General features: G+C 41.1%; 1 protein-coding gene and 1 long non-coding RNA gene across 2 annotated transcripts; one reads left to right on the top strand and one right to left on the bottom strand.

The window, feature by feature from the left end:
* Nucleotides 1-76,566: 76,566 nt before the first annotated feature.
* Nucleotides 76,567-242,461, top strand: KCNJ6 (potassium inwardly rectifying channel subfamily J member 6). Its single transcript, XM_052794864.1, has 4 exons — nucleotides 76,567-76,669; nucleotides 125,404-125,452; nucleotides 199,237-200,157; nucleotides 239,059-242,461. Exons 2-4 carry the CDS (start codon nucleotides 125,428-125,430, stop codon nucleotides 239,382-239,384), a joined length of 1,272 nt encoding a protein of 423 aa, XP_052650824.1. The 5' UTR covers nucleotides 76,567-76,669; nucleotides 125,404-125,427; the 3' UTR covers nucleotides 239,385-242,461.
* On the bottom strand, nucleotides 198,277-230,650 carry LOC128145151 (uncharacterized). The gene is made up of 3 exons (XR_008236356.1): nucleotides 230,257-230,650; nucleotides 228,310-228,491; nucleotides 198,277-198,395 (listed from the first exon to the last, which is right to left on the bottom strand). It is a non-coding gene; the product is annotated as an uncharacterized LOC128145151 (long non-coding RNA).
* Nucleotides 242,462-265,252: the final 22,791 nt, after the last annotated feature.

Genomic DNA, 265,252 nt, shown 5'->3' on the forward strand with positions numbered 1-265,252 from the left:
TACCAGGGATAAAATGTCATTACCACATCAATATTAGAGTGTTACAGTAACAGACCAGAAATTACACTGGCAGTGGAGGCTGTAGCTGTAGCTAGGTATTCACATCAAACAGATACTAGATGTGCACGCTGAAACTGAGCTCTCCCCAGCCCAAAGGAGGGCACAGGTCCAAGGCATGCTTTCCCAACTCAGTAAGTTGGTCGTTCTCCTTTGCCAAGTGGAATAGCTTCAAACAAAGGAAGAACTCCTTTCTTCTTACCCTGCCTTGTGGCCTGGGACGGCTCCAAAGGGGAGCTGGAAGTCTGAATCCCTGAGGGTAGGGAAAGCACATAAGGCTCCTGTTTCGTGGCTGCGTTCCCTATCCATGAGCAGTGGCATCACACCCATCAGTTCCAAGGATGGTCATGGCTCTGCTTTGTTCTCAAGACAAAAAGCGTTTGGACTTACCTTTCAGAGCCAGGAGAGAAGCATCTCTTAGTAATGTTGGTTGAGACATCTATGTCCCAGGTTTGAGACCTACCTTTCTACTAAGCCTTTGTTATTGACAGCTTTGGGTTGTCAGTGGTCTGTGTTATGATAGCCACAAATGTCGTCCTGCCCAGCTCTCTGTGTTTGCAGTGCAAGGAGCCATGGTGCCTCTCCCAGGGATTCTGCAGGAGTGGCCAGAAGGATGGGGCTTTGATGTTTACCGGCACCACTCTACCCCTTTTTTAGGGGTAGTGGCTGGCTGCCAGTGCCTTTTCTCAGTAAGCATGGCAGTTTCCTGATTTCACTGCACTCTTGCTAGTATAGAACCAACCTGCAACAGGGACAGGGAGGGTCACACATGCCGTTGATGAAGAGTAATAGCTACAGCATGATATTTAATAGTGTAGAGATGGGCATTCTTCTTCTTACTGCTCCTTGTAAATGCCTCCAGGTCCATTTCCTTGGTCCATAAACTGTTGTTTTTTACAGTTCCTGTACAGCTGGATCTGACTTCAGGGCCTGGATACAACCAGCACAGTTGGCATTTCCTCTGCTATACAGTGTGCTCTCATAGAGGAAATGTTTCTACTGTGCATGGATTTTTACAGAAGCCACCTTCCATGGTGTATGTTGTAAGTACTGTTTTACTTCATCCCTGGTAGAAATACAATGTTTTTGATATGTGCTTAGTAGCTTCATTACACAAATAATATTTCTTGTATACACAAAAGATAAAACTTTGACAGCTGAGTCACAGAGACTGCGCGTGCCATCTTATTCTTCTTTTTGTGACAGCCAGCCCTTTGAGAAAACAATGCCTTTTGTGGCAGGTTCTTGCAAACACTGGGCCAAAGCAATCCTAACACATGCTTTATTCAGACTAGCCATTAACTTTGGTAGTAAATAATTGGCCATTTCTTCTCGTCTGGTGGAGCTGCCATCAGCACACACTCAGCATGGGAGAGGGGAGGGAAAGTGCTACGTGCTGTGAATTCATCTGAATCTGGTGCAACATAGAACTGTGTCAGGGCTATGCAAAATGGCACTTCATTCCCCTAAAATGGACTTTCTAGCACTGATGGTCACCCTTACCAGAATGTCTATCCCTTGGAGCTGCTGAAGTTATACAAGGAAGCAGAGGACAGAGTCAAGCCGAGCAATTCTTCTCAGTAAGTTATTTTAGAACAAATGAACTTTGGAGAATAATGTACTTCCATACTCCCACCTCCCAGCAAGCACTCATGAATCACGGGTAGAAATAAAAACACAAAGAATCAAACATAGGTTGGAAGGTTACTAAAGCAATTTCTATCATTTATAAGGTACATAAGATAATATAGATTTATGAAATATTTTATTCTCAACGGGTGAAGGCTTACCAAAGCACAAACTAGGAGTCCCTTCCATCATGTACACTTAAACACAACTTAAGAATCTATGAGGACATGAGAAAGGTAGCCTAATTGCAAGAAGTGTTGAGGTTGTTTGGCATGGGGTTGGTTCAAAAGGTTTGCTACAAAAATCACCATAAGGCTATTTTTAACCCTTGTTTCAATGGCTACTCACACCTCCATTTAAAACTACAATTACAGATGGCATTAAACCACTGTGCATTTCATCCAGCTTTCTAGACATGTCACAGAACAAATATTAGCACCAAAATTGCAATGTGACTACAATTTCTTTCACCAAATCTATTAAAACACCTCATGAAAATTACAGTCAGTCTTTACAGTTTGGTTTTCACTAGCACTACTTTAACTTCAATGACTGATTAACCTTTCTGGAGAAAAACAGCCCTCTTTAAAGATGTAACACTCTCCCCATAAAGTGAGATCAAATCCGTTCAACACTCCCACTTACGCTGCTCTTGAGAAGAACCAGGGAAGAGAGGAGAAAATATATTTTAAAAACATGCCCAGACATTTCTTAAACAAGGTAAGGTGACATAAAAAGCCAAATCTTTCAAAAATACCTTGCATATCACTTTTAATAACAGCTTTCTCCTTGTGTGTGTTCTCCATTCAGATCTATTCTTTCCAAAGCAGGAGAGGAAACATTGGTCTTCTGTCCTGCTGGATGCCCACTCGGAGGTGCTAAGGTTCACATGGGGTGGATATTAGGATCACTGTGACTAAATCCCCCCAAAACAGGCATCCAGAGTAAAACAGAGAGACGGAGAGGGGAGGTTGAAACAGAAACCAGGGCAGGAGCCCTGAGGCCCGGGTGGAGAAGGGAATTGGAGCAGGAGTCTCACCATGGGGGAATGCCCCATCGTCCAGGAGACCTCCGGGAGGAAGACCTGGGGAGCACTTCTCCTCATAGGGCACCAATGCTGCACTGTGAGCAGTTAGGCAAGATGACAACACTAGTTACACTAGCTCTGGAGTCAGGGCACCAGCCATATGGGTTATAAAGCAGTATCTTCTGTATTTCTGATTGGTAACTGGGAAGCTGGGTACTGTCTCTGGGTTTCTTGCTGCTTCTCAGACCGAAGTCCCACACAAGGAGATGGATGCAGTGCATAGCATGATTTCTTGCTGATATCGGCATATCAAAACTGCAGTGCAATATTACAAAGCTGGTGGTCACGGACTGCAGATACTGAGCAAAGTAGGTCAACAGGTAATACCACCTGGAATGGGATGTCAACCTTTAATACAAGTTCACCTTCAAAAGCACAGCATCCCCATTACCATCCACATTACTGTACAACAGCCAAAGCCCACTTCATGTTTCCAGCCCTAGCATAAATGTCATTTCAGTTGTAAGCATTCATTTAAGCCACTTCTAGTCACGATGAGGCAAATTTCCTGGTCAGCCAGTGGTACTGCACTGCTCTGACATGCACAACACCTTATGATGCTGAAGGTGACTTAAGCTCCCCACATGCAGATCAGGCTCTCCAGGGCTGCATGGAGCACGGTGCTGAGAAGGGGGGAACCACTGCCCTCTCTTTGCTGCCTGCAGCCATCGTTCCTCTGCCCTGGAGATCTTCCTCCTCCTCCCCCTCATGCTCCTTCCCCTCTGTTCACAACAGGCAGGACCAAAAGCTCTGGCTTTCCCCTCTAGCTTCCACACAGCAGCACTGCAATGCCATGGTGCCTGATGCCAGGGACTAACAGCTTGGCAGGGATGGCACTCAGTTTACCCAGCTGTGTCTGAAAGAAATGATCTCCAGAGGAAGACTTGCAAAAAGCCTTTTTGATGTTTAGAATGAGATACAGAGTGAGAACAATAAATAATGCAATTTCATATTCATACAGTGGAGGGAAGTAATATACAAAAAAAATGTAATTTTAATGTCTCTTTCTAGATTTTTAGACAATTAGATTGGCAAGATATTTTAAATAGCCCCTGAAAATTAACTTGAGCATCAGTTACCCATTAAAAAGAAGCAAAGCAAAAGTCAGCAGAAGCCTTTCTTCGGGTATCGCTCTGCGTGCTCTCTCTGTTGCCCTGACAACCAGCCAGCTCTTGGCTCCTTGGCAATTGCTGCGGATGCAACAACTTTTAGATTTCTCATTATAATGTTATTATTGTTACAAGACACACAAAAAAAAGCTGAAGGAACAGCCGTGTCAAATTTAGCCTATGCACCCAGGTAAGGAACACTTAGAGAGTCTGACATTTAAATAGCTCCTAATGACTGGGGCACAGCCTAATTTTAGGGCACTGTCAATCAGCAAAAATGCCTGTAGGTGCTTTGATTCCTCGATGGCAAAAACCCTGTAACTACCTAGACAGTCAGATGTTGAAATGTGAACTCCCCATCTGGATTTCTGAATTTCTGAGCCTGGGACATATTCTTCTCTTTTTAGGCTAATCCCCTTTATTTTCTGAGGAGGTAGGCTAATATTCATGCTAGTGATCCCAGTGGCTACAGTTACTTGTTTTGCAGAGCGCAAAAAATCTTTCTGACCTAATGTCTTGACCATAACAATCCTGCCCCAAGAATCCAGAAGAGGAGATTTTTAAAACTTGAAATTTGACACTTGAACCAAAATGAAAGCCTAGATTTTTCCAAGCAACTAGTAGTCTTAAATTCAGTCTTCACCCTTTCCTTTCCCCATCAACAAGCTTTTCCATTAAATTAGAAGTCTGGCTATCGTCATCTTCTCACCATCTAGGAAAACACAGTTATTTTAACGGTTTATCCCAGGTGGAAATGTTTCCAGCAATACCCATAATAATCTAAGTATAGTCTGAAAGCAGCCCAAAGCAATGCTGCTTGTGTTTCTTTGACTGTCACCCAGCCGCCACTACTGTCTCCCCCCCCATCCATGAGAAAGGGTGAGCCAGTAAATCGAAACACTTCTGGGTCATGTTATGCTCCCAACTGCTCTTGTGTAAACCTGGAGCCATTCCATCAATTTCCCATTTTAGATAATTCCACATTTATATCTCTGCACAAGAACAGTTTTTGGCTTTCTGTGTGCTTCTATCCAGCTCTGTCCAAATATACTCGAAAGCACAGTCCCTTCAGCAGTCTAACACATTACCAGATACTGATTTATAATGTGCATTTTATAGTCTTGCCAGAAAAAGCAGACATGAATCAGCTGTGACAGCATGTCTTCTGCTAGCACGTGATCATACACAGACCATTGGCATAGCCAGTGAGTGGCCGCCGTTTACATCTTTGCAGGTTTTAAAGTTTAGATGTCATGTATGGAGAAGGTTTTATTTCACTCTCATCCTCTCCTAAGTAACCCAGTTACCCACACAGTCTGTGTTCATTAGCATGCAAGCAAACTTACTGTCCTGTCATTATTCTTGCTCCTATTTATATTCATTACATTATTAACAGCAGTACTATTTATCAGATAGAAGCTTTCATGGATCATGCAACAGAAAAGACAGATAAAGTGATCATTTAATTGTAACTTTTAAGCTCGACTGTTACACACTTGATTTAGAATCTAATGGGTTTATTAATACAGCAGAACAAACAAGACCAAAAATACACAGTCTTTTCAATTCAAAGTAAACCTCACAAAAACTGTCCTTTGTAACATGCTTATCCAAACATATTATCCATCAAAACATCATGCTATTGAAAGGCTCTTGGCCAAGAAACACAGAGGGTGAAATATAATCCTCTGGAAAGTTTTAGTTAGGCAGACATTGCAATGAGAGTACACTTCAGAGTTCAGTCTGCAATCTGTCCCTCATATGAAGTCTCTTATTTTGTAGGAACCTAGGAAGAGTTTCAGAGGGAAGAAATGTACTCAATAGCTATCCAAGTTGTTATGTAGCCTCTGTAGTATCACCACTGCACTCTGAAGACTGACAGACTGATTACAGTCTCTTTGCACCTTGTGTGCAAACCAGGTTTGGGGCCACAGGATCCACACACTCATGGTTCTAAGGGATGCACCCCTGACTCTCTGGGGCATGGGATCCCATCATAAAGCTGAACAAGGAAACCAGTCTCAAGGCAGCAATTGCAAGGACCATCAGAACAATATTAGGCTGAAGAAGAAATAATCACATCTCTGGTAACATGTTAATGAAACAAATACATGGTGCTGCAAATTCTCATGCCTCTGTCTAAACTGATCATGGCCAAGAAGGCATGAGGCATCCAGATACCCAGACAGAACTGCCTCCTCACTGGCTTCCTGGTTCTAGGCAAGAAAAACCTGAGAATGAAATACTGGACAACCATTGTGTTACATATATTTTTAAATTAAGTGCTACAAAAATGCTGCCCTGATTGTAAAACGAAGTGATAGAATTACTCCTGTTGGCAGTCTATTTTTGGACTTAGTACAATACGCTAAGAATGAACACATTAAACTTCCCTCTGAAGCTTAATTTCCCAGTGCATTATAAAATGATAGAAGATAGTATTGCCTGGTGATATGCATGTTCGCTACCACAATGAAGTACTAGTGAGAGGTACTTTGCTACTCAAAGACAAAAACACTGTATGGGTTCCATGAGGAACTATTTCCAGGCTCCTCACTGAGCAGAGCCCACTGGTGAACAGACCTTGCCTCACCTGTCTAGACGATGGTGTAACCTGGGGACAGATACTTTGTGTCTGTCCATTTGTACCACTGCCCCAGCACCTGGGCAGGAGGCTGGCTGCTTTTGTGCATCCCCAGCTAGCACAGCATGCTGCAGATCTTCTCCTGACAGGCTACGATGGGCACATCCTACCTGCCTTAGGCTTTCTCCACTGGCATCCCACTGAAGTGTTGGTCAAATTAAAAATCTCAGTCCCCTCTGTAAAGATGATCAGTCATCTGCATTCAGCATCCCCAAGTTAGCTTGTAACGTGCAGCTGAAGCTTTCTATAAGCAATTCTGCTCCCCCAACTCAATGGCATTTCCTTCATAAGGATGAAGATGTGGCACATTTCTTCTACCTTTCATTCACGACCATGTACAGACAGCAACACAGAATTAAAAAACTGTTTGTTTAACAATTTGCTACCAAAGTACTATACAGAGCAGTCAAAATGAACCAAGGAAAGCATCTGAACACCGTGGTAGTAACGGATGGTGTAAGGACTTTGACAGACTAGGCTAATAAAAAGAAACAGCTATACTAAGAAAAAGGAAGGGATGAAATTTCAGGTTCAAATAGTTCAAATAAAGCTTCTTCTGAAGTGCAACCAACCACATCTGTTGAGCACATACTTCTTTTTAAGTTTATAACTTTAAGCATAACCTTAAAGTTAGACACAAATGTAATTACATTGCTCAGACAGAACCCTTGAGAGCTGTTCACCCAAATGTGAAGTGTAAAACAGAGTTTAATAGACACATTTTCAGGCTTTCTTAATTGTCACTGCCATAATTCAGTTTTCCCTTAATAACATACAATGACATTTTCACATCAACACTGCATCCTACAGCTTTCAAGAAAAGCAGAGACTAGCAACAAAATACCTTAAAAATCACTGTCCTGTTCAAGGCAAGGTGTAGTTTGCAGGGAGAGTTATTATTGTTATCATTACCACCGTCATCACTATTGTTATTTTTATTAACTAGATATCAGATATAATCAGAAAAAAAAACTTTCAAGCATAAATTCTCCTTCCCTCAAACTATCATTTCCAATACAAGGACAGAGACATTGCAATTCATTACAAAAGAAACATTAGACAGTGACAAGACTGTCTTGGAGAAACCAAGGGCACCTGCAAAGACAGCACAAAGTAAAATGCCAGGAGAGACAGAGGAGCCGGGCAGCACGCTACCCCTGTCTCTAGCTGTTGAAGAAGCTGCATCTTGCAGCTAACACATATGCAGCAGGTGGGGTGTTCATCAGCTTTGCTCAGTGTTTGGGGGCAGAGGGTGTAAAAGCAAAGTCCTCCCTTGCAGTACTTGGGCAGATGACCGAATCACGGTTATTTGTAAGCAGGTCTTGCCCTCCACCTCCCTGCGCCCTCTTCCTCACAGCCAGCACCAAGCCCAGGGGAGACCGGAGGCCACCCTGAGCACAGGGTGAGTGAGCAGGAGGTGTTACAGTGGGCATCCAGAGGCAACGTGCATGGAGCCGGGAGCTGCAGACCCCCAGCATGTGACGGAATGCAGTGTGCCGGGGCACCAACCACTCCATCCCTGGCAGGCACATCTCCCCAGTGCAGCATAGCCTCCCCACAGCCACGCCAAAGAAGTCAGCACCAGGGCAGTCCCTCACTGGCCTGATCCTGCCCCCCCTCACCAGCTAGTCCTACACACATAGGATTTTGCAGCTGCAGCTTTTAAGGCCAGGGCAGACTGTGGCATGCATATTGGTTGTTATATTCAAAACCTTGCTAAGCTCAGTTATCACAGATTATTGAATATTAGCCTTGTTCTCTATCACCTTCTCCACTTTAGTCCCCAGAGGCAGAATATAAGGAGGAATAGTAAGAATATGTAATAGAGACAAAAACGTGCAAAGAAATGTCCCTCACACAAATTGACGGCCCTCTGTGTAGTCTCCCTCATTTATCCTTGTGCATTTGTGTGCTAGTAATAGTTAATACGCAGCCCAGATTTCCCTTGTGTCCTAAATTTTTCTGTTCTTTTTCAGTTAGAGATGCCAAGGTTTGTAAAATCAGCGCTCTCTACAATTAACTACTGTATGAGCAGAAACCTCTGTACTGCTTTGCTCACTGCCCAATTCTCCCCATCAAAGCAATGACCACTAAGGTAAAGCAAAAAAGAGACTATAAATACTGCACATGTGTGCGTGTACATCTATGTGCACACAAGGTGATAGGAACTGTGCTCAGCTTATTCTGTGGAGACAGACAAAAAGAGAAGTTCAGAACAGGACCTCAACGAAGTCATGCTCAGTGGTGGGTTCCTAACAGAACCCTAAGACCATCCGCTGTGTGGCACATCTATCATTAGCGCAGCCTTGTATCCAGCACACTTCTTTGCTGTCTCTGAATACGACTCCTGCTCTGCTTGGCATAACTTCTGTGAGATGGTCTCAGTCAGTCCAGCTGATACAGCTGAGCCCTTCTTGGACCACTTCTGCCTGAGGACGCTAAGTGCATACATGGTTTCTGAGGTTTGAACAAAATGTCTCAGTGACTTTCTGGTACTCTGTCTCACTGATGTTATGAACACCAGTGTGGTCTCTTCATTCATCCGAGGAAATAGCTGCCTGCAAAAAAAAAATCCTCTTGCACACAAAAGAGCTGTAACCTCCAAGCTTAGAGACCGTTTCCTGCTTCTTTGGTGCATACTTTTCTTTTGCATAGCATATTTGTCACAACCAGCTCTAGTGTTCCCTAGGCAAGGATAAAATAACCTACTTCTATTTCAGAGTTTGCAGTACTCTAGCTGCTTGAAGGGATAGGGACATGCACTGGGTAACTACGGTCTTTATATATATGCACGGGAGTACAGTTAAACTGAATGATTAAAACATGTGCTGGTGACTCAATCAGATGAAAAAAACCTCCAGCTCCACTGAAATCAAGGGAGACAGCAACTCATCATTTCTCATGGACATCCTAGGACAGATGACGTTATACATTTGCAAGTTTCCACTGTTGTGAAATGACACTGAACACCAGTTGAAAATCTCTCCCTGGCTGCCCCAGTCCTGCACAGAATAAGATGTAAATGATTGTCATTCAAATCAAGGGGCCACAGAGGGTATTTAGACATCAGGAAGTTCAAGTTAAGCCAAGACCGTATTCCTCTCCTCGTACACTTGCTGTAGCATTTAGAAAGATTCTGGACAGTCTCTACAGTCAAGTCTTGTGTAAACACATGTGCTTTGTGTGATCTTTTGCAGAAAAGGTATTCAAACAATCCCAAACTGGCATATTTTGCACTACTCTCCCCAGTTGACAAGGATGAAATTTAATTTGCACTAATTAGTCTGAAGTGATGGGAGCCTGAAATTAACTTCACGCTGTAATTTAGAACCTGATAGTATTTTGTGTTTGACCCACACATTAGATACTGAGAGTTATATTCAGACTTCTCCTTTTAGACACCTAAGTGTAGCATTGCAGCACCTAAAAATTAGGCTTCTCACCCCACCAGGGTGATTCAGACTATCTAAATTATATGCTTATGTGATCTTGGAAAAACAGAGAGTCAGGTGCTTCTAAAAACCTTCAGAGGGCGGTTCAGTAAACCTAGATTGATAGTGCAGAGTCTGCACTTTCTTGTAAGATGATTCAGTGGCCCCACAGGGTAAGCCTTGCAATCCAAAATGCTGAGTTCTCTTTTGGCCTGTTGCATGGAGGAAGCAGATGCCCTTTATGTGTTAGATTATTAGGCAGTTTAATTGCCAGAAGAGGACACTGGGTCTGCCGGCCCCCCTCAGCCAGAGTCCAGGACTTCCACTGACATATGGGTGCTTTTTCTCCAAGCAGGACATAGGCTGCTTATTCTTTTGTTGCTAGTGGCAGGGGCTTCAGTCCTATGTCAGCAATCTGTCAGCCAGGGCATTCAGTGAACATTGATCTTGGCTATACTACATATTTGGGGTTGGGTGACCAGGTCATTGCATCTGCAAGAGGCATTTCACCTGCTTTTTGCACTTTCTGATTGAGGGCCAAGTTTGTGCTCGCCAGCCACCCTGGATTCACTTCCACTGACTTCATGGAGCACACTCCAGGAGTCTGCCAACACTGCTGAATCCTGGTGGATACACACCCTTTCCTTTCTGTCTTCAGCTTCAATCAGTGTGCCTATTTTTTACACCAGTTTGAGGAAAACACAATTATTAGGCTGTTATACTCAAAGCATAACATTTTGACCCAGCTTTGATTATCACCAGGCCCTGTCTGCTGCACAGATCCTCAGCTCTGGATTGCCCAGGGCCTCAGTAAGGCTATCCAACTCTTTTTATCAAGATGCATGCTTAGCTTTATAAGTGAAGTTAAGTCCCATCATCTCCAGTGCTGCAAGTGCTTAACTAACAGGAATGGAGATAAACACATGCTTAAATCCTTTGCTAAATTAGTGTCCCAGAGAGGAAGAGGATTAAGACTCGTGTTCATTGATTGCATGTGATTTTAAACTATTGTAGGTTCTACTGAACTTTCTCATTAGAAAGCACAGCAGGCCATTCACTTTGAAGAGCACAGTTTATTTTATTTCATTATATCAGAATGCAGTTTTATTTTTTCAGTTAGTCCATGAAATTGAGCCTGAGCCTTTATACGGACTCTACTCAGCTTTCTCCATCTATGAAATCAGCAGCTTCCCATTTGCTTCAGGGGTAAATAAACCACTAAACTCCAACCTGGAGTGAAATTTTGGAAATTAGAAACCTTCCTAGGCCTCAGCTGAGCCAGTTCATCTTCACGCTCCTCGCCGTTCGGTGGGAAGCGGTGTGCAATATCCTGAGCTGTCCAAGGTATTTCAGGATTACAGCACTGAGCGTAATTGCAATGGTTAAAATGCCTACTTAGCCATTCCTAATTGAATATGCAAATTGAAAAACCTACATTAACATCTCAGAAATGTGTGATTCTGTACCCACTGGTGTTTATTTGCAGTTTGAACAGTTTGTTTCTGGAAGAAGAAGAAGAAGAAAAAAAGCTTTCAAGCTTGTCCATTAAATTATTCTACCAGCTGTCACCTTATTAAAAAGTCTGCAGTTATTAATAAAACTACTTTAAACCGCTCACCAGAAATTGCAAATTTAAGAACAAGCTCCCTTCCCCCAAGGCTTCCTTGGAAAGGTTCTCAGATTCACTGACAACCTCAAATACATATCTCTCATCCTGCCAATATTCCTGCATGCAGTACAGCAGAACCTCACAAGAATATGAATGCAGATTTTCAGATCCGAAGGTGAGGGAGAACAGGATGGATTTGTTCTGTTACACAAACTGCCAAAACACAGTACAGAAATTCTGACAACTTAAATTCTAAGTAAACGTTTGTCTTTTTGAGTATTTATAAACAAATGGTGTAATTAAGACATAAACCAGGAAGAAATAGAGCACATGATTTATAGGAGATGGGGGAAAAATGAAAGACAATTGTAAAGCAGAAGATATAACCCTCTCTTGTGCACCATACAGCAAAATATCAGGATTTATCTGAAAATGTAATTTTAGGTCAACAGGACTGAGGAAAGCAAAAATTTATTACCAGCCTCTATCATCACAGTTCCTCAGCTGAAGAAAAAGACTTCTAATGGAAAAAACAAATGACAGTAGAAATCCCCTCTCACACATAGGCAAACAAAAATAAACTCAGAAATAAATTATGATGTTAAACTCATCAATTCTACATCACGCAAATAAAGATGAATTGTGACATCAGGTTAGTAAGCTGATACAATTTAAGGTATTGGGCTGCTGTCAAAGCCCTACTTGTGTGGATTTTGCTAACTCTGCACCTCTAGCTTATTGGGTTGCTAACTACAGCTCATCCAACTGGAATTGGCACAGTTTATGTCCATTTGTTCTGACCAGGAAACAAAAAAGAAACTGCTGCTGGATTTGAGCCATGACTATCTCAAGTGTGGGGCAAATGAGGTAAACAGCAAACTAAGACCCAGAACATAAGTGCTAGTGAAAGCCTGGAAATGGGATAAGGAGACAAACTTTCACTTCGTAGCACTGCTATTGGCAAGAAGGAGGGGGAAAAGCTGCTACGCTTCTCCTATTTCTGAACTGGGAAAGCAGAGCACTGTGATCACAGTCACTGTGATTATCTCCAGTTTAAAAAAAAAATGAAAACAACCCAACATTTCCTTGCAGGGAGAAAGACAGAAAGAAGGAAGGAGAGGAAACAGAGGGAGCTAGCACAGATAAGGTTTTTTGAGATGCTGAATGAAGAGAAAAATTACTTACCTCATCCAAAATGAGCAGTTTGATCCTGTCTATGTGGAAATACAAGCAGTTAGTTCAATCACGAGCATGCAGGCTAGTCAGACTTCCTGCTCATATATGTTTTCCACTAGACAGTGACAAGTTTTTATTTGGGGTTTTTTTCAGCATTTTGGTCATTCTTTTCTTACTAAACTCATCAGAAAGTTCAAATTGTATTCAGCTGGCACTGAACAGGGTAAACAGTACTTCCAATCTTGTAAGTTGACAGTATTCTTGTTCCAGCTGATCATCCCTCTGTGATGGTGCTTCCATCATGTTCCATAAAGAAAAGTAACACCACCAGACTGGCATCAAAAAGGGGTCTTCCATGTGAATAACCAAAACCGAACAGAGACATTACATCCCACAAGGCATGTCTCTGTCTTTCCATTTTGGAACCACCCCCAGACTTGTCATCCATCTATGTGGATGCCCAAGAGAACCATCCCACCATCCTTCTTCCAGCCTTATGTAAGTTCAACTTCTTTGCTCTCTATTAAGTCAAACCAATTCCCATCAAAACTCAGTGTAGTGCTCTCACATTCTAGCCCATCTCATCACTCTAATTTCAGTGCTTTTAGAAACCATGAGTGTTCTGCAGTATCCTAATTTCAGTATACTTACAAAAAGCCAAGTCTGGCCTTTTCTGAGATTCCTACTGACCGTCACTGGACCGTGGACAGGCAGATGGAATAACACTCCATTTCCTTACACTCAATCCTGAGAATGATAACATTTGCAAGAAGTGTTTAAGAATAACCACAAGGCTTGGAACAGAATGAAAATTAATACAAAACTATATTTTTATAGTAATGATGTTATTAAAAGTATCTTATTTGTAGGGTCACCAGCATCTTCAGACTCTACCTCAACGAACAAGGCTTCATTCAGTGGCATGTTCAGTCCTGAGGAATTTGAAAAATCCTCATTGTTTACATCTTTGCATGTTGCAAATTCTTATCTTGATATACTGGAAAAGTTTGAGATTAATTAACTCTACTTTCTTTACATGGTGATTCTGCTTGTTTGTCTCCAACTGCTTCCTTCGATTTTAAATAGATTTTCTGATAAATGCACAGAGTGATGTCTGACAAGCATTAAGCACTAATTGTTCATTTGCAGCATAGATCAACAACATTCAAATTTAGTCAAATCAGAAGGTGAAAGAGCTGCCAAGAAAATGCAACAATAAAAGAACAAAGAGCAAAAAAAATAAAGTTAGCTCACCAGTTATGCAGAGAACCACACTGTGAGATGCCTTCTCCACGTGACATTGTCATGGACCTGAGTACCCCAGCAGGCCTGACTGCCAAGCTCAGCCAGGACCCCCACTCACAGGCCCAGGAGCCCCATTTCATCTCAGACTGGAGAAGTCAGCATCTGCCCCAGCTACGCCACAGTGGGTCCCCCAGGCCCTGCCTCCTGGGTGGACCTCAGCCCTGTGCTGCGGTAGTTCATCTCCTGGATAGATCCTTAGGATGGACGTTGTAGCTTGTCCCCCAGTCCATCTCTGGCCCTGGATGAACTTTGGCCTCATATCACCACCTTGTCTCCAGCCTTGGCCCCGGCCCCATTTCCTTACTGGACCCCCAGGATGGACCCTGGCCCTGGTTCATCCCCTCACTGCATTAGGAGCGGTCAATGGACCCCGTTGCCCCTCGGCTCTGCCCGCTGAGCTCAGACACTGCGGGACAGTGCCCGTTGGTGAGGGCATGGCTGGCACGGGGGTCACTTTGGCCCTTCAGGAGCAGCCAGCCCTTGCTGTGCCCTGACAGACTTTTCTAGACTTGAATGTACTAACTCTGAGCTGCACACCTTCCTTGAACAGTTGAGATGATGGTCAATTTAGAAACCATGACAAATTACCCTTTTGTTTCTTTTTCCCAGTCAGGCTTTTATAACCTTTTGAAACACAGTAGCACCAGGATGTCTTCCTCACTTCCTCTTATGTAGTTCAGCATCTTGTTTGTAGCAATGGGCTGAAGTTTGGGTACAATGTCTGTAGTAACTAATTCTTCCAAGTGTGCAATATATGGGCTTGAGGCTCACACAAAAGCTGCAACAATAACAACAAAACCTAAACTGGAAAGAGGAGAAAGATCCTCTAAAAACTCTTTACAAAATAAGGCATTTGGGGAGTTCCTTCCAAAATCACCTACACCAAAAGCTTCTGTGTCTCCAGAACTTCCCAGAATAAATTTACCAGTTACATCTCCTTGTTCTCCAGCCCGCTTGCTTTTTCAACCTCCCTCATTGTCTCCAGCACATTCGCGTGCCCCTCTCCAGAACAGGCAGCTTGTAGGTCTCTATGGTCCACAGCCTGGAGTGAGGAGGTGTTGCTCACACTCACGGTGAGTTCCAAAGCAGCATGTGTTGCCACAAAGCACTAGAAGATGCAGAAAGGAGAGTGTTATGCCTTGCTTGCTGCCCTGTAGTGCTTCCTTGTAGTCCCTGCTAAGAGCAGCATCTTGAAATGTGAAACAACTGAGGAATTTTACTGTTCTGTTTTCATCGCTCACCTAGGTTGCATAGAGCCTGTAGAGGTAAATGGAATATTTGGGCTGTTGTGACTTTAGACTAAAATGTTTATGTAACAACAAACCTATGTTTGTATTTAAAGCCACTACCAGCAAGGTCTTGCATGGCAATGTCACAGTACTATTACAGGCAAAACCCAGAATATTACAACTAAGGCTGTTGGCCTAGAAACCCTTAACAGAACATATGGCTTTACTCATGTGCACTACTACTTTATTAGAAGTTAAGATTATAAAGAAATATGTGAACCAAAGAAAAGTATCTATTTTCCTACTAAACATTTTTAGTGGCACAGAATCTGTCACTGTGAAAAAAACTGAAATGATTAGGCTTTCAATAGAGTAATAGAGTGACTAGACTTTTTAATACACACAGACTATCATTTTCAAAATGACAAATCTAAAATTAGGCTTTTAAGCTTGTATACATGGGATTTTCAAAAATACTGGTGTGATTTAAGAATCTCACTAAATTCAAAATACACATCCTAATTAAGAAGTGTAGTTTGCTTAGCTCTTATGACTGGCCAAAGTTATTAGAAGATGTTACCAAACAGATATGACATGAACAATGTTTATCAATTTCCTTTTTTTAAGGATGTTTTATTCTTCACTGTCTTTTCATTGCAAGAATGAAACTAAGCAGTAAAACAATTTATATCAAAGCTGAAATTCTACTAGTTATTACAAATCTAATAGAACAGGTACAAGACAAAGAACATTCAAAACTTACAATTTTAAAGTATGATTAAAAAACTAGCTGTATATATTAAAAGCGATTTTTCAAAAGCATACGTACAGGCATGGAGGTTCTACCAAATGACATGAGGCAGTGGAAGAACAGTTTGTTAACATGTTTTCCATTGTTCTAGGTACATTTCCTCTGTACTGACCCAAGACTAAGTCAGCCTAAATAAAAATATATCCATTATCAAAGGAAGCTCCAACATGATACATTTTTGTGCATGTGGGTTGTCATAAAAACTATTTCCATTAATTGAAAAAGTGGATATGCAGTGTAACCAGATATCTTCAACGGATGAACGAGATTCAGTGCTAATCACGTCACTCTCATTAGTTGTTGTGAAGCAGCAATGCACTCCCGGTGATCCAGGAAATCTTGTTCTCAAAAAATGCATGCTGACATGGCAGGTATCGCATCCGTGCAGATCCAAATCTCACCTGCTTCTGAAGAACTGCGTAAACGTTCCATGCTGGGACCACCCAGCTGTGATTCAGCTATTTCATGACACATCCAATCTGTGCTGATAAAAGAAACAGTTCTAATTTAAGATGCTTACACAACAAGGGTGGATAGAAAATAGGCTGTAGAGAAGATAGAACATATCTGATAGCCTTTAGGTGGTTTCTTCATGAGGAAACTGTCCCTTTATGAAAACAGTAAAGAAAGTATGCAGCTTTTGCAATCACAAAGACCTTATCAGAACAGAAATATTAGCATTCTCGTAGAAAACATAAACAGTGAGTAATTTCTGGGACTGGTGGGCTCAGTTCTTCATTGTTGTCAACTTGAATTAGCCTCAAAGGATCTACCTGAATAAATATACCTCAAAGGTAACCACAAGCTTCTCAGTGTATTTGCACAGGGGATAAAGACCCTATTTTTTGTTTATTTTCTCATTCATGTCATCCTATTTCTTTAGTCTACACAGATAACATTTTCCTGCTTCCCAGTGGAATGTACTGCAAAATTTTTTTTCTAAGCCCACTTTACTGGTTTTAAAGACTGACCTTAGCTGTGGAAGTCCTCAAGTATATTCCTGTTTGAAAATTGCATATTAAAAACAAAGAGTCTTACTATAGAACAGCTTCTCACTGTTTTCTCCTTGATATGACTTTTCACAGGGGAAATTCTCAAATGTTTCCTTGACAGTCTCAAACAAGAGTGCCCTGCCTTGTTCTGTGGCTAAGCTATAGCTTCTATGAGAGGGTATCATCTAATTCATCTAATGTCCAGATCTTAGGCTACTTGTTCACATTCTCTCCATAGTCAAGAGAAAGCTAGGCACTGCCAGAAGGCAACTCATCTCAGCCTCAAACAAGTGTATTAGACAGCTTGTTTGAATCCCCACCTGCTGCTGTCTCCATGGATAGCCTAGACAGTGGGACTCCACCAGGCATCTGCAGTGTGAAACACTTGCCTAACCTAGGTCTCCAGTACCAGCTGAGATTGCCTGTCACATACTGCCTGAATGCCACTCCAGAAGGTCCCTGCCTCTCCTACAGCTCCTGTGTCTTTACTGCCAGCCTCATGTAGATGCCTCAGATATCCTACAGTGTCTCAAACTGCATTACATACCAATACTTTGGCAACTGAATGATCCTTCGCTTAGCTATCACATGTTTAATGTTTGGCATAATCTATTACATGCGGATACATGAAAATTATATCCACTCTGCATCATTTCCATTGACAGAACTGCCAGGACACATTTTGTTTTAAATAGGGGTTGTCATAATATTCTGGCCAGCAATACAACTGAGCATGCACAAATACACTTTGCAATCAGATCTTGGGGTTTCTGTCCCCTAGCCTCTCCTCATTCTCAGTCTTTAGGCAATCTCGTAAGCAAACTCTCAGCCAGGCTGTCTCCTCCTTAATTTCTTCCAGCAACTCTTCACTTCTCTTAAATTTCTTGCCATTAGAAGCAGTGGTAGTGGTACTGTCATGGTCACCACTGACATCATCACTGCTTTTGTTGCTATGGTAATGAAGTTGTCATTGTTGTCACCGCTTATTTGTACTAATGCCCAGAAACTGCGGTTTAAAACAATAACCTTGTTCCACTAGTTTCAAGAAACGATACCTGTCCTGGAGAGCTCAAAATCTTAACAGATAAGGAGACAGAAAGTAGGTGAAAAAAGTAATTTGAATGCAGATGTGCATCTTCATAAGTATTGTCTTCATCATAATTGTCATTGACATAATTTCTCTTGAAAAATTAGCAAAGCTGTAAATGGCATTAACTGTCCTAAGACATGTCCTCCAGCATACACCCTTACCGTCAGAGCCCCTGCATGAGATCTCTAGCAGCAGCGGGGACTATATTGTAAGACCTGGCAGCCAGCTCTGGATCGACCTACACCTAGTGCCTCCCAGTTTAAGGTCAAGCTGTGACAGATTCTTTAAAGAATGAACCAACAAACAAAACTCTACATGTATCCTGAGAAATTCTTTACCCATGGCAGGATTTAATAGAGTTGACAAGATAAAATAATTGATCAACATTAAAAGATGGTAATAATGTAATACAGAGATAAGAATATCCTTCACCTGAGTATTTTTAATATAGTGGCTTAATTTAATATTTTAGGAAACTAATTTAATATTCTTTGCTTCTGTTCTGTGGATCCATCAGTGTGTTTTAATCATTCTGTTTGATTTTCCATTTTCCATTAATTTCTGTCAGAGTAGTACTGCTCTAAGATTTCAATAATCTAACCTGCTTTTTTTTTCTTGTTGATTTATAATTTAAATTTAAAATTTGGTTTGGCCTTTGATAATTTAATCTGGTTCTTAAACAAATAATACATGATACTTGAGTCAGATCTCTGTAACAGGAGACAATAATCTTCCTCTCTTTTCAGAGATCATCTTTCAACCCTCTCAAAAACATTACGAAAATGAATAGGCTGAGGCTAACTTGTTTATTCTGAAATGAGTTCTCTGAACATCCACGTAGGGAAGGAGAGTTCCACCTGACACATTGCTGACTCCTGCAAGGATTACAGAAGTACTTCACAGTGGATCTCAGAGTCACAAGTCTTCAGCATCCTCATATACAATTGTTATCTATCTTCCTCCATGTTTTACCTGACCTAAGTGAACACACTCGCAAAAACTTCACTTACAAGCATAACAGAACTCCTATGTCAGCTGATGTCAACTAAATAGAATGGAGACAAATACATTAACTATCTAAAAATGTAGTTTCATAGGTGAAGATGTTGTTACAAAGCATGAAGCAAATGGTGAACAGGAAACTTTTGATTTGCTACAATTAAAATTGACTAGATCATTGTAAGAAGACCTAATTTACTAAGTTTGTTTGTATTTACATCCATGGGATTCTGCGGCAAGATATAAATTGTTATAATGACTGAATATATGAATTGAATATATTGCTGAGGCTCAGTATTCAGTGAATGTAAAATCTGAAGAGAGCAGGAAAAGGAGTTTGGTGGGGGCAGGGAGTTAAAGTGTAAAAGCCTTATTGTAATTTTCATTTCACCTATTTGCAGACAACTGAGTGGACCTGTATTTTCAAGTCACGGCAAAATCATTGAGTTAAAAAGAAAGTTAGTCTCTTGGAAAGGCTGTGCAGGACATTTTGGCATGTGCCATTGCAGTATAGGAAGACTGAATAACAACACAGAGTCATCTAGTAACCAAGAAACAACAATTTCAGAGCAGTGTGAGATGATTTAGACAGGCAGTGAACTTCGGTGGTAGCTAAGATAATTTAGCCTGCATACAAAGCTTCAGATAGTTCAATGTTCTACATCACAACAGTACAGTTTGCAGTGTTTTCATTTCTTTTATGTCATAAGAAACTCTATGTCTGGAAAATTTCAGTATTTTTACTATACTGCTAATGGTTTGCATTGCAATCCCATGACTTGTCACATCAAGGATCCCTAGTCATCTCCCCTCACTCATTTCTCATGCCTGCTTCCAGTCCAAGTACGTTTGCCTAGGTAACATCTGTGGTTGCTGAGTGCTGGTATCATCCAGCAGGTTCCTTTCACAGGCTCTTCCTCCAATTTCTATTTTTCTTCCCACTGTATTTTAATCTGTTTTCAACAGTGGAAAATAGGTTCTAAGTTCTAGATTCAGTAGCAGAGCCACTGAGAGCATCTCCCTTCTCTCCCAAAAGAAGCATGGACCCCAAGTAGCCTGCAGGTGTCTGAAGTTGTAGTTACAGGAAAGATCCTGCTCAGCTTAGCTCTCACCTGGAACATGCTCATGGACATGAAACTGCAAAAAGGATACTCTTGCTAAAATCCATGCTTAAGTTCCAAGCACATGGGGTGAAGATTTACTTCAAGGAAAGATTACTGAAAGTTTTACTGGAGAGAAAATCACGTGGTTTTTTTCCTTGAGCCTCTTATCGAAGACAAATGAATTATTTGATTTAAGGTCTCCTCCTTCCTTCAAAAATATCCACCTAAGCTGTATCGCTTGCCTGGAAAAGTTTAATCCAAGTGAAATTCAAATTCAGTACGCAGATAAGAATTAAATACATGCTTTTATGTGGGAAGTATTAAACAACCTGAATAACATTGAATGGTTCCTCCTCCACTAATACCACCAATTTATTTTCTTTCAGTTGCATGAGGAACTATACTATACCCAGCAGTTTGCCAGAGATATCAGGCTTTTATCAATACCATATTCTTTTTTTTTTTTCCAAACAAAGAAATAGCTGAGAAACAACTGTGAATGTTTCATTTGCTTACGGAAAAGAAAGAGGGTCTGTCTCCATAAATCGCCTGGCCATGTTACCATTGTGAACCAACATTGTTCTGCATACTTGGATCCAAAAATGAAGCATAGTGCCACACTTCTTACTGCATCTGCATAGAACAGTCATTATGTGCTACTTCATAAGCATTTAAAGGAGAAGAGAAATGTGAATTAATACTCCATGTGTGTTAAGATTAACAGTTTGTTAACTCCTATACTTAAGGTACTTTCTGTTGAAGTGCTGAAAAATGCATATGTAACAAAAATGGTCTCAGAAATAACAGCACCTTTTACAAACTCAGTGAGATTAAATTACAAGACAACTTAGCTAATAAAGAGCTTAATTAGTAATTCTTTAAACTCAAACACTTAATAGAAAAACAAAAAAAGAAAGAACAAAAGTGACTGCTACCTAGCCCTTCTGTGAAAAAAAATCAACGCTATATAAATACAAAACCAAATCACTGTAAAAGGGAAGAGATGTTGTTCCTTAAAATGCAGAGTACATCCACTGCAAATTCACAGATACCTATGCAGTTTAGTCAAAGGTAAAAACACCAATGCCATAAACTGCAAGCAAAACATAATTCTGAAGAATATATAATATTCACAGCCCAAGAGATGTATTAGTATAGTTTCTCAATACTTTGCAGTCAACCTGACCTCAGTAGCTCCACGTGGCATATTTTTCTAAGGCATCATTAGATAGATAAATACCTTTCAAGAATCCTGGCCCTTCTCTCTGGGAGTATAATTTACAAGGCTAAATGAAAAACAGTACCCAACAAGTACTTAAATTCAGTATTTGGATCCTTTTGGAAATACCTTTGTGGACCGAAGTAAATCACCCAGCACATAAAGAAATGTATTTACATTTCAGAGGAATGAAGGAAAGTACAAAATAAGTGCTCTGACCCTAGTCTCAACCAATGCAAACATATGCAGTGTTTAAACAGCCACTCAATTCTAAGGAACTATAAACAAATCTTTTTATGATTGGTTTGGCTACTGTCCTTCAAGGGGAACTCAAGACAGCTGTGGAGATACTTGCCCTCTTTCACCTCTCCATCACAACGATACCCATTCAGCCTCTTTTGGCTCCCCAAGCAGAACATAATGATTTTGGAGACTGCATCCCTGCTCTCCCTGCAGTGAAAGTCAAGGGCAGGGGGATCTCTCCAGCCATGAACAGTGGTCTCAGCCCACCAGCAGCTCATTCCCCATCCCAGTCTCCCATGATGTCACTCCTCAGTTTTCAACTTGCTGGTGTACATAAATCCCTGCTATTGAAAAAAATACTTCATTCTTCAGTTCCCTCTTCAACCACAGAAGTTAAATAGAGGAAGGAAAGGCAGGTTGCTTCTTTGCTCCTCAAGATATATACAAAACCAAACAACTAACAGGGGATGTTACCATACTTAAATACTGTGTGAAAAACAGTCTGAATGAGGCTGGAGAGTATAAACACTTTTTGTTTGCATTCTCAGATGTCCTCTCCTGAAGGCTTTTCAGGTTTAGATGCTACAAATGCCATCTAATGCCACTATTCCCACAGGCATGCTTGTTCCTTCTAGAGACCCCTCAGGCCAGTCTGATCCCAAAATGTGAGATTCATACATGGGGCCACAGGCTGGGAGACGTTGTCATATAACAGGAGAGCATATCTGCCACATGAGCAAGGAAGGTGTCATGGTTTCATCTGGGATAGAGTTAATTTTCTTCCTAGTAGCTGGTATAGTGTTGTGGTTTAGATTTAGTATGAGAATAATGTTGATAACACACTGATGTTTTAGTTGTTGCTAAGTAGTGTTTATACTAAATCAAGGATTTTTCAGCTTCTCATGCCCAGCCAGCAAGAAGGCTGGAGGGGCACAAGAAGTTGGGAGGGGACACAGCCAGGACAGCTGACCCAAACTGGCCAACAGCGTATTCCATACCATGTGATGTCATGCCCATTATATAAACTGGGGGGAGCTGGCCTGGGGGGATCACTGCTTGGGAACTGGCTGGGCATCGGTCGGCAAGTGGTGAGCAATTGCATTGTGCATCACTTGTTTCGCATATTCTAATTCTATTATTATTATTATTGTCAGTTGTGGGGTTATTATTATCATCATCATCATTACCATTATCATTCTTTTCTTCCTTTTCTGTCCTATTAAAAGGTCTTTATCTCAACTTACAAGTTGGGTTTTTTTTCAATTCTCTTCCCCCATCCCACTGGGTGGGGGGAGTGAGCAAGTGGCTGTGTGGTGCTTAACTGCCAGTTGGGGTTAAACCAGGACAGAAGGCCACAGGGTTTGGCTGCCGGAGGGGAGCGTAGGGATGTATGGAGCACAGTGCCACAACTGCTCCTGCCCTTGTGCACCAGGCATAGCTGGGGAACAGACTGCAGAGCTGTCGGTCAAGAGTGTGTGGAGGCGAGCCTTGAGGGAAGGAAAGGTAGCAGCAGCAGCCCTAAAGTGTGAGACATGGCATGGCAGTAGGCAAGTGTGAGGATACAGGTGCTGAAGGATCTTGCACTCACCACAGGAGACTTAACAGGCCTGTTTGACATCTGCACAGTACAGAGGAATAGCAGAAGGTGCACCAAATCCATCTGGGAGCCTTAGTGCAGTAGGGTGTTACAGATCAGACAAGAAGTGCCACAGAAAGGTCTAATTCCTTGAATTCCAACAGACTGAGAATCTACAACTTTCACCGTATCAACAGGACAAAACAGGAGTGGGGCGAGAGCCATGCCCAGCTGTCTGTTCCATACACCTCCCACCACCAGACACCACACGCAGCTGTTGGCAGGTACAGAAGACTACTGCTACGATGAGTGGCAGTAACTGCCGCTAATCTACAGTGCACTACAGTTTCGGCACAGCTTTTTTTCTGGCTGGCTCAAGGAGGTAAAGAAAAGTTCTGCTTTCTTCTGTCTTAAAGGGACCTGCAAAGAAATTATAAACTGATTCCAAAAACAATTCTAGGATGTCTCCATTCATCCTGTGTGTCCCTTCAGAGCTTCCCGCAAATCTACGCACTTTCTGGTGGCTTCTAACCATTGCTAATTATCCCATAAGCATTTAATAGTCTCCCCCAAAACTGTTCAGCAAGAGGTTGAGTTGTGACAGAGATCCACATCCCTTTGCTTTGTCTGCCTATTTGACACAATCTGAAAAGTATTGGATTAAGGATATAGCTTCTATTTACACATAGCAATGCTGCCTCTGTTCTGGAATCATCATATTTGCTTCCAAAACAGAGAGTTCATTACAGGTATTTCTACAGACGATGCCTGTTGTTTTTGCATGTGATTGATACACAAGAACCCTCACAAGGACCCCTATGGAATTGTGTACATCCATAGGTGGGTGTTGCTTGCAAGAGCATTTTAATGAAGTTGTTCACAAGCTTGATGGAAAAATGCCAAGGGCATCTTACATTTAGAGGAAGGCACCTCTGGATTGCCCATTTATGGAAAGGTCAGTCTTCTTGTTGTAGAGATACTGAAGTTCAATTACTTCTAAAATGTGGAATAATTATTTTTCTACAAATGCCCACTATCATGTACCTGGGGACTATCTGGGCCAATTAAAATAAAATTAAGCTCTACAGGCTCGAGCCATCACTCACTATTAAGTGGCTGTGAAAGGCAGAACATTTTTAGCATATTAAGAATTCCTAAAGCTCTAGCATATCTTATAGCTGACAGAAAAAGCAAGTCATAGAAAAAGATAACATATCCTCCTAAGTGAGTATGTGGAGTTTCTTTAAAAGACTATGTTCCTTTACACTTGAGAGGAGATTTTTTTGATTACAAAACTATGAAGTAGCAAGGATCAGTAAGAATTGAGAAACCATTTAAAGACTCATTTACTTTCAGCTGAGCACAGGAAAGGAAAAATCATTTTGGCTTGGAGGGGAAAAGAAAACTTGAGGAAGGAAATAAAAGTATAAAACAGAAAAACATCATGTCACTGAAGATAAAAGTTTAGTTTCTGGCATCTCATTTATCTTGATAACTCGATAAAGGAATATAACGGATATTTATTTCCAAATTTAATTCATACATATTTGTTGATAGGGATGTGTTCTTTTGACTTTTTCATAACCTACTGGAGATAAACATCCTTAAAACAGACCCTCCAGCACTTTCAGAAGCCAGCCTTCCATCTATAATTAACAGTGTTTTCTTCTTCTCAGAGTTTTGACCTATCTTCTATATGGATTTCAATAATACTGTTTATTAGCCTCTTTATTATGTCTAATATGTCAGACAGTCTGTCATAAACACAGCTTAAAATGCAATAATCAGGAAAAGAAAGTCACACGCTTTATCAAGAAATAACTCCCCAGTCACAGCCTGATCTGAGCATACATTATTTCATCATGCAATCCAAGGTGACAAGATTGGCAAGGAGAAACATAAGAACTTGTCAAATATTGCCAGAAACAACTTAACAGATATCATAATACAGTACATTAATTAGTGTTTAAAGCTTGCTAAAGACTTAAATGAGTGAGAACTGGTGAGGTTGCCAAATAAAGGTAAGATGGATATGAGAATGACACACCTGAATGCTATTTTTTTCCCTGGTGGAGCAGAAGATAAGGGCAGATGGCTCATTAAGACAATCTGCAGTTGGGAACAAACTAGGTTTCATAAGAGTGGACTGAAAGACCATTTTTGGAGCTTATGGTGAATCCCACCTTCTAAATTTTTCCATGTGAAGCAGAACTAATCAGCTCATTTCTTAGAGACATGTGTCCTTCTGGTCACTGCCATATTCCCTCATTCTGGTACTCCCTGGCGCTTGTACGATGCCTCTCTAACATGGGGATGCAAGAAGAAGTGTGGATGGTACAAGTACAAGCCACAGTTCAAGACGTGGTCAGTTACAAATATTTATTGTAAACATCTGTTAGCAGATAATAGATTAACAGTGCAGAAATGCTGGGTCATGCCACACTGGGGCAATAGTTTGGGTCTCACACACACTGAAACTGATTTTCACCGAAGTTACAAAATTTTAGTTATCTTAATGACTTGCAGGTCAATTTGCCCAACAGATTTAAAGGATATGAGAGAGAACATTTGACTGACAGATGGGTAATACCAGACTCATTTATTTTGGAAACCAGGCTAAGAAAATTAAATGCAACTTGCTTCTGATGGAATATATTACTGGGATTCTGATACCTGATTCGTATATTTGACAGAAGTTCCAGGGAAAGCAGGGGGAAGAAGGAGGATGCGTAAAAGATGATTGGTGATCTTTAATACCCTGGCCCAGCAGGTGCTCTCTTCAGCTAGCAATGCTCTAATGCATAAATTTAGGTATGATCTATTGAGTTCATACTGGCTGCTGAATTTTGTCTACTTAGACATTTGTTGTACAAAGGATGTTGAGACAGGCTTATACTCCAAAGCTTTACTAGCCAAGCCCATAGTTGATGGCATATATCGCTTCCCATGGAGGCCCACCATAACAACAGTATCTGATCTTGCAGGACGCTTGAGGCTCACACCATGAGGGCAACAGCATGAGACCCAGAAGGGAAAGGTTACTGTCACCAAGGCTCTGGAAAAAACTGCCAGAGAAGCTTAGCTGAAAGGGTATAGAGCTGCAAGCAGAGGGCAGGCTGCAAGATTGCAAGTGGAAAGCCTGCAGTACTACAGAGGTTAATTCACCCAAGGAACCGTGCAACACATTGAACTGTTAACATTTAACTTGCCATTTGTGGAGGTTGCTTGGAGCACTTCAGAGTATGAAAGTCAGTAAATAAAACCAAACTCTAGTATTGCATTCTGTGGCATTGTCTGCTCCCCAACAGCATAAATCAGTATCAGGAAACTGGCAGTGCACATGCAGCTATAAGATTTTAAAAGCACAGAACTTTCTCCTTCCTTGAGCACTGATTTCAAGGCACCAATCTCACCATTCAAGCATCTTAGAGAGTACGAGTGCCCTGATAGCAGTATAGCTATGGTAAGCTCTACACAATGCTTCCACAGGCTCACATCCTCTCTCAGCCCCTTCAGTTTTAGCTGTATCCCTGTGATGTGGTCACAGCTGTGGGGCAGCATCTAACTCAGTGTCTGATTGCCAGGTGGCAACAAAGCCCTTTATACATGAAGAAACATATAGAGTAACTCAAAAGAGGCACAGACTCAGGGAAAAAATTGTTGCCTTTTCTCACAGGTGAACCATCCCACCGTTTCACTGTCCATGAATGCGAACATGAGATGTGGACTGCTGAAGGCACTCCTTGACTGGAGATATAAGGGCGTATAATACCAGCCATGTATATGATGAACACGTGACAAATGAGCAACTCTGGTTTCAAAGGTCTACATTTCTCATGTCCCTTCTCAGATGTATAGGACTTGGTGGGTTTAAGCCTAAGACATGCTGTGGCAAAGTCATTAAAATGCACGTAATGTGAAACCATGTCCCCAGCTCATTTACCACAGATGGAATTATTCTGTTTCAGTTGAGGACCTGGTCACATTGCAGAATAAATGAGAGCAGATAACTTTCAGTTGTCAGTCAAAGGGACTCTTCAGCTCAGTTTGGTCACCTGCTAAGGATATAGGCTGTTTGGTCCTGGCTATAGGAGGGCAGGCAGTCCTCTAGTGCAAACATCTCCTTTATCTATGTGGGTTACTTCCATGCACAGAACGTGCCCCCAGAGCCTCTGCACCTGATATCTGGGTAGTTGCAGGGCAGGGCACAGCCACAGTCTCTACCCAGACTAGAAAAATCAGATGGTCCCAGTGAAGGACTAGACTACTAATGTGCCTCCTTATTAAATCCACCTGCATTTATGTCCCAATTAGGGAGTACTTTCCTCTGCCAGGTCAATAGGACACCTGCAATATTTCACTTATGACAAGAAAAATATCTGGAAATGCTAACAGCCTTGGATGATAACTTTTAATGAGAAAATATCCTTATGCAGTGTAAGGGAGTCATTTTAGATGAACAGGAATATGAAATTCCTGACAGATCGGTTAATCTGAGGGAAAGCTAAAGAAAAAAAAAAGGAAAAGCAGAAATCTTTAGCAATTTGACAAGCAGAAAATGTTAAGAGGAGTGCATTTTTTATATTTGAAGCAGAAGGAAAAACAGACAAATTCTGCATACCTTTTCCACCAGCTAACCTTTCTGTCTCTATTACCCACAGTTTCTACCGTGCAAGAGGCATCTGGCAGAGGCCACATGCTTCTGTGCTGTGCCACCTGGATCTACAAGCCATGCAGTTCCCTGATCCCTCTCCCACTCAGGCTCCATATATCTTGTGCACATGTTCTGTGACCTGCAAGCAATCTCTTGTCATGAAACAAGAGAAAGGCTAGAGGACTGCGCACAGCTGTGGTGGTTGTGCCTCTGACAGTGCCCCTTGCCCAAGGCACCCTTGCTACAATATAACTTCTTGCTGCGGCATGGTGCAGCACTTTCTTGCCCACGGTGTGATACTGCAAGCATGCACGCATCAGTGCATGCGTTTCCCTCCCAAGCATCGGGGGAGCAGGAGGCTGTGAGTCTGGCTCAAGCTCTTTAGATCACTGGCTCAAGGTAACAGTTCTTATTGAAACAAAATCCTATGAAGGAAGGCAAAGCAAATTCTCCTAGCCTATGAACCCTGCAATCCTCCATAGACCTCCACGTAACCCCCAAAAGGGACCCAGTTCAGACATCCATCTTGAATCAGGTGTTGGGCAAGACTTACTTCTAACAGAAAATAGTTGGTGGTGTGCCAGTGGGACCAGACAAAAAGATTGCTGTCAGTCCTGCCCCTTGAAACGCAGACTGACCTTACCTCAGTCCTGATTCCTACACACACCAGCAATATGATGTGCTATCCTGGAACACAGTCAGTTTGGAAGAAAAAATGCTATAAAACATGAATTTCAGCAAAAATTCTTAAAGGGCAGGGCAGGGTGTGGGGGGGAAGCAGCTCCACGGCCATGTAGGAAAATAGTGGCAAATGCTGGAAACAACTGTTGTGGTCCTTTTGGAAGTGGCTTGGTCTGATTCTGTAGAAACCAGAGCTGGTTCCCAAGCTATCTACCAAGAAGTGGCTTGTACCAGCTTCATTCCTCTCACTATTGTTTCCTCCCACAGCAACAGAGCTGCCTGTGTTTGGTTCGAAGGGCAACTCCTTCTCCACCTCTTGCTGCCCCTGCGTGGGTACAGACCCCAGGTCCTCATGCGATCTGCAGCAGGCAGTCCTTGCTGGGTTCCTGGCCTCGCACCTCCAGCCGGCAGTCATGATCTCTTTTTTCACCTCTCCACTCGGGTGAGAGCGATTTGGCAGGAGGATACTCTGAGACACTGCAGAATCTCAGGTCCAGCTGTGTCATGGAGGGGAGCAAGCACACTGTTCCACCCAACAGAATTGGGCTGGGGGCTACGGCTCTCTCAGTCCTTCATCTCTTTTGGTTTTTTTGTGCTTGAGAAGATAGACTGTCCTATTTCCTATGGCTGGCATCCCTTACACACCACACTGATGAAGTACCACTGTAGCTAGGAGTGCCATGCTGGACAGATATCTAACTCTGCAGTGTATAATGGAAGAAATGGTTACAGAGTGCAGAAGGTAAAAACTGTGTCCATGCTGTGTAGAGTGGTGTTGTGAAGAGGCACCTAAATTACTGGTGTCATTTATCCCATTAAGCTGCCCCCACATGGAGCTCAGCACAGACCAAATCAGCCTGTTTCTCCTTCTTCAGTTTCGTATCTCTGTATTTCTCTCTGGCACCATCTCCTGGATGTGTCAACAACACAAGAGGGGCAAAACCAAACTTCTTCCCCCCTTCAAACATCTCCATGTCCTAGCTCACCTGGATAGGTGCTGAGGCAATATGATAATGATGTCCTCCGTACTGGCTTGTGCTATGGGCTGTGGCCACTTGTAGTGAACTCTGCGGCCATGGAGAGACCGCCGTCACTCCACAGCACATTGCAATTTGCAGAGTCTTTCAAGAGAAGCCCCTCCAGTCGCCTGTCGAGTTACAGGGATAATCAGCAATTCATCACTCTCAACAGTCCACTGTATCTATAACCCATCTAATAGTTTCCCATTCTGCTGTTTTATTAATCCCTAAGAGTGCATCAAGAATTTTTCTTGGATCCCTTCCCAAAGAACGATGCTGGCTGCCAAGAGGATCTCCTCACATATGGGCCGCCAGTCCCCTTACACTCACACATGCATGTTCCCACATGTCCAATGAATCAAAAAGCCTAGAAAAGAGTGGGCAGATTCTGTTGAGGTTACTGTACTCAGCTGCACTTGTTGAAGTTAGAATTACAGATTTATTTAAAAAGCACCTACAGTTGAATTTAAATTTGATTTCCTCTGTCAGCAAAGTCAACGGGGTATTTTTTTTCCTTACAGAGCCATGGGTTTCTTACCCTTAATACTTAGCAAACATGAGATTCGTTGCCAGGTAAATTGCTTCTTCACTTATCCAGCTCTCCCTCTGCATCACATTCCCGCAGACCTCAGGCACTGGGACGGGAGAGGGTAGAATTCATCAGTGGGTCCCTTTTGGGGCACTTTGAACCTCTCAGAAACAGTAATCCCATGTTAGTGCCCCCAAATCTACTGCACAGATTATTTAACGGCATTATCTAAGCTCCTCCTACATTCCTGCAGGTAAATATATAACCAGCCACAGGCAGTACCCCTGCTGTCAAGGCGAGAAGCAACATGCAGAAGAGGACTGCACGGTGCAGGGGGAGGACACGTGTGGTGTGCTATGGGATGCCCACAACGCTTATGGGATTCTGCCTACGAGGCTGGTTCTGATGCCTGAGCAAGCCTGGGCTTTGTATCACAGGGTGGGCTTTTAAAGAACTATTTGCTAATTTCCATTTTGTTTTCATAACAAAACCAGCTCCACATCCAGCCTTGGTTAGTCTTAATTCCTAGTATTGCTTTTATTGTGCAAGGAGATTTTGTGATTATACTTCCACTGTTTTAGTCCAGGACTAATGTTGAATTATTCTACAGTTACTCAAAGACACAAGGCTCATAATTAATTCCATTTGCTCTTGGCAATCAAAAATTCTGAAGGAGGCAACTGAGGAGCTAAATAGGTTTGAGTGATTTCTTAGGGACATTTTAGTACAAAATATCTTCTGATGAAATCTATTATATTCAAGCTTGGGACCAGCCAAAAGTGTTTTCCCTGCACCACAAGAATTTTTGAGATTTCAAAAATTCTGTCTGTCCTCTGTCAAGATACGGGGTAGAAATATAAAAATCAACTCCAAAAATGAAAAAAGTCACCTTGAGTCACACTGTGTAGTTTCTGAGTTATTAGAATAGTTTTTTGTACTTAATCTTATTGTCTTTTTTTTTTTTTACTTAGTGTGTGAAACTTTTGGGGGAAAAAAATCAGAATAGTCACTTTGATCCCAAAAATGAAGTTTTCTGGATCAAAATAGTCAAATACAGCGCTGGCATTTTGAAAGCTTTTTCCAAAACATTTATAGCTACTCATTACCACCATATCTGCTTTCAAATGAGTTTGGAGTTTTTGGAAAAAAGGCAAAAAAACCAAAATAAACAAAAATGAAAACAGAAATGAGTTGTTCAATGAATGGCTGACAAGCTTTATTCAAGATATCCAAAGCACAACATCTGATTCCTTTCTGCATCACATCACATCAATATTCTGCAGCCAGACCTGCCTATTTCTACAGTGCTACAAAGACCGTATTTCTGTGAGAGTCGGTTGAACTGTGGGGCATATAGGAACCAAACCAAAAATGCAAAAAATATGGGATACAAACAGCCAAGCCAGTAGAAGATAACTCTGCGAGTTGAAACTTTTTCAAAAACATGTCAGGAAAGTATGTTTGCCTCAGCAGTCTTTATACTAGGCCAGAAATAACCTGTGCCCCAGACCCAGGCTGAATCTAGCACAAATCCATATCACATGCTCAGTCTAATTTGAGGAAATACACTTTGTTGCTCATACCTGATCCAGCTGAAATTGAGACTGCCAAGTTAGTGCGCTGTCTGGAATAAAGAGCTTCAATGGCTATTTCAGGCTGAAACAGCTGTCCTGGTTTCAGCTGGGATAGAGTTAACTGTCTTCCTAGTAGCTGGTACAGTGCTATGTTTTGAGTTCAGAGCGAAGAATGTTGATAACACTGATGTTTTCAGTTGTTGCTCAGTAGTGTTTAGACTAAAGTCAAGGATTTTTCAGCTTCTTATGCCCAGCCAGCGAGAAAGCTGGAGGGGCACAAGATGTTGGCACAGGACACAGCCAGGGCACCTGACCCAAACTGGCCAACGGTGTATTCCATACCATGGGACGTCCCATCCAGTATAGGAACTGGGAAGTGGGGGCGGGGATTCGCCACTCAGGGACTGGCTGGGTGTCGGTCGGCGGGTGGTGAGCAATTGCACTGCGCATCATTTGTACATTCTAATCCTTTCATTATTGCTGTTGTCATTTTATTAGTGTTATCATTATCATTATTAGTTTCTTCTTTTCTGTTCTATTAAATCGTTCTTATCTCAACCCACGGGTTTTGCTTCTTTTCCCGATTTTCTCCCCCATCCCACTGGGTGGGGAGGGAGTGAGTGAGCGGCTGCGTGGTGTTTAGTTGCTGGCTGGGGTTAAACCACGACAACAGCCAAAATGCGAGGCAATATCACACGTATACTGCCTCATTGCAAAGCATATGTTTTTAATAAAATGCATCTAGTGTTCCAGCACACTGTCAAATCCCAAGCTGAAAATTTGGAAGTACCTGTCTAAGGACTGAACACAGAAATGAATTCACAAGTTCTGTGCCTAGCTTTGCAGCAAAAAAATACCACCTAGTGTGTATGGCTGACAAAAATATTCCCTTAGCCCCTTCGCAACGAATGGGGAGCGAAGGCTGCAAAAACCTTCCTTCCTCTGTTCATTCCTAGAATGTGAAATGACAGTGGAAGATTTTTGCAGCCATGCACCAGGCAGATTCAAAAAAGAAAGTCTGGATGTTTCCCCTGGGAAAGAATACACAATTTCCAGTCAGATTGCATTCGCACAGGCCAGGAGACTCTGGGAGCGGGGCACAGAAGCACAAGGTTAGAAAACAAAATTCAAGTAAAATGCAAAGTGTGAAAAAGACAGAGGAGTCAGTTAGAAGGAAAGCCTGTATAAGTAGGGAATGTACTTTCAAAAACAAGCTGTGCTTTCTGCTTTATGGCTGTGTGGCAGAATGACAGCTGCTTTCCTTCCCCTCTTGACTCAGCAGACTGCAGGTGGTGCAGGAGGAATTCTGAACCCCAAGAGCTGGAAAGGGTCCTCAGGACTTTGCAATACAAAACAAAAGGAGAAGGTCATTGAACATCATTCAAAATTGCCACTGATGAAAAAGAAAGCATTTTGGTGTTTGGTTGTTGCAGGGGTGTAACTCCAGATCAGAGATAGGGTGCAGGAGGTTAACAAAATCCTGTGGCCCTGACACTGGTGTCTGATATGAGAAAATACATGACACCATGACAACGGGAATAGGGGATAGAGTCAAAGCCATTTAAGCATCTCCTGGTAAATCAGTGTCTAGCTAACATATATCTTTTGGTGTATCCCATGTCTGTAGTACAGCTAAATGTCATCATTTCTTTGCAGTGAATGGATACAGTTTTGATAGGATCCTATGGATATTTTGCGTGTAAAGTCAGTAAATAAATAAATAAATAGATTGATGGGAGGAAAAAGGTTTTGCTAACAACTGCTAGGGTTTTCCCATAGTTTCCTAGGAAAACAAGGTTTATGCAATTGTGCAGTCTGTCTGCCCGTCTCTTTCCTCCCTCCAATTGCTTTTGAAACTTTCATATGTGGCCATCCATGTTTGGTAGCACTGGGCAGCCAAAGAGTGCAGCTGTGCTGGTAGGACAACCACCGCATCCCAAGCTGCCGGAGAAGGGAATTAGAGGCATCTGTAACATGTACCCATTGGGAAGTGGATTTCATCAGGTTAGACTTGACTACAGTTTTGCTACCATCAAAACTCTGAACACCTTCACATCAAGTGTGCAGAGAGTCTCTTGTCAGCTTTCAACTCATCTATACCTGCACAATACTCTACCAGTTCGTTGCCAGCACATAACCAGCATAGCATCCTATAACCAGCAACACTATTCTGGAAGGCTAGAAAAAACCCTGACATTACTTCTGGCACTTTGAGCTGAAAAATGACAAGAAATTTAAAATTTGCTTCTTATATCTCTGTATGGGTCCCAGAGGAGATGCAGGCTGAGAGGTACACAGTGGCCAATCCACTCCAGAAAGGTCAGAAGCTGTTCTGCAGCATTTGGCCTCTGCATCAGGGATTGCTCCCTGGAGCAGTGAAGCAGAGCTGATTTCAGGAGTGAGGAACTGAATGGACATATTTGAAACCTGTGTTTACAATACAAGAAAAAATGTCAATGAACGTATTAACCACAGAGTTGCAACAATCAAATGGTGCAAATGATAATGATGTCCATAAGAGAGGAAAAGGTGACTGGCAGGTCATTTTCAGGTGCTCTGATGTGACTGAATAGCTGCTGAAGACTTCATTGCAGGCATTTTGTGGTTAGGGTTTAGCCTTAAGTTTTGCCATTCTCATACTTTTTACAGACCACATTCACAAACAGAACAAACCATGTCAATCAGCTTTTGCAAGAAAAGATGATGTGTGCAAGAACTTAATGGGACTGTCATAAGGTCCCAAAATAAACTATTACACATTTTGTCAGCAAATAATTAGCTCAATGGCTACTGAAACAAAGTAACTGGTGGTCTCTTGTCTTAGCGAAATGAGTTATTATTTCCTATTTGCATCTCCTTTTTAATTTCTTGAAAAAAGTTTCCAGAAGAGATGTCCTGTTGAGCAGGTGTGAGCTAAAGCTTTTCTTCTAAGAGCCTATGTCAGAGGGCAGAGGTGGTGCGATTTGACTCATCTGCCCAAGAGAGGGTACAAACTTGCAGCTCCCCAGGGGTTTTTTTTACTGCCAGCCTGCAATCTGTGTTAATTTCTTTAAGTGTGAAATACAAAATACAGCAAATATGTAGTATCTGCTGGAGCGATGGTAGGACTAAGCAGGACGCCTGCTGGAATTTACAAATTGTCTGTGACAAGTGAACACAGCACCATGTTTCACGGAAACAGTGAATTGGACACTTGCCTGATTCAGCAAAGAAGCTGTCTTTATAATTTGCATTTCACCTAGATTTTATCTGTCCCTAGTTCTATTTCCAAGAAGTTGGCTTTCAATAGACTGTTTTTTTCACTCTCTCCAAAATTCATTTCCCTGGAAATAATTTTTTAAATTAGAATTTTTATTTATCAGTTGTCAAGTATAAAAACTAATTTGATTCAGCTTGAAACATAGTTGTTATACAGAACAAAGCTGAAGGATTGAATCAATAGCGAAAGCTGAACAGCTAGTCCTCAATTCACATTAAAAAAAAATGAAACTTTCCAATCTATTGAAAGTAGAGCTGGCATTTGGGCAATGAAAGGCACGCAAGTAAGGTCCTATTTTTAAAAGAAATTATCAGGAGTCCAAATCTTCAAAAAAATAAAATAGAATATTTCTTGTGAAAGTCAAATCCATGGAAAAAAAATCCAAGCCCAAGAAGTACTCCATCTGGGGAGACTGAAAAGGAAGAGGGGTTGGTGAGCAGGGGCAAATGTTTTGAACATGATTCCAACTATTGGCCAAACTGTCTTTGTACAGCTGGCCTCTGTCTCGATGTTTATCCATGATTAGGGCCAAATGCGATTGTATGCAATCACTGGGTTGCATATTCCAGAGGTATTAATCTAATGTAAATGTCTGGTAAAGTTTTGCGGCTGGTTTTCATTGCTGGAATGTTGGCAAAGCTGATTTGGAGGACTGATAGACAGATGTTCTATTTGCTCCCAGATTTCTCTGGCTCTTTCGCTTAGCAATGCAAAGATGCATTGTTTATAATGCACAGACACGTGCAGAGCCCTAATGTGTTCTCGTTCAATAAAACTGCTTAGAGGAAGGGATGAGCCATTGCACCTTAACCTTGTGTAGTACCACTTCTCCTGAAGGAAATAGAGCAGCTCTAGTAAAAGTTGTTTGGGAGAGAACAGAACCAGCTATGTGATATCACTTCATAATGTTTAAAAAGTGGTTGTTATAAAAATTTGAGTGCATGCTTCTTATTCTTCACTGTACAGCAGGGAATACAGTAATTGGCAACGCAGATGAGAGATACAGTTGGGACTGATTAGAAGTGGTTGAGAGGTTTCCTATTTGTTCCTAGAAAATCACTGTGGATTAGACCAGCAAAGGAGAAAAAAAAAACCTAACCCAAACCCCTCAAAAACCCAAACCAGCCTCCAGAAAAGTATTAAAATGGCTGTGTTTGGTATGAAGACAGGCTTTATTTAAATAAAAATGAAAAGTCTTGGTGGTTGGACTAATCTTTTGAAATTATATTTTGGGCTTCACGAAATTGTAACTAAATAAAAATGACAGCAAGTATTTTCATTGCAGTAAGGGGAAAATGTATAAAGAGTTGACAGACTCAAAAAGCATTGCATTAGTGCAATTTCTGGAATTCACTGACTCTTAAGGAGAAAACAGGAAAAAACACTGAAAAAGAAGAAATTCTAAAACTAGGTGGTGGACAAGGATATTACACCATGTCTAGATGAATCACTGCATGAAAAATGCATCTATGATGGATGTAGCTGAAACTACAAGACTGCATGGTACAAATTACAAGCACAGAAGAATTAAGAGTAACATGGGCCAAGTGTTTTAATCAAATAAATTAAGTGTGCCACAGCCCGCAAAATCCATTCAACATAAGCCTGATTTAAACCCAGTTTTGATCACTGGAAAGACAACAGTGGACTTTGTGTCAGGGCCCAGGATGCCAGCATAGTAATTTGAAATATAGGCTGAGGCAGTATTTGGAATGTATGTTGTGTAAAACCAAGAATGACTGATACCACCTCAGTACAGCACAGTCTAGGCTACATTTTCAGAGTAGTGAAGAGGGAGTGCCTGTTCAGCCGTACCACATCGTCAGCATGCCTGCCTGCAATGATCAGTGGGGACCCAGGGACAACCAATGATGTCCCTGTAAAAGCGAAGTATTCAGCAATGACATCACCACCTGCTGGGCATGGATGATTTTCACTGTTATGCACAAAATAGAAACACTGTATATATTTTAAATTAAAAATGATGGCAGGGTTACCTTCTACCTGACACCAAAGACCTTCAGTGGAAGAAGCTTTACACAAGATCCCTCCATGGGCAAGAAGTTAAGACCTCCAGCAGACATGAATTCAGGGGGTGATAATACACTGTGAGAGCTACTGAAATCAAGGAAGGAAAAGATAAGTAAGCTTAGCAGCAATAGTATTAATCCTAGCTTTGGATTACATTCACTTTTCAGATCATTTGCTCAGACTATAACCCAGATGTCCCCTCTTAAAAATACACATTGTGGTACTTGTTATTGTTGAAATCCATTTTTCTCTTTTAAGTGGGGAACCTTGTGGAGCAATGGTGGAACTGAGGTTAAAAAACATCCTAGTGAATAATATTCGCTGGGAAACAAACATCACAGGGCTGTAACTAGATAAAATGGTTATGCTACAACAAAAGAGAAGCTGATTGTCCTGTACACTGGTCCAGTATGTGTGTGCAGTATGTACAGCGCATGTGCTTACTCTGTTGTCACTGACCCTACCAGTTTGACAGAAGAGGCTCAAACTAGGCTGTACGCACATCCAGTGTAGTAAACTGTAAAGACAAAGAAGTTCCTTTCTATCATCACCGAAGGCTCCCGAGGAAAGCCCTAGGAATCATTTTCAAAGCAAGCTGTCCCATTCTATTTGTAAACACTGAAATAGCCAGCATGCACTGAGAGGACTTCTGTTAGAAATGCCCTTCATCAAGACCAGATGAATACCTGCACATGAGCCAATAACAGACTGAAAACTTCTTCATATAAAAAACAAATCACAGGTTAATTTGAGTTCTATAGCAGGTAGCAGACTTGTGCAGAAGCCTACAGACCATGCACAGCTCCACTGATGGCCACCAGTATCATTTATCCCACAAGCTCACCAATTGCCCTGCAAAGATCCAGCAGTAGAATTAGATACTCCAGACACTTCAAACCAATGCACAAGAGGGACACAACAAAAGGCTTATAAATACATGCCCCTCTTTTGCCACAGGCCTTTCCTAGATGGGAGAAGGTGAATTTCCAAGGTTTGTCCAAGTGCCAAGTGTCTTGTTCATGGTCACACTTAGGATCTGAAGGGCAGAGTTCATTCAGAAACACAGTTGCTACACTCTCACTGTATCAGGTAGTTTTAAAAAATATAATTTCCTTCTTCTACAATTTGCAGAAACAATTGGTGACAAGTATTGAAAATAAATTGGGCCAACATTCATTCATTTTGTTAAAATGATGTAACAGCATTTTATACCACTTTAACAGAAAAATCCTAAAGCAGCAGCAAGCTTCATAGAACATTAATTTTTCTAGGGTATGAATTAACTCTGGCTTTGTTGCATAAAGCTTAAATTGCTAGCATGGGAAAAACTTCATCAGTACTAGGCTTAATGAGAGAGCTGATGCTTTCCTAATGCCTCTCATATTTTCCAAGTTTGTTGTCTGTCAGCCTTCCAGGTTCATATATCTACCAGCAATTTTTGTCTCTTTCTGGTAGAACACTTTATTCCAGGTATTTATGGCTGTTTCTCGATCACTCTTTTCTTTCTCTGTACTTACTTCCACACTCAGAGTATGACATCAGTTTCAACCTTTGACATGGTTAAATCAGCCACTAAATCAGCTGTTACAACTCACATGCTGCTGCCTGTAGCCCTTGATATTAAAGCCTTCCTAGACACCTGGGCAGTGAAAAAATAATATATTCACATTAAAAGGGGGGTGAGGGAAATAGTGAGGTTCCAAAATTAGTCCTTATGCGCAAGGAAAAAGCAGAACTGTTGTTTTCTGTGTAATTCCAATTAAGATTTTCTGTGCGTGTGCATGATGATAAGTACCTGGTCACATGCTCCTTTCTTCCCCATGGGAGCCCTATCTCATTTCATGTACAAAAAGAATGGCAATTACCCAAAGGATTGCTCTATGATTTCTTTTTACTGCTGTAATTCAGCCTGTGGCCCAGCCCACCTTGCAAAATCAGGGCTGAAGACTAAATTGTTATCTTTTTATTGGTTTATGTATGGAGCTCATGACAGGGGTATAGGAGCCTCTTTCCAGCATGAAGAAAATAGCCTTCAGAGCGCTCCAGTAAGATTAGGTGAGTATTATTCTTGCTTTACACCTGGCCATCTGGAACAAATAATTATGTGGAGGCTTTCTCTCTCCACTGCTAGAGAAGGAGCCTACATGACAAGTATAACTTTTAATAGCTTAACGTTAGATAAGATTTATTGTTCTGACCAGCATCATTGTGTTAATGCTGTGATAGAGAGAAGCAGCAGCTCTCCTGGACAGCATGCAACCCTTAACAGAAGAGACAAATTTCTCCCTTCAAACTCTCCATTCTCATTCAACATGCAGCTCCCAACTTCAGCAGCGAGACAAGTGTCTCCGTTACAAAGCTCTTCTCTGCCCTTTACAACCCACCAGCATCAACAATCAGGATCACTGGTGGATTAGGAGCTGATTCTCCCACTGTCTCTGCTCCTAGTATTCACTGCCAAACGCTCAGAACTCTAGAATTAGTCAAATATGTATTAAGATGTGAAATTTCAGGTCCTAGCAAGCTGCAAAACCAGTAATACCTCAGGATGCCAATCACCAGGACGGCTCTACAGATCTGCCAAGGCATTTCCTTTCATCATGGTCCCCAGTAAAGTGTTTAAGCCACCTGCTTTAAATCCACTTACTTAATTTTGTAGTTTAGAGGACCATGACACTTAGCTGCTGTCACAAGTTCATTTCAAACTCTTGCCAAGGTGGCCCTGGAACAACTGCATGGGGAGGATTAATGGCAGCATTGCCACTAGCAAGAGCTGCGGTGGTGCCGACGCACTGACTGTGCCCACGCACTGTCTGTGCCCCCACACAACCAAAGGGCAGGGGAGGGACAGAGAGGGAGAGCAGCTAAACTGGCATCCTGGATCACATATACAATAGCTGTCTCTAAGACAAGGATGACAGATTTCTACCTTTATGTACTTCTCTATAACAAATGATAAGGTTATGCCTTTTTGTCAGAGGGCATGGCTTTGCAAGAGTGCAGATTCTTTCAAATCCTGTGGCAGCTTTTGCAATATTTTGTTGATCAACAAGTCTGGCATTTGCATTTGTGCAGAAAAAAAATCATTATCAATACTTACTTGCTCAGGTAGAGCTTTACAGATGCTGTCTTCCGTTAGTATAATTTACTTATTGGCTGAAATACACTATTGTGCAACTCTGTAAAAATCATAGGTACCTCTTAGAGCATGTAAGCCTGGAGGGTAACTGGTGAGCAGACATTGTACTTGTACTTTACACAAGAGCAAATGTCATCCCATAGGCATTAGCTGATGTGCCTTGAATGCTCAAAGCAGATGTTAACAGAGCTCTTTTTTTCTAACAATCTTCTCTGTATCTCTGTGAAGGAACGCAAATATTATATCCCTTTGGCTCAAAACACTAATGAACTAACAGCAGGAATATTCCTTATAATAATTCAGCACTCTTCTCCTTGCTAACATAATCCTGATTTTAAATGAGGACCATAGTCAGGTGATGCAGTCCTTTGACATTACTCTTTTCAAGCAAAAATGAGTCATTTTTTCCTGTTGCCACTCTTATAGCCAGCACTTTCTGGAGCAGACCCACTGCAAAAGGTTGGAAAACACATGAAATGTTAACCTTCATATTTGAATGAAAGTGCTATGCTAATAATAAGTGGTGGATAGGCTGTATTTATTTTGTCTGTTTTAGAATCAAGATAGTCATATAGGCCATGTGTTTATAAATGTTTATAGATGTGTTTACAGTGCAGGAAAGGCCTCAGCAACAAAGGAAGCAAAATATAACAACTCAGGCTGTAGCTGAGGCCTCATTCAATAACCCACTCAACATCAGAAAAACAATGACTTGGTTGATTTCAATGGGAAGAGGGTAGGATATAGCAGACAAAGGTCCATCACACAGCAATGAACAAAGAGCCTAAGCTGAATGGAAAATCTGACCAAGCCTTGCTGATCTACATGTGCTTTCCATTGTAATTAGATGCCTGCATGTTGGAGAGCTGATTGATCACAAGTACTTGTAGGAGTTGCTTGACTGCAGCATCTGTCTTGTTGATCACTTAAAATATATCACATAACAGCTCGATATTTTTCTATGCTTGGCATAGATACATAGATAGATATGGCAATCCCTGGCCCAACATCTCTGCCTTGTGGAGCCATTGTTTTGCTCATTTTCAGCCACTACAGACTGCAGCCTGTTGAACTCAGAACAAGAAAACAGAGAAATATATGTATGGGAAATGCTGTTCCCCCTCTCTGACCTTTATGTAATTCAGCCATTGCACTGTGACCATCAGAGCACACTTATCTTTAAGCACATGAGGAATCATACTCATGTCAATGCATCTGTTCGTGTCCTACCTTCCCTGCGTTTATATTGCATTGGCCAGTAGGAGCAACTTTAAGCTGCAGAGAGAGAGAAGGGCTTGAAACCTTCCCCGTATTCCCACATCCACCCAGGATACGAGGAACGTAAATGCCTCTCAAGTCCTGCCATGAAAACGTAAAATGTATCCTCCTGTTGTGTTGGGCCAGAGGTTACCCACTGAGCCCTGCAGCAGGACACCTTTACTGCAGACAAGCTGTATGTACAGAACAGAGGAGCTCACCTTTGAAAATCAGAAGACTACACTGTGTATTCAAAGTGCTTCTTGTACCTGAAGGGGACATGATACAGTTTTACATACAACTTCTGAGATTCTCTTTCAAGTAATCATGGACATGTTTCAGCAGCCAAATGTGAATTCATTCTTTTTCCTTCTGATATTTGGATCTATGAGAGTTTACTTAACAGGGATTGCTTATAAAATGGTGCAAAACCCCAAGGAAACACGTTAAACCCATGTAACATGGAGCAAAAGCATTTTGGCAGGAACAGAGCTACATACATAGGTGTGGACAGATGCAGTGCAATGGACACAGAGGTGAGTGCCCCTTGTGCGAACGCAGCCATGCCAGAGAGTTGTTGCAGTGACTATGCAATTCCCTTCTTCCCTCACTTGTTTTCCCTGTAAAACAAGGACAAGACAAGGTCCAAGTCAATGGAAACAGAAAAAGCGATCTTTGTTGCGCAGTCCAAGAAACAAGGGAAGCATCTCACGTAAATCTGAAAGAGGAGGGAAAACTTTTCTTGCTCTTTGGAGAGGAAGGGAGGAGAGCAGTTCTTTTCCTCCCATTCTCTCCTACCTTCACCTTGGAGGATTATAAGATATTTACTCAGAGTACATAGGTCCTGCAAGGGTTAGTTAGCTAATATTTGTAAAATATTTTGCTCATGGAGAACACTATGCAACTATTATCATTATATGGAAAAGCTTACTGCAAATACTACCCACAGCAAGTGGAATAAACCAAAAACTTCAGGATGGGATGTGACTCATGCCTATAATGATAGCTCTGGAGATTCTGCTGCTTTCGAATACAAGCATCGGATAACAGACCAAGATTAATAATTGTAGCCCTGTTCTAAGGAAGACAGAAATGCAGAGTGACTTGTGTGTGCAAGTACAGAGGAATCAAGAGTCAGCACTGTTATAGATGTCCCCAAAATAATCCAAAATCATTAAGACTTTGCAATCACTTTACACCAAGCATAAACAATTCACAGAGTTAAAACAAATGTTACATAAACAAACAAATGTTGAGATTTTTTTTTTAAGATATAATGATGGGTTGTTCACAAACATATTCAGACTTTGCTAGAGGATATTGGCTGAGAATATAAAATATGTTGCTTATTTACATAAAGAGACATTTTTAGCTTGAATTTTAAACCCATTCAAGTCAATGACAGCTGCCAATTTTAGAAACAGTCCAGTCAGGCCTACCAGAGAAGCAAACATTGGCTTGCCTGGGATATCAAGTAACAATCAAGAGCTCAAATACACAAGCATTACCATAGGATAAGAATTTAATATGCTTCTGCTGATCTCCTGTAACTCTCCACTAACATGTACATTGCAGACAGAAAAGGAAAGGTAATTTGAGTTAACTCAACCAGCTTTCACTGAAGAAGCTACACTTGCATAAATCACATCCTGTTTTGCAGGGGAAATTCAAAGCACGCATGAATTGCCATCATGTATCTGCTGTTGTATGAAGATGTGTTACCCTGTGATAACCTGTTTTGCTATGCCCTCTGTGAATATAGCACATCTGAGTTTAATTTGGTGTAAAATCTCTCTTCAGTTCCTTCACCTCTGCTCAAATACACTTATTTTTTATAAACATAAAATGTATTCCTATATAAAATATAAAGGTAAGTTTGGAGGAGTTGTGATTAGGTCTGTAAGCAGTAATCACAACCTACCAGCTGTACAGTATATTGTAGCGAGTGCATCTTTATAGTTCACAACAATGAAAGAAAGATGACCTTTGTGGTCCCTTATGGAAAACCTGTACCTGTTGTTCAGTGTCCCCACAACCCCACTAGGAAGTAAAACATTGAAAATAAGGAACAAATTTGTTTATTTTGATCACTGCCGTTGTCTAATCCTGCTTCAGGATAAATGGAGAATTGCAAGGAACCCTATAAATTTTCCAGCATGGAGCAATTTGAGTGACTTGTTACACTTCAACAATACCAATATAATTTTTTTTAGTTTGTGAGTCTGTCTCACAGCATCTAGCCACTCTCTTGAAAAGTATGCAACAAGAAATCTTGTTTACTGCAGCTATTCAGGCTGTCCATCAATGCTCTCAGGTCTACTAGGATCACTTCAGATGCCACAACCAGTTGGCAAGATAGCATATACTAAAATCTGCTTTCTTTGTGGTATCCTCTGTGAATGAGACTCATCTCACATACTTTAGGGACCTCTTCAGTGTCAGGCAATTGTCTGGGCTCCATTTCCAGACAGAAGATAAAGACAAAAGTCTCCAAAATGTAATTTGGATCTCTTCAGTGATGATAGACAGGGCCGGGAAACCAGCATAGACTAAACATGAACATGAACAGAACACAAATAGGCAAGCCAGCTGACAGTAGTGTAATTAAAACTTTCCTGACAAAATATTATCCAAACAGTTGTCTCTGCATAGAAGTGTGAGTTAATATATTGAGATTATTGTCTTATCCAATCAGGTTAATTTGCTGTAAAGCAACACCCACCCCCCAAAAAAATCCTGAAGGCAACATATACATTCAGCAAAGATGCAGACAGTTCTTCCAATAACCAAGAAATCCAGTACAGCATTTTCTAGAAATGTGTAGAGAAGCTGACCCAGCTTTATATCACCAGGCAGCAATATGTGGCAGCTTTAAGGTTCTGTTGTACTGGCAGTGACCATGTCATAATTTACCAGTTACTGTGTAGGACTAGGAGAAGGAAGGATAAACATATATGTATATGCACGCATGCATAACAGACACATTTGCCCTCTCCTGTTATCCTGTCCTCATTTTAACTGCTCTGAGAATCCCAGAACAGGTCGGGTTTCTTTCCTTTGTGGCATGGGGTGTGGGAAAGTAAATTCAACTCTTTCCAGTCATCTCACAAACACAGGTGGTGCATGGCATTTTTTTTTAATCCCTAAATTGCTTCTAGAAAAGAATACTTTCAAAGTGCAGTTCCATAGTATTTCTGGATGCATGTCTAATATGAATGGTGAGGGTAAAGACCACTTTGTTTGCTACTGGACAAAACATCAGTTGATTGGACATCTCAGTGCTGAGCTAAGCCCCAGATTTAGGATTTAACCTGTATTTCAAAACAAACTTGCAAAATGTAGTCCTTTTATAGCTTTATTTTCATAAGGCTTCGTTCTCCTAATCAGTGACATTGTTACTTAAAAGAAACTGGAGCTAGCAATCTAACAATAGCAAGATCCATATAGGTCATTGAATTACCAACTTTATATGAGTCACCAACAGTACAGCACACATTATCAAAAGGTAATGTTTGGTGAATGATTTTATTTTGACAGAGAGACATATGCTTTATTGTTGATTCACTAGGTGGTGTTTTAATTGTGAGACATTAGTCTAGTGTTTGCACATTGCCTTCTTCCAGCTCAGGCTCTGTTGAACGAGCTAAACAAAGTAAGCAGGATTTTCAGTGATCAGCTCTCAGTCCATGCGCTGGTTATTTTTGAAAGACATCCCATCTCCGGTGTTCTAATCCTATCCACCAACATAGGTCTCCTTGTTTTCCTGTGTACACCCAAAGCTGGGGAATAAAAACTGCTAAATTTAGTTTGAACAATGGTTTGGGACAAAACCTGGACAAAAGGTGCCACGGTTTTCAAACTAAGTTTTTTTAATAGGTTGGATAAAAACCTACCTTGAATTTGAGCTATTTTAACTGTAAACTGGATTTTAAATTAAAATGTTAAGGCTGGACTCTGGAGGCACAGATGACAACTAAGTGACCAAGTCTCACAGAAAATGGGCAGGAGTTGGGTGCCTCATTCCCCTATATGGCATTAAATGTCTCCCACTAAGCCTTTCCATTAAGCACCCAATAAAATCTTGGGTTTTCTGAACTTCATTTTTCTATCTGAGTCTTCTCTTACAAAATTAGTTGAAAACATTGCTCCAACATTGGAGATTTTCCTCTGTTTCTTCTTGGAAATGGTGAAAGGGAAAAAAACGCACAAGAGCTTAATACAAAGCTGGTGGTTATCAGCCTGAGGTAAAACTTTTGGAGGAATGTATACCATCCAGATAGAAGTCAGCCCTGGTTATTTTAGTTTGTCTTCAGGTCAGTTACCTGGTACACAGCCTGCAAGGCAGCTGATTCCCTGTCTCTGCCTTTTCATGAATAAGCCACACTGGGACCTCCCTGTGAGTGGGAGGTCACCCTCCCTCAAATGGTGCTGAGTGTCCAAGCTACCTTCAAAGGCAAGGGCATTCAAAGCACTTTGTATTTTACACACTGAGCCCCGCGAGTGTCAGAAAACACACTTTAACCTGTAGCCATCCATACCTTTCTTGCCATATGTGTTAGCTCACCAAGTTAGGCTTATGTCCTCAAGCACATTGTAAAGGAGATGATTGTTTATCTTCCTACATATGGGATACTGACAACACCCTTGGTAATATTGCAATGAGACTTTCTGCTACAGTTGAATTGTCCAGGAACAAAAATAGCCTTCTGCTCTGCTTTACAGGTACACTGTGCATTTGTTCCAAATGCACTTTTTACCCCTTGGAAATCACTCTTTTCCTCAATAAATCAGTGCAGTTCTGGCTTACTTATTCGTGGGGGGAGAGAGAGGGGAGGGAAATTGGCCACCTTGATTTAATTTCCTCTCTGAAGTGGAGCATATTTTGATTAAGGGAGCCACAAGGAGACATTTCCTATAGGGACTCACTATTTGAAATTTAATTTCCTTCTTACCTAGCTGTATGTTGTTGTTGTTGTTGGAATCAACAGACAGAACAGCTGACCAAGTGATGAAAAGACCTACCTGAAGGTGCTGTGACTGCAATTTTCATTTGAAAATTCCTGCTAATGTTTCATGGATTTTGTGACAAAGAGTTGCAGAATTTATTATGCAGTAATTTTTAAATAAAATACATGAAGCCAATTTTGAAATGCATAAGATCAGCTACCTGTGCAGAGTAAATTGTACAGCAGTGTAGGAATAGGAAAATTCCACATCTGGGTGGTTAACTCTCAATTACTGTTACTAAGTAGAGTTTTGGAGCCACAGTTCTTACTAACTGTAAATAGTGAAGTATTTTGGCTGGTCAGTCTGCAATGGATACCTACAACCCCCTTTCCTTTTGATCTAGCTTGCAAGGCTACATTTTTCTTCTCTCTCTTCCTCTACACTCCCTGGGTGTTCAGCCGGTGTTACGTAGTGAAGTTATTTAAAAGAAAAAAGAAAAAGAAGAAGAAGAAAAAGAGAAAGACGAAGAAGAAAAAGAAAAAGAAAGAGAAAAAGAAAAAGAAAAGGAAAAAGAAAGAGAAAAAGAAAGAAAGAGAAAGAGAAAGAGAAAGAGAAAAAGAAAAAGAAAAAGAAAAAGAAAAAGAAAAAGAAAAAGAAAAAGAAAAAGAAAAAGAAAAAGAAAAAGAAAAAAGAAAAAGAAAAAGAAAAACAAAGAGAAAGAGAAAGAGAAAAAGAAAAAGAAAAAGAAAAAAGAGAAAGAGAAAGATAAAGAGAAAAGGAAAAGAAAGAGAAAGAGAAAGAGAAAAGGAAAAGAAAGAGAAAGAGAAAGAGAAAGAGAAAAAGAAAGAGAAAGAGAAAGAGAAAGAGAAAGAGAAAAAGAAAAGGACAAAAAGAAAAAATGTATCCTAAGTCCACAAGAGCTCCCTCCCACAGGGGGAGGCAGGCCTATTCCCATCCAGATAATTTTGTACTCAGAGTACCATGAGACTTCTTCACAGCAAGAAGGACTCCATCGTGTGCACCACTGTAGGGGACCAGGCTATACTCCAGAATACAGCGGCTCTCCCTCCGCTGTGAGGCTCTGTGAGGTTATGCTTGAAAATGACATGTATTAGGAGCTTTCATGGAAGCTTGAATTAGCTAGGAGCAACCATTTGCTATTTTATACACACACATGCACACAGGATTATTTATAATCAAGACGATTACTGACAATCATCTGAGACCTTCTTGCTGTACAACATGATGCCATAAAATGTATATGATGCCCAGGCTCTAGAACTAAGTCACACAGTTAGTGGAATAGAATTTTATTCTTCTAAGCCTTAATCAAATAAAGCACATCATAAGATGTGCAAAATTTTTAATTCAATGTCATTACTCTTACACTTCAGCATAAGCGCTAATTTCAGTGCCGTGACAGATTGGAGTCATAACATTTATTATTACATCCCATTAGTCCCAATGGGGTCTAAGGGAAACATGGAAAATACCTTTCAGTAACTTAACAGGAAGTTTGATATCTGCGCTGTAATAAAGATTCCTGAACTTTGCCCGAATTTACAAGACTATTGATAAAGCAGATGAAAAAACAATACAGACTATAAAATATGCAACTACAAAAGGAAGTATGTTAAATCAAGTAATGAATACAAAACTTAGTTATTTAAACACGAGTGACTAGTTAGAGACAGGGGCTTATGTGGATAACCATTTTTTCAACACCTATAAAGATTAGTTAATTGGTGTAAAAAAGGGATAACACAGCTTTACCAAGTTTTTCCCTTTGACAGCTGGATGGTACAATAAGAAATTCATTACTTGCTCCATATCTCCTTTCTTCTAGCAGCGAAAGTAAATGTAAAGGCAACTCTTGAACAGATTTTCCCTTAAGCTCATAAAATAAAAACAATACTCAGGACAGACGCTAAAGTACATCCACAACTTTTATGCTTATCCTTTTTTCTAGTGATGTGCATAGTAGAGGCACATATCAGTCAATTGACTGTACAATATTCTCTTTCATATTGCAAGCAAGTGCAGTAAACAGGTATAACATGTGCAGCAGAATACCACTAATTCACGCTAATGGCTGGCAGATGAATTGTGAATTACCACAGATTGCAAACTGATGAATAATCAAACAAAGACAAGCAATAAGCAAGCATAAAACTTCACATAATATACTTTGTTCATTAATGCTGATAGCCATCCTTAAGTTCTCTTAGTTATGTTAATAATTCAGAGGATTGTCCTGGTAAATTAAGTGTAGTAAATTTTGTACCAAAACCCACAGTCCAAATAATAAGACTTCACTACAACATCTCGCTCATATATTTTACCAAGACATAACAGACTGCCAGATTCTTGCTGAGTATCATAAAATGAGAAGATAATGTCGTGGTTTAACCCCAGCCAGCAACTAAACACCACGCAGCCGCTCACTCACTCCCTCCCCACCCAGTGGGATGGGGGAGAAAATCAGGAAAAGAAGCAAAACCCGTGGGTTGAGATAAGAACGGTTTAATAGAACAGAAAAGAAGAAACTAATAATGATAATGATAACACTAATAAAATGACAACAGCAATAATGAAAGGATTGGAGTGTACAAATGATGCGCAGTGCAATTGCTCACCACCCGCCGACCGACACCCAGCCAGTCCCCGAGCGGCGAATCCCCGCCCCCACTTCCCAGTTCCTATACTAGATGGGACGTCCCATGGTATGGAATACACCGTTGGCCAGTTTGGGTCAGGTGCCCTGGCTGTGTCCTGTGCCAACATCTTGTGCCCCTCCAGCTTTCTCGCTGGCTGGGCATGAGAAGCTGAAAAATCCTTGACTTTAGTCTAAACACTACTGAGCAACAACTGAAGACATCAGTGTTATCAACATTCTTTGCATACTGAACTCAAACATAGCACTGTATCAGCTACTAGGAAGACAGTTAACTCTATCCCAACTGAAACCAGGACAGATAACAAGGCAGTGTTTCACTTGCATTTTAAAAACTTTTCTCCTTTTTTTCCCTACCAGAGTTATGGGAAAACCAATTGCTCCAAGTCATCTCCTGAATAACATTGTCCTCTCAAACCTTAATAGATGAGCTCAGAGGGTAAACCTGGTAGGAACCTTTGCAATTTATAAAAAAAACCAAAAACAACAGCCAAAAAAGGTTGAGCAGGTCTATCATACATATATTTGCAGCAACGTGTTTTGGAAATGTACTGTGCTACTGATACTTGAAGAGTTTGAGTTTGGTTTTTTTTAATCACACACTGAAAAATCATTTGGTTTCTCTCTGTGGTTTTTACATTGCCCCACTGCACACAAACTAGAGGTCTTTCTCTTACTTTCTTAAGTATTCATTTTTTAATCTTTCCACCTATCATCTCATAAACTGCATGCGCTCCCTCTTGCTAGTCTGACCTGCCTTTCAGCATTATTAAAAACAGTGAAGATTTAAATTGGTTCTTTGGAAGATACTAGGTTTGAGTTCACATTCATAAAATAGGCTTCCACCTTTGATCACTAAGATTAAAGAGAAAAAAGTTGTTCTAGGCTTTGCAATCTTACTCTTAAGGATAAAACAATGCCGGTTGCATCTCAGCACTTTCCACAGTGACCAGATGTTGAAAATGCCTGTGTGCAAACATTCATATAGTTATTTCGAGAATGATACAATATAAATGGAAAACTCTCTTATGGGTCTAAATTCTTATCTTGCTAAGCAAATATTTTATTAAGAGAGTTTTCTAAGTAGTTCTATAGGACCAGAGATTCACACAGCTTGATTAGGTTATTTAACTTGCAGTCCTTTTTGTTGCTATATTATTCCTTCTCCTTAACTGCTAAAAGAGGATATAACAAATGTCATGTTTTAATGTTTATGAGGCTTGAGGTCTTTGAAGGCCCTTCTCGGGTTTGGGGTTTTTTTTGCTTTTTATGGAATCTTAGAACACTCAAGTTGCCTTTTTTCATTCAGAGCCTGTCTTGCCATTTGTTGAGCCACAGCTAGATCCATAGTTTATCCAGAAGTCCATCATTAAAACTGAAACCAGGTGAGAAACAACTAGCCTAGACCAAGTGTCCACTGTTTAAAAAGGCTGTTTTCTGGCGACTGCTTTCCAGTCTGTTTCCTGGTGCATCCCATCCCCAGGTATTTTGTAGAAGGATGGGACATCCAGAGCACATTTCTCCTCCTGCTGTTTCATATCAACTCCTCTACCAGCACCCTGATACCTTGATACTTACAGCATCTATGGTGGCAGAGGAATTAACATATGGGTGTGATGTGAATACAGATTATGTAGAAAGGGGTCATCTGTTATCTGTATGTCTGTCCTCAAAAGCCAAAAGAAGCTGCAGAGGGTATCCTGGGCTTCCAATTTGCTTAAATATTGGATTAAGAGACACAGCAGCTGCCATAATACCTAAACCTGCAGCACACACTGTGGGCCCATTGGTTCTGGTTGACAAACCAAGGAGACCTTGGTTTGAGTGGAAGTTCTTTGGTAGAAGAACTTGTCTACTGACAGCACATCTTGTCTTTGCCAGTCTTTCTGTGTCAGCAAAAGATCCCATGTAATTACAAGTTCAAGCAATTTCTTCCCTGCCTGGAAATAATCTGATATTCCTACCTTCTGGGAAAAAATAGTTCTGCTGGAAGCTTGCGCTGTAAAACGATTCTTTGAATTAGCTCTCCAAAGTTTTGAACTGAATAAATTATTGTTATCCACAGTAAACATTTAACATATATTTCTGTTTGTTAGCCTAATTAATTTAATCCCCTTCACTCATGCTCTTCTCTCTTAGCCTTCCGCAAACTTGAAGACAGTACAAACTGCTGTGAGAATACTTCTTCCTGAGAGAATAGCCAAGAAATTCTCAAGAGCAATCCCTGTGTCTGAGACTACTAATTTAATGCTTTCACTAAACCAGGAGAAATTACAAACAACTATCAATATGCATGAGGTACTTAACAGCATGCAGTGAACAGTGTAGGTGGGGCTTAGACAGAAAAGGTCTAGGGCATCATTCATCTCATCCTAAGGTAGACATTTCAAATAGATTTAAAACAGCAGAATCCCTTCCAGGAAATATGCAGCTGTCTTCACTGACTACAAAAAGTCCCAGGTGAATAGTGCAGATGCAGATGTCTATACTGGATTTGTCTGAAGTTAGGTAAGCGAAATCCCACCTTGAGGGCTTACATGACTTTTAGATAAAATAATTGCATGAACTGTCTAAGAAGAAATTACAAAACCAAAGAGATGATTTTTCACTCAGAGCTCTAAGGGACACAATTCTTTGGAAAAGTTCCAGGATTCATTTAAATTATCATGATCTAAACCATGCTATAAAATTGCAGTTCCTCTGACCCTTACCTGCTGCTCAGGGACTGCAGGTTTCCTGTTCCCACACCCTTCCTTCTCTGCTTACGTTTCCAGGAGGAGCAAAATCCTTTCAGATATCTCTCTGCAACAAGCATTTGCTTCCACAACAGTGCTCACTGTCCTCTTTCCCTTCTGCCAAGGTGCTCCCTTCCTCTCCAACATGATCCCTTTTCCACTCTCCAACCTCACTGAGCTGCTGCTTAACAAATTTTCTGTCCTGTATCAGTCTCTGCTTGCTCTCCCGCTTTTTCTTTCGTATTTCCATAATCATTTGGAGCTATTTGGATGTTACAAGAAAGCCTTTGAGTGCTCTGGAGTTTTCTAGATTTCAAACTTCTCTAGCACTATACTGCACCTTACAGCTTTTAAAAACCAAGCAAACTTATGTGCCTGGTTAGCTGGTCTCTGCACCCTCCAATAGAGTCCATGTTGAGCAACTGTTGTCTAAATACAACAGGACTGCAAACTTATAAAATGCCAGCCTCTGACCACAGACTTGAGAAATCTGAGGCTCAAGATACTTGGTACCCAACATTTTCTTCTAGTTGGTCACAGTTTGGAGAGGAGACCCACCTTAAAAAAAAGTGCCTTTTTTTCTCCATTCTTTCACATGCCATAGGTCATACTGCAGTTATTTTTAACAGCTTCCCCTAGCAAACCCCAAAATATATCTTTCAAAATCTCTTGATTTTTCCATGAATGACAATGTACACTGTGATTGTATATGAAATGGGTTCTAAAACTGATGCTGTAATGAGTTATTTTTCTTGCCTTAGGCCTTGGTACCTGTGGGTACCAAACATTTAAATACCAAGCTGATGAAAACCGTGGTTGGAGTCTTCTCGTGTCAGCTCCGCTGTAAATATTAGGCTTTCGCTGATGCTAAATAGTCTAAACCCTGAGTCAGCTATCAAAACTCTGCAGCTCATAAGGGATCAGGCTGAGCTTAGTATCTCAACATTCATATCTGAATTGACTTACAGCTCACTTTAAGTAAATATATTCTAAGCTCTGCCCATCAAACTCTGTTAAGAGGCATGGAAGCAATGATGAAACCTGTGCAGTAACTTTAGCTTTGTTCATCATCTGACTTATTTACTGTTGCTAGGTAAAGTAATTTTCTGAAAGACTCAGTGAAAAATCACCCCTCAAAAACTGAAGGCAAAATACATGCATGAAAATGCAAAGGGACAGGATGAGTCAGGGTACCAGTGTGAAAATCTTTTGCAGCTGTGCCAGCAGCATATAACATTGTTCCAAGACCAACAGAGACTTTAAGTTAATGCTGGTTCTTCAAATGACGCTATAAAGGAAGTTGACAGTTTTGGTTCAACCATCATAGAAAAAGGCCTCCACATCACTGAGGTCACCACTCGGTCTAAGATTAACAGCCAGGTTACCTGCAGTTAGCAAGAGGGAAAAAGGTTGAAACTAAGGTAGTGAACAACTTACCCCTGCAAACACAAATGGTCCCTCCAAGTAACAATGGCCAGGGAAGCACGGGAAGGCTGGATTTTTGCTCTTAATGCTTTATGTGTCCTGAAGACCAAAAAAAAAAAAAGAAAAAAGGGGGTGTGTGGGTGGGTCCAGGACTTATGCACCCAAACAGGCTCACAATTATGACATTCCCAGCTGAAGCTGAAAAACAGACAAGAATTTCCATACCAACCTTCATTTACACATTTGCATCAAGCTTGAGCAAAAACACTAAGAAGAAAAAAAGTCTTGTCTGTAGCCAAGATAATGAATTCGATCATTTATCTTTCATTTACATTTGGTGATATGAAGTTTAAAAAATATATCATCTTCAATTATTCTGCAGGCAATATGGACACATAGAAATCCTACTCCCACACAACTCATTTGCAAGGCCAGCAATATTTATGACTAAAAAACCTTAGCAGAATTTAAACAAACATACATTTTTCTGGGTGAAACTTTACATCTATTTCTATTTTCTGGTAATTTAACCTCAAGAGTAACAAGAACAGATTCGGTTAGCTGAGTCCTCAGCTGTTGAAAATGAAGTCCAGGGACATAAGGCAATTTGAATGACCTAAGCATGTGGCTCAGAGAGGTAATCCCTTCAAATCAAGAGCCACTTTATACTTGTGAGATATAGCCAGGTAAAATCTACTCAAAGAAGACATCTGTATTTTGAGAAAATCAAACTTCTTCTTACTAAAGAGAGCATTGCCCTTTCCATGTCAAGAATTTTATAGCATTAAGTCCAAGTGCTTTTTCTTTTGCAACCTTAGTATCTTCTGTGAATCCCTTAAAGCAGGAAAAAACTACCACTGCAGTATGCAAAGACCCTGCTTAGGCTTTCACCCTTCTTAGGGAAGAAAAAAATTGGTCACGGATCCAAAGACTTTCTTTACTAGTAGAAACATTCTATTTTTATTTCTAAGAAACCTTTCTATATTGTCCATATACCCTCCCACATGAAGAAAAATCACCACACATTCTTGTTTTTCTCGGCATATCCAATGACATATTGAGGTTTTCTTAACAAGGGCAATTATAACTCTCAGCATATATTCAGGTCCACTCTTCCCTGCTTGTTGCTCTCTGTCCTCTAAAAGAATTGCAGAGGTCTGGCATTTGCAGGCTTTACTACAGAAGGGCCAAAATCAACAGCCACTTCTTCCACTCTTGAATTCAGAGTGCAGTTGTCATTTACTCTGCTTCAAAGCAGATGTCCCCCATTTGAGGATATGAATTGAATCTGTCAGAAAAGGGCTAACTATGGAAGCAAAAGACGACCTGCTCAACTCCAAATAAGCAACTTCAGAAAGGTTGCCAGCAATTATAACTGACCATCATTTTAGTAAACTCTTATGCCAGACATTGGCTGTCTATCTAATCTAAAAGGACCTTGTACACAAAATCAGAGAAAGCAAGTCACCTCTCAACAACTTGCAAAATATCATTAAAATCAAAACAGGTGGTCAGCCTACTATCCAGACTCACAGTGCTCAGCAGACCCAAGGCAGGTACCTCTTCTTTCCCTTCCTCCCCACCACTCCACTAATTCCCTTTACACACAGGCATCTACAAGTGAACTTTAGTTTGATTAAAAATAATTAATTAATTAATAAACCACCAAAAATCCCACCCCAATATGCTTTCCCATTATCTATTTTTTAGTTACATCTAATATTTTTGTTCTCTGTAGCAGGCAGGAGCAAGGAAAACAAACCAGATTCTTTGTCAGAATCTCACTCATAACCCTCATACATGAAAGTGTAAACTGATGTGCACTGTTCCAGTCTCTTTTAGTGAGGAAGTGTGTTCCCTTGCAAATGAAAATACTGAAATGGATATTAACCGTGATTACACAATCTTCATGTGTTTACCCCATACACAGCTCTACTCAAATTAAATAAATATGTGGAAATACATAGATGTTACATATTTTGGTCACTTTGGTGACCCAGTCAGTCACTTTTGCTCTGTTACTAGTAGATATCTGCACACTGTCAGCATGACAGGCAAAATGCTTAGAACGGTTTGCATAATGACTCTGTTGAAGATGTTACTGAGCAATAAGCACTGTGCTTTGGTTGACTTGCAGCCAGTATTTGCTGATAATAAACACAGGATGTATATGACAAAAACTGATATATATGGTTTTTAAGAATAACAGCAGTTGCACATCAGAACTGTGTGTCTGATCAGAATATAGACAAATATGTAAGTGAAAATTAGGCATACAGCTATTCATAACTGCTCAATACCCTTCTGTCCAAAATTCTGAATATTTAAAGAAAATCCTTTGAAAATACAGGTTTCCAGATTCCAGTCTGATATACCATGGGAAAATTCTGTTTAGACTCACAACAGAAAAATGTCACAAGGCATGTTTTAAAGTGTAAAGAGCAAGATAACAAGCATACCCACCAAAAACTGTATGAGTATCTGTGTACATTAATTATTTGATTACTGAAGGACATGAAGTAGAATACAATGCTGCAAATTACAGCACCTAGCGTAAGCACCATGAAGTCCAAGGTGTTTTGATCAACACCTTCAAACAGCTTCTTTCCAATTATGAACTCCAAACTTTGTCACTTCGGTATAAAATAATGCCATCTATGTTTTACGTAGTGTCATGCGTCAGCGATGATACTCAGTAGATACATCGTTAAAATGAATGGATTAAAATTAAAACCACAAAGAGCACAGGAGAAAGGGAGGGAAGCAAGGAAGAAGGTTAGGAAGCTATGTTTCAAGAATGACGCTCAAAAGACTTTCTGTTTTGGTCAATCTTTTATGGTTTCAGTGAATACTGCATCACATTCCTAAGAGATGTATATACTGTAAAATCTGTAGAGATATTTTTATAGGCATACTGAAAAGTATTATTAGTTTACATTCTAATCTTTACTAAGTATTTTAGTAATACAATCTAATGAATAACAGAAACGGCTGTGTTTTCACACCATAATTGCATTACGTGTAATTCACCCCTGTTGTCTCCTTACCAGATGGTGTACTGGTAGAATTTAGTGGATATAGAAATGATGGATTTGGACTGAAATAAAATCAACCTTCACTTGTGAAATGCATTTTACATTCCATTACTGATTTTAGGACAAAACGCTGAAATGTAAAAGCTGGAAAATCAGGAGAGGGAAATAACAAAGGAGTGTAATAGGGCCATAGAAATGAATCATTGCAATTCATGCTCTTCATAGACTATACTTTTCTGCATGCTCAGCTCTCACTGAGGTAGTGAGAGTGGGAGACATAAAATTACTATTTATGAAATTTGTGGAGGACACAACAAATGGTAAATAATATTGAGGACTGATCAGTTATACAAAGCAATCTGAATTGCTTGTTAAGCTGAACATATTGAAGTATTATGCAGGTAAATTTGGGAAAAAGCAAAGTTGTAGGAGCAAAACTTGTAATGTTCCGCTAGTAAAACTTGTAAGATCTCGTGAACAGACACTGGAGTCTTGACTGGTGTGGTTTGCACAATGGTCTCGGAGTCACATTGCTCAACAAAAAAATATGTTAACATGATGTTTGTGTTTCCACAGGGAGAAGTAGCAAGAAGAAGATTTTACAATGGCAGTGGTAAGAGTAAAATGGGGTTGTTATGATCAGCTCTACAGTCCACATTCCAGAAAAATAAATGAAAAATGGGAAAGAGCTGCAGGAAAAATAAATATACCTAATGACTGGAGAAGACACTGTACCCTTTGAGAGATAGGGATTTGACCAAATGAGACAGTTATTGAGGAGAATAGAATGGAATAGACTGTTTCAGTTGAAAGGGACCTACAACAATCATCTATTCTAACTGCCTGACCAATTCAGGGCTGACCAAAGGTTAAAGCATGTTATTAAGGGCATTATCCAAATGCCTTTTAAACACTGACAGGCTTGGGGCATCAACCACCACTCTAGCAAGCCTGTTCCAGTGTTTGACCACCCTCTTGGTAAAGAAATGCTTCCTAATGTCCAGTCTAGACCTCCCCTGGTTTGAACCATTCCCATGCATCCTATCCCTGGATACCAGGGAGAAGAGATCAGGACATCCCTCTACTTCCCCTCCTCATGAAGCTGTAGAGAGCAACCTGGTTGCCCCTCAGACTCCTTTCCTCTAAAACTAGACAAACCCAGGTTCCTCAGCCGCTCCTCACAGGACATGCCTTCCAGCCCTTTCACCAGCTTTGTTGCCCTCCTCTGGATGCATTCAAGGACCTTCACATCCTTCTGAAACTGTGGGGCCCAGAACTGCACACAGTACTCAAGGTGAGGCTGCACCAACACTGAATACAGCGGTATAATCACCTCTTTTGACCAGCTGGTTATGTTGTGTTTGATGCATCAAGATCACATGGTGACCCAACTACTGTTTCTAAATATCTGGAAGATGAGAAAATAATTGATAATGAAGGAAACTTCAGTCTAGTGCAAATGGGTCTTATCAATGGTGGATAAGTAAATTCACACCAGATTTAAGACACTTATTTTTAATAGAAGTGTGGTTAATCATGTGTGAAAAATACCATGATGCCTTCCATTCACAAGAAGATGAGGGGGGTTATTTGGAATATATGCTTTCATCAAAAATTCAAAACCTGGGCAAAATTCTTTGATAAAAGTTTTGAAGGATGCAATATTCAATTTTTGGGTGATCTTTCTAAACCTTAAAATCTCAACATGGTATTCATGAACCAAAGGTAGCTGACATAATGCTCTTACAGAGACAGAAATCAAGGCAGAGATGCTACTTTTTAAGTAAATGAACTATGTCAAATTTTGCCCCCCTATAACAGCACAGATAGCAAATGTATGGGTTCTTCCTATTTTATTTTCTAATCTTTAAGATCCATTTTTTCAGTAAAAGAAAATATTAGGACAATGTGTATGGCTTTTTCTCCCTCAGCTGTTATTCATACAATCACCTCCAGTGAGATCAATTTAATCTTAACTACAGATGGTATTCACCACTGAAGCTGGGGTGTTCATGGGAATTAGGATTTTCAGTAGGATGCAGACCCATATTTCCCTTAACTCCTTAAGTGCAACAAAGGACTGGAGGATTTGGCTGTTAATCCTGGAAAAATGACAGCCATAAAAAATGTTGACTCATCTCACCAATAGATCTATAAAACCACCATTAGGCTGTTATCACTAGGAACAACACTGTGTGGGTTGTGCATGTGCAAATGAGCACAAAATCACAGCTGGTATTTCTAATTCTGTCCGACCCAAGAGATATATGCTCTCAGAAGTATCTGAGATAATTACACAAACTAAATCAAACCCAAATACTGAATTCCCAAGTGAAAAAATTATTAATGTGTCATATATAACTATTGAACCATTTACATTCCATCTGTGTACTCTCTAATTTTTCTTGTCACATATTCTAATTATGAATAATGCTCATAACTAAACACGTGTTTACACCTCTTCCATCCACTGCTCCAAACCCTGCTGAGAGAGTACACAAACTTGTTACTCGCATCCAGTCCAGAGCGATCACATAATAGCTCAACTTGCAACTTCAGCAGGCATTAAAACAGAAAATGATTCTGTATTACAAAGAACATTGCCAAAAAGTATTTTCTATGAGCAGAGTGGATACTACACAAGAAATTGCTTTTTGAATAAATGGTCTTTCTTTCACTGCTTTGCCAACATATGAGGAAAAGCATCGCTTTTCTCACATATTGCATTTCAAGACAGACTCTATTCAGATAGCATGTAATGGTTATAATTACAGCTTTAAATCCAAACTGGAGCTAGTCTTGTTACAGTGAATGTAATTCACAAGAATTTTGACAATAGTGACAGTGAGAAAACCTTTTTTCTAATGTAACAACTCCTATTGCAGCATTTCATCTTTCCACAATGCAGAACGCAGAGGCTTTTCAGCACAAGAGGAGCTTGAAGATTTCTATAAAGCCTTATACATGTGAGAAGAGGAATTCAAGGCTGGGGAGATGGAAGGAAAGGGTAAAAACTTGTGGCAGTGTGTACCAATTCAATTGCTAGAGCTCTGTTTATATTAAATGCAACCCTGCGAGCAATTGACTCATGAGTAGCTCTCATGTTATATGCAAAAAGTAATTAACAGAAAAAACAGGCTGTGCATAAATTCTTCATAATTCAAGTTGTGAAAATATCAAGCTCAGTGCTGAGTAGAATTAATACAGTTTATTTTGCTTACAATCATAATTCTGTTTATTTCTTTAAAACTATTTTTTGAAATACTTTAAAATCATGTATCAAGCAGCCTGTTCTGTGAAGTTATATATAATAGTATGGGGCATAGATTCTGCAAATACCTTTGAAATACTCATATCAGCTGTGATATCCGTGATACACACATACTCTACAAATACCACTGCATATTATACACTTATATTTACATATAGGTTTGTAAAAACAAATGCATCATTTTGTCTTGCTTTCTCCAAGTCATAGTCAAAAGATGTACTATCACAGAGCGAACTAAAGCCCGACCTCCAATGACTCACTCCAGCTGCTGCTGCTTAATCAGTATTAGCCATAGTCAGGGCACAGTTCTGCCCTGAGATATTAATGCAGGTCTTCTTCCAAAGGCATTAAGAGTCACTAAGAATGGGTGACTTTATTTGTAACTAAACCTGAGAACTGACATTATTCCATGGCTTAGACTGCTTACATTTTTGTCTCCATGTGTGTTCCACTAGGCAGAGAGAAGTCTCTTGTTTAGCACCTCTAAATAAAGATGCTGAATAAGTGACAGTTTATTTATGAAATATTGTATCATTTGGTATAACTACAGCTGGCACAAAAATCCCTTAAACATATGTGATTGTTTGCAAACCTGTCCAGTGAAGGTGAAAACAATAATATGTTTTCTCTTTAACCTTTTGCACCTGAAAATGTTGGATGTAAATCACAAAGTTTTACAAGTTACATTTTTTCAAATACTCTGCTTAAAATATGCATAGAAAATATACATTATATTATAAGCACACACATAAGCAGTTTTCATTGTACTGCCTGTTTTGTAAATGGGAGCTGTTAGTACAAGTGCTTAAGATGCATTTCCATACAGCAGTAGGGCTCCATCTCTCTGGTTACTTGTAAGTGGCTTTAGGACTAAGCTGAAAGGCAAATTGGTAAACCACAAATAAGCCATTTGCCCTTAGAAATGTGTTCAGGGACAAGGTAAGTGCAAACCAGTTAGGAAGGCTGAAAGGCAGACTCCAACTCTGCCCAGCACTGGGGCAGGGCACCCAAACATGCTCTTGCCTGCAGAGCGGATGAGCTCCGCTGTGCTTTGCTTAACCCAGCTATCTGCAGTATATCCCATCTGCTATCCCGACTTTGCCACATACAAGCCTGACACCGGGCAAATAAGAAGGTTGGTGTCCCTCCTGCATGGCTGCTAGAATCACCTGCTGGCAGAGCAGATGGGATTTGTTGACAGCTTGAACCTGCGTAGACTACCTGCCTGACAAAGCTCGGTCTGAGGGGGTTCATTGGCCATCTGAGCATAAAGCCGCACTTTAGCCTGCAGCACTGTGTACAAAGACTTTCTTCTGACTGAGCGATTCCTTTGCAAAAGATATGATTTTCCCATGGTCACGTATCAAATGAGTGGCAGAGCTGGAAACAGAATCCAGGAGTCCCAGATCAAAGTATTCTAATTTATAACTAATAGAGACAGAAAGTCACAATGGGAGGATGAGGCTGTCTCTGTCAGCTTTCAGGGAAAGAGTCTTGCTGACAAGGAGTAGTATTTCAGTATTCAGTGTAAGGGTTTGATTCCTAAATGAACAGAGAGTCTGCGAAATTATTACTTAAGAGCCTCTCAATATTTGCGTGTCTCCTGTTTCCACGTCCCCAGCAGTTCAAGACATCATTCGAGCACTGCTGATTTTAATGACTGGTTGCCAGAAAATGGTACAACTAGGAGAAAATGGGGAGCTGGTTGCGCTGAGTAAGCTACTGTCATTTACTCACAGGATGGACATGAAGTCGCAAGCACAGAAGGTGCACAAGTTCAGGCTGTCTTCCTCCCTTCATCTTCCAAGTCAGTGCTTCATTTTTAACATTATTTGGAGACCTCAAGTCTCAGCAGTAAATTTGAAAGGGAAAACAGTCAGCATTTCCAGGGTGGAAAAGCCAAAATCCATGTAGGAAACAAATTGTCTTCCACTGAAATAAAAATGATGCTGCAAACAACAGCAGCAGTAAATCAGACTTGGGAGAACTTAAAGCTGGTTTTGAACCTATGAAGTTTCATAGAGAATCAAAGATTAACTACTCATATAAATGGTAGGTGTGGATTTTATGTATCTATACATCAGTATGCAAGTGCATGCTGCAATTATAATTTTATGCATATTAACATTTAATAAATTGTTAATAATTATTTAGTTTAAGTACGTAAACCATATTGCACTATAGTACCGTATTGTCACGACATCCCTATATTAAGCGGCTCCTCCTTTCTTTACTGTGAATGGAGACATAAAGTACAGATGAACTTCTGAACTCATTTTACTGCAGAGTGCATCACAACTATTAGGTTAGAGGGAAAAAAACCCTTATGGACAGTCAAGATACAGTGGCCTAAGCAGCTTCCCCCATCAACAAGCAAGAGCGCACTTCAGAGATGATAAAATACTGCATAAATCTTCCAAGAAACAGACAAGAAAATGAGCAAGGTCATAAATCCTTAATATTTAACTAATCTCAACCCCACTGAAGAAATACTTTTTCGAAGAGAGTTAAATATAGCCAACGAGTAAAATGAATCAAAATAAGCCATAAAAGAGATGACCATGTAGGGGGTGAGGGGAAATTCTGACAGTTCATGAAAAAGAACCAGAGAAAAGCGAGAACTGCAAAGTTCTCCTGGTCTCCCCAGGCAGGTGAGATGGTGTCTTGTAACAGATGACACAGTTTTTTATCCCCAGATAATTAGGACAGGTAATATGTTTCTGTCAATAAATGTGGATTGAAAAATAAACTTCATAAATTGACAATCAGTATTTTTTTCCTACTGAGTGCAAACAAACTTGTCTTGTGTGATACAAATGACACCACAGAGCATGTCATGCGATTGTATCCAAACATTCCCTAATTCGTATCAGCCGTTAGCCTTCAGTCAGTGGATTAGTGAGGTCACTGGGGATTTATAATCTAGCCAGTTTACACCTATCTCCCTGCAGAGTCGGGACTGCAGAGGGGCCTCTAATCAGAAGTGTTTCCTACGCAACCACAGAACCTTTTACAAAGTCATTAGGCCCAATTAAAATTCAACTCAAACCGCACAGTTGACCTGTCCACAGACCACTCTAAGTTTCCTAGTCAGCTGGACGTAAACTAAGGCTACCTGAACATGTTTCAATCAATACTGGTTTTCAGCAGGAAGTTGGGGTTTGGCTGAGCAAAATTTCATTTAAATTATCTGCTGCAAACAGGAAAGAATCTGCTTTTGTCAAAAGCTGACTACCACAGAAGTTTTCATTTTTCCAGTAAAGGAAAGCCACTTGAAAATTTTGTCATGAAAATCCAGTCATTCCAATATTCCTGTGTCCCTGTTCTGGACTGTAAGCTGGGCCACGGAAATCTCCCAAGCCATGCCACAGACCCAGAATGCACAACAGGGGCTCAGTGAAAAACTGTGGTGCACCAGAGAATGAGTGTTGCAGGCTATTAGCCCACCCACGGAACAGTGATGACAAGAGACATCTAAACTGTAACATCTACTATGTACAAATACGTCTCTTTTCAGCCAAAGCTTTTACACAGAACAAATACCACCTCCTCAAAAATCTTGTGAATGGGTAAAGCAAGATGGTCAAAGACACAAGGCATGCTGTTGATGCAGAAGAGTGCAAAATTTCCTCTCAAAAACATCAGTATTCTCAAAGGACCTGATCCAAACCTTTAAGTCAATGAAACTCTTTCTGTTAGCACCAACTGGCTTTCTATTTGATCCCGCACAGCAAGATGGAAGTTGAATTCCTTTAAAAAAGCCTGTGTATTAAAGAGCATTTCCAGTGAAAGGGCCTTCATGTTCTCGTATCACAGAAGTACTTCTGCTATTCAACCAGAAATCCTGATAGTTTAGCTCAATGTAGTGTATTTCACTCCATGCTAAATTCTTAAAACGTTTTGATGGACAGAGGGGAGTGCAGAAGCCGCACAAGTGGTAGTTCCTTCTTTGCCTGAAAATGAACTATTTGCTTTTCAGTGCTTGAGTTGCAGTAGACGGAAAGTGATTTAGACCCTGGCAAATCAGGAAGAATCCACCAAATTACTGGCAGCTTAAACGGCAGAACACTAAAGAAGCCCTGACTGCTTCAGGCCACTGCCCACCATTTGGCAGGGCTACCAAAGGATTGCTAACATATAGCTATCCTATTTTTTTTTTATAAGACCTTCTTATAGATTTCCCACTGAAGAGTAAGGATGCCAGGAAGCAGAACAAAGCCAGGAAGACACACGGCTCAGCGTCAGAGAGAGAGTGCAGCCAACAGAGGCAGGGGCAGGAGCGAAGTTAGGGAGCAAAAGCAGTAAGGAGAGGATACCAAAGCAAAAACAACCAGCTACCCTGGCAGCCTCTGGATGCTACTGAAGAAGCCCTCCCAGAGTTTTACATGAATGAGTGCCCAAGGAACAGGCCCGTGGATACCCAGAGGCAAAGTCCTTTCTGCTGTGCTCCTTCCTGGGCAGGAGAACAGAAGTCTGCACCAGAGACAGACCGACCAACCTACCTACAACAGGAGGTTCCCCGCACGGGTCGTAGAACTGAAAACAGCCCACATGTGGCTTTGTGAATCTAATTAGGCACGGCACGGGGGAACGAGAAGATATTCCTGTGTTTAAGTTCATTGCAGTCTTTGGCTTCTCTCCGGAGGCTACCAGCAAGGTTAGCAGCGACTGCCAAGCGTAGCGATGGTGTCATTATGGAAACACCTGTCCACGGGACCACAGTGATACAGCTCACCCACAAAGGCCGCCAAACAACAGATGGTAGCAACTTTTGATCGCTACCAACATGGACTGGATTTGAACCAGCGAGTTAGAAGTAAAAATATTTCCAGCTCATTTCTTATTCCCTTCAGCTATTTTTTTCCCCTGCTAACATTATATATAATGTATTACCTTACATTAAGTCCTGGGGAAGGACTTGATTAAAAAAACAACAACCTTCTCCTTGCTGTGTAATACAAAATAGAACTGGTAAACTTGGATGCCTACTGTTTACATTTTACAGTACGAGGGCAATTTCACACTGCCTACTACTGATGCTGCAATATTTCCATACCCACTTTTTTTTTGTTTGTTTGTTTTAACTCAGTTCATGCCAGAATTAAAATGAGAAGACTCATCAAAAATGTCGTCTTCTCCATTATAAGGAGTTTGTGCCAGCCCTCTGCCTGCATTTTTGTTTTGTTGTAACAACAATCCGTTTACAAAACCAGGTCAGCTCTGTGGCTGGCCTAGATAAAGCAGCAGGGATCCATCCCTTACCTGGTCCCTGCTGCCCATCAGCCAACCTGCAACTGTGCCCCTGCCCAGGTGACTACTTACTCCACATGCAGTTGTAGGTCTGGCCCTACTAACCCAATCGTTTCCACCAGAGCCACTCAAGGCCCGGGATTTCTTTGTACCTAAAATCATCCAGCCGCCTCTCGTCCAGACATTTTTGCTGTCCACAGAAAGTCAATGAACCAAAGGCGAAACAGAAAGCTAAAAGTTAAAAGCGTCCAAGCAGATTGCTGAAAGCATACGTCGTACGGCAGGCATGCTGCAGCAATGTGTGGGTGGCCGGCTGCTTGTCTGGCTGCCTGCCCGCCGCTCTTCGCACGCCGGCGGTACACCTCCAGGATGCTGCCGTACCATAATCAGCCTCGATGGCACAGGCTGCACACGCTTCAGGAGACGTGCACAGACCTCTTGGGTTTGGAGAGCTTTTGGATCTGCGGTTATTTAGGTTTCTATTTATGAGCCTGTTGTGTAATAAAAAAGTGTGTTAGGGGAAAGAGAGTGGCTTTTCCGTATCTCAGACGTTATTACTTTGACAGAAATTAAATTATAAGCCCTTACCACCACTTAAGAGTGGAAAGCGCTGGAGGCTATAAACCTCCTGGGTGAAATCTTAACCCTGTGGAAAGCAAGGGCAAAATTACTATTGACATAAATAAAGCCAGGATCTCACTCTATATATTTGTGCGTGTGCGTGTGTGTGGTTTGTGTTTTCACAGAGAATCAGGATTACTTATTAACTGACATACAGAGACTGCGGCAAAGACTGCCCACAGTATCATCAAAGCTTATGGAAATGTTCCTAAGATTCTCGCTTCCTTTGAAACTGCCTGTACAAGCCGAATCTCCTAAACCCAGTATGCGTTTTGGTTTAGCTATAATTTATTTGTAAAATAGCACGCTTGAATGATTACATGCTGCTTTGTTGTTTTCTGAGATTAATATTCTTTTGGAAAAATGAAAGTAGGAGTGCATTATTCTGTGTTTTATTAAATCACATTGAGCTTTAAGTGGCCTTCTCAGTTGGAAATAAATCTCACAACATTGGCTAGTAAGTTTCAACTGTAGATACCGTACAAAAGCAAACTGGCTGTGAATGCATTGTTTCTAATGTAGCATTTATTATTTTGTATCTGTAATTTCTGAGTTTCCCAGAAGCAAGATGTACGTTGGGTTTTGTTGTTTTTCAAGCAAAAAAAAAAAGAATGTAAATTTTGTGCTATAATCATTCCTAACTAACTCATGCGTTTGCTTATTCTGACATCTCCATGGAACTAGATCTATGAATTTTATGAAATTCAGCTGTCTGGGTTTTTTCGCCTAAGCACTTTCTCGCAAAGGCAGATCCTCCAGTGATGCTAATGACTACAGATCCTTTGGCATACATGGAAATATAACAAGTAACTCCACTGCAAATCTGCTCCAAGTAACCAAAACTCTATTTTTCTTAACATCTGCTAAGTTTCACATTAAGTTGTATCTGGGTATGAAACAATTAAAGAGAACTCATAGCTTTTTGTTAATACAAGCTCTGAATTTAGACCTTTGCATTTCTCTTTGTCATTTATGTCTGAATAGACACAATACTGCTTTAGAACAGACAACCCCTGTAACAACTTTTTCTTGTCCTGACCAGAAGCCTCTTCCACTTTGCCTTAAGACTTCTCCTAGCTGAGTGCCACCCCTGCAATGACTTTTCCAAGTTTTTCTCACATAGCCACACTTCTGCTCCCACACAACTCCCTGGCGACCTCCTTCTGACCAAATGGAAATGGATCGCTTTTTCCAGGTTTGCCCCTTCAGCTCTTCTCCTGCTTCTCAAGAAGCCATGCCACTCAGTCATCTTTCAGTCTTCGCAGTTCACTGTATCCCTAGACAGGATTCATTTTAGCTAATTCCAGCTGTTCTGGTGCAGGTATCTAATCTACACTGGTTGTAAAAGCCCCCAGAGAGCCCCCAGAGGGGGAAGTATCAGCAGGGGATAACTCATCTCATTGTTACTGCAACCAGATCCTGAGCTGCCCAGGTTGCTGAGGTTTATGTGCCTGTACCTTTTCCTCATGGCAAACTCCACAAAAAGGCTGAGACACTTTAAACTTCAAAAGGAAAGGATGTAGTTGAATACAAACTAGGGTGATGGACTTTTAGATGGCAAAAGCTGTAACGTGACAAGAAAAGACAGAACAGAAATAGAAGGGATTTAGTCACGGCTTTTACCCCCTGCTCCTCTCCTTGTTTCCATGGAAGGCCTCAACCAACCCAGGGAATGGTGGCAAACACCGGCTTATCCTGCTGCTCCTGCACTGCTCTTCCTGCTGTCTCTCATCCCCATGGCATGTGTCCTTCCTGGTCCTCCCAGCAGTTTCTCAAGCTCTCCTGGAACAGCAATCCCTGGGCACCATGATGGGAATTTCTCCCTGCTTTTTCTGCTTCCCCTACTGAGTGGTTTCTGGAACCTGCTCCCCTAAGAAGGCTCTGCAGCTTCCCTTGAGAAGGGGCAATCTCCCCTCCCTTAAAGGGTTCCTCCTCACCCACTCTACTTAGAGGAACATCACACTGCTGGGAAAAATTTTTTTTAAAAAGCCCAAGTATCTTCCATCACAGTAGGACATTTCTAACACATGAAGAACAGAACGGCTCTCCTTCTCTGCTGTTCACAGAGAAAGCCTATTTCATTGTGCACCTAAATTTTAGATGAACATTAACCCAAATAACCAAAGATACCAGTGCAAAGGAAGTATATAAAATATCTTACTCATAAGATGACAGGAGGTATAACAGCTTTAGCTGTATCTAATTTTCGTAGATACAAGTGCTGGTACAATGCACAGAGCACTGGGAAAAACAAGGTTTCTGGTTTGTAGGAGAGTTTAGAACATAAACTATTCTATAATATCTGGGCCTGGGTTCTTTAAATACTATTTGAAAGCACAGATTATTTAGGAACACCTTTAATTTATCAACACTACGGTCACCTTCCATTCATTGACCATGAAAACTATCGACCATGCAATAGAAATACTAGATAAGCAACAGAAAAACTGGATATTGTACTCTGTCCTTGGTTTATAACATGGCCTGCCACTGTGTGTTTTTTTGAAGTCTTTGACCCTCTAGATCTCACTGTTGGATACTGGAAGTCCAACAAGCCAGAGAGCAAATATCTAACGCCTTTGCACTGACCCAATCCTGTGCTGTCTCAGAGGTTCTAAAGGCCTCTTCAGCATAGATATTGTTTTGTGGATTAGTCAGATTATGACAGTCACAGCACTGAACTTGATAAGCTTCAGCACTAATTCAAATCTTGCCTAGAAATGACATCAAGCCTGCTCCTACATGGCCACCCTATCCCAGACCATGAGGGGATGGGCACAGGAGTGTGTGTCCTTGTGGGACAGATTTAGGGCAAACCCCTCAGGAGATGTGCCAGGCAAGAAATCCCAGGAGCTCATCCAAAACTTTCAATACCACTTTGCACCATATGAAGGAGCTGGAAGAGGGAAGGATCTCACAATCTGGACTGTTACTATGAGTAACCAGTTCACCGCCAGTTTTTCAGCAGCGTATGATTGTGACCAGTTCTTTTAGCTGGACTTCAGGAGGGACAATCACGCAATTGCCTGTTCCTGTTTTAATGCATTATCCATGAAATGTGAACTGCCTTGTGAAACAAGCAGTGGTAGTGCTATATGTATTTCCATTACATTTAATTTCTCATGAGGCAAGAGACGAGAGACACCAACACCACTGCTGGTCTGTGAACTCATAGACTTGGACAAAAAGAAATTGAGATATTAATCCAATTCCTTTCTGTGCAAAGTCCTTTTCACTTAGTTCAGAATTTACAAATCAAAAATCAAAATGTAGTTATAATTATAGGAAGAATGATACCAGCTTGTAATTAAACTGTCAGGGTTTAAAATTGCTAACACTGAGCTATGCAGCAATGGTTTACAACTGGCATGAAAAAATAAGCTCCTTTTACATTAGCCCAACTTGCCCAATTTTTTAAATTAAACAGAAATCCATCATTGCTTTAAGGAGACCATATATTTTAAATAAAACTCCTTTTAGAACCAGTAGTTTTCTGTAGCCAGGCATAGGACTTCTGCCCATTTCACCAGGCTCAGTGCCTATGCTTATATAAGTACACCCTCTAAAGGGAGATGTGCACACTTTGGCTACAGAGTTTAGCCTCCTTGGGAATCGTCTGTAAATGATGGGTGGATGGAATCCATCTTCCTTAAAAGCCCCTCAGCAGAATTGTCCTCTGTGGATGTCGTTCAATATCAGGGTATCTATTTGTGATTGATATGATCAGTCTGTAGTAGTTTAACTCACCACCATGTTCTACCCTGAAGCTAGGGCAGGAGCCAAAGAAATTAGGGTAGCTGTTTCTTACATGCCTAAATCCAAAGAAATAAGATTTGCTTTCTTTTTTTTCCCTTTTTTTTCTTTTTTTTTTTTTTCTTTTCACCTCAAATGACAACAATGTATCCATTACAATTTATGGGGCCTTTTTTCTAAATCGCCACTAGCTTCTTTAGTTTGTTTCCTATACACAGATTTGCTTTTATTGATACAGATCTTTTACATCCTTAAATTCAGTATCAGTTTACCTGTCTTTGGAGAAGATACCTGCAGTGACACAAATGGCAGCTGCCTGGCCAAGAATTAACATATTGGTAAGTACCTCAAGCCCCTTTAACGCTACAAGAGATACAGAACAGATAAAGGCAGTATCAGCTTTCACATCTCTCCATTTAGGGCAAGGGGCTCCTTGCTTACCGTGCTGAGTCAGCCTGAGATGTACCGTGTTTCAAAATATTATTATTTTGTAGGAGCATAAGGCTTTTAAACTAGTTATTATACACTTTGGAGCCTTACCAAAGACACCAACCCCCAGATAAAATTGTAATAAATAGAGGTAGGGAGAAAAGTAGCTACTGCAAAGCCTAATTAAGTATTTTGATTAGTTTGTACTTGCTGCATTTTGGCTGCTGTTTATAATTAATTTTATTATCTGATTTCTGTCAGTGCTGGTTTTTCAACTACTTCTTTGTTTACTTAATTGGGCAGTTTATAATCATCACTTTGGAAAAAATAGTTTTCCTCTTTGCTTTTATAGCTGATCATATTCACTAAGCCTTTTTGCCCTTTCAGTTTCAATACCCTTCATTACGCTGGCAGGATTAACCCCAAGCAACAAACCAGCTTTCCAGCCACAATGGCAGGGTGCTGAGCATCGTTTCTTACCCACAGTCAAACACAGACCTTCCTTTACCTTCAGCCACCTTTTCCTGCAATATGTAAACTATTCCTCTCTAACACCAATTTGCTATTTGATTCTGTAGTAGTGAATTCTTGCACCTGTGAAGAAGCCAGTGGCAGAGAAGTGTCTTGTGGACACAACCAGTCAGCCCTGCCATGAAATGACTGCAGAATCGGAGCCAGTACCACAAAAATCACACTGATTTTGCAGCAGGAAGGAGCCACCATCATTTTCAACGCCTTCCTTTAGACTTTGAGCAACAAGACTCACATTTTTAGCTTTTGGCTTTCAAAGTCAGTTATTTCCTTTCTCTTATTTGGGCAACGCAGTAATTCAGTAAGAAGAGGAGGGGGCACATAGCAAAAACTATTTTATATTGCAAGGTAGGAAAGTACCAGTGAAATGTGAAACTGAGGCACTACTGTCTGTAAAACAGGAAGACTAGGAATATCACAGTGGCTTGCATGACCTTGAAAACTAGAGTAAAGTAATAGGTATGGGATGACATGTAATAGTACAAAGTGCAAATTCATGAAGTAAACAGAAATTCCTGCCCTCAGTTACGAACATGATTGGACTGACACAGAAAGAGAAGGAATTGACTGTATCCTCCTCAGTCAGAGCATAACAGAGCCATGAGTGCAATATAACCATAAAGAAGTAATGTGATCCTACATCCCATCAGCTAGGATGTTTCCTGTAAGGAGAGTGGGATATTGTTTCTGTTGTACATGACACTGATGAGCCCTTTGCAGCAATACTGTCATAATTCTGGTTCCTCCTGCACCAGTAAGATGAATTTAAACTGATATCGTACAGAGGAGGACCAGCAGGCTGATAAGGAGATTGGAGAGCTCATGCTACAAGGGAAAAATAGCAAGAATGGGTCTAGTTCAACCTAGGAAAATAAAGACTAAGAGGGGATTAAGTTATTCGCTGTAAATATATTAGATCAGATGAAGGGAAGGGAGGAAAGGAAGTAAGCATGGTTTTAAATTAGTGGAAAATTCACTACCTGAACAAAAACATTTCAACTAGATAAGCAAAATTTTAAAGTACAATGACAAAGTGAATTTCTAACCATCAGAGGAGTAAGTAATGCTTCAGGAGTTGTAGCAAGAATAAAAAAAATAAAAACAACAGATTGGTTTTACAGTAAACAGCAATCACTGGAAGGAAGGAACTGTACGGCACAGTGCAGACAGGATCCAATGACCCTGCACGTCGTTTCTAGACCTCTGGTCCTAAACCAGAACAGCATAACAGCACTGAGAAGTTTTTATGAACCAAATTTCAGGAAATGGGAGGCTGAAGTAGAAATGGGAGGCAGAGGAAACAGAGAGGAAAGACTAGATGCAGCGGCAGAGAAGCAGTGATGGACTGCTCTAAAATACATGTAAGGAAGACCACAAATGCAGTATTTATCCTGCCCCCCATAACAAAAATTTACCTGTTGAAAATTAAAATTCATAATTTACTAAGAAAACCCACCCAAACAGGAGAGTTGAAGGAAGTCACTTGAGATTTAAAGAGTCGAAATAATTACTCATAAAAGGAGCAGAAGGGGATTAAAATTAAACAAGCCTTGATTAATTAAATTTGCCTGGGGGGGGGGGAGGTTCATGTGATTGGTATGTGTCCTGCAATTTACAAAGAAAGAAAAAAAAAGATACTGAGAAAGATAACTGTTGTCCAGCATGAAGCTACATATCAGGGAAGACAGTTTGCACATCAGATGGGATACTGGGAGAAAGATGGGGAGATTTTGCTTCTGCATGCAGCAAAATTCCAAGCTTACCATTGCGTCTCTGCAATGGTTGCAAAACAGCTTTACATAAGCAGCTTTTATAATGCTCCATGAAGATCAATAGCTTTAGGTTGGCTTATTTGTTTTGTTTTGTTCCTCTGTTACAAAAGTACTTGATCACAGACAGGGAAGTTGCTTTGTTGTGTCAGGTACTATCCAAAAATGTCAGGAAAGATAGACTTTACCCTGCAGAATACAGAAGATAGATAAAGGGCAAAGGGGAGAGGGTTATTGCAAACCTCTCCATAATAAATCTTGGCAACTGTGACACCTAACTCCATATTTATAGCCATTCCCTATCTTGACATCCAGAAATGGGAAGGCTAGCAAGTGAAATAGGAGCTTTTGCACAGTAAAGCAATCTTAAATATCAGGCAGGTTTTCAAAACAGCTGTGCTAGGTTTACCAGATTGCATTATGGAAATGTTAGACACCAAAAAATCATGCATTGATGTGTAAATAAGGAAAAAATGGGGGTGGTAGGCTGGGAAAGAGAATTCCCTCTGGTATTCTTCCTGCCAGAAAACAAAATCAGACAGCTTCCACCCACTAGTCTCTCCTTATCTCCCCTTCAGTTTCCAATGGCTTGCTCTGCAAAATTTCCCCAACTCCAACAAGCCATAAACCTACTAAGGATTCTAAATCACTGTTAGATTAGTGAATTTGGACCCTTTGTCAATATTATCAGGTTGTGTGAACCAAAACTGTTTTAGCTGATCTTTAAGCAGACATTTCTAACCATAGCATTTCTTACTGTTGTGCAAAAAAGCTCTCAGTGTCGCCATATGGTCTGAAGCAATATCTAGACTTACACTTTCTAGGCCAGTGAGAAAAAGTGTAATAAAGAAAGGAGGAGCAAAGAAGGCTCTAGGCAAGGCGGCTTCTCCAAAGCTGCCAGATGATTTGTTCCCTTTGTACATCAAAACGGTCCCAGGTCTGATCTTCATGTGCATTTGGTTTGTGATGGTGTCTAGGAGCCGTGGGTCAGGATCAGCTAGCCATATGACTGTCAAAGAGTACATCTTAGTCGTAAAAACAGATGCTTTTGGATGCGTTCAGGAGTGATTTTGATATCTCCAGGTAAGTGCTGTAATTTTGAGAAGAACATTGGACGAACTTTGTCTTACAGCTAAACAGCAATCCTTTAATGAGACAGATTAAAAATCACCGACTCTTTAAAATAGTTAAAACTCGGAGTTTATGTATGAAACGCTATTCTGTGGCCAAAATTCTTCTGCAGACACATTTTTGATTCATCTACTCATCCCTTCCAGAGGAAAGGAGGGATGTATACCAAGAAAAGTAAACATTTCAGAACTTGAAGGGAAGAACTGATAGCTCTGGCTCAATTTCATCAGACTTTAAACATGCAATGCTGTTTGTCGTGCATGGGATTGCATTTGCAGAACGCACACGGCAAGCAAAACCCGTACGTATAGGATTGGCATAGGTGATTCAGCATATCGGAAACTACAGTGTAGGTAGCAAGCTTACATACACTTACAGATGCGAATTAAATAATGCTAATGTGAAGCTATTGTCATGAGTTCACAGGATAAGGTCATGGGAATAACGTGCATTCACATTTTGTACTGGGAGCTGTAGCTTCACTGAAATACAAGTATCTCCAGTTGGCAAGCATACATCAAAATCACTCATAGAGAGGTGCTGGCAAGTGATTTCTCCATGTGTAAATGCCGTGTTACATTGGCAAAATGAAAACTGGAGGGGATATCATGCGTCAGATCCCAGATTAGGCAGTTAGTCTCCATATAATCTCCCCACAACCTCTACACGATCCCTATACAATTAACAAAAGGTGAGGGAGGAAAAAACCTCCAGAGGGCAGTTCAGAACTGATGTTTATTTTGGGTGCACTGAGTAGCCCTCTGCAGGCTCCTGTCTCTCTTCAATAGCCTAAGTAGAGCAGACTCCTAATGTAAATCCTTAAGGTTAGGCTTCTAAGTAGGATGTCTCTTCTACCTCTTAACCTTATCAACCCATGCCTCTACTTTTCCTGTTGTTTAAAAAATGTACGTTCCAAAACGGATTCCAAAAACCTCAAGCTGATATAAACTTCAGTTCCTGACATAAACTGTTCTCTCAGGCAAAGTACAAGTCTGGTGAAGTCAAGTTGTTTCTGGGACTATCCGTCCAAAGGGAGGTGGGAGGGATCTCTGAGTCAAAGCCCATTAACTGAAATCACCCTGAACAAGCAATACGGATTTAGAGACTGCCAGTTCAAGTACTGCTTTGGCCTTCAACTGAAATACGAAGAGAAAAGAAATCTCAGCAACATACTAGTCAGGCATTTGCCTGGGACCTTAAAAAAGTAGCAGGCATCTTTTCTGTGTGTGATAGCATAAGTATTAATAGACTCTGAGAGGTTCTGCAGTGAGATTCATGGAGCTGGCTTAGAGAAAACTGCAACTGAGACAAATAGATTGAAGGGGGACAGCAGGCTAAGTATAAAATAATTATTTGTGCACCTGTTCAAGAGCCATTTTAGTTTGTGTGCCCCAAGAGAAAAAGTGCCATTTGGAAAGCACAAGGGTTTGTGCAATTTAATGATGCTGCTATGATTCCAAGCTCAATGTAACCATCCATATGCTGCTCCTCCTGAAATATTTAACAATTAATAGAGATAAAAGGCCCTATCACACATCACGTTGTGTCAGGATCGTGAAGTCAGGAAGGATAAACTCATACATATCCTTGTTCCACCGAAACTCTTTCTCCATTTTGAATATGCCCACTTTTCCTGCTGTGTTGGCAAATGAAAGCATGAAAAACGAGTAACAAGTGGAGCAGGGTCTAGAAAAGGAACTTCAGCTTGGAGGACAGATAGTGTTCCAGTAGATATTTGCCTAGCACAAGGGAAGAGATTTAAAGAGCAGTAGTTTACAAGAAGAAATGAATAGTCGTGCAAATCTACAAGGAAGGAGAGGCCTCATATTGCTCTTTTCAGTGAAGTTCCCTTTTATGGAGAAAGCTTAAGAAACTAGAACACAGCCATTTTTTAGACTAGCATGATATAATGCATCCACAACACAAACGCATGGACTCAGATGAGATTAGACAGAGAAAAAAAAGATTCCCAGAAAGTACATTAGGAAATGTAGGAAGGTGTGAAGAGGAAGGGTGAGGTGAGAAAGGAAATGCAAATAAGGAGATTTTACAAGCTACAGTGGTGCTGGTTTAAAATACTACTTTTGTCTCAAAAGAAGGAGAAAAAAATAAGATCATTGGTGAAACATGGTCACAGAGTACAGATGAGCTGTGGACCTCGGCTTGCAACTAATCTCAGGGAAAAAAAGAAATACAGAGAAACTGAAATGAGTTGTGAAAGTGCAGATTGCTATTATTTATGTTACCCGAAAAGCTGCGACCCCATTCTGGTTCCCACTGAATAGGTGCATTAGTTTGGAATATGGATAATTTAACACAATGTAGACACAAAAGGTGAAGTGTAAGGTGGAGTAGTCTGGAAAGGATGCATCCTGCAAGAAAAAAATGGTCAGGATGATGTCTGGCAAATGCCGCCTTGGTTTACTTTTCAGCTAGGTTTTCTAAGAAAAGGATGCCTAAGTAAAGTGTCTGTTAGTGTCTGAACATGTGTACCTGCCCTTCCTTCCCAGGAATGTGGTATCTGGTGGCCGATTTCAACCAAACCCGAGAGTGGGAAAGTAGTATCAAAGATACTACCTTCCCACTGACTGAACCGGCGAGGAGGGTGGGTAAAGATGCTGTTAAGTGCCCCAGAGGAGGTGGAGGCTCGTTTGCAGAGCGAGACCAGCCCTTATTACGCGCCAGAGAAGTCCTGCGGGGCACAAACCCAGGCCTCCGCCGGTCACCTGGATACACCTGTGGTTCCTTCCCCCGCCCTGCCGGGGAGGACGCTCCTGGGGAAGGCGGGACGGTCCCCAGGCACACGGTGGGGCGAGAGGCTGCCGGAGCTGGTACCCGCGCTCCCGGGAGGAGAGAGCCGGGGCCTCGCCCCCTCCCACGCCCGCCGTGTCACCCACCCCCACGGGAGGCGACGGCGCTCTGCGGCGGGGACGGCTCCCCGCCGTCACACCTCCGCTACGCGCCGCTCCCCGCCGGCCTCCCCTGCGGCTGGGCCCGGGGGAGGGGGAGGGCCGGGGGGCAGCGGAGGCAGCGGGCAGGGCCGCCCCCGCGGAAGGAGCGCACCGCCCCCGCCGCCCCGCGCTGCCCGCAGGTGGCGCTGCCGGCAGCCGCGCTCCCACCCGCCGCCGCCGCCGCCGCCGCCGCCGCCGCCGCCGCGCCGGCCGGGCTAGCGCAGCCCCCCGGCGCCGGCCGCAGCCCCTGGGCCCGCCCGCGGCTGCCTCCGCGGGGCCGCGCCTCCCCCGCCCGCCCGCCCTCCCGCCGCGCTCCGCGCCGCCTCCCTCGTAACCACACAGGGGCAGACACGCGCGGCGCCGCCGCGGCCGTCCGGTGGCTGCCCCGCTCTCGCTGCGAGCGGCGCGAAGCGGCCCGGAGCGGAGCCCCGCAGCCGGCGCCGGGGTGCCGCTGCCCCGGCGTGCCAGTCTGCGCGGCGGCGGAGCGGCGCGGGAAGTGGGCGAGCGGCGCAGGGAATGGAGACGCCCGACAGCATCCTCGGGGCCGTGTGACAGCCAGCGGCGCTCACACACGCGCACGCACCCACCGGCTCGGAGCCGGAGCCGGAGCCGGAGCCGGTGCAGAGCCGGGCAGCGCCGCCCTGCCCCGTCCCGCGGGGAGCCGGCATGGAGTGAGAGCAGCGTGCCGCCGCCAGGTAAGGTGGGGAGGGCTACCGAAGGGAGGCGGAGGAGCTGCGGGCGCGGGGCTTGCGGTTCGGTGCCTGTGCCCTCACGGCTCGTTGCCGCCGCCGTTCTCCAGACCGCACCCCCCCCAGAAACGCCCTTCCTCGAGCCCCCCGATACCGGGGGTGCTTTACTTATGTAACCGGGGGGCGAGCAGCCTCGGCCGCTTTCCGCTGGGCAAGCGGCGAGGCGGCGGCGGGGGAGCCGCGGCCGAGGGGGACACGGCGGGGGGCCGGGCCGGCCCCCCGCGGGGGGCCCCGCTTCCAGCTGCCGTCGCGGAAGCCTGCCGCCTGGGAGCTCCGGCCCCCACTCCCTCGGGCAGAGCGCTGCCGCCGTGACGGGCCTGGGGCTTGCGCCGGCATCCCCTCGCCTCGGGGCTCGACAGCGGGCACCCGCGGGCGGGGGCCAGCAGGGCCGACGTCCCGCCCGGCCGCCCCCTCCCCAGCGGCGCTCCAGCGGCGGTGCCGAAGCCGGGAAGAACTTCAAAGCGGGGGTCGGGGGGGGAGCTGTTTTGGCTGCTCCCGTCTCACTGCTCCTGCGGGAGGGCAGCGCGGGGCGGCTGCGTTGAGGGGAGCTGGGGTCGCGCTGGGCTGAGGCGGGCAGCGCTGAGGGCAGCCGGGGCGAGGCTGAGGGGAGCCGGACCCAGGTGGAGGGGGCGGTGCGGCCCCGGCCCCGCTGGGCGGGCGGGGAGGGGAGAGCCTCCGCCGGGGGAGAGGGGCAGCGGGAGCGGAGGGGAGGGGAGGGGGGTGCTCACGAAGGGGTGCCCGTCTCCGCTTGATCAGAGGGAGAGCGAGCTCGGTATCACCATGGCGACCTGAGGGAGGAAAGAGCTAAATAAATAAATAAGTAGGAGATAACTCCCCCCCCCTTCCCCTCCCCCGGTCCCCGCCGCCGCCCCTTCCCGGCCGGGTCCGGTCCCAAAGGTGGGGGAAAGATACCACTGACAAAACTTTCCTCTCGTGGTAAAAGGGGGCGGCGAAGGGCCGGAGGACCGTGGTGGGGAAGGGGCCGCCCCACGCGGCTCAGCGAGCCGCCGTTGCGGGGAGCCAGATGCCCCCGAGTCGCCCTGCCCGGAGCCTCTTCTCCGGCCGCAGCGGGACGGGGAAGCTGCTTCGGGGCGAGCTCCTCACGGCTGCTCATCTCTGCGCCAGCCATGCCCCCCAGCCGCCCTCTCCCCCGCTCCCCGGCCCCTCCGCGCCCCGCCAGCCCCCGGGCGCTTTGCCGCCGGCTGCGGGCCCGGCCCGGCCCCGCTTCCAGCACCGCGGACAGCGGCGGGAGCGGCGGCGGCGGCGGCACCCGGGGCAGCGCGGCTGGCGGCGGCGGGCAGGCAGCCGGCCGGGGGCTTTGGACCGGGGGAACCCCGCGCCGGTGTCCCCGCACCAGAAACGGCTGCCTGTCTCTGCGAGAGTCAGCCCCGAGCACAGTGCTGCTCCCCGGCGGGCGCCGGGAGCCGGCGGAAGGCTCACCTGGGGCCACTAAACTTTCCTGAGGCAAATGCATGCAGGAGCTGAGAGCAAAGACGTTAACAAACGGCATCTTTCACACCAACTTGCTCGAGGTTGTTTCTTACGACTCTTTTGCAGTGGTTCTCTGTAACTTGCTAGGGCTAACTGGTTCCCCAGCAGGACCCTTCACACGCATGACGTCCATAAAATGAGTCCTGCAGAAATTGTGAAAAATATGTGTTCTCAACTTGTTTTCCTTAAGCAAACTTGCTGAGAAATTGCACATGAAGAAATTGCACTCTGCGCTTAGGGAGCTATCCCACTGCTGAGGTGCACAATTACACAGGTGGAGCTTATGCTGGTCAGATCATGATCGCGACCAACTAATCCGAAAAATACCTCCTGATCAAGAACCGTTCTCCTCAGACATTCGGTGACCAGTTTAAAGAAATACACAAAATGGGGTAAAAAAGTATGCAGGTTAGTGATAATTCACCAAAAGCCAAGATATATTTATTGCCCTGACAGGTTGTAAATTATTGGCTCAGCTTTCCCATACATATCTCATGCTAGTAGTTACATATGCAATTATTGCTTCAGACTATAAAAAAAAAATTCTAGAAAAGCAAACAGCATAATGAATAATATTCACTGGGGAAGATAGAGATGGATTAGTCACTTTTGTGCTGTTCACTGTGTCAGGATGTTCTTTTTTCATTAAGCAAACAAGATATATTTTATCTTGCCTCAGTCCTGATGGGCAGTAAACTATAGATACATGTAGAATTATTGGTTTTGAATGCAAATCCCCAGCCTCTTGAGGTCATGCTTTAACTATAAGCAGGCTGTCAAATCACACCAGCTACTGGGTTCCTTCTTTGCCCGGGTTCCTTCTTTGTTATAAATTGCCTGTTTCAAATAAGTCCTAGCCTAGTAGAGACAACCACATAGGTGAGCCCTATTCAAGCATGGGAGTTAGTCAGGCTTTGTACTTTTGCAGGGACTCCAAGCAAATTTCTCTCTAAGCATAACAAGTTGAAGTCTTTTTAACTGTAGGTCCACATTTTGCCCTATCTACACTTCTTGACAAGCCAATTGAACTAATGGGTTAAGCCTTTATGGAAATGGAGACCTGAATTTGTTAATGATGGGCCTCACATTTTCAGACCTATCTTGTAGGGAGTATGGAAATAAAGGACTAAACAGTAAGTATGGGCTTGGGAACTCATTACTTTCCTGTGGGAAAATGAGGAGAAGTAATAGAATACAACTCTTCAGGGCAGTTACCAGATCATTTATAATACTTGAAGCTATTGATTTTGTTATGTAAGGCAATACTCCTGCAGTGTCAGAATAATTTTATCACATAATTACAAAATGATTTTGCTTTATAAGCAACATAAGAAAAAAATTAATTATAGCAACATCAACAGAAAATCCCACAACCACAACCTTAATCAGTTTAGTAAAAGACAGAATTCTTTGTGGAATTTCTGCCAGTGCATTTACACCACACTCAATATGAGCTTCCCAAGATACATAATTTCACTGCAGAAAATACTTACTTGTTTTTCATAAGCATGTATTTGTAGCCTTGTTTTATATTCACTTTATTGAAACATGGTATTTTGGAAGGAAGACAAGATCTCTCCTTCAAACTATGCAAGGGAAATAGAATTTCATTTATATTTTCATAAAATATCAATCACAAGGGGTATATTCAAATAGGTATAAGCGCGATGTTGTTCTCTCTTTCACCTATAAAGTATCAGGAACTCTGGACACTGTTGGTGTAAGGTTACTGGGTTTGTCATGATCTTCTCATGGTATTTGCACATATACAAACAGATTTTTATTCAGGAGCTGTTTATATGCTTCTATAAAAGTAAGAAGTAAAAGAATTCATATTAGCATTCTCCCAAATAAATTAAACTGTGTCTTAAGTAATAGTGGTTGAAGCATTTTAGAGAACACATTTCTATTTTATTATTTCTTTTATTTTCATTGTTGTCAAAAGCTTGGGAGCTCTGTTCAGTGTTTTCATCATCTGCTTGCTACAGAATGTTGCTTTTTAATTGGGACAATTAAACACTGGCAGTTTTTAAAAAGATCTATGGTTTAGGTTAATGTGTTTGTTACATTTATGTGGATGTACAATTTTTACTGGTGGAGGCACTTTGATACTAGAAAACAGTATTCCCAGTATATTAAGTCTCAATATTTAAATATTGATCATGCAGAAAGAGACTGATGCTTCTTAAAGAATGAATGCTAAATTTACCAAACAGTAAGGCCAAGAAAAGGATTTTAATCTCATTCCCACTTAATAGTGACTTCCTGGAAGATTTTTTGGTTTTTCCCCCAAAACTGTGCATTGGATGCTTTACTAGAATGCTATTGATATTGGAAATACAATTTTATTATATGTGTGTTATGAATAGCTGGTATAAAAGCATTGAACAATTGGAGGTTACTAACTCCACTTTTTCACACATCACTGCAGTTTTTAATTATGCCCTAGGAAGGTGGCTGTCATGGAAGCTTGAAGCTTTCTGACAGAGCCTCATGACAGTGTTGGGGAGTCTCTGGCAAAAGGACAGCCCACACCAGGCCACTCCAACCCAGCATACTGCAGGAGGTGAATGGGAGTAGTCCTGTCCATGCAGGGGCTGCGGGAGGAAAACCTCTGTGGTCAAAAGTCACGTGCAGAGACTGGAATTTTTTGGTCATATACATTAGTATGGCAGCTGCAAAGGTGCTGTGCTGTAGGTATGAATCATGGCCATAAGGAGGCTCAGAGCACCATCCTCATTTACCTCATCACCTATGGTCTGCCTGGTAGAATATCATACAGGGCCAAGGGAATTTGACAAGTAAGGAAACACATCTTGTTTATATTTTAAAGTCTCATTAAAATGGATTTTTGCTAGCTAGTAACATGTAGTCTAATCATGAGCTTTTACATATGGCCAGCAGAACATCCTGTCTTCAGATACAGGACAAAAAAAAGTACGTTTTAAAGTTCTTAAAAGGCAATTTCTACCAGAAGTTCATGCGAATGGGCCCTCAGAATCACACAATGCCCAGTAAAATCAGTGAAAATCTGCATGAGTGCAAGGACTGTGCAGAGTCCTGACTGCAAAAGCCCCAGTTCATGCCAGAGGTTACAGAGGAAGCTCTAACATAAATGAGAAGAGCCGCTAACAGAAGTTTGCTCTGGAGTATTAGTTAATAGAGATTTGAATTAAAAAATAGCTAAAAGGTGAAAGCCCATTGATTCCCTGCTTCTATTTGCCAGTTACAACTTCAGGTCAGACATTAACGGTATTTGGGTTTGAGGTACAGCATGACATTCCTGGTATAAGCATCCACAAGAATAGGAGTCATACTATTACTGTAGGTCTAACAGACAATAAGATCAGAAATGCCCTCAGAAGACACATGGCTCTATTATGATAGCAAATATCACTTTAGTATTAGAAAATAAAAGACTCATTCTATCAGGCTTCCCTTACCTCAAAATGAATGCAAATATATGGCTGGAAGTGTATATTCACAATATACACCATTCTTCACTTTGATATTATTTACTTCCAGGAAGCATTTACTTTCTTGTCTCACTTCAGTAGGAAAATAATGTAGTATATCCAAGAGCAGAACTAGCCTTGCAGTCAGAAAACTCTAACATTTTCACGCATAGCTTGCAATTCATGGGAGTAAATTATGATTCCACAGAGATTTACGTTTTTTAAAGCATTTGCCTTAATAGCACTGTATGCGTTAGTGCAGACAGTGAAGGCTCATTCAGATGTTTAAGCCAGAGAGCCTGCTATTAATTCTTACTGCCAATGACCTACCTACCCTTTCGGTCATGTGCATAGTGAGCGGTTCATACTGAGAGAGCTCAGCTTCAGACTTTGACATATATGTGGATATCTGAGCCTTCAGAAAAGACTCCCAACCAGAGGAAGTATCATCTGGCTCATTCTAAAGCAGAGACTTCAGGATGGTGGCACAAATGCAAACGTGATCTTTGCTGTTTGGCCTTGAGGTAGTGCCACCTGATTCTCATGTGCCCCATGGCTAAAGGCAGTGGCTGGAGACAGTATGGGTGGGGAGAGGTGCTTTAGCACAAGCTTGGGTATGGTTCTATATCTCATCACAGGCCTGCAGAAACAGCCTTAATCGTGACTTTAATTTCGCTTCATACCCTTTGACCTGACTGTCTTGTGTCTTTAAGTTCAACCATGCCTTTAGAAAGAGAAGTCCTAGGTCTGATATTGCTACTGTCAGAGCAGTGACGGTATTTCATAGGCAAATAAACACTAAAGATCATAGGTTTATACAGCTGTTCTGTATTATTCCACATTCCTGTAATCTACATAGACTGTTGGAGCCTGACCTGAAGAAGCCACCATGAGCACGATTTGTTGGGAGTCACTGGAGCAGAATGCTGGGGCTTGTTTTCTGATGAAAGCCAAGTGCTGGCATTTGTGCTGAATTCTCAGAAAAACTTCTGGACAAGAAAACAATAATGTGCAGATTGAAAGGGTGAAATAGGAGGCTGAAAGAATGAACAAGATGATGAGAGAGAGAGCACACAAGAGCATAGTTAATTCAATGCTCTAATCAACTGTGTTCTGCAGTGCTTTATCATAAGCATCCCTGCATTAGGCGCACCAGCTCAGAGTGCTTTGCAGCATTGCAGGAAATCCTCTGCTTTTTGCTTCCCATTTAAAAAAAAGAAAAATCTCATTGTGTCTTGTCAATACAGACAACTTTTTCAGTGAAAGCAAAGGAGAAATTATCATATAATTTAGTATTTATCATAATCAAGAGCAGGGGTTCATTAGAACAATAAGCAATTGCCAAATTATTCCTCAAAGTATTAATTTGAAGAATGAGAAAATAATATTTCCTACCTTCCTGCTTTTTCTCCCCCCGTCTCCTGTTGGCACACACAGTTTGCAGTTTCTATCAGCTTGTCAGATCAATTTCCCATTCCTGAAAAGAAGCATTTATGCTAAATGATTGTAATTAAGAACCTCCTTCTTCCAGCTCAATAGCTGTCTGGACATGGAGAGGTAATTCCCCATTGATTTCCATGGGTCCAGATTTTCACAGAAAAAGCTTCAACAGGCAATGCCTGCTTTGGAAGTATAGCCTCCTCGCACCTCTAGAGATGTCATATTTTGGTGCCTCATGTTTCATGGGATGCACCTCAAGTAACTAAATCGATGTGGCAATCTACAGATGCAGAAGGTGTGGGAGATGAATCCCTGTCTTCAGAGCTCCCATACAGAACTGTACCCACTAAACTTCTGCATTTGCATGGTCCTACATCACTGTCTTCCTGGCTGGCTTCTAAAAATATCAAGACTATGTAGAAGTCAGGCTTATTTTTTTTCTCCCATTGTTTCTGACACTCTCTAGCTGCAGCATGAAGTAGCTCAGTGCTTCCTGGTCTCAGAGGTGGCCTTAGACTATCAGAGCTGGAATCAACAGCAGGAGCAGGGAGAACACAGTTACGCAAGGAAACGGAAGGAAACCTTTTTTAGTAATTACCAGCAGTGGCTGTTTAAGGATATCAAGATTGCCATCCATTGCAATGGGCTCTGAATCATGGCCTCTGTGTCAGTGCAGAGAGGAAAGGAGGTTGGGCTGGAAGGGAAGTAAACTGTGCCAGCCTTGGTACAGCCCTAGTGCTGTATTCTCCTTGGTATGCTGCTGGCTTTCTCTGGTACAAATACAGGAAAGCATATCAGCTAGATGGGAAATAAATAAAATGCCTAATTTAATTCTTTACTGAATGGGAACTAGGGATTATCAAATCTTCACCCGCCATCATTTTTACAGGGGAGGAGGAGAAAGGAGTCTATTGGATCACAGCCTATTAGCACTACCCAGTGTGGTGCGTACATCAAACTGGGGCTGTCTCATAAAATGCAGTGTCTCTCCAGTAATCTTTCAGTCTATGGCTCTTGTGAATTACTGTGTAAGAATTCTAATACTTCAGGTAGTTAATTATGTTAAATAAACTAGATACATGTTTATCTCAGCCAAGTATCCGGCAGAGATATGAACAATCTTTATAAAGCTGCTGTATTCCATCTATTAGCCATAATTACATTAAAGCATAAAGTGCATCAGAAGTCTTTCAGGATTACATAGAAAGCAATGTTAATCTACTTTCCAGAAATATACCAAAGTTACCATTAAAATCAGGAAGAGAAACAAGCAAACAGAAGATCATAGTTACTAAGAAAATATTCCAACAATATCTGCAGTATTCTAGTGCTAGTGACTGTGATTGTATGTAAGATATTTACAATAGGATTTTGTGGTAGTTGTTGGTAAGTGTTGACTTTGCATTTGTGAGTGCTATGCAGTATGTGAGAACACAGCTTTCATGTAACTGTTCTCCAGACATTCATTACCATTACTTTTTTCTCTACAACTGGACTTAAAATTTTAAGAGGTAACCACAAATTTCTGCTGCATCCCAGTGCCAAGTTCTGGGTCTGAGTTCTTCATTGTTAGTCAGAGATTGCAAAGATATGTAAAAATTTAAGAAGGTCAAAATTTGGAAGAGGTGGGAAGGAGAAGGGCTCGAGAAAAGGAAAAAAGACAAACAAAAAAGGGAATGGAAAGAAGCCTTAGAACTGGATCATAATCACTCCCATATTCGGAACAGTCTGTTCCACAGTTCTGGGATGGCTCACTGAAATGTGGGACGATTTGCAACATCTGGATGTTGCTGATCACTATTTCTCTTCTCTCTACCCCTTGCAACTAGCAAATTTATAGTTTTAATTCGAATCCATCTCTTACCACATCACAGGGCTTGGAAATGCATTTCACAAGAAGCTACAGCAGTTAATACACTAACTTCATAGAATCATAGAATTGTTTAAGTTGGAAAAGACCTTTAAGATCCTCAAGTCCAACCATTATCCTAGCACTGCCAAGTCCACCACTAAACGATGTCCCTAAGCACCACATCTACGTGTCTTTTAAATACCTCCAGGGATGGTGACTCAACCACTTCCCTGGGCAGCCCGTTCCAGTGCTTGACAACCCTTTCAGTGAAGAAATTTTTCCTAATATCCAGTCTAAACCTCCCCTGGCGCAACTTGTGTCCATTTCCTCTCATCTTATTGCTTGTTAACTTAACACTACCAAAGCCTTTGCCTTCAGGATATATAAAAAATAATTACAAAGGTATTCTAAACTGCTATCCGGAAAAGAAATAGTACCCACTGTGTATAAACAGCAAATGTCTATTATTGTCACACTGCATTCCAGCAGTGTTTGCTGCAGTAAATAGCTTTGCTCTTCCATGAAGAGGTAACAACAGCAGATATGAAGCCAATATATCTCCAACCAGAATTTAAACTGAAATACTGTATAAAGTCAAAGAATTAAAAAAAAAAAATAACAGACAGACAGACAGAATTAGGAAGAAGTTCTGGCTTGGACTGTTTGCAAAGAGCAGAACTCATGGTTTATTTGTTGGGTTTTTTTTAATTACAGCTGCATTCAGAAGCCAGACTGGTGGGTTTGGGGAGTCACACACAACTCACATCTTAGAAGAGAATTAAGCTGCTGGCTGGTAGGAAAATCAGGTAGGCCCTTAGAGATGCTGAAGAGAAAAGGTGTATGATATTATCATGAGGGGAAATAATAATAACAAAAGGAACTGGAGGAAGCCTTGCTGGGAATGTATAGGAATAGTAAATCCTACCAAGCTGTTACAGAAATAGAATCACAGAAAATACGTGATCTTGTACATGCATTTTAGTTGAAGAGCATTAAAGTCTTTCCATTAACTTTAATGGGTTTCATATCAGACTTTAAATGTAAATTTATCTTTAATAGGCTACTATATAGGAGAGAGAGGTCTGACATACGGCTTCCTTAGTACATCTCAGGATGACTTCATTACTTAAAACTGTCATCAGAAATCTTTGCATAATCCAGCCTAAACTTTGTTCCTATTTGTGCTACGTAATTGTAAGTGCAGCCAGCAGATAGAGGGAAAGTGATGAACTAACATATTCTAGAAACATCTACAAATATTCCAAATCCTTTTCCTTTATGATGATTTTAAGACACAGTTTCTCACATTCTACCATAGTGCAAGTACATGGTACCGCTATGGGAGTTTTGCAGCTCCCCAGGAGTAAACATAGCACATTTTCAACAGAGGTGGCTGTGTATCAACCCAAACATTTACCAGGAGTTGGAGCCCGAGTATTTCTGTCTGACCTTTAATAAAGATCAGCCTGCTTTAGGTCCAAAGCATGGATTTTGGAGTAAATAGGAAAATATATTTCAAAGCCGTTTATTTTAAAATTAATGGCTGTTGCAACCTGCATGGAATGTCAATCAACAGCGGTTGAGGTGAGCACAGCTGAAATAGTCAAACCGAACGCATAAAAAATGTCATCTGTTTTATTTCCTCACACCAACCAATGAAATATCATAATTCTTTTTAAAAATTCAGAATAAAGTCAGATTTATGCAATTGCTACTTTCCCTTAATTAAGTTTTCCATAAACAAGTAGTGCAGGATCAGAGCCATATCAATTTACAGCAATAAGTCTAACTATTCCATCAGTTTAAAAGCAAAGCAAAAAATGTTTAGATCAGCTGTTTATACAGATCATTATGATGAAGGAGAAACTGAGAGAGGGGAAACTATATTATGCCTGAAAGAGATATCATGGCTCGTAATCATGCTGGCCTAGATCCTGTGTAAAGAGGACCTTTTCAGTAGTAAGCAAACATTAGATCAAGCCTAATGAAAAATTCTTTTCTTGGACAGTAGGCCCATTAAAATGCCAAGTGACATAGCTATCAAGTGTGTAGGCAGGGCTACCCCATATGGTTCAAGACAAAGACAAGCTAAGGAGCTGGGCTGTGCAATTGGGAAAGGTGAGAGCAAACACTGGCAACTGAAATGACAAGACATCTTAATTTTGTGCTTGAAAACAAAGCCTCAGGCACCCCCTTGACGAGCAGAAGAGGGAGAAAAATCAGGCTTCACTTTTTGCAAATTACACAGAGGAAGAACTTTAACTTTCTACAACAATTAGATTGCTGGCTTCAGGCTAGCTTTTCATTTTTAAAGTTGAGTGAGGCTGGACCCAAAGCATGTATTCCACAGTTCAGCATAGTTGCAGTCTGAAGTATGGGTTTTGTGGGTTGGCTTCCTAGTCAGTTGAGCATCATTGGTAAAGGTGCGCCATCAGAAAAAGAAAAACAAAACACAAACCACAAACAAAACAAAACAAAAAACCACACCTAAACAAACAAAAAAAAGCACCCCAAAATGCAAAGCTAAACTTCAAACCTTACTCTCCAGTTATAACTGTAATTATCAAAGCCATACTCAATAACCTAGAATTAGTACTTCTACTTAATCCTACACACCAACGTGGGAGGCAAAGAGGAGGAGAACAGTGTAGTTCTGATGCAGCTAGATAAACATGTATTAACGATTAGTAGAGAGGTCAAAATTAGAACTATTAGAACTACAAGTTAAAAGAAATTTTTAAAAAGCTTTTCTCCCTAAATAAAAATGTTTATACATGTAACTGGAAAATAAAATGCTTTACCTTTACATTGCCTGTGAATATTTCCTCTGTGTCAATAATCAAGGACCTAATCTTGTATGTCCTACCAACTTCCAGAATTTTGGTCCATGTGAAAAGACTCTTGTTCAGTGTATGTATAGTTATTACTCTAACTTAACCCCTACCATAGACCTCTAATGAACTCAGGACAAAACCTAATGAACAGTACTGAATATAAGAATTATGAAATCATTCCACAGAATTATAGGAAAAATAGATTATAAGGGACCTCTGGAGGTCTCTAGTCAAACCTCACCAGTGCCAAGCAGAAGGGAATAATCCATTCCCTCAACCTGCTTGCTAATTTGTTACTAATGCATTCCAGCATACGTTCAGCCTTCATTGCTGTAAGGGTACAGAGCTGATCCATGTGCAACTTACTGTCTGTAGAACCCACAGGTCCTATCCTGCAGTGTCGCTACCTAGCGAGTTAGTTCCCAGCCTGTATTGATGCATGGCTTGCTTTTCCCCAGGTGCAGGACTTTGCATTTGTCCTTGTTCAACTTCATGAAATTCTTAATAGCCCATTCCTCTTGCTTGTCTAGATGCCTCTGAGTAGCATCCCTACCCTCCCTTGCATCAACTGCTCCTTCTGGTTTGGTGTCATCTGGAGGCTGGCTGAGATGCCTTCAGTCCTGTTGTCTAGGTCACTGATGAAGGCATTAGAGCTGGCCCCAACAGGTATCAACCCCCAAGCAACACCACGAACTCTTAGACTTGGAACTGTAGACCCTTCAAGTTCAAAGGTCTAGCCCATTTTCCACCCCTCCTTACAGTCTACCCATCCAGTCCATTTGGCCTTGTTTGGCTAGCAGGAGCTATGGAATAGTGTCGAAAGTCTTGCTAAAGACTTGCTACTCTCCCCTCATCCACAGATGCAGCCATTTCACCATAGAAGGCTGTCAGATTGGCCAAGCATGATTTGCCGAAGGATAAATACAAGCTGACTGTTCCTGATCATGTTCTTGTCTTTGATGTGTCTGGAAACAGCTTTTTTGAGAATATCCTCCATAGTTTTCCCCAGGACTGAAGAAAGGCTAATCAGCCTGTAGTTCCCTAAATCTACCTTCTTATCTTTCTTAAAAGGAAGGTATATCATTTTTCTGTTTACAGTCATAGGGGAACTCCTTATGTATTTTGATTTTTAATATTCTCATGTTCATTATTCTCATTTTTAAATTTCATAATTCCTTCCACTTTGAGTATCCTTGTCTCTTGCTGCTAACTTGGCTGATTCTCAGGGTATAACTTGATTTTCTGTGTGAATAGTCTATCATCGGATGATTACTTGGCAATCTTTTCCAAATCTGTGTCATATTTCTAGAAGGTTTATATTTCATTTGTAAAGCTTCCTCCTGCAGAAAGTAGGTGTACAGCATCCCAGCCCAGAAACTGATTTGGAGTTTTCCTTTATAAAGTGTTACCTTTATAAAATTCCTACCCTCACTAAATACTTTAGCTATATTCTTTCTGTGTGCATGTGTACTGGAATAGGAAGCTACATAATTTGGAGAAACTTTTAACTCATTTGCAGCAAAACAAAGGTAAATGTTAAAAATGCTCAATCATTCACTTGGACAATGTTGTGTGAGTAGCTCCGCGCTACTGAAGTCCGTAGAGCTATCTGGGCATACACAGTTATACGTAAGTGTATAGGAGTTTTGGTTCGGTTACTTCTGAGTCCTTACCATGAGCTTGTTTTCTTTTGATATTTTCAACTGTATATTTTTGATACTAGTCATATATAAAAAGTAGCTGCTGCTTTTGACGTGAATGAGAGTTTTCCTACTCATTTCAGTGGGAATAAATCAAAACCCTTAATTAAATTTTGTCACTTATATCAATCTTCATGGAAGAACTTTAGCATAGTGATGTTTTCCTCATAGACATGTCTTTGTGGGATAATAATTGAAAACATGAATTAACTGCATTAACTATCACATAATCAGGCTTTTTTTCTAAGACAGTCAAATTTCTGATTGACTTACACTGCTACAGTAGTAACTTGAACTAAACTACTGCCATTTCAGTCCACTAATAAAAGCACAGCAAAAGCATTACAAGGAATTCTGAAACAAATATACACCCGCTCTGCTCTGCTTTTGATCAGACTGTTTTCTCCAGCTTCTTTCTTAGCTCTATGAATACAAGTGTCTCTAGACTATACCCTAGGCCACCAGAGCTGTTTCAGATACTGAAATGAAATAAGTACTCATTATTTACTCCCCCTCAAGTGGCTGATCTTTCCCTCTCCTTCTTTTTCCCTTGCTCCTTCTCCTGCTCCTTGTATCTGTAGTGAAAAGCTTTTTTTTCTTCATTCAGTTTGTCAAGGCTGCTGAACAAAGCTTTTTATCCCCACTGGGCCTCTGAAAATGTGCCATGGTTACCCTCCACACTGGGAGGGACTTCCCACATCCCTCCTGAAGGTGTTCTCTGCTTTTCCTCAATGTATATTAATGAGAAAGTTCAGGGGTATAAAGGTATATTGAAAAGTGGATCAATTAGCCTGTCGTGGGGAATAGGCAAATTCTAATTTGCCCAGATTAGAAGGGAGTAAACCCCATCTTCTAGTACATACCCTCGCCTATACTGAAATGTTTTTCATTTCCCCACTGGAATGATATATTCTGTCTCCTACTGGAATGACATATTTTGTCCCCAAGAGCATGCAGGGATGAAGTGCTAAGAAGTGCTAAGAAACACTTCAGAGCACTAACCACAGGCAGAGTACTCAATTTTCTAAACAAAAAGCAATTATAGACCTTATTAACCTGTATCCCTTCTACAGGCAATGGGACAAGATCAAAGAACGCCATACTTACTAAAAAAACACAAAGCAGAGTTTCAGTTTAGGAAACAAAGCAGTGGCATCAGGAAAATGACTGGGAGAGCAATGTTGCAGGGCTCTGTTTATTCTCTCAAACACTCTGTGTTCAGAAGAGACATATTCAGTTTAAGGTCAGATAATGGCTTCTCCTAATTACTAGCACTTTGAACTTAGTAGTATCTCAAAGTGAAGCTCTCCTGCCTCTAGCAATTCCCACAGAAAAAAGAACATTTCAAGCTCAGCATCGCTACAGTAGATGCAGCATGCAGCATCTTACAGCTCTACATTATTGACAGTGCCATAAAAAGAAGATATGATGAAAAGAGATGCAGGCCAAAGTAACTGCTGATTTGCATGCCATGCATTCTCACTGGTGTTGTATGGAATGGATCATATACCAGAGGACAGAAACTCAGAGGCTTGCTGAATAGAGCAATCATATACCAGGCAGAAATTGTATTCCTACAGAGCTAGTTCCTCAGCATGGGTGGGCACAGGTATGGGAAGCTGACCCACAGATGAAATAGAGCTTTTTCCCAGTCTCGGTCAGGTTCTTTGCTGACATAGATGATATAGTTGCTCTGTACTATACTGGCTGGCTCTTAGTGCCTTCAGTGTAGTGCCATGAATGGAGAACATCAGATTCCAAAAGCTTCCAGCATGATCTCCACATGCTAGTGATGGTCATACAGCTACGCCCACTTGGGGATTTCCAAATGTCAGAAGAATGCCATGGTCAACTATTGCAAATGGTCGACTATTTGCACCAAACCAGCGCCACAGGCATGTAGTAATAAGTATGCAATTATGCATGCTTTTTATCAGATCACTGAATTAAATCCATGGGCTACAGCAGTTTATTACGTGCACAGAGAGATGGACATTTTGCCTGGTACAATTATCTTCTAATCCAAATAATCCCTGTTAAAGAACTTCATTCTCTTAGCTGTCACAAACTGAAGTTGTTCACCTTTATAATGAAATTCAGTGCTCTGTTCCACTGTCATTTTCCTCATCAAGTAATTCTTGCCTTTCCATGCTGCTGCAGTATTATATAACCAGCCATGTGCAAAAGCTGGATGCAAACCCAGTTTAAGAGCCAAGCTCAACACAGCACAGCCACATTCACTTATCTATTTGGAGAAAGGTATAAACTCTTGGTTGACCAGTTCCCATTACAAAGTAAGTGTTCAACTATCATAAGTGCAATTCTCCCCTGCCTTGAACTCTGGAGAGTCACATATACACCTGTGAAAATCAAGATGGGAAAATTTGACAACTACTTTGCAAGAGTGTGAAAAGCATGTAGAAACACTAAAGCGGGTCTCCAAAACAGCATGTTGGCATTAGCATGAGGTAAAGTAAATCCTCCACCTCAATCAGACTAATTCCCCAAGGTGCAACGTTTGTATGTGCAACATTTGCACATACAGGGCATGATGCACTGGAGAATCAGGTCTGCTGTTGATAAAAGATAATAAAATTACAATGAAAAAGCGAGGAGTGGTGGGATGGAGAGAGCAGAGAATGATGTTTTAACAGGAAAGTCCAAGAAAACACATTACTTTTGTAAACTTGCTAACATTTCAGTGAAAGACTTTTAGTCTTTCCTTCAGCAAGGGTGTGAATTTCTCCCAGTGTGCCTGAACAGAGATTAAAAGAAAACATAAAGGTCAAATATCATGAGTAGCAATACTGATTACTTGTTAAAATCACACTATTCAAGATGCACATAAGGCCTTAAGCTCCTTTCTGGGCATATAAATCATGCCACAAAATGAAGTGCAGAAACTGCAGTTAGTCAGGCTTACCTGTACCACTAACCACACTTCTTACTCAAGACACTGATAAACTGCCTTGAATGAACAAATCAAAATTAATTAGGAAGCTCAGAGAGCTGGAGCAAAGGACTTAGGGAAACACAGGGAACATAAGCATCAGGAACATGGTCTTGGCCAGTTCTTTTAGTGAAGGGCCAAGCTCATGAAGGGATAAGAACTAGGGTTCAGGCCCCCCTGCTCACACGGTATAAATGGGATGGAGTGTGGCTTCTTTGACCGCAGAATGGTGTTCCATGAGCTAGTGGTAAGAGGAGTGCCACCTCTTGACAAAGAGAAAGGAAGACCACCTTTGCTTATAAACTTCTTCCTGGAGGGGGATTTTAACTGCCCTTGAAGGGAAGGATGACAGAAACTTTCAGGAAAAATTTCTTCACCAAAAGGGTTGTCAAGCATTGGAACAGGCTGCCCAGGGAAGTGGTTGAGTCACCATCCCTGGAGGTATTTAAAAAATGTGTAGATGTGGCACTTAGGGGCATGGTTCAGTGGTGGACTTGGTAGTGTTAGGTTAATGGTTGGACTGGATGATCTTAAGGGTCTTTTCAAACCTAAATCATTCTATGATTCTAGATATATGTAAACACCAGTGACTTCGACGGGGACCTAAAATCAAAGGCATGCATAGGGACATTCATGAAAAGGTCATAAAAGGGATGAAGTGAATGAGTGAGTCAATCCACTGAACAAGTCTGATTATTTCCCTTTTATTTCCTGTATTTCTTGCATTAGCGCAGACATCTTACTAGATGATCAAGATAACGAGTTAACTGGTACAACAGAGGCTTGAAGAGGTGGCTGACACAGTAGGTTTATTCAGTGCTTATCCAGCCATATTATGTATGGGGAGGGACTAGATGCAAGTGTCCAGGTAATGACAGAAGAGGAAAGGAACAAGGTGCTAATACATTGGGATTTAAAATAGGTCACTGAACTAGAAGGATCAGTAGATTAATTCTTTTATGGTAATTAGAAGAATCACTCAGATTGCAGGAGCTGTTGATCATAGGGATTTGGGGGATTTTTGTAGAAAACTACGGCAGTTAAGGAAAGCTGTCCTTCAGAGAAAGGGCACACACCCACACAGACGCGCGCACATACACACACAGAGGAATCCAGATGAAGTACAAGAAATGTAGTAAGGGATCAGCTGAGCTAACTTGTGAATTTCACAAGAATTTCCTTACAAGAAGGAAGCATCCACAAACTGTATGTCATAGCATGGGAGATAATTGCCGAAGGAAATAGAGGCTAACTCTGGAAGCCAAGAAACAAATAGAAATTCAACTTGCAAGAGGTATCAGTGATAGCAAGAAATGAATATGTAAGTAAATTAGTAGTAAGAGGAAGCACTGGGAGAGTCTTGGCCTGCTTCTCAACACGAAGGAAAGCTACAGATGATACTCAGTAGGATGAAGAGTATTTTATGCATTTTTTGCATCAGCTTTCGCTGGAAAGGCCTGTGGTGAGCAAGGGACTAGTACTGTTCAAACCAAGAAAGAAGATCTTACCCTATAACTGGGAAGGTACAGGCTACAGTGTACATAAACCTAGATGTTTTCAAATCAATTAAACCTGAAGAATACATTAAAGGACTGTCTGAGACAACATCAAAGCTACCTGAGAATTAATCAAAAATGAGGGAAATTCTAGCAGATTGGAAAAAGCAAGTGTGGTGCCCATCTTTAACAAGAAGGAGGTTTGGCAGAAAAAGGAAGAGAAACTGGTGAATTATGGAGACCACTCACCTTAACTTAAGCTCTTTAAAAAATAAAAACTGCTTTAGGCACCAGCAAATATAAGCTGAGAGCTGCCAAAATGGTCTTATCAACAGCACATTGCATCAAGCCAGTCTAGTTTCATTCCACAGTAGAACAACACAGGCTAAGAAAGAAGCTGAGAAGGTCGTATACTTTGATTTTATTAAGACATTACACCATCTGCCACAGTATTCTAATAAGGAAGCAGTGAAACTTGGTCTAGAAGAAATTACCTAGTCATGGTTACAAAACTAGTTGTAAAAGTGTGCCAGGAAAGAGTTGCCAGTGGTTCATTGACAGTAAGGAAGGATGTGTCAAGTTGGGACTGTCCAATTCTCTCTCAGATGCATTGATGCTCTGAATGATGGAATTAACTGCGCTTGTAAAGTATGCAAGTATTTTAGAGGATAAGATTAGCATTCAAAATGATCTTGACAAAGTGAAGAAAAGGTCTGAAAGACCAGATTCAAATTCAATAGCAACACAGGCTATTCCCCTAAAACAAGAATAATTGGCTACAAAAACAAAGGACTGGAAACAACCAGAGAACAATGCACCTTTCCCAGACATGCTAGATCTTGCATATTCCATCCTGAAACATCTGATTCTCTCTTACTCTAGGGAGTTAGGCACAAGAGAAGCAGTGCATCCTGCTCCTGAGAGCAAGGATCTAACAGCTAGGTTTGATCATACCTGATGACTTTTTACATTCTTTCTTATGCTTTGTTACCACAGAGGCTCTGCTTTAAATGCCTTCAAAGTTGTTTTACATTGCTTTTAGCCAAATGTTTCTTCAAGGTGTTCAGCACTTCAGAAATGTAGGACAGCTATTTTATCAAGTTGTCTGTAAATTACAACAGACTGGTTGTGTCTGCCAGAAGCATCCTGCCCTGTGAGCGGATGTTGCGAAAGAATTAAGCGTGCTTGGCTGTCTCGCTGAGACATTTGGCAGAGAAGGAGGTGAGAGGAGGCCTTTACCAAGAAAGGCTCCAGAACACCGAGTCACCCTGGACTTGGAACCCCATGAACAGCTATAACTGGGGAGGAGCCCTGATGCCAGTCCTAAAATGTCATTGTCTTGAAGTCCATAAAACATGGGCTGCATAGAACAGGCTGGGAAAAGCATCAGTGCACAAAAGCATCAGTGCACAAAAGCTAAAAAATCTATGTCCTTTTCAGTCATGCGTATTGAAGCAACTGAATGTTTCTTTCTCATATTTGGGCGGCAATCACAAAAAACAGATGTTACACTGTTAATTTTTGTCACTGGCATCTAGCCCCCTGGCAAGATTAAAACAACTGTTGGCATCTTTGGAGCAGCTGGGCAGCAGAGCTGCTTCCTTTACTTACACAATACCATTCTGAATAACCTTTGAGCCTAAGATTTTGTTGCTTTGTTATCCATGTTTTGGCAATCTTCTTCCACTCTCCCTGTTCAAACATGGTATTCCCCAATCCTTATGGAGTCTAGCATGTATCTTTATTACACCATAAACTTTGATGAAAAATAGATGTAAAATCCATGACATCTATGACACCCATTTAACTGCCACTGCAGAAGGAAGGACATTTTCAGGGTTATCTTTGCAGTTTAGCTTCTTAGTGTCTTTTTGAATTCAAGCTTCATCAGTAAAGCAGGATAAACAGACTTCGGCACTGTGTCATATGTTTCACCTGGATGTCTAACATAAGTACATAATTTTACATAAAACATTGAATACTTCTGACATTAGACATATGATTTAAAAGTGAAAATGGCAGTCATTGGCAAAAAATCATTTGAAGAATGAGCACTATTAATTCCAGCATCGATAGGTGGAATAAGAAAAATGATTTCATATAGATTGCAGTTCTTTTGCTAGGAGCTATATGTGATGTCTTCTGGGGAAAAAAATGTAAAAAAAAATCAAACATAAAAATGATCTAGTGTACAACATTAGGAACGTGTCACTGATACAATATAAAGAAGTAGAAATACTATACACCTGGTTAGACATCAGACATAACTTTTCCTCCATTTTAGTTAATTGACATTAGGAATGAAAAAATGAGTCCAAAAGTAAACAATCTGCAGCTTACCACTTCTGCAGTCTACACTTTAAGTTGTAAGATCACACAATAAAATACGAGACAGTGCTATATAATGTTAATCCTATGGGTGGGTGTTCCAGCAGTAAAATGGGAGATATACTTAGTAACTAGAAAAGAGAGTCATGATTCCAGGGAGAAGGGGAAAAGCTAAGTGGAACAGTGTTTCAACACTCTTTGAGCATTTTAATGGTTTTTACCATAATGTTTGTAGAAAGACCATGGTTTTTTCAAATGTTACCTCTTAAAAGTGTTTTCTGTGAAGTTCAGAAATAAATTGATACCTTTCAACTAAATGACCCCTTATGTAGCCAGCACTGTAGGCATTCTATTTTCCCCCATCAAATAAAAAGCTGAGTGAAATAACAAGTTTAAAAGAATCTTAAATGAACTCAGTTTCCAGTTACAGAAATGTAATAGTGCTAGTTTGCCAGAACCAACAGGATACCTGTAATATATTAAAAGCAATTTTATATGACTTGGAATCCAAACACCACCCAACGCCCTAGTGCCTATAGGATATGTAGAGTTGCTGTGACAACGCCCAACCAAAACGCTTTACTAATGTTAAAAGTCTCATAAAGGTAAGAAGGGAAGCACAGCCAAGGAAGCCACTGTGATCATAAACTAATGCCTGGGACTGTCCTCTGACATGGAGGCAGTAGTACCAAACCCTTCCAGTCTCCAAAACACACAGTTACGTCCAAATTGCTTGTCAGGAATGGGCTTTGGCCCATACGAACTCCCAAACAATACTTGAGAGTGGGAGACTGCCAGTTGGCCTAGGGCAAAACTATACTCATGGGCACTCTAACAGTTCAGAATTACAGACAACTGAGTTCCAGTGGCCACAACATTCATGCACATTTTTCTACTTACTTGGGTAGACAGAGCCTTGGAGGACAGAGTAGATCTAAGCAGCTTCTTGATCTGTATTATGCCAACTATTCCTCTTTGACTCTGGAAAGGAGAACACAACTGCTCTGTGCTACTATTTCATCAAGAATGCATAATGCAATGGTCAAAAATCGTCATAATTTCCAGTATATCTTAATAACAATCAGCCGTTTCAGTCATGCTAGCTGTCAAAAACTTAAGCATTTAGAGTAAGTTGGACTGCTCTCTCTGCAGTTGGTCAATGAAGAGAAAATAACTATTTCCTATCTCAAATCCTGTTTTCAGTGGGATAAAATGATCTCTGGAAGTGCCTGCTTTTTGCCTGCTTGTTGCCTCCTTGTCTTTGCCTCCATATACTACAGAAGGAGCAGAAACAACATCATCATTTAGGAAGGAAAAAGTATGTAAAAAAGAATTCCACAACTGCCACCTAAGATTTCTTTAGCTTCTGCAGGCTTGGTGAATATATTATCTATGGGAAAAGTGGTTGCACGGAAAATTCCACTGAAAATTTAATTTGGTGCATCCTCTTGAAAAGAGAGACCTGTTCCTAAAGGGACAGAGCAAGTTGGTGCTAGAATTAAGGAGCTCCTGGCTTTTAGCCTTTGTTCAGTACCCTGGATCTTGCCAGCAGAGACAACCTTCTATGTTTGGAAAGAGTAGATATTTTTAAAGGGAAATGGTGTGGTAAAACAGTTCTTAAAAAACAGTTTGGGGGAATACATTCAGTGTAGCCTCATGAATCATTTGTGAAATATCTGCCTATACTACTCCTAAGGTTTTCAGGCAACATTGTGCTTCATGGAATGAACTTGAAGTGAAATGGTCCTGATAGGAGGATATGCTACAACTAACTCTTTTTCAGGTTTCACTGGACATGTGTAGGATGGAGAATAACTACTGAGCATAGATACCAAAACTGAATATTCTTTTAATAAATATAGAAAAACTGTACTAGATTTATCATATATCTGTATAAGCTGGTTATATCTTTTTGGGAATCATAGACAAAACTCTGCAGGATATATTTTTAGATTACTGCATGATTGCACGTGACTTGAATCCAAATTTAATCCAAAATTAAAATGAGTAACTACATTATTTCAAGCCCCCGGAAGCTGGAGACCATTCCAATAGATAATTCAATACCAAACCAAAGAATTTGACTTTCAATGGGTAGAAATGTAAAAATATAACTTTACTTAACAAAAGAGGTGGTTAACTAGTTGAAAAAACAACAGTGTGTCACCCAGGGACACAGAAGGGACTGCTGTCTAATGAAGAGAGAGCTGTCATTGCGTTAAGCATTCCTACAGTTGTACATTTTAGAACACTCTCATTAAAATTGGGTGATTCAAAGGCAACTTAAGTAATTTATTTGGACTCTCTCCCCCTTCTGGTTGAATGTGGATCTATAGAAAGATGCTTAACTGTTGGCAGAGGGGACCGAAGTCCCTAGGATGTCTGATGACACAAGTCCCATGTTTCCCATGAATCCGTGCAGTCAAACCTCATGCATTAATAGCAGCCAGTGCTTTATTCCCATGTCTGTTAAGTCTTTAGCTAAAATTCTACTTTTTGGGGGGCAGAGCCTGTACACCAAGGGAAGAACATGACTCATAGATATGTTCTTCTGTTGTTTTTAAGAGTAGGGGTCAGCATTAGTTCTTTTGCTCTTACTCCTGTAAAAAGCAGACCATATCACATAACCCTAGACTAGCAGCTTGTCTTTCACAAAAGCATATCTTTCCAGGCTATGTCCAGATCTGGTCATGAAAGCTCAAGAAGCAGTGAATCCATGTCATAACTGACACCCAGACCCACAGGTTATTATGCAACGATTACTAAACATTTGTGCTTGTGTTTGTCTGGCTTTAACTTCCCTTTGTTGTTTATCATTACACACACCTTCCTCCACTGCATCAGAGATATCTATGGTACTAACTGAACTCTCATTAATTACAGAACTGGAATTAAATTGTCGAATAATTCCATGTAGACAACATATGGCAGAGACTTCCAGGACACACTGGCTTAATCTCGGTATAAACCACAGGCTTAAAAGGAAAACATGTTATCACTTCTAACCTATACGACCTATTAGTCCATATCCAGGCATGTGTCCTTTGTAACAATCTCCCTTCCCCTCCAGTGTTCCCTAGCTAGCTGTATCCACCTTCAGGTAGGCTGCATTGAAGTTTTTTTAAGCCACAATATATTCAGTTATTAGTAAGTACAGAGGAATGCAAGCTCATAATAAGCCAAGATGAAATATTTAAACATCCACTATTTTTGTCAGTTCTGAAAATGACGAAAGCTTCCCAATTCCATTATATATGCAGTTCCATGCCTCTGCTTCAACACTGCAAATCTACGAGCAACTGTTATTAACTGTTTTTCTATATTAAAGGTTATGTAGTCAGAAGACTGTGGAGGACTTTGTTTGACTGTAAATAGCAACTTTTCCTCACCAATTTTCACTGTGAATCACTCATATTCTCCACTGGTTCTGTCAGCATAACATCCCTTGCAAGCACACTGGAGGTACCCCACTCGAGTAAAATACACAACATGCTTCAGAAATGTACATTGTTGTCTGGAGAGAAGGATTTTCCTCAAATTTGTTCTCCATATATTGTCTTTTCTATTCATCTGCCATGAAGGGTATTCAGGAATCAGTAAGGAGAGAAGAAAGGAGTCCATTAAAATCACTGGCAGGAATAACAAGGAAAATAAGTGTAGTAAAACTAAAATGTAAATTAAACGATGTGAAGACTGTGTGTGTGTTTGTGCCCACATGCTTGCGTACGTGAGGACACGCAGAGTTGCGTACATTTGTGGACTAGGGTGTATAAATTCAAAGGCACAGCTAATTTAATAGCTTGACAATTCACCTTTCTTGTGACAGTCAATTGCTAGGTATGTGTATGATCTGCCTATGTGAAGAGGTGATAGCACAGCACAGCACAGAGGTATGCAAAGATGTTCAAGCAGGTCGTGGAAATAGCAGTTCAGATACTGGCAGCAGAACAGGTCATCCACCTAGCATTCCTCAAAAGGAAATTAGCCCATGTGTGTCTGGTCATGACAGCAGTCATTCTAACATGCATGCTTCATAAAGACAAATGAGTCCATCACCAGTGTGCATCTAGAAGACAGGGCAATAACATGAGATACAGAGCTAAAACAGAGCAAAAATAACCTTAGTGACTCAAAGTCTCACAGGATTCCTCCAGCACAGCAGACTGCAAGATTCAGAATTTCACTGCCCTGATTGATTTCTCACTCCTTGGAGCAATTACAGTAAATTTGAGGGAAGGGAATGCTGCCACCATGTTCTCCTAAACAGATCATCCTCCTACCTCCTCAATTAAAAAGCAAGCAATGCACTTCTGAGGCACAAATAGTGAAAAATCTTTGAATTTTCAGAAATCTAACTGAGTTAAAGCAAATTTAATAAGTCCAGTTGATGACTAAGATTTTTTTCTGCTTTTAAAAAGGTAGTGTGTTTTTTTCTTGTAGGATGTTGAACCCTTGTTGTGCACTGCTGCCATTGAATGTGCATTATAATGGAAATGTAGAAGATGCCAAGCCCCAGCATGTGTTTCCAATTAAGATTCTTCATTTTCTGCTCAGATGTTAGGGTATGACCTGATTAGCTCTGCCAGTTATCAGAGCTCAGCTTCTGTGACTTCTTATCTTATTCAACAACTACTGTCTGACTTTGTATATTTGGAGAGGAAAGAACCATATGCCTCAAAGATCAGGGAAATTTTTTGAAGTCCATTGACAACATGGAAAATTTAGTGTGGGACAGGGGAAACATGTCCAACCTGTTTTCTGTCCTTGAGTCTCCCATGGTTGCTCATACATTGTAATAAGACACAACTGACACAGCTCAAACTGCAACTTACAACCTAACAGTGCAGGTAGCTGTCTATTTTTCAGGTACAACAATTTTACATAGTAGAATTTACTGCAGTAGAATTACCTGCAAATTGTTAAGGCTTAACACAATAGGAAATTATTTCTTTCCATCTAGGATTCCTCAGTGATGTTATCAAATAAGGAGAAGCAAGAAAGTCCTTTCTTAAGAACTACTGTTCTTTGTCAGCTAGAAAAGAGCAGTGTATTATTTATGGAAAGCAAACAATATGGAATCAGAGTGAAAGCAACTGACAGGAAGGGTGGTAGATGAAGTGCCAGATTAAGTCTGAGCTTTGAAAATGTATTATATGTCACACAAAAAACAATTCAGCATGTCTGTTAGGTAAATTGTATACAACTACCAGAAGATACCTTTCTATGTAACTTTTACTTTAGGTTTTAATTTCAAGTAGTGGTCACTCATATTCAGACAGAGTCATAAAAATTCTTTTTAAAGTACTTCTACATCCTACAAAGGCAACAGTTGCCTCTCCTCACCTTCCCCAAAGACTTACACATAGATATTATGCAGCCATTTTCGGTGTCTTGTTCTGCACCAACAGCATGAAAGAATAGCTAGAGAGATGGGGAAAAGAGGAGCAGGTTCTCCAGCTGAGAAAGGGAATGTTTTTAGAACAGAGCTGCATACGCAAAGACTTAGCCTGGAGGTGGGTGTTAACGTAACTTTTTTAAAAGTGACAGTAAAAATGCAGTGCCCATAAATGGCGGGCCAGATGGATTTTTCTCTGCTTTCACGGGTTATGCCTCAAATACCGTGATGCATATGTATTTGGTGTGTGAGGTGATTTTCCTTCTGGGTGAAATATACTCCTAGTCATTGCACCCAAACCTATTGGTATTGATAACGCCATAGATAGACTGGAAGTTTTCCAGGCATTAAGATGACAAGTTTACACTTTATTGACAAAGGTGTCTGTTATCTCTAGTTTTGTCCTTATGTTTACCCCAGACTGCCTGCAATACACTTGCCCATACTGAACCGTACCTTCAGGGTGAACAAGCCCATGTCAAACAGAACTGAGAAGACTATGTGCTTTGGGCTCGTGGAGAATACTTACTGCACCCAATGAAAGGGAGGAGGACTTGTCTTACCAAGAAGTTAAACCTCTAGGTTCAGCCCCTTGCCTGGGTATCCCTTCTAACCAATTGAAGGAGACAGATACCTCCAGACAATGATTCCCCATGCCATCTTTAGGAGGGAGCAAAGCAGTGCCTTTTCTCCCCGATCGCCTGTAGTGACAGACAGGATGACCCATGGAAGTAGATGCTTAACTTGCGGGTGGCTGGAGCAAGGCGAGGTGAATGCTGTCCTGGGCATGGTCACACAGTGCATTAGTGCAGGATAGCAAGCCTCCTATAAATGCTCGCCCCAGCATACCACACAGTAAATTCCACATAGAGACCAGTCTAGTCTAAGCAAACACAATCTCACCCTTTGGGAGTCCAACAGATGAGAAGGGAAAAAAAAAAGAAAAATGCCCATCAGCCCATATATTATGATGTGTATATCTGGAATTATTCATGTTTATTTGTTGCAGTACAGTTTAGGATGTCTTCACCTCTGCCTTTCCAAATCTTTTTCAAAAATAATCCTTACTCCTGGAGCTAGCTTTGCAGAGTTGTGTGGGATTGCAGTGATGCAGATTGTACTCTGCTAGAACTTTCTAGCCTGAGTTGCACTCCAAACACCCACGGACTTGCACTAGAAATTTTAGGCTCGTAAGTCTCAATGTAACTTTTCGAAGTGGGATAACAGAACCTATATCACTCACATGCTTTTATATATTAAACTGCTTTTAGCTTAAGTCTGGATATCCTGAAGTCTCTCTCATTACCAGTCCCTTCTAGTAATCTTACTGTAACTTAAAGTAGAACGGCTGAAGGAGCAGGTAATTAGTGTGCTTACTGTGGGAGGGAACAAACAAAAGAAAAACAAAAGGAGCTATAGATTTCTGTGTAACCATGAAGGAGGAAAAAAAAACCCGAAGCCCTTTTTACTGTACCTTAGGGAGGTTTGTCACATTGTGTTTCAATAACAGGAGCGTTCTCAGGAGAAAAAGAGACAGGAATGTACAAGGTTCTGCCTTCAGACTCCTGCTGAGCAATAATGGAAGTATAACTAATTAAGGGCCTGATCAAGGGCCCATTGAAGCCAAGTGAAAGCCTCCAACTGATTTCAGTGGGCCTTGGATCAGCTCTAAGTGCATGGAGTGTAAATATGACTGCATTAAAAACATGATGAGCCGATGTCTGCTTTCAGTTGGGGCTGGCTGCATTATGCTGTGCTGCACCAGAGCTGGCTCAAAGCTGCTCAGGAGCATCGCAGGGTCAAAGGTTACTCTCCAAAATGGAGAGCTCGAGCAAAGCTACTCTTGGTCTGAGAATGGTAAATGGGCAAAGCTGGTAGAGGGAGGCCTTGCAGAAAGCTGTGGTGAGCCAAGCTTGCTGCTGCTTCTGCCACTGGCTGGATGAAAGAGAAGAAATTAGTACCTCTGCAAGAATTCCCCTCTACTCAGCAGTGGTGAGGCCACACCTGGAGTGCTGTGTCCAGTTCTGGGCTCCTCAGTACAAGAGAGACATGGACACACTGCAGAGAGCCCAGTGAAGGGCCACGAAGATGGTGAAGGGACTGGAGCACCTCTCCTATGAGGAAAATCTGGGAGAGCTGGGTCTGTTTAGCCTAAAGAAAAGAAGGCTCAGGGGCCATCTTATCCATGTATATAAATACCTGAAGAGAGGCTTCAAAGAGGATGGAGCTAGGCTCTTTTCAGTGGTGCCCAGTGACAGGGCACAACCTGAAACACTGGACACTTTGTCTGAGTATCAGGAAACAATTTCTTACTGTGAGGGTGACTGAGAACTGGCACAGGTTGCCCATGGAGGTTGTGGAGTCTTCCATCCTTGGAGGTATTCAAAAGCCACCTGGACACAGTCCTGGGCAACCAGCTCTAGGTGGCCCTGTTTGAGCAGGGGATTGGACCAGATGGCCTCCAGAGATGCTTTCCAGCCTTAACCATTCTGTGATTCTGTGAATTTGCCCCCATCTCCTCAGGCATACCCATCTCAACTCAGCAGCCTGAATTCCCAGAGCTCTGGCTAGACTGAGCTGCAAGACAATCATGATTTTGAAATTCCCAGTAGTCTATTTTCTACTTTTCCTGTGCACAAAGCCAATCCTGCACTCACTGATGACAGTGATCTTTCTATCACACTGTTCAGGTAGCCCTTACTTGTTGTTTTGTAAGAACTGAAAACTAATGACTCTATAAGGGAATGGTGCTTACTTTACAATTTCTTTTAACTCAGAGTCCTGACTGGTTTGGTGCTAAACTGTTTGTAGAGAACGGAAAATCTGTAATTGCATTATATATTAGTTCTCAGATTCCACAAATGCTTCTTTTCAGTTCTTTGGCCATTTATAGTACATTAGCTTAGTTTTTAGTGAACAAATATTCTCCCCAGTTTCTTAGTGTGAACTGACCTACAGCACAGTCTTCATATGCCTGTTCCTGAGGTCACACTCTAGAGGCTATGACACAGCTGACTACAAATGTTGACACATCAATATCATAGGGAAAAAAAAAAACTAGTTTGAAAGGCTGTTTGCAGTCCATATAGGAGTGTGGAGAACCAAACCTTTGATTTCCAGTGCTTTATGGTGTGTTATTCCTCTTTTTTTACATCTTGTTAAAAGTGTAAACTCAAACTGTCTGGGGGCCTTCCTGCATGCACTGCTTCAGAGCAGCCACACCTTTTCCCTAGCCCAAAACATAAATAAATGAAAGCCTACCCATGCAACATCTGTTTACTCCCTTGTATTCTGAGTCAGTAGATTAGGAAAAAAAAAGACTCGCTCATCCATAAGGAAAAAACACAGAATACAGTTAATTCTGGTCTTAATTCTGCAATCAGCAAGAAAACTGCCACATGAGAAACTGTCCAGGCTGAAAAAAATGTATATTCTTTCCTTTACTATAGTAATTCTAAGCTGTAAAATGCATGTTCTTTTCCCACAAAAAGGGGATTAGTAGGCAGAGAACAAGAATTTGTCAAAATTATTTATCAAGTCAGGCCTGTTATTACACAAGTTAGTTTAAAGTCACGGATTCTGCTGACTTTTAACACCCTCTTCAGCCTACTAGAAGTAGGAAGTTAAATTAGTAGACTCTGGTGCAATGGCAGATATTTTAAACAACTGAAATGCTGGAACTCCACATGCCAGGCAAGTCAGATGTGATCCTCTGTTCTCTAATTCTAATCAAAATAAAAGCATATCCTCAGTTCCAGCCAGAAGACAAACACACAGGCAAACACACAAGAGCACACATTATGCAAGATGGGAGAAAAAAATCAGCCTTCCCAATGACCAATAAAAAAGGAAAAACAGAACCAGGAATCAATCTGTATCCTTTTTTTCCTATTCTTTAATCTACCAATTGGTTAATGAATGGTATGGTTGAATCCAAAACCTGCCTTATAAACATGCAGTATGTGCAGAAGACTAAACTGACCCTGACAGGAAAGTAGATATGACCAGTACAGCTGATCTTTACAGGATGGGTTCTAGGTGGAGGAAATAACAGATTTCAGATTGCCATTGATTTTGTGGGTGTCTCCTTCAGGTTGACTTGTAGCATTGCCTTAAATTTATTCAGATTAACCCTTAGGTACTATTTTACATGTATTTTCTTTTTAATCAATATTCTAGTGATAACTAATTCTGATAATCAATCCTTTTTTCTTGGAAAAGAAAGAAGTAAACATGGGGGAAAAATATGCAAAATCAAGAAAAGTCAGAGAGAGTAAAATATCTTTAAAAAGAAAAAGCAGAAAAAGTATCTAGAACACAAAGGAAGAGATTTTCTCCTTTGCAGACAAGAAGCAATTTGTGTTCCGAGGTCATGCATCATAGTGTTGACCAAAGAAAAATATGTATCATCTCACTTGGCAAAGTGATTTACCCTCATAGGCTTAAAAAAATCTGCACATAAAGCCCTCTTAAACATGATGTCACCATTGCCATTACCTTGCTATCACCAATGGAAATCCAACCTTGTCTAGTAATGAATGAATCAATCACACCATTGCTCTGCATGGGGTGACAATGATGAAGTTTGGGTCTTGATATTAAGTAGGCATTCATATGACACAAATGATGGATAGACCAACAGACAGACAGACACATTCATATATATACACATATATATATATCTTTCATTGTGAAGAAGCATGTGACAAGAATCCTTATGTTAGACCTGTGCTGCAGATGGTGGGTTTACATACCACGAGCAAATCCCTGCTCTGTGTTTAGGTAGATCCATTCAAGCTCAACGTGGTCAATGCAAACCTCTCTCCTGAGCTTAGCTTCCATGGGAAAGTAAGAAGAGAACCATAGCAACAAAGGAAGAGAAGAGATGCTAGCAAGAAAAGATTCAGAGAGCTGCATTTTTAAAGTGTTGGTTCCACAGAAAGACACAGAGCAATTCTTCACAGTGACATGAAAACTCCTCCCTTCAAATCACATGAGAACTTTTCAAAAAATGTTCTTAAATCACTGGGAGTTCTTAAAAAACAGGTTCATTTACAAAAGAGGTCTTTCCAATTCAAAGACAGGAAAACTGCAAATAGGTAGTTTTTCAGACTCTCTTCCAATGCTTATGCAATCTATTTGTTTAAAACAAAATCAAATATACAAACTTCTTTAGATGAGTTCCAGCACTATGCTTCTGACTGCATCCAAAAAGATAAAGGAAAGAGTATCTTTCATACCATTGTTTTCCTTTTTTCTGATTAGAAGACTGATACAATTTTTTTGGAATAGAAGACAGGTCTTAGTGCAATTGTCTTTGGACTAGGGTTCATAAAAAGCCAAAGATTTAGAAAAGGGAAGGTCCCTATTTTATCCAAATTGAATGATTTGTCCATAATTCAGATCATCTATTTATTTGTAGACAAAGTTGAACACCTTAGGGCACTCACAGAAAAGTTGTATAGATTGGTTTCTATTCTAGCTGGTTCAGATGTTTGGCTCAGATCCTAAAGAGATTACTTCTGTGCAAAAATAAAATGGGTATTTTAAATGTCCATTTTACTTCTGAAATCTTTGCTTAGTAGGAGGTATTGCTGACATTTGCTATGATTAAATTTTAATTTGTCCAACTTGAAAAAAATCAATGTTTTAACCTAATGATTTTTCAACAAGCAAGAAAAGTACAGAACACCCTGTTGGGCAATTGATAAGGAATGATAAATACAGGAATTCAGGATACAATTTTGCTAATGCATACCAAAGAATAATAGAAAACCACATTTGTCGAGACTGTATCATCATTTGTATTGGCTATTTTTACACTGGTTAGAGACAAGACAATTTGTTGACATAGCTGTCCTAACAGGATATCCTGGGACAGACACATCCACTCTAACAAGAACACAGTTCTATAACGTGATACCTCATTTCACTTGGGACACGTGAAGTTGTCACAGAGATGATACCTCTTACTACAACTCCAGAAGCTGTTTTCCACTAAAATGTGAAAGTGTTCTCATAGCAGTAAAGAGATCCTTATGTAAATATAGCCATTAGAATAAAATACGTAACACATACAGCACAACAATATCCTAAAAACCTCCCAAAATATATTTCAAAACAATTTTTCAACACTGCCAGTACACACTTGGTGTTACTTGCAGCATAGATTTCAGCTCCCATTTTGAAGAATTAGTATTTCTAGTACTAACAAAAGTAGCAATACAACCCTTGCATAGTACTTACACATTATCATTTGGAGTAGTTTAATCTATGTGCCTTTACTGTTTTCCAGAAAAAAAAAAAAAAAGAGGGCCAGTTTTTTTAAGGTGTTTTGGTGCCAAAATAAGTAGATGTGTCCCATAAAGTACTTTCAGAGCTGGCTGGACATTTACTCTCATTCATTTCTCAGCGTCAGCACCTGCCTAGATGAAATTTCCACCAGTCTCCATATGTGCTCCAGACAGACCAATGTATTTTATAATTTGACACAGCGCTTCCCAGGCTGGCAGGGTGTGAAAGAACAGTGAAAAGAGACCACAAATAGAAGGTAATACAAGGTGCCTTTTCTGATCAGTGCAGCCTGCAAGGTTAAACCAAAGTAATACCCTTCTGAGCAGCCCCGAAGGAGTTAAGTAATTCACAAGGACTGGCAGAATGAATGAATTCCCTGCAGGAAGCTCAGCAATTCAATCTGGGGTACTCCTAAAAGGAGATTGGGTATCTTCGTGGGTTACAGTCTATTTGAAGAAAGTGATAAATGGCAATAGAGGCCACAAATTCTCCCCTGTCTCACCTCCCCCTTTCAATTTCCACTCCTGATAGACTGTACACATATTAATGGCTTTCTGTGTCTTTCAAGGGTATGTATTTCTGGCAAGGACGTATACTTTTCTGTCAAGGTTTACAGAACATTTTGTTCTGCACCATGTATACACATGCTGCTGGATCCTATTCCTATTATATATTCAACCACCACACATAAGATTGCCATCACACAATCTGTCTTGAGCTATCCCAATGAGCAGAAAAAGTCCAAACTTTGATGTAAAAAAATAATTCACTCTCTACTAATTCTTATCCAGAATCAACTGGACTGGTCTTTCTGTACTGATAGGCACCCTGTGGGAGAAAAACACTAAGATATCCATTCCCCACCTCTCCTCATCCATTCTTTTATCCATCTGCACCTGCTCTTAATAACTTCATGGAGGCTTGTCATTTCAGGAACATCTATCCATAATGGAAGTATTCTGTCAATACAAGTCCTCATGCCCTTCTCCATTATGCCACCACAAAACAATTTCAGTGGCATTTAACCATCTGCTTAAACAGGTGTGCAATTGCTTTCCTGACTAGAGAGGTTTTGCAGTATTACTACCTTAATACATGATGAAAGCTGGCAAGCAGATGAATAGACTTTGTCAAGGATTCTAGACCACCAATAATTTTCAACTTAGCCAAAAATACTGCAGCACTAAGTGTACTTTGTACAGTCAGCAGCAGGTCATCTCAGGAAGTACTGGAACAAAGGAACTTATACTACTGCAGAAGAAGGGAGAAAACAGTGTTAATTTAATTTCTAAAAGGAATTAATTAATGCATATTTTACATTAAACTGGTACTCTCTATTATTGAATGACTTTACTTGGGTATGGATAAAATGAAAAATTATACTAATTTTTCATGGGTGATGTAAAATCTGCTAAGAGACATCCACCTAAAAAAAAAAAAAAAGACAATCTGTTCTAGTCAGGAGAGTTACACAGTGAGTTATTCTCCAAGTCCTATCACATCCAGAGTAAGGAGGATATAACTTTATACTCTTCTCAGAAGATAGAGGGCTGTAACAAAATGAGAAATACACAGAGCTGCACAGCAACAGAAAGTTGTGCAAGCAAGGCTCTGTGTAATACATTTAAACATAAATTGTTCCCTGATTAAAATTTTTATCCCATACCTAGAAACCAGTAACTTAACCAAAAACACCAAAGACAACTATTACTCTAGAACTGAAATTGTGCCCCAGGGGTAAAAATATTGACTTGTCATGGCTTACCAAGACCTTAAGGGAAGCTGCTTAAGTTTAATGGATCACAGAGCTGTCACTGTTTGAGCCCCCGAAGGTGCATATTCTGCACTAACTGTGGGCAATCCTTTGAGCAGCAGAAGGCACAAATTCCTGTGGAACTGTCCCATGTGAATTCTCCACTGCCTAGCAGTAAGTTCAGTCCAAGCAATGGCTCCTTCTCAGCTGCCAGTTTTCAAAAAAAGTTCCAATAAATTAATGTGATTGAAACCTCTAACTGCTCTGACAAATGTGGTAAATGTGGTTGAAACTGATCTCAAAACTGTTGAAGTGTTAGCAGAGGAAAAAAAACAGACACCATAGTCACAACAGACTTGTTTCAGTAGGAAATCAGAATAAAAAAGAATGATAGCACTGGGGTAATTTATAAATATATTTTATTTTAAAATGGCTGAATTAAAAAAAAACCCAACAACATAGAAGTTGGCATAGAAAAAGGTGTTAATATCAATGTCTCCAAACAGAAGAAATTAGGCATTTTTTCAGTCACATCAAATACCAATCTTTGCTGTAGCGTCTCCATTAAAGTGCAAAGAAGTCACCAGTTTAAATTTTCCTTCAGCACTGCCAGAAAAGACCAGTGATTCATCCATCTAACTGCTATTGTTTTGGCTGGGAAAAAAAAAAAAAAAAAAAAAAATTACTTGGATGCACATGTCTGCATCATCTATTTGAAACTGAACATTGTCTCATTTCTGGGGTGATTTTATGCAGCTCTCCTCCCTATTAAGCTGTTTTCATTCTCTTCTGTCAGACAGTTGGAAGCATCTTGGACCTTCAAGGTCTAAAGCTAAACTCCAAAAGCTCAGTTCTTCCACCTTTTCCTCAAACATTATGCACTAACCCATCAAACAGTGTCCAGCCTCCTGAGACAGGTCTGAATAGGCTGTACCCCTCACATAGCGTGTCTTACCCAAATAGTTGTTCAAGACCTGAACACAATACAGCCATGTTAGCACAGCGCTATGTCCAAGGTAACAAACTCTGCTTCTCAGCAGGCTGACTGGCTCCTCCAGGAGACCCTGCCATGCTGACACAGTCGTTCTGTTTCCGATCTCCAAAATGGGGCTGTGCTCTACTCTGCAACCCTCCCGGCTTTGCATAATTTACGTGGGTTTCTCTGGCCTTTCCATGCCTTTGAGCTGCTTCAAACACTTCTACCCCTACACGGTATTTCCTCTCCCCTATCTGGTGTTATCCCCCCATTGTGCCCCTCTCCCCTACTAATGCAGCGTGAGCTGGTTCTGCTGAAGGCAGGTAATTTCCTTAGGGCTAAATACAGAAAGCCAAGTACTGATGTTTCTTCCCACAAAAAACAGCCTTGCTAATCTCTTGAGGAGTAAACTACCACTCAATGTGGCTATGCTTGGTAGAACAGGCCCTGAAGAAGGAGTTCAAGATTTTAGCTAAATCGCTAAAATAAGCAGCAGCAACAACAAGAAGGAAAAGGGTAGTGAGTGGAAATCTGTATATTTCAAATACAACACATTCTGTAGATCAGAGACCTTCAGATTCAGAGAACACAAAGAAAATCAGGTTTAAATCATGATGCATTTCAACAAAACATACAACCAAAACACTGAGTGCGCCATGTTTAGCTATGCATCTACCAAGAAAGAGGCCGGAGGGGAGATGGGGCAGGGAATAGGTAGATGGTTTGGGGCTCTTTTTGATTTCTTTGATCCAGCTCAGATTGCTATCATGACTTTCACTAATGGAGGTACTGTGCATAACTTCTGTAGTAAAGAATGCACTGTATTGTTCTAGGCAGAATGAAGAAAGGATTTTAAATCATAATAATAAAAGTTGTGCTGAAGAGTGCAGCCCAGGAACCTCAAAGTGCTAAGACCTATTTTATTCACTAAAGAATTGCAATGAGGTGTTTCTCTTTTCAGATAAGGACGTATAAGATAATTATAAAGTGCTGGGGTTAAATACTCTGTATACATTTTCTGGAAGTGGAGCTGTGATGTGACAAACCCATTAGTTCTTGACTATTGTTAATTATGTATTTGGGTATGCCAAAGTAATTTTCTGGACCTGTTTAGTAAAATGGTAATAATTTCTTTCTCCTTGAATCTAAAATTCCCCTGATATCACAAAATAAGTGATTTTGGAAATGATGTGACCTTGTGGATAAGGTCAAACAGAGCCCATAAACAAACAAACAAAAAAACCCACACAACCACCAACCAAAGGAACCCCTCCTAAGCAGAAAATTAAAAATTATCTAAAGGTGCTAGAAGTTTCATGCCTGTCTGATAATGTGCGAAAAAATTCTCCTTTGGAGACCTGAGTAGCAGAAAACAAAAGGTAATTACCATCTGACAGCTTTCTCTATATACAAAGAATTCGTAGCTCCTAATGGACAGGTGTCCACATTAGAAAAAACATTAATTAGTACCCTTGTTGGCGGGCTCAGCTGAGAAAAACATGACTAAATGAGCATGGAAACTGAAGTGCCTTCTGTGATGATAATTGCATGTACCCACATTTATTGTAATTTGGGATGTGATTTTTCCATTTGGATCTGAATCACTGAAAGGGTCTAGTTGTTGTGACAACATACAGGGATAATGACTCTATTAAAACACTCAGGGCCTAATTTCCAAAGGTATTCATCACCCACACCTTTAATGGGATTAGAAAACTTTTGGTAGCTTGGAAAATTTGGACACTCCTCATAATTTCAGCGCAAAAACTGCCAAGTAAGAATTATGAGAAAGCCACAAAGTAGCAGTGACTGTCAACACAATGAAGAGCAACACCAAACTTTAAAAGAACGGATTTCATGAAAATAAGGAAGACAGAGAACTGTGAGAGGGAAAATGTTTTGTTTTCTTTCATTTTACATGAAGGAAGAAAAAGCAGTAATAAATGTTGGTCCTGGGAATTACACATATCACCAACTACCTTCAGTAGCAGAAACACAAATTCAAGTAGTATATTAAAACTGAATTATCAAGTTTCTAGACAAGTTGAAGGTAAATTGTATTTTTCACAAGGATAGATTGTAAGCAAGTCTGAAATTACATGGAAAAGGCTGGTGTGATTTAACCGGATCCTCAAAGGTATTGGATGAAGCCTTTTACAAGAGGCTGGTCCCAAGGCTGTAACACTGAAATGCCATTCTGGGCTCCAATATACTGTGGGTCCATGTGCAAAAAAGACTGACAGCTGTAACCTGGGATGATCTGGGTCATTCTGGTAATGTTCCATAAACTTGATTTATCTGACCAGTTTCAGAAGCAATTACACACCATTTCATAAAGCCCAAACAAGTCATTTTCCCCTCATGTAAGTGTTTGGAGTGCCTGTTCTAAATTTTCCAATTGTTATTTTAATCACTGTGGTAAACTTCATGTTCTTTTAACTTGCTTGATATGAAACCCTTTGTAGCCATGATTCATACCAGCTTGCATCAAATTAGTAATTACACAGCAATCAATTTAGCAAAGTGAAAATCATTCTGAGCTGAGGAATTGCATCATCAGGGTTGATTTCAGAGGGTGGACAGAAAAATGAAGATATCTTGTTACTACTGTATACTCAGAAAAAGAAAAGGAGAATTGATTTCTCTCCAACAGAATGCAAACCAAGGTAGTCACTTTACTTTGGGGCTTTTCAAATACCACAGAAGAGCCTGAAAGGAAGTCAGAGCCTTAAGCCCTGATCCTGCACTGAGACATCTCTGTCTAGACTGAGCCTACCTGTGGTCTGACCACATCCAGCAGAGCTTCATGAAGATGTCTAACAGGTCTCCCTGCACCTAATTTCACAATCAGGGCATATATGCCTATATTGGATAGCATTCTACAGGCTTCTGCAGCTGAAATTGCTCTGGAAAGAAACAGGAAAACAGAAAGAGCTGAAAAATAGTCCATAAAGTTGCACATCAAGGCTTTGCAAAGCAGAACAAGCTGTTCCACTGAATGGTTAGGAAAGCCTGGAGCTGATCTGTTATAGTACGAATGACTAGAAGTACAGCTTTATTTTTCTAAAACCAAAACAAGCAAACAAAAAATTAACTAAAAGGTATCAAGAAATGACAAAACACCTTAACTAAATCGTGATCCCATTTTCTGTGAGTAAAGATTAATTTAGCCTTAAATTACCTAGGGTTTTCTGAAGACTCAAGCATTTAAGAATTATACTGCAGACATCAAAATCAAGTCAAGCTGCAAAACTCAGAAGATTTTTATGTATCTCATCTATTTTGCACAGTGGTAGAATGCTTAAGTTAATAGCGCAGTATGGGAACTGTCATGTACTTATCTTTTTATTAACCAGGTTTGCACATAACTGAATGAATGTTGGGCATAATCTAGAATTTGGGGAGGAGAAAAGACACCATTAAAATAGGAAATGAGGATATTTTAAAAATTAGAGAAAAAAATATTTAAATACTTCTTCTGACTACATTTATTCTTGATTAAAAATTCACAAAACAACTCTTAGGAAACATATTTGTAACTGAGTAATAATGAACTTCCTCATAATTTTAAAATTCAGGACACAATGGAGTTAAAAAAGATAATTGTAATGTTTTTTCTCAAAAAGGTAACCATTGTTAACCACAAATAAATAAAGAATAAGACCAAGAAAGCCCAAAATTGGAATAATATAACCGGAAAATTCACAGAACAACCTTAGAGACTTCTGACTTCTATACCATCCAGTGCAGCATGGTGCAGCTATATCCAACTGATCAGAAACTGCCCTACCTCTTAAAGTGGAGACACTCCTGTCATGTCAGTGCATCCCAGGGCCAAGCTGATGAGTTCCACCCACGGCATTATGGTGATGCAGCTTCCCAGCCCAGCCCCTCCACGGGTGTGCAGCTGTATTAGCTGACATCGGCGGTAGACAGGAGGTCTCTGCACTGTGGCCAGTGTACTGAGGAGACTTGTCCTAAGTTTACAGATAAATGCACTCAAGGTGACAAAACCCAAGAAGGCTTCCCAGCTGATAATCAATTTGTGCTTGATGTGCAATAAAGCTCTGATGGTCTTCTGAGTCTTTGCTGCCTGGCATGGCCTTCTCTGAGTGCTGGCTTTGCTAGTGCAGCTCTAGGGCAAGGTGAGCACCTCACTCCTTCATACACAGGCTGGGCCTGAATATACTCCTGCTCTCTGGTCTCTCTGTACTGTTATAGAAGGTGTTTATCGACACTGGGAGCCTTCAGACTTCACACAGGACATAGGCCCATGGGCAGCTCCAGAGGTTGCTCTCTACCGTACTGCTGCTTCTACTTTATACATGGAGGCATCTCAGACAAGAGGGAAGAGTAGGTAAAACAGTCAAAAAAGGTGGAGGAAAAGGCAGAGCTTTGTAAGAGTCGAAGGAGCAAGGACTCCTTTGGAGCTATAGTGAGGGAAGGGTGTACGATACAGGAGCTTAGAGGGCTCAGGAAAGAGCAATCATTTAGGAAAGTGATGGACAGCCTTCTTAGAGACATCAAGGTACAGCAGAGGAGCCTAGAAGATATATCTGCTAGTGGTAATATCATTACAGTTTGATATCTTTGTATTGGAATAAAATGCTTTATCCCATCCCATCTCTATTGGAGCACATATTTTTCCCTTTAGAAGCTAATAGCTATTAATATTTTATTACTATTAACACTTAACTAGATTAAAAGCAACAGAAATGGCTAGCTTCATGAGCTGACCTTTTATCACTAGCATTATATATATTATTTTGGGGGTAGTTAAACTTAGAGAGAACCCAAGCTAGTACATTTTGAAATCTCTCCGTTATATGGCACTGTATATAAAGTACACTGTATATAAAGTGCAATCAGCTGTACTATCTGAGGAACACAGAAATTTGCTGTGTCTGACTTGTAAATCTTTAGTCTGATTCACACAGAGTTTGTCTGGATATTCCAGTTAAAATGTATTCAAATCCCCAAGACACAATACAGATGTCTACATGGCACAATACAAAACATGTCTAGGTAAAAAGCTAACTCAAGTATTAGCAGCAGTTATATTACTGCAAGGCTCTTGCAGACTAATTTACTTGTTGACAGTTGTTCTTTCAGAGGCTGTTTGGGGATCTCTAGGCAGCATTGCACTGTGCCGAGCTGGCGTTCCCTTACAGAAAACAGCCTCTGGTTTTAGTTTGAAACAATAAACGTGTATGCTATCTCTAGTCTCAGCCAACAATGAGCACGAGTCTCCTAGAGCAGTCAGAATCCTTTGTCAGTTTGGTCTAAGTACCAGGAGAATGGCAAGAGCAACAGTGCAATGATTTTCACCCTGTTTTGCGTTTTTATTAATGAACATTTTATACTTCTCTGTCATTTGTGATCATGTATAATATAATATGTTGTACATATTATTAAAATCAGAATATCTCCACAGTCTAAAGACTTGAGGCGATGGTATGATTAAGCCTGCACAGTTCAAGCAGTAGACAGTCCCTGCCTCAGAGACGTACAGTCTCTTTAGATAAGATAGATAGTACGTGTGGGTTTGAGGGGTAGAGAGGGAGGCGTGCACCGTGTGATACCAACAAACAGCGTGCTAGTTTCACAACCGTTCTTTTTGGAAGTGTGGGAGAGTGTGAAGAGAGGGAGAAGGAAGGTTAGTTATAAAGTTAGATGGAGAGAAAAGGGAAGGGAGAGAGCATTTTAGGAAAGGTGATGGGCTGGGTAAGACAAGACAGAACAAGAAGAAGAAACAGTATGTGGGGGTGAGCAGAATGGGAGGTGAAGGGTAGGAGCAAACCTTTAGCACAGCAAAAAGATGATAGTCAATACCACAACAATTTCAGACAGCGGGGGCTTCGTACCCCCTGTCTTTAGCCATATAACGAGTAAGTATTTAGTTTGATTTAGTCATGTCAGCTGTATTTCTAATGAGTTAGGCACTTCCACCAGTGATTCATCTACTTGAGAGGCTGGGCTAGCTTGCCTTTGGAGGTGCTGGTTTTCCTTTGTTGATGCTACAGAGAGTCTAAATAATTTACTTAGATTGTATATCCAAATTTTTAGTAGGCTGAACTTAGGTGACATGAACCCCAAGCCATATGTCGGAAGGTTCCTGTTTTGACTGTTTCTGCTGCAGCTGCTGTTCTTCATTAGCTCTGAAAAGCTGGCAGATCGAAGGCCAGGGTTGTGCCTTTGTGCATTTGGGGAAAGACCGAGTTTCACTCTAAGGTGAGAAGGTCACTGATAACAAAGTGATCATATGGAAAGTGCTACACTCTCATTTTCTGATTTTTCTGTGTAGAAGACACCAACTTGAGAACGAAGTCTCAGTTCTTAAATTCAGAAGGGCTGGTTTACCTCAACATTTCTCTTTTCTAATGCTTTTGCAGTTTCACTGAAAAAGATCTGTGTAAGCCAGTTGGTATATCAGCATAAACAACCGAAGTTTAATTTTCACTCAGAGAGTAGTAAATGGGAGGTATTTTCAGGTATTTTTCAGTAGGACAGGAAGGTATTTTCATTATTAGCATTTTTGCATCATCTGACATGTTACTTGTTCTTTTTCAACACATCTGTTTTTGAAGATTTTTTTTAATAGATTTAACAACAAAAGGCTGCTAAAATTGGAAACTGTGTGAGATGATACTTCAGTATTATTCAACTGGAGCCAAACCTGACACTGAAGACAGTTCTTGTTTAAGAACTTTCATTGAATAAACATGATCATAGCACAAAACAAAGAAAAATGTCAGTTCCCTTAGTTGTATGTTCATCATTTAAGTCTCACAAGGTACCTGAGGAAATAGGTTCAGCTTTGAAATGGTTGATCTATTCTATTCAGTTATGAGTTATTTTTACAATGCATCAAGGCAAGTAATAAACAAAGCATACTTTATTAGATCATTATTCTCTTAAGCAGTTTAAATAATGGTTTCTAAATTAGTTCAGGCATGCTTCTACTTAAAATTTTTCATGTGAAATTCTCAGTCTATAAATATTCTTTAAGTCATTCTTACTGAAATACGAACTTTAATGCTATAAGAATACAAACAACCAGCTGAGATTTTCCCTTTGGGGGGCACAGAAGCAATGAGTTCATGAAAAACTAAACATACACATTATTAACAGCTGAAAAGATTGGATAAGCATTTTAAAGTCTCTTTTCTATAGTGAATCTCCTCTTTTGTGTTTCTATCAACTTTTCAAAGTAAAAGGTAGCTGTTGTTATCTCAAGGTAACTTACATTTCTTCTATTACAGTTCAGGATATATTTGTGAATTATGCCCTAAAAAGGAAAACAGCAGTTTCTTAAGAGTTTGATTCAAAGGTCCTTGAACTGGTAAGAACATCTCCACTGATTATAGAGCTTTTCACCATGCATTAAATGTACACTGCCACCTTACCTGCAGTCTGGAGATTTAGATGACAAAGCATATATAAGATTATCCGCTCAGTCTTGAAGACTGTTTGCTGAGATGTAATTTATGCTGGTTTGTCCAATGTGGTTTTAACAGCCCTAAGTAAAAAGCTTTCCAACCTTTTTAGTATAGCATCACTACATCACTTTGTTGCCAGGATATTCTTCTCGATTTTCAGCTTATACTTACACTTGCTTAGTTTCATAATGTAGGCTAGAAATGTTGTATGTAAGACTTAACTACTCCACTGCAATTACCTTCATCCATAATTTGTTAGAACACCCAAGCTGAGCTTCTCAAAAGCAAGTAGAACATATAGTTGGCTGTCAAAGTACAGAAGTGGAAGCTCTCCTAGTGTTTAGTCAACCCAACTCATTGTCTTAGAAGAGATGTATTTTTACTGAGATCTGAGGGAATCAAATAAATCTTCAGACATTCTGTAGGGTCCTTGTAATGGGAGGTGCAAATTAAGCTGATATACTTCACCCTCTAGAGCAAAGAAACTAAGAAAATATACCTGCCTTTAATCATGTAATAATACCACAACATTACTTAACTCCCACCTTTGGTCTTTTAGATACCCCAAATATTTCTTTATTAACCTATCACTGTGTAATGTTCCCATTAGTTCCTTAATGGCCATTTCATATTAATGCTTAAGTGACTCTTCTACAGTTGACAGCAGAAGCAACAAGTATTTAACAGCATAAAAATGTAGAACAGAATTGTTCGTAAAATAATCTGCATCTTCTGGCACTGTTACCATGATAAATTAAGGATACTTAAATGCCTGTAGTTCTTAAGCTTGCTGCCAAAGGTAGGATTTTTAAATATTTTTTTAGATTCATGTTCTCTGCAATCAGTTGTAATAGTTTAAAAATGTGAAGTTCTTTAGGTTATTTAAGAAAAACTGAAAACCTGAAACTGACTACAGCTTAGGTCCTACTTAAAATGCCGAAAACATAAAGTCTTTCTCTCCTTTTCTTTTTTTTTTTTTCATAGATATGAGTATTCTCTCTCCTGCAAACTCAGATTATTTTTTCTCTTTACCTTGTTCAAACAATTTTTTATTTATTTGTGTTCTGGTAGATGCAAGTACCTTAAAAAATTGTAAAAAACATTCATACATACTCAACAGCAGTCAGTAACATTTATTTATGCTGTTTCTGTTCCTAGAAAGATTTCCTACCCTCAGAACCACCACATGCCATCTCCACTGTTTAATATGTGAATATTTGTTCCTCATAGTTAAAGAATGACAATGTATTTGCAATGGATTTAATACATGACTCTGTGAGCTTTGTATCTTGAGTCTGAGGGGAGTTGACAAGCTTCTCTAGAATTGCTGCTTGATTTTCTGCCTGGAAAAAAACAGAGATTTTTCCATACATATTTCACAGACCAAGTGTGAATGATGAGTAAGTTAACTAAAAACTATGAGAAATGTAAAAGCTATATTCTAGAACCCAGGGAAATAAATTCAGTTCCTCCTGCTGTTAATGCAAATTTCCTCCATGTAAGGCATCTTATATCAGAGCTACTGAGAGTGCTTTATGACATCTGAACACATTAATGAGCCATACTCACCCCTACTGCTCGATAACTCTGGTGAACCCAGCTAAGGTACACCCTCAGTGAACTCTTCTCACTCCATCTATTCAAATACTGTATTTTAAGCTCATTCCAAGTGATGCAAATTGAATCACTTCTTGTGCCAAGCACAGGATAGACCTCTAAAATGTATTCTTAGCCATTCAAATATTGGGATCACTGCAAGGGAATGCAGATTACTTGCTAGTATTCTCACCTTTGAATGTGAGGATGAAGCCAATTTGCTTGAGATCACACTGTGCTGGGTCCTGCACAAATATAGTCATTACAGTCTCTACCCCATGAGTTAATTCTAGAAGACAAGACAAAACAGGCAGTTGGGACCAACCACCCTTCTTTGTATGGGCAAGACAGAATAATAAAAATAAACAATACATATACACTATTTTTTACCTTTGGGACAGGGAGGCATGAAAAGCAACTTCCATAAATCTAGGCAGGTCTTACATACAGCTTGAATTTTAGTAATAGTAAAATAATGCCATAACACAGCCATCTTGTTGTTAGAGGTCCTAAAGATGGGCTATTAAGCTATTTTTTCCCCTCTGTTGGATATGTGTCCAGATAGAAATGAAAGTTCCTATGGTGTTTTTCAGAAGGAAGAGCTCCAACTCCTTCCAACAATCTCTCTCTACTTAAGATAAGCTATGCTTTCCAGAGCTGAGTGTAGGCTATTGCTAAAATGAATAACACGTAATGAGTGCTGCATTTGCCTACACACTATTGCTTAACAACCAGTATCTAATTCATTACTGTAAAGCATTTGAAGATGTCACGAGTATGAAAGACACTATATAAAATGAAATTCTATTATTCTCATTTAATAGTGTTTCAAACATAACACCATTTCCATGTAGTTTGAAAAGTAATTTAAGATATCCCAAGATAGATTACTCTAAGCTAAAATTTCAGGAAAGGTTCTTCTTTGCTTCTCGCTCATTGAATTTGCATTAAGTGATTGAATAGCTATTGCCTTAAAGGATATATCAATGAAATTACTAGGGATTTGCCAATGAATTACTTTCAAAAGTAACAAAGCTTCACAAAAAGTATGTGTAATGAATATAATGTATTTGAGTTCTGATCCATAGTTCAGCCAGTACCGGACTGATGAAATACTATTAGAAATTTTAACCAAAGTTCTAGATTACTTCAATAGATTCCTAGCATGTCGGTGCACTGTGTACTTGTGAACTGGCAAAAGTACAAAAGAAGTTTCAGCCGTGCAGTAAACAAACAAAACAAAGATAATGATCTCATCAATTTGTGACAGTTGAAGCCATTGAAGAGGAACTTACAGGATGTACCCGTGTCCTTCTAGCAGAAAAATTACAGGAAGATCATGCACTCTCTTGCCCAAGAATTTTTCCTTGCAAGACAAGTAACCCAGGTACTCTATGTTTTTATTCCCACCTGGAGTTTGATGCAATCCTCACTGTCTGCTTATGCATGACACTGAAAAAGTTAAGTCTGGACTGCCTTGTTGGCACTATTGACATCTTCTTGTGCGCCCTCTGACAGAACCTATGGCAGACCATGCAGCATGGGAAGTCAGGCAAGGAGAGCTTTGTATAAAGGTGCCTGATTTTCTTTGGCAGAGAATTGAAAGAGTGATGTGAAGGCCACACTTTCTGTGTTGGCACTTAGAGCATCACATTAAACACATGAATGTTGCAACAGCATGATAATAATTTGAGATTAAATTCAGTGCAAGACAGGACACCACAGTCTCGAGATATTGTAGGATTGGGCAACTGTTCATTTGCCTTAAGGAAGCTTATAGAAAGGAAATATCTTTAAATCTGTCTGATTATTCAGTGAGAAAAGGCACCATGAGTTGATAATAATGTTTAAATTTCACAGAAGTGTCAAACAAACTCTTCAAAATAAACTAAGGCCAGGCACACAGCTAAAAAGAAAAGGGAAAACGGCTCCACTAGAAAAGGAGAGTTTGCAGCTTCTTTCTTACACCCTCAGCTGAACGAAAGACCTCACCAACAGTGCAAAAAGTACAAAGAAGCATTTTAAATAGGCATTTTTACTAGTTGAAGTTAGCATGCTTCCCATACCAATTTGCATTTCACACATCCCTTCTTGCATCACAACAATATCATCTATCACTTGCACTTTACATGCATATCATTTAAAATATGAAGAGCGGGATTTCTTGCATCCAGGAAGATGGTAGCCATCTCACACAGGTATGCAAGGGTAGCACACGCCTGCACACAATCCAGTCTCTTACCAGAGCAGAGTTTGTCTCTGCTGCTCCCCTGAGGTTGTGGAAGATTTGGGCTCTTGGCCCCAGAACAGGTACACTGTCAGCAACAGCCCATGGATTCAAACCCTTGCAGAAATCACTCCATGCTGACTACAGAACTACAAAAAAAGATACGAGCCTCCCTGTGTTAGGAGAGATGAAAAATAAGGCCTGCTTTTCTTGATGTGCTTTCTGAGGTGGCAATTCTTGTTTACCCAGTAATCTCAAGAGGGAATATTACCACATTCTGCCCTTAAAGACAAGTTCTGTCCTGAAATGAAACACTCTGTTGTTTGTTTATTTTTATTTCTTTTTTTGAGAGAAGGCAAGTCTTACTTTGCTGTCAGTCTGTATTCAAAATCACATCTGCTGAAGTCAGGACCAAAAACACGTTTTAATGTTGGGGGGGGGTTTCTCCCTGAGTTAATCTGTTAGAACTCTGTCAGAAAGGATAGAATTCCTTGTTTATCTGCCATCAAAAAACAGATTTCTTAGAGGTGTTCAAATTTTCTTAAAATATGCCACTTTTTGATAAAACAGACAAGTGGAAAAATTTGCTTAGTTTCCAGAATAATTTCATAGTGTGTATGTGTGCATGTGCTAGTGATCATTAGAGAAAAGGAAAAATGCAAAACTTGAGAGGATTATTTCATACAGATTCTAAACTTCGGTGATAACAGTAAAAAAGATTATTTTTTTCAATAAAATACCTGGAAAATGGGATGTCATTTTTTAACCTGTCCTATTGAGAAATTACGTTCATACAAGAGTACCTTTGTCTTCTAAAGAAGGAAGATCAGAACTTCAGAACTTTCAATATTTTCAGATGCAGCAATTAGTTGAATCTTTACTGCCATTTCATGTTGTCTCTCTAATAGGGAAATTCCCACAGGTGACAGTACCATAAGCCTGAGAACCTTAGCTTTCTTCTTTAACCTGCTATACTCTTAACTGCTGCAGTGAAGACATGCAGTCTCTTCACATGTAAATGTTTCTGTGCTTACCTGTCAGTGGTTTCAGGCCATTACTGGAGGAAAAAGTACATTCTGTTAGTGCTTGCCTTTACCAGCTTCTTCAAAACAAATATTTGATCATTAGCAGAACTCAGAGGCTAAAAAACTTATAACCATTTCCTTATACATTATATTTAATACTTTGACTTTAAAAGGAAATGACATTCTAGTTTCCCATGTCCTTTTGATAGACCTGATCATTAGTAAAAAGTATTTAATAATATGCAAGAGCAAGGTATTAATATTTAAAATCACAGCTTGTTATTAGTCTAATAAATCCAGCCTTCCCTCTTCAGGGCTCAACATTGATCTTCCCCAGCTGTTTGTTCCTGATAAACTATAATGTCTCTAGTGGAAGGAGGTGTTTTAAGGTCACATTATAAAGCAACATGGACACAAATTACTGATGATTTTCACAGTGTTGTGCTTTCCTTTGATGATTAATACCATGCAAGAAATTGCCATGCAGGACTTTTTTTTTAACTGGCACTTTTGTGCTATTTCTTTCTTCCTCCTTTTTTTCTTTCATAGTAATGCATGAATCTTATGCTGAATGCTGCATTATCAGCATGGCTTAGGGCATCAACCTCACCACAGATTCAGGACATAAACTTAAACCTTTCTCTTAATATGAAATGCTCTAAAAGGGAAATGCATACAGTTGTGAAGCATTATCTGCTCGTTTCATGCATTCCGATGTTTCCTATTACCATGAAATGTGAGCTTCTTGTTAGCAAAAGTCTAGCTTTCTGAAGTGCAAGTAATAGTATATTTGGTATAGAAAATATTTCTTTTAGATTTTTTGCACCAAATAGAAGCCAGTACTGGGATAAGACAGAGATGGATAGACCTCACCTCCTCTCAAGTCATGAGATGATCCTCTCTTAAATAAAGCAGGAAGGGTAGTTCTTGTGACAGCCTGGCACCTCTGCAGCAGGGTCTGCTCATGTCATAGCCAAACAGCATTGGAAGGCTATGTCTATACTGTCAAATAACACCTGGCAGGGACCATTCTCAGCCCGTGGCTTGCCTCAGTGCTGTTTGTTTGTATAGACCCAGCCAAAGAGAGATGCTGCCACGCTGAATCCTGACCCCCGCCATTTCAGCAGCTACTGCAGGCCACCCTGCCGAGAAACCTGTTCCTTGTCCCAGACCTGAGATAGGGGACAGGGGGCATCTGTTTGGGATCGCTGCCCATTAAAGTCATGTTTTGGAAGGAATACTCTCCTCTGCTGAGGTTTTTGGGAAAAAAGCTGCTTGGATCAAGAGCTGCCATCTGCACACTCATGGCCCACTAGACCCTCTCTTGCAGCCTTGACGGAGGTGGAGGCAGGCTCCCACCCACATTATTAATAAGTGTTGACACCCGGCCCTTTTCCCTTTGACTTTTCCAACTGGACTTGCCAGCTGTGGTTAGGACTAGTGAACATCTGGGCTGTTTGCATTTTGAAGACAGCTGTGGGATAAGGAACAGGTAACCACTAGCTCTACTTATGCACAGGGCTGGGACTCAGTCACAAGCACGAATATGCTTGTATAGTTTCAGGGATCGTAAGGGTGAGATCAGCCCCCCCTGCATCTTCTCAAAACCAGCTAATTAGAGTTTAAAGGGCTCTGAAGGGCTGAATGATTTAATTCAGCCCAAACTCTGGTTCTGAAATGAGGAGATTGGACACAGCCTCCATTACTCTGGCTGAGGCATGCTTTGGGGCATCGGTCCCCGTTAAGGGCAATTTCACCAAATCCAAGGGCTCTTGGTGGACAAAGCCTTCTGTCAAAACAGGCTTAGTTACAACAGGTGCCTGAAATGGGAAAACAAAATTAGATTTAAAAAATGATGCCAAAAACAACTGAAAAAGACAAGCAGGTTTGATTGGGAGTCCCTCATGTATCAAAGAAATAAATGAAGCAGTACTTCAGTCAGTTTATTTCAGTGTCAGACCCAGTACCACACCACTCGCTCCAGCTTCCGTATGAAATTTATTTATTTATAAATAAATGCTTTCTTTCCTTCAGTATATCTGTTTTGTGGGATGGTCATTTTCATATCTTTTGTCAGGAAGTCCTAACACACTTGCAAATTTTAGTGCAGAGCGCAAAACAGAGGAGGATTTCCTCTTCCATTATCACTTTGATTGAATAACTTCAATTACTCCAACTAGATACACACACACAGAGAAAAATAAATACAAGTTTCACACTTCATAGTTGACACAATCCAGAGACTACAAGAAAAAGGACCCCAGAGGTGCAGGATTTTTAGAAATAAAGTTAAAATCCTAAATAAAATAGAAATATATAAAGGATTAATGTCCTTCCCTCACATTGCCACTTGCACTCAAGTGTATTTATAATTATATATATATTATATATATATATGTGTTTGTTTTTTATTTTGTCTGTTCCCCCAGGAGAAGTCCAAAAGAGAAACAGAGATGGCCAAATTGACAGAGTCAATGAGTGAGTACAAATAGGAAGTGCAACCACTTTCTTTTTCCGTCCGTCCCCCTCCCTTACATAATGCCACAAAACCAGAAAATAGTGCTTGCATTCAGGGATCTCATTCAGCCCTGTCTTTACTCCTAACTTCATCATAAACCATTCCACTCCTTAAAAACAAAAAGGAATCCCCAAAACAAGGACTGCTATTTTCTTCATGCACCTATATTTGGACCTAAATCCAGCAAAGCAGCTACTACATGTTTGACTTCATGAGCCTAAGTTTTACTTAAATAGAATGTAACTACTTGTGGATTTAATGAGTGCCTAATTTACTTGAATCAGGTTAGTGCATACATTCCTTCACAAGCTTACAAAAGGTCGTACTAAATCCAGTGCAATTATTCAGGATTGTTGCCTGTACCAGATTCATCCAACAGGAATTATGCACAGAGATGTATGTGGCAAGCTTTCCATTGATTTCACTGGTTTCTAAGAGGTGTGCACTGTCTTAAATATGTAACGAACAAGAGGTAGTTTGTACTTCTGCCATAATATGGGGTCTAGATAATGGAGTAGTGCCTATAAACTCTTGTAGCTGAGAGACTGAGACTGGATAATCTATTTCTGGACAAAATTTGGAGACAATTTAGGATGAAATCCTGGCAAACCAGTCTCTTTCCCAAAACTTATCTAGCTCCTCAGCCTATGCAAGCTTAAATAAATTGACTTTAAAGGGGAGAAATCTTTTAGTCTGCTTAAACAGAGACTATAGAAAGACAGAAACAGACATGCATAAGACTCATTTACATTAGAAAGTTTTTTCCAGTTAATTTTTTCTGTTTGTGTGCAGAAGGACTGTTCCTAGGGCAGCACTTCCCTGCTTTTTTGTCCTCCTAATTCACTTCACTTCCTTTTGAAATCGTTCTCTATCCCTTACATATACCATTGCAGAGCAGGGTCACCACTACTAGCTATAAAAAGTTATTTCAGTATCAGAAACAACTTATCCCACAAAAAGGTGCTGCAGACCTGAGAGATACAATATAGGCAGCAGAACATCTGTGTAGCAAAGGCCCTATTCCTAAAGCTTCGTGCACAGAAGTCAACCTGAGAGCTCCTCTCCCCACAGGGAGAGCATTGCTAATCAGTAGTAGACTACAGGCAACAGTATAAGATACACGGCAACCTGCTGATGGGTAGTTAAACTCTCATTAAAGCACTTGATGGAGTTCTTGCCATGGAGGTGTGCGTTGTTACCTGAATGCTTTTCTGTCAGCTTCTTCTTCTTCCCCATTGTCTGCATCTCATAAGACCTGGCAAAATTCAAGTTTCTAAGGGAGATTCATAAAAGAGATTTTCAATTTTTTGAGCTATCAATAGGATCCACATTCCTATACTTTCTGCAGTATTCATAAGTAGAAAGAATTATTTCTCCAGGGTGCAGCAAAGCTTAGGTGGTAACAGTGGGAAGGTCAACATTACAGTTTAGCAAGGCCCAAAAGGACAATGATACCAGACCCTAGAGAAACTCTCTGCTATAAGGAACAGTACTTCTGCTCCATTAATCTCTGTGGATGTACAATGTCATCCTTAGAAACATCCTGCGACCCCATCACATCTCTGGTGTTACTGGATAGCTGTATAATTATGTCTTGATGTATGGGTGGGAGATGGATGGAACCATGAAGGAACCTGTTATCAAAGGTGGAAGCAGATAAGTAGTATCTATCTACCTATGCATTAGATACTTGCTGGGCTTTGCACAACCTTTCTGAAACAAGGTGAAGGAATCTCACCAAAAAGTGTCAGGGGAAAGCAAGCAGAGTCTCTGAATGGTCTGAAGAGTCAGAGTGGCCTCTGTAAAACTTTATAACTGATCAGGAACACGAGCTCAAAAATGCACTGTGTGGTTCCTTCAGGATTTGTGTTTGTCTTGTGAATTACTTTTGTTTGGCTTCTTTAAGATAGCATGCTTTTAAAAGGATTTACTGCTGCTCTGTATGAGGATTTGTTCATACTTCATGCAAGCCTTTTATGAAATTTTCTGATGATTTCATGACATATTTTTAAATATTTTTAATAAATCATAAACTGCATTGCAAGCTGGCAAGAAAATTCTTAGTGAATGTAGTACAGTGCTCATTTTAAAGCTAGTGCAGATTGAAAGGAAATAAATAGAATGGGGAAGCAACAAGCTGGCAGAGGGTGGGCCTCTGGTTTGGACTGCAGGGCCTTTTTTCTTGGAATTGAGAAAAAAAAGAAAGGCCTTTGAGGCCTTAGAGGGTTTCAAAGGCCTCAGAAAAGGGCTTGATCATGGTACCAATATAACAAAATTATTATTTGCCTTTCAGTTTCACCCAAGAGCTGTGCTTCTTGTCTTTTTCCTCTGTTCACATCTTTGCACAGTTCCAGAAAATATCAATTACCTTCCTTCCACTGCTCTATCTTTTTCTCTCTATCAAAATGCTCTGATGAAGTTACCAAGCACTGCTCTCTGCCCCTTCTTCTCCATAAAGATTCTGTGGATGTTTCTGCACTAAGAAACTCCCCATACCTGAGATTCACATCACACTGCACGCTAAGAGGAAGACTGAGAAGACTGATGCCGTGGTTGTTCCAAGTCTGTTATCTTTGCCAGCGGGGATAACAGTCTATATTTTTGTCACATTTTGTATTTCCATTCTCAGAGGATCTGTCGCATTGTAGGGAAGATTGGTAAGGAAAAAAAAGTTTTAATACTTTCTGCCCTATTTCTATAGGATCTTTATGATGATGGAAAGATATGAGGTATCATGACAGATCCCTGTACTTGTGTGTGTTGAGAGAACTGTCTGCTTTGAAAGTTAAAAAAAAAAAAAAAAGGGGGAAGGAGAATCATTTTCATATAACAGTTAAAGTGCAAACTAAAAAAATGTTATGCTAAATTTTTTGGGATAGTCCCTTAGAGCTGATATAGAAGCAGAAATGCATACCAAATAAGACCACATTTTGCCCCAAGTTATTATTTTACAACACTTGCACAGAATTAATAGAAAGCCACCATAATTACATTGAGCCCTAGGGAGCTGTCCAAGAATTCCTTTATAATGCCTTAAAATCCATATGCACTTTGAAATTTCTTTATAGCCTGAGTTGGGCAATTTACCTCATATAATCTCAGCATACTTAAAAGCTAAGCATATAAATGAAACCAGGAACCAAATTATTTTCCCTATGGTTTTTGTTTTCTTCTGTCCCTGTTTTTCTCATGCTTCCCATGCACTGGTGGTCATTTTTAACCCAAATGATGTCATCGTCTCACCTGCAAATAGCTAAAGCACAGCAAGCAAGGTAGGAGAGCAAATATTAAGAAGTACAGGAAGGTATCATATGTTCAGCCTGATGTATTTGGCCAATATGAAAAATTAGATATTCAGAGAAACATCCTGTACAGAACTATTGTGCCCACAGGTTTGATCACCGTTTTGGATACTTTGGGGAATGAGAATTATTACAAGACATTTAGTGAGTAGCCAAATATGGTGATGCCTTGATAGTACCTTAGAAAAGTCGGTTTAGGGTCCAGTTTTATGATATTGAAAGGAATTTCCTCTCTAGTTCCATCAGTTTCTCCTCCTGCTATCCAGCTAGTCAAGGTGTGCATCATGTTCCTGAGTTGCCTTGGGTGAAAACAAGCTGTCTACATCACAACCCCTAATTGGTATCGGTGGGATGTCTACTTTATGTCAGGGGCTAGCTGGTGCCTTCTTTTGCGACATGATGGCTCGATGGCTTGGATAGCACCTGCAGAGCTCTCCTCAGGGTCCTGATATTTCTAAGAAGAGCCCTGCCAGACATGTGCTCTTTGCTGAAGACCAAGTAAGAATATGAGTGTGTCCCTTCTCTTTCATCCATACTGAGCTCTGAGGTCGCCAGGTCACTGGTGTACAGACAAGTTTGTACAAACTCTTCTCCCTAGGGTACTGAGGAATTCCAAAGTCTCAGCTCTGAATTATGCAGAAGCGTGGATCTAGTGTGCCATATGATGGCTGCAGCATAATCAATGTATGACATGAATAGTGTGAACTTGCTACAGGCTAGAATCGAAAATGGGCATGGTTGGCTGCCTTAAAGCATTTAAACAGAGAAGTGACATCCAATTAAGATGGTCTCCAGCAGTAGGGGCACATCAGTAAACAGTCGTGTTTGTTCTGCTACCCAGTTAAGCCACATGATATACCTGCATGAGGACAGCCAGAGGCAGAAGAGTTGGTTTAAAATAAGGATGTTCCTTCATTTGTTACAAAAATGTGTACTCCAAATGTCTGTAAATTTACTTCTAAACACAGTGAAATAATTAATACTGGGACCTTAGATGACTCCAGATAAAACCTTCTGAATTATGGATGCCATGAGTTTTACTCAGGATAGGTAAAAAAAAAAAAAAAAAATCAAGCTAACCTGAAAGAATTTCAGGAGAAGACAAACCCTAGGAGAGATCTGGTTCGTGATGGAGTGCTTTTCCCAAAAGCTTTCTTTTTCTTGTCTCCAGTGTCTGAATCTGAAGTGTCCCTATTGCTCTTTCATACTTGCAGAGAGGGTTTATAAAGAGAAAAATATTTCTGCTTTGTGTTACTTAAAAGTCACAGCATTTTCAGATTTACATGTGCCAGGGTAGTCTGGAAGTTTTTGAGCAGTTCTAATTACTTTGAATCACTGTTTTATGACATGTAAGAAAAATGTATGGTATGGTATATTACAGTAAATACATATCCAATACACTCTCTCTTGCTATAGGACATTGTGACCTTTCTACTTCAACCTTTTTTCCTAGTACTACACCGTTTGTCTTTTGTTCAGAAACCTAACCTTTTTATTATCACATCATGAGTTGGTGGTGCATGCATAAATGCTATCTTGTGTGAATACACCACCAGTTGTGCATACACAGAATCAGGACTTTGAACAACTGATCCTAAATCCTAAGTTTCCATCTCAGCAGTCTAGAATACTGATTCTTCAGTCTCAGAAAGCATTTCTAAGTACAAATATCCAGTTCAACATTTTCCACTGATATCAAGTACCATCAATTTGTTAGAAAGAGCAGATTCTTACAGTGCAAAATTCAAGTGCAAAAACTCCAAAGCATTCAGAAAACTCATTCAGGAAAGACATTTTCCCATGCTTGAGGAAGTTAGAGTCATTTATTTTCAAGATACCCAGTCATCCTTTTTATGAGGGCGTGCCAAGAGTAGAATAGGAAGGCTGGTTTTCCCACAATATGTATTTTCATCATCCCTTTCTTTTCAGTAAGAAAAGAGTTCCGTTGTGATAGTTATTTCTGGAGGAGTAGTTTTGTAGCAAATATTTAGCCACAGAGATAAATGTTTTATTAAGTGGAACATCTAATTACTGTTGATTCAGTACTGTATATATAGTTTGATAACGTTTATTTCAAAATTAACTCCTTAAATCTTTGGTCAAGTTTAAATTACATGTAACCAGAATGTGTATTATTTTATTATTATTATTATTATTAATATTGTTGTTATTATTTCAGCAGAAGTTAGCTGATGCATATAACGAAAGGAACAGAAAGAACAATGCTATTATCATTAAATGAAAATACAGTCTATTCTTCATGGTAAAGGTCAAGTTATGAGAGGAGAATGAGATTCTAAAACAGGAGTTCATTATGCAAGAAAGCAAGTTCTATTGTTTCAGTGATACACTAGCAGGGGCTTAGAAATGTGAACTTATATATGCAATAAGAAATCAGGAAGCTGATTGAAAGTATTTCCAGTCCTCAGTATACAAAAATGTGAAGAGTATTTGCTTTGCATTCTCTGAGCTTTTAAGGCCCTTGTCTTTAATTTCTTTCTGCAAGTGTGAGGGACAGAAATGTTTTTTTCCCAACTGAAAACCAAGACTCTTATATAGTCATATGATTCTAGAAGCTTAGATTTTTCAAAAACATATTAAATTTTGATAACACTGCTAATATTACTTTGCTAAGCTAAAATCTTTGTGAAAATTAAACTCAAAATATAGGGGATGAGATAACCAAGAGCTGAATTATGAATGAAGTCAAAATTTCTCTTTTTCTAGTTAGGAACAGTGATTACATATAGGCTGCATTGTGCTGCTTCTTATTGATGCACAGTATTTCCTGTTACTTACACCTTTAACATTCATTCTGAGGTTGTCATTTTCCATGGTAGGTGTGTGTTTCAATAATTCCCTTACTTTTATTAGCTCAGGATCACCCATTTCTAAAACAGAGGCTACAGTCAGCCTGACACTATTTAAGAATTCTCAGTGCCTTTCCTTTGCATTGCTATGGGCCATGGCACAGGGAATCTGGGTTTTTTGGTCACGTGCTTCCCAGAGCAAGCACTCACCTTCTATATTAAATCTAAGTGGTTAGACACAAAGCTATTAGATAAAACACCTTCACAGCTTCCCACAGCACTGCTTTGTACAGAACCCAATCCATAGTCATATTGCAATAACATCTTCTGATCAGTAGTAGGGCAAAATTGTGACTCCGTATGGCATTTGGTATGAGATACATTTAGGTATAAGACAGTCTTTAGAGGCAAAATACATGCCCAGTGTTTCCAAGCATGACCAGAATTAGTTTAAGCATGTGCAGAAATTTAATATTGAAAGCAGAAGTCACTTCAGATTTTAAGTACCAGGTTTTGAGGACCTTGGGATGGGACTGAGTTGCCAAAAATGTCAGTTAGGTGGCTAAAGCCCTTTTTGAGACAATATTTTCTCATCACACCCTGAATAATATGAGTATGTTCACATCTGGGCCAGTTGGAATTGCACCCTTAACTGTCTATTTCCAGCTATTCGGGGCTCAGCTTCACAATTTTAATGCTTTTCTAACACAGAGCTTTTTCTATATTTATGTAACATGCACTTAAATCTCCCACAGGTGCTAACCAACAATGGTCTTCAGTTGGACAAGTGAGCAGTGTGCAGTGCTGAAAGAAAAGTGCTGAAAGAAAAGCCCACACTGTATACATAAAGAGCAGGAAACTCATATTCACTCAGGACAAAGAAGTCATTAAAAATGTCTAATCAATTGTCTTCACAGAGAGTAGATGAATTGAATTAAATGGTGAAAAACAGGATCAATGTTTCTGAAAGCTGTAGAAAACTGTCTGACCTGGATCAGGCTTATTGAGCTATCAAGCAGATAAGAGACCATAATGGATTTTAGTTCTAGGAAATAAGCATAGCGTGATGAATAGCAAAGAATGCTGGTCAACAGTTAAGGGAAAAACAATCCAGGAAAAAAGGTATCTGAGATGTACAAGAACAGCTGTTAAACAGGTAGTACCATAAGTGTATTGGATTTTGAAACCCTTAGACTTTGAAAATGAGTTGCAAAGGCGTCCAGAATCAATGAATGGAAAATGTCATAGAACATGGTAGAATAAACTATTTGATGTGAAAGACAAATACCCCACTTCATTGGAAAAAAAGGGCCCAGTTGCATTATTCAATATAAACAATGAGAGAAAGGTCTTATCATGGTATTTTTGACAGATGTCTTTTAAAAGCCTTATAATCGGGTATTAAATTAATCCCTAAAGCTAGACTATATTCTCGCTGTATTTTTCACCTGCCTCCATTGTTCTTCAAACATTTGACAGGGAATAGCAGGGACCATATTAACCATATTACAGGCAAAAGAATGCCTAGAAGTCAAACTCTCTTGCGCACAGAACACATTAATTCAAAGTGTATTATTTCTGAACCACTGCCATAGCTCAGGCTCTTCTAACTTTATTTACCACTATTCCTTCTACCATAAAATATCTTGAACTAGATGGAGGAGAAAACCAAAAATACTCCAGTGAGAGTCATTGCCAAGAGTAAGAGAGCAGTTAAAATAAAACCAAAAGAAGGAAGAGACCTGTAAGATCTGTCCTCCTTTGAGTCAGTGCAGCACTGTTTTCAGACACAGGGTTAGCAGTGGTGGTGCAATGGGGCTGTTCTGCACCCCAACATCAGCCTATCCCAGACTTCAGCATTGCTCCCTTTGCTATCTCAGCCCAGGCATGTTGCACAGGCATATCTCTCTGCAAGGAAGGGAGGACACAGTTGTGCGTACCTGCTGATCCTCACTGTTAGCACTGTGCACTGCATGAAATTCTGCCATATAACGAGAGGTTGCTCCTTCTTCCTATTATCATCCTTCCCGTAAATAATTCCCCTGTCTCCCCTCTTCACATATTTGCCAGCTTGCAGAAGCCTCTCTAATCACCTTGTAATTAAACTGCAGAGTTAGATTTTATAGTCCACTTCAGGGCCTCCAGCCCTGGTTGTTCTTTGATGAACTCCCTCCACTTTGTCATCATCATACGTCATAAGCACATTTCTTGATCTACATACCTATAAGCAAAATAATGGAAAACAGAAAGGCTTGCACAAGAGAAAAAGAATACTGGTAGCAGCAAAAGTAGGCATGCAGCCCTTACTTACCTAACTGGCAATTAAAAAGTAATGCTTAAGAAATGTGGTGTTTCTTTCACTCTCAACACAGAAGTAGCAGCAGCAGCAAAGTTACTTTGAGAAGCCTAGCTCTTGCATTTCCCCTTCATCTGGAAGCCTTCCACTGGATATTGGAGTTGGAGCCCAAACCTGACTTGCTGTTCTTACTTTGGCTTAATGACTTACATCTTCACAAAAGCAAGCTGCTATAACTGACCATTGTTTTGCTAAGTGAAACCATCAAAATCAATATTCATCCAAAATAAAATCTTGTCTTTCCTGAGGACAGACACAGGTAATTTCAGCCCAACTGATGGAATAGCACCTCAGATAGATGCATTTCTCTTTACCCTTCCTGGCAGCACCGACTTGTGGAGAGGGGAGATGGCAAAAGACAGGTATCAGAAAACCTTAATCACATCACATCTGAGGAAATACTTTTCATAGAGCATGCAGCCTACAAAACACTTTGCCACAAAATACAATAGAGTAGATAAAGAGTTTAAAAGAATCCTGGCAGGTGGGCTGTTGGGCTACAAACATGCAGTTTAGTAACTTGGACATGAAAATACAAGGAGTTGGAAGGAGATGATCCTCTAGGAGGAAGGCTAGAAGGAAGTCATCCACTAACCAGTAATGACTAGGCAAAAGTTCTTCTGTGGATGGTTTCACCGAAGAACTTCACATCAGTCTGCTTGAGAGATTAGTTTCTATATCTACCTTGTCATCACCTATGAACACCACCTATTACCATCACCACCACCAGCCCCACATTAGGAGTATCACTCAACAGTTATAAGATAACTTTCCCTGTCTTCTTAGAGTTTTAAGGCCAGGGACCCTTTTAATCCAGTGTCAGTATGGGCCACCTGTGTTCACCTGAGCAGTAGTAAGAGCTCTAAGCATGGCTACAAAACTATTCCCGTTTGGTCCTGAGACCTTAGAGATCCTATCGAATTCCCAAAGGCAAGGTAGCAGCTTACAAAGAGACAGAAAACCCATGACACTTCTGAAGGTGAGATGAGTTGCTGCTGAGTGTTACAAGGGCTTTCACCGAGCCCTGTCCTTCCTCAGCTCTTCCTCACCAAGCTAGCGTGGGGACCGAGAGCGGTGTGGCCAAAGAAAGTGGAGACAAAATCCACAATATATTTGGCTTGTATAAACGCATACTTTCTGCCTCATCTCCATCAAGTCAGTCAAGTTTTAGTGGTATGTAAGTGATTGGGCTCAGTCCTTGGGTGAAATTTAATTGGTCATTTTATCTAGGAGATCAGATCTGACGCTCCCATCTGACTCCAAATCTGTGTCCGTATGTCTTCACGCAGCTTACAGTTTATGCATGGAACAATATCAGGCTCTGTTCTACTACAACTGATTGTGAATGACTGATACAGAGATGATTATGCTTCCGAATCATGACACCTTAAATTACCATTTTCGTTCATTCACAAGAACTAAATTCACAGAATGATTGTCATCGTCTGACATATTTATCATTGTCAATCTGAGCCTGCTATCTCTACATCACAGGTTTCCTCTGTTGCTCCCAGGAACTTACACAATGGAGTCACGTCACGTGTCATGAAGGATTTGCTAACCTAGCTGCAAATCAAAAGGACAACAAATAGCATGATTAATTGTCCTTAAAAGTGGCACATTTTTGTTGAGTTTAGAAAACCTATACTTTCACTTGACAGCTTTGGGAGGTCTGCTCTGTTTTCTAGTATTGTTTGAATACTTATTTTAATGATAGGCAGAGAATAATTTCCTCTAAAACCTACTGAAACATAGGATGGTGTATTGGAGCACATTTTCTTATCTTTTTTTTTTTTAATAAGGCAGAAAAGAACTATCTACAGACCTCCTGCTAAGTCGGTTTGTTTCCTATGGCATATTGCTCTTGCATGCAGTTGAGTGTCTTTTTGGTGATAACATTATTATTTAGGGGAGTATTGCTATTTAAGGCACAAGTAACTCATGCTGTTGTACTAATTTGTGGGTGAATGCTGCATATTTTTAGTATCCATTCAATCATATGTGCTGGGCTGTAATGTTTAAAAATGAATTCATGAAAAGCATGATACAAAACCCATTAAAGTGAACAGAAAAACTCCTACTGTTTTTCTACCTCCTAATTTTATGAGGTGCCCATGATGTTAACATGAAAAGGAAGGAGAGAGACTCATGAACTCATTTAAATGATTGCTTTATGTCAGTAACTTTGAATGGGTAGACCCCTGCATTAAGCTATGACCTCTCTGACTGCTAGTCAGACAGAACAGTCCACACAATGGAAAGTCTGCCAGTGTCAAGGTCTTAAATATCTTTGTGGTGCCATGTCTTGAGCATGTGATAGGTTTTTAAAACCCACTGTTGTCTTGGTTCGTTCTGTGCCCCCTACTGCAGAAGATTCTGCTCTGGGTTTCACCACACAGTTGACTGATGTTTACAGAAGTCCCAAAGGCTGCTGCTTTGCAGGTGTAAGGACAACATTTTAAATGACCACATTTCAAAGCAGCTTGAAATGGTCTAGTTTTAAAGTATGTATATTCAAATCAGTACAATTTACCCTTTCTTCTCTTTTGGGGTAGATCTGAAACAACGATGCAGAAACCTGTTGGCAAATAGGTGGACTGGTAGCAAAGCTTAAGTCAGGCTGTTGGCACAGCTCTGTTGTTCACTGTTCAGAAACATCTGTAGAGCTTTGTGAAATGCCCGTGAAGAGCAGTCAGGGATACATAACTGAGAGTCCCTCCCTCTGAGATGCAGAGCCACAAGGAGAAGGAGGCAGTGGTGTCTCTATGGCCACTTTCACAGTTTGAATGGATAAGTCCAAATGGTAAAACTCCTGGCCATGGGGAGCCTGACTTGAAGCCCTGGAGAAATATTATTGGTGGGAAGGATTAACAGTGGGATTTAGGCTTCATTCTGTGGAAGTGATTTAGTAAGAGTTGGTGTGTCAAACCATTTACACGTGGGTCATTTGCAGTGGGTGTTAGTTCCTTCCCCAAACACCCCACTTTTTAGGAGCAGGCAGTTGACTCTCTCTGCCTCACTGGCAAGGTCCTGTTCTCCGTGAAACATTTCACTCCTGAATGCTCCTATTTTGGACACCCCAGCTGTAATCAAACCCTTCTCTTTTCCGTCCCTCCCACCTCTACTTCCAAATCCTTGACAAAAGATCTTGCAGATCTACATCTTCCTACTCAAGAGCAGAAGGCCTGAAAATGCTTCTTAAGTGCTCTTGAAATTGGTCAGTGGATTAATTTTTTTTTTAAGTTGTCACATTGAATGAGTGATAAACAGACTTCATAACAGTATATTTCTTAGAAAACTAGGGTAAAAATCTAAGGCTAGCATTAAACTTGATAAAGGCCTTTCCAGTAACCCTTGCAAGTGTTGTTGGTTTAAATGCAGCTATCCTTTTTCCATGGCTTTAAACAAACAGTCATAGCAAAAGAATTTAATAATTTAAGAATAAGAAGAGGCCAAAAAACAACCAAATTATACAAAATTTATAATGTACAAGGAAAATGAGTGCTAAGAATGTGTATTTTTAACTTCAGCAGTGCTGTTAGATGATGGTTTTTAATTTTAAGAAACTCTATTCAAACTTCCTTTGGAACAGAAGAGAGGTATACCACTGTAGCAAAATGAATTCTTTTTTTTTTTTTTTTTTAAGAAAATACACTGAGAAGGGGGCTGGGGGAATCTCATCTTTATCAAGAGATTATAATTTCAAATTAAGTCTGCATTGTGTGTTACTATAGAAACTCCCATTTTGTGGCATGTTTGTGGGGAAAAAGTCAAAAGTTGCATTTTAATGAAGGCAGATCACACATTAGCTTCCTCAGTAAAGCAAAATAAAATAGAAGTTTCTATCAGAAATTGAATAATTACCCAAAATAAGGTGAGCTAATTAAGGTCATGGGGAAGGGATATTAAATCCTGAAGTGACAATATGTCATGTTCATTTTTCAACACTAGTCTCCGCCTTACAGATTATGTATTAGATACTGCGGGAGTCTGATGGATTGAGAGGCTTGTTGCCATGGCAATATTTGCTGCTTTGCTGGTATTCCCTACAGAAAGTAAAGGATTTTTTTTTTTTCTACTCAGTTAGACAAATTGGCTATATATAGCAAGAGATGTTGGAGAACTGAAACAGCAGAATCTGGTGGGGGGAGGCTTGGGGGAAGGACTGACATTTATAAGTCTTAAGGAATCACAATAGACCACTTATCAGTGAGGAGTGAGGGGGGCTGCTGAAAGAGAGAAAGAGAGAAAGGGAGAGACATGAAGAGAAAGAGAAGGAAGGAAGTAAAGTAAGAGGGAGGGAGGCAGGTAGGCAGGCAGGCAGGCAAAAGGGAGGGGAGGAAGGAAGGAAGGCAAGAAGAAGGAAGAAAGAAAGAAAGGAAGGAAGAAAAGGAGGGAGGGAGGGAGGGAAAGGTGCTTATATCATACACTCATAGTATATCTTGTTTTTAGGGGCAGAGAGGACAGCAAAGGAGAACAGGTAGTGTTGCCTAAGAGAAAGCTACAGCTGCTGTTGGTTTACTATGCTTGAGGTGGTTTATAGCTTCAGAGCGAGCTAAGAGGTAAAAACCTCTAAAATGGAAAAAAAACCAACAATGGAATTGCTTACCACTGAAATTGTCAGGGTAAATCACAATTTGAGCTCCAAGTATAAGCCACCTTCTTCTGTTTTTTTTTTTAAATCTGTGCTCACAGCATTTTTAAAGCAAGGTGTTGATACCATTTCCATCCTCCTCTTGGCACAGTGAAAGCAAATGTGCTTCAGTCAGATGTTAGGGAGTACTGTCTCTTATGTATAGTTCAGTCTGTTGCTTGGAGGTGTGGGAAGAGTGTGACAATGTGCTTTCATTTTAATATTAGCCCATCTCAGCCAAGCATCTATGGATTACTGCAGAGGAAAAAAAAGACTGTTTTGTTTCTTCCTCTTTTCCCCTCCTATCCCTTTTATATACAGAAATGCACCAAGCAATCTATAGCATTTGCCCTGAGGCTTAGAAAGACACTATTCCAATAAGACTGACCAGGCAGCTCTAACTGTCCTTAGTGTTAATTCACTCACCATACCCCTATCCACTCTTTCTTCCTCCTTTTCATGCCAGTTATCCATTACAGTTTTTAATTTTTAGAGTATCAAATACATATACTGACCTGTACAAAAGACAGTCTGTAGCAAATCACTAATACAGCTCTTGCACCAGAGAGTTCACACTTACAAGAAAGAAGAGCACAAGGAATATGTACTTCAGTGACCACGACTGACTGGCAATTTCATGACTATGGGATGTCCTGAGGAAACACACTTTTAAAGGATGCAGCGTGAATAGACAGAGGAGAGAAGAGCAGGTCTATAACCAGGATCTGATTTCTTGCTTTCTGAAAGGCAGAATAAGCTTCAGTTTAATAATAGAAAGAAAAAAGTGCTAGCAGAGAGACAGAAAAAAATGGGAACACAATTGCAAAAGTGAACAGCGGAGGGGGATGTGAGAGTATATGAGTGCAGAGGGGAGGAAGAGGAAATCTTAGCAGCAGCCTTACAGACTGTTTCGGTCTATGTATATTACACAGAGTGCGTATTACAGCAGTTTTAGTGATGTGATTAGATAGAAAAGACAAACAAGATCATTATAAAAACACTTAACCAAGTAGTGAAGAAGTGAGGGAAAACCAGAGGAATTAAAGATGATGCTGAAATGATGAAATGCTAAGGAGACAGAAATAACAGAGCCCTCTGGTCACACCGATAACTAGAACTGAGAATGAAGAGAAGAGACCTTTTGGGGAAGGGAGGAGGAGAGTAAGAATTCCTTTCTTAGACATATTAACATTCAGCTGTCAGATAGACCTTAAGAAAATTAAACTAGAAATCAGAGAATAAATTACAGTTCAACAGAAACAGAGAAAAGTTGGGAGGGGGGAAGAGAACGGTGAGAATCTTAATATCCTATTTTCACCTGTATAACTTCATAAAATCCACACCTCTTTGAAAGTACAGGTACTAGAAGACAAGTCCTCACATAACTCACAGTTCAAAACCACCGTGCAGAGGGGTGGGGGACAATGAACAGGGATCAGAAGTAGGGAGACTCTTGGGACAGAGGCATCAGGCTAATGGGAGTGGGGCTAAGGGAGCAATGATGGCAGGGACAGAGGTAAGCTTTCACTCCTTTCACCAGCAGATGTATATACACCACACAGTTGTTGAATCAGAGATTGCTGGGGAAGGTTTTTGGTTGGTTTTGGTTTGTTTGGGGTGTCTTGTTTTGTTTTTCTGAGGGGAAGGTTGTTTCTGTACCAATAACCCACACAAAATAAATGAAAAAATGCAGCATGTCAGGGAAGAAGGCATAGTAGAATCATCAGGAATGAATGAGAGTTTGTAAAAAAATGAAGAAAATTAAAGGAGCTCAAAAATGGCTGAGATCCAAGGAGAAAGAGCTAGGGACCTGAGAGTCAGAAAGAGAAGAGTCCAGAAAATTCGTTACAGATCTACAAGAGCATAGAAGAGATTGATGAACTCTTTTACTAGAACAAGCAAACTGAGCAGGAGCACTTTCAGAGTAGCTCAAGTAAATGCTTTATAGGTGTGACAGAAGAAGACAGAGAATTAGGGTTGTCTGAGGTGGACTGTGTCCCTTTGGAAATCCTTAGCCACAGTGTTTCTCCATGAACACTTAGCATTTCAGAAGTATTAACTACCTAGTCATCATTATGTTGCTGAGACTTACCACTGAGGACAAAACCATGTGTCCCACAAAACCATACTGCCCCATCCCTGACATCTGGCTATGAAGCCAATGGGACATTGTGCTTAAATAAATGTCAGCTGTACACCTCTCTATACAAGAAGTTTGATTTACTTAGGCATAGACAGTGAGGATCTTAAGTTTCCACACAGGGCTATAGGTTACCCTGCCAAGATTTTCAATAGAAAATGTAAAAAAATTGACCAGAACAAAGATCTGGATGGGATACATAGTATCAGGCATTCCCAAGGTGGAAACAGAACAACAGATGTGGTGTTTCAGCTTTTGCCTCCCACCAGCAGTGGGGAAGCTATTAGCGAAGCGTCTGTTATTGATTCACACTGCTTAGAATCCATTTATACTGGCTGGTTTGGGAGCCATTATAATTTACAGTCTGTCATGTAAATTGTTCTTGGTCTGTGAAATATTGATCTATTAGATAGACATGCCATGCATGCACACTGAACACATGGACTCAAAATCCTTGGGGATTTTGCTTTTTAAACAACTGATTATTGCCCACGTTCGCTAGCTACTTCTACAAACAGCTCAGCAATTTCAGGCTTTAATATCCTCCTCAACTCTCTTCCCACATAACTAGAGGTAATATTGGATGTACTAGGTATTAAAGACCTGACTTTTTTTCATTTAAAGTAATTTTCATGTGCACAAAGTATTTCTTAAATATCTTAAATGGATATCTATACACACACATATATGCACAGATTTGTGTGTATATAAATGTATATGTGTCACACAGCCTTTGATTAGATTGGGGGAGGTGGTGGTGGACTGACTTCTTGGATAAGAATTTGTTTTGGCTATAAACCTTACACTGCCAGTAACATAAAGAGAAACTATGTACAGCAGATCTGTAAATGACAGTGACGTATGAGAGTAGCAGGGAAAAAGCAGTTCTGTCTATACATATTCTGTGCCCATCAGTCTGCAGTGAAACGCTTGAAGCAGCTGTGGTTTCAGAGCACCCTCAAGCTCGGAAGTGCCAGTACTAACATGCCCACGTGTACTAACTTGCTCACATATTTCCTCCTGCGTTGTCCCGCAGGACTTTCGAATCCGTGTCTAAGTACTTTGCAGACAATAAAGGAAGTTATTTCTGTCTCTGCCTTGTAGACAGAAACGGAGGCGGGAGCTCAGACTTACCTGCCAAAGGCCACTAGAGGAAACAGAGACATGGGCTACAACTAGCGGTGTCCTGAGCCCCAGTCCATTTGCATCCCAGTTGGCCTTCTGCCAAAGGTGCTAAGCCTCAGCAACATCAGGTGCAAAGGCTTGGTAACCGAGATTAAAACCAGAATCTTCAGGTCTCAGCTGAGCACCCAGGAAATGAAGAGTATGTGGTTCTAATGACAGCCAACCACAACTTTAATTAGGTATTTCTGTAAGCTTTCAAAAAGGACAACTAAATGAGAGTTAGGGACCAAGAACTAAACAGCCACCTAATTACAAGGTCATTATTTATATGCCTGTGAATTTTATAAATGAAAGAGAAATTATATGTACAACTAGCCACCTTTTTCACTACATATGCCTGAGTTACACACTCAACATTACTCCTGCAGATGGAGATTTTCCAAAGGAAAAACACAATTAGAGACCATATTATAAGTACTCAAGTCATAATTTTGCTAACATCGTGGCCTTAAAAAGATCTTTTAATACAGTTATTTTTGCATACCAGCTCTTCTTTTTAAAAGGAAGAGGAAGCTACCTGTCATCATACAATGATGGGATACAGATGGAATACATGTGTATGTTCCATCAACATCAGATTAAAATACAGATCCCACACTGGTGCAGCAGACTCCCTCCCCCATCCCGTGGCACAGAAATAACTGCTTAAGTGGCAGAAGGCTGCCCTCATCCTGCTTGAACCAAGCACTGGAGAACTAAAGTACACTGAAATAGCAGTAGGTGTGTAGCTACCCATGCACCAGTAGTTGGACTACACAATCAGGATACTCAAGAGGAAAGAGGCAGTTTGCTCTGAAACGCAGTGCCAGTGAGTTTGATGGGCAGAGATGCTGCTGAACGTGTGATCTGATTCTGCTGCCCCATCCCATGAAAGACAAGGCCTAGCTTTCATTAATGAAGAGCCCTTGCTGATAAACAACTTTGAATGCACTTCCTTCTTGGCCCAATGGTTTCTGGCAGAAGAAAGCATGGTAGTCATGACCAGACATCCCCACTGTATCTATTTCTGATCAGACTCTGTTTTAAAAGAAGTGAGGTGCTGGAGCAATGTACCCAGTGCTATAAACCACTGATGGATTTGGAGGAATGCTGCCTTTTTGTATGGCATAAACCATAGGCAGAAAGTGGCACCCAGAACCCAGAAGTCATTTTCTGAGACAATGCTAGGGAGATTAACATCAGGCCAGAACAAGGCACTCCTAGCCTCCAGTCAAACATAAATGTCTTTCCAAAAAAGTTGCAGGTAGTATAACTTTTCAAAGAAATACCCCCACCCAAAAAAGGAGGGGAAAAAAAAGAAAGAAAGAAAGGAATCAGTAGAGAGCATTAAGCTACCTCAGCATGACAGATACCTGCACCTGCTGTAGGTGGAGAAGACTGCCAAAGCCCTCTGCACCTTTGATGGTGGTGGATGTTCACTCTACTACAATTGTATTCAGAGAAAATCCAGGTTCTCCTCTTTCATTTTTTGGTAAAATTTCTGGGATACTTCTGCCCACTAGTCTTATAAGAATAAAGAAACTAGTCTTCATAAACTGAAATAAATCTACATGGCAAGTGGTTGCTGTTAAAATGCCTGTTGGAGATTTAACATCAAAGAAAGGTGAGCTGGCAATGTATTTGCCTTTGCACATCATATGAAAAGTCATCTGAGAGAATCACTGGCAATATGTTCTCACAGACACGGTGGAGAAGCACTTCAATTTTTTACTTCTCACTGCCTACAAGACAGATAATACATCACTCAGTCTTCGCATCAAGGTGAGCAAGACCAGTTACAACCATGTATGACAACAAGCACTAGCACAACACCTGAAATAGTCATGTATAGAAAAGGGATGTGATTTATCAAGCATTTCATACTCACTTCCAAAAAATCTAAGAGCAGTAAACGAGTTTACTATTTCATTGAGAGAAACAGACATAAATTTTCTCAAATCAGCTAAACTAGTTTCAAGAAGAGCTGAGGATGTGCCCTCTATGTGGGTTCTCCCAAGGGCAGTGCAGCAGAAGGCCCCTGCCTTTAGAATTATAAGGTCTCAGTGCTGCTAATTCCCATAGCGTTCATGGTAAAATCCAGCAACTGTTCAAAGATTATGACTTTGTACTGTGTTTCCATCTAAAAAAACCAGCCTATTGATATGTTTTCATCTTGGTCTTGAATGAATGGAACAGACTTCCCTATATACTATGAAGAGAGCAATAAGAATTTCACCTTAAAATGGTCTTGAAATATGGTCACACGATGGACTAAGCAAGCTATCTGTTTGGGAGATGGATTTCAATGTAAGGAAAGTATTTAACAAAGCCAATAGATCTGGAGTCGCTCCAAGCACACATACCTATACAGGTTTTAAAATAAAAAAGAATCAATTAGTTCTTCCATATTATCAATGCATACAAAGCAAAATCTTTATTTTTTGCAATTCCCCCCTGCCTCAAATTGGAAGTATTTCAATGGATTACAGTCCTTTAGCACCATCTTGAGAATAAAGTGACAAAGTTAACATAGTATTATTTTACTGCAGCAGTCATTTCATCTATAGTAGTGTAGAAGACTGATGGGGTAACTCCTTGTTCTTTCTTCCTGTAATCATTACTTCACATTATTGTATATTCATCTCACTAAATGCATCCCAAAAGCAGAAACGTATGTCACCGAAGATTATTATTTGCTACTAGCTTTATTATATAAGCAATAGAGTTCAGAAAATGATAGATAGCTCTGCAGCTACATTGGCAACACCCTAATGAATTGCCATTTTAAGATACATTCTAACTAGTTTTGATGGAAGACTGTACAGGAAAGTTATCACTCAAATTTTTAAAAGTGATAAATATTATCAAGACTGTAAAAACATGACAAGTAGGAATTGTCACTCTGCATAGTGTGCAATTATTTATTCCAGCTTTATAATATAAATAAAATGCTCCGTGAAAAATCCCTCTTAAATATTATTTTAAAGCTTTTTCCTATAAATAGCTAGTGAAAGCATTCATTTCCATTCCCTTAATGCATTAGGAACAAAAGGTCACTAAACAGGAACTAAACAGTTAAAAGCAAAAGTTGATACAAAGCTTTTTATCTCCAATGTGCAACAAGACTGAATCTTAAGCAGTGCTTATGAAAACCTAGAGTCACATTCATGTGACACACACATAGGTGTGTACACAGGCAGGTACATACAGGCACATGTAAGAAATTTTCTAAATATTCATGTTCATTACTCCATATATCTGAGGTTTCTAGAGATGTGGCACTACCAAAATTAATAATGCATTAGCTGAAATTCATTTCATGCATATTTCAGCAAAGTTGTATAGGCAGTACTTCAAATCACTGCTGTCTGGAAGATTTTAAACTTCTGTTCTGATTTAGTGCTTATGCAAATGCAAATGCAATAGATAAAGCCAGGAGCAGTTGAGAAAGATGCCTTGCAAGCTTCCCCTAACAAGTTTGCCAGTACACCTCATCCTCATGCTCCCCTATCCCTCCTGGTCCTGCAGGTCCTGGTTCTCTCAAACACGTGGGAAAGAGCAGTCGATTATTCCAGCTTCACATCTATGCAGGTCCACTTGCAAGCTCCCCTGCAAGATTCATTTCTGCATTTACGGGCTGTGATTATTTTCCAGTAATGCAACCAAGCAGAACATAAGCAGCGTGGCAGCGTGCAGAGTTTGTGGTTCTCAGAGCCAACAGCTGTAAATGTGAGAACCACCAAGGAGCTTCGTCTTCTCAGTGTGCGTTCATAGGAAGTTATGTGCACGTATTCTTTGTTCAGCCTAAAAAGCCCATCATGATACTTTATAGAGACAAACAAGGTGAACAAGTGCTTTCCTTCCCATCACGCCTCCCTGCCTTGTTCTTCTCCCAGGGTAGCATTACTCATATCACAGGGTAGCTGGGAAGTATGGCACCAATGCTCTAACAACTGAGATTCCTAAGGAAAAACAAGTCCTCTCTGATAGCTTTCCATCTGTCTGTGTTCCCTCAGCGGCTTCTGCACCAAGGAAGCCCACAGTTATATTACGTGCCCACATTATTTTCTAAGGACAAGTGCAGAAATTACAGTTGGCTTATGATGCATTTTGCCCTCAGCTGGGAACATACAGACTGAATCATCACCTTTTTCTTCTTTCAGTGCTTTCCACACGGGAGGTGGTCACATCTCCCACTACCACTCAGAACTTGGCATGAATGTCTCAGCCTCTGCAGAGAGCCACCACTCTCCTGTGTCTTGTCCTTGGTTCACTTGCTGAGAGCTCCCTACCATGCCACAGACAAGATTGGAGGTGAAAGGGCCAGGAGGATACTCTATTCTGCCATCACAAGAGTATCAGGTTTTCCAAAGAAAACAGAAGATTCTGGTGACAGCACTGTTGACGTCAGTAGTAAGCAAAAACCTAGAGTTCTTCCAAAAAACCTGCCTGAAAATAAATCCCAGACAAAACTGAAAAATAAGCATTCACTTCAGCTAAAGTTACATAGCAGATAAAAAGTGCTTCTTAAATCAAAGGTTCTTCAGTAGCTGTTGCAAGGTCTATAAATAAAGAGCTAGAGGTGTATCAAAAGCCTCTTTGGTCCCCCTCTTCCCATAGGGAGCTTGGGTTTGGAACTCACAGCTATGAAGGCATCAGCAGGTTTCTGGTGCCGGCAGTGGCAGTCACTGATGCTGAAGTCAGGGCAACAACATGTCAGAATCTGTGATACTTTATATTCCAAGGTCAGAGCTATAATCTATAAATGAATTAACAGACAGAAAATAAAATTATGTATAAACAATAAAAAAAAAAATCAGAGCACGTTCTCATTTGAATGATTTCCCTGGATCCCGTATCCCTCAGTAGAGCTGCATGTCATATGCCTAGGTCTAGAAGGCCCAAATTTCTCCTGCAAGGCAAAAACACTGTGCCTCCAACACTGTGCCATCTACAATATTGACAAGTATTTGGAGCAGTGATGCTTCCTGTTTGCAACAGAGGTCGATGCACACGGGCATCTTTGCCTATTGACCCTGTCCAGAGACCACTTCAATCTAGCCCATAAACCAAGCAAGTTCAAGGCAATTGTTATGATTGAACAGTACTTGCACACACTACACACAGCGAGTAGGAAGCATGAAGAAAAGAAAAAAGGGAATGTTTCTAACCATCCATTATAGAAACAAGAATAAAACAAATTGAAATACATCACAATGTTTGTGCAAACAAACAACGTGCATGAACTGAGTACCATAACATTTCACATTACAGTTGTAATGGCTCTGGGTAGCCTGATGTTTTGCTTTGAAAATGCATTTGTATTTTCCCCTAGGCTAAAATAGCCAACTGCAGGCTGGATTTTGGTATTCCAGATTTCATATCTAAGCTCTAATAAAACCTTGGGAAAAGACCATAGCATAAATTCACCTGTTTATGAGATGCTTAATGATATTTCATCAGTCATAATTTTGTTGTTACTTTAAACTGTGTCAGTAGTTACCTAGTTTAAACTAATTCTTATATTCCTAATAAAACAGTCTAATACAGAGGCTTAGAACTAATAGCTGTCCTAGCCAAACTGACAAATGTCCATGTTCCTGCTGCGACAGACTCTAGAGTGCTTTGTTGCATTAGATTGTTGAAAACAGAAGCAGAATTGAAAATCTCAACATTATTTTGACATAAGAAAGAAACTTTTTACAGTAAGAATCATTCACTGGAACAAACTCCCCAGGGATGTGGTAGAGTCCCCATTGCTGGAGATTTTCCAGATGTGATTGGACAGGGTTCTAGATAATCTTGTCAGACTCCCTTCCCCACAAAAGGTTGGACCAGATGATCTTTTGAGGTCCTTTCCAACCTGGGCTATTCTACAATTCTATGAAACCTGACTCTGCCCTTCGAAATAAAATAAATCATCAGTTGTTGTAGAAGTGGATGGAGGGAAGTGAAACAGATGTTGCCCGCGTGAACACACCATCCTGTTAAATCTATCTATTTACCTTTGCCCCTTTTTACCCATACCCTTATTTACCCTTTCTCTATTTGTAATTGTTCATGTAATTACATTACTTTCATCTGAAATGTAGTTCTCCTGGATAGAATAGCCTCCTTTCTGTAGAAATGAAGGTCATATAAGATCACAGCTCTGTTTATCAGAAATTAGCCAAGAAAATATCAATACAATTTTTATCTAATTAGCCATTATAGGCATTTACTGTTTCCAGTATTCCAGGACAGACTCTAAGGTCCTAATCACGCAACAAGCTTAAATGGTGTGTCTGGACCATTGCACTCTGTTGCTGAACTGGAGCCTTAGGATATATTTGCAGTGCAGTCCCTGCTGCGGCCGTAACTGGTGTAAGTGTTCCCCGCTAGTTTTAAACCAGCTGGTTTAGACCTGGCTTGCAGTAAAAAATCAACAGCCTGGAAGTTCACACCAGGCACAAAATCTGCCTGATAAAGTGACAGATCTGGCAGAGGGTAGTAAAGGCTTGTCTTGGGAAAACTAAGGGTGCTCCCAGACGTTGCTATGGAGGTCATCCTCAGGGGCTCTGCCCAGAGCTCTGAGCTGCCCGGCAGGCAGCTCTCCAATCACTGCAGTTCACAGCATGGAGTTTTAAGGCAAATAATCAGCAGTCTCCATGACATTTCAGGCTCAGTCACACCCCATCATCAATTAAGAAACTGAATAATTAGTCGAGTGGTTAGTCTGGGCTAAGCAGCGTCAGCTCCTTTCCCTTTCAGTGGCAGTAAAGGCAGCTCAGCCTGCAGGGCTTTGTGGATCCTCCTGTGAAGGTACATTGCTCTCTTCACTGACCCGCTGGGGCCATGAGCACCTCTTCAGATCCTTCAGGTCCCTTTCCTGGGACCATCTGCCTGACTTTTAACGCTGTACCAGACCAGGGTTAGAGATACCCTCACAGTTGCACCAGAAGTCTTAGGAAAGACATCTCAAATGTGACTCAAGGGACATGCATACATTTTTAAGTGGAGTGTCTTAAGTAAACTCACCATTCTGAGAAGTTCACATTCTCACAGCTTTGACAGAATCACAAGCAGCAATATAACTTGTTTGTAAAGCTGTCTGATAAGAAGCATGATGTTCTGTACACTCTACAGAAATTGAAAATACAGTCCCTGCCCTGGGGCACGGGATCAGAGAAACTAAAACCACTTATGCAACTCAGAGCAAGAGATAATTTAGCAGTGAAGTATTGGAGCTTTATTTCTTATACTATTTATTGATTATTAACTCACTTCTTGCAGACATCCCAGATTTTGTGCCTATTTTACACTGAAGTTACAGATCCAGGGTAATTATTTCATTCCTATCGACTGAAAAATCATAAGCAGGACTACAGTAAGAAGACAGTCAGCTAACCTGGGAGAAATTCACATCTGCTTCAAGAATGAGTCAAAGGCATCTATTGTTCCATTAACTGATCCTCCAGCTGATTACAAGCCAGTTTCACCAATTAGTAGTATGAAATGAAAGGATGACTTAGTATGACTACGGACAGCAGCGACTGTCTAAAGCTCTCCCAGCTATTGACCAGCAGTAGCAACATTTTATATACCAGCTGCTGTCCAACTTTGGAGAGGTCAATCAATTAAGCACTGCAGCAGCCCCAGGGCATACATATTATGTTCATCTGTGTTATCAGTGCTGAAAAAAAATCACAAGATCTCACAGGGATTCTGAACTGGATATCTGTTTTGTTCTGTCACTTTTCAGTAATCTCATTGCCAGTGCCTCCCAGTCTCTCCCAATGTCTCCATTTCCACTGGTATAAGGAGGGGTAACAACACTAATTTGCCTTTAAAGAACTTTACTACCCACGTGATATATTATAAGTACATTTTCAGGAAGAATATTTACAAATATTTAAAGAGGAGTTCAATGACCAAATGCCTTCCAAGTATCTGAAAATCAATCCAACTCTATATCAATGTATTGTGTGCATAGTTTCTAGGTATTGCTACATGTGAAAGTTCCCCAAGCCAAGGAATTCAGTGATTAAAGCCAAAAAAAGACACAAATACAGAAACAAAAGACTAAAGAGCCTACAGTTTGAAGCTTCTGATAACTCCTCAAGCTTTACTTAAGTGTGCAAGGGTAAAATAATCAGTTTGTGTATTCCATAAGCAACCTGAACTTGCATTTCCATTTATCATTTATACGGCAAGGAAATGTCTTGCAATAATCAAGTAATAATAATGGTACCATTTGTAAATGCTCTTTTAAAAGCCAACTAGGAGTGCAATGAGAAGCTCAATGCATGCTGCAGTGAAAATGTGCCCTGGCCAGTTTGTTCTGCTATCCAAGGAGGAGGTAAGAAGTCTTATTAGACTTCTGGCATGACAGCTGATGTTACCACAGGGCACTACAGAGTGGATTAAGGACAGAATTATTTTCAGCTTTAACTCTGGGTCTGAGTCAAGCTCTTCATATTACTTAGCATTTGTATTTGCTTAGGTTTAATAATACTTCTTTAGCTGTTTGAGGGCAAAAAGAAAATAGCCAATTTACTAAGAATGTTTGGCAATGAGAATTCAATTTGTTGTTGTTGTTGTTATTTAAAGGCACTGCCATATTATTTGAGCTCCTCAGAAACAGTAGTTTTACCTTTCCATAGGACTATAGGGTGAGGCAGTGTTGCTCCCTGAGGTGCAAACATAGGCTTATATTTTCAAAAAGTCTGAGCTGAGCTGTGGTGCACTGCAGCAGAAATGTGTGCGTTTGAAGGGGGCAACAAAATCCAAAGACCCCAGTTTCAATCGACATGTACCAAAAAAAAAATATCTGCTGATAAGACTTGCTAGAGATCCCAAAGGATGTTTAGGGAAATATGGGGAACAGATTTCCTGGGTTCTGTGCCTTGGGAACAAGTACAGTCTTCTTCTGGGACACATTGCAATGTAAATGTAACTAAGGTTGTTAACAGAAATACCTCAGGCCACCGCAAATGCCCATTGCTAGCTCCCCAAATAGTGTAAGTATGCCAGTTACCCTGAGAGGAAATCTAGTCTCGTATACACACCCTGCACAGGAAACCAATACTGTATTAATCACTTGAGCCTAATCCTGTTATTCAGCTCACAAGTAAGGAATGCGCTGCTATGTTTTACCTTCATCAACGGCTATGTTTCATCTCATTTGGAAAGATGGAGTAGGAATAGGGAGCTGGTAGAATTGAATTACGCCTATGAAAATGGTACCTTCTCCGTATGCATTACCCAGTGGCAAATACGTTTTTTCAGGTTTACAAGCAAAACTGCTTTTCTTTTACGAGGTCTGGTTAACCAAGTGCTATAGTTCACATGCTATTTGGAGTCTGAGTGTGACCACCTCTCCATTGAATTGCAAGTAGCCTGGTGTCCATTTGACCTCTAAGCTGGGAATGAAAAACACCAGTAAACACACAGTGCAGAAGATTAATTTTACTTTTCATGATTAGTGCATGCACACCAACTGTTCCCTTGTTTGCATGCATGCTCAGTTCAGACAAATATTCCAAAAGGGTAGGTTTCTATGCATATTTGCAACAGAGGCAGATCTCAAGCAGAAGGGTAAAGGCAAAGAGGAATCAAAGTTCCCCAGCATGAAATACGTTAACTGGCTTCCTGACACGGAGAGAGAGAGTCCAAGGCACCTTACAAGCCCAGGAGATCCCCTCGGGCCAGAGATGCAGAATTCTGTATTTGTGCTAGAAAAGGCCCTCAGGGATGTGCCAAACTGCCATTAACTAATCAGTGAGCAGCAAATACAGAGTAGCTGCTCTTACTGCCTTCAGTCAGAAATGCCCTGGAGTGATCCTTTCATTGAATTCCCAAAGACTGCTTAGGTACAGGGAGGGGTTTTTAGTGTGCTGTGAATTCCTTTGCAGAGAGTAACAATTCTGAAGGCAACTCAGAAATAGCGCTAAGTCTGAGGATGCAGACAATACAGGTCCATGTCAGCTGGCAGTCACTCTGACAAGCAGATGAATATGTCGGGAAGATCCAGAATTTCTCTCTTTCTCCCTCAGGCATGCGCACACAAAAAACCTAACCACCCTTACTCTACAGTGCTAGAAGAACAACACAGTATTTTAAGAGCCCACGATTGTCTGTTACTGCCAGCTCATAGAAAGCAATATTTCTGAAGGAAAGCAGAGGGTTTTTTTCTTCGAGATGGAACTGTGCGCTTGGCAGCTGGGTGAAATGTGTCGCTCATACAAGCAGAGATATCAGTCTCTTGAAGTACCACACCAGCACTAAGGCATAGACAAGAAGAGATCCAAATCAAACTTTGCCCTGAAGCACTTTGTGATGTTTGGCAGAGCTGCTCCAGCAATGGAACTGGTGGCCATGAAATGCAAATAAAACAGAACTCTAAACTACAGTACCAAATATGCCAAAGAACCTGCTGATTGCAGTAAAGTGGACGTAAAATATAGCATGTGCTCTTGCTAATCATTAGTAGTAATATTAATACATGCCACTTTATTTTATTTCAGTATTCCAAACTGTTGAATTGACAGCATCTTGTACCTGTTTTTACCAGGAAAAAGTAATACATATATGTACACAACCAAATAGATAGAAGTATAGACATACATGGACAGATTTGCATGAAGTCTCCCCAGCTGGTTAGCACAGAGCTAGAAACAGAAGCCAAATGCCTGAAACTCACTCCCTCTGAAAGAATAGCCAGAAAGAGCCTGGCACTCCCAAATTTCCCTGACAAGAGATATTAAGAGGACCTCAGATCCCTGGGAGTCTTATCTGGTGGTTATTACTGAAGCACTAAGAATGATTCAGCCACTCAGAAAAAGTCCTTAGAAAAAAAAGCAACCATCACATTTTGTGTGGAGGTTTTTTTGTCTGTCATTTTTGTGACACTTTTCAGTTCTTTGTCTGCTGGTTAAAAAACAAAAAAAACCCAACTGTGTCATATAATCATTAGATTTCTTTCTTCCTTTGTTCACCTTCCAAAATACAATTGCTTCTTTTGGGAGGTAGATTATCTTCATCTATTTTAATGGCATATGATACTCATATGCAGATCAGTAATTTGGAGGGAGTTTTGGTGTCTTGTTTTCCTAACTATCACTGAAATCCTTTCCAAGCCTGCCACATCAAAATACACCATCTTTCATTAAATGTCATTTGGATTGTGTCATCAAGAAGGCACTTTTATTAATTTGCATTTTAGCACTAAAGCATGCTTGTGCATATATTCCTTCTTCCTTCCACTTACAGTCCTTATGGTCTTGTAGGCTATAGCTTGGTCTGAAAGCCTCTCATACTGTCTTACCAACTACTGCAGTGGGAACGCTGGAGGTCAGACTGGAGATCAGTCATCAGGAGTTGCTTCATGAAATGAGCTAACTCTTACCCAACATGATACAGGAGCCAGCAAATGAGAACTGAATCTGTACTCCCTTAGGCCCATCATTTCTTTACAAGAATCGATTCTTCCCATTTTCCTGCCTCCATAAAATATGGAAAAAACAGGAAACTTTACTGTAGCACCATCAAACACTGACTGGTTGGAAAATCCACCCATTTTTCTTACTAAGCAATTTCATTTTATTCTTTTCTTGAAGTTTGCATGCTGTTTGCCTTTACATGACATAGTCCAGGGAGTATTTTATGAAACATCAGAATAATCAGTGACACCACCTAAATTCCAGGGCTGTGTCAGAAAGCTTCTCTTCAAAGGCTTCTGCATAGGTTAGTTTAAATTCCCATTTTAGGTACTCTGAATTAGGGAGCTCTGCAGGAGATCCTCTCCCTCCACTGTTTACAGAAAGAATCTGGGGAGATTGCCATCCAAGCTGACGGACCCTAGGGCTACATGTATTCATTTCAACTGTAAGTTTCCATATTCACATTACAAATCCAAGCCAGTAACCTTCACCTCAGCATGCATAATTCTTACAAATGAGCATGCTTCATATGAGTATTTGTGAAGGAAAACTTGGATTTACTAAAATAAAGAGTGGTCATTTCTTTCCTGTAATATCTGACACAAATTCCTCCTTCTTGAAAACCTGTAGTAAAAGTGCAAAAGGCAGCAATGTTTCAGAAAATGTCCCAAGTGGGTCATCCACTCAAGCCAGCCAGGAGTTAGGGGAGTATGCTTCTGCCCTCATACACTGCAGGGGTTAGCTATAGGTTTGCTTTTGCCTCTGTCACGCTTACAGGTAAAAATAAAAGCTTTTAAAAATCATCTTAGCCTTCCAAATCAAAACCAGCAAATTTTGAAAACTCTGGACAAACAAAAAAATTCCTATAATTTACACCTTCCTAGGTAAGACGTTCAGAGGCATGTCTGCATGCTGTAGTTGTCTGGTCACTCATTTATTGTGACAGAAAAAGAAGCTGCATGTGGGAAGATAGTAAAAGAAAGAAATCGAGTAGTTACATCTAATTTGTTATTGAGGGCAACTAAGTTCCTTTACTAGATTACTGCCGAAAACTTTAAATATGAGGTTTCCTTCTAAGGGCCTTAGTAAGTGTTCAAAATACAGTTTGTTTTGGTGGAATAATAGCAACTATGTGTTCTACTGAATGACTCTCATGTGCTTGCCCTCTTGGCTTAGAAACCCACCATCTAGGCTTTTATTTCTTAGTAAATGTGTTTAGACCTTTCAGTTGGTCTTCCCCCAGCTTTTATTGCTGCACACAACATCATATGGTATAGGATATCCCTTTGGTCAGTTGGGGTCAGTTATCCCAGCTGTGTCCCCTCCCAACTTCTCATGCACCCCAACCTACTCACTGGCAGAGCCATGTGAGAAACAGAAAAGGCCTTGACACTCTGTAAGCACTGCTCAGCAATAGCTAAAACATCCCTGTCTTATCAGTTCTGGTTTGGTCATAAATCCGACAGACAGGCACCGTATGAGCTGCTATGAAGAAAATTAACTCTATCCCAGTCAAAACCAGTACACAGAGCCATTGGCCTCTACCATCGATGTGGTTGGCTGTAGACCAGTCAGAGGAGTGAAAGAGAAGCCTGTGAGGGAAATCCTGACTCTTGTAGGAAACTTGTAGGAGAAAGAAATGTAGCAGTGGAACAAAAAGACCCTGTTGAGTGTAGTGCACTCAGCCCACGGTATCTTCACAACGTGTCATCTTCTAGTGGTACTGAATATGGAATATAATAGGAGAACAGCCTTTAAAAACATCTGAAAAATACTTCTGTTAAAAGGCTTTTGGTTACTTATAATGTTTTGCAAATGCAATGCACCACATACTACGTGCTGGGGTTTTGTATCATAGTGAGATAAGAAGTGTTTCTATTCCACTTAATATACAACATCTGCCTCCACATAAAGGAAGAGACTCATGAGGAAAGATTTCTGGTGAGAGCTTACCTAAATAATACAGAGGGAAATATACCAGTTGCTAAGACTCCAACACCATGAGCCAAGGAAGACCCATGTGTGTCATTTTCCTAGTAGTCTTTTTCTGAAGAGTCCTTTAAAAAATCTTTTGAGAGTTTTGCAGCCTGCTGGCTGAATCCTTCATCAGTCATTAGGATTGGCTTCTTTCATGTGAAAACACATCAGAACTTCTTTATAACTCTAACTATTTCAGGGAGAAGAATGCAATGTGACATTCTTCGGGTGACATACATTGAATCAGGACATAGCTGTCTTGACTCATATAGCTAGGGACTCAATTCTAATAATGCAGGTTGCATCACAGCTTGATGCAGAGTTCTCAGGGTCAAGGGAGAAGACACAGAACTGAGGGGCAACATGGATTCTCTAAATTATCTTCCCCTTTTGGCACAAGAAGATAAGTGTATTTTGCAACTATCATCATATTTCTGTTACACTGTGATTTCAGAACAAGTCCCCTCCTCCATGTTTGTCACCCAGCCACTTTATGCTAAAGTTGTTGCTTCCATGCAAGAGGCACATTTAATGAGTGAAAGGTTAAATGGCTGATTTCTGTGCACATGAGCTTAGCCTGAAGTCCATGTGATAGCTGGGTAAGTCAGCAGAACATTAGTTGCAGCAAAGTATTTCCTTTAGTGTCCAAGCCTGAAGGAAGGTTTGTTCAGTGAGGCAAAACAAAGGGCTGGGCAAAAGAAAAAGGTGCTAGTCAGCTGTTTGGGAACTGATGTTCTTGTTCAAGGAAAGTTAAACCTCTCCATTAGGAAATGCCATGGCCCTGATCCTATGCCATCAGCCATAAGCCATCAGAGCTCCAGCTCTCAGGCTGGAGCTACCTTGAGTCTAAAAGGCCTCCTCCTCCCTTCACTGATCACCAAGAAAAGATGGAAGTTAAGTCCATCCCCTACATCCTCACAACATATATTATCAGAAGAGAAGCACCCTTTTCTGGATTCTCCAGAAGATCTAGAAGAGGATTCTTAAACTTGGAGAAGATGGCTGGCCCATTCTTTGCACTAGTCCTATCAGTGCCAAACCATAGCAGCTTGCTCAGAGTCTCACAAGCCCTTCAGGGAGCACAAGCAAACCCAAGAGGTAAAGCCAGGAGGTTATAATCAATTTTGCAAGCTGACTGAAAAGGTAAACAGGATTGTCCATTGAGTGACAACAGACAAGTTTGTTTGGCTTACCAACACAGTGAAAGAATCTCCTAGCCATTTAAGTTATTGCTCTGCTGTCCAAGGGGGAGCTGTGGGAACAGGGACATTTGCAGTCTCTGGAACCAACCAGCTGTCGGACTACCTTGAAGCCATTCTTTCAGATAGATACTTCCTAATTTTGAATTACATGTTACAGCCTGGGAGAGGTACAGAGGGAAGAAGATTGACATCTGTTCCCAGGGCTTTTTTTTTTTCCTTTCATCTTCGCTCAGTCACATGTGTCCATTCACATCCATCATACAATTTCTGTGTTCCAAGTAATGGGACCACTGAAGAGCAGAAAGGAAGTGTACAGACCAGGAGTTAAACCCCAGGGTCTGGACTCCAAGGAAGGGACAGAAGATCTCTTAAAGTTTTGTCCCCTCCTTTGCCATCCCTAGTCCCATTACTGGAGAGGAAGTAAATTCTGGCCAAAGACTGTGAGCATGGATACAAAATCAGTCCAAAGTGGTATGTGCTCTGTCACCACCTAGGCACAGCTCTCTTGTGCAGATTCTGGCTTCTTGCAGAAAGAAACCTTTCTTTTCCCCCAAGAGTCCTGAGTCTAAAATGTTTAGTGCAATGAAAGGGCTTCAATTTCTTCTGTTTCAGGATTACTATTGAATTGAGGCTGTAAATGATTTAAAAGCATAATCTACAGAAAATGTTTAACTCTGAGAGTGCTAAGTGCTGACCTTAGAGAAAATCAGTCATTTTGCTCTTGCATGCCATTGTCTTGTTGGTTCCAAGCTCTGCTCTACAAATAGGAAACGTAGTTCAGTTGCCTTTGAAATTAAACAGCTATATCAGACTCAGCAGTTTGGAACTACAGGAAGGCATCAGTCAAATGGCTTTAATTATTCACATTCTCTCCTTTCTCCCTCCTTTCTTCTTCCTCATTTTCCTCCAAGTGATCAAAAGCTAAGCTGTTTTTTGTGTCATGGAATATCAAGAAAATTTTCTTATGTTCCGTAGATATCAGTCATGATCTCGTACATCTGAGCAGCGTGAAAATGACTGCTGTAATGTGATCTAAGCTGCTCCAGAGTCCTGACTCATTGATAAATAGACCACATAGGTGCATTGGGTGCAACAGTGCACATTTCTGACAGTGATGGCCGTGAAAGTCTTCATAAGAGCGGAGATGACTTTTTCCCAATGCGCAGCTGAAGTCCCCTAGGCCTCAGATTTCTCCCTTCCTCACCCTCTCATGACCATCCAGTAAGTCCATCCATTCAGTCCATCTAGAGCAGCCCCAGCTACCTGCACATCACATCTGCAGCTCTGGGTACGCATGTAAACAATAAACAACTTCACAGGAAACCATGGTACACCAGAGTCTGTTGCTTGTGCTACTAGCAGGGGTTTTCATTACACATAGAAGCTTCGTTCTCATTATTATTATTGACAAAAGTAGTTCTTTTGGTTGTTAACCAAAAACATATTTCAACAGCTGTCACTGCAGATGAGAAACTGGTAAGTCACTTTGACAGAAAAACTACTCAAGCCAACCTGAGAACAAAACTCTTGAAACAATATTTGTGTTCTCAGAAACAAGCAAAACTAATATCCAAATTCCTATATATTCCACCAAGATGATGATGAACTGTCAAAATAATGCAAAACAAAATCTTATTAAAGAAATAGGAGCCATCAATGACAACTGCTCATTGGTGGTAGAATCATCAAGTGAGCAGAGCGACATTTCTGCCAGGCACGATATGGCAGAAGAGGGATCAGGAAGCTTTCTAAGGAAATCAGATCACACTTGACATACAGCAAGTGTGAAATCCACAGCAATGCTTCCTCTCTTCCCCAGCACAGTCTTGCTGAGCATATTCCTATCCATGCAGCTGGGTCCCTATGAAGCCCTGAAGGACAATTCAGCAAAAACCTTTAAAATACTCCTGAAAGTATGCAAGAGTCGTTCTCTTGCTTGGAATGGTGCTCATATCCTGTGTTAATTTAACTTGTAATGGTAAGGTATCTTCTGCTACAGTCATGAATGTACTTCAGAAATAGAAAATTCAGATTCATATAGGATGCCTGACCAGGAACATTGACACATCTATAAAACTTCCAAATACTGTTTTAGCAAAAGTGGAGTGTATCAAAATCCCTTTCCCTTAACAGCAGGGCATTTTTCAGTCTGAATCTTCTGCCCACCACCTTCTTCCCAAGGTCTTCCGGTCTTTCTTCCTTCATCCTTCACAATTCTTTGGACAGTCTTCCACTCAAGTACCAGAAAGACCTGCAGGCAAGCAAATTGGTGATCAACCTAGCTTCATTTCGTCTTGCATTACCACAGATTTCCGTCAACATGCAGCTGCTAAAGCAGGGGGAAAAGGTCTTGACTTGCCCTTTCTCATAATTTACTGCAGGGTAGCTTGAGAAGGGAACGGTCCCTGCGAAGAGATGTGATACTCCACTCTGTGCACATTGACTGATATTTGTGCTATACTCCATTTGAGTAAGGTGAATTTGAAAGGGAGAGCAAGAGCTACATGCCCCTCCATATTCAGTAATAACTGGTATAAAACAACCTAGTAGCAGAAAGTCACAATGCTCTGAGTTGCAGCTTCCCTGAAAAAAAGAGGATGCAACCTCCTTTCTCCCTTTTTTCTTTGTTAAATAGGGAAGAGTCACTTTTTCTAAGAAAGGAAATTGCTCTGCATCTTGGTAGTTTAGATTAGCACACTTTCATTCTCATTTTCTGCCACCTACGTTTCATTTGGCCTGTCGGCAACCCCAAAAGCGAACAAGGACAATGCAAAAAAATCTCACCAGCATGCAGTCATGAGACCACACTCCCTGGCTGACAGCACTGTGGGAAGCCTGGAAGCACAGGAGCCGCATAGATTCCCTGCACATTTTGAAGAGGTGATATAATTTGAGCAGCTTCATTATAAAAGGGCAACCATTAGGAGAGCCAAGCGACACTAATGAAGCCTTGGGTATTATCACACATTGATTAAATACTGTTTAATGTCTAAAAATGACAGGAAAAAAAGGAGCTCAGGGAAGCCCAAAGGAGCAAAGGAAGTCAGCAAGGCAAATAAATCTGCAGTGATTCTCTCATACTAAACAGACTTATTTTGATAGAAAAGGGACAAGGAACAATATGCAGCAACATTAGGAATTTTCTAGCATCTTCCCATTCATTCTAATTAAAAACATTAAATGAATTCAACATGTGTAAGAATAGCTTTATTATCTTCATATCCCATTCCTGCAGGAGAAAAGAAAGCTCACATCTTATGGCAACTTGTAGTCTAACTAAATCTCCCACCACATGAAGTTCTTCACTTCATCCTTCTTCCTGCATTTCCTGCATATTAGCTGTATTTACATATCAATCACACCTTACATGTCAAAAAATAATTTTCTTCCTTCAAAATAATTCATATCAGACAAAAGCAATTAATATACAAGTAAATAGAATGAAATGCAAAGCTAATGGCAAACTTACCTATTAATCTGCTAGCTTTGTTTTCAGTAGGCGTCTTGAGGATAAATGCAGTATGACTACTCAATTGAATATTTTTTGTGGGTTATATCTTTGAAGATTTGAATTCTGGCTTTTGTACATTGTCTAGATTGAACTCATTATTGTTTAGAACAACAGTTTTTAGAATGTTAATCCTGCTCTGAACAAACTGAATAATAAAACACACCCGCAAGTGTTGTTAGGAAAGTCAGCTGTACCAACAGTGCCTTTCCTCACTGAAGGAGAGAGCTCATTGCATTTCCAGAAGGCCTGGTTATAAGAATCCACTCTCAGCTACTCCCTGTCAAAGGCAGCTCCATGGATCACGAAGGAAAGTTTGGGATCAGTTAATCTCAGAGCACAGTATAGACATAGTACTTGGATTTTCCACTCTAACCTGGTGGTTTGTTCATCCTTTGAAACAGTTGAGTTTTAAAATCGATGAAGATACTAGAAGGGATGCTAGCTGTTAGCATTTGGGCTTTAACTAATGCTAGAGTATAAGTTAGGTGAAATTCCCAAGGAGCAGGAGGACTGAGCCCAAACTGCATCACCTCTCTGAACAGCGCATACTTCAGGTTTCTCCACTTCCAGTCATCAGCCTGACCTCTGTTAATCTGCAGTAGCCTTTCATTTGCTGGTTTCTTTCTGCTCAGAGGCTACTCCAGGCCAGCAGGTTGACAGGCAGCTCAGGCTGCTGTGACAGCTCAAATTTTGACACTGGCATTTCCTAACTTGTAGCTCACAGATAATGTACTGGCCAAAAGATTCAGCAGTTCTCTTTACAGCCTGATATTTTGCCCACTGCTATTTACACATTTCTTCAGGCTAAAAGATGGAGAAAATGTGACATTGCTGCTTGTCCAGGGGCAAGTAAATACTGGGGCTCCCCGTCCTGAGCCCTAATCTAGCATCCAGGCAAACACAAGGAGTTATGGACATCTATTCAGTGTCACAGGGGATTTAAATGTGGCCAAATTAACCTAATTGAAGTTCCCAGCTGTATCACCTATTGTTAAAGCTGCCTTATAATTCCCAGTACAGCAACATTTTCAGCTTGTTTTAACTCCCATCAGAATAACTGCTTGGGCTGAAATTTTCCATGCTGAGGGTCAGCTTCAGTCAAAGCATTTTACTGGATGTGGCAGGGAGAAATGAAGAGAAATTAAGAAATGTACTTATTCAGAAGGTCCAGGAAAACTTCACATTCCCACCTGCCTGAGCACATACATTATGGAAGAGCATTTAATTACGCAATACCACCGTCTCTTGTTTCCATGGGTCCTGTCTCATTCAGTGCACAAATATGCATAGTGCTCACTTGACTGGAAGATATTCAGTATTTTGTTTTATTCTTGTTATTCAATGTGGCTTTACACTCTCTCTCTTGCAGATCATTTACCCGCAGCTCAGCAGACAGAATTACTGACTTCCTCATGGGCTTTGCTGCAGAGCCACAGTAAGACAAAAGAAAACTGACAGAAATTTGCACTGTGTTGCAGAGGCTGACCTTAGTAATAGACTATGTGGAATAATAGATAATTGAGCTAGGCTTGAAAGCATGGCAGCAGAAAGAGAAATGGCAGTAGATAATTACTTTCTATTACCAAAGAACATCCCTCTCTCAGTTAACACCCAGGTCCAATTAATGGTTTAATTATATTCTAAAATAATTGGTTATATTACACTAAAACCACATATTATTTGCATCCTCTTGCCTCTGCCTTCTTAATATCTTTTTCCTCCCTATATCAAGAATAATTTGGGTTGCAACTTGTTCTGTTCATGTTGGCCCCTGCATCCATGTCAACCCCTGCTGAATTCAACAAGGCAAGATAGAGTGGAAGGAAGGGAGATCAAGCTACTTATGCAGTGTAGATCTAAAACCAGAGCTCCTAGACCTGTTTTCATCATACATAGCTTTAGGTACCTACCAGAGGGGGCTGTGTTAGAGGAAGCATGGCCATCTTTCATAGACAAAGGAGACAGCACATTGAAAGATTATCCAGACATATGGGCCAAATTATCCCCAGATGGTGCTGAACTCTCTCCTTTGACCATACAAATGACCTGTTGACACTGAGCCCGAATCATAGAATCATTTAGGTTGGAAAAGACCCTTAACACCATTGAGTCCAACGGTAAACCTAACACTGCCAAGTCCACCACTAAACCATGTCCCTAAGTGCCACATCTGCACGTCCAGGGATGGTGACTCAACCATTTCCCTGGGCAGCCTGTTCCAATGCTTGACAACTCCTTCAGTGAAGAAATTTTTCCAAATATCCAATCTAAACCTCCCCTGGCACAACTTGAGGATGTTTCTTCTTGTCCTACCACTTGTTAGCTGGGAAAAGAGACCGATACCTACCTTGCTACAACCTCCTTTCAGGTAGTTGTAGAGAGCGATAAGGTCTTCCCTCAGCCTCCTTTTCCCCAGGCTAAATAACCTCAGTTCCATCAGCTGCTCCGCGTAAGACTTGTTCTCTAGATATTTCACCAGCTTTGTTGCTCTTCTTTGGACATGCTCCAGCACCTCAGTGTCTTTCTTGTAGTGAGGGGCCCAAAACTGAACACAGTATTCAAGGTGCAGCCTCACCAGTGCCGAGTACAGAGGGATTATCATTTCCCTAGTCCTGCTGGCCACACTATCTCTGATATGAGCCAGGATGCCATTGGCCTTCTTGGCCATCTGGGCATGGGCCGGCTCATATTCAGCCAGCTGTCAACCAACAGCCCCAGGTCCTTTTCCACCAGACAGCTTTCCAGCCACTCTTCCCCAAGCCTGTAGCATTGTATGGGGTTGTTGTGACTCAAGTGCAGGACCCAGCACTTAGCTTTGTTGAACCTCATATAATTGGCCTCAGTCCATTTATCCAGCCTGATTAGACATATTAGCTGTGGTATCCATACTTAGGCAAGATCCAAACAAGCAGTAGTCAAGAAAAGCGAAAAGCAAAGATGTACTTACGCTGACATCTATTTCTGCACTGTAGACGTGGACAGTCTGAAATCATGTTCCAAACCCAGTCAGGGTGCATTTGGCCATGACTCTTCTCTGCACATCCTGGTCCTTCAGCCAGCATGCATTATCTTCATATCAAGTATGTCACATGAAGCATCAGAAGGATGCCATGTGTCATCAGATGGCCAACAGTTCATATGAGAAAAATGACATGGTAAAACCACACCAAAGTGTAGACATCTCCTCCTTGATCAAGCATATGGTGAAGGAATAAGCTTAAACTAAGGCTTGAACAACTGTAGGTCTTTTGCTGAAAGCAAGACCCATAACACATGAAGGGCCTGCACAAGGCACCCCATCCCTCTCTTTCCCCATAAGACAATTTTCACACACTAGTTTCTTGTATCTTCCAGACCCATGCAGTGTCTTACTTGCACTATAGCACTTTAATCAGATGACTGAAAACTGGTAAAAAGGACAGCAAAGAAAAGAACAGAGTTAGAAGGCTTCATGTGACTCACACCACATAAGTAAAATAAAACAATTTCAGAGACACCCACCTCCTTCCATTAAAGGAAACTCCCCAGCAATCCTGGGAAAAGCAAAACAAACAAAAACTGGCTACAGAAAAGGGAGACAATTGTGTAATTTTACAGACCTGCATCATTCAAGCACTGATAGGGGCTGGGGGCAGCCCCAGTGGGGTCGAGGAGAAAGAGAGGGGGATCTTCTTCTGCAACAAGACCAGCTTGAAAGCACATGTGCTGCACAGATCAAGCTACAGCTCTGCTGTGCTTACCCTTCTCAATAAATCCATACCTTCACATCAGCAAGGAATACAGCCTCTTCTGTGCTGGAATGTGGATTTTTTTTCCTACTTTCTCTACTGCTTTTAAGGCCAGAAGAGACCAAAAGTTCTGTATAACACTTGCAAGAATATGTCATCCAGTTACCCCTGTAGAGGGGTTATTACTTTGCTAATGCATTCCTCCTACACTCCATTTCCAAACTAAAAAAGAACCCTTCTGCCTAAAAGCATGTTTGTTTGTTTTTGATGCCAATTATATGAGCTGATCTATTAGAAGATACAATTATATTCCACAGGCAATGTGGAGTCACCTTACCTCCCATGTGAGAGTAACTTCAGGAACAGCTTCCCACCCTGTTAAAAATAAGTCACTCCTTTCTTGTTTAGGTTTCTTTTATGGCTTCCAGCCTTTCTAGTCCCATAATTTCTTCCTGTTTCTGATTCTGATTTCTATGCAAGCCCAGAAGAACATTGCCAGTATTATGAACAAAGAAGAAATACATCTGAGTACTATCTCAGAATGAAGGAGACACAAAAAAGCAACAAAACCCCAGAATAGAAAGCCAGCTCTTTTGCTGAACTGTTTCTTTTTGTACCCACGTGTACCATAGCTCCTAAATTGCCCATGCATCTCATCCTTCCTTGCACCTGTCTCAGTTTTCAAACCCAGCACTTCACGCAAAAGATATGCCTAACAGCATATTTGTAAGTAAGTGCTGGGAGATAAGGGGAAAAGCTGCCTCCGATGTCAGGCTTGGAGGCAGGGTGTCTGCAGACTGCATTTTCCCCTATAGGAACCATCCGCTGCTTGGTATGCACCGCAGGCTTTGTCATCTTTACCACACACTCCCTACAACCGTCCTTGTAAAGCAGTTCAGACAGAGGGCAATGAGCCATTTCCAGGGGGAAGGGAGGGGGATCGTGTACAATATCTGTCCAAGGAAACAAATGGGCAGGATGTGGAATAGATCCCAAGAGAATCCTAATCAAGTCGGTATCAAACAAACCCTCCATATGCTGAAGGAACATAACACTAAACTCCTTTTGAAGTTAGAAGTAGTACAGTCCTTTTCTATTAATGCACAAGCAATAAGACTACATCTTAGTGTGGGTTCTGCTGGTTTTTGTCCGTGTGTCCCCCCCCCGCAATATTTGAAGTACTTCTTAAAAATAACAAAAGTGGGGAAATTACATTCATGGTTTTCTGTTTCAAATATTTATATGTTTTTACAAAAGTGGGGGGAGGAGTGCTGGGATGTACATATACATGCAAATAAACATCTGGGAACTGATCAAACCATTGAATGCAGGAAAGTTTTGGCAATCAAAGAGTATGCATGCAGATCTAGGCACAAAAGAAGAGAAGAATGTATCTTTTATAGGAAAAGACGTGGGGGAAGGCGAGCAGGCAGCCAGCAAGCAAAGGATGGAGTTGTGTTATTCAGCAAGCAGTTCTCCACGTCAAAGGGAAGGCTGCTTGTCAGGTCAGACAGTTGGCACAAGGAGAAAAAGAAGAGCAACAAAACCCAGAAAGGTATTCAGGCACTGGCTTATGGAGGGGGGGGTCACTCCTCACCATGCCAGCCCCATATAATGCGATCCTGCTGGGGCAGAGAAGCCCTCCCTCTCTCAGCCACCAAGTGCTGCCCTGGCCCTGCAGGCCAGAGGACCCAAACCTTGTTTGTAAGAGCCCACAGCCCTCTCTCCACTTGCGTAAAGCAGCTAAAAGCCACGAGAGCTTTATCTGCACTGGGCAGATCCATTGAGCAAATGTCTTGGTTTGCAGCTGCTGATATGGCTACCTGGCAGAAAAGCATTTTGCTGGTAGGTATCCGCTACCTGCAGGCTTGTGCAGCTGGAGAAGGAGGTAGCATTCAGTGCCGAACAAGCTAAGTGGAGCCATCTTACATCAAATGTGTGCACAAATGCGTGTAGTCTGAGAGGTGACTTCCATTGTGGAAACTGTGCGGTGCAGCCCAGGCCCAAGGCAAAGAGAGGGATAAGGGGCACCTTACAGAAATCAGCATATCAGGCAGCAACAAGAGGCTGAGTCAGCACCTCAGCAAGGAAGACTTAGAACAGCTGGTGAAAGAGAGACATTTTTTACCACAATTCAAAACTCCCCTGATATCACCAAGCAAGCAAGATTCAGACTACACCCCAAAGAGGTACCTAGCACTGGCTGACTTTTACCTCTGGAGACATGCTCTTTGTAACCATCCTTGCTGAAATTAAAGAAAGTGCATTCAAGATGCTTTTGGTCTGTTGTGCTCTTGAGTATCATAATGGCAGTGGCTAATACCTGGAGGCTATCATCATGGAAGATGTGAATTTTACTTTAATTTCCTTTCCAGTCTTGGCACCACTGAGAGGTAAAAAATCTGAGCCATCCGTGAAAAGACTTCAAGGGAGTTTCTTCTGGCATACAGATGTTATATCTTTTGCTGAGGTTAGGTACATAAGGATCTGTTCATTTGTCATAAAAAGCAGGTTCTTCTTGTCCATTTCCAAAACACAGGCCAGCTTCCAACAAAATCAAGCTGCTTTTTCAAACAATGCGACATCCTTTCTCAATTAAACAAAGTGCATATTTCATGATAGCATCTGGCAGGTGCAGAATTACAAATGACTACCACATTTGTTTTTGCTAGAAACCTTGTTCATGCCATGAACAGAATGGTTTTGTCAGCTTATTTGAAGACAAGGTGATTTTCCTTATCATGTTGCCCTTAGGACACTCAAAAACCACTTTTGCAGGGAAATCTTGTTTTATCTTCCTTTATCAAACAGAAAAAAAAAGAATATATATATTTTTGTTCTAATCCAGGCAATATTTAAAGCTTGTCGTGGTTTAACCCCAGCCAGCAACTAAACACCACGCAGCCGCTCACTCACTCCCCCCCACCCAGTGGGATGGGGGAGAAAATCGGGAGAAGAAGCAAAACCCGTGGGTTGAGATAAGAACGGTTTAATAGAACAGAAAAGAAGAAACTAATAATGATAATGATAACACTAATAAAATGACAACAGCAATAATGAAAGGATTGGAATGTACAAATGATACGCAGTGCAATTGCTCACCACCCGCCGACCGACACCCAGCCAGTCCCCCGAGCGGCGAATCCCTGCCCCCCACTTCCCCGTTTCTGTACTGGATGGGACGTCACATGGTATGGAATACACCGTTGGCCAGTTTGGGTCAGGTGCCCTGGCTGTGTCCTGTGCCAACTTCTTGTGCCCCTCCAGCTTTCTCACTGGCTGGGCATGAGAAGCTGAAAAATCCTTGACATTAGTCTAAACACTACTGAGCAACAACTGAAAACATCAGTGTTATCAACATTCTTCGCTCTGAACTCAAAACATAGCACTGTACCAGCTACTAGGAAGACAGTTAACTCTATCCCAGCTGAAACCAGGACAAGCTGTTGCTGATAGATTTGGAAAGGCAAACAAACAAAGGTGCATGCCAGATAGTACCCACGAGGAGCCAATTTTCCTATTGGATGTCTATTTTTTAAATTGTGATAAAAAGGCACTTTCAGCTCAGCAACCAACTGCACAACAAAGGCAGCAAATCTGACAGTGCAGGAATTTGCACATACTTTAGTGGGAAAGAGCAGGGCATTTTGGCATGTTTCTCATCCCAATGTGAACTGATATTCAGTGGAAATAGCTTCTGATTGTCTGGCATGGGCCTTAATGATTCTGTTATCATTTTATTCTCTGACTTTCTATTATGACCGTAGACTTTTTCCCCAGCTTTATTTGAGGCTATTATGCTGATGGGCCACAAGGAATTTTGACTAGCCAATTTTAAGAATCAGAAAAAAATAGGATTAGTAAAAGCATATGCAGTTGATTATTTAAATTAAAAGCATGGAGCTCTCTCTTCACCTGAAATCTGATTTTCTTCTTCCCAGAGTACTCTTAGGAACACACCTTGTATGAGAACTCTAGCTAACATAAACCAACAGAGCTCTAGTGAAGATAGCATCTACCAGCCAGAGATTCGTCCCTTGTGCTGTTTCCTTTTCTCAGCCCTTTTAAGAATGACAGACTTTGATGCATGCTTACCTCACCTTAACACACACTTTCTCACCAAGAGGGAGTTACTTATATCTTACTCATTAATTTAGGCCCGATGGTTGAAAGGTTGGTGCGTTATTGTCACACTTTCATGACAACGTGGGGGTTTGTGTTCATTGCACCAAGCTCTAAGCATGGTGAAGAGGAAGCCTTTAATGCAGTGCATTACAACAGGTCTGTGCGAGGGCAACCCACGTCTGGCAGCTGATACGGTTGGTACCCCCCAGGCTATGGAGTGCACCCTCAGCCACACAGGTCTCACACCACAGCCGTGGCCCTCTTGGCCTCAGCTGCAGGGCAGGGTACCCCTAACACTCCCTCAGGTGCTGGTACTCCATATGCACCTTCAGCGACAAGGACAGCCATGAGTTGGCTCTCAGCAGTGTCCGTGTGTGGAAGTAAAGGACCTGCAATTAGACCCTTACCACCGTTTCTCCTAAGGGAGCTCCCAGCTGCAGGAGCTCAGCGTCTCCTCTCACATCAGTTTTCCTCACTCTCAGCTGCCTATCTGGGGCTCCCCGTCCCCCGGCAGTTTGCAAATCCTTGTGCAGCAGGAGAGTGCCAAGATCTGCTTTGTGCCAGTGGTTACAGAGACGTAGGAAGTGCACAACTCCAGCAGAGTCATTATAACCCTTTCATTTGCCAAAGGCACTCCAGCTGTGCAATGAACTACCGGTGTGCACAAGAGAGATTTCCCCTAAAGAGCATGCAATGGCTGGGAGACCTAAAACTTTAATATATCTGTCTTGCAATATAGCATGATAGAAGTTCATTTGTGTTTTTGAAAAGGCTTTTTTAAAAGCTGAGGAGTCTGTTGGAAAACCCAATAGATTAAGATGCAGGGTGGTTTTGCTACAAATGAAGGAGGTACGTTCTTTTATTTGTATTTCCTTTAGGAAGCCCTAAGATTGGAGCTTCAGGAAAAAAGAAAGCATCTACTTAATTCCTCTACTCTCTTGACTCTCAGAATAGTTTTCTTTTATTGTCCTACTTTCTTCAGGGGCTTTTTTTCTTGTGTGTTTCTGTGAGCCTGTTACTGAGAGCCTGAATGATTGTTACACATGATTACAGGGATCGTACAGATTTGATCAGAACTTGAGTCCACCAGAAAGTTGAAATTCTACATTAATAGCCTTAAAGGTTGGAAGGGACATTCAAAGATCATCTAGTCCAACCCCCCTGCCATGGACAGGGACATCTGTCACTAGACCAGGTTGCTCAAAGCCACCCTAACCTTGAACACTTCCAGGGATGGGCCATCCACAACTTCTCTGGGCAACCTGTTACAGCATCTCACCACCTTCACCATAAAAAAATTCTTCCTTATGTCCAATCTAAATCTACTCTCTTTCAGTTTAAAACCATTGCACCGTGTCTTGTCACTACAGACCTTGGTAAAAAGTCTCACTCCATCTTTCCTGTAAGCCCCCTTTATATATTGAAAGGTCACAATAAGGTGTCCCTGGAACCTTCTCTTCTCCAGGCTAAATGTGAAAGAAATATCCAGTTTTGGACTTGGGCAATGGGACTCAAGAGTCAGAACTGGTATTTAACACAAAAGTTAGAAACAGGAGCTCTGGTCTTTATTTACTTGCTCTTCTCTAAGTAGGAAATATCTGCTTAAGGAGCTGGGGGAGGGGAGAGTTTAACATGTTCTCCATGAGCCCTGTGGAGCGCAGACAGAATCACAGTCGTATCACCATATGTTAATGCATTAACTGAGTACAGCTTTTTAATAATTTTCTGTTGCAGCAAATGAAAATCTCATTTGGCTGTGATGTGCATTGTGCCAGCATTAGATACAAGTCTGTGTTAGATCAAAATCAATGCTGTCACTGAAGTATCCATTCCTTTCATTACTCTAAATAGCATTTTGTCCTAATACATTGAGTCATTGCAGTACAAGCAATAAAAATCAGTAAATACTTCTGGTTTATTTCAGGGTATAAACAACCTTAATTCATCCCCTCTTCACAGAAGGGTAGGACCAAACAGAACAAATTTGGATAGGCTTTATTTAGCACAACTGCTATATTTTCCCTAGGAGCAAACAAAAGGGCCTATTTTGAGGAGAGGAAAGGTGAACAGGACTAGGAGAGATGGAGGAGGCAGCACGGCGCAGTGGGATCACACCCGTTTGGGTATCTGCCAAGAAAGAACGGGTCAACCCATCTGAATGTTGTCATCAGGGATGAGGTGACAGGTGCCAGCAGGTCCTGGACTAAATGGATTGAAAGAGCGGATGTGACAAAGAGGGAGTGGTAGCGCCCCAGCTAGAACAGGAGACTGATGTGTACTTCGCGTGTCATTCAAGAGCATAGATTTTCTGCTTTAGATCATGCCTAATGTGCTGCACACACCATAGTTGTCTGGGTAGCCTCGATAGCAAATTACATTGACAAACACATCTGTTGTCAATAAACTTCTGGGATTTTACAAAGTTCCCAGTCTTTGCTAAGGCAACTATCTTGTGTCCACTTAACAGATTGCAACCAGTCACACACCCATGGGGAAAGCAGATCATCAGACCAGAGTCTGCCCTGCAGATCAAAGAGGAGCAGATGTGCCCTCATTGGGCCAAGAATACTGAATGACTGACTCACAGATCAAAGGCTGCTCAGTGCTTAATAGTTACATTAGTGCCTTCTCATATCAGAGGTAACCCAGAAAACCTCAACTCTCTGACTGATTATCCTGCTCGTCCCAGAAAATTTCTTCCTTCAGTCCCTTGCTCCCCAGTGGTTAGTTTAGTCTTGATGTAGGGCACAACAGCTGGCAGTTCCTGGATGGAAGACAATGTTCCAAGCACTGCTCTGCCTCATATAGACCTTGGCTATTTCTCAAAACTATGGTACAATATGCTACTTCTCACGTGAAAAGACAAAACAGCTTGATGTTAGTAACAGCTTGATTACATACGAGATAGAAAAGGCATAGGAACAGTAAAGCTGTGGAAACATTTTGCTCTTCTCTCAATCAAGCATGTGTCTTGCTCCTCCTCACTTCCCAGATTTCTCCTTAGTCTCCTGGAGTCCAGGCTAGCTCACCAGAGATGTGTGAAACTTCAGCGCTTTCTACACAGTTTGCACAAAATCTTTATCCCACCCTATATTTCCTATGGTGGCTTCATGCTCAAACTAAATGGGCATGAGGAGAGTCAGAGGAAAGTCCTACAGGCCATCAGGTCCCTATATCTTATGTTATTTCCACACCTAGCTTGACAGGGGAGCAGGGGCCAGATGCCCCAGGAAGTCGAACCTGTTGGAATGGTTCTGACAAAATTTTTTTTTGAAAAGCGTTTTTCTTTGAAAGCCAAAATGCTTAGCAAGGTGGGTTCCAGTTTCAGGAAAACTGGCCCTGGGAAGGGGTTTCTAAGGCTATCAGGTCAGAGGCACTGCAGAAGGGAAGCCAATTTGAAAAATCTGATCCTGCCAAGACAAAAAGGGAGGTTTTCCACAGATTCATTTCATAAAAAGCGTTCTTAAGGATATGGTTTTCCTTCAGTACAGAAGAAAACCCCTCATAACCTCAGAAGCTGTCACAAAAACTGCAGAAACTGTCATGAAACACAAATTGTTCCCTAGCCAGCTTTACCTGCAAGTCTTTAAACAGCCATGGGTTGAAGTTTAGGTTTGCGAAGGTGCACAAAAGGTAGCCAGTGTCTTGCACATTGAGAATTCATCTGATGCATCTAATACATCTAGATCTAGACTACTTCTCTTGGGAAATCTGAAATGAAAATTTTTTGTGGGAAAACCAGATGGTTTTCGGAGTCTTTGTGACCCACCATGGAAGAGTGCTTAACCCATAACAAATTAGAGCAAGGCATGTAACTCACACTGCAGCTGTAGTAAATTCTATGTACAGTGCTGGATTGCAGGATCATGCCCCTACGATCAGGAAAAGTGACACATTTAGTGATTACTGTGCTGGGAGGTAGCAGATGAAGAGCTACAAGCCCTACTAATACTATAGTCATGATCAGGAAATCATTTCCATGTTGGGAGGACGGACACAGAACTGAAACAAGATCTTCAACTGTTTTCAGTGTTAAAACTTTTTTTTTTTAACTCTCACTCTCTTGGAGGTTGTTTGGGGTGTTTTGCTTTGTTTCTTAAACCTTGTCAATTGTACCTAATTTACAGGCTTCCAGAGACAGCAGGTATAACCTCAGTTGCTCAGGCAATTACTTGCAAGGGACAATCAAAATGAAGAAATGTGCATTTGACTTCACATCTCTGTTGCCCCAGGTACTTTTAGTTTCCATGGAATCTGTGGCTTCTGGCTTTGTTAAGCCTGTTAATTTACGGCTTTGAAAGCAACCAGCTTATTTTGAACGTGTGTGTTGATAGCAGTCCTAAGTGAATTACACCTGCCTGCTGAGTTCCAATGCACGATAAAACATACTACAAAGAGGCTTCCTGGATTTTGTAGGCAACTGGGTAACAAAACCAAAGATGTGATTAAAAGCATTTAATCTCACTTTTGTAGATCAGCAATTTCAAAGTCCTGTTACCATGTTTTCATAATGAGCTCACACTAAAATTTAACCATGTATTTTGGTGGTGACTGGATACCTATTAAGCACTTATTTCAGATGCAAGCCAACCATGCTTAGAAACAAAACTTTATGAAGCATCTCTACTAATTTTTGCAATCATCCACCTAATGCATATTAAAGAATGAATGAAAACTAAAGTCTAGATGAGGACATCAAGGTTTATTCAGGTTTCTATGACTCATCCCAGACTGGGAGCCTGAGCAGGCAGTGAAAGCAGGCAAAATACTCCTGAAAAGTTATTTTCACTGTACTGCCTACAGGTCTTTGAACACTATGGGTGTTTTCCACCTTCTGGAATCATGCATTATGTAAGAATCTCAATACAAAAGGGGAGTTTCTTCTCTGTCATGACTGTGGAGGCAACATAAACATTCAAAAATGAAAATGCAAAGAGGAGAAAAACCTAAATGTAATGGCTTTTTCCTTTTAAGCTTAATCAAAGTGGAAAATTATGTTGGTGTTTTTGTCCAGTATTCAGAACAGACTCAACTTCATTATTTGCTGAATCATTAACAGAAAAAAATATTTTTAAAAACTTCTTAGAAATCTGTAGTAACAAAGCAACTTAATTTCTTCTGTATTTCTAATTTATGTCCCTCTATGTTTCCAGATTTTTATATGCTAGGAAAAGACCCATTGTTAAGATGCTTTGATAAAGTTCTGCAACCGAAAGGTGATATTGTTTGAATTAAGCTTTGAATCCACTTGTTAGATTTCACCTGCAATATTCAGTCCATAGTTTGGAGAGGTAGATGGCATGGTCCTCAAGCAGTGCAGAGGTGAATACAAGTCTACAGAACATAGTCAGGTGCTATTATTCATAAAGCTAACGCACAGCATCCTTCATCTGGTCCCACAGAACTTGCAACAGCTAGACAAAAATCTTTGATGTAATTTATTTAACACATTATATCTTCCCAAGATTAGGAAGCATAGAAATGCAGCAAATTATGACTGAGCACTGAATAATCCACTTGAAAGCAAATTGTGCAAGCTTTTCTTAATCACTGGTTACCATCAGTTAATGTCTGGTTTGTTCTTCCTTTTAATAGCCTGTAAGCATTAGCTTCTGGTATCATTTTAGTAAGAATTTTTTTTTTTTTTTCCTAAACAGCATCCTGAGGCTGAAGTATGTTAAGAGCAAATCAAATAATTCTTTAAATAAAAAGAATCAGCAGACACTTGTCAGAAAGGGCTTCACCAAGTGTCAGGTGACTTGAATATCCTTGCCAGGAAAGCTATATAGGGTGAGCTGTATTGGCTCAGCACAGCTATGAGAGAGTATTCTCAAAACCCTTCCTAGAGGATGAGACCTCATCCTTCATACCAAAATGGCAAACACGACGAGAGTAAGGCTAACCCTGCAGTAGCGTGAGCATCTTGCAATAACCTGGTCTCTCTCAGAACAATGCCGATGCTCAGAAACAAAGCTTTTTAACAAAAATCCTTCCTTGCCTTTCTCCTTCTGACTGTGCTATTTCTCCTAGGCATATCCGTGCCAGCAGACTCCCTTTCAGGCAGCTCCAAGGCCAGAGGCAGGTTAGTCCCCTTGGAGAGCTGTGTTCCCATGCACCCTCAGGGGATGCCCAGGCACAGAGTGTTGTAAGTGTAAGGCAAGATTTCCAGGAGCAGATGGTGGCCTCCCTGGGTTAGGAGTGCAGGCACAGCACTGCACTGGTACGCCGACAGCTCGCTCAGGAGCCAGGCTGGTGTCCCCACGCAGCGGGGCACTGCCGTGACACTGCGTGAATGCACGAGCTCGGGGCTCTCAGCCGCACTGATGGCTCCAGTGACAAATTCAGAGCTTCCATGTGTTCTCCAACCCATCCAACCAGGGAACGGCAACGTCATGGGATTTATGTGACTAGTCCCAGCTGGAGAACCGAGCCCAGACTTCAAATGCAACATATGGAATATTTGCAGCAAACTCTCTAGGACCAGTTCGTCAAGGGAAAGTGGAAAGGGAAGAAAGTCCCAGAAATATTTATCAAATGCTTTCCAGCATGAGTGCCAAGAAGTTGTGAGATGCTTGTGAGTAGAAAATAAAGGAAAAATCATCAAATTCTGCTCCAAAAGTCATCTTCTGCTCTCTTTCTGACATAGTTTTGGAAGAACTCTAGCTCCTTGCTGAATAAAAAGCACATCATATGACATATCATCTCTTGCTCAGCTGCATATTCATTTTCCACTTGGGGCTTTCCTTACTAGCTGTAGGAAGTTCCACAAATGGGCAAAGAGCCCGAGCAAAGATCTGACATAAGAAGTTTACTCCAAAAACTAGGAAAGAAACATTGAAAACATGGGTCACAGATAGGGGTTTTTTTTTTTCCACCGTCCAGCCACTAGAGGGGAGAGGAGACACTCAGCCGGAGCACTCCATGAATAACCGAGCAGAAGGCAGTACACTGCGTATAGAATCCATTCTAATGAAACTGTTTATATGAGAGCTCTCAGAAGGGCAGAATGGAAAACACAGAGACCATATAGAAATGCTCTGCCTGAAAAGTAAGTACCTGCACACAACCTTCAGACTTCTCAGCGATGCAGTTTTAGCTTTCAAATGTGGAGGCCAGGGAAGCATAAAGACACTTGGGTTTGTTTTTTTTTTTAAAAAAAGAAAGAAAGAAAAGGGCCTGCCTTGCTGCTCTGCAGACCGAATACTCCTGGGAGCAGAGTGTGATAATTAAATTCACACTAAAGCTCAATTTTCTAGGTGGAGGAAGCTCTGCATTTTCCTCAGACAAGAGAAACCATAATTGGGCTGCCTCCCTCTCCCAAGTACTTCCCTCCAATTCAAGCAATAAAAGAAATGAATACAAAGTGATAGGATGATGTTTTGGTTTAACAACAAAAACACACATTTATTCCCAAGAATAATATTACCATTGCCATGAAAATTGCAGGTCACATTCTGTCTTCTGCAGTGAATGTGTTTACAGACATACACAACTGACTAGGTCTGGTAGTGCTGGAAGCTGTAGCAGAAGAGCACTGGATGTGCTTGAAAACACAACATTTTAAGGAAATTCTGGAAAAAGTAGTAATATGAAATTGAAGTACAAGTAGTCACAGTTAATAAAACTGTAGCAATGTGAAAACATTTAACTCCTTAATTTCACAACAGGAAAGTTTTAATTTCTTTAGGGTCATCTGAGACAAAGCTAAAAAAAATTTAAAATGCTATCTGAGAGGGAGGAAACGTCAGAGATGTAAAGGAAAAATCAGTAACACTTGAGTGAACCTCTAGTTTAGGGTGAAAATTTTCAGATCACAAAACTTCCTGCCTTGCCCCCAAAATGCTGCTCTTGACAAATGCCACTCTTGCCAAGTGCCACTCTTCCAGACAATGTCCCAATAGTAGCTACATGGCCAAGTGCAATTTTGAATATGTCCTCTGTCCACAGATGAAGCAGCTGAACTCTTACCCTCTGTGTGACATAAGCCAGGTGTTTCCCTTCTTAGCAGCTGCTTTGAACACAGTTATTTGAGTTTTCCTAATTCCCCTCTTTCTGTACAGTAGGTTTCACAACTGCAAAATATATCACAAGTTCTCCATTGTATTGAACCATTTACTGCAGAATGCAATCTCAACAAAAAGAAAAATCCGTGTGTTTCAGCTTTCCATTTCTTCAGTGAGATTTTCAGGTTTTTGATTCCTGGCAGTTTTGCATTCAGACCTCTTCTTTCCCCCTGGTACCCACCCCAGTCTGAAATGAACCACTGCGCGTCCACTTGAGTGTCCTGTTTAACTTCAGTCCAAAGGGCATCCTTACTCTTGGAGCTTTTGTGGGGAAGGGTCAGTTTAAAAAATATTATTTAGGGTGAAAAAAAGAAGATAGAGATCGTATGAGGGAAAGGATAATTTTTTTTTTTTTACTGAAAAAGAGTAACTTAGAAGAGTAGGACTGGTAGGAGGTGACTGGATTTATAGCGTGTGTGCACACTAGGCTAGTGCTCAACATAAAGCTGTCAACTGCCTCATCTGAAATGCTATAAGACAGATTCCACAATAGAAAGTAGAGATAATATTGATAGTCTTAACGACTACCTTGGCATGAATAATTACTTTAATGTTAGGTACTGAATGCTGAAAGACATTGTTTAGACAGAGCTTGGATAGTAAACTGTGTTTGAAAAGGCGGACCAACATCTCCGCCGTGGTTTCCCTGATTTCTCATTGGCTGTTACTCATTTTTCCTCCATGATTAACACTGTCTACAGCCCAGAGATTTAAGACTCTTTCAAGCTCTGCTTTTCTACCCACAACTATGAAACTCAATAGTTGCTGGATTATTTAGCGTATTTGGTGAGGAGAGTTTAACATCTGAGAACTTGAAATGTTCAGGGTGCTTGTACTGATAAATTACATTAGCCAGACTGGCACCTTGACAACTCCTTCGAAAACATGTGAGAACAGTGCACAATTCAAAAAAGACCATGAGAACACAAGATATTAAGATGGTATTGATTTCCAGCATTTTTGTAACCAAAACCTGTGCCACAAAGCTCTAAAAATCAGAAGGAGCTATAAAAATGCGAAGAAAAATGACAAAGGAAAAAGAAAACAAAACATCCAAACTGGCTTTTACATTCAGAGACATCCCAGTACAACTTGGAAACCAATTGTATTCCTCTTTTATTTGAGACAGTAAAATTATTGAGGATGAAAAGCCTAGTGAAAAGAAATAAAAAACAAATCCCGACACGCAACCTAAGTCTTCTTTGCTGCTTTATTCCATTGCAACTAACATATCTCCCACATCTATTAAACTCTACTTATGGTTTTTCCCTCTTTGAATCCCTTCATTTATAACAACAAATTGTCTCCATTTTTAGAGCATCTCACTTTTCCATTCCGAAGAGTTACCATACATTCACTACTTCATACAGAGCAGAAACTATGAAGTGTAAGCAAATGCTAATAATATCCCTTGTCAACAGAGTGATCATCACACTTCTTTCATACTGATGTTTGCAAGGGTCAGGCAAAAAATGAAATGCTTTCAATACTTCTAATATTTCTTTCCATAGAAGTTGTTTCTTTAGAATTTGCAACTAGCAGGCAGTCTGATTGTCCTCATCAAAGTGGATCTATTAAACATAAATATCAGCATGTCTGTTAAAAATCAGTGACTAGGTTACTTTTATACAATTTTTAAAAATTGTTCAGGATTCTACAAATCCCAAGCTGGAAGATGTGCTCCAACAGTCCAGTTCTGCAAAACCTTTCACATGGGAGCAAGCACCACTCAAATTGGTTCCTGCTGGAGCACCACTGCAACAGAGACTGAGACCCTGGAGAATCAGGACACAGTGATGGTCTTAGGGAAGTCAGTAATGGGATCTTTTTACTTGTCTCCATAGTAGGAATAGGATGTTCTAAATTTTCATTCTCCTTATTATAATATTTGCATCAACAGAAGGCTATCCTCCTCAATTGCATTTCCCTCTGGTTTTGCACCATGAAACTAATTGGAAGTTGAGCTTGTCTCTGACGAGAGATGCTGAGCAGAAAAATAGAGGCATGGATGCTTCTGAGTCTGTATACCAGCGGTGAAGGGGCTCTATGGGGGACACGTGCTACAAATGTCTGAGAGTACAGCCTTTCATATCCAGGCGTGGGAACGTTTGCAGCCAAGCCCCAGCCCAGTGCAGGAGTTTCTTACTTGACACCCAGCTTCCTATTAGGCTAATGCTATCAAAGGCAGGGGAGGCTAAACCCACCCCTGAACTCCCATCAGACCCCTCCTTCAGAGCCCACCAGCTCCAGGAGGGCTGAAGTACATCAGGCTGTCAGGAATCAGCAAGCCCTTCACAATGAAACCAAGTAGATTTGCCAGGAATCCCACAAAGTATATTAGCAAGCGTAAATCCAAAGCAGGCACCCACATTATCTTCTCATATTAAAGCCAAAGGGCAGAGATGTTTCAGGTACCAACTGTCCTAGAGGACCCCACAAAACGTGTCTTGGGTCCCTTTCCTTCTCTATTGCCCTCATTTGTAAGCAAGCTAACAGGGTGTCCTGGTTTCAGCTGGGTTAGAGTTAACTGTCTTCCTAGTAGCTGGTACGGTGCTATGTTTTGAGTTCAGTATGCGAAGAATGTTGATAACACACTGATGTTTTCAGTTGTTGCTCAGTAGTGTTTAGACTAAAGTCAAGGATTTTTCAGCTTCTCATGCCCAGCCAGTGAGAAAGCTGGAGGGGCACAAGAAGTTGGCACAGGACACAGCCAGGGCACCTGACCCAAAGTGACCAACGGTGTATTCCATACCATGTGACGTCACATCCAGTTTAGGAACGGGGAAGTGGGGGGGGGCAGGGATTCGCCGCTCGGGGACTGGCTGGGTGTCGGTCGGCGGGTGGTGAGCAATTGCACTGCGCATCATTTGTACATTCCAATCCTTTCATTATTGCTGTTGTCATTTTATTAGTGTTATCATTATCATTATTAGTTTCTTCTTTTCTGTTCTATTAAACCGTTCTTATCTCAACCCACGGGTTTTGCTTCTTTTCCTGATTTTCTCCCCCATCCCACTGGGGGGGGGGGGGAGTGAGTGAGCAGCTGTGTGGTGCTTAGTTGCTGGCTGGGGTTAAACCATGACACAGGGTCCAGGAAAGATACTGTCACTAATTAACAAAAAATTTGTATATGGTTTCCTTCTTTTGTTTTCCTTATCCAATGTGAGTTGGGTTTGGAGCTATAAAACACGTCTAGGCTAAGGCCTACAAAACTGAAGGCTCACCATCCTGTAAGCAGTCTGGGCTGCACCACCAGTGGGAAGAGCTGTGTGAGCTGCCTTTCCCCTGTCCTCCCATCCATACATATGACTCTGAACAGACTCATAGGGAGAACCAGATAAACCCAAGATCCCTTCACCAAGATGGTTATTTTTTCCTACTAGCCCTTCTCCCCTTGTGCATTATGGGCAGATCTTCCTTTTCAGCATCCAGGTACTAATGGAAAACTGCCTCCCCCTGAGTCCCCCCCACTATGCAAACTCCCAGTATGCATTACTCCTGTGGGCAAGCAGCTGGTGAAGCAGCTTCCCACATCTCCTCCCTGGCAACCCTCCCTGCCCTGTGCGTGCACTGCTGGAAGTCAGCAGGCGCAGAGAGCCCAGGAGTCCTCACCAGCACCCAGATACCCCCACAGCAGGGAGCTTGGCAGAGCCTTGGTCGTAGGAAATAATCTGTCCCAGAGTTTACTGCATTACAGCGGCAGCTTTTACATTCTTTCTCCTCTGCAGCTGCATCTTGTAAAAGGGAAGAAAAAAACCCATCTCCCAAACCAGGAGTGTTACAGCTCAGAGCTGGCTACCTCTTTCTGACAATCGCTGGCTCCCAGTTGTCAGTGCCAAACCCCACCACATTACAGCAGTGTATCTTCTCTGTAACCCCTGTGAAAATACCAGGCCCACTTCAGGAACAGCCACTTGCACTAAAGCACATAGGCACCAGTGGTACAAAGTGTCTGGGGCAGGTTCATCCTGTGCTTTGGGTCTGACAACAATTTGAGCACTTAATCAAGCAAAACAGGATTCAAGGCCAATACTGGGTCCAGTCTTAAGTGCCTTGCCAGGTCAGAGATCCCATGCTGCATAATTGCCAGTCCCCTACTTTATCCACTGGTCCTGGCTTTATGTAGGAAAATAGAGTGTAGGTGTGCCCTCCTATGGATACGGGCTTGTTCTCCAGCTCAGAGTCACTTGACCAGAGGCCAACAGTTTCATTTTATTTTAAGTAGGATGAGAATGGAACAGAAGGACTGAAAACAGTGACAGCTTTATGAGGAGGTGGAGGAGAACAAATTCTGGGAGTCTTTTTAATCAAAAGGTCGGAAAGGTCCTGTAAAATCGCTATATCTGATGCATGGCATAGTATGGCCCCTGAAATTTCACCCTGCAATTCCTGACTAAGCTATGACTTCTCTTAGAGGAGATTCCAGGCCACCCTTATTTGCATTAATGTTCCTAGGATAACACCACAGAAGATTAAATGTGTTCAGCCTGCCAAAGAAAGGGAGTGTTCTGTGAACAGCACTGAGCACTGCTTTCCCCCCCGCCAATGTGGAGATAACATAATACATTGCTGCCTCCTACAAACATACTCACCAGTACGCCCAGCTGCATTTTTTAGCTCCTCTTATTAATTTTGTCTGGACCCAATAATGTCAGCACACTTAAACAGTACTGAGAGGATGAGCAGGGTGTGTGAGGAAGCACTGTTCCTTATTGATTTGACAGGGAGGCTCTACCAGAAAGAAGGCATACTAATGCTAAATATAAAAACAAATAATCAAGGTAATTGCGAGAGAGGGAAGGTGAAAGCAAGCAAGTCAGGCAATTTGTTAAAATTGATCACAGATGAAAAGCAAGAGGTTGCCCATTTAGCCATAGCATCCCTGCAATAGGAACTTGTACTTAATTTACATGTGAATAGTATTACTCTCTTATTGCCTATGCTCAGGTCAGCCATGAAACACTGAAATCAGTTGTAACTAATAGACGTTTATCACAGTCAGCTGATATTAATGGCTTGCCAGATGTTGCTAGCAGAGCTTGCTCTGTATAAGCTGACAGTGATAATAAATATATTAACACGGCCAAAGTGTAGTGCCTGTCATGTTGGGCACTGGAGGCAGTGCTGTGGCAGTTCAGGGCATCAGCTCCTTGTACACATCTGAGCTCAAACTGAAGATTAGCTTAGAAATGGGGTTGCAGCTTCTTTGGTACCTGCACAAGTAACACTCAGTGTGGCTCGTTACACGTTTCCTTGCTCTTTCTGAAGGTCTGTAAGTGACATTCTCTCTATTTTAGAGGTGATGACTGAGTCTCCGGAAGGCTTAGATGACTGTGCAGCAGAAAGTTTCTTTGTTCCCAATCCCCTGTTTACCAAACCTCGAGCAAGCTTGTCTGGAACCCTCAGACAAAGCTCTCATTAGGGTCTCTATGCATACACAAAAATGAGAAATGTGAGGAGACTGCTATCTCCTATTAGATAACAGTACACAGAAAGTACTTACGCCACTACCTTTTTTATTCCAACATTAGCAGAGGTGTCAAGGGAGTGAATGTCTCATTGCATTACTATAACACCCTTTCCAGGCTGCCTTCCCAGGGTTGTGTATGTGAGCAGGTAAATCCTACTCGCTACCTCTGACACCCCCCAATGAGAAAGAGGCAGTCTGTGACTAGAGAAAGCAGTGCTTTTTCCACTTTGCTTTAGTGCTGCTGATCATTTCAGGTTCCTCCAGGAATGCTGATTTACAAACTCACTGCTCTCTCGTGCTTCAGAGGAGAACAGGAGGTCCGGGGCTCTCTCCAGCAGCCAAACACATCGGGCAGAAGGAAATGCTTGCTCTGGTACTGCTCCCTGTTGCCTGCTTGAGGAAGCGTCAGATAAAAATGGCTGATGCAGCTTCGTGTAGTGGCCTTTCAGAACGGAATACCAGTTGCACAAGCTGGAGGAGGAGTAACAGCCCCAAAATAAAGGGTTTAGTCACCGTTTCAGAGCTCAGTATCCGATGGAATAAAATTGCCTTTGTATACAGATAAGAAAGAGGTTCCTGTGTGTCTCCCGCACTCTTCCTGAACACATATTCATTGTTTTGTATTCCATGTACCTCAGGTCCTCATTATTCATTTCACACGTGACTCCCACATATTCTGTGTAGATGGAAATAAATATGCGTTTGTTAACACAGATAAGGTCTGTATTGGGATATATGGGAGGTGTGAAAGTCAGCAACGAGCTCAAAATCTTAATCAAGTCCTTATAAAAATTGTAATAATAATGATAAAACTTCCCAAAGTGACAAGGCCAGAGTAAAGTGGCAGATTTTCCACTTTTCTACCCACAGGTTGTGTCTGGGTAACTCTCAGCCACACTGACTCTTTGTCGTGGTTTAAGCCCAGCCAGCAACTAAGCACCATGCAGTCGCTCGCTCACTCCTCCTCCTTCCCAGTGGGATGGGGAGGAGAATCAGGAAAAAAAGTAAAACCCATGGGTTGGGATAAGAACAGTTTAATAACTAAAATATAATAATAACAATAATAATACTACAAATACAATAACAATAATAATAACTGTAATGAAAAGGAATGTAACAAAACCAGATAAATTAGACCCAAGAAAAGACAAGTGATGCACAATGCAATTGCTCACCACCCACTGACCGATGCCCAAGCAGTGATCGGCCCCTCCCGGCCAACTCCCCCCAGTTCATATACTGGGCATGACGTCCTATGGTATGGAATATCCCTTTGGCTAGTTCGGGTCAGCTGTCCTGGCCATGCTCCCTCCCAGCTTCTTGTGCACCTGCTTGCTGGCAGAGCATGGGAAACTGAAAAATCCTTAACTTGGGATAAGTGCTACTTAGCAACAACTAAAACATCAGTGTGTTATCAACACTATTCTCATACTAAATCCAAACACACTGTACTAGCTACTAAGAAGAAAATTAACTCTACCCCAGCCAAAACGAGGACACCCTTCCACAACTGATATTGCAAAGGACTCATCTTCTAAAGCATATTTTTTAGCATCATCCTAGATGTGCCTGAAAGTTACATTGAGACATAGGCTATGAGGTATTTTAATGGCAAATAGCTTATTTAGTGAACAAATGATGCTTTAAGTATTCCAGCTTAAAATCTGTACATTTGGGTCAAACTAGGTAAATATTTTTCAACTTTTTTTTTTTTTTTTTTCTCCTAAGGAGGAAAATATAGCTATTATATGCAGAAACAGTATTATATTTGTGGGTTAGATTAATAAAGAAATGCAGGTGGCATTCCCAAGTCAGTAAGAGTTAAAACCCTTCTTACCTCTCCTTCACCCTTCCTCACTCCCAACACTCATGATAAGCATCAGGCATAAAGGACAGCCTGAGTTCAAATCCTGACTTTGCCTTACTCAAAGGCAAATCCAAGACTCCTCACTCCAACAGCCAAGTCTGTGCAGTGTGAAAAGACGAACATGTTTTATAAATGGCACCTGCCTTTGCTCCTCCCTGCCTTATGACTCTATCATTTTTCTGAACACTGAGTTATAAATCCAAACTATTATTATTTATAGACAGGCAGAATAATTTGTTGGATCCTATTTTAATTGCCAGATATTCTGAAAAAAATCCCATCCAAATCAATCTGAGGACATTTTTCATTCTTCTGTTCAACCACCAATCTGAAAGCCAGTTGTTTACAAAACCATTCTGTGAAGGCAAATGAGGATGCCTGTTCAAAGTCTGAAAAGAACTGATCAGGTTGCTTCTGCATACTAGCCATTAAAAGAAAGAACTGCTTTGAAATTTTGATTTTTGCCAAGAAGTTCTTGTGTCCATCTTGTTCATTGCTGGCTAATTACCACCTTTGCAGACAATCTACATGGTTAGATCTCCTTGGAAACTAGCAAGGCTAGGAAAAAAATCAGTCTAAGACTCTGTATTTGAATTCAGAAATCGCTTTATAGCAGTGAAGTAAGGCCCAATCACCTCTGATGTCAACTGATCCCATTATTTACATGAATAACAAAGTTATTCCTATCAGAATAGGGATAAAATATTTTTCTTAGTATCTGTCCACTTCTTATGAACCCCCCCATTAACCTCAGAGGATGTGTCAATGACTTCAAAAAGAGAAACATGTTTATTATACAGCTGGGAGAATATAAGAAGAAAAGTGCTCTACCGTGCCATGATAGAGGAAGCACGTAAGCCTGACAGACCATTTCCCACCTACTCCCCTGCAACCCTACCTCCTGCGTTAGCCCTCTTGGAGGGAGCATCCCTGCCCCATCCTTTCACTGTCTATTCAAAGACCTCTTGTCTATGGGCTTGCCAAACCACTTCCAAACTTCCTGATATTGTCCAACTCCACAGCCTCCCGGGGCAGCAAGCCTCTGAAGCCACTACCTGCTCTTAAAGGAATACTTTCTTTTAACTGTTTTAAAACCAATCTCCTACTAGTCGTGTGAGATCCATGGTACCGGCGGATTCTCCATTCTCCATCTCCATGGCATTCCTCTCGGCCTTCACCTTCTTTAGACTGAAGATTCCAGGCTTTTCTTACCATCTTTTTCAGTGGCAGGTGCTGGGACTCCTCCACCCCTTTGGCTGCCCATCTCCATTGCCTTCTCCTGAGGTTCAGGGACCATGCGCACACACAGTACAATACGATGTTACGTAGTTTTAGAAGGTGGCTCCTGGCCCTGAGAACAAATGGAGCTGTGACTATTATTTTTTTTTCCTTTTTGGAAGCCAGTAGCCCTTGGGTGTCAGGTCTCAGATGGGAAATAAGGAATATTAAGGTTCACCTTGGCCATCCATAGGATGCCAGGGGAGCTGTGCAGGTGCTCTATCCTCATAGCTGGTACCTCCAAGTCCTGAGGCATCCAACACCAGCTGAGACCCCAGATGAGAGTCAAGGAGTTGAGTAAGACTTTGGGCAAGTCACTGAAAGGAATCGTCACCCGTTTTTCCTTGTCCCATCATAATGCATCCCATCACCATTTGTCCTGGACAAAGAGAAGGAAGCTACAGCTCTAGCATAAAGGGGCTGTTTTGCCACCAGATTTGAAAGGAGTGAAACAAAGGTACTCTCTACACCACAAATTAATTTCATCCTATGCACAAACGCAGACAAGTCTGAATGCAGCAAACTCTTTCCCATCACCCTCTCAAATACAAATCCTGTCCCTTATCTCTGTTACTGTAGTGTCTCCTTCCTCCTTTCTCACCAGCTGCCTGCCTGCACTTTCTGTTTCTGCCTGCTTAAACATACCCATGCCAGTGCCCAGACATTTCACTCTGCCTGCCTACCACCCCCCACATCTCTGACATCCAAGGATCCTCATTTCTTTCCCACACACCCACATCCTCTGATGCTCCCACGTAGACATGCAGACCAGGATAGCACAATCAGACCTCTAGGGAAGGCCCTTTAAAGCTTTTGTTATTTCATTAAAAATGAATCCATGTGCATTTCTGCCACTTTACATGCTGTGATCTGGAAGCCCTCTCTTGCAACTTCTGTCCCTGTTGAGAAAGCCTGGGCATCTACAAAGCCGCTAGTCACATCCTTTAGACCAGCCAGGTGGGCTCCCATCACGTTTGAGCTGCTGGGGGACTCAGGCACGGTGGTGGGCAGCTGAAATCCTGCATCATTCCTGGCAAAGCATTATCTTTCTGCCACTGGCCTCAGCCTGACAAATGGGCTTTGAGTTAGTTTTAAACAGAAGAAAACCAGAAACGTACCCAATAATACACAAGCTAATTTGTTTGCAAATGTTCCGCTCATTTCATGCATGGAAAGCCACTCTGAAGCAGCCAAGCTCTATTTTTACCATCTCAGTTTTCCATTTAATTTTGGTTTTGGATGCACAAGAAGTATGTTCTTGTTACCAGTCTATTCATTTATCAAAAGCTCTCCTCTGTGGGCTCAATACTTTTGTTTACTGCACAGGAGCTGTTTTCTCTTTAAAAGGTCAGCCCCTTTATCAACTCTTTCTTTAAGTGAGTCTGACTACATGTACCTGACTAAAAAAAACATGGAATTCGCATTTTATTCCAGCATATTTATTGTTTCACGTAGTAGCTCTAACAAGAGCAATCTGTACTTCTGATGTCTATGAGCAAATCCCTGAAAGATAGCTCATACACTTCAGAGGTAGACCTTCTCCCTACACAAATCAGGAGATATGTGAAAAGCAGAACTACTCTTTTCTCTCAAGAAATCTAAAGGCTATGAAAACTTTGAATTATTTGTGCTCATGCTGAGCTTTGCTAGCTCCAATAAAGATAGATGGGCTTTGCTAGCTGAAGGCTAATGTACCATCTAAAACATCAATTATTTAAAAAACATAATACCAGTTCAGCCTGTTCTGGTAAGATCCACACATACTGTAGAAAGAAAATTTAAATCCACACTAGTATTTTATTTTTGCATTAAACTCTACATTCAGCCACCCAGAATCAAATGTCATCAAGACTCCTTAACAGATTTGCAGAAACTGGTTGTTGCAATCTAACCAGCCGGGATAACATAACAGCCCAGCACTGTCAAATCTTTCTACTCTTTCAGAAAGGTTCCAGTTACCTCTCAAAGTACCTTATTTTTAGAGAGGAAACTGGTGATCTAGTGACTCGTGCATGGGACAATCCTGGTGAATGATGGGTTATTTTCAGTTAGGCTAGAAAAAACTATAGGAAAAATTAAGAGCAAAACAAAAAGACTTTTACACAGTTTTTAACAAAGTAAGAAAACAAACAGAAAACCCCTACCTCACCCAAAATAGGCATTACAAAGTCTTTCATATAATCCCTCTATTTGAGGTTATTGAATCCTTTTGAACAACTTTGTTTCCTAAACCTAGGCAAAATTTTACTGTGAAAAAGGAGTGAAAATTTGAATTCTGAAACTGTTGCTAAAAGCTCCTGATCTTCAGTATTTCACAGATAAAACACCACATTTTTGAAAGTCTGAAATTAAATGTCTTTTCCTTCATGAAATATTTTGGAAAATCCTGTTGGTCAAATTGAATCCAATTTACAAAATGTTTCAGTACTTACAATTCTTTTTTGCTACCTAGTTCCCTATAGAAAAGGATAATAGCAATTATAGCAATTTCACAGCAACTCCTTTGATTCTTTTTTTCAAACAAGTTCACAGACCTATTTACTTTATTATGTAGCTTAAGTGAAATAACATAGTAAATGGTAGTTTAGACACCATTGAATTGTTTATTTGAAGACAAAAAGTTGCTATTTATTTGTTGACATAGAAGCATTTTTTTGTGGTTTTGACTTATATTTTCAGTCATGTTGGGTTTGACATTGTACTTGCCTGAATACCTCTTTTAACAAATTCATATGTAGATGGGTATAAAATCCTGTATAGCTGATGCTTATTGCAGAAAGGCTATATGGTTATTCATTCAAATTAAATAAAGGTAAGAAAAATTCTGGATTGAAACCAAACATATGTTCATTCAATCTTTTGTTCTGATTCAACTAAACAAATTATTAAAAAAAAAAGAAAGATCATTACTTGAGTCAGTTTTGTTTTCTTGCACTCAATTTGCTTTGTAGACAAAGCCACAAACTCTGACCTAAACAAGCCTGTTGTTGAACATGGAAGTCCTTCTATCAAATATCAGCATCAGGCAGATCCAGCCTGTGGCTGCACTCTTACTGCCTGAAAATAAAAGCACACAACTGTTCAGGCTCCACACAAAGCAGGAGCAATTTTTTAAGATATTTCACAGGGACATTGAGTGGAATAGCTATTTGAGAAAATACTTGACTGTAGCTTTGGGAGCAGCAGCGCTCATGAAGAAGAAACATTTCTTGTAGCTCCCTTTTATACAGATTCCTTGGCACCTGATAGTGTGGTTAACTCAGTCTGTTTTCATGACACTGGTAGGAATTTAGTATTTCTGAGACCTCCACATACTGTCAAATGCTGCTATGCTTACCTTTCAGAATCTAACTGAAGATCTGAAAGAAATCTAAAAGGCTAAATACCAGCCAAAGTTTCAAAAGTGATTGGGGGGAGGCCAGACAGAGTGATGGATAAGGCTCATTTCCTTAGGAAACATGGCTAAAGTACTATTCTGCATTTACCATTTCCAGGTTATCAAAATACCACAACCTGAAACAAAACATTGACCCAGCTGAAATTATGGAGTTTTTAGAAATTTCTTTTTCTAAATGTCTTTTTAAATGTCACTTCCAGCCTTATTTCTCAGTTATTTTTTGTCTGCAGTCTATAAACTGCACAAAGTAGAAATGGGAAATCAGTAGCAAGAAACTAGGTCTTTGTATTTCACCGTGACTTCTTTTGGCAGGGAAAGGGGATGAAGCTAGTGATGGCCTAATTATTTAACTTAAAGAAAGCAGCCAGAATCCCGCTTTCAACTGCAGTAAGAAATGGCAGAGGAGGGGGATGGAAAGAACATAGCAGCTGTTCAGTTAAACTAAGTAATTGTAAGAGGGGTAACTGGTCTCTGAGACGATCTTATTTGTGAGGCAATGTTTGGATGCAAGAGTTTGGCTTTGTATATTAGGCCAAATGAACAATGTCACTCACCCCAACCAACAGAAAACTGTGTACATCCACCGAGTCGCCACCATGAGAGACAGCAGCAATCACAGAAATGTTGTTCCCCACCACCTATGAGAAAAATTTTAGTAATTTTCTTCTCAAGTGTGCAGCAAAGTTAAATTAAAATCCTGCCTGATTTTTGTAAGGGAGGAGCACCTTACTCTTCTGAAATAAGTTGCCTAGAAGCAAAAGCTGCCGAAATCCTCCTTTGACTGCAAAGAAGCTATCAAGAAAGAAATCTCCATTACCAGATTAAAAAAAAAAAGTTCTTGGCTGTTTCAATTTTCCCTGTCTTTCCAGCCCCTTCTGTAACTTCATGCAACAGTAATAGCAGAAGGAAAACCAATATGCTTAGGCAATGTCTGTGACCTACGGGCAGTCTGTTTGGGGTGCAGCTGGGTGTAAACTGAGGGAGAAAAAATATAATTTAAGGAAGGAAGTTTGTGACATTTGTTCATTCTTCTTTTGAGAATTGGGGGGTAGGAGGAAACAGGTAACTGTACTTCAAAGTCATTCTGTTCTCTGTAGTCCATATTTCTTTAAAAAGCAGACATAGCAAGTGACAGTTCTTTCTAGTTCAAACACCTCATCTTTACCAATGGCATTCGAACTGCTCTCCCAAAGCTTTGCTTCATTAGGAAGCTGCTGGTGGGCAAAATCAGCTGCAAAGTAGTAGTCGGTAGTGTGATGCTACTTTACATCATAGCACACACACACACTACCCAAAGCGCCAATGCCAGGTGGTTTCCCCAGTGAACAATCATCTTGACCCAGGGAAAGTTTACTCAGTGTAGGTGATGTTTTGCAAAGAAAAAGTAAATGCTTTCAAAGTCATCTCAGATCCCCTAACCCTGACCTGATCAGGTCCAAGATCTGTATCAATATATAGCGTCTTCTGCCCATTTCTGTAGGAAGGTACTAGAAGTTCTTGTGCTTGGTCTGCAGGCTTATTTCATTGCATAAATTATTGGCTTCAGTCGACTGGTACAGCACATTGATTGAATCAAGTCCTTCCTTTCCGATAAAAATATTCTTCTCCATTCTTCCTATGCCTTATATTTATGATAGTTCATTGATCAAAGCAAAGCAAGCTGTCAGAGTATGTTTGTGCAGCAGTCAAGATGGTTCCAACACCTGCCCAAGGAGCTCTATGAATATTCAGGCACAAAGCTGTCTCAAGGTTGTTCAGCAACGCAGGCAAAAAATTGTATTTGGCTATCCCAAGGATGAAGATTCAAGTAAAGCCACCCTTACTTCAGGAAGGGGAGGAAAAAAGGACAGGAATACAGTTGGGATAGAAAACAGCAGGGAGAGAGAAGGGCTGGCTTCTCCTGCCAACATGAAAGTGGGAAAACTGGTGGTATCAAGTCCTCCTGTGGGGGTCTATTTCTCTCCTCTCTAGTGACCTAACTGGACAAATAGACTTTGACAAGGGCAACAGCTGCCTGCCTTGATTTCTAAACTTTTCACATAGTGGAATATGCACCAGGCCCATCACCAATCTGACTACATCTACAATGCTAAATAAAACCAGGCCAGGAATTGTTCTGCAACCTTGAGAGCACATGGTAGAGGATGTGCATGCCATGCTGCAGAGCACTTTGCCCTGAGTCTTCTGTGGACTTTATGTCTCTTGGTTTTAAGGCATAATTAGTATATTGACAGTGACTTTTTTCCATTTCAGATTATCTGAAATAAGATGACGTCTGTGTTGCAGACCAAGGTTATACATTGCTTAACACAGAGGTGGCATGAGGGCATGTGGAGATGTCTGAGGGAGCAAAGCCTGCTGGCACAGTGTTGGCAGATAAAAGTGAAAGAAGCCAAACCTGATGCAATCCTATCCATCCTGTCTGATGGGAGCAGTCCCTGGCACATACTGTCTTCCAAACTATTCCCATGTATTGTCTCAGATCACTAGTTTGCATGGGCCAAAGCCAAGACGGGTAGCTTGCTAACATTTAGCAGTACAGATAATCAACATTGGACAGGCCAACCAAGCTCCTCTTTACGCTTTAGCTTCCAAAAACAACCAGGAGCACTCCCCACTTATCAGTGACATTACAGGTGCAGAATTAAATGAGTCAGAATTATCTATACGAAATGTTCAGCTGATCAGCTAGTTTTTGTTTCTAGAGTTTTCAGTTGGGAAAATTTTAATGGGAAAAAAATCATGAGAAGAAGGAACTTATTCTCCCCATCTCTTCTCACAAAACTTGAGAATACCTTTTTTCCATGTAACCAGTAAGGAAAATATATGGAGAAACCAGGATTTAACCAGCTCTCACACAACTTCCCTGGAAGGCTGAGCTCTAAATCAACAGCTCAGATGCAAAAGAGAAGCTGCAGAGAAGATGAAGTCATACTCTTCTCAGAGGTGCACAGGGAAAAACAAGGATCAATGGGCACAAGCTATAGTGAGGGAAATTCCAATAGGATATAAACAAAAATAAAAGTCCCTAAGGTGAGAGATGCACCACTGGGCCAGGGCCCAGAGAGGCTGCAGAAACTCCCATCCTTGGCCCTGAGCAACGTAATCTAACTTTGAAGTTGGTCCTGTGTTGAGCAGTTGGTCAGTCAAAAGACCTTTAGAGGTACCTTCTGACCCAAAATATTCTAGGATTTTAAGCAGTTTTTAAATTTATTTATTGTTTATTTCTAGCAGTTAGAGCGTGTAAACACAAACAGTTTAAAACTGGTAACACTCAGGTCAATATACTTCCTTCATGCTTTCTCCTTTTCCTGGTACACCCCACAGACATGGAAAGTTGAGTTCTTAGTAAATCTCTGAAGAAATAGTGCAACTGACAAGTAAAAATTTTGGCATTAGTACACGTGATAATAACTGACAGAAATAGCTGGAGTTCAGTAACTGCAAAAAGAAATCTCTCAGGGGGCCACACCAGACAATGACACGTTACAGCAGCTCAGGGAGACATACATCTGACACAGAGGCATCAGAAAGCAAGCATGTGGCCAGTGTTTGCAGCTATTAAGGCCTGTCAGCACTGTGAATCATTAATGATCCCTATTATCCCTGCTACAGCAGTTGTCAGTAGTTTTGCCACATGGAAATACTAGACATGAGCCAAGGTCTGATGTTGCCAGGTGACATGACTCAGGGTAGGACACCTGGCCTGTCTCTGCAACTGACCTTGTTCCACTGCTTGCAGCAGCAGTGACAATAGTATGCATTTTCCAAGTGCAAAAAATGCATCCTTTCTATCTTTCTTACCTTCTCGGAAGAAACACTGCTTCTGAGGAGGCTGTTTTCCGTATTGGTTGTGGGTAGGACAAGAACACTATAGCAAAGGAGACTGAGGTCTGATTTTTTCAAAAGAGAGAGAGTACCTCTCTGACTTCTTTGTACGGTGCTATGAGCAATTACATGCAAGAGTCTCTGATATTAATGCCAGCCTTGCACACTTATCATGGCCAGGAATCTTCATTCTGCCTTTCTGGTAGTCCTCCATTGTCTAGTCTTCCATTGGTAGGCCATGATTTTCGGAGTAACCACTGCTCCCTCCATCTTGTTGAGCTTAGTCTCCATTGTTCAACATTCTCTGAAATTGCATAGGACACCTATTTGTCTCCCTTTTGTAGCTCTGTGGGTTGGTCATTCTCAGACTTTCCTATTTATTACCTGCTTAAGATAAAAACATCTTTGCTTTTGCCTTTCTGATGAGAGCAAGGGAACAAAAGTGGGGATGTTGAGCATGAAGAGGTAGTGAGTGCTAGACAAGGGTGATAGACCACCTGCCATAAAGGATAAGAAGGAGTTTTTAATTTAACTTATAGCTTGTGACAGAGATTACTTGTACCGTCACACGGCACAAGCCATAGCACATGTGCGATATCAGCAACAGCCCATACTAGCAATGCTGAGTCTGCTCAAAAGAATAGCATCTAGACCGCACTGAACTGGGCCCCCTAAAAAGACTCTGGACATTGGTGCCAGGCACCACATACATAAGGGGGTCAATGACCAGCATATATGCTGACATCAAAAACGATACGTTAATTGTGTAGATTCACAGGCTTTCAGGAGAACCCTTACCTGCTCTGAACCTCTAGCTCAAGCTTTTCTGGAAGCCAAAAGTCTGGTAAAAATCATTTATAACTAGGCTAATCAGACAGGAGCAGAGATATGTAACAGCGAACTCTCCTTATTCCAGAAATCTATTTTCGATGTCAGGCATTTGCACTAGAGATGCCTCTGAATTAACATTGACTCCAAGCACTCAGACTTCAGGTAGTAAACAAGTTTCATAATCCAATTTGGGATCGCCAGCCTAATGAAAGGCAGAAGACGTTGATAATCAACTGTCTCCAGACATCTTTCCAGGTTCAGAATGTGTAGCTTTTTTACACTGCCCCATATATGTAACAAAGCTGAGGCTGTTTGGCTTCCTTGTGCTTCAAATAAAGCTACATTTAGCAAAGCAGATGTAAAAACAGCATTCTGGAGCCTTTAGTGGTAAATTCTGTAATGAAATTGGTTAGAATCCAAGACAAAAACTACAAGGTCAAATGACTACCAAAATCGGAGTTGTGGATTTTAAATTCATGTATCAATCAGCTTCAATTTTTGTCCTCCATAATAAAAGGGCCAAGAATCAGAAATGAATGGAAATGTTTGTACTGCATAGAGGCAAAGCGTTACTCAGGCTGATTTTTTGCAGCTGTACAGGCTTAAAAGAAATGAAAATAGTAGAACGTTATTTTTATCAAGTTGGATTAGAAGGCAATGATGAAGCAGGTAGTGTGAAAAAACAAGGTATCATCCTACCGCCTCTTTTCTAATCATAAATATACTTCAATTTGCACTTCTTTTCTAGTGAAAACTGCTGTTGAAATAAATTTAAATCATATGCATACTCTCTCTGAAATTATATTTGTGATTCTATGGGCACAAATAAGTAATTTGGTTCTTGAAGCAATTTGCCAAGTCAGTGTTTATTGAACATTTCAACATTTCAAAACGAGGACTAGACAATGTTCCCAGCAGAGTGAATAGACAATCTTGCACTGATTTCAACAGCACAGGACCAGATCCTAATTCCGTTCTTTTTCAGAAGAAAATCTGCATTTTGTGATAATGACTACTTACGATTGTTAGCTGATCATAAAAGGCTCCATTTTTTTCTGTAAACAAGACTGTTTCTCCTCATATCTAGTGGTAATACAGTGTCTCGCAGTATGGATTACCTGGTCTCACTGAGAGCGATACAGGCTGAGTTCATCAAACAGGCAAATCTCTCTCTTTTCTGAGAATATCTGCTCCTGTGCCCTCAGTGCTCAACAGACACAAGATTTTACAAAGCTCTGAAACGGTGACTAAAACCAGCCAGAGATCAGGAAAGCATTTCAAAAGCTCCCAGTCTGCTTCCTCTCTCTGACTTCTCCTTGTACCACAAGCAAGACAAGAAACAGAAAGACCCAGACTTAGAGCAGAGTATTGAACATTGCGGAAAATGTCTTGTGCTGTGCAGTGCTATGCCTTCTTCTCCTGATGTCAAAGCCTAACAACCTCGCAGAGGCAGCAGGGAACAGAAATAGCCACCTGGTTCTGCCAGATATTCCACAGATGAGTTCAGTGTCAGGGAGGCTTGTGATCACAGCAAATGAGAAGTGAATACTGAAGACTGTTCACAAAAGGCAAACTTGGACCTTACAAATGCAAACAGCTGCATAACATAAAAGTTGCCCTCATCCTATCAGGAAAGTGGGGAATGACGTGCATGCAGACAAATCACAGTCAAAATTATGTCTGCTTGACATTTGTATACGTGCAATAAAGCCCATGAGAACAATTTGTAGATTATAAATCTTTGAAGTTTTTGAAATTAGTGAATTTTCAATGAATTTGCATACAAACCGTTTACAACTATGTTACAAGAGATAAAATTAGTCTACTAAATTACAGTGAAACATTCACTGAACTCTATATCAGCTTGTGTTACAAAAAGGTCAGTTATAATTTGTAATATTCTCTGTTGAATCTCCTAATTATTTTGCAGGACATCATACAACTCTAATATAGTATACAATCAAAATAGGCTACAAGTACTTAAATTAGACAAGTATGTCCTTTACATACCTCCTTTTGCTTTGTATTTGTACAGTACCATGACAATATCTCTGAAGCACTACCAAAGTACAAGAAAATCACATTGCTAATGATAAAATGATTGCGTAGGGATTATAGTAATATGTTACATTCACAGCCACAAAGGTCGTGAGAGCATCTTCTGTACAGCTTATAGTTTGTTGTTGACACTACATTCATGTTATTTTACAGACTCTAAATAAAAATATGTGCTTGGAAACACTGGATTGTGCCTTTCCAATGATGTTCTGGAATAGACAAGACAAGGGCAACAACACTGGTTGCATCTTTACTGGAAAATAAAATGTTCCCAAGCACTGGCAGCCAACTCCTTGTATGGTAAAATTCCTAGAAAAGCCCCTGGCATGGTTTTGACCAGTGCAGAACTGAGTACACACAATTCCTGGCTACATTTCAGGTGTTATCATGGGACACAGACTATTCCTAATAAGCAGATTGTATGAGACTACCCTGCTTTGAAAACAACAGGAGTTCAATAATACAAGTGTGGGCTGTACTACTCCATTTAGCCTCCATGCTAAAGAATAGGCCTGGGCACAGTTAATTTGCTAATATAGCCATAGCCAGTACCTACTGCTATGATGAAACACAAGCGAACTATTCAGGGACTTATTTAAGAGAACTCCTTGTCATTTGCTGGAAAATGAAACAAGTCACTGAAATCTCATACGTCATGTATGCATTTGCCCAAGAGACTCACTGAAACAAATAGTTTGAACAGAATACTCTAAATTGGCCTAAATTGGCACAGTATTGCTACCTGGCTGTTGTGTTCAAACAAACATAATGTTTACTGGGAGAGGGGGAAGCATTCAGAAGTACTTCTTTTTTTTCAGTGCAGATTAATAATATGTATATATTTTTGTCGTGAAGAAACGCGGAGAGAGCAAAAATAGCTCTCAAGTGAGATAGCTGCTATTCACTCCCCTGTTCCTGGAACCATGACAGCCATTATATAACCAAAAGGAAAATTAAATTAAATAAACAGCATAAGCTAATTGGGTTCACATCAAGTAAAAATATAATTAGTCAAAGTGTTTTGTGGCAAAGGCGCTGACAATATGTGGCTGTTCCTCAGCCTTAGTGGTGAACAAGGATCCTGCCATGTGTTTAAAACTTATTCATCGAGCATTTCCATGGAAACACATAGATGCACAATCCTTGGATCACTTATTTCAGGAATTGCTGCTCCCAAGGTTCACTCTGGAGTGAGAACTCAGACCAGGAGAGGGTGATGGACTGTGATTCTGATCTAGAAACCTTCCCATACAGGTATTCGTTGGGTCTCACAGGAGGAGAATTTGGGTGAGGGAAAGAGTCAAAGGGCATCTCGCATAAGAGAAAAAGACTAAAAACTTGACCTTAATTTTTCCTCTCAGAGACTGCCTGAGAGTTGAGAAATGACAGCACTGGAAGGAGCCTGAAGAGCTTACAAAATGGCCAGATGCCCCCAGGGAGATTAAAAGGTCCGCAAGAGTGTTAGCAAGATGCTATACTGATTGAGACATAGGTTAAATGCAGTCACTGGGTTTGGTTGTCCAAAGCTGCCCTCTTACATATCCAGATGGGAGTCAGCTCTGGTGCAACTTCTCAAAGTTAAGAAAAATCCTCCCACATTGGAAGGGGCAGGTGTCTGAAGCCCACTTACAGTGACAGTGACAGCCCAACACCGTGTTCTGGGGAGCACAGCGGCTCCTTGCTCCTGCTACAAAACCTATAGCTGCTTGAGAAAATGTGGCCCCTACCTCTCTTAGTGGGTCAGCCCATGTACTGTGAAAGACAGGAATGGTTATGATGCAGAAGGGCTTAATCAACACAAAGCATTTTGAAAGCATCAGTAAAATTTGTTGTATGAATAAAAGGTGCTTTGTTGCTAGCAAGTACTTCTACAGGAAATAAACACTGTATGCAAAGCAGGCTAGATGGGTGCAGCGTATGACTGCTAGGCATCCCTGGATGGGGATGTCCCTCCAGATATCTCCTGATGCCAGTAACAAAATCAGCACCTGTGTCCCCTCCCAGCCTTGCTATGCTTTTTTAATGCACTTTGCCATTTCTTGTAAGAGATGCTCAGGCAGGGAGGTCTAGGACATGGTTGCCTTTAATAGCAAGGTCAGAAGTAAGGTATATTCTCAAAGGCAACAGGGGACACCTGCACCCTGTCTCTGTGTTCATGCCAGGCTCTATCTGGTAGGAGAAAGCAAAATATTCATAATGCCTTAAAGATAATGAACCACTTTAAACCAGTGTTACTAGTCTAACATACAGTCTGTTGAAACCTCAAAAGCCAGAGCCTTCGTAGGCTGTTCATAAGTATTTGAGGGATCTGTTACTGCAGTGATGTGATAGCGCCTGTGGACTGAAATTTCCTTAGGCACAATAGAGAGTTAAGCAGAAAGTGTGAAGCCTTAACTTCAAATTTTCTGGCTTTGGCTTAAGTCTGCCTCACAAGGTTCCTGCAATGCCTTTTTATTGTGTTTATTTCGTCATACATTATATAGCATTAGTTATAATGCAAGTAGGCACACTGTCACCAACTGGGGTAGGTTCATTCAGAACTGACTGCCTTGTGACATGACTTCCAGTGCTGCCGCTACCATCAGCCTGAATAATGCTCTCTTTAGACACAGCAGCAACCTGAAAAGGTGGCACAGGATGGAGCACACGGTCTTAAAACACAGAACTGCTATCAGGTTTCCATGCTACTGTCGACCTTTGAGCCTTTCTTTTAACACAGAAAAGGCTATGGGGCTGAACAGAGGCTTGGCTGGCAGTGGAGCAGGACAGAAGGAGAAACAACCAGTCTATGATCCCTTTTTTTTTTATTCCTGGCTATTTCAGTCACCCCTAAAACCTTACAAGGTTCTGTCATCTTTCTCCACAGGGGTGAGTCTGCACATCTTGAAAAAGCTACAGGTGCTATGAGACTCCACAGACGATCTGCCATGTAGCACATGTTTCTAAGAGGGAGAGACTAAAATGCTCTTCGAGCCACACCAACCGGCCAAGAGCAGCCCCTTGTGCAACCCTCTCTCTGGACGAGAGCCCAGGCGTCCCTGGTAGCTCCCCCGTGCGAAAGGGTTTGGGCCCACTGCCCAGGGCAGTGCCAGGCAGAGACACCCAAGCCCGTGGGGTGCCAGAGACAGGACTGCTGTGTCAAGCAGGAGCTTTGATGGGTTTATGCCCCCATTTCCCAGCCCGGCAAGAGGTACTCGGAGGCAACCGGAGCCCAGGGAAATGAAGTGCTTCCCAAGCCAAGCTGCTTGCTCCCAGCTCTCTGCTTGAAGGTGGCCCCTCACAGCAGGGCTGGGCAGCCCACCCGGGCCTGCACAGCAGTTACTGCAGCGTGTTGCTGTATACGGTGGCCATTGCAGGGCGCACCGGCAACACACGTGTCAACGCCCTGACTGTTCAGGAGGAGCTTCTCCGTAAACCGATGGTACAACATCACATCAGTGCTACTCTATTCAGAGCCAACCGTCTAGGCAGAGCCGGCAGAAGCCTTTTCCCTTCACAGCCTGGCAGCAGAATGATAGCAGTTAGCCAGAAGAGAGAAAATTAGGAGTTCAAGAGCTGAAATTCCTGCAGGAACAAGCCCCAGAGTGCAGAAGGTTTCCAGTAAAAGACAACACTTGCCCCAGACCTCACCGTTTCCTCAGCTTCATGCAAAACACATTCAGTAAAACCACTCTTCTCCTCAGTAAAGTCTTTTTTCTTGCACATAAACATAATGAAGCTATTTATCTCAAAAGGCTGGGAAACTAAAAAAAAAAAAAAAAAAAGGCAGTTACTGTCATTTCTGGGGTTTAAATTCTTGTAAGACACAGAGGAACGCTGTTTAGGCCCATACCATTAGAAAAAAAATGTACCCTTGAATTAAGGCCACAGGCATACTGAATTAAAATGAAATCATTTTCTGAAGTACCGTATGTTTTACATTACTGGGAGAAGGACGCACAATTCCCTGTCTCAGTATCAGCAAGATATTGATTTTCTATGGAAATGTGCTTGAATTGCTCTTGGTATATATTACACTGTAGCCTGTCTTCAACAAGAGTAAGATTGGTTCATTCTAAAGACGGGGGTTTTTTAAAAGTCCTTATACTTATTTAATACTTTCCCCATAGCAATGCAATTGAAAGAAAAAATAGCTCAACAGTTTCTCATTTTCTCTGCTCATCTTGTTGACTGAAACCCCCAAGTGAATCCATTTCCTCATTTATATCTGCTATCTCCCAGAAGATCTTTCTTGGTGCATAAGAAATCTCATTTATTAAACTGTAAAGGGGGATGGGGGGAAAAAAGTTCTGCTTAAACACATCTTGCAGAATTTAAATATGGGTGTAGATAGGATGACCTGATAGATAGGAAATGAGAGTTTTCCTTCAAAGTATTTCTATTTAGCAATAAATTGAGGATGCTTGGCATCATTTGACTTCTGTGTTGTGCATCTAACAGGTGAGCAAAGAACAAGGATGATAATTTTATTGATTAATAGCAATTTCATGCCAGTAATACAGGAAGAAGTTGTGTGTTGACTTAGAGAAATAATAAGAAAAATAATGCCTGCCTTTTTTCTTGTTTGTTTGTTTTTCATGGCAGCTAACGTACTGGAAGAAGACTCAATGGAGCAGGACATAGAGAGCCCTGTCACTATTCATCAGCCAAAGTTGCCCAAACAAGCTAGAGAGGATCTGCCAAAAAATATAAACAAAGAATGTGCCAAGAGAAAAATCCAGAGGTATGTTAGGAAAGATGGGAAATGCAACGTCCACCATGGGAATGTCAGAGAGACTTACCGTTACTTGACTGACATCTTCACTACCTTAGTCGATCTCAAGTGGAGGTTCAACCTGTTGATTTTTGTCATGGTTTACACTGTGACCTGGCTCTTCTTTGGAATGATATGGTGGCTAATTGCCTACATGCGAGGAGATATGGATCATATAGGGGACAGCACGTGGACCCCATGCGTCAGCAACCTCAATGGGTTTGTCTCAGCCTTTTTATTCTCAATCGAGACAGAAACCACCATTGGGTATGGTTACCGGGTCATCACGGACAAGTGTCCCGAGGGAATTATTCTGCTTTTAGTGCAGTCTGTTTTAGGTTCTATCGTCAACGCTTTCATGGTTGGCTGCATGTTTGTGAAAATATCCCAACCCAAGAAGAGGGCAGAAACCTTGGTTTTTTCTACAAACGCAGTTATTTCCATGCGGGATGGAAAGCTGTGTCTGATGTTCCGAGTAGGAGACCTTAGGAATTCACACATTGTAGAGGCATCAATACGAGCCAAGTTGATCAAATCCAAACAGACAAAGGAGGGGGAATTTATACCACTCAACCAGACAGATATCAACGTAGGTTATTACACAGGGGATGATCGTCTCTTTTTGGTTTCACCACTGATCATCAGCCATGAAATTAACCAGCAGAGTCCTTTCTGGGAGATTTCCAAAGCCCAGTTGCCCAAAGAGGAGCTAGAAATTGTTGTAATCCTAGAAGGAATGGTGGAGGCAACAGGTAACATTTCTTATACTTTGTATAAGGTAAATGCTTTAATTTTAGAAAGGAAAATCAGTGGGTTTGCTTCACTTTAAAGGAATCACTTCAATAGTCATTACATTTGAAAAAGGCATCAGTTATCTGGTAGCTTCAAAATTAAAAGCATGCCCAGTTTAATTGTCTGTTCCATCTTGCCTAATGGAATTAGTGTTGTTTCTGCTCTGTTTGGAAAATGGGATAGCATTTCTCATTTTCTAAATTTTTCACAGCATGTCACCCAGTTATTTGTCATTCTATTGCAGGAGCAACTCAGCCACTAGGACCCTGTGGGATAAAATGATTTAGAAAGAAAAAATTCAATACAAAACTCTGTTTATGATTAACACGGAAGCACCATAGTTCCTGCTGCTTCCCGTCACCCATGGGTAACTGCAGAATAACTGCCTGCCATGTGAAATTCCTAGCTTGTTTGGATCCAATAGGAAGTGATAATGTGTTCAGTTTTCTCAGTTTGCTTGCTTGTTTACTTGGTTTTGTTTTAACTTGTAACATGGGGCTTGTTCCACTTTAGTTCACAAAAGATCTGTCTGATTTTGTATTTTGCTGAGGCCCCCTACACACTGCAGAAGCGTACAGAACACTTAAATCTGGTATACATAAATAAGGCATGTTATGTCTTCTTGAGAGGCTATTTGGTCATTACCTACGATTACACAGCAGAACATCAGATATCACTTGACGGAGAGAAAATAGTGCTTGGAATTCACAGCAAATGGACTAGTAATGTTTTTTCTTAACATTAAAGCCAGCATAGTAAGAGGATATTTTCTCTAAAACTGCTGTGTTTCCCACAGTCAGAGTGCTGGTACACTTGTTTTAGGAGCTGGAGGTATTTTTTTTCCTGTTAATGACAGTATCAATCTCTGAAGTGAGTAAATATAATCAATACAACAGAACGGTGATTAGAAAATGAAGAAAAGATGTGCTTGGGGAAGAGGAAACACTGAGTATAGGAATAGAAGAACCAGATTTGCCATTTTTCCCCACTGCTGTAGCAAAAGCTAGGAAAGTTTGAGGATGCGGCTTACACATCTCTGACAGAGGTACAACCTTTCTAACCCTGACTCATGTTTTGCAACTGGAGCCAGGAAATAAAGAGCAGTCTCTTACTAGAACATGTGTGTGTGTTTCACACATCTATTATGTGGTGTCAGAAGAAAACTGCATTTGTCACCATATAATAAACGTGTGAGACAAAAATGGAGCAAAAAAAAAAAATTGAAAGGAACTTGGCAGAGAATTTGAAGTGGTAAATGCAAGGCTTCCAAATTTTCCAGGAAGTAGGTGGTACTGAAGAGAAATCAAGATGAAATGTTTAGTGTTTCTGATACGTGCAGTAGGCACAGAGGTTTCAAACATCTGCATCACCTTCAGGTGAGACGATGAGGAAATTGCTGCTTGTTAGCTGAAACCATTTTGAAATTTCTGAATTGCAGCTAAATGAAGTTGACATCCCAAAGAGCGGTGGATGTTTTCAGGTTTACAGAACACCATGTTTTCCAGAAAAATTATTGGCAAGTAGTAGAAGTATAAAAAATATCTCACTGAAAATACCTATAAGGTCAAAAGACAGTATACTTCTGCAGTGCATCAAATGTAGTCTTGTTGTCTTAAGCCTTGCCACTCTTCATTGTTTAACCCTCCCTCCCTTACCTCAGCTTCACCCCTGCACACTCACACAGCTCTCTGGGCTCTCCTTTGCTTCTCTGAGACTGACCGCATCTTCCACTCAGCCATTATTAGCCTTCACCAGAGGGGGCTACCTCTCAGACTGCTTGGGCTGGCAAAGTTTAAGTTAAAATGCCAGAAGAGTCCATATTAACAAAGAAACTGGATGCAGTGAATTGAAAACCTACTGAAGCCATCCAGGATTAAGGTGTTACCCCAGCACTGCACAGGTAGCTACGTTTACCATTTTAAGCTGCTCCATTTTGTTCTGTTTGGGTCAGCTCTCTAGCTGCATGAGATATAAGGGAAGGGCATCTAATAATGCTACTTAACTATGGCATCAGAAAGTTTAATGTCATAAATACCAGCACAATTTCTAAAACATGTTTGTGTGGAAGTAGCCACTTGTTCTGTGCTTTGCCCACATGCATTGGGTTATTTTTGTTGAAGGTGCTATCAGGCCAACTTTCTACCAAAACTAGACATTTTCCCTCTTTTAATTTACAAATATTTTCCAGCTACATCCTGGCAAACACTAAAAGCAAATCTAGGCCATCATATATTCACATTTCCTTCTTACACCCGATGTAGAGTGAGAACAGCAAAAGAAGTTGCTTATAGCAGCAATCTCCAACCCTGGAGAGCAAGCAATACACTACCCATCATACCTGCCAACATTGGTCAAAGTCACACGATACAAAAACATTAAAACTGAAGCTAAGAAACTGTGACCTCAGCTATAGCAATATCATCATTCATGGGTCAAAACCAGACTGAGATCATTAGCCTATGTTATTCATCAGAAAAGCCACTCCCAAGTTTGTCCAGTGAAAACAATCCTTTCTCTATTTTCAGAGCTTCCCCACTCTGACAACATTTATACCTTTAATGAGAAGTAACATAGTGGAAAATGCTAAGTATCAACATTTGTTATTATTTTTATTAATTATTGATATTATTCTGTTTAAAGTTTTACTGAGCAGGTGATATCATTTTATACATGTGTAATACTTTCCACCTTAAGGGCTTAATGATGCACATCTCTCAAGTGTCCAAAAAACCCAATCATGGTGAGAAGTACATTAGACTGCCATGAAGAAACCAACGAGCCTTCAGGAACAGGGGGCAAAAGTCCAACCAAGCGTCACTACATCTGAAGGACACATCTGTTATTTCCACATTTTGCAGCCCCCGTTCCATTTCCCACCATGCTAACAGCAGGTAGGAGTGCCAGTGCGATGGAAGGATTGACACTAACTCTGAAAAAACTGAAGTAACGTCCATCTTTAACAGGGAAGCCATTTCTGAGGCACTTATGCTTCTTTTAGTGTCAGACTACAGCTGTGGCATTGACAGAATAGTCCCATACCAGCAAAGGCTCTGGTCCCACACTTAAGCAGCACTAAAAAACAGGATTCTGGCATCCCTCCGCTCCTTATGGGAGAGCTGTAACATTAAATGCAAATGAACTAACTGGAAAGAACATGACTAATACGCAGATCTCAGTTCAGCAGTATTTGATATTTGCCATTCAAAATAGATCATTTATATTAAAGTACCACCACTGTTTCATAGTATTTTCTGGAGACCACTTAAGAGATTTGTTAGAGACCAATTAAGAGATTTGTTAGAGTATGCACATTTATAGTAATGGAATTTGAGAAAATGATTTTTTTTTCCTCGGACCAACAAAAAAACTTGGGTTCAAAGATCCTGAACCCTGTCCCCGCTAAATAGCAGGCACAAAAGCTTGGATTTGAAGAACTTATTTATTTGTTTTAAATTTAAAAAAAATCTACATTGAAGAATTTTTTAATGATAATTTAACAGCTTCTTTCTAACAATAGGCATGAAATTTTTAAGCTTTTTTTGCCTAGTGAAATCTATATTTAAGGGAGGTCTTATCATCATAAGCAAACTAGTCATTTTAAAAAATTAAACAAGACTTCCAAATGTATAATTCTGATATAGAAAATAAACCAAGATCAAGAAAAGGAAAGTCTTTTAAATCTGGGGAGGTGAAGTGGGAAAGTGAGGTATGTTACAACAGCTAGAGAAACTGAGAGAGAAAGAAAGCGAGAAACTCAGAGAGAGGGATAACAAAAAAAGGTGCGAGAGAAAGAGGAGTATCCTGAACAGCCCATAGCCTTGTTGGTAAATGCAGTTCCTGAATCATAAGCAGCCTGGTTCAATTCCCTCCTCTAAACCTGCGTTAATTTACAGAAAACAGCATTTTCTAACACAGGAAAGGAACATGAAGTATTTCAACCTACTTAAGCTGGCAAGACCCTCAAACTTTGTGAAGTTGTATCTGGCCGGTAGGGTGCACTAAATGACACTCTGGCAATTCCCTCTGCCTAAAAATAAAAACATGAAAATTGAAACAGTACCAAGGCAAAGAAAATTGTCTACACATTTATAACTGTCAAAAAATAAGTAACAAAGCTAGATAGATAACTTTAGGTTCATATGGATAATTTTACAAATAAACTTGTAATAGCGTGCATTTATAATCCTGACACACAGGCAGCTTGAGAGCAGTATTTGCAGAATGGTTTATAGATACGTAAACAAACACACTTGCCAGCTGTGGAAAATGTGCGTGGAAAGCAATAAAATGTTCACATAGATGGTTATTTATGTTGTAAATGATGCTATCAACTAGACAAACATTGTATAAAGCTGTTCCCACTCTTCACTACAGCCCCTTTGACTGACCGATTTATTGTCTTTTTTATTTCTCCCGGATAATTGCCATATTTAGCCCTTATCCTTGCCCAATCCTAACAAATATCTCCCTTTGATATGTATGTTAGCAGTTCCAACCTTTCAAAACATTTCTGCAGACTTTGCTTGCTCTCCAAATAAGCATTGCTCGGGTTACAGTTTTTCACTAGAATTTTTTACTGCTCTTCAAAGAAGAGATGTTTATGCTCTCAAATTGCTTCTTAAGGGGATGTAGATGACAGGAAGAAAAGAACCAGGATTTCTCACACCCAAGTGTTTCTGCAAGGCAACTGGTGAAAGTAGATTTGATTGTTGTACTCTGGGATGTGACCAACGTACATTGACTGAAATACAATTTAAACAGGGTTAAGAATAAATGGCTTCTGCTCTAAGCTGGATTATCATCATTTCAGGAATGGTCAGAATACAATGGCTCTCCAGTCTTAGTTTTCCTTTCTTTCTGTTTTAATAGTTTTAACATCTCTTGATGCTAGGTGCTAGACTTAGATATCTAGGTTCACCTTCTCATATAGCCCCAATTCCCTAGAGCTTGCCAGTAATCCCTTTCACTTATAATCCTTGCTCACATTTTCATTTTGTTAATTCTAACAAAATGTTTCATTGTTATTAATTCTAACACAGAAAATTAGGATTGTTAGCATGAGTGATTGCAGTCATGAGCTGGAGTTCTGAATGCCGGCAAAGAAAGGCATTTCAATGTCATTGTGATGTTTCTTTCAGGAAGCTTTCTCTACAGGTAGAAAAGATTAGTCTATTTGGTGAAGGAGACTATAAGGCTTAAATGAGGCAATTACAATTTCACAACAGTCAAAACAATATGCAAAATGGCAAGAAGTCAGGGAGTAAAGTTCATGAGAAAAGAGATATGCTGATTATGAGTATTTCAACCAAAATTTTGATGAGAGCATCTATATTACTTTCAGGGAAGGCAGGGAAAAGGGATTACACATTTTGTTTAACAGCTTTATTCTCTGAATAGTGCTGTACTATACAAACATGTTGCTGAGTGTTTGATAATAGCCTATTGTCCATCTTTCATACCTTTCTCACCAATTAGTTGCTCAGCTCTTCACAACTACAGCTGCTCCCTCACCCCTAAACGTTATAATACTCAGATTGAAGCAGTAACTCTTACGTTAAAAGTAAGATCCCTAAAAAAAAAGGTTTGAGATCCCTCTGTATTAAAAACCACTTTCATATAGCTAATTAGATATTATTAAATAATTCCTTTCTGAACACAAATCAAACTTGCAGCAGAGCAGCTTCATTTTGCACATCATGTCCTTGCAAACCATATTAGGTCTCTCTGAGCACAGAGAAAGGGCAGTTTCCAGTTCTTCGCACACTCTTGCAGACCTCCGCTGTCAGCATTGCTCCTTTCCTAGCACAGTGGCAAGCAGAGAGAGATGCCGAAAATTTTGTCTTTATCTTTGCTCGCCACTCCTTCTCACTTGTGAGCCTACACACATTATCCCTTGCAGGGCTCATGATCTCCACAGCCAGAGGAATGACAGGATCACAGTGTTGTGCTTTAACACTGGCCCTGCTGCTGTTTCCCTAGCAGAAGGGCACAGCGGGAAGCTGTGCTGGCACCCTCCTCCTTGACCAGCCCAAACCTCACAGGCCATCACCAGCAGACTCCCCCTAAAATCCTGCGGTGCCACTTAACAACCACCACTGCCTCCAGCATAGCTTCAAGCAACTGTAGTTTCCACCAGTTTTAGCACAGAAGCGAGGCAACTGTAAAGGTGATACTGCAGAGACCTTGGGTCTCCAGACCCAGCTCAGACACTAAGGGATGACTGTGTATTACTGGAGGGACCAAGAAAGCAGAGGCTGAGCTGCACTGAGCAGTACTTGTCCCCCCTGTGCCCATGCAGTCTCCGTCACAAAGATCTCCACTTTGCAAAACCAAAGGGATGATTCTCTGCAAAGGGCACAGCAGTGTTATCCAGGTCAAAGGATACCCCAGGCAGAATTAGCTCACTGAACATTTTTCACCTGCTTACAAAATGGAGACATGATTTCTGAGCCCTCCTGAGAAGTGCTTCAGGACAATGAAGTGCCTTTTGCATTTCTGAGCACTTTTCAAGACAACAGCTATTAACCTGAGCATACTCAGTTTGTCCACTTGCTCTTGGAACAGTGTAAATGAAGGGTCAGCACTGAAATGGCTGATTTGGAAAAAGAAAAATATAGCTATAGTTTCTATTTTAGATTCATTTTTGGTTATCCGAGGTTGTTACCCACCTGGAGACGAAGGCTGCTGAGCACCTGCGATGAAATCCCAGGCACACACTGATTTGAGTCAGGGCGGTCTCTCACCCCTGGAACTTTTGCCAAAATGAACTGATTCTTTCATGTTGATTACCTTGTTCATTTGTGTTTGATCTCCAGATATGAAGCATACTTAAACAGCCTGCAGTTCAAAACCGTGGGAAATATTTTTGGCAAACTCTGTTCTCACCCATATTTCTAAAAGATCTTTTCACTTGTCCCCTTGGTGCTTATTTACTTCCAGCTGTATAATATTGTTTCCTCTCACTGAATTGTAATGAAGGATAAACATGTTACATTACGCTCCTTGATAACAGTAAGACCTCTCTAAATTACAAATATTTACATCAGTTTCTAATGAATGTAAGTAGATAGATTATTCACCTTCAGCCAAAAGTTTTCACAAAATTGAATAGAGCGGTAACCGTAAAGTCAAAAGTGACCTAAAAGACTGAAGAATGAGCAAGCAAAGCTGTTAAGTAAACCAGAAATTCAAAATCAACACCTGATAGATTAAAAAGAACAAGCCTATGGACCGCAGCTAACTCCACTGGCTACATAACTACATGAAAAAGAGAGAAAAGACTTACGAGTATATGCTTTTTATTCTAGGAAGCTGCTCTCAGCACTAAAAACTGCTGTTATGGCATAGCTTCTGGGCTTCCCAAGGCCACTACAAAAAAGTCCTCAAGGCGTTCCAGCAAAAACAAATCACAAAGAATTGCAATGGTCTCAGTGGTCTCAATCACAGCATTTTAAGGAAAACCAAACACAAGTTCGGAGTCGCTGATGTGCTCTGCCTGTTTTTCACCACCCTGACACCACAAAGCAGCTGAGCTCTAGTTTATCCATGTAGCCAAAGGGGGTTCAGGGAGCTGCTCACTTGTGTCACTGAAGAGGAGCAAACTACCACCACGCTGGTGAGTCTGAGCCCAAGTCCAAGCAGCAGCGTAGGCACCGATTACAGGATACGCACATGGGCTGCTTATACCAAGCAGCCACACATTTTTCAGCACTCCCACCTGCAACTCGTAGCAGCCTTAACCTGTGCTGCACAGCTGGAGGGAGGCTGGCCTGCTTTTTTCTCTAAGTGAGGAGGACAATCCAGAGCTTCGACCCGAGAATACGCTACCAAATAGCCATATTCCAATCCAGCATGCTCTCAGCTTACAACAGTGAGATTAATTTAACAGGTCATTTAATGCTAGGTGCTAATGTCCCAGTAAGTGATGCTGAATATCTATGGTTTATTATTACAAAGTTGATTTTCATATAAAAAACATTTCCTCATGTGACAACCTGTGCAACTGCCAAGCAACCCACATCTCATTTTTCTGGTTGTACTTCACCCCTCTCTTCTCCAAACCTGCTGTATTTTCAGAAGAGATGGAAAGAGAGAGGATCTTCCCAGACCGATGAGGCAGCCGCTGTGACAACAAATGCGAAAGGCACAAAAAGCTCGTGTGATCAGCCTTGTGCTCTTGCTCACTCACTCTCTCTCCTTCATTCCCACCATTCCCAAGAGAATTAGAGAGAAAACGAGTCAACGCTTTCCAAGATTTCTGTTCCTCCTGGTTTTGACAATTTTCATTTGTTGGGATTTCTGTGGAATGGAAAAAAACTTTTGTTTAAAAATTAGAATTTTAATAAATATAGGATTGTTGAATTTCAGATATTCCATTCTTACAACTTAGCCAATAAAGAAACTTGATTTAAAGAAACATTCAAAACATGAAAACAAAGCAAAAATTAGAGATCACCAAAACCAAATTTTCAGTCATTATGAGAAACTCATTTGAGATTTCTGAGGAATGGCAAAATTTTATTTGGAAAACCAATTCAGAGGGAATATTTGGATCAGCCCCACTAACTTCTCAGAAATAAATAGTGGGAAGGGTAACACACACTCTAGGGTATTTTCTACCCTGCAAAGGATACCAGGTTGTAGGTTCCCAGGCTTCTCCCAGCAGTTTAATTTTACAAACCCATGAACTGTACAAATAGCTTCCCTAGACAGACCTGATCAGGACTTGATCTCACATCATGAGCACTAGAGGAGCACAACAGCATATAGTTAGGTCAGTATGAATGCAGGCCACTATCATAGCAAGGCAAGGGGACAGGGCAGCCAAGACATCTGCTTCAGGACAATTCACGACACTGGCCAAGGCTAATAGGAGAGCCAAAGCCCCAGGGATTTGTCATTGAATTCATAGCTGTTACTAAATGGAGTTGGAAGAGGCCAGCATGCCCCTGATGTCACTGAAGTGACAGTGAGAATAAAAGAGGAAAAAGACAAGACGCAGAAGGAAGCTGGCAAGCACCACTGCCAACCTCTGCCCTTAGGTACAGGCTTCCCAAGAAGATGAATGGGCTCAGGTTCACACATACAATGAACATTGCTGCCCACACTAAAGTCATTGGAGTAAAATGAGTGAAAGTGTCTGCAAACACAGTTCTAAGCAATTCATTAAACTATAACTCTAAGCACAAGCTATTCAGCAAGTGAATGATACACACCAAAATAAGTCCTTTTGGTGAATAAGGCCAACTGCATGCTGGACTGTGGTAGTAGAAGTATACCCATCAGCTTGAGGAAAGTGACTGTTCCTCTATTTACCACCTGTGAGGCCACCTCCTGTGTGCTGTGTCCAGTTCAAGGCTCCCCAGTACAAGACAGACATGGACTTACTGGAGCAAGTCCAGCAGGGCCACCAAGATGGTCAGGGGCTGGAGCACAAGACACACACAAGGCGAGGCAGAGGGAGCTGGGACTGTTCAGCCTGGAGAAGAGACAGTGCAGGGGAATCTTATTGCTGTCTGAACCTACCAATGAGAGATTACAGAGAAGATGGAGGCAGGCATACCTCAGAGGGGCAAGGGGACAGGACAAAAGGCAACAAGTACAAGTCACGACGCAGGTAATTCTGATTAGACACTAGGGAAAAACCTTTTTTTTTTTTTTTTTTTTACCATAAAGCTGGTAAGACCCTGAAACAGGGGTCCAGGGGCATAGGGGAATCACCATCCCTGGAGATATCCATAACTTGACTGCCTATGCCCTAAGCAACTCAAACTATTTGGCTGTGCTTTGTGCAGTGGGTAGGGCCAGATGACTCCATGGATCCCTTCCAGCCTAAATCAGTCTGTGATTATGAAACTCAAAGCCAGCTCCTCCTAGTATTTAATAACTGTGAAGAATTGAATGGCTTTAAAAAATAAATAGCCCAGCTAACAGCTTTCATTGTTCTCCCATGTCACCTTTAAGAAATTGTGGTTTATGTACTTGAAAGCTGTTCTGTGGCCACCATTGAACCACTGGAGACAGTAGTGCCTCAGAGAGGGGAGACAGAACTGGATAAGGAACATGAGTTCATTGCTGTGGGCAGGCAGGCAGCCTGTGCAACCAAGCTTTGCTCCAGGAGGTCTGATGGAAGATCAAATCTTAAACTTGTAAAGCTGCACTCCATCAGACACCTAGTCTTTGAAGAGTGATCCAAAGATTGCACTAACTCACAGCATTCCCTACTCATCCTGGATTTTGTCCCACTCCCCTGGCCATAGTCACCCTTTTTTGCATCTTTCTGCCCCTCTAGACAGTGAGGGAGGTTGAGATGGGCATCCAACATTGCTGTGATTGCCTGCTTCTCACTCCATTGGACAGGCTTTGTGTGATTCAAGCTGCCAACACAAAATCCAGCTACAAGAAATTGCTCAATTATCATTATTGTTATTATCATCATCGTCATCACCATCACCACAACTGGTAGCCTTGTATCCAATAACAGAGTCAAGACATTTAAGATTCGTCTTTGGGGGGTAGCCCTAAGGCACATCAGGGTTGACAACTTTTATTCCACATTTCTTACTGATGCAGACTAATGTGAACTGAAGACACAGGGGCTTACCACTAAAGGAAAAAAATCAATCTGACTACGGCAGAGCTGCCAGGCACCTCCAAAACAAAAAAGATTTATGACTCAGCCAGTCCAATTAAATTGTGCTGGCACTTTTTTTAACCAGCCATTAGGTTCAATTTTTTTCACCCTTGCATAAGAAGTATTAATTTATTGCACGTAGATCCCCAGGATGGGAAAATCCCCCTACCCTCTTCATAATTTTCAGGTTCTTTTTCCATTAGTCTCTTTTTACAGTGAGAAGACAACAAATGAGCTACTTTTTCAGATAATAAGTGCGGGAATGAGTTTCTAACTGCCAATACAGCCATGACAGATGTCGTGAAAAAGTGTAGAAGAGTCCAAAGCCAAAGGTTTAGAGTCAGTCAAGGATTCTTGTCTGGCCAAAAATTTGCTTCAAAGGCAGTAGCCACATCTAGACAGCTGTGAAGTGGAGGAGGTTTAGCTTTGCAGTCTGAGGAAAATGCCCTTCTCCTACCACGAGTCAAGGGCAGGCTCTCTTGGGAAGACAGAGGCCAGCAGCTGCCTTCACAACACAACTGCCCCACAGTTCGCCAGCACCTGACTAATCAAGTTTGGTGCTTTACGAGTGATTGATCTGGCCTCATGTTGTGCGCCCTTATTACAGCAACTCAAGCCTTTCCAGAGCATTTTTGCAGAGTATTCATTTTAGAAATGCAGGCTGTAAGTACCATTACGGTTGTGCGTCAAGACCACAGCAAAGCGGTCACTCACAGCACTTCCACCATGATCTGCAGTGTGGGGTAGGGCAGGAAGGGGAGCCGACACCAAGAGAGAGGGGTTGACATCAGCTCGAGGGAGGCATCACAGCAGCTAGTGCAGAATGAGCACAAGCCCACCCTTCACAACTGGCCTCCTCCAACTATCCCCCTGAAGAACAACAACTGGTCTGTTCCCCTTTCCAATTTTACAGTTAAACTGCTTTTTCTTTCTTTCTGTAGCAAAGAATAATAAGGCAAAGATCTAAGTCCTTTCAAAAGACAAATCTTTCAAAATAGATCCAGTCCTCATTTTTCAACTTACAGATGAGTTAGAAACAGTTGAATGCCAGTTGCCTGTCTGTGCTCCAGAACAGCTTGTTCTCTAACTGTGTTCAAACCCCTCTTTAAGACTCTCCCCTCAGGGCTTGAACACAACTACAACAGGATTTTAAAACCCTGTTAAATTAGTCAAGATCCAGGGTTTGAGACACAAACACGAATCTTAACCTTGCTACATCTGCCTTCCTTTACCCTCCAAAGGGATATAAAATACTGTTCAAGTATTCAAAAGCCATCAGTGATAGAAATCCAGTCCAGAAACACCCCCTACTAATGTGTATGAAATGTTTAATATACAGCTTTGAGCCTGATCCAAAGCTCTCCCAAACCTGTGGAGTAGGTCTCGGTCTCTCGTGGCTTTTGAATTAGGACCCTAAAGGAATAAACTGAGCTGTGCAATGCCTGTCAGCTCCCTAATGGCCTCAGAGAAGAACCAATTAGGTCTCTAATTAAAAGGTAAATGGAAGATTAGAAGCAGATAAATGTTTATAATCTAGATAAAGTACCCATACTGGAAGTTTTGTCTATTAAAAGGGGACTTCACGACATTTGAGGAGACTCCATACCTATGGGTGGAACGGTGGTATCAGGCAGGGTATATTTCCCTCAGGCATGCTGTATTGCAGCAGTCCTGCAGTTGTTCTGTTCTCTGCAGCCACTGTTCCTTCTGCGTATGGATGGAACAAGCCGTTCCACAAAGACAGGCCCAAAAAATCTTGAATATTTCATCACACAAACTGTTCACTGCAAATACAAACACTGCTATGTACAAAAATGCTCAGTCCATAAAAATACACCTTACTCTATCTCCCTTTCTTATGTACTCAATTCACCGCCTCCTACCACGCTTTCCATCTGTCATATGTGGTTTAGTGCATAATCTGTTACCAAGAAAGGAACCAAGAGCCAAAATTTCATCAGGTATAGCAGGTCCATTACAAATATGTGCTAATGATTTCATTTAAAAGATAACAGAACTAGAGCAGAGAGCTAGAGATTCTTGTAAACACACACAGATCTCGAGGCTAATCCTCTTTATGGCAGCCAAGACAGAGATCAGATCTCACTCAAAACTCTTCATTACACTATGTAAATATCACATCAAGCAGGCCACAGGAACACCAAGAGAAAAAAAATTAAAGTATCTCCAGGAGTTCCCCTGGAATTTTTTTCCAGACTAAGCCCTTCTCCCTTCAGAGGCAAGGAGGTTTCTTGAGCATGAAACCCTGTTTATAATATGAGGTTTGGACATCACTCTTCTAGCATTGCCATGCTCACCTCCTCCTCATTTTTTGATATTCTCATTTCTTTTTAGGAGGACCCAATAGGCAGACAATATTTCAAAATAGTCTTCTGAAGAGTCCAACAGCCCAACCTGTGATGCTGAAAAGACAGCAGCCAAGTTTTACTGATGTCTACAAAGCAACCAAAATAAAATGCACAGAAAGCAATAAATAATCATAGTAATTTCCATCCAGAAACTCATACAGCATCGTCCACCTGAGGACTACAGAACAGTCAGGGCAAGACAGGTTAGTGCTGTGAGTCTCCCATTCCCATGTTCTTCAACCAGTTTTGATTTCCAGCTTTATGCGATGCCCCACTCTAACATAGAAACCCATGTGGAGGGAACACAAAATGGCCACATTCATCTTTTGAGGGCCAAAACAGAAATGTAAATCTCCAGTGATGCAATACCAGCAGCCAAGCTAGAGATGAAATATTGTAGGCTGATTCGCACCGAGCTGAAACGGGATGTGTGTGACTGAGGAAGACTGGTATGAGGAATTGCAACAAAGTGGAGGGATGGCGCATGGCACTTAAGAGGCATTTAGGCATAGGTTAGGAATGATGTCTTTAACTTACTGTGTCAATACCACATCTTATACATTAATATGGGTAAAGTAAGTATACATATGTGGGTGTGTGCATGTATATATAATACAGCTGGATGCAAATATGAACAAAATATTTAAGTTAAGTCATGGCCTCTGTCCCTGAGGATGTGAGAGAGCTGCTCAGCCAAACTGGCTTCTCATATGAGTTGTTTCTTCTGCCATCTCAGAAATTATTTATGCCAAGACTACCACAGAGCCCCCAAACTTTGGAATAATGAAGACAGAGCAAAAAGTAACATCTAAAAACCAAATGTATGAATATCCAATGGTCTTTCTGCTGAATATGAACCGCTGCTTTGAGTGTGTGATGGAAATGTGAGAGAGAGAGTTCGGCACATTGGTGCCAAAACGCCCGGCTCACAGGACAGCTGTTTCCTTGCCACACTCTGGTCACACAAAGGCTGATGGCTTGGGACCTGAGGGGAGGGAGCCCGGAGGGCTAAGCAAGGCAGAATGCAGAAGCCCCAACAGGAGAATAGAGGCTCAAATTGGCATCCTCTCCAAGGCAAGCTTTCTAGGCCTGGTTTGCCTCTCAGCAGTCTATTCCATAGACACTGAGTGACGCTACCCAATTTTTATGGATACCTTCTATGTCAGGCAGCCAGGCACTTCTCTCCCTCCTCACAGTCCAGACCCTCTGCAGCACACTGCGTTCCCCCCCAGGCACCTGGGAGGATGTGAGGACACAAAAAAAAAAGTGCACTCTCCTGCAGGGATGCAGGAGGTATCACACCTGTGGGACCCCATGGAGGTCCAGGCAGTCCTGACACAGCTGGAGTCTGCCCTTGAGTAGCACCGTTCAGCCTCATTTCCCCAAAAAAGCCAACACAGAGCTATCACCAGCCACTGGGAGAGCAGTACACTTCAGCCAGATACCTTCCAGGTAAAAACAGCACAATACAATACAGAATGCCTTATCTCCACTATTCCAGCTATGCAGGACTGGAGAAGATAAGGAAAAATCAATTTTAAAGCAATTTAATATTTAATTTGAGGACAGACATAACTTGCTTAAGTGGACAAAATACATAACATACCTGTAGGTTGTTTAAACAAGAAAAGAAGAAAATAGCACTGAGCGGGAACAGGTGTACTGGCAGAAGATTAGCACTCAGTCTACAATTGGTGCTGTGAAAGCAAAAAGTGCAGGTTGTCTCATAAATCCATACTGACATTTATAATATGTGTTATAATATCTTTATCATGAGACCCTGTAGCATCACACTACAACTGAATGATGAAGCCATGCTGATATAAAGAGGATATAACAAGCAGGTGGTGATAATATACAGAAACTGTATTTTCCATATACGTCGTGTAATTACAGTAAGCTCAGTCTAGAAAATCTTGTAAAAGTAATATTCATACCGGGATAGTATCCTGTTCTCCAGACTGTAAAATTGAACTTTCATTATCGTGAGTGTGAAGGCCTGGTGCTAAAGGGACCCTGAAAACGGTTGTAATCTGCCAATGAAGAAACGTAATTTTCTCAATGAATTTTTAACTACAGATTGTTAAAAACACCCTGAGTTTGTAAGATTGCAATAAATACCAGGGAAAGTGTTTGGGCAGAGGCCACTCAAATATACATGGTCACTTAAATCCCAGGCAAAGTAACGAATGAGTAACGGGGTCCTCTAACTCATTTTGTGGTTATGGTGTTTACATATGTGGGAAAAAAGGCTAGAGAAAAGTAGAGGAACTGATACAAATCAAAATATACTTGCTAACATAGAACATCTTGCAGGCTCAGAGGCTGAGTTATACAGCAGTCAGTCGGTTGTCATTCTCGTTATAGTTCAGGGACAATTAGCTCCTCCACTGCAAACTCAGAGACCAGTAACTGTGCTAAGAAAGGAGGTAGCTGCTTTCTACAACCTGGCATAAAGTATTTAGAACACAGATTATAGTTTATCTTATTTTTCTACTTTTGAAAGTTGTACAAGTTTGTCAAGGAAGAGAAAAGGAAATTTGCTTATGGAGAAGTTTTGTTTACAGCACAAAACCATTTTGATAGTAAAACACAACATTTTGAAAGGTATTCCTATGGGCTGCTACCCAGAGGGCACTTGTTTATATTAAAATGTTGAGACCCTAAGATGAAGTGGTTGCCAGTGTGTGAGAACACCCTGAGTTCCCTGAAATCAACAGAAAGACTCTTGTTGCTTTGAGTCAAGTCTAACCGCATCATCACTGGGGCTTGTTATGTTTGCATAATCATTACACTGAGATTTTATTGCATCCAGACCATAAGATATTACACTACATCTATCTATCTCAGATGCTGTATTTATTAGGTTTTCAGTGCAGGTTTTCTACTTCCTCCCCTCTTCCTCATGTTAGAGTAATTGAATGCAAAACCATTTGATTAGAAAAACAAAAGGTACCATGTGAGCAATACATTAAGCCTAAATATGAATACTTCAAGCTCTAAACTTGAACTCCCAAATTGTGCACAATGCTCTTTGCTTCCACATTGGAATAAGATATGGGGGAAAAAAATGCTCAGATCCAAGACTTTTGGCCTCATTTGGCTTTGGGTTGGTCCCACAGAGAGAAACCAGGAACAGGCCCAGTGAAGTAGCCATGCTCCAAAAGCGAGATGTCTTCAGTGGGCAGCAAAGAGAGGAGCAGAGGGCCTCAAGCTTCAGAGGTGTAACCTGCTTCAGAACAAGAATAGACCTTTCAGCATCAGCCAGTGCCCAGCTGCTGCAGCTCACACGCAGCACCACGCTTGCCCAGCGATGTTGCCTCTGCCCTCCAGCTGCTCTCGCTGCACTCAGCTGCCTGCGGTGCCACCAGCTTTGGGCATGAGCTGAGCACCTGCCTTAAGCCAAGGCATAAATTAAGGGGCTGTTTGCACACACCAATGCAACAGGCTGCAGCCTCAGAGGCCAGTTTGAGACCCCCACATGACTCAAAGCCCAAGAACCCCAGAAGGGGCAAGTTATCCATGCTAGAGGAGCACTGTCCCCCGTCCCCCGTCCCCCCCCCCCAAAAAAAAAATGGGAACAGCATCATGCAGCCTTGAGCTAGGACTCAGATTGGGCCGACAAGAATTAAACAGGCCTAACGACCAGACCAGAAAATAGATCCCTGGGCTGCTGCATTACAGACAGACAGGCTGGCATGACCTGGATGAAAGAGCAATTCCCTCTCACCTCACCTTCTGCCTCTTTGGTTCTACATCTGAAAAAGTGAGCACACAGTTCCCCTAGACTTCAACTGTAAAACTCAGTAACAACTTAGACTCATTTTGTAGGCAATTTGCATGGATGTGAATAATTACAGAGAAGGCACATCAACAGAGAATCAAGCCCTGCATCTAATGTTGGTAATGCACTTAATAATAACAACCCCGCTTCCCTGGAAGAGAACATTAAACCTGTTCAAAATACAGTATTTTTTTCCAAATGATAGTATTTCTTCCCTCCTACATCATATCTACCTTAATCATCTGACTCCCACATAACTGGCTCGACTTCAATGACAGTCTCCTCTACTTGTTTAAAAGTCATGTTATTTCCACTGCCATCAAAAAGGCATGATTTTCAAGTGAAGTTATTAAGTTTCCAATACAAGGAACAGTGCGTGGGTGCTACTGAAGTAGACTCTCAGGCATGAAAAAGAGATTCCCTCCCTTCTACCAGAGGATTGGGTCTTCCTTCTCTCTGGGGCCAGGAGACACCTTTATTTATTACAATGTTTTGGCTGTCTCCAAAGTGAAGCCCATGACCCACAGAGAGCCCAGTGATCTAACACTGGCTCTGTAGAAAGAAACTGCAGACCTTTCCTCCGTGTGTCCTTCATGGTGCTGGATGAACAGAAAACTACTCAGTTATTTTAACTAGCTTGCTTACATCCAAAGTATTCTAGCCAAAACATTAAGACGATGGGCAATATAGGAACTCAGCTTTCCCTTGAGGCTCCATAAAGCCATCCTATCTACCTATCTGCAAACCACAGTCCAAGTGAACCTGATCTGTTAGAGCTAAGAGCAGTTAGGGCTGATCCATATGCCTGATTCCCACCCAGCTGCTAAGCCCCTTATATGGGACACAGAAGAATAATTTTGTAATACTTTCTGAAGGAGCAGAAGTGAAAAAAAATCTCTTCAGTTCTAACTTACAGCTTTTAACCTCAAGCTTTGTATCCGTGCAGACAGCATCGTGGACTTTAATCAATTTTACTGAGTTTCAACTAGTTTTATACCAGCCCCCACGTGTAAGTATGGACTTTGTCAAATGACAGTGGTTTATTAATTTTGTGACAATGATCTGAATTGAGAGCTGAGAAATTAATCTCAAACCAATTCTGTGTTTTGTAAGAGTCTCAGCTTCTTTTCTGCACAGATCTCTCAGCAGCTGTCAAATCACTGCAGGTCTCCATTTGCTGAATCTGACCTCCCTGAAGTTTCACTTCATTAGCTGCCCTTTCACAAGATCTTTCAGCTCTGTTCAGTCCCTCTGAATTCAGCAGGATGAGTAGACAGAGGGATGTTCCAGCTGCTACAGTAGGAAACGTTTATGAAAACTGTATTATGCAGCACCTACACTATTAATGAATTAAATCCTCCAGGTTCATTCTTAAAACACTGCCATTTTTTCGAAACCTGTCAGAGCCCCTTAATCAAATTACAGCCTTCATTCAGCTCAAGATTGTACCCAATGGTGTGTCAGTTTGACACACAGGCATCTGTCATTCTCTGACAAGGAGAGAAAGAGAAAAAACAGACAAAGGGAAAAAGTAAAGAAAGTTTTCTTATGTTCCCCTCTGCCCTCCCTTAAGACAGATGTGCCACACAGAGGCCAGATTTACATTCAACTCAGATTCACCTGAGTTGATCGTCTCAAAACACTAAATTGTACAACTGGTAGCAGGAGTGTTAGCGGTACCAGGACCAGAATGGCTCAGGACACAGAAAACGCATGCGCATCCTTCCTGAGCCTGTGAAACTTGCTCTGCTCTTGTAGTTCACATTGGTGTGCACAGTTCAAAACTTCTCCAGCTATTGTTATTCACAGCCTAGGTTGTGTTCTAGTGCTGACAACCTACAGGTACACCCTGAGAGTTATACCTCTCTATGTTGCCATAAAACACTGAGATTCAGGACTAACATTTTCTGGAATCGAAACATCTTTCTCAAGTTCTCCATGACACACTGTGAAGCTGTACTAGCCTACAAGGCAGAAGGGGCATGTCTGCTCCTATGCCAGCCACTTCTGTACAGCTTCAGTTTTCAATCACACGGCATTTTTGCTCAGCCTGGATGCTATCTATCTGTGCTGTTCCTGCATGGCAGTCCTTCATGGAAGTGCAGCATGAGAGTGGGTTAGCAGCAGTCTTTGGGTTAGCCTAGAGATTTTGTCCCCTCTAGAGTATCAAAGCCTAATGCAAAACAAAGAATCAGCCCTCAACCCCACCTGCTTAAATGGTCATGAATCCTGAGGGCTTGTCCCACTGAGCCATCAACTCTGCTTATGGGTGGTGCAGCTGATTGACCCTCTGTGTCCTCACATCTGGCACAATAGGAACAGAAAAGGAAAATTCAGACCTGCCCTTTCATCCTGTCCTCAGCAGCTTGTGTACCCTGGGGAAAAAGCAAAGATGCTCCTGACCAGTCAAGTTGCTATTCTGTCCTTCAGATTTCTCAGTGCTGTATCCTTTTCCGCTGGCCCTTCCTGACTGCCCCAATAAAGAACATCTTTCCTAAGTGATACTTTTCCCAGGAAGAAGTGTTCCCTGCTGGTCTTGTTACTGTCTACCCAGGGAGCTCCTTTTTGTCCCATTCTCAGACAGACCCCTGCTGCTGCAGCATCTAAAGACTTTATGCAGCACAACTGAAATGTATCAGAAGTGGTCCATAGCCTCCCTGCATCAGGAGAATTGTGTGTCAGATGTGATGGCTGGTTCTTTTTTATCTTTGATCCATGCTATTCTGTGTTTGTGTTAAAAAGACAAGGTCAAAAATGCCTGTCTGGCACTTCAGATGAAAACTACTGAGTTTTAGTTGTCATTGGAGTTTATTCCTCAGTCTCTTCCTTCTGTAAAAACAGAAAAGTTCCATTTTGACCACCCTTACCCAAGATGGAAACAGTCCACAGTTATTCTGGTCTCAGGGAATGAGCACCTTGAAAATAAGCACAGGTTTTTATTCCTGGTGTAGAGATGAAATGACAGGTGTGATGTGTCTCTGGAAGTTCTTCGGCATTCAGCATGGATTGGACCCATGGTTTTATGCCCTGCTAAATTGTGTTGTGTTGCCCAGGTAGGAGATGAAGAAGGACTATCTAGGCCCAAAGTCAGTCCACTTACCTGAAATGGATGAGAACCATCAGCTGTGCTTAAGACCTGTCCACATCTTCAGTTTTGGACTAATAATTCCAATTAAATGGTTCCTTTGACTGAAAAACAGGAACAATAACCTTAAGCTCTTGTGTGGAAAACATCCAGTCTGAATCAGAAGAGCAGGAGCTTGTCTAGACTCTTGAATGATGACAGAATTAAGCTGCAGGAAGTTTAAACTATTACTATATGATGGCACCAAGTTGTAACAGTGACCACTCTGATTGCCTATTCACTGCTGTTTCCTTTTTTAGACGCCCTGTTCATGTTGGTTTATCATCGGCTTGCGTTTTCATCAGAAGGGTGAGGCAAACAGAGAGTGGGGCTCAGGGCTCTCTCCATCCAGTCAGTCCCTCTTTCAGTGTCTCTCCCTGGCTTGGAGTCAGACTGACTTAAAACAGCAGATTAAACCTGGCCAGCTAAAGTTTTTACTGCTCCTTGCCAGCCTCCTTATTTCTGACAAACATTGTCACAGTTGGTGCTGTTTTAATGGACACCACTGCTGCTGCACCCTGCAGTTTTCCAGGGTACCTACAAAAACCTTCCCAAACCCCTGGCTCGGATTATGTTAAGCATGAAGTTAGTAAGTGGGTGCACTGCAGGATTTGGGTAGGTGGTGCAGCCCACAGCACTAGCCTTTAGCTCAGACTGCCCTTTGACTGCACAGTAGATGTGTCGGGGCCCCGCTGGGTCAGCATCCCCCCCCCCGATCCTGGAGCAGCTGGTGCCTAACTCAGCGCAGTGTGCACCGACCACAGCCAAGTGCCAGTAGGCGTAACTCACACACAAAAAAGGGAATTGGCTGTTTAGTCAGCACAGCTGAGGAAACAAGTTGCAAAGAATCATTTATCCCTCACAGTTTTTCATGCCTTCTTCCAAGTATGCAGTCAAAAGTAGCAGGGACCCACATCTCCTGACTGGGCGGAGGAGCGGTGGCAATGCAAAACACCACTTGGAGTCTTTCAGTGCTCTTCCAGTCTTAGGAATATTTGCTGTATCAGTAGCTTGTAAAATTATTTTTGCTGGCAGCCTACAGCCCTAAAGCAGTAGTCACTCAGAATCAGGGTGTATGGTTACACCTCTCATCCTACTTCTTCCCCAGAAGTCTTTGCTTCAGACATATCAGGGCTCATGGAAGATCCCTTCTGGCTGACCTGTATTGCCCAGCAGTTCCCTGGAAGAGGCGAAAAGCTCCAGCAACACAAGGAGACTGCTTTAGTGCTCTTTCGTGCCACTGAAGCAGTACAATGCAGCATTAACACATTGAAGGATCTAGTCCATTAACTATTAAAATTAGCTTATCAAGGGAGATGGCAGTACTTGTGGGAAAACAAGACATTCAAAGCTTCTTGCAAATCCAAACCGTCCTCCTCTAAAGCATCATACCTCATCAGTTCTACTTGTAGCCTTCTCTCAAATATAACAGTGTAAAAAGGCTGCAAAGTGAATTTTTCTTCTGCAGCTGCCATCTTAATCTCCATCTTTCTCCCGTTAGCAACAGAGCTGCAAGCTACAGCATTATTCAGGAGTTTTGCAGTGTCAGGGCTCTGATTGTGCTCCTTCTTTTGAGATATTTGTTCACAGCAATTTAATTCAAGGTACAACAATAACCCAAACAGCAGCAGGCCAGTCTGATCTGGCTTCAATGTGGCACTGTATGTAGTGGAAAGCTGTTGTATTGTTGTTAAGTATTGCAGAGTTCATGAAGCTGAATGATACCTTTTAGAGATGAATAACCCAAGTCATGGCACCCTCATTACCTTGGGCTGATTTCCTTTGAATGAGTTCTTTTGTTGTCACTCCATATGTATTACCACACTTGGATTCAGAAACATTCATGTGATTCTCCAGTTGCATTCTCCAGTCACACTGGAGAAATTCCCCCCAAGGTAAGGGATCCTGAAGAGCAACCCCATTCCTATAGAGACTTTTGCAACCCACTCTCATCCGGACTTAAACCACTCCTTTCCAAAAGCCAAGAAATGCAGCAAGAAGATACTTTCAACTATTGTGAAGCTTGGATTGGGCCATCACCTTGTCATTGGCTTTGGACCCATCAGCTGGCTGGTTGAAAGCCTATAGAAATGTGATCACTGGTTAGCCTAAAAGGCACACATCACAGCTAGAGCAGTCAGTTCACGAGGGGACCATATCATATTTCTCTTTCTCATTATCAGTCAGGAAAGCAAACAAGATATTAATCAGCTTCTCCTTCAGTCACAAACACAAACACACATCAACACACAAACAACCTGGCCAAGTTCACAAAGGGATTTATTAAATGAAAGCCTTCATACCTGACCAAACTTTGAGGAATTTTTCCTGAAATACTGCACTTGAAGCCTGTATTCCACCATGGGAGCAGCACATGATTAGCTGTGCTTTTATCCCTGTGCTGACATCTGAGACGATCATAGGTTTTTTTACATTAGTATGCCTGGTGAAATCAGAGCAAACCCTTTGCTCTGTGATTAATAGTGTGTTAAGCCACAGTTCCAAATTATTTCAACTTTTCAATGGTTATGGGAACATTTACAAGACTGATGGCTGGACCGTGTACTGCCAACAGGCTGAAAGAGCTATCATTTATTACAGGGCTTTCTTGCAGCCAAAATGTGTAATACTACCCTGGTAAACTGTGCAGAAAAAGAATTACGAGTTTTGGTACAGCGTTTTCCCAAATTAGAAATCAAGTGAAGCTTTCTGCACGACAAATGTTTCTGTGTGTGGGGAGAAGGAGGAAATGTCATTAAACTTTCCCAAAAATGTAAAACCCAAATATTTCTGCACTGTGATGGTGCAACCGAGCTTCGCTTATTGTGTTGGCTCATTTAATCCCATCATACCACAGTATTTTGTGGTGATTTGTTGTTCAGTTTCACCATATGCTTATAATAGCCTGATCTATCCATCATTTCCCAGTTATTTTCTTGTAACAATGTCTTAGCTGTCCCAGTACCTCTCTGAAGTCTGTTAATTGTCTTCTCACTGCTGCCAGTTAAATTCTCTTCTCCTCCCCTCATATGACAGAAGTAATTTTCATTTGATGATAATCAACATATCTCATTAAGCATTTGAAGGGACTGAGGCTTTCCAAAGCTCACACATCAAGGATTTGCTATTTTGGGTATAGGAAAAATGCAAAATCACTGACCTCGGTATCTCTGTACATCTCTCTCTATCTGTATGTGTGTGCATGCATGTACGCGTGCCACAGCCTCATGTCATAACAGAACGCACAGGCAAAATCTCCATTATTCTGACAGTAGAAATTTTTCAATCACGATTAAAAGAAGGGGAGAGCTCCGCTGCGCAGAGAACAGGAAAAGGCTGAGGAAGCACAATTGTGACTCCAGGAAAACACGTTCACATTCCATGACGTGATTCATCTCATCCGCCTTCTGTTCCCAAAACAAGCTCTCCAGTTTTGTCATCCATACCCTGCATGGCTTAAAGCAAAGGAGAGAAATGGTCTTAGGAAAGATTTTGAGCTCTACTGAGACCCTGGTAATGAGCAGAAGCTTGCCTTGTGTTGAAATAACAGGATCTGAAAAAAATGCTGTTCCAAAACATTAGCTCTCCATGAAAAATGAATCAGTGCTTTAGGCCAAAAATTCCTCCTGGCTCACATGAAAGGAGAGCAGATAGCCAGCATGCCCCAAATGACTGTGAAAATGTATGTATCCTCACACAGCAGCCTTTCTTTTCTACACACCTTCTATGAAGCCTTAGGGCAAGTCACCATTCTTTGCCTCAATTTCCCCATTGGTAAAACCAAAATAATAATATTTCCCTTCCTTTGAGACTTTCAGATAAAAGGTCACAGGAAATAAGAGCCAAACATTACTAGTACTATCCTTTCTGAGCCTCAGTAATTAGTTCCCCACTGGGCTCCTGGATTCTGATGCAAACTTATTGGCATAATACATTCTGTGCTTGTATTGTTGTATTTGCATTGACCTCCATCTCCAGCAAAATCAGAATAAAATGTAATTTTAAAATTGATAGGAAACACAAGAAGCAAATAATTCGGGTTGTACCAAATAAGTTGCAGCTAATGCTCTATGCACATAGGACCCAGCATGTGCCAGCTCTGTAGTCGCTTCTTAAAGCAATGTGTAATGTCAGGGTTTGGGCTTTTTGGGGTGCCGCTGCATTTTTCAATTCATTTCCAGCACTCACATGCATGCTGGGAATAAGCAATTGTGGTTTTTTCTCCCTTTTCTCTTTAGAAATATGTGATTAAAACGAAAAAAAGAGTCTTCATTCTTCGAGACAGCTCTGCCCGTGCTGATATCAGATTAGCCAGGCAGGAGTTCAGCCTTGGGGGGGTGATGAACACTTACACCATGGCCCAGATCCTCAGCTGTACTTTGAGGAGAAGCAAGGGGAAGAAGCCAAAGTGGCCCTATCAATCTGTCATCTGTCCCAGGAGCACCTCCCGGTTCTGGTTAGATAACAAAGTGCCTTATGCAGAGTTTTTGCTTCTTTTATCTCTCTGGTTAAAAAAAGCTCTGCCTGGAGTAAGTACAAAGTGAAGGCGGTGGTGGTGTATTTCATGTGGCAGCCAGGGAAAACTTCTATCATGGTGGGAGGAGAGAGAAGGGCTCACTGCATGGCACAGAGCTGGTTGGATTCAGCATTCTTCCGATGCCTTCTTGAACTCCTCCCAAACTCACAGCCCCTTCGTCAGCCTGCCTTGTCTCCAAACTCTTGCATTATTCCTCCCAGGCATTGTGATTTACACTGTTTGAAGGAAGCACTACTAGCTTTAAAGCCACCCCTGAGCTCCCCTACTACCCAAGCCTGGTTCATGGCAAGCGTGAAAGAGAGAAGGGGTCAGCAAGCTTTCGGAGAGTGCATGCCAAGTTTTATTTCTCTTTCCCGCCCTGGAGGTTAAGCATGCCTTAGGAACACAGCAGGACCCAGAGGATGCTGCCTCACGAGCAGACATCTGCTAGATTGCTTGGGACTTCGCAAGGATCCCATGGAGGTGTAAAACTGTGGAGATCTGAGTCAGGTCCACAGTCTGGAATAGCTATATCCTGACGGAAGATGGTGCTGGTTTGAACTGCTGCTGACTGAGACTAGAATCTGGCGCTGTGCTTTCCATTTGCTATGGCATACGTTTTATTAAAACCTCACGTTAAACACTCGTATGCAATGTTAGAGACAGATCTTTTTAGCGAGAAATGCCTGGGTTTATTTTTTTCCCCCATTTACCTCTGAAACTGGGAGCCTGGTCTAGTTTATTTTCTGTGAGGCAGGACACCATCAGACTGAAGGATGTCCAGTTTTAGCCAAGTGCTCATTGTACAAAGCATATATCAATGAAGTGCTCCAAATTAGCAGTGGTCTGGCAGCAGTAATAAAAGCTGCAAGAAAGAGACCGTGTAATTGTGCTTGTCATGAAGAAGAATATAGTCTGCAGCTGGTGTACAGAAATGCCTCAAATCTGTATGGGAGTCAGAAGAAAATCAAGTAAGCTACTAACCTCTAGCTCAAAGAGAGTTCAGCAAGGTATCTCCTTCAAACTCTACGTTCCTGCCACAAACACACAGCATCCTGGTGGTGTCTCATCTGCCTGCCGGGCCGGACATTTTGAAAGTAACTTTTGCAATAATCTCTTAACAATATTTTCCAGGCATCTTCTTTTTTCTTAGTTTAGATATATGCACACTTCAAAATCTTTGTAAGCTATCTCTTCTGGTAGAAGAGTGCCACCTCATGACTGATAGAGAGGAATGAAACAACCCACAGCGGTAAAGCTGAAAGCACTCAAGTGCTCACAGCCAGGGAGGACAAGAACAGCTCATGCCCTGTGTACCCAACCATCTAGCACCACAACACCCTGAGACAAACACTCCTTTGCCAAACAAGTGTTTCGTGTTCCAGGAGAAAAAGCTTAGCATCTTTGCTGAACGCCAAGCCCATCCTCAGTCTTGAACAGAAATTAATTACTCAGGAGAAACAGACATTTTGCAGGCTTCTATACAAGGTGCTTCTTGCTTCAAAAGCCCGGTATTTTTTTTTCAGACTCCTCTGCACTATCTTAGGTACCTCTCCTCTGAGAACTGTGCAATTTCGAGTGTGAGCACCCTCTTCTACTAGCTTCCTCAGATAGCTCTCTCCATACATAGCAACCTCTTCTCAAGTTCATTATTTTTTCCTTACTAAGACAACTAATTTTTCTCACCAGCTGAGATAAATATTGTTCAACTAAGGAGAATTTCAGGGTGCTAAAAAGTCCTAATGACTCTTTGTTGCTTCCATAAATGAGGTGCATGTGTCAAAGAAACTCAGAATTTCTCTGCTCCATCACAAGTTGGAAATGTTCGTGGCAAAATCAGACACATATTCTCATGGATTGATTTGTCTATGCTCCTCCCAGAAACAGTTACTTTAAATATTTACAACACATGAACAAGGAATAGAGGAAAATAGCCTTTTGCTGGTTTTTTGCCTCTTTTTTTTTTCTTTTAAATGAATTCAGGTATTAAGTGCTACATTGAAAAGGCTAGAGCTTGAAATGTGTTGTTCCTTTTTTTTCCCAGAATAGAAATATCAGGAGAGTAGTACTGAAGCTTTCCTAAAATCCCAACTCTACTGCTGCTATTCGCCTTTACTGGACTCATTGCTAAATGCTAGGCAGTAATTAAAGATCAGAATCAGCTTCTTCCTCACCACCTCAAATAAAACCAAAGTCAATTAAAACCAAGTGAAGTATTAATTTTTCTGAAATGGTCATTGATCTACTAGCAGGTATATTAATAGCACCTATTATCAGACAGGATGCCAAGCAGCTAAAATGTGGGTACAAATTTTGACATAACTTGAATATTAAATAGTGTTTCAGAAGTGAAAGATTTTGCATCTCATTCCCTGAGGCAGCCAGTTTTTGCTCAGTCCTGCATTTCAAAAATGTGCTGGTAACATTGACAGATAGCCAATATTATTAACCTGAAAGCATCAACTTAATAAGTCTCATCCTATAAACTGAAAAAAAAAGAAAAAAAAATCAAAACCCACTTGCTGTTCAGTGGGAGGATTTTAACAGCGCAGATGATTTTCTTTGCATAACTGCTAGAAGGCCTGCAAAAGTTCATCAAAAATCAGAGCTGCATGAAGTCTGGAATTGGCTGATTCTTTTGTTATGATAAAGATAACAATAGCTGAATCAATAAACCTAATTTAAATTTTAATTAAAGATTATTGTTATGACAGATGAATTTTTAAACTTAGTGTGTTTAACGGTTTCCCTTAGAAAGGTTTTTGTAAAGGAGTTGCCCAATCACACTAAATAATAGCACAAACACATGACTGGTTGCTTAAACTCTCGCCCATTAAGAAAATGAAAGGGTATAAGGTCTACTATCTAAACCCATCGTCTGAAATACTAACAAAACCAGCCCAGATATTCCTCCTCCTCCTCCCAGAGCAGGTAAGTTAGCTCTGGGCCATGTACAGTGGGGGGGTCCTTCAGACAGGACCGCAGCACTGAGCCCCTTCAGCTCTTACACTGAAGACTTATAAAACCAGGGACATGCTTCAAAGTATCTGAGCAAAATTTCTCCACCTGCCAAGGGCTATACTGCCAACAGGTCATAGGAACAGCAACTGGGCTAGAGGCAGGTCCATGCTTAAGCCACCAGAGAGAAGAGAGGAAGAGCTCCCAGCTGAATTAAGCCCAGGTCCAACCACCATCATCAAAGGACAACACCTTCAAGGAGCTGAGCTTCATCCGAAATGCCCAGAGAAAGGGCCTGTTGCTTGTTTGCTTGGTTAAAGAACCAGAAAGCAGCTGTGCTGTTATTAGCCAGTGCTATGGAGCTGGACCGATCCAGTTCTCACACATCCCCATGCCCAGCTGCTTTTTGTAGTCTGACGTGTGATAGTAGCTGGCCTTCTCAAATGGCAGCTATGACGGTATCAGTGATGCCGTCAGGATTTAGAGCTTTCTTCTGAAAACCATGAAGCACCTCTACACTAGTCCTCTTGGTACTCTTTCGGGTGAAATATAAATCAAAAACATAATCTCTGAAACTAAGATATCTTTAGAAAAACTGATTTCTTCAAGTTGTCTCTTCTAAAAGCAAGTACCACCTACCCACATTTAGCTTGTTTTCCAGCCCACCTAAAAGGATGCACCGTTACAAAACTGCTCAGGCAACCCCACAGAAATGTTTTGTTGCTTACCAAAAATCCAAGGGATTTTGGATAGAATAGAATTTCTCTTTATTTGTGTTGCATTTCCAAACATCACTTCTCACCAACAGCTGCCTGGCAGAAACAAGTGCTTTATCCCGAAGTCTCTTTCATCTCCTCCTCCGATTTCACAAAAGCTAAACCAAGCTTCAGCAATGCCATTAGCCACAAAACTAGAAACAACCACCAGAATACTTTGTGGGTGATTCACAGATTTTGTTGTCAAAAAGCTAGTGATCTTCCTTATTTCCTGAATTTTACAGCATGCCAAGCTGCGTGTTCACACTGTTTTGTCTTTAATCCTGGGTTCACAAACATTTCCACAGTAAAATGTGACATTTTTATAAAAAGCTCTAAGTCAGCGAAGTTCAGGATAGAGCAAACCTTGGATGTTCTGTTCTCTTTGTAAGCAGCATTTTAAGAAGAGAAACAAAAGCCATCTAAACATGCAGACTCAGATTACATGTTTAAGAAGTCTGCACAGCAAGAGGTGAAATAGATCACACATCTATTTTAATTAAATGTTTATCTCACAGTCATGACAGCACAAGTGTGCAGCAGGTACAAGCTGTTACAGAAAATGTTTCTTTCACAGCAAGCAGCATTCCAGCTAAAGGGGTTTTTCTCCCAGCCATCCCTTGGCATTAATGTTAATGTGGGATTTCAGCAATGCCCAAACATGCCTTGTTCTAATCTCAGTCCCAGTTACCACTGTGTGCTAAATACACATTCCTCAAGAGGGTTGCATATGCTATGCATTAGGTAGCATAGAGCCAATATAGCAGTCAGCTATATTTTCCACAAAAGATTGGCTCTCTGGGTATACATCTTAAAGGATGCCATCTTAGAAGAGTTTTCACATAAACAATGCGTCTACCCCTTTCCAAGACCAAATGCATTTAGGGTCTATATTCACAGCAGTTGAGCAGGCAACCTGCAGAGCATCCAGCTCTACTAATGCCATCCATGGGCATTGCCCTGGGAAGCTTGCTGCAGGTGCATCAGAGCAATTGCGTCTTGCAATGTTAGCCTGAACATTTTGGAGAAGCAGCAGTTCCCATCCAAACTGCACATCAAAACTGGAGTTTTCAGAAAGACATAGGGTTTTATCAAACTGTGAAGTTTAGAAGTGTTAGAGGATGTGTTTTTCTCATCTTCATTTCCTGCCTGGAATTTATATCTACCCCATTCCCATCTTCTGCCTGCCCAGCAAGGAGTGGAGAGAGAGAAACCTGCTTCTGAGGTGCTGATCTCTTTGGGTTTATGCAGAACAGGGAAGAACAGGAGCTGTTCTACTGCTTTCTTCCCCAAGATGAGCAATGCAGCAACTCAGGAAGCTCCTTCTTCACCCTTCTTTTATCCAAAACTAGATTTTCCTGTGGCCCTCCACCTCTTCATAAAAGGTGAGGGAAAGGGCAGGGGACTCAGAGCCCCTGGAGGAAAAGGGACTCCCTTTAGCTCCTCTCAGCCTGAGATCATGCTGCAGGAAGCCAGCTGTAGCACAGCATCACTGCACACCAGTGTGTGGCTGGGCATCCCTCATCCTCTCCTCTCCTGGGGCTTTTATGAGAAGTTTTTCCCCAACGGCAGTGAATCTAGTGACTGGAGAGAGACCATAAAACAGACTAAGCCCAAAGTGCTTTCAAATGCCAAGGTAACTAAACTGGAATATTTGTGTGAACTATGTATTTTCTGAGGTTCTCTGGTATAAGAATTAAAGATGTTGCTCATGACTGTGGAAAAGAAATAGGGAGCCAACAGGAACTCATGCAACGGCTGTGATTCTTGCTGGCTGGTCATCCTCTCTGTTATGGAAGCAACCTAACAAGACAGCTGGAGAGGTCCAAAACCATAAACAGGACTATTAGCCTTCAGGTACCGCCAGGGGTCTTCTCCACACCCCCTGCCACCTCAGATCCTCTCTGCTCCATGACGTACCTCCGCTCTGGTGGGTCAGGTTGCACTGCTTAGTGAAAAATCCTGCCAGGATCCTTCTCTGGTGAGGCATCAGCAGGCGGCTCAGCTGGAGCCCAGTGCCTCTGCTGCCTGCTCCCGGCTGTTTGTCAGGGAATTGCAGAGCAAGCTGCCTGCGCACCGCGCCGGGAGAGAGCGTCCCACCTGCAGGCCAGAATTCAGGAGGAAGCCCATGGATTAATAGCAATGTATTTTTAAAAGGTCAGGACAGCTCTTCTGCTTACTCAGCACTTTGCATTTTGAAAGCAGAGCCACCATAGATAAAACCGTGTGCTGCAGCTTCTTTTAAACAAAATTCCCCTATATTCTCCTGTGGTGGGTACCTGCTAGGAGAAATAAAGCACTTGAGTGGTGCTGATTCGATGTCTGAGAAACCACCGAATCTATAAATGTATCCCAACAGTCAAACACAGAGTAGGGTACAAAATCCTGGTACTTCATGTTCCAGCTCCGCTGAATTGAGTCTCCAGTTTCCAAGGACTCCCAGTGCCAATTCTGAAACAAGCTTCTCTCTCTGGTCAGACGCTGCGTTATTTGATATATTAAATTTCACAGATTTAGGCAGAAAAATGTAATCATCATCCATTTGAAAAAGCACAGCTGAAAAAATGATTAAAATTCATAAACATCAGGCAGCTTGATCTGCTGGGCATGGCCTCAGTATAAGGCTAAATGAAGGTTAAATATTGGCTGAATAATAATTGTACCATCTCTTTGAGAAGCTGTTTATTGAGAATGTATATGGTACTGTTAGCTAAAAGTGGCAGCACATTTGAGATTGAATCAGACAATCTTTTCTGCCTTATGCATACCATTTCTCAGACTAAGCTACATGCAGTTAGAAAGTAAGAAATTAGACACAAAATACTCAGTGAGGTATATTTAATTCCTGATAGGAAAAATATTATCCAAGTATATCAAACATTTCTAACTCAGCATTTTTCCATTGGAAAATATAATTTTACTGGCATTGAAATCTTCTACTGGGGGGGGTGTGTGTGCTTTTTTTTAATATTTTGAAAAAGACTAAAACATGGCCATCTTTTTCTAATTTAGATGTTGCATTATACAATATATCACATTTGAAGAAGTCAGAATGAAAACAGAATGCTTTGACTGATCCAAGTTAGACTTTGTTTAGTATTTAACTGAATATCAGTTCCATTTTTTTATACTTATTATTCGTTTTCAACTTGTTTAGAAAGAAATAGATTTTGCAGTGTCAGAAAGTCCCACGGACTTGAAATTATGGCTTCTCACCAGCTCAATTTCCTACGCATATTCACCTCTTGTGCAAACACGACCTAATAATATACACCTTCTCCCACAGGGGATGTGATTTTATTACTATTGTTGGGGGTCGGGCCAGCTGCTCCAGCCCACTCCATGGCAACTTGCATTTTCTGACGTGGAGCTTGTACCTGGTCCCGTCATCAGCTGTGAGACAGACAGCAGCTACCACAGACACCTCTGATCAGAATTCACAGATAGCATTAGGTCAAAGCCATAAAATTTCAAATATAGTGATCAGCTTCTTGGTCTGATTAAGAAAGAATTGTGAAAATAGAAATACCAAATTACTCAATTCATATACAGAAAAAAAAATACCAATTTTAACTTTAAAAAAGGAAAAAGAAAACAAACAAAAAAAGCCAGTGAAGGTTAATTCCTTATATTCTTACAGGAAAATACATCTGTCCCCCGTCCCTTCCTCTCCCACTCACACACCCGCTCCTCTCTCCAGTCACTGCACCAGAGCCAGGAGCAGCCATGCTGCGATGTAGCGGGGACGTGGAGAAGACACGCACACTGTTCACAACCCACAACACGAGGATGTCGTGCACAGATTCCCAGGCATGCTGAAACACAGATACATTGAAATGGTCACTGACACCCTTTCAGTTTTCACTCCTTTCAAGAGCTTTAGACATTGCTGAGGATGAGATAAGCATCCAATTTCCAGGTGGGTTCTGAATCAAGTTATCAACCCCTGGGAATTTCCCATTGCTAGTGCTGAATGAGAGGTTATGTATATTTAATTATTTTTACTCAAAACTGAAAAAAACACTGATTTCTTGTCAGATGTACACAAATACAAAAAGGCGGGGGAAAATGTCTTATCACAGCGTGGTATTTGCAACATTTTCCAGCAATGACCACTGATGCTTTGGGCTTTGCAAAAAGTGGTGAATTCAGGGTACGACATGACTTTTTTCTTTTTTTCTTTTTTTTTTAGCCTGATTAAAGATAACAAATTAATTAATATGGAATGTTTCTGACAATAACTTGGTGTCACTATGAAAATTTTATTCTAAATCTCTGTTCTTTTTTGAGGCAATCTTTTTCACACCAGGGAGAATTGCTTAGTACAAATTTGACAGGGGAAGTCTAGATGAGGAAGAGAATATACTGCAAGCACATCTACTGCCTTTAAATCTCAGCATATCCCTTGTGGCACCCCAATAAAACAGACCCAGCAAAGCTAGGTAATTTGCCAAAGCCCACACGATATCCGCAGGAGAACCAAGGTATCAATCAGGAGTTCTTGACTCCTAGCCTTTTGCTTGTTTTTAATAGCACACATTGCTTTCTCATTCTCCTTAACATCTAAAAATAGCAGAGTGACAAATCTTGCACCAAATATCTTTGAGACCAAAAGGTCATCCAGGCAGAGACCATGTCTCTGCCTTGTAGCACGCTGCTTTGTGATACTTAACGAACACAGGAGCAATGCTCAGATACAAACCCAGGAAGTCACTGTAGGTTTTTTGAGCACCATACTGAAGTTTCAGACACTTGCTGCACATTCATCTAATTACCTCAATATTAGTGCCATTATCACAGTGTTTAAGTAAAATCCCCCCATCTTCACACCCTTGCCCCAGGCAAGGTGCAAAAGTCAGCTTTAATGCTATGGGTCAGCAAGTCCCCCTTCTTCATAATTCCTACAGCAAAATAGTTTCATCTTGAGCACTGACATAGAGGCTGTAGGAATTAATCTCAAGGGGCGAGAATTTCCTACATGTTTGGTTTTGTTCTTAAAAGGTTCTTACAATGCAAATGAACCTTTTGACAAAGTAGATCAAAACCTCTACAGTGATACCTCAGCACAGGATGTTATGAATAAGGACAGGGTGAAAGCAATATAACGCACGTGGAAGTCTCAGCTCCCAGCTGGAGACCCCAGACCAAATTCTGTACTCCTGTACATGAGTGAAACTCCACTCACCCCAGAAATGAGACCACCACTGTTTTCTGTGCACATCCGAGTCCTCTGCTGCTGAGGTCTTACTCCAGGCTGAACTGTGAAGCAAACTTCCCATGCAATGGTTGAAAATGGGTCATTCTTATGGGATATCCCATTCAATTTTGTGCAGCAGAAAGTCTGCCTTGTTCTGCTAAATGCCAGCAGGAAATCGCTGAACCTCTAAATTGGCTTGACATTGTGGCTGTCAGCCAAAAGATGCAGTCAATAATGGGCCATAATTCTTGCCCCCTTCATTTCATTTAGAGTCCTTTTTTTATCACAGGAGTGGACTTCGAAAATAAAAAGTCCTGTTGTAATAAAGACCACCTCAAGTAAAACAAAAGCTGAATGAGGCTGTGTCTGTGTGTAAGCTGCAGTAGGCTGACCTGGAGCTGAAAATCACTGTACTTCGGCCCAAACGTGTATTTGATTCTGTGATTCTGAAGTACCCTTTTTCCCCTGACTTTTTATAGCGTTTTATTTTTGATGGCTCCCATCACAAAGTGAAATAATATATGGTAAGAGTGCATGACACAATGTATTACTGTGTAAGCTACCATGAAATATTAAATTAAGTGCACTGTGAGGAAATGCATCAAGTCACTCTGGGTCACCACACCAAACCCTTGTAGCACTGTAAGACAGTGCAAAGCATAAGTCTAAATAGCAGTAGACAGCATGAACAAACTGTAACCTCAAAATAACTGCACAGGGCGACTTTTCAAGAGTAATGAATCTGGAGGTGGCATCAACTTTGTTATTAATTCTAATCAGTCAAAGGTGGGGTTGTAACCTTACCCGCATATCAGCAACAGCTTAGGGGAATTATTCTGTCATTTTCTTAGACTACATGGTGCAAACATTAGGCTTGATAAAACCTTTCATTCTAGCTGCAAGGAAAATTGCTGATGGGGTACACTGAAATAGTGTCCATGCTCCCAGTCAGGCAGAGGGAGCCACTGCAGCCTGTGCTCAGAGAGGAACAGCCCACAGGTTATCAGGAACCAGAGCGTGGTCCCAACTCCTTGTTGAAGCAAACAGGACATAATGTCACAGATGTGACCAAGCCCCCTACAGCATCCCCACCCCAGCACAGGTACCTGGCCGCAGGAGCCCAGCTGTGTGACGAAGTCAATGCAGACAGAAAGTGGCTTAGCAGGCCGGCTCCTGCTCACGAGCTACACTCAACTCTGCAGTGTTACCCAAATCTCTGTGCAGTTCAGATCCTCACCTGTTGAACAGGAATAATAAGCATTTAGAGGATAAATTAAAGTTTTAATTACACTGGTTGTATGTTAACGGGACTATCCAAAGTAGTAACTAATTGCTGATTTCAGATACATGGAGCTAATCCCAGCACTGTCAGCAGGACCTTTTTTGTTCCCATTTGAAAACAAAACAATAAAAATGTTGCCGTATTAGCTTGGCTGTCTCAAAAAAAGTCTCCTTCATCCAATCCCCATAATTTAGTTTGCCTCCCCTGATATAACAAGGACCAAAATTCAGCTTGCAACTCGCCTTGCATAGTTCTGACCCAGGAACGGGGACAGGCAAGCGATAGGCACAGTGTCCACCGTGGTGTGTGTCTTTCACAAAGAAGTGGTAAATCTTATGATGCTGGTTACAGTCCACAAAGCTATAACTGAACATTAAACATAATAAAAAAACCCACAATGAAGTAAGATGGCAATTAATTTTACAACTTAAGTAACTTGTCCAGCAATCAAGTATTTGCACAACACTCGGTCATGATTCCCTAGCCTGTACAAACATAAAACAAACAGACCAAAACACTGTCATTAAGACCTAACAGAAAGCTGTAACATATACGAAGGCTCATTACCACTCATTAAAAATGCTTCGAGTTTAAGGGAGTAAGACAGCAGTTAAGGGCAACCATCAGAGGTCTCATCAGCTCACGGTGTATTTAAAATACAGTATGCGGCGAGGTGAACAGGTGCAAGCAACAAGCCCGCTGCACTGCAACCTAATCCTGCCGCTGCCGTCCCCCCGTCCCAGGCAGCAGGGACAGATGGTGTGGGGAGCTGCAGAGCCACCGCACCGGGACGTGCAGGGGCAAGCGGCTGCCCATCCCAGCGGGAATGCTCCTCCGTTACCATCCGCTGCCCCGGCTTCACTCCATGTCCGTCACAGCAGGGCCTGAGAGTCCCGCCTCGAGGTTTTTTTGGGCTCCGACACTCCATCTCAAATAGACCGTTCCTTCCAGTTATAGTTTTAATTAATTTAGAATGAATTATTTGGGTCTCTTAATTTCCCGGCTTATTTTGAAAAAGTCCAATTAATGCTGAGCTAAGTATCTCCAAAGGCTCCCTAGCTCTCATCGACCCTGAAGGGATCCAATTAAAATGAGACACTAGTCAAAATGTCAAACCACAATCATTTTTAAAGCCATTGTGCAGCAGATCTATGGCTACATGTAAACCACACAATTACTGAATAAATCACGCAATACTTGGACACCTAAAGTCTAAAACGCCCTCACTCAAGATGCAGCCTTCCTCGTCAACGAAGAGCATGTTCAGAAATTACAGCAAATAATAAAAGTCACATTTCCTTTTACAGGACAATTAAAACCATGGAGTATAACGAGACGTGTCAATTAGACCATAATATATGATAAGGGCTTAAGTGCAGAAAAGACAGTCCGGAAGCTCTGCTGACTGTGGAGCCAAAGGATCTCTGAACCAGCACAGGCAGAGGCTGGTAAAGACACACCATGCAGAACTGCAGAAATCTCTCTGTTCTGCTTCCAGAGCCATGCAGGCGCACTGGCAATCACTTCAAGGGTCCCCACAACTCTTTCTCAAACCTTTAGAAAGCATTGTAAGGTCTTTCTCATACACATGTCCCTCACTAGATAAAGTCTTTTTTTTGATTTCAACTCTACTTGCTTGAAAAATCCTAACTCTTTCATGCTAGCTCTGAAAGTATTTTGTCTAGCTGTGGAAAAGAAACAGGTATTCAATCATTGCTAAATGGGAGACTGAATTAAAAACTAAGACAGGTCAAAATTTCACGAGTGTTTGTTTTTAATGAGCTGTAACTCTAATGTAATTCAATTAATCTTCTTGACTTCTGCAGAAAATTGCCCCCCTCTTTCCCACCAGTGAAATGAATTTTTCCAACCAAAGCAGCAGGATCACTGAGTACTTGGTCTGAGCACTGGAAGGTAACACTGTTTCAAAGGGACTTCAATTTTTTTTTTTTTCTTTTTTGAATCTCATTGCCCTTCTAATGAAAACTCCAAATTTCGCACTCAATTTGAAGTTAAATTTCAGCAGCAGAGAAAGGGATTAGAAACACATGAGTCTTAGGAACAGCATACTCCTTTGGGGAAACCCATCCAGGGGGTCACTGGTCTCAGAGCACCACCAAGGAGCCGCAAAGATGCTGGTAGGAGACCAGCCCAGAGGGATGCCCGAGACAGCAGGGGAGACATCGCAACCAGCACCGGTCACTGCCAGCCCTCTCTGCCCCCCAGCCTGCTGATGCCTCCCTCCCAGGGGCAAGGAGATCCTGTCAAGTACTGCACCCACGCTTCTGGGTCTGCCCAGAAGAGCACTGCAAAAAAACCCAAATGACACTTTGGGGAAGCTGCTGCACAGCTAGTGCGTTTGTCATATGTATAGTGCTCTGTGAGATGCCAAGTTCATCTCCCTCTGTCATTTTGTGAGAAAGAAGATCTCCTTTAGACTAAAAATCACACAGGAAATCTCACAAGAGATGATTTTGTGTCCTTCAGCCCTTCCCACCTGTGAAATGAACAGAAAAATGGTAAGATCTTTATATTACCATTTGTGCATTACTTGAGAATTGAAATGCAAACATGTCTTGCTCTGCAAAACTGAGAAAAATGAAGGCTTGTTGATTTCTGTCAGGTAAAAGGAAAGAGAAATTAAGATCAGTAAGCACAGTAGAAGTACGGTCACCTTTCTGCCTGGCTGTAGCAGGTAGGTACGGTGCAGCAGTTTTCATGCTAAAGCTTTCCGTGACAGTCACCCCTCCACAGGGTCTGAGGTGCTGCGGTAAGAGGAGGGAATTGATGGAGAAGTGCTGAAGTATCACAGTGCGGTAACAGCTGGTAAATGTCTTTCTAAACATAATGTTATCGTGAAAAAGATAGAGTATCAAGAAACAGCAGTTTTCACCCGTTGGAAGCATGTTATCTGAGCTTGGAGAGGAGGCTCGAGAGAATGAGGGCAGAAATATCTAAAGCAGTTTGCACAGCCCTGAAGAAGATTGGAGACATTAAACTGCCAATGTTTGCTCTTTCTGAGACTCTCCATGTGCCTTTATATGATGATAGCAGTGTAGAGAAATGATGTGTATTTCTACAGGCTGCCATTTGTGCCCCCAAAATTAAACAGTTTTAATTGATTATGATTACCTTCTAAATAACTGATGTGTGGCAGGCTTGTCCAGGGGTTATGTATCATTGCTTATTAAGTATCTGACATATACTGCTTGGCTGATGTCTGCTTAGTAAAACATAGTTAATAATGTGCAAATAATTAAAGGAAAACCATCACATTCTCTCCGTGTACTCCCATTTTGTTGGCAGCATGTTTTTGCTTCTTAAATTCACTTCTTCTGACCCTTTTCCTGGTCAGCTGGGTTTCCCCTTCCACTGGTGAGCATTAATATTTTATCGTAGCATTTCCCTGAGTTGTCTGTCTGAGATGGAGCAGGTTCTCCAAGTCACAAGTCCCTGCCACAGCCAGGTGTTTCTTCACCTGGAGGATACTCTGGACTACACTTTCAGCTTGGAACAGCTGCCTCTCTCCATGCCTCTTAACGAAATATAGTATCTTACAGATTTTTTTTGGCCTATAGCAGCTCCCAGAGTGAGGTTCAGCAGAGCTGTGAAGGGAAGGTAACGAGGTTAGTTCCAGTTACCTGAATTCGACACCACACACTATCACAATGTCCTTCAGCAGTTTTGCTGATGTTTGTGCATTGGCCACCAGCACAAACCTCAAAGCAGTGTAACTAAAAGGCAGCTCCAACCTTTAGGGGAACCAAGTCAATCCATGCATCACAGGCTCAGGGGCTGGCTCCAGCTGAGAAAAACTTCTGTACGAGTTCCTCAGTTAGCCTGGGCAAGTGCTGACCATGGCAGCGTGGGTTCATTACATGCCAGGGAATCAAAGGATAGCATGGTGCAAGTCACATATGCTCTCTATAAGCCATCTGAGACTCGTCAGCAGGTGAGTGACTCGTTGATGAAATACAGGAAGAAGAACTGCATTTAATAAAGAAATGTTAATCTTTGCTCACAGACTCACCACTTGTTATTATGTACACACAGAAGGAAAGGGCGTCAAATAGGTTACACACTGTAAAATTGCCTTCTAAGCTCAACCTCATATGATGTCAAACCTAATTCTTTTCTGGCATGTGCCTTTTTACATACACTTCTCTGCCTATATGAAAAAATAATTAAGGATCTGGGAAAGCAGTGGGTCCTTATTACAGCACTTCTTCCTTCTCTGTTACAGGAATGACCTGCCAAGCTCGAAGTTCATACATTACGAGTGAGATCCTGTGGGGTTACCGTTTCACCCCTGTCCTCACTCTGGAGGATGGATTTTATGAAGTTGACTACAACAGTTTTCATGAAACGTATGAGACCAACACACCAGTTTACAGTGCCAAAGAGCTGGCAGAGATGGCCAGCCGAGCAGAACTGCCCCTGACGTGGTCTGTTTCCAGCAAGCTGGACCAGCATGCTGAGCTGGAAACTGAAGAGGAAGAAAAGAATCAAGAAGACCAAAATGAAAGAAATGGTGATGTGGCCAACTTGGAGAATGAGTCCAAAGTGTAGAACCACCGGAGGCATAAGGGCCACACCACTTCCTTTATCTTCTCCCTCTTTGCTCCCCTTTTCTTTCTCCAACGTGCTTTTTTTTTTTCTTCCTCGTTATTCTTAATTCCGGGAAAATAAATACTTAAGATGCGAAATACCTACCTGCCCAATTTAAACTCAACAGATTCACAGACTAGGCAAAGGCGTGAGTTAAAGCTGCAATACCCATTATCGACGGTGGAATCTCGATCCCCACCCTGGTAATGACTGCTGGCTTCCTCGGCACCTCTCTGAGTTCAGACCTCCAGGTTTATTCACATCAACAACAAAAAAAACCCCAAAGCGATGGGAATATATACAAGGGATTTAAAAGGAAAGACTAATTAATGCTCATCAAAGTAATGGGCCTTGGCTCCAGTTTTGACGTATTTCAGGAGAGTTTCACAAACTGAGTGACAGGCCTCTATGAAATGGGCCTTGCAGCTTTAAGACAAAGGTGAGCAGAGGGATCTGCAATCCAACACAATACTGTACATATGCCTTATGTAATTACTTTCTCTTTACATTTAGTAATAAACACCGCATGTACAAAAGCACTGTAGTAAAGAACTTCTAAATAATGTACATAGATGTGTAATTAATGTAGGTTTAGAAACAGAGTTCTAGAAATATTGGGATGCAAAAACTAACTACCCATCGAGTAGGCATTTCTCTTCAAATATTTGGAGTGTAATATTGATTTTTTTTTTTTTCCCCTATATCTATGGCTCTTCTAGTGCATGACATTTTCTTCAGTGTACCAGACTGGCAGCTATTTAGAGTACCTCACTGTTTGCCAAACAGATCGTTTCACTGACTCTAAAAAGCCATAAGTCTGGGAGAGGGCAGAGTAGAGAAACTGTAACATAATTACTGATATACTGTGAAAATGTTTACAAATAAGGCAAACTGTTCCTGGTTCTTTTTTTGGCAGTTCAACCTAAAATTTAGGCTGTGGCAAACTCATGGCAAGCCAGAATTTCCTGTATACTCTTAATATAGCAAGCATGTTTCATGTGGAGGTATTATCCTTTATGTGCAATATCTAGGGAAACTTCTCCCTTCTCCCCACCCAAACCACGGGATTTCAGCAGTTTGCTACACAAACAGCACAAGCCATTGAAAACCCAACGTTGCACCTTAGCAAGTAGGTTTTTAGCTACTCAGCTGGGAAAGAAACAGCTGAATTTCATCTGAAGCCATAATCAATGAAATTCATCTGTTGACAGCGCCGGTGCTTGGCCGGTCCGGCAGAGTCACGGAGGGTGCAACATCCCTGGGTATATGCTTCAGCAGGGTTTCTCAGCCAAACACACAGCTCCTGCCACCCGTGCTCAGGAGAGTGGTTCCCTAATGACTTTCTCCACCTTGGGTTAGCTCCCTGGCTGTTGTAAATCCGTGTAAATCCTGTACATTCCAACCTGACAACTTTAAAATAAACGGGCAGTGATAATTTGCATAGCTTACACGGCAACACTCATGCGAGTAGGGGAGCTGATGTGTACGGTCACAGTTCCACGGACACGCTCCGTAAGGGGCTGCTCACACCGTGCGGCATTGCCCAGTGCTAAGGACCGCTCAGCCAGGCCCTGCGTGCATAAAATACTACCTGTTGAAAAAAGCAATGCTTTCGGTGGGCTTTCACTCAGGCCCATCAAGAACAGCATTTCTGTCAGCAAAGGAGAAGAAGCTGCAGCCTTAATTTCATTTTTTTTATACCTGCCTACTCCGGAAAGAAAGAATACACTGAAGAGAATCTGAAGCATTTTTGTACAGAAACATTTACATTAAAATAGAAGAGAAAAAAAATAACCTCAGGAGAAACTCAGTGGGCAGGTGGAAATTTTGCACTGTGATATAGCTTTCACATTAAATTCACATCTATTTTCCTTTTTTTTTGCTGAAACAACTGCCCCTTGTTAATTTTCATGGACTGTGGCTAATTGGCAGGGGTTTCTGCAGGTCCTCGAGCTGTGCTTCACGCTGAGGCGGGCAGCATAGGGTGCGGGGAAAGGGTTGCATACCAGGTACTGGCAGATCAGGCTGGATGGAAAGAGTTTTTTGTTTCAGCTCTGAACATTTTCCCTAAAAGGCTTTTACAAAGCAGCATGATGTAAGGAATGGTGCAGAATATGGATTTTTGTTCCCTCCACCTGGGATGGCTGATTCTGCCAACGCAGTAAAGGTCACTTACACTTAATTTTTGTGAAATAACACTCATTTTGCTACAGACCTTTCAAAGTTTGTTCTGCCCCAGCACCAGCAGCTGCCGAGTGCACCAGTTCATCCATCCCAGCCCACCCGTAAGGTTACCGGTGAGAGGTACTGAGCATTTTGAAGGAAGGGTGGCTCCACAGCTCCACTAGAAGACAGAAGCCTTCTAGCAGAGGAGCCGGGGGGAGCGCAGCATCAGTAGCGACGAGCCACCCATGTGTGTCAGTCCTAGCGAAAGGTGTGCGAGCTGAAAGCTAACCATTCCTCTGAGGATAAACCTGCTTTTTGCTCTTGTAATTTACTGGGCCACTCTATAATTCATTGCTGCAGTTTAACAAAAGTTTGCATTAATTAGAACAGCAGCTCAGGGCCCTAATTAAACCTTTTTTTGTCCTTTAGCACAAAAAAATAGACTTTCCGCCACTGGGGCATGCGCATGTGTAAGCTATATTTTTGTGAATAGGGCACTTAAAGCTTAAGGTGTGTGTGTTCGTCCTTTCTCTCTCTCCCCCTGTATTTTATTGTCTTTGGTATTAATGTAGTATGGACTGTAAAGTTTATGAAATCTCATTTTTGTAACATAAGCTTAAAAAAAAATAGAAGCCTCCAAAGCTTTCAACGGGGAAGCTTCACGTAATCTTTGTACTAGAATGTCCCTATCAAACACCTCTATTTTTCTACAATGATTGATTAAGCAGTTTAACAATGTATTTTGTGTCAATGATTTCAACTGAACTGGTAAAAAAATAATTAAGAATTGAATGCTGTTAATTAACAATGGATTTTCAAGCCGTATATACTGAGTGGTGTTTTCATTAACAGTAAATAACTTAACCTGGGAACTTCATCTCCTAATCCTAAGAAATATACTATGAAATATCAGTGCCCTATGGGAATATTTTTGGCAAATCACATTTAAGGAACATGAATAATGCAACATTTTAATATAATTGACTACATAATTAATCAAGACCCACTACATCTCTATATACTTCACTAATAGATTTTGATGTCTTTTTCTCAGAGTATCTTGCAATTTCCAGGAGCAAAAGAATTTACAGAGATAAATGTGAGCTCTCAGTAATCTACTGCAGCTCTCAATTCCTTCTTCCAATGATGAGAAATGCCACAGAGATGCTTTGTACAGACTTCACAGACTTCATGCACAGCGTTGCACAGTCCTCTCTGGCTCCTTCTCACTTTTTTCTTTTTTTTTTTTTTTTTAATAACACACTAATTTTTTTTTAATAACACACTAATTGTTTCTCACCTGCGCAAGTTTCCAAACCAGATCTTTCAGATGTTGCTAACAGACACAGACATACTGCTTTTAATGGAGAAACTCGAACTTATACTGGGCAAGAATTTGACCTTCAGCAAATACTTGAAGCTCTGGCTTATTATTTAGCAATAAATACCATCTTACCGGCATTAAAATAAATTTCAGAAATTATTTCAAAGTAGGTATCAAAAAAAGCAAACGTTCTCTTAGCAATATATAACTGTAATGATCTAGATCTTTGCCCTACAAAACCAGTCATTGGCATTGATGTGAGCCATCCCAACAAATCTAACTTCTGTGATCAAAGTTGAACGTCTGCTCCTACAAAGGGCCTCGCTGCAAGCGTGCAGGTAGAGAGCATTGCACAGCCCCGAGCCAGAGCCCTGCGCACCCCTTGCAAGGCAGAGGACGGAGGTGGCGTGCCAGGGAAGGGTCCCCAGCAGGCAGCTGCTGAGCCAGGTGGGACGAGGTGCAGGCAGATGCCAGAGGAAAACGCTTGACGGGTGGTTTGAAGTTAACTTCAAGACAGGCTCTGGATTTAACCCTCGTGCACGGAGGTGCCCAGATCTGGGGTTGCCCGTGTTCCTCTGCTGGAATTGAAGAGGAAACCCAGGCCTTTCAAAACCAGGGAAGAAATGCCTCTTCTCTTTTCAGCCACAGGGCAGAAGTTCCCATTTCGCTCAGCTGCATGGTATTGGGCTACTTAGGGGAGGGAAGACCTGGATTCAGTGCTCTCTTCAGCCCAGGAGGTTCAAAGCTGCATCCCACTTCTCCCGAGAAACTAACTCTGCCCTAACAGCAACGGCAGAGCCCCAGGCCCTATGCCAAGGGGTGACTGGCTCTTGAGTTCACCTGCTAGCCCAAGGAAACTTTAAATCCTTGTGTTTTTAGCGGAAGAATGGAAAATTCCTCATTCCCTGGGTCTACGACAGCCTCCCTGCTATCGGTCAGGGTGCTCCCTGGCTAACTGCCAGGCCTCAGGCTGGGGAAGGCACGGTGCTCGGGTTTCTCACCTCCTGAGCCAGCACGGCCAGCGGTCAGCTGCTCTCTGCAGAGGTGCGGCACCACAGCCTTTGCCGATGTTTCTGGATGCAACCAGCTGCCGCCTCTCCTAGGAGGGCAAAGCCCGCATGGCCTGGGTTTGGTGTGCTCCGATCACCACCCACCAGACCAGCCTCGCCGGGAGGTGGAGGTGGAGGGGAGCCAAGTCCTTCTATCTCACTCGAGTTTCGCTGGCAGATGGGTACCGCGGCACACAGCCCTGAGGGGATGCACCATGTTACGCCCAAAAGCCGTGGCCGGCAGGAGGAAGGGGTATCTGGGACTCCTCTCTTTTGCAGATTTGAATTTAAGCAAGTGGTGAATTTATACCACTTCCTCCAGTTATTTCACGTGGATGTGAATTAGGGGCTCAATGCTGAAAATGTTATTTGTCTATATGGCAATGGGAGGGGAGGGCACCTCGGGTAGGACATTTCTTAGCAGCTACCACCACAGCTTGTGACTGTGAAACATAAGCTTTTTACTATTATGGTACCTTCTGTCCATCAAATATCTTTCTTTTCAGAATATCAGCCTCCTCAACAGCCACATTACCTCACTTAGACACTTTTTGGGCTATAAATCAGGCCTAATAAAAGAAGAACAAAAGTTAGCTTCTCTTCCACTCATTCCTTCGGCTCGTAAACATGCTGTTTGGAAACACGCACTTGGAAAGCAGGCATAAATTTGGGCTTTGTGCTGTAAATAATTCTTAAAGACAAGACCTGAAAGCTGTTATTTATTGTTCCTATTAAGTGATGCTCTTTTATGCTTCGTGTGTGAATTTTAAACTTGTAGGATTTGGCTTTTTGGAGGGGAGGGGTGGTGGTAGACATTCCAGGGCAAGCTTCATTTTGCGCATTTAGTTCAAGCTTACTTCTACCAATTTCCATTTTTTCATATCCCCTGGATTTCCAGAAATTATAATCTAGTGGCAACTTCAGTGTAATGGCATACTTATTTTACCACTTGCCATTCTCCCATTTATTGTCTGGATACTGATGCTCTAATACAGCCTCACCCAGATAGTACACAGACGTCATATCCAAAGATAGTGTTCTAAAAAGACCTGAATATCTTGCTATTTCATCTCGTGTGAAATCTGTTTTCTATTCTAAGCAAATTCACAAGTATAAACCACAGTTCTTCCCTCATCCTCCCTAACTTGTGTGTCATCCACACAGAATAAAAGCTTAAGTTTCAAATAACACCAACTGCTTTGAGGTTTTTTCCTCAGAGGGCAGGACTGAGGAGAGCCCTCATAATTTTTTTTTTTTAATCAAAGATGGCAGCTCCAAACTCACAGCTGCAGCTCATGGGCAGTCCTCTGGAAGCTACGGGCACCATCTTGCTACCACCTTGCTTTGAAATCTGGATCAGCCACTCTTCCAAGCCATAGAGCAGTTCTCCCTCAAATGATTATAGGCAGTCACTTGCATTAACTTTTCTGGAAGGTTTAAACTGGAAGAACTGGTGGGGAACTGTTACCCCACCACACTTTCCTCCACATGCTTTTCATAGTCTGTTGGACTGTTGTCCTCTGGACTTCTTCCAGCTCAGGAAAGGAGGATGCCTGACACACAAGCACAAATCCTCGCAGCCACCCTCCCTGGCCACTTCCCCATCACCGTGACCAGGAGGACCCAAATTCCTCACCGAAACATCCGTACTAAAGGACGCGTGATGTGGTGCTTGAGATGGCACTGTTCTAGTTCAGAAAGGATGGCAATGCAACGTACAGTGTTCGATCCACGTCACATGCACAGCACGTCATACTCAGCCTTCTGCCGAGCTGAGGAAATGGAGCTGGAGCATCGCACCACTAGCAGGGCTCTTTGAGCGCCTAAGAAATCTTCCCAAGAATGTAACTCTAATCAAATTAAACTCAAAGTCAAAAAGACCTTTTCTAAAAAAGATTATGCTATCTTAATGAGAAATCTCTAATCTGAAAATATCACTGAGATTGGGGGTGGGGAACTCAAACTGTTATACTTTGAAGTCATTATAATGAATCTTGTTCAGGCAGTGATAGAGGTTATTTCCTTTTCACGGCGTTGTTTTTGGTTTAGATGGATGGAATGCTAGAGCTAACCTCCTAAATCTCTGCTTGTGATTTTCAGAAATGTTGAACATTTACCAGCTCTTACTGAGATCAGTAGGAATTAAGAGGCATTTCTGTGAAGAGAGACCATCTGCTCAGATGATGTCGTAAGAACTTGGTGCTGCCTTTTGCTCCTGCTTTTAGGCCCCCTTGGAGATGATGGAGTCAGGAGAGGTCTCCACCTCACTGAAATGCCATCCACATCAAATACATGCCAAAGTCCTAAAGAACCCACAGATGTTGCTGTTGGTTTTAGGCACACATTTTTAGGCACCCTATGGATCACTAAAGGCACTCTCAAATGTGCTAAAGACACTGCCAAACAAGAGCAAAGAATGACTTGACTCTCTTAAAGGCATTTTATTGAAATCAGGTTAGGGCATGGCAGTGGAGCAAGAAGAAGCAGCTTCATAGCTTGCACTTGTGCTGTAGCTTCTGTAGGAAAAAATGGAAGCCATCACTTAGCAGAGAAACCAGCAATCTTCATTTCTAATAAGCTCAATACTTAAAACACGGGAAAACAAGATAACGCACTTTCTAATCAAAAGATAAAATGGTTCATAGCAAATATAAAAGATTCCTAGAAAGGAAGGAATACAAATAAGTGCAAAGTCTACAGATGAAACCCAACAAAAGTCTTGGCCAAAGGGCAGGGCAACTGCCATCAAGAGTTCAAAGCTAAGCCATGCTACTGGCCATTTTTTACTTTTTATACACAAGTATAATTTCTTTCACATGCACAAAATTACTATTAATAAATATAGTAAAAAGTAAAGCATCACCAAAACTATTGCTTAAAAAAGTTGGCTAGCCAAATCATCAGAATGAAATCTGTGTAATGAGAAAAGACAATGGAAAGAATTCATCACTTAAAACCCATTCAGCACTTTTCCCCATCCCCACCCCGTGAAATGCATTAAATTAATACCAAAAAGAAATGGCATTGGTTTTAAACTTACTGAATTCAAAAGAAAGGGGGAAAATGTTCAATGCACAAAAACCATTCTGCCTTTTCAAGACCCATCTTTAGGGTCTTTTGCCACCATCTACATGACAAGGAAGAAATTAGCTGTATGCTTATTAGTACCTACAGTACTGATTGTAGAAAAGCTTTTATCCCTTGCGAGGCACAAATTCAAAATGAACTTGAAGAAAAAATCACAGCAAGATCACCTAATATCATAAGTAATATATGTAAAAGGAGTTAAGTGTCTGCTTAGCCTCACTTCCTGGAGAAGGAACAGCAGAACAGAAACAGAAAAAGAAAACTACATAGAAATTTTCCTGAAAAATGTGGCTCTATTTCATAAATTTAAATAACAATTTCCTTTCTTTTTTTTAATGACAGTGTTTGTTCTCTCTTTTGTTAACACTCTGATTGATTTGCTAAAAATCTGCATGGCCATAAAAACATGACCTTTCAAAAGTAATTCTAGTTTTGTAAAGAAATAATTTATTTGGGGTCTTTAATTATTAATTATTGCATAATCTGTGGATTAGTACTAATAATGAGAACAAGATCAATAAAGTGAAATGCTTCAGAGAAAAAATTCACAAAAATTAAAATACATTACTTTACAAATCACAAGGGAATATTCCATTCACAGCTTTTCCCCTCACATTTCCAAAATAAAGTAATGAAGCATTTTGATATTAGAACAAAATGTTTTGTTCAGATAGAGACTTTCTTGAAATAGGTTGAAAAATCCATTTTTGCTCATCTTTGCAGATAATGAACAAATCCACACCATCAAATTAATGTCAGTTTACCAACTGTAAAAATGAATAGGTATTAATTTTTTTTTTAATAAAATACACTGCTGGAGATATCTAGCAGTGAAGAAATCTGTCACCAAGCTTACCCTTACAATATGAGTCAGTCATTGCCATGACTCTGATTACAGCTAAAATTAAACTATTCCCGGTATAACGTTCTGTACATTTTCACAAAAATGGACTTGCGAAGGGTTTGGACCAAAATGTCAAGGACCCACCTGGGATTTGGGAAGTGTAGGCTCAACTTCCTGCTGTAACTGACTCAGACAGAAATTTTTAATCTTAGATCATCTTAAATATGGAGTTGCAGAAGCTCAAGCCAGACCTCCTTCCTCCCCTGGCAGTTTCTACCCATCAGGTTACAAATTATCAGTCAATCTGTTGCAATCTCTGAAGAGCCATCCAGGAAAAAAGAGAAAAAAAAATTGTGGCTAAGTTGAAAAATTCTGAGCAGATCTACCATAAAATTCACAGTGAGATACAAAGAATTTCTCTAGTCACTGGCTGAAACTGGAGCTGTGCCTCTAAAGGCTGAAAGTCTACCTGGAACAAGTGGATAGCCATCTAAGAAATGAATGATTAAAAAATGATCATAGCTGACAGCCTGTGAGCAGCAGGAGAAAGGGGAAGGGTTACACAAGCACAGGGATGGAAATGCCAGAGTGTTCCAGGAATGGCCCTCCGAGCCGCATCCAAAACACTGAGGAAGCACTGACTGCTTTTTTTCTGGATTGTGGCTGTCCCACGATGGAAAAATTCCATTGCAGGACAAAAAAAGGCAAAATAAAAGGAAAAAAAAGGAGAAAAAAAAAAAAGCAGAGGGGAAGGAGAGAAAAGAAAAAAAGAAGAGAGAAGAAAGAGAGAAGAGAAAAAAGAAAAGGAGAAAAAGGGAAAAGGGAAAAGGGGAAAAAAGGAAAAGGAAAAAAGGGCTTGCTCCCACTCCTCCAAAAGATGCTCTGAATATCTCACTAACTTGTATACTTTGGGTTTTGTTTGTTGGGGTGGGGGGCGGGTTGGTTTGGGGTTCTTTTTTACCACCTCAGTCTGATAACTGTGTTCTTGATGTTGCTCTTGATAAATGCCGTGAGAAGAAAAGCCCACTTTTCCTAAGGAACCAGCACCTCTCTGATGGTGAACGCTGTGACCTTAGAGTACCTTCAGCAATAATAAAGTAAAACTTGTTATAAAGGATTTTTCTTGACAATTCAAGTAAGTAGTAGCAAATAATTGACACTTTTATTGGAAGCCCTGGGTAGAGCCCTCAAAACGGGGAACATATTCGTCTCGGTTTGCTGGCCCTTCAGTAATCTGCGCTGCAGGCAGCCAGCTGGTAACAAGCCCTCGACGTTGCCTTCCTCTCACATTTTCCGTGTGGCACAGATGAACCTCACATGGGTAGAGTAAGGACAAAGGCAAACATCTTCAAAATGATGTGCCCAAAAATCTTCAGGGTATGGATCAGCAACATTCACTTGATACACAAAACCACCTAAAATCATTCCTCTGTTGCTTAGTATGGTCATTTTACAAAAAATTAACTATGAAAGTTAATTTTTAATATCAAAATGGTAAGTAATTAAACTGCTGATTGAACCACCAAATGACAGTATTTTAAAGGTCTGTGACAGTATTTCAAAGTTTCCTGCAAGTAACATTGCACTTTAATATGACCAACGGCTAGAATCAGAGCCTGAAAAGCAATTACTACCATCTTTTCTCCCATTTAATCCAACAAATGGACAAATAGAAATTAGAGCAACTACTTTAGAGGATAAACAGAAATAAAGATTTTGACTTTAGTTTAGAAACCACTTTATCCCTAGCCACAAATTCAAAATTTTTCAAACCCTGAAGTCTGCTATATCATTCCCAGTAGAGTAAGAAATAATAATGTAATCAGAACTTCAGTTTTATGGTGTTGGTGGAAATTTTATTCAGGTAAAAGTGAAACCTTTCCCACACCTCTTCATTTTGAGACATGTTTGTAACCTTTAGAAGCTTTTTACTGATAAGCAAAACATGCAGGTAAAGACCTTTTTTTCTAAACCACTTCAAGGCACAGTCCCCTTTCTTTTTATTCAAATATCAAATACATTTTGTCTTCGTTTCTGCATAAATCTCAGAAGTTGAATGTTAACACAATTAGGTTAGCAAATTAGGAAGTTGTATCTACCCTAAAATACTTACATAGAAGTTTATGAATAAATTAGTAAAACTGTACATGCACATGCACAAATCATCATAGTCAATAAATAAGGAGGAATCAGAAAAAAACTTCTGTGGAAGGTGCATTTACCTACTTGCTGTCACAGCAGTGTCTATACCATTATTCTCTCAGATAAGAGAACATATGGTAGGTATGCAAAAGTAATCGTTTTGCTATTAACCTACCTTTGCATCCTTTTGCCTTTCCCTAGGAACAATTTCAATACACCTGTGAATGGGTAATGATGAAAGCATATTTATTAAGAAAGCACAAGAAAACAATGTATTTAGACAACTAATTAAAATTTTAAATAAAATATATATGAAACTGCTGTTCTGGGAAAATTGTTTACCCACTTTAAAAAAGGGGATACTAATAAATAAATTATTTCCTCTGGAACAATAAACGGTTTTGGACACTGTCTTGATTTAATTTGCTTATGTTTAATCCACTGAAATACCAGTGTGCTATTAACAGAGGGGACAGCTATAGGCGAGAGCTGAGAAGGAAGATCTGCTTTCTTTAGTTCATAGCCTACAGTTCAGGCTTCCTTTTTTGCATCTTTGGTTTTCCAGAGTATTTCTTACACAATTCCAGGACCCAGGGGAAAAATTCACACACGTATTTTGAACACAATTTTTCACTGGACTTTGATTCATTGCAGTATTAATTAAACTCACCGTGAATACAGCCAGAGCTGGGTTTCTTCCCACCCATATCACAGACCAACCAGTGACTGCAAGCCTGCATTGACCTGCAGGTTGTGTACCTACAAGGCTCCACGTTTTGAGAAATGATGGATGTTGCAGCAGGTGTGGGTGAACAAGGACCTCGTTGCAGCCTCAGGTCTGGAAGTGGGCCACATCTTTCATTGACTCACATTCTACCCACCTTAGCCAAAAAGGCAAGCTACGTTCCTCATCAGTACATCATGTTTCACTCTTGGTTGATTTGGCAACTGTTTTATCAGAAAATTAGCAAAATGCTATCTATCTGAGCTAACGCGTCCAGTTTGCCTGCAAACTCACTTTCACCTGGCCCACAAATGCTAGCGGCACGTACGGCTTAAACACAGGCTGCGTGGCTCCAGAGGTCTCCGAGGGTCTGTCCTGTGGGCACCTTGCTGGGATTTGAACTAGCCAGTTCAAAACTGAGGCAACACATGTAGGCATACATCAGGCACTGCTTTTATGGCACAACATGAATATGCACCAACATCAGCCTGAAAACAGAGGATACTCTGTCACAGAAATTATCTGTCAGGAATCCACACATGGTCAAAACTAGTGAGATTTTTGTGTTGTGCTTCCAGGTGGCGTTTCTTCTATAAACATAGTTCTTCATCGGTAGCCATTGGGGGGTTGTATGGTTCCATGTAAACACTGATAATTTGCTGAAAGAAGAGAAACAAGCAAGGCAGGCAGAAAAAAGTGTTATTCTCCCTCTAACACTTAAATAACCTTCTAGTAGATGAAATATAACCTCTTTTGGTTGGTGCTTTTTCAGTTATCCAACATTACAAACTCCAGTGTTCAAAAAGGTAAAAATTTGTAAGATTATCTTAACAGGCATAATATTTAAAATGGTAAGATACTTTTCAATAGGTCTTGTGCTCCTAAATTGGTAAGATGGCAAGATCAGCCTCCAAGCACTGTTTGAGTAAGAGCTTCATTATTTCTACTAGGATACTTGAAATCTAATGCTTCATTAGGTTATAGGACAGTAGGATGAAGATATTTTCTACAGCCCATATGTCTGTGAAGTTCTGCTTTGATTTATATGGGAAAAACAGCTAATAAACTATAAATGCAAAATTTTAAATAATGAGTTTTGGTGGGTAATGATCTCGGTCTCTGAGACATTTTGAAACTGCTTTTCAACAGTTTCAGGTAGCATTTTCTCACAATGTATCAAAGTATATTTTCCTTTATACTTTCTCTGAATGTTACAACACTAGATTATTATGTAACATACTATAATCAGATTTCAATTGAACAGGTACTTCTTTAAATGTGCTTTATACTTAAGCAAATTTTAATTTACCAGAATTCAGTTTTCTCAGTGAGAACTTAGCTTTCTATTCTGTACCCTGTCCCTTGCCTCATCAGTCATTTTGCTATACTAAATCTTGGCCACCCATTGCACCACATCCCAAGGCAAATCTCTGTTTCTGATTGCTCAAGTTCTTTAGAATTTGCTTCTTCTGAAATGCCCATAAGAATTAACTCTAACTCAACCTTGTTTGATCATTATTTGGAGATTGGAATAAACTGAATCAAATTAAAGCCATTTAAATTTTGAGTTAAGTGCCATAAAATGATTCTGTGCAATCATTTTAATCCACTTCAAATTATACCATTAGCTAATTTAGATTAGCTTCCAAAGTAGACAAGTCTCAGCTATAAAGCTAGAGACAACAGATAAATATGAAGAGAAAAGGAAGCAATGCAGCACTATTAGGTTGGGTAAGGCTTCAATATCAGTGAACATGTGGACTAATCAGTAGTAAGGTTTTTGTAACTGTCACAAAAAAAATAGAAGCCACAAGGAGGAAAATTAAAGTTATACATGAAATTATTGTGTTAGTATTAATGGAGAGTTATTCTCAAATGCAAAAGAGAAACACAAGGGAGACGAGAAGACTTTTGATAATTTACACTTAAATTTATAGTATAGAAATTTGCATTTAAATATAAATTTGATGTAAATTTGGGGGCCATAAATCTGAGTTTTAGTGAAGTTGACCCCAGGGACAGACAAGGCAGGACCAGAGCAGAGAGGTAGATTACAGAGTTTCCCACAGAGATGGCTGCTGATTTTTTTGTCAAAGGGTGGGATGGGACAGAAACGGGAATGGGTAGGGAGAAGAGAAGGGGTCCAAGAGACCCTGTAAACTCCTACAGCAAGTTCTGGAGGGACTGAGGTATACCTTTGCAGAAATGCTGAAGAAGCAACTCTAGAGAGCTGATCTCTAGGAGACCCCACAGAAGGCAGCCAGGAGGAGGGAGAATTCAAGGCGACAGGGGTCTGGTGTTTCAAAGGCCACAACGTGCCTCCAATGTGAAGGTTGGAGACAGATGGAGCACCCTTCCGAGATTTGCTTGCAGAGCCACCTCCCCACATCCCCGCGAGGGTGCTTCTGCCCGAGGGAGAGGGTGGGACGAGGGACAGCACGGAAAGAGAAAGACAACAGTGACCGCAAACAGCGCACTCAGCAAGTCGAGAGATGAACAGGAGGAGGAAGATGGGCAAGAGCACTCGTGCTGTGATAAAATGTCAGAAAAAACCACAGATGGGAAGAAAAAGGGGAAGCTGGAATAAAAACCTGTCTGAGAGATCAGAGACAGGAGCCCTTTTAGGGGCAAGGGAAGGAAGAGAACAAAAGCAAAGGTCTTTCTACTTTTCTATAAGCTGTTTCTTCTGTTCCCCAGAGTTCCAGCTGGTTTTCACCTTTTTGCAAATATTTGGTTCACGTTTGCCTTCCATATGACAGGGGAATGGACTTCAAACTGCTTGATGGTATCATAACCCTTCTAAACTTGATATTCAGATTGAGTTATTGGATTCAAACTATTTTTTATAAAAATCATTAAAAGTAGGTAAGAATTTAAGCAACTTCAATGTACCAAAATGAATGGAGAATAAAACCAACCAAACAAAAAAACCCCACCCCCCCCCCCCAAACAAAAACAAAAAAAACCCCAAAACTAACAATCCTGAGAAAATGAATCATTAAAACACATACCACCTCCCACACCTGACTTCTAATACATATTTTTTCTTAAGTTGGTAAGTGAAAATCAGTTTCTATGATTTTATTTCATTATGGAAACAAAGAAGGGAAGAAACAGCATTAACCATGATTCAGTTCCCTGCCGGTATTAAAACACTGAGTCTACTCAGATATAATTTTATAAGATGTTGATAGATTATTGCTCCCTTCATACCAAATTTTACATCATGTTAGATAACTTCTGTAAAAGGACTGAGGATAGCAAAAACATTAGCTAACTCTTCAGAGAAAATTATGTTGCACAAACCCAAGAAAAACTGCTGTTACACAAACTAACCACAAGCCTACACCCTCCAAACAACATGCATATTTTATTAGCGCAATGCAGCAATAACGCTGTTTGAGTTTTGCTGAAAAGTGCTGGAAGAAGAGCAAGACAGTCACATTTTCATCAACATTTTCTTTTTAATTCTGTGAATTTTTCAACAAGAATTGAATGCATCGTGACAACAATTTAGGAAATTTTGTCTTTAAGCACAGGAACGGAGCTTTGCGCTTAAGGTCATGGGTTTGCACAAATACCTTTCCCAAATTAGAGTCTATGAGCGTTATAACAGCTACTCAGCACATTGCACGATCATCTTAAAACCATTTGGTTTTGTAAATGACATATCGTTGAATTCCATTTAACACAGTGGGCTGCAAAGCCGTTATATTTACTCCTCATTGAACAGTAATAACCAGGGCGTGCAAGCTACCAGTCTAATTCCAGAGACACGCTCAACCTGCTGCCTGCGTGTAGCTGTTTGCTGTCCAAGAGAAGAGCCAGGGGAACCACATCTCCCTCCAAGGGAGGGATGCTCTTATGCAACGACCAGTAGCCATCAGCAGAGCTGGCTGAAATCTTTCTAGGCAAATTTGCTTCATTTGGAAATGAAGGGGGAAAAAAAAAAATCTTGCTGGTTTGGTAAGGCTCTCCTGGTTCTCAGTGAACAGAAGCAAATACAAGGGGTATTTATGTGAAATAACCCATTTCATAGGGGGATTTTTTATTTTGCCTTGGTCTTGTCGTGATCCATGAAAATCGATGCTTTCCTTTAAATTTCTTAAGACTCAGGTTATTTGGAAGCTGAAGGTCAAAGGCACATGCAGGAAGGCCTCTGCACCATTTGGTACTCTATGCCAAATGGTCATGCTGTTGCTGGTTAACAATTTACCATAATGACATCCTGTATTTTTATATTAATGCTGAAAAGGAAAGGACTGATTTTCTCTTTTTTGGTAAGAAAACTATATAAAACTGCATTTGGTAAGAAAACTGTATTTGGTAAGAAAACTCCTATAAAACTGCAAATCAGGTCAGAGTTGCTCAAATGCATGCAAACAGATTTCTTTAACTTTCACTGTGAAGAAAAGGGGGAGCTATCAGCCAGACAGCTCTTCCTTCAGTTGTACTTCATGGAAAAAAAAACCTGTTATCACTCAAGCCAGCCAGCACAGTACCTTTTCCATTGAGCCTGCACTGTATTTTTTTTTCCCACCATATTGTTGTCCAGACTCACTCAATGACTAGAAAGAAATGGTTCCTGCATATTGAAAATTATAACTGCATCGGAAGAGTAGATGGATTTCATAGAGGTTTAATTTCTTTACTTTTCTTTTTTTTTTTTTTTGCCTTAGCTTAAATTCTTTACTTTCTTTGAGCTTTATCCACTCTGCTTTCTTCCTGTCACGTTCCACTCTTGACTGACGTGTACAAGTGTTTCTGCTTTCCACGCTGTATCAAATGCAGTCTCACTGCGGTCATCTGATACAGCAGTTCAGCTATTTCTGTGAGGTTTTTCTCTGGCATGGATTTTGGTTAGCTCCAGAAATCTAACTTGCTTATGGACCTCCAATGCGCCAGCTCTAGAAACTTGCATTTTATATTCCATTACTCCACCGACATGACTGAGAAACATCCCCTGCAAACATATCTTACTATTTTTACAAATCCTTCTAATAGCATTACATTCTCAGATTTCTTCCATTGGCGGCTGTGGGATTTTTTCAATGTCTCATTATTATTAATAGCTGTTCATCCTTCATATCTCTTACCTCAAATTCACTTTCAGTTATTTCTGTGTTGACAGTTGCAGCCTCTGCACTTTATCTAATCTACCACGGATGTCTTCCCTTTCTTGAATTACACTCTCCTGAAGCATCATAGACTGAGTTAGCAGCTTTGTCTTTCTGCCCCCAGAAATACAGCACAAATTTCACCTTCACTACTTTGTAGCAAATGGCTTTTTAAATTCTGTAATGAATGTCAAAATATCCTTTCAGTTTTCCCAAGCTGAGGAATTCAGCCTTGTGAGGTTTTTTGCTCATGGTATACCTCGACAAAGTCCAGAACTGCTGGACTCAAGCGTACTTTCACTGGTTTTCTCATTTCTTCAGCAGACAAGAGTATTGTAAGCTTTTACTTTGTCTCTTTACTTGAGACTAGTCACAAACAACACGGTGCTTTTCCTCCATTTCCAGAGTGAATGAGCAGAGATACCCGTTCAGGAGATGTACAATATTTTGCCTTATTTGCTATGTCAGTTTGTGCCCAAAAGAGAAATTATTCAAACTTCATGGAAGAAATCATAACCAAAAAGATGCAAGACTGAAACAATCTTTTATAAAAGGCTCCATTATTACAGGTGTTTACAGGGTACGTTACACACAGACAGAAGTAGTGAAGTAGCTTGTCTAAATCGACGCTGAAAATCTGGCACAGAGCTGGGTATAGAGCTTAATTTTCAAGAATCAGCTTAGTGCCTTAACCCTCATCCCACACACACAAAGAATAACCAGGGGTCAACATCGCTTCAGTGCAGATGGGAAGGGGGCTGCACACACATGAATTTACTCTCCCCTCTCGTGCCCAGAGGCAGGTACTGCTCTAGCCACTGTTATTGGGAGAATGAAGAGGGTACGTGTCTGAAGACATTTCCTTCCCTCCTCTTCAAACCCATGTTTAAGAAATATTCCCTCCTTCTTCTAAATTAATACTTGAGGGGAAATCACATCAAATGCACAAGTGTACTGGATTAAAAAAAACAGGCCTGTTTAATAAATGCATCTTCAGTGTACCATACCAAAATAGATTTCATTAAAAATTTCCCTTAAGAGAAAATCTTAAAATAAAGTTTAAAAAAAAAAAAAAAAGAAAGAAATAATCAAATGCTGAGGCACTTGTTTTAATTGGCTTTAACTTCTGCAGTCTAAATGCAAAGTATGAGGCCCATTATAATTTGGATGGCTGCTGCTTCTAAACATAGTGTCAGAATTCAGTGAATGAAGAGAGGGGTGGCAGGCCAGCACACATGCTGCCAAGCGAAACAGCTACTCCAGCCGCGCTGCAAAAATCAAACGCACACACAGAGCGGTAGCTATAATTAGACTTGAACAAACCATGTCAGATGTGTTAAGAACCCACTTTAATTCAAATATTTCTTAAGGTTTTTCAAGTACGCACTTTCTACTGAGTTGGACTGAAATCTATTTCAGATAGTGATGAAGTGGTACCTTGTCAGGGATTTCTTTCCAAACCAGAGTTAAAACAAGTCAGTAGAAATGTGCATGCTTAGATCTACTTTTTCCTGGTTCTCCTATTACCCCTCCTAAATCCTTCTCTCTCTTGTTCGGCTTTTAAAGCATGCCTTCTTGAACTCACATCTGTGAGTTTGGCCAACATTCAAAAAAAGGGACAAGGAGCTTTTTATGTAATACAGCTGAAGCCAAATGTAGATTTGGTGATGAAGGAGACAGTTGCAGGACAGGCAGGCTTTGATAAAGCCCTTACATGGTCATAGAAAAGATCTTCAGTATCTTCTCCCCAACTACAGCAAGCACCCAAGTTTCAAAGGAAACAGCTACAGCAGAAAGCAGCACGGGCAGCTTTTTGTACCAAGAAGTAGCAAGAAAGTTTTCTCCTAACTTTCAATAATTAGAACTGATTAATGCCCCTAAGATTGAGGGTGCTTGTTCTCTTCAGTATCTGTTATGCATTTTGATTAAGCATTATCCATACGTTCTCTAATGCTTTCTTTTCAGTCTTTGGTTCCAATGAGAGTTACAGGAATGAGATACATCAGCTTAGTAGTGCAAAGCATAGAAAAGCTTCGACTTTGTCAGTTTCAACTTCAATTCAATTTCAATTTTTCCAGCAAAACATTTAACAATATTTCACCTCAAGAATAAAAAGGTGAGTAGAAGGTTTCACTACTCTATATCAGCACATATTTTTAAGTTCCTCTACATGCTCTTTGTCCCTTCTTATTAAATAAACAGCCTGAGTCTTTCCAGTCTCCCTCCATGAGAGCTCTTCCATTCCCTTCATCCTTTCTTCTTACTCCCCGCTTGAGTCTTTCCCTCTGGACTTTTTCACTGAGCTGCAGATATCCAACTGCAGGCAGCGTGCCGTTCAGTGAATTCCCCAGCTTGGTGAGGTGCCTCTCAAGTTTCTCACAGCTTTCATGAACTTTGCCCAAGTTTACCACCCCGTGTCATTTACAGGATTTGCCATTGTGTTCCTCACCCTCTTTCCAAACGTCTAGTAAGGATACAGGTCCTAATCTAGGACCTTTTCCTTGTCACTTGAAATATTGTTATTGCTTTTGTTTGCATTGTGGTAACTTCTGTCCTCTAAAACAGCGTCCTGCTGTCCCTCCCTGCCCCGGGGCTCCCATGGAGCACCTCCTCAAGAGCAGAAACCATTTATGCAGGTGGCTTTGAGCCTTCTGTACACAGCCAGAGCTACGCAGTCAGGGCAGGAATTATCCTGTTCCCTTTGCTTTCCAGACAATGGAGCAGAGTAAAAGATCTACACTTCTCTGTCAATAATAATGTTTGCTTGCTTTTCATTTAAATAAAAAATGTAGTGTGCTTTCATTATTATTTGTTCTATTATCAGACACTACAATTTTGTTTGCCATTTATCTCCTCACCGTCACTTTGGGAGGTGGGGTTTTTTTAACTTGTACCACGCTGGTTTCTTTCGCCAACCAACTGCACCTTTACTGAGGAAGTCAAGAGGACATGTCAAGTTTTTGATAGCTCTTGAAGCAAGCTGACCCAAACAATCAAGGGCTCGGGGTTTCTGGTCTGAATTTACACAGCAATGAAGCAAATGTCTGGTAAAATGATTTATGGCATTGATCTTCCTTTCCTTTTCCATGGTACACACTGATTGCGCCACATCCAAAATGAGTTTAAACAGGCTTAGCTTAATCTTCACCAAGCATTTGCATCATGTCACAGAGAAGGTACCACTTATTACCTGAAGGCAGGAACAGAGAACGTTTTTAAGCAAGAGGCTCAAAACCTTCTTACACCGCAGGTGAAAATTGGTCAGCTTACAATGGAAATATGTTGGGTTCACATCAGTAATTACAAGACCAGCCATCAGCGCTAAGGACATACCATATTCTTTTTGCCTTGGACATAAATATATTTCAACTGAGAAGAGTCAGAGAAAAATGAGAGAAGTCTGGACTTCAGCACTTCCTAGGTTAGACAATTACAGACAGCTGTACTTTGGACCACAACGGATTGTGTCTCCCAAGTTTTGCCCTGGGCAACATGGGCCTTTTGCTCAGGGAAGTTTCATATCAGTTCTCTAGTAACAAGGTTCTCTCAGTCTTTTTCACACCTGTAAAACAAAATGCTATAAAGACAAAACTAAACAGAAAACAGGGAAATATTTGAAAGAGAACTAAAAAGCGTGAATGACACATTTACAGCGCTCAGAAGTGGACCTGAAATGTGCCTGCATTGGCAAAATTAACACCACGTGGAGGACCGGAGTCTCACCACTCCCGACCACCCAGCAGTAGAATTAGGTTCTTCTCTAGCTAAGACATCTTTACCAGATCCGCTTTCACGTAACACCCTGTCAGACAGGAAAGTGCAACTACCTCTACTTCACAGAGGAAACAAGGGCTTGGAAAATTTGTTGTAACATAAGCCCAGTACCTTAGACCTTCAGATGCTGCCTGATTGTTTAACCGTTCCTCCCTCAGAGGAAGGAAACTGGGTTCTTTTGGTCTTCCAATACTTACTCTATTAGTTGTCCTTGTTCAAATGACAGCCAGCTACAGAGGTCATAAGCTACTTGTTCATACTCTTGAAAATGTTTATTTTCAGAGCAGAAAATAGACACGTCCAAGAAGAGGGATGAGCTCAGGGCAGCATAAGCACTCACCCACAAAAGAGAATGTTCTCTTCTTCCTCAGAAGTGAGAATTAAGGAAAGAGGGTTTGGATAGATGTCAAATTTTTTTTTCTCATTACAATTTCCTTAGAAACAAGATTTTTAGTGTAGTAATCTTCAAAGTTTCATGATAAAAGATTAGTACGTAAGCTATTAATAATTATTTTTATTTCTGCCCATGATGAAATGGGGTGATTGTTATCAATCCAGACCTTACCTTCCAGAAATTACTTGTGCCTTTGCTTATCTTCTAAGTCAACAGCTCTGAGTGACAAATAACCAATTTTAATAGTAATCTACAGAATTTCTAGAAGCCTTACAGAAATGGCACTTGCATACAATGAGTTGTGTATGCACAGGGAAGCCCAGTGCACAACTGCAATAACACACCGTGCATGCAATATAGTCAGTCGTTGCTTAAGTCACTCTTTGCCAGTCTGAGCCGTTCTGGATGCCCCCAGTTTTCTGTGCATGCAGAAATAACAGCACAGCACACAAAAGCATATCAACCTGTACAAGTGCAGCAAAACTGATGTGCAGAAGCATGTGCAACAGGCTGAAGACACATGTTGTAACCTGACTCACTGACTCTTTACAGGCTACTTGGGCAACTTTTTGTACCAAATCACAAGGCATGTAGTTTTAATATACACGTTCATCCAAACTCCAGCCTGGAGGTTTGAGTTTCTTTTTCAGAAACATTCAGAAGGAACATTCAGAAAAGAGACAACCAGCAAAGCATAAGCTGAGAAAGACTTCCCAGCCAGACTCCCCTGTGTACTAGCCACATCTGCTTGCGACTATCATAACAAAAAAGGAAATTATGTACCTCATAAGACAATTGCCACCATGAATTCTTCTTTACTTAGCAAAATAAAATGTTACCTCAGCAGAAGTGGTAACAAATGATATTTTGCATTACATTCTTGTCTATTTTTCTAACTTTAAACACTGATGAATTATACACTTGTCCCTTTTGTTCTCCTATTTCTCATCTTGTCCTCTCCCCCTATTTTTAAAAGTCTTCAAAGACAGTTCAGTGGTTGTACTTATGCTTGGAAGTTATCAACAAGTTTAAAAAGAAACCATATGTTTTACTCAATAATCCAATTTTTCTAAAGACGGATTGGTTGGAAGTATTTTGTACCATTTGTAAGATTCAACATTTATTCCAGAATTCTTATTTTATTACAGTTGCTGGTAACAATCTTGTAAAAAAGCAAAGTTGCTGGTGGTGTCATCCATAAGAAAGACTATTTTAAGAAATGTAAACTAATTTCTTACTTGCAACAAAGATTTTAAAACTTGAAGAGGTCTTCTACTCGTCAAGATAAATGGCTTTACAAAGATACTGAATGGCTCGAACTGTCACATGTATCTTACAGCAGGAGAAAAACTATGTTATTACTCCTTATTTGATATTCCCATCTAAGTATGGTCACAGCAACACAGTGAGCATTTCGGACTTCACAGTTGTAAAGCCAGAAATGCTAGCTTAGAAGCTGTTTCTTCATTTAGAGTCATTCCTACCATATTTCTAAATAGCTCACTAAAAATTTGGCCAAAAAGAAAAAAAAAAAAAAAGGAAACTATACTATAAAGCTCCTCTGGAAATGCTGCTTCCATATAGACCTATTAGCTTTGATGGATAATACCTGGAGAATCTCACACCAGCAATTAAGCACCTTTGTTGCAGCTGTCTGTCATAATGCTGCCAAAGCAGGCGTGGCAGAAGGTACTATGTGCCTACACCTCTGTCACAGTTTACTGCTGTCCTGGTTTCAGCTGGGATAGAGTTAACTGTCTTCCTAGTAGCTGGTACAGTGCTACGTTTTGAGTTCAGTATGAGAAGAATGTGGATAACACTGATGTCTTCAGTTGTTGCTCAGTAGTGTTTAGACTAAAGTCAAGGATTTTTCAGCTTCTCATGCCCAGCCAGTGAGAAAGCTGGAGGGGCACAAGAAGTTGGCACAGGACACAGCCAGGGCACCTGACCCAAACTGGCCAACGGTGTATTCCATACCATGGGACGTCCCATCTAGTATAGGAACGGGGGAGTGAGGGCAGGGATTCGCCGCTCGGGGACTGGCTGGGTGTCGGTCGGCGGGTGGTGAGCAATTGCACTGCGCATCATTTGTACATTCCGATCCTTTCATTATTGCTGTTGTCATTTTATTAGTGTTATCATTATCATTATTAGTTTCTTCTTTTCTGTTCTATTAAACCGTTCTTATCTCAACCCACGGGTTTTGCTTCTTTTCCCGATTTTCTCCCCCATCCCACTGGGTGGGGGGGGAGTGAGTGAGCGGCTGCGTGGTGTTTAGTTGCTGGCTGGGGTTAAACCACGACAGGCTACATAAATTACCTCTATCCTGAGTTCCTATTTTCAGTCATTTATTCAAATTATCGATAACTACTACATTTAGCAACTAAACCACTCAAATAAAATCCCAATGTTTTCTACTATAAGAAAAATATTCTCTTTAAGCACATACTTTGCATCATTTTTAAAACACCCATACAACCAAAAATCTAGAGCCAAAAAACTTCTGAACATTTGAACAGGAAACATTTTGACATTTGAACCAGGAAAAGCCTTCACTGACATTAAAATGCCTGTGCTGTATTTTGTGAAAGAGGCAATGAAGAGCAAGGCATAAAAATCACAACATCAGTTCTCTTATCAAGGGAAACTCATGTCAAACTGGCAGAGATTTGAGCAAACAGAAGGCTGATTTACCTTCTATAGGTCAAAACTACAAGGAAAAACTGCCCGGAAAGGGGGGGACAATGTTAAACTCACTACAGCCATGGCCCACGCAACTGGTACTTAGATGAGAGTAGTATGTCTTCCAGAGCTTAATCTCTAAAACTGGATGATTTCATTACTGGATACTTTGGTTTTACAGCTGATATCCACATGGTATAAAGTGGCTAGACTACAAACCTTGGCACAAAAAGCCTTTCACCATTACAAAGAAAAACTACTGAAATTTTTTATTAAAAACATCAACAGGAAGAAACAGGGAACAGGCGGGTCCATTTTCAGAAAGACAAAGAGTAGATATGTTCACCTGAGGGGACAGAAAAATGAGAGAAAGATAAAATAGATTTACCATAGATGCCAAAAGCCCTTGATGAGAGAGACAGCACATACAAAATATCAGAATAATTAGAACTGTGTAAATGCCAAAGAGCCTTTTCAACAATGAGTTATTAGATCAGAGCAGAAAATTTGTTTCAGTTGAGTTTGTGTCTGCTCTTCTTTAACATCCAAGCAAGCAAAGTTCATTCCAAATGCGCTCCTGGAAAGCAAGTTTTATGGACATATGCTCAACTGTTTCAACAACTTGTGTGACTACTCTATCATGGAAAACATCTCATCCTCCTCAGGGATGAGATATTGTTGCAGAGGCAGGACTGAAGTCTTCAAGCACTTCAAGTGCAGACAAAAACTGAAATTCTGTGCTGCATCGCAGGGGTAGAAAAGACAGACATGGGCAGGGGGAGGACTGACTCTGTTTTAAATCTCATTAATTCATAGGCTACCACAGGTCTTCAAGGTTAAGTAAGTTGTGGTGACTTCTCTACACTGGTTATGGGCCATAAAATTCTACATGATCTCTGTATCTCCTTCATATATTTTACTAGAAGCTGCACTTGTCATTGAAAGACTGGTACCAAGGGAGGATGCTGGAAGTCAGAGTACTAATCAGATGCATACCATATACCACAGTTTGAACAAATACTGTCTTGCACTGTTAACTTATAATATACACATGAAAACTACCTTTAAAATAATCTTACAAGTCTACCTAAATAATGGATTTTCTCAGGGTCTTTACACTTCTTTGGTAGACACCCTACAAGAAAAAAAATGCAGGCTAGTGTTGCCATATAGATAAATGTTGACTGGAAATATGACAGGGTCCTCCAGCATAATTTACTGGTAATTCCATTTATAAATTCAAACTTCAAGGGCAGAAAGCTAGTGTAATAATTCAACTACCACTTAGCAGTGCTCACTTCCAATTAAACCCAATATAATGAAACTTAATCAACAAATTCTTTTATTTCAAGAATTAAAGTTTGAGTTCTCAAATTCATCTCATGTTTCCATCTCACATTCCAAAAATCACGGTGACCGGATCCCGAATTTAGGTTTTCGTTGTTACTATTTCCTATCATGCTTTGCTCCAGTTCCCGGTACTTTCAGCAGCCTAGAAAAAACAAATTTCAACCTACCTGGTCATTTTCCCCTCCCTTCACAATGACCTAGACCCCTTGTCCTAGTTTCAATACTGTCCTAGTTTCAGCTGGGATAGAGTTAACTGTCTTCCTAGTAGCTGGTACAGTGCTATGTTTGAGTTCAGTATGCGAAGAATGTGGATAACACTGATGTTTTCAGTTGTTGCTCAGTAGTGTTTAGACTAAAGTCAAGGATTTTTCAGCTTCTCATGCCCAGCCAGCGAGAAAGCTGGAGGGGCACAAGAAGTTGGCACAGGACACAGCCAGGGCACCTGACCCAAACTGGCCAACGGTGTATTCCATACCATGGGGCATCCCTTCTAGTATAGGAACGGGGAAGTGGGGGCGGGGAATCGCCGCTCGGGGACTGGCTGGGTGTCGGTCGGCGGGTGGTGAGCAATTGCACTGCGCATCATTTGTACATTCCGATCCTTTCATTATTACTGTTATCATTTTATTAGTGTTATCATTATCATTATTAGTTTCTTCTTTTCCGTTCTATTAAACCGTTCTTATCTCAACCCACGGGTTTTGCTTCTTTTTCCCGATTTTTCTCCCCCATCCCACTGGCTGGAGGGGGAGTGAGTGAGCAGCTGCGTGGTGCTTAGTTGCTGGCTGGGGTTAAGCCACAACACCCCTGCATTAACTCCCCACTTAAGTTTTTATCTCCTTCCCTTCCCTGCCCTTGTGCTACCCTTCTGTTGTTTTCCGCTTAATAGAACATAGTCGACACCCATTTCACATCACTCTTTCGTACAAATGGTCTTAATCCTAAGCCCTCTTCCTTTCTAGGAAATGCTTCAAAGCCACAATGCTACACACTTCTCCTTTTCGATTCTCTGCCTGCCCGAATGAATCTTGAACCCTTAGCGCTCAATAAGGTAATTTTAAGAGGTGCGGTGCACAGTGCCTCTTCTTCCTTTTCTTTCACCTTCTCTTCTGAAAACACATGAAAGAAGTGATACCCCTATGGTGGTACAGGAGTATCTCTTTGAACCCCTATGGA

The sequence above is a fragment of the Harpia harpyja genome, chromosome 8 (genome assembly GCF_026419915.1).
Source record: "Harpia harpyja isolate bHarHar1 chromosome 8, bHarHar1 primary haplotype, whole genome shotgun sequence".
NCBI lineage: Eukaryota > Metazoa > Chordata > Aves > Accipitriformes > Accipitridae > Harpia > Harpia harpyja.

Bases quoted from the DNA above. Each gene is read 5' to 3' on its own strand.
- KCNJ6 (XM_052794864.1), top strand. From the start codon at position 125,428: ATGGCCAAATTGACAGAGTCAATGA. The intron at 125,453-199,236 runs GTGAGTACAAAT...TTTTCATGGCAG, and splicing joins CAAATTGACAGAGTCAATGA to CTAACGTACTGGAAGAAGAC. The intron at 200,158-239,058 runs GTAACATTTCTT...TCTCTGTTACAG, and splicing joins AGGAATGGTGGAGGCAACAG to GAATGACCTGCCAAGCTCGA.